At 50.6% G+C, this 264,586-nt stretch overlaps 13 protein-coding genes, 1 long non-coding RNA gene, 4 other non-coding genes and 1 pseudogene across 31 annotated transcripts; 7 read left to right on the plus strand and 12 right to left on the minus strand.

Annotated features, from left to right (window-relative positions):
• Positions 1 to 4,826: 4,826 nt before the first annotated feature.
• Syt3 (synaptotagmin 3) lies at positions 4,827 to 19,775 on the minus strand. Of its 4 annotated transcripts, none has more exons than XM_021633845.2 (11): positions 19,637 to 19,775; positions 18,850 to 18,997; positions 17,715 to 17,880; positions 13,561 to 14,089; positions 11,716 to 12,088; positions 10,906 to 11,124; positions 8,906 to 9,026; positions 8,652 to 8,823; positions 8,428 to 8,560; positions 5,574 to 5,641; positions 4,827 to 5,324 (listed from the first exon to the last, which is right to left on the minus strand). In XM_021633845.2, exons 3-10 carry the CDS (start codon positions 17,863 to 17,865, stop codon positions 5,576 to 5,578), a joined length of 1,764 nt encoding a protein of 587 aa, XP_021489520.1. In that variant the 5' UTR covers positions 17,866 to 17,880; positions 18,850 to 18,997; positions 19,637 to 19,775; the 3' UTR covers positions 4,827 to 5,324; positions 5,574 to 5,575. The 4 variants fall into 4 exon arrangements, with proteins under 4 accessions (XP_021489520.1, XP_060236052.1, XP_060236057.1 ...); XM_060380069.1 differs by having other exon boundaries at positions 17,715 to 17,885; XM_060380074.1 differs by lacking the exon at positions 19,637 to 19,775 and adding an exon at positions 19,473 to 19,596.
• C1H19orf81 (chromosome 1 C19orf81 homolog) lies at positions 18,149 to 50,755 on the plus strand. 3 transcript variants are annotated; one of them, XM_060380122.1, is made up of 7 exons: positions 18,149 to 18,200; positions 20,237 to 20,398; positions 44,082 to 44,165; positions 48,393 to 48,465; positions 48,608 to 48,728; positions 49,755 to 49,888; positions 50,417 to 50,755. In XM_060380122.1, the coding sequence occupies exons 2-7, from the start codon at positions 20,374 to 20,376 to the stop codon at positions 50,610 to 50,612; spliced, it is 633 nt and encodes a 210-aa protein (XP_060236105.1). In that variant the 5' UTR covers positions 18,149 to 18,200; positions 20,237 to 20,373; the 3' UTR covers positions 50,613 to 50,755. The 3 variants fall into 3 exon arrangements, with proteins under 3 accessions (XP_060236105.1, XP_060236110.1, XP_060236106.1); XM_060380127.1 differs by lacking the exon at positions 44,082 to 44,165; XM_060380123.1 differs by lacking the exons at positions 18,149 to 18,200; positions 20,237 to 20,398; positions 44,082 to 44,165 and adding exons at positions 29,725 to 29,768; positions 30,271 to 30,472.
• Shank1 (SH3 and multiple ankyrin repeat domains 1) lies at positions 50,704 to 99,988 on the minus strand. The gene is given in 26 exon segments (XM_060380047.1): positions 50,704 to 53,818; positions 55,848 to 56,776; positions 56,778 to 58,927; positions 59,419 to 59,515; positions 66,124 to 66,242; positions 66,577 to 66,645; positions 66,830 to 66,853; positions 67,369 to 67,449; positions 67,944 to 68,079; positions 68,564 to 68,688; positions 68,931 to 69,013; positions 76,790 to 76,816; positions 77,234 to 77,309; positions 77,452 to 77,565; positions 82,553 to 82,746; positions 83,505 to 83,835; positions 84,098 to 84,164; positions 84,387 to 84,464; positions 90,210 to 90,326; positions 90,701 to 90,868; positions 93,319 to 93,470; positions 93,663 to 93,771; positions 96,024 to 96,095; positions 96,542 to 96,745; positions 96,898 to 97,195; positions 99,518 to 99,988. Coding segments are annotated over 25 exon segments (6,495 nt in total). The 5' UTR covers positions 97,153 to 97,195; positions 99,518 to 99,988; the 3' UTR covers positions 50,704 to 53,100.
• Positions 74,292 to 76,779, plus strand: LOC132653083 (uncharacterized). The gene is made up of 3 exons (XR_009590740.1): positions 74,292 to 74,550; positions 75,218 to 75,357; positions 76,411 to 76,779. It is a non-coding gene; the product is annotated as an uncharacterized LOC132653083 (long non-coding RNA).
• A 235-nt stretch (positions 99,989 to 100,223) lies between the features above and the next one.
• Clec11a (C-type lectin domain containing 11A) lies at positions 100,224 to 105,614 on the plus strand. 2 transcript variants are annotated; one of them, XM_060380087.1, is made up of 4 exons: positions 100,224 to 102,229; positions 103,589 to 103,790; positions 104,030 to 104,221; positions 105,042 to 105,614. In XM_060380087.1, the coding sequence occupies exons 1-4, from the start codon at positions 102,176 to 102,178 to the stop codon at positions 105,485 to 105,487; spliced, it is 894 nt and encodes a 297-aa protein (XP_060236070.1). In that variant the 5' UTR covers positions 100,224 to 102,175; the 3' UTR covers positions 105,488 to 105,614. The 2 variants fall into 2 exon arrangements, with proteins under 2 accessions (XP_060236070.1, XP_021483590.1); XM_021627915.2 differs by lacking the exon at positions 100,224 to 102,229 and adding an exon at positions 102,706 to 103,444.
• A 3,701-nt stretch (positions 105,615 to 109,315) lies between these two features.
• On the plus strand, positions 109,316 to 111,766 carry LOC132653079 (ribosome production factor 1-like; annotated as a pseudogene).
• Positions 111,767 to 136,429: 24,663 nt separating this feature from the next.
• On the plus strand, positions 136,430 to 137,546 carry LOC110541103 (formyl peptide receptor-related sequence 4-like). The gene is given in 2 exon segments (XM_021627911.2): positions 136,430 to 137,338; positions 137,340 to 137,546. Coding segments are annotated over 2 exon segments (1,116 nt in total).
• Positions 137,547 to 147,816: 10,270 nt separating this feature from the next.
• Positions 147,817 to 152,692, plus strand: Acp4 (acid phosphatase 4). The gene is made up of 10 exons (XM_060380147.1): positions 147,817 to 148,170; positions 148,247 to 148,351; positions 148,429 to 148,515; positions 149,253 to 149,399; positions 149,897 to 149,995; positions 150,083 to 150,178; positions 150,837 to 150,969; positions 151,050 to 151,132; positions 151,471 to 151,598; positions 151,685 to 152,692. Exons 1-10 carry the CDS (start codon positions 148,057 to 148,059, stop codon positions 152,052 to 152,054), a joined length of 1,362 nt encoding a protein of 453 aa, XP_060236130.1. The 5' UTR covers positions 147,817 to 148,056; the 3' UTR covers positions 152,055 to 152,692.
• Positions 152,693 to 152,994: 302 nt separating this feature from the next.
• Positions 152,995 to 158,403, minus strand: LOC110539924 (Friend virus susceptibility protein 1-like). Of its 6 annotated transcripts, none has more exons than XM_060380105.1 (6): positions 158,262 to 158,403; positions 156,860 to 156,903; positions 155,752 to 155,797; positions 155,279 to 155,314; positions 154,975 to 155,004; positions 152,995 to 154,687 (listed from the first exon to the last, which is right to left on the minus strand). In XM_060380105.1, exon 6 carries the CDS (start codon positions 154,625 to 154,627, stop codon positions 153,773 to 153,775), a length of 855 nt encoding a protein of 284 aa, XP_060236088.1. In that variant the 5' UTR covers positions 154,628 to 154,687; positions 154,975 to 155,004; positions 155,279 to 155,314; positions 155,752 to 155,797; positions 156,860 to 156,903; positions 158,262 to 158,403; the 3' UTR covers positions 152,995 to 153,772. The 6 variants fall into 6 exon arrangements, with proteins under 6 accessions (XP_060236088.1, XP_060236090.1, XP_060236094.1 ...); XM_060380107.1 differs by having other exon boundaries at positions 155,748 to 155,797; XM_060380111.1 differs by lacking the exon at positions 158,262 to 158,403 and adding an exon at positions 158,041 to 158,227.
• On the minus strand, positions 154,757 to 154,848 carry LOC132652047 (small nucleolar RNA SNORD88). Its single transcript, XR_009589542.1, has one exon. It is a non-coding gene; the product is annotated as a small nucleolar RNA SNORD88 (small nucleolar RNA).
• Positions 155,083 to 155,172, minus strand: LOC132652045 (small nucleolar RNA SNORD88). The gene has a single exon (XR_009589540.1). It is a non-coding gene; the product is annotated as a small nucleolar RNA SNORD88 (small nucleolar RNA).
• LOC132652044 (small nucleolar RNA SNORD88) lies at positions 155,399 to 155,488 on the minus strand. Its single transcript, XR_009589539.1, has one exon. It is a non-coding gene; the product is annotated as a small nucleolar RNA SNORD88 (small nucleolar RNA).
• Positions 156,969 to 157,060, minus strand: LOC132652046 (small nucleolar RNA SNORD88). Its single transcript, XR_009589541.1, has one exon. It is a non-coding gene; the product is annotated as a small nucleolar RNA SNORD88 (small nucleolar RNA).
• Positions 158,404 to 158,406: 3 nt separating the features above from the next.
• On the plus strand, positions 158,407 to 172,488 carry LOC110539920 (uncharacterized). 2 transcript variants are annotated; one of them, XM_060380132.1, is made up of 4 exons: positions 158,407 to 158,616; positions 169,940 to 170,140; positions 170,903 to 171,049; positions 171,776 to 172,488. In XM_060380132.1, the coding sequence occupies exons 2-4, from the start codon at positions 170,020 to 170,022 to the stop codon at positions 172,066 to 172,068; spliced, it is 561 nt and encodes a 186-aa protein (XP_060236115.1). In that variant the 5' UTR covers positions 158,407 to 158,616; positions 169,940 to 170,019; the 3' UTR covers positions 172,069 to 172,488. The 2 variants fall into 2 exon arrangements, with proteins under 2 accessions (XP_060236115.1, XP_060236119.1); XM_060380136.1 differs by lacking the exon at positions 158,407 to 158,616 and having other exon boundaries at positions 169,489 to 170,140.
• Positions 161,413 to 165,515, minus strand: LOC132655508 (uncharacterized). 2 transcript variants are annotated; one of them, XM_060388462.1, is made up of 5 exons: positions 164,788 to 165,515; positions 164,140 to 164,408; positions 163,016 to 163,162; positions 161,753 to 161,884; positions 161,413 to 161,480 (listed from the first exon to the last, which is right to left on the minus strand). In XM_060388462.1, exons 1-5 carry the CDS (start codon positions 165,513 to 165,515, stop codon positions 161,413 to 161,415), a joined length of 1,344 nt encoding a protein of 447 aa, XP_060244445.1. The 2 variants fall into 2 exon arrangements, with proteins under 2 accessions (XP_060244445.1, XP_060244454.1); XM_060388471.1 differs by lacking the exon at positions 161,753 to 161,884.
• Positions 172,489 to 172,805: 317 nt separating the features above from the next.
• LOC110539925 (kallikrein-1) lies at positions 172,806 to 176,805 on the minus strand. Its single transcript, XM_021626744.2, has 5 exons — positions 176,652 to 176,805; positions 174,704 to 174,863; positions 173,610 to 173,896; positions 173,362 to 173,498; positions 172,806 to 173,007 (listed from the first exon to the last, which is right to left on the minus strand). Exons 1-5 carry the CDS (start codon positions 176,773 to 176,775, stop codon positions 172,855 to 172,857), a joined length of 861 nt encoding a protein of 286 aa, XP_021482419.2. The 5' UTR covers positions 176,776 to 176,805; the 3' UTR covers positions 172,806 to 172,854.
• A 2,162-nt stretch (positions 176,806 to 178,967) lies between these two features.
• On the minus strand, positions 178,968 to 184,244 carry Klk15 (kallikrein related peptidase 15). The gene is made up of 5 exons (XM_021626745.2): positions 184,205 to 184,244; positions 181,881 to 182,031; positions 181,017 to 181,300; positions 180,761 to 180,897; positions 178,968 to 179,325 (listed from the first exon to the last, which is right to left on the minus strand). The coding sequence occupies exons 1-5, from the start codon at positions 184,242 to 184,244 to the stop codon at positions 179,173 to 179,175; spliced, it is 765 nt and encodes a 254-aa protein (XP_021482420.1). The 3' UTR covers positions 178,968 to 179,172.
• A 21,104-nt stretch (positions 184,245 to 205,348) lies between these two features.
• On the minus strand, positions 205,349 to 210,227 carry LOC110539921 (prostate-specific antigen-like). The gene is made up of 5 exons (XM_021626740.1): positions 210,182 to 210,227; positions 209,497 to 209,656; positions 207,335 to 207,621; positions 207,086 to 207,222; positions 205,349 to 205,531 (listed from the first exon to the last, which is right to left on the minus strand). The coding sequence occupies exons 1-5, from the start codon at positions 210,225 to 210,227 to the stop codon at positions 205,349 to 205,351; spliced, it is 813 nt and encodes a 270-aa protein (XP_021482415.1).
• Positions 210,228 to 231,664: 21,437 nt separating this feature from the next.
• Klk4 (kallikrein related peptidase 4) lies at positions 231,665 to 235,402 on the minus strand. Its single transcript, XM_021645789.1, has 5 exons — positions 235,339 to 235,402; positions 233,344 to 233,509; positions 232,858 to 233,108; positions 232,635 to 232,774; positions 231,665 to 231,817 (listed from the first exon to the last, which is right to left on the minus strand). The coding sequence occupies exons 1-5, from the start codon at positions 235,400 to 235,402 to the stop codon at positions 231,665 to 231,667; spliced, it is 774 nt and encodes a 257-aa protein (XP_021501464.1).
• Between the last annotated feature and the right edge of the window lie 29,184 nt (positions 235,403 to 264,586).

The raw sequence follows: 264,586 nt of genomic DNA on the forward strand, positions 1-264,586 counted from the left end.
CATGGGCCAACCCTCAACATGCTTTTTTTTTTTTTTTTTTTGCGAGCTTCCAATTAAACGCTTTCCTTCATAAGAATTGCCTTTGGCACGACATTCTCCTGGGTGGCAGGAGGGTTTTATTGCTTTAATTTGCAATTTGCTGATGACATACAATATTGAGCATACATCTGTGTAGTTAATATATTTAACCGTGTGTGTGTGTTCATGCCTCAGCGCACACGTGGAGGCCAGAGCTTGACATCCTGTGTCTTCCTCAATTGCCCTCCAGCCTCTGCTACCAGAATGCTGGAATTAAAGGTGCAGACCATCACACCTGGCTTTCCACTTTTTTTTTTTTTAAGCCGGTTTCTTACTGAATCTCGAGCCTGACGTTTCTGCTAGACTGCCTGGCCAGGGAGGCTGTGGGGTCCTCCTGCCTCACGCTTCCTGGCCGTGTGAAGCTGCAGGTGCTCACCGCTGCATTCAGGCTGCATGGGAGCCGGGGGCCGAGCTCTAGTGAGCAGAGCGCCTGATCACTGAGCTGTGTCCCCTGCCACGGGGATTTGCAGTCTTGACTGTCAATCTGATTGGACTCAGACACACCTAGGAAATTCATCAAACACACCCTTGTCTCCAGAAAGGAGTCACTATGAGCTGTGGCACAGCCACTATGAGCCGTGGCACAGCCACTATGAGCCGTGGCACAGCCACTGTTTGCTGCGGCACAGTCACTATGAGCCATGCGTCTGCTTGGAGCACCATAGGTTCTCCAATCCCGGCTTCTGTGGTATGGGCCCCTTTGCCCTACCAAGATGGAAGAAAACCTTTGTAACCATTAACCTTCCTTCCCTTGTTTGATCAGGAATTTTCTCATGGGCAGAAAAAGTATAACGGATGCATTTGTTTGACATCTGTATGTCCTCTTTAGTAAAGGTTGAGACCTTTTGTTCATTTGTAAGTTGAGTTATCTAAGTTTAATTGTTGTTTTGTCTCTTGATTCTGGTCTCATGTAGCCCAGGCTGACTTTGGATTTTCTGTGTAGCTGAGGTTGGCCTTGTCCTCCTGTTCCTCCGGCCTCCCTCACCGGAATGCTAGGACAACAGGTACAGGCACTGTGCCTTGTTGTCCGTTCTTTCTTGCTGCTGTGTTTTCCGAGTTTTGTGTATGCTGGAGCAGCAATCCTTTGCCTGCTGTGTTTTGTAAAGGTTCCTTCCCACTCTGCAACTCTTCAATTGTCTTTTTAAAAATTGCACTTATTCACGTGCGTGTCCATAACATGTGTGGAGGTCAGAGGACAAGTTGTGAAAGTTGGTTCTCTCTTTCCACTGTGTGGGTTCCTGGGATAGAACTCAGGTCGTCAGACTTGGCAGCCTATGCCTTTACTCACTGAGCCACCTCTCTGGCACTCTTTTTCTTCTCTTAATTCCTGATTTTCATATTGTCCCACCTCATCCAAAATCCATGAGCTTTGGGTATTTACTACCATGGGTATTTTGGGTATTTTACTACCATGTTAGGCCCATCCAGCCAGTTTTTGATCACCATGGGCTTCAGTACTCTGGAAATGGACATATGGCTCAAATCCTGCCAGTGAGAATAAATGATGGTAGTTTGATCTCAGCATTCAGGGCAGAGGTACCTTCAATTAGGTTGCTTCAATGATAGAATGAAAGCCTGAATTTGGAGGTCAGACCAATCTTTTCTTGAAAATTTATTGTATTTGTGTGTGTGTGTGTGTGTGTGTGTGTGCGCGCGCGCGCGCGCGCGCGCTCACGTGCGTGCAAGTGCATGCATGTCCACAAGCACGCGCATATGAATGCAGATGCCCACAGAGGCCAGAAGAGGGCATCAGATCCCTCGGAGTTAGTGTTACAGGTGTTTGTGAATTGGCCTGGAAACCAAACTCAGCTGCTCTGCAAGAGCAGCAAGCGCTTTTGAACACGGAGCCATCTCTCCATAAGTTTTTTTATTAGTTTGCTTTCAGACCTTAATGAGGTTTGGTTTCTATGTAATGAAACGTATAGGTTGTCTGTTTTGTTTTGAGACAGGGTCTCTTGTACTCCAGGCGGGCTTCAGCTTACTAAGTAGTCTGATCCTCTCCCCAAGTCTGGGATACAAGGCATACCACCATGTCCAGTTCTGACTTTTCAGAGATCCTGTGCACCTGTGTTCACAGCGACATTATTCACAGAATCCGAAAGGTGGAAGTAATTTAGGAGTCTGTCAAGCGGTGAGTGAGTGACACTGAGGATGCGGTGTGAGATGGAGGGCTTGGCTAGCAATCACAGAGCTCACTGAGCTCTGGGTTCCGTCTCCAGTCGCAAAAGTGCAACACAACAAAGTTCTAGATGACTGGGTGAGCGAAAGGTTGCATGTTTGCAGGTAATGGAATACTGTTCGTCTTCAAAATGAAACCGGCCTGAGTATGTATGGTAGCTCATGGATATGATCTCAGCATTCGGGAGGCTGAGGAAGGAGAATTGCCATGAGTTCAAGATCAGCCTGGGAGAGAGAGGAAGGGAAGAGAGGAGAGGCATGGGAAGGGAAAGAGGAAGGGAAGGGAGTACAGGGAAGGGTTTGTAGGAAGGAAGGAAGAAGAGGAGAAGGGAGGAGAAAGGAGAGAGGAGAGTTAGGGATCTCCAAGTAAGACCATCTTGGTTTTAGACTGGTCCCACATCAATAGCAGGTGTTCTTAAAACAGACAAACAGAGGGGGTAAGGGTGTATCTCAGTAGGAGGGCTTGCCCAGCATGCAGGAAGCCCTGGGTTCCATTCTAACTTCACAAAAACCAGGCATGGTGGTGCACACCTGTCACGCCAGCACTTAGGAGGTACAGGCGGGAGGATCAGGAGTTCAAGATGATGATCTTGAACTACATGACGTAATATGACATAGCGCTACATGACGTGTTCAAGCCAGCTTGAGCGCCATGAGACCCCATCGTAAACAAAACAAACTCAGCAGGGAGACAAAGGGCAGTGCTGTGAGGACATGACTACACTGAAGTGATGTATGGTAGCTCTGCAAGGCCAGGCTTGCCACCTCCATCTGTTGCCAAGGGACCAGCAAGGACTGGATTCTCCCTTAGCAACCAAACACATCTTGACTTCTGACTTCCGGTCCAGGAAGAACTTCCTGTGTGCTCAACCCACCATTTTGAAGTACTGGCCAACAGACCAAGAGAGAGCAGTAGTTCTGCAGGTTTCTCCTTTTCACAGTGGGAGAGTTTGTGGAGATGTTGCCTATGAGATGAATTCCAAGATGGGACATGTCAGACATCTGGAGGCCTATCCCTTCCCTCTGCTGTACAGTTCTCGTAGGACCATCCATCAAAGGCCCCTGTTCCTGACTTAAGAATTATAAATTTGAGATTCATTTGCCATAGGGACAAAAGGGGGGGATGAGCTTCCCATAGTGTCTGGGCCAGTGGTGTGAGGGGAGGAGGTGGCGGGAGAGTCCTTCAGCATATTTATCACATGTAAATCAAATGACTGACTTAGGGTGGCTATCCAAAGCCTAAGTACCAATCAGAGCCTTTTCCCAAATATGAGGGTACCTGAGGAGGCATGGTCCTCATCTTTTTTTCTCTCAGAAATAATCATCTCTCTGTAATGGAAGTTTTGGTTTCTTTAAAAACTCAGTTATGTTATATAAGCAGGTTTTTGTTTTACTCCCAAGTGAGGGATATGGGGCTGCCTTAGTTTGCCCACAGTGGATAACTGCCTCATGCAGCTCAGAGAGGGGCACAGTCTTTGCCAGCTGGTAACAGCCTCATGGACTCAGAGAGGCTTGTGATCTTTGCCAACGGGAATTAGTGGACTTCTGAGGACTCTGAGAGGGTATAAATACAAGAGCCCAGAGAGAGAATGAGGGCTCTGAGGAGACAAAAGGAGGAGAAAGAAGGCTGTTGGTTCGTTCTGCTGCTGCTTGACTGCTAGATATCCTGATGACTGAGACTGATATTTTCCCAAAGAACCATACTTCCCTAACCAGCCGGAACTAAGTCTCACAAAGTCTACAACCAGGCTGGGGAGATGACTCGGAGGTTAAGAGCACTGCTTGCTCTTCCAGAGGTCCTGAGTTCAATTCCCAGCAACCACATGGTGGCTCACAACCATCTATAAGTGAGATCTGGTGCCCTCTGCTGGTGCACAGGTGTACATGCAGGCAGAACATTGTATACATAAACTACATAAATCTTTTTAAAAGAGGTCTACATCCCTTTTCCTTCTAGCCTTCTTTCTCTCCTACCTAGGGTTGTGGGGTTGGAAGAGAGGTAGAGGCTATAGAAACCCCAAATAAAGTAGAGTTAATAAACAGAGCCACATCTCTCAGGTTCTTATCAGGTTCTTGCCCGTGTGTCTTCTTCATTCTCCCCTGCTCATGCCTCCTTGCTGATGACAAAACCCTCATGTAGGAGAGCCCCAATTACAAGATGTCACTTTACCAGAATGCTTTGCAACCTGGAGTTAGTAACAGCTAGGTTTGGGCAGCTCTAGAATTCTTAAGGACAAGATGATTGCATAAGGGAGGCGCCTGTCTGAGGTGCCTGCTTGGATGTCATTGCCTAAGAATAGGACACCTAGCACTGTGGAAGGTACCCTGTCCTCACGAGAGGCAGGCCAAGCCAGCTCCCCATCCTCTGCTCGGTGCCCAGAGTTACCTATGGCGGTCTGTCTTTGGAAGGTTAGTCAGAAGTGCACAAGGCATTTCTGTCGCTTTGTCTCTTACAGTTGGAAATTCTGTTTTGGCTCTCATCTGGAAATCTCATTTGGAGAACCCCCCTGGTAGCCTAGCCCCACCCACTCCAGCACACATCCTAGTCCCCTGGAGATAGGAGCCCCAAATGGAATGAGACCCACAGAGTGTGTTTATTTCTGGTGATGATAGCAGCAGCAGAGGGGGATCGGCCAGACGCAGATGGAGGGACGGAGGGGTGGACGTTGTACAGGGTGTGTCTGTTCAGGGGACATCAAGGATTGGTCCGTCGACATTCACGGTGAGGACACAGGCCAGAACAGCAAGACTCAGACAACAGCGAAGGGGCAGACAAGTAGACAGACAGGGGTGGAGGCAGGGGTCTCCAGACATGCACGGCCCCTTGCCTCTACGGGGAACTCTGGGGGTAAGAAGACAGACAATGGAGGCTGAGAACCACCCACCCTGAAACAGGGAGCCGGGCCCGCGGCCTCCTAGCCTCACACCTCCCCGATAAGGAGGGGAGGCCCAGGCCACCCCGCACCAGCAGCTCGGACATTATGGCTTCGAGGAGATGAGTTCACAGTCCGGGCAGGAAGGGATGGGGTCCTGAGGGCATCTGGTCCGATCCCAGGCTTAGACCAGACCTAAAAACCAGGAGTGGGAGGAAGAGGAGAGACCTGAGTGAGTTAGGACAAAGCCATTGCAGCCTGATACCTCCTTCAGACCCAGGGGTCCAGGCTCAGCCCTCCTCCTTCAGACCCAGCGCCCCTCCTTCAAACCCAGCCACCCCCCACTCTTTTAGGCCCAGGCTCCAGCCCCAGCCTTCCTCCTTTAGACTCAGAGGTCCTTCCTCAGCCAGTGCTCAGAGGACCATCTGCCTTTCCGGGTCTTACCCTCACTCTGAGTTCTCTTTCTCTGACAGTCCTTTGCCGCCTTTTGTGAAGCTGCTCAGAGTCTTCTCCTGGAGTTGGGGGTGAAAGAGAACAGCTGCATTACCCAGCAGGGAGCCTCTGTCCCATTCTTCTATAAGCTGTCTTTCCTTAGATCCCAGGGGATGTGGGAAATGGTATCGCCATCCATTCTACTAGAGGGGAAACTGAGGCACAAATGAGGTCTAAAACACAAGGAAGATAGGGTCATGGAAAGGAGCCACGAGGCAGGTCCAGGGCTCAGGAGGTTGAAACCTTATCTTGGGATCCAGGGAGCCACCGAGCTGTCAGCAGGCTCTGGGCAGGGGCTATCTGGATAGAGGCTGTCGGTCTGTGGCCACACACAGCACCAGGGCTGAAACCCTGCCCTCCAGGGAAGGCCTCCACCTTGCAGGATCATCCAGCGCTGGTAGTGTGGCTCACTGGACCTTCCCAGAGAAGCAGAGTGAGGGAGGTCACTGGAAGAGTGCATGCCCAGGAGGGTACAAGCTCTGTCCTCACAGCGGGTTCCCATCTCGTAAGCTCTCAACCCTGAGCTCTGGGCTGGGCTGCTCAAACTCTGGGAAAGGGGCTTGTGCGTGTCTGGGGAGGGGTCAACTTGCCATGGAGAGAATTGACGTGGGTTTGTCTCAGCCCAGGGTTAGGGCTAGCCTGAGACTTACACAAAGGGTTAAGGTTAGCCTCAGAATGAGACTCAGACTCAGACTTGGATGAGGGGTTAGCCTCTGACTCAGACTCACTCCATAGCCCAGACTGGCCTGGAACTCACTCTGGCCTGAAACTCAAGACAAACCCCTTGTCTCGGCCTCCAAAGGGCCACCTTACAGGCACGAGCCACAGCACCCAGGTTCTACACTGTTTCAGGGTGAATTTTCCTTAGTATACCAAAATAATAGAAAACTACCAAGAAACAAAGATTGAGGTCTGAAAAATCTACATTATTCTGAGCAGAATTTACAGTAATTTTACTTCTTTTAATGGAAGCAAATATGTGGATATTTTCAAAGCGGATGTCTTTGTAGAGAAAATGGTCACATTTGACAGTTTCTGTGGACCCACAGGTGTGTGTGTGTGTGTGTGTGTGTGTGTGTGTGTGTGTGCTAGCGTGTGTGGGCGTGTGTGCATGCCTGGAGGTGGTGTATACTTGTGTATGCTGTGCATATGTGTGCTTTATGTGTGTGCATCTATAGCCATGCCTGTGCGCACGCATACAGAGGCCACAGCAGGACATGGTCCTCTGTTGCTGCTGTCTCCCTTAGTGCCTGGAGACGGGGTCCCTTCCTGAACCAGAACATCAACCTCCTCAGCTGGACTAGCTGGAAGCGAGCTCCAGGACTCCAGATCTCTTCCCCGCAACACTGTGCTTACAAGCAGAGCAGCCATGGGTGCTGGGGACGGGACTCAGACGCAGAGCGGAGACTCTTACACTGGGCCATCTCTCCAGCCCCACTCTGTGTTTTAAGACAAAGCCCTTCACCAGGACCTGGGGCTCATCCATGGGGTTTGGCTGGCTGGCCAGTGAGTCTCTGGTGTCTCTGCCTCCTTGCCGCTGGGATTTCAGGCTGTGACCCCAGACCGGACCTTTGCCTGCATTCTGGGGCAGTTCTCATGCTTGCACCGCAGATACTTCCTAACCCAGCCATCCCTCCAGTCCCAAGAGGCTATTTTAAACAGCTTTCGCAAAGCTGAGAAGTGAATGCACTGCTTCTACCACAAAAGTAGCCACTGGCGGGGGCTGGAGAGGTGGCTCAAGGGTTGAGAGCCCTGGCTGCTCTTCCAGAGGACCTAGCTTCTGTTCCCAGCACCCACAGCAGCTCACAACTGTCTGTAAGTCTGAGTCCAGGGGATCTGATGCCCTCTTCTGGCTTCTGCAGGCACTGCATGCAAGCAGACACGCAAGCAGGCACAACACCCATAAGATAGATTCTTCCTAAAAGTGGCCACTGAGGTCCAGTCTCTCCAATCTGTGCCACCTGAACCTCCTCCTAAGCCCCTCTCAATGCCCTCTCTTCCAGAACATTCTCCCAGGGCCCTTGTGGAAAGCCGTCTGCCTCAAAAGACTCACATCACAGCCCCTACACAAGAAACAAGCGCCCAGTGGTCTTCCCGACAGACCCTGCGCCATGCCTTCCTGTTAGGCTGTGCTTTGAATCCACCGTTAGCGTTGTGAGCGTTGTTTGTGGCGCTGGGGGCTAACCTTCACGTGTGACAAGCAAATGCTCTGCTGCTGAGCTACACCTTCCTGCCTGATATTTTCTTATTCGTTAAAAAATCATTCTCCAGCACTCAAGGCGGGAGGCAGGCGGATCACTGTGAGTTTGAGGACAGCCTGATCTACAAGCAAGTCCAGGACAGCCAGGGCTACACAGAGAAACCCCATCCCCAAAAACTAAAACAAAAAAAATCATTCTTCTCCCAGCACTTGGGAGGTGGATTTCTGTGAATTCAAGGCCAAACTGGTCTACATAGTGAGTTCCAGGACAGCCAGAGCTACACAGAGAATTCCTGTCTTGAAAAGCAAACAAACAAGCAAAAACAAAAACATTACATCACATCCACTAATATTCACACCTTGCTGGGGTGGGGGGTAAAAGATTTGTCACCCCATTTCTTCATATATTTTGTGTTTAGCATCTGTGACCACGGCGGAGCGCTCCACAAACTGAACCCTCACAGCGGCCCTCACTGTAGCTGCTACTCACGGGCTGGAGTCCCAGGAAAGGGAACAGGGACAGACAGGTTGAGCGAGTCGCCCCTAGCCCACACAGCCAGACACAGGCAGCTGTGCCCACACCTGGCAGAGGTGGCCTCCACTCACCTCCACCAGCTGGTGCCAGTGCTCCACAGGCTTGCGCGGGTTAGCCAGCATCTCTGCCCAGTGCTCCCTGCCATGTGGGTCTGCAGCCTCTGGCCCCACGCGACACACACCAATCACCTCATTGTGGCCGATGCTGGGGGGTGGGGAAGGGGTTACTGGAAAGGTGAGGGGATGCGGCCAGCCACACCCCGCCACGCCTGGCCCTGCCTCGGGGTGCCTCTCACCAGTCATAGTCCACCACTGCAATGCTGAGTCCCACATTCTCCACACTCTCGGGGGCCACATCGAAGACCAGGGCCTCATTGTACGTGGGGTTCAGCGTGTTCTTCTTAATGGAGGTCTTCCGTTTCTTCAGACGTCGCCCCTCACTGATCAGAGAGGCCTTCACATAGGGGTCTGTGCAGAGAAGCAGGGGACTGAGCAGAGGCCTCCCCCCTCAGACCCCAACCTTCTTCCTCAGGCCTCAACCCAGACACACCTGAGAAGCCAGTGAGGTCCATTGCTTTGAGGTTAGAGGCTTTGATGATGGTCACGGTGAGGCGCCCAGCCGTGGGGAGGTAGCAGAGTGAGAAATTGAGCTCCCCAAGATCTGCCTTTTCCTGCAGGGGGGACAGAGGGCCGTGTGACCATCTTTCCCTGCAGCTCTCTCCATCCTGCCTCCTTTTTGCACCGCTGCTAGGTTCCCATCTACTGAGCAGTCTGACTCTTGGCCAAGGCCCCATTGCTTCCCTGCCACAGCTGTTCACCATCAAAGCCTGTTTTGTTCTGTAGAGAAGATGGTGGAACGCAGAGACAAGAGAAAGGGTGAGAGAGATTTGGCAAGAGAGACAGAAACCAAGAGAAGGTGGACAAAGGCAGAGAAAGGGAGAGAGAGAAATGAACAGAGATGGAGAAAGATGGAAACCCAGAGAAATGGGAGGAGGGGAAAGAGGGATGGAGAGAGAGAGACAGACAGACAGACGGACATGGTGGGTAGGAGAGACAAAGACCAGTAGAAAAGCAATCAGAGACTGAGAAAGAGACCTAGAGAGAAGGAGGAATGCCAGGCCCAGTGTTCATGAGATGCTAAGGCTTTGATGGCTCAGGGATAGAATCGGGAGGGGAGGAAGGGCTTCCCCAGCAGAGAGAAGAGCTTGGGCAAAGGTTGTGACAGTGGTAAGCAGGGTGAACAGAGCCTAGGTTAGTGTGGGTCAGAGCCTGGAGGCCCTGGGTGTGGATCCTGGGGGGCTCTGGCCACTGCTTCGTTCTGGAGCATCCAAGAAGGAGCAATTGGCCTCTATAGAAGCTTCCTTCTGCTCTCTGTGTCTCCTGTGCTCTGCAGCAATCTTCCCACCCTTGAGCCATAGAGGCCAGGAGGCTTGTGTGGGACTCAGTCTGTCCCTTCTCTCCACGGCCTCCAGCTACCAACCCTGTCCCTTATGAATGAATGTCCACTCCCACCTTGGCACTTGCATCTCTAGATCTCTCTTCTCCCTCTCTCTTAGGGTCTCTGCTTCCCCACCCTGGTGAGGGGATGAATGAATGGATGGATGAGTGAAAGCCTCAGGTGAGAAACAGGAGGGTTGGGCAGAAGGAGACAGGGTTGGGGGAGAGCTAGACCCTTTCACGGGGCAGCCCTGGTGGCAGCAGTGTGCATGGGAGTTCCGGGTCCCGGAGACTGGGCCTGAGGGACAAGGAAGCTGACCACGGAGAGCTCCTTAGGGAAAAGCTACAGGTGCCTGCTTCATCCATACCCCTGACAAACGAAGACACTGAGGCTCAGAACTGCCCTCTCCTGGCTCCCACAAACTGGTAGGAATTGCAGATAGGAACTGGCACTGGGTATGAGGCCTGAGGACCCAAGGGCTCAGGACACTCGGTTAGGCCTGGGCATGGCATGGGAACTGCAAGGGGGTAAGAGGCTCTATGGCAGTTGCCACAGAATCAGAGTCAGGAGTGTGTGCTCTCTGATCTGATGCTATGAGAAGTGGGGAACCCTGAATATCCTACGTCTGAGGATCCAGGTGGTAGGACTCCCAAGGAACCTCAAAGAGGCAGAAGGAAAGACTGTGAAAGGGTTTGAAGGGAGAAATTTGAAGAATTAAGACCTTTAGAGAGGGCCTGGGCACCTGGAAGTCTGGAAATGAGCAAGCGACTGTTGGGAGGGGAAGTCATGGCAGGGGAAGGGGAGAATGAGTTAGATAGTGACATCTGGGTCAGAGGGCAAACTGTCACAGGCATGTAAGATATCAGGTGGGAGACAAGCTTGAGAATCTAGGCTCAGGGCCTGATAACAAACATAGTCTCATAAAGCTGGAAAGGGAAGAGATTCCTCCCCAAGTCCCTCATCATCCTAGCTTCTGTGTGTGCAATATTCCCTGCAAAATAGTGCTTCCAGCACTTGGGGATGGAAATGAGGAGGATGACATGTGGGGGGCCTGGGGGTGGGGGGAGAGGGGAGAGCTGGTACAGGGGCCCGTTGTGAATGGATCCACTGACCGAGCCACCCTCCAGGATGTCCCTCCACAGCGGGCGATCAGGGGGCTGTTCAGCCAGCTCCAGCAGGTTGTCCAAAACCACCTGGCCAATGAGGTCATGCCGCGAGAAGCGGTCAAAGTCATAAACGCTGAAGTGCAGCTTGCGCTGTGCCAGCTCGGCCAGCGGCACGGAGAACTGGAACGTCTCGTTAAAGATGGGGTTCAGCGTCTTCCTGTGCACCTGGGGATAGAGGCAGAGACACACGAGATGTCCACTGGCCTTGTTCCCAGAATCGGTAAGCTGTGTGCTCCACGTCTGCCCGGAGCTTTCAGATCCAGACTCCTCCCTCAGACCCAGAGGCTTCAGCCCTCTTTCCTCAGAGCCACAGCCCTTCCTCAAGCCCAGCCCTCCTCCCACAGACATGAAGGTCCTCCCCAGCCCTTCTTTTTCAGGCCCAGAGATTCATATACCAAGTCCTCCTCCCTGAGATCCAAGCCTCCTCCAAATCCTTCTTTCTCAGACCCAGGTCCAGACCACTGCCTTCCTCCCTCAAAAACCAGGGATGAACACCCTAGAACGCCTTCCACAACCCCAAGGACAAGACCTCAGACCCCTTTTTATGACCCATGGGTGTTCCCCAGATTCCTCTCTCAGACTTGGGGTACAGACCTCATCCCTCTTCCCTCAGATCCAGAGGTCCAGTCCCCTGCCCTCCTCTCAGACCCAAGGATCCTAACCTCAGCCCTTGTCCCCCAGGGCTCTTCCCTACCCCCCCTCCCTCAAACCTAGTAGATCACATAAACACTACAAACCCTGGCCCTTCGCCCTGACCTTGGTCTGGAACTTCTTTTTGCGATCGGGCAGCAGGTAGATCTTGACGTAGGGGTCTGAGAACCCATTGGAGTCCTTTGCTGGGAGGTCCAGGGCCTGCAGGATCCGCACCACAAGCTGGTCAGAGCCATAGAGGTACCGCAAGGCAAAACTGATCCGGCCACAGGGCGCCCCTGCCTCCCCAGAGCCCCCGCCTCGCCGGCCGCCAGGTCCGGTGCCCTGGTACAGCTCTGGCTTGATCTGACCGATGAGCTTGGCCTTCTCCTCACCACCCGGCAAGGGTAAGGGCAGTGCAGGTGGTCGCTCTTCACTGCTCGGGTCTGCTTGCGTGGTCAGGGTCTGCTGGGTGAGGGGCCTGGGCAGGGCTGGGTACCTGTGTGTCAGGGGAGACCAAGGTGAGGTTCAGATCCGAGTGGCATCTGATTCCATCTGACTCCCAGCCAGGTGCCTATAATCCTGTCCTTGACTGGTTATTTGACCTTGAATAAGACACGTGTGCTTCCTGAGCCTCAGTTTCCCCGCCAGCAGCAGGGGTGTTACCCACATTTCTAAACCAGCTCCAACCAGACCTGAAGGTCATCAGGTTCCCAATACCTCACTCAAATCCTCAAAGTCATTTTTGGCCCGATCCTCCATCATGGCTTGTTCTGTGCTCAGCTTCTCCTCTGCCTGCCTGGGCTACTGGCTGCATTTCTCCCTCTCTAGATGGCTCAAGAGTTGGCACCTCTCCTCCTTGGCTTATAGCCCTGCTGTGGCTCCCCAGTGCCCTCAGAGCACAGCCTTTCCACCTGCCACTTCTATCCTTGAATGGTCTGGTGTCTGCAGCTTCATGTCCCAGGCTTTATCCAGATTTTATCTCCTGCCTGCCTGCCTGCCTGCCTGCCTCCTGGCTCTTCCCACCATGCACTTGGTCTCCACTGCTCTCCCTGTGCTCCTGCCTGAAATGACTGTATACACACCCCTACCTGCACACTTGTCTTAGCTCCCCAACCATGTGAATGTCTGTCTATCAAGGTACCTCCATCTCCAGGAAAATTTTAGCTTCCTCCAACCCTGGGCTGGGGTCTCCTTGGGGCCTTTGGTGGTCCCCAGAGCTGCTTTCCTGTCTCCCTAGCCTGTACCCCTTGGACTGTCAGAGCCCTTAGTGTGGAAGCATGAACACAGCATCCAACTGAGGTCCAGCTCCTACCAGCCCCTAAGCTTTCAAGCACAGAATGAGGAAGAATGAGAATGGCCAGGTGAACACTGGGTCCAGGTTACTAATCATAGCTTACACTAAATGAGATAAATAATTGCCTACACCTCAGAACCCCACCACCACCACCACCACCACCACCACCACTGAGACTGAATCTACAGCCTTCTGCAAGCTAGACTAGAGCTCTTCCAAAAATCCACACCCTGGCAACTCACTGAAGAAAGGGCTCTCCCTCTCAGGCACAGCCCCACCCCACCCCTGCCCTGGGGAATTCTAGGCAGGTGCTCTCCCACTGAGATACTTTTTTTTTTCAATCCTGATTTTAAGACAGGGCTTCACTAAGTTGCCCGGGCCAACCCTGAACTTTAGATCCTCCTGTCTTAGGCTGTGAAATGGCTGAGATGTACACTACTATGCTGGTTTCTAACCCTGGATTCTTGTCTCCAGGCTCCTTCTGTGTCTTAACCTAGGAATTCAAGGCTCTGCTCCCTTCCTCTTGAGTCTGGGCCTCAGTCCCATCCTCCCTAGGAACCAGGAATCAGTACACCATCACCTGCCCTGACCCTATACCGGAAGAGCCACAGATAAGAAAGAGACAGAGAAGCAGAGCTTCATGGCGAAGCCCCAAGCCCAATACCCTCTCTCACCTGGTGGTGGGTGCTAGACTTGTGACCTGCTGATGAGACTGGGCACTGGGCAAGCCCCCACCACTAGGAGGCAGCAGGAGCAGCCCAGAGCCTGTTCCACCCTCCGAAGGCAGCTCAGGGGATGTCTGGCTCGGTTTGACTCCAGCAGCTACCACAGAGGCCACAGCAGCCTCTGGATATGAGTCCATGTCCAGGTAGGAAGGTTCTGGAGGCTCTGAGCCAGCAAGGCCGCCCGGCTCCAGCAGCTCGGCAAAAGGCGGATGGTGGGCTGTGTGGGCATGGTGGTGCGGGCCACCCAGCAGGGGATGGCCACCTAGGCTGGCTCCCAGGTGGTGCCCACCACCTCCTACCAAGCCTGCCAACCCAACTCCAGGGGCTAGGTCTTTGCGGAGGGGGCCACCGCCCACTGCTGAGCCTCCTTTGTCCCTCCAGGGCACCCAGCATAACTTCCAGGACACGAAGAGAGAGACACCCAGGAGGACGATGCCGCAGAATGTCACAATGACTGACAGCAGGCTCACGGAAATGTCTGGAAAGAGTGAAGAGAGAGGTCAGGGATCATGAGGCATCAATGATATCCCAAGAATATCTGGCATGTTTTTGCCCTGCCTATTTTCCTGGTACCACTGACTTTGAACTCAATGTTTCTTCTATGGCTGCATTGCTCTACAATGGGTGTATACAGAGCCAGTGGGACTCACAACCCACTCTGCAGGTAGCAGGTGACAGGTGGCAGATGCAAGCCCTGAAGACTGCCTGGAGCTCTCCAGCTCATGATGCTTCTCTGCAATAGGGCATTTCTGAAGGACTAGACCCCCAGAGGCTTGGAGACAACCCAGGAAATATTTTGCTGTGTGTTCTTGGGAATCTACCTTAACCTCTGTGGGGCTTACATTCTGCATTTGGCCAATGGGATGACCCAACTCTGCCCTTTGTGATGGATGCAAATGGCAGGTAGAACACAAGGGCAAACATTTGCCGAGGTGTGACACTCCAGCTGATAACTCGGAGCACCCCTTGAGGTTGCCAACATAGTCGTTCCTGTTTGACAACAGGAAGTGGAGGCCCACACAATACGCCCCATGGGGGCTTGGGAGATGCCTCAGTCAGTTAAGTGTTCGCTGCACAAGGGTGAGGGCTTGGTTTGAATTCCCAGCAGTTCCACCGAAAGGCTGGGCAGGGTGGCAGGTGCATGTAATCCCAGCACTGGGGAGGCATAGTCAGCTGCTTCCTTAGGAGCTTGCTGGCCAGTCAGCCTTGCCTACTTGGTTAACAAGTGAGTCTGTTTCAAGACATAAGGTGGACAGTGCTTGAGAAATATCTGTGGCTGACCTCTGACCTCCCACACGTGCATGTGTGCACATGCTTTCCCTACCCCCAACCCCCATGCACCACAGGTGCCACACTTCTAAACTCATGTTATTCCTACCACACTTCGGTACTTTTGGATGAACAGTGGCCCCAGGGAGACTCCCTTACTCAGATCATCAGTCTCATGCCTGTGGTCACATGATATAACACACTAACTGGTACCTTCTGAATGCCGGTAACATGCTGCTCTGTTTTGCTGAGAAAGTTCAATAAAGCCCATTTCTGACAACCAATGTTTTGTGGCTCTTTCAGTAATTAGTACCGGGAGTGGGGTATTATGTCTTCTTTAGTAGGGAGTAGGGCTTTATCGATGTAACTCTCCAGGCTGTGAGAATTTATTTTGGAGGTGATTCCTGGGATTGGAGGTAGAATAAGAATGAGTCCTTGCTCTGTCTATATGGAGAACCATGATGGGTGGGGACAAGTAACTCAGTCATTGCCAGCTGGGACATCCAACTGTAATTGCTGTGTTCAGGGAACACTCAGAGAGGAGACACCTCCTAGAGATAGGTCACCTGGTGGAGCAGAAGCAGGGTGTGACATTAATTCTTATGCTTCTGTGTGGCCCACATGTAATATATCTCACCTCCCAGCTGAGAAGACCAAGGCTGTGGGAACGAGGGAAGTCTCAGGAACATGTGCCAGGTATTGGTGCAAGAACTCTGAGCTTTGTCCTGCCACCTCCCTTGGGGTACTCCTGTCTAAGTGGCCACCCCACCTCCTGAGAGTTGTATCTGCTGCTGAAAACCAGAGTCCAGGAGTTTAGCAGCCCTGTGTACGTGGGAGGCACCGGGGCAAGGGAGTCATGAAGGAAACTGGTGGGTGCTCCTACCTTTGCCAGTATAAGATCCCCATCCCAGACCCTGAATCTTTCAAGCCTCTCCAGCTCGACATGCCTGTCTGCACAGCCCAGGGAGTGCAAGACCAGGCCGCTGTGTGCCTAGAGCAAAAGATACTCCCTTTCCACGCCTGACAAGCCCCTGTGTGAGAAGCTGTCAGAACAGGTGCACATATGAGGGCTCCAAGCTCTTGAGGTGTTCTCCCTGCTGTCTTGGCCCACGCTGGACAGTCGGTGACAGTGCTATGTCATGTTGGGCCATCAACCCATACTCTGGAAGGGCTAAAGATTAAGGGCCACCACGAGACAGTCACGTCTACGTGTGATGGTTGCTTTTCACTGTCAACCCGCTAGGTTTGGAGTCACCTACGAGCTCGGTGTGGTGACTCCTGTCTGTCAATTCAGTGCCTATGGGACTGACATAGGATTGCTGTGAGTTTAGGGTGAGCCAGTCTGGGTCACAGAATGAGACCCTATATCAAAATGCAAAACAACAAGGGGCTGGGGCGACGGTTCTGTCAGTAAAGTATTTGTTATGCAAGCATGAGGCCCTTAGTTTGATCTCCAGAGCCCACACAAAAATAGCCAAGCCTGGCGGTGCACACTCATGATCCCAGCACCTGCAGACACAGAGACCAGCAGATCCCGGGGGCTCAGTGGCCATGCGGTCTAGCCAACTTTGTGAGTTCCAAGCCAGTGAGAGACCCTGATTCAAAACATTAAAGGGTAAGTGTCAGCAGTTAAGAGCACTCACTGCTCTTGCAGAGAACCCGGGTTTAATTCCTAGCACCCACACGGTGGCTCACAACTACATGTAACTCCAGTTCCAGGGCATCTGACAGCCTGCTTTGGCCTCTGTGGGCACCAGTAGGTATGTGGTGCACAGACCTACCTGCAGGAAAAATATGTAGGCATACAAGATTAAAAATAAATTAAAAAGTGGACAGTTCCTGAAGAGTTTTCTGACCTGTGCACCCATGTGTGCCCATGTGCACATGTGTACGCACACATACAAGCACACACATATCATCACCACCAGCACCAGCGGCAGCAGGCGAAAGCCTAAAAGCCTAAGGCTGTCTATGAGAGGGCATTTCTAGAGAGAACTCATGGAGGGGAAAGACCAGCAAATTGCAGTAAAAGAGGAGGGACTGCTAGCACCAGGACCCCCGGGTCATGTTTCCTGCTCGGCCATGATGTGGCTGCACTGCCTTCTCCCTGTGATAGAGCTATACCTCCGAACCCACGAGCTAAGTAGATCTTCCCTCTGTTGCCATCAGGAATCTGACTACAGTGACACAAAAGCTGATGAACACATCACATGACCATCCTCCAACAAAAACCCTAAACCCCAAGCTTTAGGGGAGCTTCTCTGTTGGGTAATGAGAATTAAAGCCGACCTGTGACTTTACTGAAAGGTAACACTGGACAGTCGTGCCTCATGTCTCCTGGACTCTCACCTCCCTCCAACCCCCGCACACCAACACCCTTCCTCTGGATGTTTTAGTCTGTAGCTTTTTGGTGTTATTAGTTCTGCCAGAGCTAGGTCTTCACATCTGTAATCCCAGCACCTGGACAACTTATGCAGGAGGATGGTTTCAAGTTTGAGACCAACTGGGCCTCCATAAGACCCTATCTGACCCCCACCTTCTCTTTACCTCAAACAAAAAAAAAAATTCATGATTTCTGAAGGGGATATTTGTTGGCCATAATTAAAAAATGGTAGGTCTACAGGACAAAACACCAAGGTCAGGAGTTAGATGGGCCAAACACACAGCTATTTCTCTCAATTCAGCGGTCTGAGGACAAAGCAGCAGCAGACAAGCTAGAGGCAAGACTGTCAATGGGGTAGCAAGCTGAGCGGCCCTGCTGACCTTCCCCAGATCTTTGCTGTTGTGGAGTTGGGTAGAGGGTAGTGGCTGTTTGGGACAGCTGGGGTTCTGACCTGCGTCTGGACCCCGGGGATAGCCTCTGATCCGCAGCTCGTTGAACTCCTGGCACCTGTCATTGGTGTCAGCATCTCGGACCCGTGCACAGAGGTCTGAGACCAGGATGAGGGCCCGCCGGCAGAGGTCATCTTCGTAGTCCCCAGACATAGTGGCCACGCGATCCTAAACTTAAGAGTGGGGTGGGCAGTGATGCAGACAGTGATACCAACAGATGCAGAGATGAGGGAGAAGGACTGGGAAGGGGCAAATGCCAGAGGGTGGTGGCTCAGGGGCCAGTTGGTCAGGTCACATTGTGGGGTCACCATCCAATGCGAGAGGTCAAGGAGCAAACAGATCAACAGAGCCACACCAAAAGGCAGGGCACTCAGACCAAAAGAATGTGCCCCCAGGGGGACCACAGGCAGGAAGTCAGATCTGGCACTCTGAGACTCAAAGTGGAAGGTGGAGGCAGCCATCGGTAGCTGGCAGCTTGTCTGTGGCAGGTAAATTTGAGCAGGTGGAGGAGCGCTGCTTGGGGCTCAGGGTGGGAAGCTTCTGCAGGTTCAGAGGAAATGACAACACCCCCAAGTTGAGGGAAGGGGAGCTCAGAGGACAGATGGAGATAAGACGGAGGACTAAGCGCAGTCCAGTAGCCAGGGAAAGACAGACACAGAACGTGGAGTATAGAGGTTCAGGGTGGAGGGGCTGGGGAACAGCTTTACTTCATTATGTCCAAGACATGGTACACACACACACACACACACATACACGCACACGCGCGCACACACACACACACACACACACACACACTCAGAAGTGAAGCCGGGCAGGCAGGAGTGTGGGCAGAAATACCTTCCAAAGAGAGACAGGTAGATCAGAAGAGAGAGAGGATGCTGAATTCCGGGTTGGACAGCCAGACAATGGCTGGAGCCCTCAGACACAAGGCGAGAGAACAGAGTTCGGCACACAGATGGACAGACGCATGGTCAGAAAAAAGAGAGCAGGAGAGAGGTGGATGTGGGAGAGGAGGGAGTGACACACGTTTTGGGGTTAGACGTTAGACATGGGTGGGAAAGGAGCACAGGAGGGAAAGACAGTCAGTTAAAAGGGGGCTGCTGAGGAAGACTCCCATCCGGCCAGGGTCAGACTCACCTGCGCTTACCCTTGCCTTGTCCTGGGTGGCAGCCGAGGCGGCGGGGGGCGGTAGCCCATGGGAGTTGCAGGGTGGACGAGCCTAGCCGCTGCGGACCAGTACCCACGCTTGCCAGGTGAAAAGAAGGTGGGGGGGCTGGTATCTGATCTGCCGACCCAAGCCGGGAGGGAAAACAAATCAGCCCAAGCTTTGCATCTTGCCCCACTCCAAGTAGCAGAGCGACCCCAGGTGACCCCAGTGAGGTCCAGCCGCCCCCTCCCACCTCCGGGCCCCCGGCAGCGAGTTAAATGCTTAGAGACTACAACTCCCAGCTGGTCTTGCTGCTAGTGTTACTGCAGCTTTATGGCACCGGAGCTGCTAAGGCGGCTGGGAGTTGAAGTTTTCAATGCGTCTCTGGTCTGCAGAAGATTTTTTTTTTTTTTTGAGGGGGTGTTGGAAGGGTTAAAATGTCAGGGTCCCAAGACTCTGCAGGAGAGGGGAACGGTATCCAGGACCTTGAGAGGTCATGAGGCTTTAATCACTTAGGGGCCATGGGATGGGTCACTGATGCCCATGCCCCGGGGACGGGTGGGAGAAGGGTGGAGTGCACCCAGGTGTTTTGGAATCAGGATCCCCCTTTTACCAGGGCCACGTGCCCCTCCCCCGGAGCGTCCAACTGGCACTGCAGACTTAGCTCCCCAGCTCCAGATGCGCTCCTCTTTGCACCGACCTCCGCGCCCCCACTCGGGGCCTCCCCCTTGGGAAGAGGCTGGGGCGGGGGCGGGGGCGGGGGAGGGGCGGACTCACCGGAGCCGCGGCTGCTGCAGCCCCGGGCGCGCGCGCGCGCCGCCCGCCACCGCGGTGCCTGCCTGGCTCCTCCCCGGCCCTGTCGCAGCTCCTCGGCTCCTCCCTACCTCTTTCCCCCCTCCCCCACCAATCCATGCAACCCAAAAGCCAAAACCACTCTGCCCCTGGTGTGCACCTCCCTGGATTCTGGTTGCACAGTTCCATCCCAGTGAGAGGACACCTGAGGGACCTAGAAGGCTAAGACAAACAGGTCCCAAGACACAAATACTCCTTCCTCCAGGGAGCAGGAGCTCAAGGTTTGCAGCAGAACAGGCAGGAATGAAAGTTGGCTACAGTAGGTCTCAGGCACTAGATTTGAATCCTGGCCTAGACCGCTTGAGACTCTTAGCATCCCAATTCCTGGTGTCCGGCAAAATACAACGAAATTATCTCCTAAGGTACGTTGTTTGAGACGCCAGTCAATGTGCATCAAGCTACCTATGGGCAGAGAGCATCCGGTTTTACCATATTAGTAGCAGCTAATGATAATTGCCACTCATTGTTATCAATGTAACAAGTTCCCTGTCTCACCCATTCTTGTTGTCCTCCCTTTTCCTCCAGCCACTTCCACAAAATAAACACAATCTCCAAGGGAAAAGACTGCTTGCTGCCAGGACTGATTGCAGAGGTCTCTCATCCCACTCGCTCTGGATGGTGAGGCAAAAAGACAGCTAGTTTCAGGTCAGCCTGGGCTGCAGATGAGTTCAACACCAGCCTCCGCAGGTTAGTGAGACATCGTCCCCAAACAAAAAGCGGGCTGGGGATGTAGCTCAGCAGGAGAGCACTGCCTCGAATCCTCCAGTGAGGAACTAGAGGCATGCTCAGAAGTAGAGCCCTTGTCTAGTAGACACTTTCAGTGAGGAGCTTGGGATATACTAGAGGAAGAGCTTTTGCTTAGCACCTCTGAGTCCCTGGGTTCAAAGTCACCGCTTTAATTAGATTGCCCTCCCCCAGTGTAACCTATGCATGCATTTTGTAGTCGTTCTATGTCAGAAAACCTCCAAAAAGATTCCAGGGTCCTATGCTTGCGTTCCGAGCATTCTCTCACAGGAGTCTGGGGAAGCATGCATGGGTGTCTGCCCTGACGGCGTGAATGGCCTCAGTGGCTAGTCTCACGGCCAACTCCATCACCGCCATGCAGCCCAGCCCGACCAGGCAGGACTGGTCGGGACTGTGCACACAGATGGGCTTGCCAGCCTTGTGTGACACATTTCCAAAGAAGCACTGTGAGTCTGAGGCAGCTCCAACTTGGTGAAGCAGCTGCGGCAAGAACTAGCCATCTGTGCAACTTCGGAAAATGCATTTGTGTTCAAATGCCAGCTCAGCACACTGTACAGCTTTGGCCGGGTTTATTTCTAACTGCCTTGGTTTCCCTCTTTATAAATGAGGAAGATTTTAAAATAATTGGACACTAAGTTTTACTAGGAAGCCCAGACCAGACGAGAGCTCGCAATCTTGTCTCTGTTCTCTCAGTGCTAGAACGGCTGGCCTGGGCCACTACATGCCCCAAAGATGATGATAATTGGTACATGTGTGTGTAGGTGTGTGTGTGTGTCTGTGTGTGTGTGTGTGTGTGTGTGCGCGCGCGCACATGTGCACATGTATATGCAGGGGTTAGGGTCTCATCTGTCTTGTTTCTTGGGACAGGAACTTACCAAGCAGGATAGATTGGCTGGTCTGTGAGCCCCATGAATCCACCAGCTTTTCTCACCCAGAGCTGAGATTAAAGATGGATACCACCACCCCTGGCTTTTAAAATGTGGGTTCTGGGGATAAAACCCATAACATGTTTGCACAGTAAGCACTTTACTGATAAAGTTTTCTCCGAGTCCTGATAATGATAATTTTAAAAACCAGATGCTGCATCATTATGTTGAAGATTAAATTAAATTATCCTTAGTTCTGCCTGCCTAGAGGCACCCAGTGAGGGCAGAGATATATAACTCAGTAGTAGGGTACCCATCTAGTACTCCTCAGGTAAGGGACCAAGGGTGAATAGCTCAGTGGTATGTTGGTATACTTTTTATCTACTTTGTTCTTATACCTCTTCCTCCCTTCCAGTCTTCCAACACTAGGTAGGAGAGAAAGAAGGTTAGTGGGGAGAAAGGGAGTAGGTCTCTTTACTACTTCCGGCTGGTTAGGGTCCTCAGGTTCTTTGGGGCAATACCCATCTCAGTTGTCAGGATATCTAGCAGCCCAGCAAACCAGCAACAACAAACAAGGCAGAAGGACGAACCAGCAACAGCATGAGGAGCAGCCTTCTTCTTTCTCAGAGTCCCCAGTTCTCTCCCAGCTCTTGTCTTTATACCCTCTCAGAGTCCTCAGAATTAAACTATCTGCAGCTGGCAAAGATCATGCCCCTCTCTGAGCCTGCATGAGGCAGTCATAGTTAACAGCTGTGGACAAACTAAAAGCAACTCCATATACGACAGGATTAAAACAAAAACATATATACAATAACTGAGTTTTTGAAAAAAAAAAAAAAAAAAAAACCCAAAACTTTCACTACAGTGGTAGGCGCCTGCCTAGACTGGCCTAGTGAGGGGCTCAGCAGTAGCACTGAGACACTTTCTGTCAGTTTTTAGCGCTGTCGTAACTAGAACGAACTAGCTTGTCCGTTCAATTCGTGGCTGCATTTGACATGTGGGAAAATGGAAGAGGGTCCTAGAAGGCAGGTTCCCTTCCCACCCTCACACTGATGGGACTCGGCTGAGTCACTTTGGGTCTGGATCTGGAGCCCTGACTTTATATGCATCTGGGATATTTGAGGGTCTTGTGTGTTATTGCCACTGGGTGTGAAGAATGGGAACCAGGAAATGGAATGAGCCAGCCATCCTACTTGATCTAACAAAAGAGTAAGTAACTCAGTTCATCAGTTCTTTCCAGGCAGACAAGATGGCTTAGTGGGTGAAGGGCCTTGCCACAAAGCCTCGTGTTCTCTAGACTCACATGGTGGAAGAAGAGAACTGACACGCCCAAGTTATCCTCTGATCTACACAGGTATGCCATAGCATGCACATGTGCACACACAGAGAAGACTTGGGTAAAATATCTTTTTAAATTTAAAAAGCTAACTTTGAGAGCACTGACCGAGGAGACAGGTGAGGACTGTCTTAGGACTGTGCAGACGCCAAGGGTGCCAAGTGCTGAGAAAGATGTCAAGGAAGGCTTCTGGACACATGCCCTGTGTGTGTCCACTCGGGGGAGTGGCAGGATCTAAGGTTAAAAAAAAAAAAAAAGAAGGGAGGAGGGTGTGGGTGAATGAGATTGGTATCAGATCATGTGTTTGAATGCTTGGTCCCAGTTAGTGGAATTGTTTGAGAAGGATTAAGAAGTGTCCTTTGTTGGAGTAGGTGTGAGCTTGTCGGATGAGGTATGTATGTCACTGAGGGTAGGCTTTAAGCTTTCTAAAGCCTGCATTGGGCTTAGTTTTATATATATTTTTCTCTCTCTCTCTGCCTACAACTTGTGAATAAGATGTAAGTTCTCAGCCACTCCTCCAGCCACATTCCCACTTAACCGCATCCATGCTCCCCATCACGATAGAGGTGGATTAACCCTCTGAAACTGTAAGCAAGGAGACAGTTAAATGCTTTCTTTTGAAAGTTGCCTTGGTCATAGTGTTTCGCCATAGCAACAGGATAGTAACTAAGACAGAGGGGATGCTTGGGGGAAGGGAGAGCTTGAATGAGGTCTGAACAGGAGGGGGCTGGGCTCAGTCAGTGAGGATGGCCATCATAGGTCACACTGTTTCATTCTCCAATGTTTTTACTGCCTTAAACAGGGCCTGACAGACTACAGACACTCATCAAACTGAATGAATGAACGATGGATTGCATGGCCAAGGGAATGGATAAAGAAGGAATGGGTGGGTGGAATGGATGGAGTGGTGGTTTGAGAATTGTCCTCACAGGGTCTTGGCTGGTGGTGCTGCTTAGGGAGATCTTTAGGAGGCAGAGCCTTGCCTCAGGAAGTAGGTGGCTCAGGTGAGCTTTGAGTGTTCATGGCGTTGTCCACTTCAGTTCCCTCTTTCTGCTTCCTGTTTGTGGCTAAAGATGTGAGCTCTGAGCTTCTTGTGCTGGCTGCCTTCTGCAATATTTCCTCAGTCGTTACGGATGCCCCTTCTAGAAACAAAAGCACAAATACATTCTTCTGTAAGTTGCTTTTGGTCATGGTGTTTTTATCACAGCAATAGAAAAGTATGCAGACACACTAAATTGGTTAGAAGAAAAAGTGGGGAAGAGCCTTGAACTCATTGGCACAGGAGACAACTTTCTGAACAGGCTCTAAGATCAACAATCAATAAATGGGACCTCGTGAAACTGAAAAGCTTCTGTAAAGCAAAGGACACTGTTGTTAGAACAAAACACCAGGCCACAGACTCTGGAAAGGATCTTTACCAACCCTATATCTGACAGAGGGCTAATATCCAGAATATATAAAGAACTTAAGTTAAACATCAACAAACCAAGTAATCCAATTAAAAAATGGGGTACAGAGCTAAACAGAGATTTCTCAATAGAGGAATATCGAATGGCAGAGAAACACTTAAAGAAATGTTCAATGTCCTTAGCCATCAGGGAAACGCAAATCAAAACAACCCTGAGATTTCATCCATCAGAATGGCTAAGATCAAAAACTCATGTGACAACACACGCTGGAATAGAATTGGCTACAATAGAAAAGTAGCCAATACAGATGGAGAAATGGAGAGATGGGTGAAGTTTGGATTGATGGCTAACTAGGAATAAAGGATAGAAAGAAGGGCTGGTGGGTAGGTGAAGGTTGTACAGAGGATTGGTGGACGGATGATGGTGTTTGCGGATAAATACTGGAAGAACAAACGATAAAAAAGTGGGTAAGCAAGTGAACCAGTTTACACAGATCCTATTGCTTTTCCCCAGGTATTCCCACCACCAACCCATGGCTGCCTGCTTGCTGGGAATTCCTCATGGTACCGCCCAACCCCACCTGAAACAACAGTGTTTGAGGAGAGCCAGGCTAGGTCCTGGGGTTCAAAGAGAAGCCATACAGATTCAGACACAGCCCTGCCTAGAGACAGATGCCCTACCTGCATGGCACTGCTTCCCTCCCAGTGCTCAGTAGCGAGCGCTAACCCCGAGAGAGCGGTCAGCCAAGTTGCCAGGATTTGCGCAGAGGGAGCTGGGAAAGGAAGGAGCCCTCTAAACAGGCTGCCTTCAGCACTGCTGCAGTGCTGACATCATTTGTGGAACTGGAGAAAAATGCTGACAGAAGAATGGGTCCTGGGCTGGTAGCCAAGGGTTGCTGGTGGCCTGACAGGGGTGGCAAGAGTGGCAGAGAGAAGTAGTTGGTAGCTGGGCGGAGGGACTAGCCAGGGACCAGAGACAGAAAAATGAAGAGACAGAGACACAGAGCAATAGAGACAAACAGAGGGAGGAGGGGAGAGGAGATGCAGGGATGTAACAGGTAGAGATGTACAGGACACGCAGAAAGGGGGAGGGATACAGCATGATGAAATGCAGAAAACTGGGGGTGAAGTTTGGTAGGAGAGGCTCAGGAGGCCCCTCCCCTCCCAGGAGTTGTTGGTCTATGGTTATCGGTGGAGGGAAGCCATTTTTCTTCAGTAGTGTGGCTACTAGCAAGTTGTTGTGCCCTTACTAATAACTACACTCATGCTTATACAAGCAATTCTAATTAAACTCAGTGAGTTACAAAATAATAATAATAAAAAAGCTGGTAAATTGTGGTACACCCCTTTAATCCCAGCACTTGGGAGGCAGAGGCAGGTGGAGCTCTGTAGTAGAATTTTAATTCAGAACATGGCTGCTCTAGCAAGAGATCACGTCCAAAGACCTGTGTGATGATCCTGCTGGAATACAGACATGCCTTTAGTCCCAGGAGACAGAGGCAAGCACATCTCTGAGTTCGAGGCCAGCCTGGTATAGAGCAAGTTTCAGGTGAAGAAAAGCATAGGTCCAGGCATGATGGTACGCCCCTTTAATTCCAGCACTCAGGAGACAGAGGAATGCAGATCTCTGAGTTCTACTCAGTTCTGTTCAGGGGGTTTGGTTGAGAGTGAGTTGAGAGGCGGTGCAGAGGAGTTGAGTTTGCGGCACCTCAGCTCGTGGGACTCAGAGGCAGGTTTACCAGGACAGTTGCACAGAGCGAGCTGCAAGGAGAGAACAAGCTAGACACAGGTGGAGGCAGAACAAGCTAGAGAACGAGAAGGAGTCCAAGACTAGAGCACATTTTCAAAGTCAGCACAAGGCCAGGCAGAGCAATCCATTCAGAGGCCGAGAGAGAAGCCGATTGAACCAGTCAGCTTGGAAAGAAGTTTTTAGCCAGACAGTTTAGTTGAACCAGCCAGAGAAAGTGCAGAAAGAGCTAGAAAGGGCGAGCTTATTCAGCAGTAAGTCTCAGAGGCTGAAAACATTCTAGGCCTAGGTTACATTATATGGAGACTAGGAGCTTCCACGACTAGGCCTAGGTTAGTAGATGGAGGGAGTAAGCCTCTGAAATGACAATTAAATCAGGTGAATAGAAGATACTTTAACAGATCTTTGTGATTTTGAGGCCAGCCTGGTCTAGAGAGAGAGTTCCAGCACAGCCAGGTGACACGAAGAAACCTTGTTTGGGAGGGGAAAAAAAGAAATAAAAGTAGAATGTCAACAGGTGTTAGAAAATGTTTCAGAAGGATTAGGAAGAAAATAGGAGAGGTTAGTGGGAGACAGAGATGGTGATAGTGATGAAGAGAGATTCTGAAGAAGGAAGGGACAGCAGGCTGGGGGCTGAAGAGGTTCTGAGAACCTGAGAATGATCAGAATACAATATGCACATACATGAAATCGCCAATAAATAAAACATATGCATGCGGGTGTGTATATCTGATTCTATTTATTTATTTATTTATTTATTTATTTATTTTTAAGAACTCAGGTTGGGTTCCAGAGAGAGAGAGAGACGTGAGAGGAGTGAGTGAGAACTGATTTGGAGGACTGACAGTTGTTGTAGCTGCTTTTCTATCGCTGTAATAAAATGCCCTGACCAAAGGGAACTTTGGGGAGGAAAAAGCTTATCTGGCTCGTGCTTCCAAGGCAAGGCACAGCCGGTCACTGAGGGAAACCAAGGCAGGAACCTGCAAGTAGGAACAGAGGAAAGTTTTGTTTTGTTTTGTTTGTTTGTTTGTTTGTTTGTTTGTTTTCTAGCTTGCTCTCAGACCAGTACTTCTGCTTAGGTAGCTTTCTTCTAAATTCCAGGCCCACCTGCCTAGGGAATATTCCACCCACAGTGGGCTGGGTCCTGCAACAGCCATTAACAATCCAGAAGGCTCCTACAGATGTGCCCACAGGCCAATCTGAGCTAGGCAATTCCTCAAATGAGGCTTCTTTCAGATGACTGTAAGCAGTGTGGAGTTGACAGTTAAAGCTAACCAGGACGGGGGACTTTCACTGAGCCATTGTCACTGGCAAGAGATGAGGAAACTGATCTCAGAGACCATCAGTGTAGTGGTTTGAACGAGATGTTGTTTCCCATCGTCTTGTGTTGGAGGGCCCTGCTGCTGAAGGTTGCAGCCTCCATGACCCTGCCTGTCCTCATTTGGAGGATGTCCCTGAGCTAGATGCCTGGCTTATTGTAGAAGTAGCCTCTGGGGCTGGAGAGATGGCTCAGCGGTTAAGAGTACCGGTTGCTCTTCCAAAGATCCTGAGTTCAATTCCCAGCAACCACATGGTGACTCACAACCATCTATAATGAGATCTGGCGCCCTTTGCTGGTGTGCAGGTGTACATGCAGGCAGAATTCTATGTAAATAATAAATAAGTATTTTAAAAAAGTAGCCTCTGACACAGCTTCCTTCTGAATGCCCTCCCCTGCTGCTCATGATAACTAGGTAGCATGCCCTTGCATGGGTGACAGGGCCATGTTGATTTATATAAATGAAGAACGCTGTGAGCACCTATCAGAGTACCTCCTGGCTGCTTCCCTTTTCCTGTATGTACCCCTCGGCCCTGGAATAAAGGTGATTGCCTCCCTGCAGCTGGTCCTGAATGTCCATCATATTCACAGCCTTCCTAGCCCTGCCATCCCCACTGCTCCTCCTGCCCTTGGGGGCTGGTGACCAATGCCCCCCCCCCTTTCTTGAGGAAAGAGGAGACTCACAGTCTTGGGCATTTAATACTTGATCCCCAGTTGGGGCACTGTTTGGGCAGTTTAGGTGTGCCCTTGCTGGAGGAATTTGCCTCGGAGGGCAGGCTCTGAGAGTCCAAAGACTTGGGCCATTCCCAGTTTGTTCTCTGCTTTGTGCTTGCAGGTAAGATGTGAGCTTCCAGCTTCCTGTTTCTGCAGCCTTGTCTGTTACCTGCTGCCACCATCGATTCTTATTCCTCTGGAACTATAAGGCCAAGTAAATATTTTCTTTTATAAGCTGCCTTGTTCATGGCATCTTATCACAGCAATAGAAAAGTAACTAATGTTGGTATTAGTTACTCGGCATTCCAGGCTGCCCTGTCTGGTTTGAGCCTGTATTCTCTTCTTTCCCACTCTGTAGTCTCACAAGGATTGGGAGGAACAAAGTTCACTGGGCTGAGGCTGCACTGTTAGACACAGTGGATCATTCATTTATTCATCACACATGCCTCAGGAAGGTGAAAGTGAGAGCTTAGGTATTCTTGTGACCATGGTAGTCAAAGATACTCCTTGTTCTACAGAGACAGGATTGAAGGAGACAGCTGAATGAGAGAAAGGAAAGGGCCAGGCGTTATGCTGTGCAGGCAATTCAACTGGCCTGCCTTTAGGGACCTTTAGGGTCCTGACAACGTCCTATGTCGGTACCTGTGTCCTATGACATCATCTGGGCCAGGTACTTCAGGTATAACTGGCAGTCTGCCGCCCTCATGCTCTCTCTTGCTCCTGGCTGTTTCCATCTCTCTCCCCTTTCTCTGTCAGGGTGCCCCCTCCTTCCATCTCTCTCTGGCCTTATGGCTCATGCAGGCCCTTACTGTCTTCTGCTTCCCTTCCCCCCAGTAAACTCTTTCATATAACATCTGTTGTGTGCACAGCATCATTTTTTTAATAAATACTAATGCTGGGGAAGTGGCAGGAGAGTTGCCTTGTGTATGCAGGACTCTGTTCAAATCCTAGAGCCACATGCATTTAGGGGTGCACACACACACACACACACAGGAGGAACGTTGGAAGCCATGGTCACGGAAGACTGGATGAGACAACTGAATTATAGACTTTATTAAATTGTCAATAACAGCCAGACATAGTGGGGCATGCCTTTAATTCAAGCACTTGAGACAGGGGCAGGCCAACTGTGAGTTGGAGGCCAGCCTAGTCTACACAGGAAGTTCTGGGATACATAGTGAACACTATCTTGAAAAACAAAACAAACAAAATAAAAAATAAAACTGAACAAAACAAAACAAAAAACCCAACCCCCTCCAAACCAAACCAAACCAGACAACTGAAAGCAGCTAAATTGACGGAAGTTTAGGTTTCTCAATTCCTAACAAGAAACTGAGAGCTTCAGGCACAGCTGGACCCAGCATCCACCCTTAGAGAAAGGGAATGAGACTCTTAGCTTTGGTTCTTGAGTCTGGACTGATCTGTAAACATAGCTCAAGAAGCAGTCAGGAGTGACAAGGTAACAAAGACTACCAGGGAAGGGAGAGTTGGGGTTCCAGCCTCAGGGCCAGTGACACATTCCTTTCATTTCTGCCCCTGGAAGGCAAGGGACTGCTTGGGTGACAGAAGGAGTTCGAGATCAGCCTCGGATATGCAGGAGGCAGACTGTCTCAAAACAAACAAACAAACAAAAGAAATAAAAAGAGGGAGACAAAAACCACAAAGACAGAGCCTGGAGATGCATAGGAGAAACAGCTAAAGGTTATACAGCCTCCTTGCCCCACAGTTCTGGATTCACAAAGGATGGCCTACCAGTCATCTGCCAGCATAAGGCCCGCAGTCCGCACCCTCAATGCCACTTTTCCCACAGCCCTGCTCTCCGCTCGCGGCACCATGGCAACAAGGCTCTGCCTACTGTCCCCTCCCCCCTCAGAGAACTCAGTTTCTGTTTGTCTCCAGGTGTCTAGTCGGGGGTGAGCAGAGGGCAAGTGGGCACCGAGAGGGGAAGAGAGAAGGGCGGGGTGGGGGGGGTGGAGGTAGGAGCAGCTATGGAAGAGGGTCTAAGGAATGGAACTGGGAGAAGGAGAAGAGGTTCAGAGAGGGTGACAAGACTGGGGAGAGACTCTGCAGAATGAAAAGGGGGCAATTAGGGGGGCTGGGGAGGTGCTGGGGAGGCTGAGGAGAAGGCTGGGGTGATGGAGAGGGAGATCAATGATGCGACATTTGGAAGAAATAAGGAGAGCAACTGGGGTATAGGGTTGGTAGGGAGACAGATAGAGAGGTGGGGGGGTGAGAAGTGGGGGGTTGAGAACCGGGGACAGGGATGGGGCAGGAGGAATAGAGAAAGAGAGACCAGGAGGGATGGAGAAAGAGAGGCCAGGAGACATGGAGAGACAGGGAAGGAAGCAGAGACGCAGGAAGACAAGGACTGGGGCGCCCACCGAGTCCCTGAGGTTAGGGGTACACGCATGTCCTTATGGTCTCAGCCTTCCAGTTCCGTGCTTGTCACACGTGGTTTCAAAGCGCAAGAACCAAGAATCGAGAGAAAGGGCTGGAGTGTGTGGCCCACTGTAAGAAGCCCGGCCTTTCTTCCTGGGCCTCCTCCGACCCGCCTCTCCAGGATGCAACCAGAGGTGGAGCCACTCAGCACCGCTACCCTGACAACCCCGAGCTTGCACAGGGAGTCAGGTGAGCAGGCCTAGTGGCCTGGCGAACTGGCATTCCTACACAGTTGGTCCTCGAGCCTCGAACTACATTTCCCATGAGGCCATGCCCTCCCCTGGCTTGAGGCTACATTACCCTAGGGGCTCTTGCTAGTCTCTGGGCGGTGTGGTAAGCCTTGCCAAACTACATCTCTCAGAGGATGTTGCAGTTCCCCTGCTTATACTGTGGGCTGATACTTTTCCCCAGAGGACCCCTTGCTGATATTCTGGAATCAAAACTACATTTCTCAGACGGCAGATCCCCCGCCAAGACTCTGGACTAGGAACTACATTTCTCATGGGACTCTGTTGATCCAGAACTACATTTCCCACCAGCCTCTGAAGTTACGGAGCTAATTAATAGTCTTTTAAAATGAAGTGCTGCAGCTATCTTCTGGGCTCAAAACTACATTTCCCATGAGACACTGCAGTTCCCAGCTAATACTCTGCATTTAGAATTTTATTTCCCATCACCCTCTGCAACTTCTTGACAAATAGCATTGGTTTACAAAGAATTTACCGTGAAATATTTCAGTGTTTCCAGTTAATATTGCTGGGCCCAGAACTGCAGTTCCTATGAACCTCCTGGGCCTCAACCACACTTCTGAGTCCACTCTCCTTCCCCTCCTCCTCCCACCTACCACCCCCAGTAGTTTAACATCTTCCTATTCTTCTCAGTCTCTGATTCTTATTTTCAGATGGCTCCACCACCAACCCAGATGCTGAAACTCTAGGCTCCAGTCTTCCACCCAGACCCACTCAGCTCCCCTACCCCTGTTATGCCCAGTTCGTGAGACCCCCCCCAAAGACCACCAGGAATTGACTCCACTATAAAACACATGAGGTTTATTTAATACAAACTCGAGACCGGGTTGCAAACCTTCCTGTGGAAGCAGGAGAGGAATGTTGGGGGGGGGGGTCGTCTAGGGGAACAAGGTCTTTAAAGGGAAGAACTACAAGTGGCGGGTTACATGTTTTGTCATTACATGTTTTGGCATTACATGATTGGGTAAGAGAAACTGACTTTTGAAATGATTGGTTTACTTTAGGCACCAAGACCAGAAACAGCTCTGGCCTGGCCATTTGGGTCGGTTTCCTAGCAACTGTATCTCTAGTGGGCAGGAAAAGAATGCAGTAAAGCTAGTTCCTCTCTCCAGGTAGCTGGACATGTCTCTATCTGGCTGGCCTTTGTTCAGGCCTGTGCTCCAAACCCCAAACCAATACTCCCCCCCCCAAAACAACAACAACAAAAAAACAGTTTTCAATTCTTTGGTCTCTCATTCCCCTCTTCCAATGATCATTTGAAAAACCAATCTTGGATCTTCCAGATATGACCCCTGGTATCCTCCAGATTTACCTTTCCATAATGGGATCTGAGTATCATTAACTGTATCATTCCCGAGCATTCATGCAATTTAAAATACAAGGCCCAAAGGTATAAGTGAATAGGGGTCCCATCAGGGTGGATATAAACCAGGATTTAAACCATCCTCTGTAATCCTCTCTTGATAGAGTCTCTCCAGGCTTTTTGTCCAGTTGCTGCTCCAGCTAAGCAGGTCCCCAAGATAATAGCTAATGTCAGGGAGCCCCTTTTGACCTCGAATTTCAGCCTGTTAGGTGGGATTATGGGTGGAGGTCTTTTCTTCTGAAGGTGCTTCAGTGCTGACCATTGGGTCATTGACATGAAGGGGTTAGGAAAGCTGAAATGCCGGCCAAAGGCTGGGTAATGGGACACTATCTAATTAGTGATTCAGTTGAAGAGACTTGGAGCCATCACATTGACTGGACTGGTTTACTTCAGCTTCCAGCAAGTTCAGATTACAGCTTGCAGTCCATAACTGATCCCCAAATAGAGTCAACCAGGTGAAAATCTACTGGGATAAATTCAGACTAGAGGCAGAAGTTAAAATTTGTCTAGTAATTAGAAGAAAGTGAGGAATCCCAAGACCAAGGGAAAAATTCATCTGGGGTCTGTTTGGGCTACATCAGATTCAGGTCTTCTGACTTTTTGGTTTTCTGAAACTCATATGAATTTTACTTTATAAAAGGAAGTATATTAGCATCACCATTGTATTGAGATTCATACTTTAGAAAAAACAGGTAACAGGTGTCTACAGGACAGCAGAAGTAGACTCATGCCACTAAGACCTAGTAAAAGCTATCTCCTTTGGGTCAGATATACACATTAGACAGATGTTTTTAGCATGATGAGAAGCACCTTTAAGTCTATAATCCAGAAGACAACCAAAAGGAAGTTAAAATATCAAGCTTGTGACTGGATAATAAGCCGTCAGTGTTCCATCAGCTTTTCAAAACTCTATGTAACTCTGAACTTCTGAAATCTCATAACAACATAAGCAAAATAATAGCAGAGAGGAGGGAGAAATCTGAAATATCTTCCATTTTCAATGTGCCTTAAATTATTTTTTATACCATTACAACTTATATTCATATACCTCAAAATACCTACTTAGACTCTCCAATCTTTCTTGCATTTACCAACTTGAAACATTTTCCTAGACCTTTAAACAATACTTTTTAGATTCTCATAAGTTAAACTTTTATATCTTCAGACCTTACATACACTTTACATTTTTTATCCAGTTATTCACCATAAGACATAGGCAATTAACACGAAGCCTGTGAGCAAAGCAAACCACTTTGCCTTTCTAAATAAATGATCTAGTACCTAGTAGTTCTAACTAGCTAATGAATTGACCAGTGAATTAACAGTGGATCTAATTGTCTGCTCTTTAGCTGCAAAGCAACTATTAGCTTAGCTTAGCTGTCAATGTGATCAGAGACTTGAGAAGGATAAATTATAAGCTAAATATATGTGCCTATCTATGTACCAATCAAAATGACAGTGACTCCCATGCTCTTGTGGCATCATGAGCAGAGGTGGTCCAGCGACCAGGCACAGAAGATAAGAGACTGTTTCTGTGGAAAAAAATAACATGAGAGATTGACCTCACCTCATCTTCAGCAATGTGAAACAATGACTCTCCTGGTGTCCACAGTTTTGTCCACAGGTTAGGCTGAGCCCTAGCAGTGGGCCAGTTGGGGAAGTCTTGCCCAGTGGTTAGCATACCACAATCCAGAGTCGTGAATCTTCTTGCTTGGAGACCTTAGGGAGCTCTGCCTGGATTTTGGGACTCTCTGTCATAATAGGCTTACACATGTTAAAATGCCATATTCCACAGACCTCTGACAAACTTGAGGGCCAGCATATAAATTACTCTTTGTCTATCTTTATCATCTGTTCTAAACTGCATCCTATAAAACAGAGTGCTATAATCTCTAATTCTGGCATATTCCTTAGATGAGTGTTTTAAGACTATATGTATTTCAAGTAGATCTACCTATGCAAACTTCATAGTTACCCATCCTAGGCTTAACCTTAAAAACATAAACAAAGAGACTAGGTAAAACTCAATCTTGTAACCAACTGCAGTCATTAGCACAACTTTAAATATATTTCTGAACTAAAATCAAAGCAAAACTTTCAATCAGATGCAGTTCATTGAGGGGCTAGCAAATCTTGCTGCTCCTACCGCATTGCATTAAGACTGAACAGCAAAAAGCTTAAAGGACAAAAGTTGTACTTAGCACTAAACAGGGAACTGAACACAGCTGGCAGCCCTCAGCAAAGATGGCAGTAAAACCACGGGTCCACCTTCTTTATCGCTGAACCAACATGGCGGCTAGCCAAGTGTTGCTACAGGCAGTGGCTGGCAATCCAAAACATAACCATTAGGTGTTGCTGCCTCCCATGGTATAGCAAGCACTGTGGAACATTTACAGTTTCCTGTAACCAAAAGTTCTAACATTGTAATCAAATAAGTTTTAGAACCAACCGTATAACAGAACAGTATAGAACAATTTTAACCTGTGCTTAAACTATTTGGCCATACCAAACCTATCAGCCAGAAAGAAAGGGCATTAATCCATTCACTCAGGAGCTGGTGGTCAGGCATATACTTCAAGTCAGCCTGTAGACCTGCACAAACGAGGGCTGAATCACACATACAACATACCACAAAAACACACCCCTAAATTTTATATATATGTATAATTATATATATATATGTAAAATACCTGATAAACTTTAAAATGTTTCATAGCCTTAAGCACATTTTTTTAAATCTGTTTTTGCAATATCAAAATAAAATACCCTTTTTAGGAGTGAAGTCATAAAACATAACCATAATTTTAAAAGTCAAAACTAAATTTTATCAGTGCAAACAATCCAATCTCTAAGACCAATACCAATTTAAAATGAGACTTGTCTTCTTAGTCTAAAAGGAAATAGGATGATAAACAAAATTCATTATGACTAAGAGGGTCTGTAAATTTTTTCTTTACCCTGACTCACACCATGTGGCAATTTCAAGATGGCAGAGTCACATCACATTGTATGGCAAGCCACATGGTTGCTCTTTAACAACATTTATGCTCCTATAGATCTTACAAACACATACACACACACACATATATGTTCTCCAAAGAATTGAAAACTTTTTTGGGGGTGGGGGTGGGGGAAGGATCAGTTTGGGGTTTGGAGCACAAGCCTGAACAAAGGCCAGCCAGATAGAGACATGTCCAGCAACCTGGGGAGAGGAACTAGCTTTACTGCATTCTTTTCCTGCCCACTAGAGATACAGTTGCTAGGAAACCGACCCAAATGGCCAGGCCAGAGCTGTTTCTGGTCTTGGTGCCTAAAGTAAACCAATCATTTCAAAAGTCAGTTTCTCTTACCCAATCATGTAATGCCAAAACATGTAATGACAAAACATGTAACCCGCCACTTGTAGTTCTTCCCTTTAAAGACCTTGTTCCCCTAGACGACCCCCCCCAACATTCCTCTCCTGCTTCCACAGGAAGGTTTGCAACCCGGTCTCGAGTTTGTATTAAATAAACCTCATGTGTTTTATAGTGGAGTCAATTCCTGGTGGTCTTTGGGGTCTCATGAGCTGGGCATAACACCCCCAAACGCAGCATCTTTGTCTTCTGTCTCTGGGTCTCTTCTCTGTCCATAGTTCTTACTGTCTCCCTCAGGGACTTTCCTTCCCCATCATCAGTCTCTCTGTTCCATCTGGGCCCAACCCAGTTCCAGGGAGTTGCTCAAGTCAGCCCTAGGCTTACAGCTTCTTTCTGCACAGTTCACTCACATCCCAAATACTGAATGGCATCCCAATAAGACTCTGCGTGGCTAGAAGTAGCAGAAACTTACTCTGTAAGAATAGAAACAGCGTTGTCCTACACAAAAAGCAGAGAGAGATCAAATTCAGTGACACCATTAGGGACCCAGTTTCTTTCATTTCCTGGAGTTTTGATTTGAGATAAATTTCCTTGGCATACCACATAGCCTTGAATTGTTTACCTCATGGTCAAAGTAGCTGCCATAATTTCAGCCATCATTTCCAGAAGTCTTCACTCTTAGAGCTCCCTAGGTATCCTCACCTCTCATCCCAACTGCAAACAGTTGTCCATCTCGTCCTACTTAGCAAGAGGATCAAGGTGACATTTTTATTACGCTCAGGGGTTTTCAGCTCTAGCTGCACCTGCAGCCGATTTAACAAGAATCCTTGCCATTGGAGCTCCAGCAGTCTTAGCTTTTTAAATCCTTACCAGGTGGTGCTGACAAACTGGAGTTGGAACATTTTGGTTTAAGCCTCATGAGTATTTCTGAGGTCCTGGACAAAGAACTATAAACCTCAAGACCTGCTCCCATGAGACCCACTAAAACTGTACCGACTTTTCTTGTCCCCCAGATCTGAGTAATGACATGGAGACTTATATTTACTTATCATAACTTTAAACCTTAGCTTACTGTTGTTCCCAACTAGCTCTTATATCAATCTCTGTTCTGCCGTGTGACTTTTTTCTCTCCTCAGTTTCTTGTGTCCTATTTCCTCTCTGTCTCATAGGTGAATCTTTCACCCCTCTTTCTTTCCCAGACTTTTGTATCTCTGGAAGTCCCACCTGTTCTCTCTTGCCTTTACTATAGGCCATTCAGCTCTTTATTCAGCCAATCAGAAGGTGATGGAGAACAATATTTACAAAATACTAAGGCAGGAGATGTTTGACAATACCAAAGTCTGGGTTTATTCTCAGATCTCTGCTGGTACAGAAATTAACATTTGAATATACAAAGACAACCTTTACACAGTACACAAAAACTCCAACAACACACTTCCTCTATCTAGACCCCAACCTCCAAAAGATCCCACAACCTTCAAAACAGTGTCCCCAACTGGGTATCATGTTCAAACATATGATCCAGTAGGGATATTTCACATCAAAACTATAAAACTTAGCAAATTCCTACAGTCTTTTAAGTCCCACTGTGGGCCACACCTCCTCAGGAAATCATTCTGTGAATGCCCTGTGAAAGAATTTCTTTTCTACTTCTCCCAAACTGGGAATCCTCTGGAATAGGTTGGGTATCAGTTATTTATCTAATACTTCTTTAAGTTTGCTCTCTGTTGGTTTGAATAAAAATTAACCCCATTGGCTCATATACTTGAATGCTTATTCATTAAGGAGAGACACTACTTACAAGGATCAGGAGGTGTGGCCTTGTTGGGGCAGATGTGACCTTCTTGAAGTAAGTGTGTCACTAGGGGTGGGCTTTAAGGTTTAAGAAACCTAAGCTAGGCCCAGAGGTTTTTTCTCTTCTTGCTGCCTGCAGATCCACGTATAGATCTATCAGCTCCCTCTCTAGCACCTTGTTTGCCTGTGTGCGCCTCTAATTCTCCCCATCATGATGACAATGGACTAAATTTCTGAACTGTAAGCCAGTCTCAGTTAAATGATTTCTTTACGTGTGTTACTGTGGTCATGGTGTCTCTTCACAGCAATAGAACATTGCTGACTAAGATACCATTCTTATGCCATTTTGGCAAAGCATGTGGTACCTTTTTGCCCTTGTCCCCAAATATCTGCCTGTGACTAAGTTGAAGAGTCTGGATTAATAGTTGCATTGGCAAAAGAGATGTAAATACAGCCTACTATTGACTGTGTCAAGTGGTTATTAGTAGTAATTATCGTTTGTTTGTTTGTTTGTTTGTTTGTTTTTCAAGACAGGGTTTCTCTGTGTAGCCCTGGGTGTCCTGGAACTCACTCTGTAGACCAGGTTGGCTTGAAACTCAAAGAACCTCTTCCCTCTGCCTCCTGAGTGCTGGAATTAAAGACATATTGCCACTATTTTTGAGGCCAGTAAATCATTCTTATGCAGATATACAATGAAAAGAAACAAATTGGACAAAGAAAAATACAAAATTTATAGTTTAAGGAGAAAAGGAGCACCAGAAAATATAATGGAACTAAGTATAGTGCTCAAGGAAATAAAAAGATTAAAAACAAACAAACAAACAACAACAAAACCAAAAACCTGATGCTAAATGGAACAAAGGGAAGGGTAACCTCAGGGCAAAAGTTCATAAAGTTAAACTTCCAACTTGTTAAACAGAATTAAAGGAAATCTTAAGTAGTGAAAGAAATCATCAATAACAGAAAACCAATGCAAATGTAATTGGCTGAGGGGGCCACGTTCCAGCCGCAGCAAGCAGAAGAACCTGGCAGTTTTGGCCTGGAGGTTCTGGCTTTAGAGTCAAGGATACAAGAAAGGGACTATGGAATCTTCCTCTGCAGCTACAAAAACAACTGCTGAGGTCAGGCTCATGGAGGGGTGTCCCTGCATGGAGGCTCAGAGAGGCCGCTGTGTGAAGCTGTGAAGAGGAAGCCTGGATGGTGTTGTGGATTCCAAGACGTTGCAGATGCCAGAGCTGTGGGTTACCTGCAGAGGAGAGCTGTAACAGGGAGTGGAAACAGCCTGAGAGGGAAATAGATTACAGTCCACAGAGCTGAAAGGAGTTGATCTGAAGGGTGCTTAGTAATCAGACATGAAGATGCAGACTTAGAGCTTGTCTTTCTGGTTTTTGGTCTTGCTTTGGCCCAGTATTTCCTCACTATCCTCCCCTCCAGAATAACAATGTACATTTTGTGTTATGTGTGTTAGAAATATGTTATTTGCTTTTTAATTTTTATTTTACAGGGAGTTACAGTTAAGAGATTGTCATGAGTCTCAGAAGAGACCTTGAACTTTGGACTTTTAAAGTTGAGATTGTGATATGGGGGCTTCTAAAGTTGGGCCAAATGCATTTCTGCATTATGATATAGCTATAAGCCTATGGAGCCAGGGAGTAGAATGTGGTATCATATATTTGAAAGCTTAGTCAACAGAGAATGGATCTGTTTGAAAGGATTAGAAGGATTAGGAGGTGTGGCCTTATTGGAGGAAGTGTGCACTTAGGTATAGGCTTCAAGGTATCAAAAGCCCAAGACAGGCCCAATCTCTCTCACTCAGCTTGTGGGTAATAATATAGCTCTCAGCTACTTCTTCAGAACCACTCTTGCTAGCTGCCGTGCTCTCTGCCATGATGATAATAGACCAAGCTTCTGAAACTGCAAGAAAGTCCCCAGTTAAATGCCCTTTTATAAGATTTACCTTGGTGTCTCCTCACAGCAATAGAGAACTGACTAGGACACCGGGGGTCTCCAGGCAGGTACTATACTGCTGATCAACATGCCTAGCCTTTTGTTATTTGAAGCAAGGTCACAGTTTGTAACCTAGGAAAGCCTTAAATTTTTGATCTCCTTGTGCATGTAGCCTTCTGAGTAGCTGGAATGACAGACTCTGGCCCCCCTGCCTGCTAATTTGTGTGCATGTGTGTGGTGCTGGGCAAAGCTATGAGAATGCTCTACCAAAGGATAATATGCTTTTACTAATTCATTGCTTAGTTATGGGACTTAGAAATGCTGTCATGGTTTAGAAATATCTAGTATGTGTTTAACATCACATTTCCTGAGAAATCATTCTCATTCTCCACAGATGGCTCTGAGGTTGCCATGCCGTCTTGTCCGAGTGACCAAATGCACATTTCCAGGGCATAAATTTCCTTCTAAGTTATCAGGATAGAAATGCAGAGAGTTTTAATATGTAGAGTTACACCCTACGGCGAAGTAAAGATAATGGTTTAATGAACTCACTAATCAGAGATTTTGGGGATCAAATTTTACACAACATTGATACAGGAGTTTCCATGTCCAGAATGACAGTTTCCATGTCCAGACTGTAACCAGATCTGGGCACAGAAATCCACATCCGAATATACAGCACACCAGACCAACCTACAACATCTCCCCCTTTGGTCCACTAAAAGGCTCTTTCTCTTACAACAATGAACTATCTACAAAAGAACAGTTATTAAATCTATCAGGTAAGAATTACACCCACAAAGTCCAGTTCATTTGTGTTTGGCAACTTAGGAGAAAGAACTCTACTAGCCACCATCTTGGTGAGGTCAGAGTACTGTACCCAAATTATTTTCTATCAAAACTTGTATTTATCAACTTAAAAATCTACATGGAGCTAAAACTATCTTCTTAAATCCTAAACAGCTTAAGCTTAATGTGAGACTATAACTTTCTAGTCTTCAACCCCATCAGAGACCTGAGAAGGAAAATATTACCTGAATAAACAGGAAGTGCAGAGCAAACAGCTTCCAGAATACAGACGTGACAGAGACAGCTGGCTGCTTCGACAGTCACCCAAATTTCTCTGCAACATAGGGGCATCATTTTCAGCCTCTGGCCCAGCATATGACAGACTTTTTGTGAAGCAAAAATTATGAAGGACTGCCTACCTTGTCTCATCTTTTCCATGTGTAGTTTGTCCAGCTTTGGACAGCATGCTATCTGTAGTTGAGGCAAGGGCAGTTTATTTTGCCCAATGACTTGCTTGTCACATTGCCACGTTGCTTGCCATATACAGGTTCTCCAGTGCTTATCATCATCTCTGAAATAGGTTGGGGGTGCTGCCAGGAACTTACATGTCTTACCTCCAGAAGATCCTTTTATTAATAAAACATCTGTAAATGCCATATTTGGTTGATCTCTGAGGGTTTTGAAAACCACCTATCTATCTCTAGTACGTCTGACTAGGCAAACATTGCTTGTTTCTAGTTGTTACTATCTATTCAAACTAGGAAACCTATTTCTGTAATTAACTAACTAGTATCAAACTTGACCATGAGTTGGATTGACTGATTGATAACCTGCATTACTTAATTATCTTAAACAGTTTATAATAGCAGCTTTCAAAAGGACTAGATCTTTGCATTGCATTTTTTTAAGATTTATTTATTTATTATGTATACAATGTCCTGCTTGCATGTACACCTGCATGCTGGAAGAGGGCACTAGACCTCATTATAGATGGTTGTGAGCCACCATGTGGTTGCTGGGAACTGAACTCAGAACCTCTGGAAGAGCAGCCAGTGCTCTTAACCACTGAGCCATCTCTCCAGACCCCTTTGCATTGCATTTTTAAATGGGGTGCATAGGTACAATACCTTATACAAGAGTTGAAACATAATATACATAGTATGTGTAACAAAAATAATTTTAAATTTGTACCAATATACAGTAATCTATATGGATGTAAAATATTTGAGACTAGTAGTTGCTCTTTAGTTTGAGAGTAGATTCAATAATCTACCTCTTTATACTATTATTATTTCTATATCCCCCTTTTCTCTTTTCTTCCCTTCTCTCCCTTTCCCTCCTTAACATTAGGTAAAAGAAAAAGAAGGATAGAGGAAAGAAAACGAAAGAGAGAAATCCCTGAGTCTAAGCTCCTATACCTTGTTTCCTTCCTGACAAAGACCATTCAACAACTTGCAAGCAACCCTCTTTTATCAATGACAAGCATCCATCACTCACAGAATGACCAAAAACCATCCACTTATTTTTTTATTTTTTATTTTTTGGAAATTGGATGTTGTTTTCTTAAAATTGATTCCTGCTATTTGGGGGTGATATTTTCTTTTGGGGGGGTCCCAAGAGAATTGGAATAATGGCCAAATGTTAGGATAGCTAGCTTATCATTAGCTGTCCAGTCTCTGTGTGCTGGGAACATGCAGGGCTTAGCTGAAGTCCTGACTGGAACAATCTGTAAGGCTTAATCAAACAGGATGCTGGGATAAATACATCTCAGCATCTCAGCATCCTTGGGGGTTAATCTTTTCCGGGACGCTTTAACTTTATTGGGAGAGCCCATATCCTCCTCCCGTAATGTAAACGTTTCCTTTAAAGTCCTGTTAGATCTCTCCATAACTGTTTGTCCTGTAGGACTGTAAGATATACCTGTAACATTTTCTATGTCATAATGTTTAAAAAATTGAATTCTAATGTGATATATATATATATATATATACATATATATATATATATATATTGAAGCATCATCAACCTGTAAAGGCATTTCTAGCCTAATCATCATATAAACAAACAAACAAACAAATAAATAAATGTGCAATCTCAGAATCATCCTTTTCAGAATTCAAGGCAAAAGCCCACTGGAATTTTGAATATGAATCTATGGTATGGTGTGCAGTTTTCATTTTTTCAAACTCTGTGAAATGAAACATATAAGCTATTGTATGACATTGCTCTAAGGTAACATTGAACAGAATCTGTATTTTTAATTCAGCATGTAGACCTTCATCTCTAATTGATAATATCCAATCTGACCATGTTGGTTTATAGCTGAAGCTTTTTTTAAAACCTAGCATCTCTGTGGGCTTCCATTCTGTAATTTCTGTAAGCATTTGTGGATTTCTATCATCTGGAATTATGTTTTTTGCTATCACTGTAGACTCCAGAATGGAGTCTTCTGAAAATTCTTTATTGTGATTTAAAGAATCCTCTAATTCCTGTTCTATGGCCTCCATTTTAGCCTTTAATTTTTCACTTTTTTTCTTCTCTAAGTCTGCTTTCTTCCTATCTCTCTCAAACAGAATATATAAAATCATTACTGAACGTATAATTATTTCTAAGATGACAGTAAAAACAATTATTTAGGATCCAGGTGCACTCTCTTCTATAGTGTTTTCCATTTTTTAACACTGAAAAATCTAAAAGTCTCTCTAATCTCCTTTCTGTGGAGACTTTTCTTTATTATTTAAACTATATTTCTTTCTATGACTGTGCTTACTTTATGATCTTTAGCATCTATGCACCTTTGAAAACATTTCAATCTATTTTTCTTTTTCTCTTCTTTCCTTGGAGACTTTACTTTCTTCTTTCATTCTTCTTTTTTTTTGGAGAATTTAATTTCTATATGTATTTATATCTATTTCACTGCCTTTTAACTTAATAGCTTTTTCTGTACTTTTTAAAAAACTTCTCAACCTTTACATGGTTTATTCTTTTTATATTACTTAACTCTTTTTTTTTTTAAGGACTTCATTTTATTATTTTCAAATTCTTTCTTTCTTTTTAATGATTGTCTATATTCAGTTTCCTTTTTTTTTTCTTTTTGTAGCTTTTGGGTTACTTCCTGCAGGTAATGGAGTTTAGTTATACAAAGAACAAGTAGGACATTTCCTTATAATTTTCTTGGCTTGTAGCCAAGTAATAGAAAAACTTTTCTTCAACCCTTTGCCATTAACATGGTGTTTCTTATAAAATTCTAAAGCTGTTAGCACATTTCCTATAAATAGCTGATCAATTTCATCATTGCCTTGTACTAGAGGGCCTGGTAGACCCATATGGGATCTGATATGTGTTTCTACAATGGATGGTTTCTGATTCTGATTACTTGTTGTAGTTGAGTAAGTAGCAAAGTTAATTCTAAATTATCCAGAATAAGTTCTGGAATTTCTATATTTAAAACAACTTCTTCTACATATTGAGAGGCAGTCACTATATTAAGAGTTTCAGGAAAATATAATAATACCATACAGCTCTGATTTTTCAAATGAATCATAAGGTCTCTAAAATACTACTTTTTTCCCCTGACTTATAACCTGCCTTTCCTGACTTACTGCATCAGTATAGAGTATAGGGGCAAGAAATTGGTGTCCATTTTACTATATGAGGGAGAATCCAATTGGTTCTTTTTTATAAATGGAAGTCTCTTGCTTTGTGGGTTATTTGTTGTTAATATCTCCAAAAAAAAATTACTGCAAGCTCTTTGCCAATGTTCATTTTCTGCCCATAATGAGGTAATTTGAGCATTAGTAAAAGGTACTACAATTTCTGCTGGTTTATTCCTGCTAATTGATGGAGTCTCATTTTTCTTTTCAGAATCAACTCTGAAACTTTTTCTGCATAGGTCTTTAATTTTTTTAATTTTGTTTATGTAGCAAAATAAGGATTCCTGTGGGAGAATGGGTAGAAGGCAAAATAACTAAAATACAGTGAAGCTTTGAATCCAAGTGATCCACATGTGCGTCCAGTAATTTTTTTTTTTCTATCAGAGCTAATTCTCTCTCAGCCTCAGCTCATAGTTTTCTGGGACTATGCAGGTTCTTATCACCTTGTAAGGTTTAAAATAAATTTCATAACTCTTGAGTAGTTAATCCAATTATAAGCCTTAGCCAGCTAATATCTCCCAATATTTTTTGAAAATCATTAAGAGTTTATAATTGATCTCTCATGATTTGTACTTTCTGTGGTTGAATTTTTGTAAGCCTATCTTATATCTGAGATAATTGATAGGATCTCCTCTTTTTTTTTTTTTTCAGGAGCAATGTGTAATCCCCAACAAGACAAAATTCTCTTTACTTCATCAAACATTTTTTCTAAGGTGTCTGCAGCTGAATCTGCCGGTAAAATATCATCCATATAATCATAAAATATAGGTTGAGGAAACTGTTTGTGAATTATTTCTAATGGCTGTTGTATAAAATATTGACACAAGGTGTAACTGTTTAACATTCCTTGTGTCGAGACCACCCACTGGTACCTTTTAACAGGTTGAGAGTTATTATAAGTAGGCATTGTGAAAGCAAATTTTTCTCTATCTTGCTCATGAAAGGTATAGTGAAAAAGCAATTTTTTAAATCAATTACTATAATAGGCCATGCCTGAGGTAATAAAGAAGTTAAGGAGATTCTAGGTTGTAAGGAACCCATAGGCTAATGAGATCCAATATCAGCCTTATTTCTAATCCATTTATCTTTTGGAGCTGAATTTGTCTTTAGGGGCCTGATCACCATTTTGTATTCAGAATTAGCATTTTTCAAAAGCCAAAGATTTGGTCAGTACTTGCCTAACTTCTGAATCTGACATCCTTCTATTTACAGCTGAACTCAATATTTGTTAAAAGTCAATGAATACTTCTTTTGGAAGTATTCCTTTTGGACCATGAATAATTTGAGTAAATGGTTAAGACGTTTTTCCTGTTTCTTCAATCTTGTTCCAAGTACTTAAAGCATGTTCCAAGTATGACATAGTGCCAAGGTAGCATCATCATATTTAACCCTGCATTTGTACTTCAGCATACTAACCTTGACCTAGCAATAGATCTTGGGAAATATTCATACCTCTAGACATATTTCTGTGTTCTATCTTTTTAGTTTTTTTTCCCCACCATGATCACCATTGTAACTGAGGACCAGTTCTAATATTGCTTTTGTTATATCTTTCTAGTCTTGGGGGATAACTCTTTTTAATTGTTGCTTTGTTTTTGTTTTTCAAGACAGGGTTTTTTCAGTGTAGCTTTGGCTGTCCTGGAACTCACTCTGTTAACCAGGCTGGCCTCAAACTCACAGAGGTCCACCTGCCTCTGCCTCTCTGCGTGCTGGGATTAAAGGTGTGTGCCACCACTACCCAGCTGGATAACTTTATTTTTAATCACTCAAGAATTTAATATCTGCTTCACGAATGGTGAATGCATACCTTATAAAATTACAGCTTCCTTAAAAATTTTTAAATCTATCATTTCTACAGGATGGCATCCAAATTCTTTATAATCTTGGCAGTGTCTATTGTCTGCTGATATTTGTCATAGAGTGACTGGATGAGCTAGAGTTGGTTTAATTTTATTATCTGGTAGTGTGATAGGATCTTGTCTTAATTCCTCTATCTCTGAGTATTTTTTCATTTTTATTTATAAGTCTTTCTAATTTTTCTTCTAAGGGTTGTCTCTTATCAATCCACTTTGCATATTTTTGTGTCTTTAAAGCCTTTTTGTTTGAGAAGGCATAGGAAGCCAGTATGGCTATTAAGAGTAAAGTGACTCTGGGAGGCAGAGGTAGGCAGATCTCTGTGAGTTCAAGGTGCCCTCTTCTAGCCTCTGGGCACTCACGTACACATGGCACGCACAACGCAGACACATGTAAGAGTGACAGCAAATAGTTCAATAACAAAGCACCTGTTCAATAACCCAGCACTGCACAGGCAGAGATGGGTAGATTAATTTACTCAGATTATACAAGGTCCAAAGGAAGCACTCAACACCTGGCCTAGCCTACCTGTCCAGCTCCAGCCCAGTGAGCAGTTCTGTCCCAGAAGACAAAGTGAACACTGCCTTATGAACAACACGAGAGGTTGACCTCTGACTTCCAAACACGTGTGTGCATACACACAAGGACATGTTCACACACATACACACGCGCACACACACACACACACACACACACACACACACACTGAGCAAATGGGGCTGAGGCTGCCCAGAAACGTGGTGACAACTAATTGTAAAGTATTGTGGAATTAAGGTAATGACTTTCAGCAATTGTGTCTGTTTGAGGACTGCAGTGCAGAGTGTGTGCGTTCGTGAGAGAGATTCTGTGGTTCTCTCAGGGAGCTCAGTCAGCTCCGAGATGGAGAAACACGGTGTTGCTTCACGTGACAAAGTGGAATGACATTATGAGGCGTGTGCAATAGCAGAAAAGTGCTGGCCGAGAATCCCAGTGAGGGATGGGGGCCTGTCTCAGTGGCGGAGCACCTGCCTCGCATTTTGTGTCATTATTCATAGCTGCTTGGGGGGGCGGCGGGGGGGGGACGACATAGAAAGTCCATGAGTTTTATTTGGTATCCAAGTGGAGCATGTAAATCCAAGTTTAGGGCCTGAGAGTAGTTCCAAAATGTCCCGGATGGAAGGCAGGGAACAAGAACTCCTTGGAGCCAGACGGGCTTCCTGTTGACAGTATGGAGTGTGGAAGGCTGCTCCTCTAGAGGCCCTGCTGAGCGGCAAGGCTGGCTGCCACGTGAGGAGTGGAGAAGCAGAGCCTCAGGGCACAGCGGCCACCATTTCACCATTGCTCGCCAGTGCAACACTGGCGAGCGCTTCCTGACCCGGAGGGACTGCCAGCTGGTGGCCACGGGCGAACCTGGCCTCTGAGCAGCTGGTGCAGTGACAGGTGGCATAAAACAGAGACACGTGGAGAGCCCCTGTGGCCACACAGACAAGCATGGCTTTGAGAGGCCCGCGCGCTGCTCAGCGGAGGTGTGGCTCACGCCGTAGCCCAGGAGAAACATTTTGCAAAGACCTCAGCCCAGCTCGGGTCCAACATGTCCCATGTCTGGTGCAGCTGCTGGCACCACCTTCCCAGAGCCAGGGCAAGTTGGGGCAGCTTGACATATGGGGAGCCAAGCGGGTGGAGGCAGCAGCCAGCGCCCCATGCTAAACTGAGCCAAAAAGAAATCCAAGCCCAGACTGAAGAAACTAAAGACTCAAGCACAGAAAAACCCCTGAACAAGTACAGTACACGTAAAACTGTGCTTAGATGCTAAAAAAAGAAAAGGAACTGGATATAGACATAGCTAGCTAGCTAGATAGATAGATAAATGGTTTGACAATAATGGGAAGTTTTTAAAGAAAGAATTATGTAAAATCAAGAACAACAAGCCACATAAGAATGGGAAACACCATAACACGGGGCTTTAGGACCCTATTAAATAATATATTAGATGATTTAAAAATAGAGACAGAAAATGAAAAGATAAATGACTCTTCTCTCTTCTGCCTAGAAACATGGTAACATAAAGGAGGCAGACATTAATTGGTCTCAGAGAGAAATTTGTGGGATGCTTGAACTCTGTAAGACAAGTCATGGGCCCAGGATCCTTCTGCATTGTCTCAGCATATCCCAACACGGTTGAAGCCCATCTGGAGGAAGGAGCCAAACATCAAAGACAGTTTCCTTCCATCTGTCTGTCTGTCTGTCTGTCTGTCCTTTCTTTTCTTCCTCCACCCCTCCCTCCTCCCCACATTTTCCTCTGAGGTCCAGGCTGACCCCACAGTCACTGTGTAGACCACACTGCCCTTGTGCTTATGGCGGACGATCTGCCATAGCCTTCCTAGAGCGGCAAGGAGGGGTGTGCGCTCCCACACCCGGGGCAAGCCTTTACGTAGCCCACCCTAGAGTCGTAGTGCTGATTCTCACTCACGCTGTTGGCGAGAACCTGGTTGCTAGGCCACCGAGGAGCTGGTCAGGAAGGCTAGACACTCGTGTGCCTGTACAACTCTAAGGCCAAAGTGAAGAGTGAAGTAGGCCATGTGTGCCAGTCACTAGCCAGGGGAAAGAGAGGCCTATCTTTCTTTTTTTTAATTAATTAATTTTTTATTGATTACAGTTTATTCACTTTGTATCCCAGCTGTAGCCCCCTTACTCCTTCCCTCCCTCCCTCCCTCATCTCCTCCCATGCTCCTCCCTAAGTCCACTGATAGGGGAGGTCCTCCTCCTCTTCCCCCTGACCCTAGAGGCTCATCTTTCTAATGAGAAAGGCTGGCTAATGTGAAGGTCGGCAAGAAGAGAGTCACATGTGAAGAACCAGTTCCAACCAGTAGGCTGGAGTCTGGTATTAATCCTGGGGCAAAGGGGTGTTTCGTTTTGCTGCCCCCTTCAGGCTGAGAGCCTAGCCAGGAGTCCAGTTTCAAAGCCAGAGTGGTAGGGTGCACTGTGCAGCTTCCAGATGGCGTCTCAGGGACTTGCCTCTGAGATGGGGCTTCCTGGGGTGGTGTGCATGCTGCTGGGTGATTCTCTTCTGAAGAGAGCCGGGGCTTCGAAGGACCCTTGTCAGGTGACACTGGCTTCTCTTGTCGGTAGGAGCCATCCTTGTGGATCTGGAGTCTACAGAGGAGTCCATGACTCGGAACCTGGTCAGGCCTGTCAAATCCTCGTGAGTACTCTGGGCCCCACAACCTCTGACTTCAGCTCCTGCAGAGGTGACAGAAGCAGCCCCTGATTTCAGAGGTGCCTTGCCTTGCCTTGCCCCTCTCTGCCTCCCTCTCTCCCTCTCTCCCTCCCTTCCACACACACAGGAAGCAGTACCTGAGGCAGGTCATCTCAGAATATGAGGCCCTGGATAGGGAGCTCCCGTGCATCCGAAAGTTCGCAGCACCACCCTCTGCCCAGCCCCTCTGCCTCTGCATGGAGACTTCGGTGAGTGGCCATCGGCTCTCTGCACACTTGAGGTGGCGAGAGGCTCGCCCGAGCAGAATTGGGTTAAGGTAGCGTGGTAGCGTGGATCTACTACTCAGCACTCCAGAGGCAAAGTCAGGAGGAGCAGGAGGACGAGGTTAGTCTGTTACACACTGAGTTCAAGGCTAGCCTGGGCTCCCTGAGCCCCTGTCCCAAACAGAGCAAATGCGCACGCACGCACGCACGCACGCACGCACGCATGCACACACGCTCTCTCTCGCTCTCTCTCTCTCTCTCTCACACACACACACACACACACACACGCACGCACACACGGACCTGCTGTGTACTAGGCGCACGCCTTAAGGCACTCCACCCGATCTTTCTTTTCCTTGGTGCCTTTGAAGAAGGGACCAAGTGTACCATCATGCCACCCTGGGCACACAGATCTCCTTGCAGCTCAGAAGCTACACAGGTCTGGTTAGTACATGGGTGGAAGACTCCTTGCAGCCCCTCCTGCAGACACCCCTAATGTCTAACAGGTGGAGGTCAGAGGACAACTCAGTTCTCTCCTTCCACCTGTCTGTGGGTGCGGGGGATTTCACTTGTCATCAGGACTGCAAAGCAAGCGCCTGCACCCACGAAAGCATCAAGCCAGCGGGGCCTCAGGGATTTCATATGCTTGGACAGCTGCTTTCCCCCTTTGTCACTGTGGCCAGTGATCAACACATCCTCTGAAACAGCTTCCTCTCTTCTGATGACTGCACTCCCTTAACATGAGATCACAGGCTCAAATACAATCTCCCAGAACTCTAAGGCGCCATCCGTGCCTGGTCTCTGGGAGAGTTTTCCTGCAGGGTGGTGGGATTGTAATCAGTCTGATTTTTGAGAATGATCTTGAGTGGCAGATGCCTTCGCACCTGAGACTCCCGTGTTCTCCCTTTGACAAGAATGACAGAACCCAGCGGGTCTGCAGGTGGAGTCTGGGCCAGGCTCCAACCTGGGAGATAAGGGCTGCGGGCTGAGGCTGTATGCACCCCCACGCAGGAGGATTTCACGCACTTGGAGGTGCTGGAGGCTCTGGAGGCCCAGCTGCCCGGGGCCATGGAGAGCGGGCGCTTGAGCAGTATCCGCTATGAGAATATGAATGTCATCTGCGGGACGGCGGGCCGACGGGACAGGTGAGCCCGTGCATGGGCGTGGCCTAGGCCAAGCGTTTGACGGACAGAGACGGGAGAAGCGTAGTCTGGGAGAGTCAGCAAACCGAGCTGGGAGGCGGGGTGAGAGAGCTAGTGGGTGGGGTCAGAGTGACGAGGAGAGTGAGGGGTGGAATGAGAGCAACTGAAAGATCAGAGCCTACAGTGAGTTGGAGAGTTGGAGAAGGAGCGGGGCCTCAGGTGAGGTCACGGGGAGGGTGACAGTGAGGTCTGAGGCCGAGAACCACCCAGCGGAACGGGTTGAGTGGCAATTTTGGCAGAATCAGAATTAAGATTTGGCATGGGGGAGGGCGGAGTTGAGTGCCATTTTGGGCAAAGTCAGGATGACACTGAGGGGCAGGTCCTATGCTGAGTGGCACCTCTAGCCGAGTAGGGTAAGGATGGCAGCGAGGGCGGGGCCTGGCACATTCACGGTGACATGAGAGACAGGGCTGCAGAGAGAGACCGCGGCGGCGGCCGCGAGCGCAGGCGGACAGGGCGAATCCCCCGCAGGTGGCTCATCACCGTCACAGACTTCCAGACGCGCTCCCGCCTGCTGCGCACGGGAATCAGCCTCCGCGGAATCGCGTACCCACTAGTGCGCCACGACGACCTGCTGCTGGGGGACTACCGCCTGCACCTGCGCCGCTCCCTGGTCCGACGGCGCATGCTCGAGGCTCTGGGGGCGGAACCGACCGAGGAAGATTGACGGGCCGCGGGGGCGGGTCCCAGCTGCGCCCCGCCCCCAGGCCCTGCAAACCGAGAGGGCGTGGCCTCCCTAGGAAGGAGGCGGGGCCGGCTCGAGGGGGTGGATACTGTGAGTTTAATTATAAAGAATGACCTGATACAAAAGCCATTTCTCTCAGCAAAGTCGTGTTGGGCGTGGGGGGCGGGGCGGACCTCTGCTGTCATCCTCCTCCAGGTCCCACCCAATCCCTGCGATCCTGCAGGACGAGCTCAGCTCCTTTCTCGTCCCCTCCCGCCCCCTTGGAAGACAGTTCTAGGGCTTTTATTTCAGGTGCTTTTTTTTTTTTCTTTTTCCCCTTTTTTGGATTTGTGTGTGTTCTAGGATTTTTTAATTTTTATTTTGCTTTGTATATTTTTTCTTTTGCTATTATTTGTCTTTTTGCTTGGTCTCTCCTCTCCACCCCGCTTCCCCAACCAGCCCCTCCCCCTTCCCTCTCCCCGCTCCTCCCCCCCAACCCCACCCCCTACGCCCTCCCCAACCCCGCGGCACCCATCCGGAATTAACAAGCCCTTGATAGACAGGTGCCGCGCAGGCCCCCTGCGGACGGGGGGCATCCGACCAGGGGGAGGGGGCGGGTAGGGGCCCAGCGCCACCTCCTCTCCAGTCCTTACCACCCTCCCCCCTCCCGCGACCCTCCCACAAGGTTCCCTGCATTTCCCTGACATGGTGAGGGGAGGGGGCTGGCCCTCCCCTCGTGGACAGAGCGCCCCGGGGGGCCTGGGGGCAGCTTTAGGGAATGGGGTGGGGGAGGAGGGGAGCTCCCTTCTTTGGCAGCTGAACATGGGGGGGGACCTGAGGGCGATGCCCTCCCCCCTTTTATCCACAGCAGGGGAGGAGGCTACCTAGGGGAGGAGAGGTGGCTTTAAATTCCCAAGCCCCAGAAGGAGGGAGGGGGGAACGTGCGGGGAGGAAGGAGCCATGCTGGAAGAATGTGGGGGGCGGTAATCCGGGGAGAGAAGAAATGGGAGGAAGAGGAGGAATCTTCGTGCAAAATGGACAGTCGAACAGATGGTCTGGGAACGACAGGACTGAGTGACAGCCTAGTGAGCAGGGAGCCAGCGTGCATGCGCAGGGTCTCCTCTCCCTAGGAACAAGGAGGAGGTGAGCAAAGACCTAGGCAGGAAGAGAGGCGAGGACTGGCTAGGAGTGTGCAGAGTGAGGCGGGGAGGCAAACGAAAAGAGGTCAGACTGCAGGGCAGTGGGGAAGGTCACCTAGAGAGCACAGCACAGCACAGCAAGCACATTCCATACCTGAGCACCGTTTCAAAAAAAGGACGAGCGCATGAGAGGGAGTGTGCAAGAGGGCATCGGAAAGCAAAGATAAAGGTGAACAGAAAAAGCCTGGCGCGGTGGCTCAGGCCTTTAGTCCCAGCACATGGGAGGCAGAGGCAGGTGAATCTCTGAGTTCCAGGCTAATCTGGTCTACAGAGCAGGACAGCCAGGGCTACACAGAGAAACCCTGTCTCTGGGAAGAAAAAAAAAAAAAGTGAACAGAAGTGTAAAGAAGGGTGATGGCAATGGGGGAGAAGAGAGGTCAGAGCTAGGAGTGTGCTAAGTGTCAGAGAAAACGGAGTGGGCAGGGCACAAGAGTGCCATCATGAAAGAGAGAGAGTAAGGTTAGGGGTGCCAGGACAGGAGAAGTGTCCCCAGGTCTGAGAATGGAGGTAAATGTGCTTAGAGTGTGCAAGGACAGAGCAGAAAGAAGGGGTGGCCGGGGGCTACAGAACTATGCCTGGGTCTGAGGGGGGCAGGAAAGTCCCATGTGTGTCTGCAGCATGGGTCCAGGGTAATAAATGAAGGTGCAACCCCCACCCCAGAAGCAAGTATGCAGAGAGCAAGCTAGCAAAGGCGGTGCACTTGAGCAAAACGAATGCATCCTGTTGGGGAGCTGAGCGGGCCGTGCAGGCCGGAGGTGTGCCAGACAGCCAGGGGACAAGCTTGTGCAAAAACTGCAGCCAGGGAGGGGGGCAGGCGTGCAAGAGGCAGGAGGTGGGGCAGCCGAGTGCTAACAAGAGGGGGAAGGCTGAGGGGCCTGGGGAGGTGGAAAGGATTGTAAGAGGGGCTCAAGTGATGGAATCGGAGGGCACACCTTCCCAGGCACCCCCGTCCGGTCAGGTTCTGGGCTGACCCTCTATGGCTCTGTCTGTCCCCCTCCCCCCATCGACCTTTCCCTCCTCCTCAGTACCCCTGTGTCGTTTTTCTCTAATCCCCCCTCTACTCCGCTCGCAGTCTCTATCAGCTGCCCACCTCTTATGAGGTGCCATTGGCCTGCATCCGGTCCACCTGGGGACCTCGGTCAGGCCTGGGGAGACGGGGCAGGGCACAGTTTTAGCAGAGTCCCTGGCCCCCTGAGGGGAGGAGGGAGAGAATGATGGGCAGAGGGGTCAGAGGTCGAGAGGTCAGTGGGCTCAAGTGTCCTATGGACGGGCTGGTCCGTCCAGGCCAGCCATCACCTCTCCAGGAAAAATTTGAGAGCCCGGTCAATGTTCATACGGTGGCCCACCCTGGTCACGCCCAGGTCCACATAGTCCTCCTTGGTCAAGGCGGGCAGGTGGGAGCCATCGATCTCGTGGTCCAGGAACTGGGCTCGGTGCTCTGATAAGCCCAGCCACTCCAGCCAATCGGCGACGTCAAACTTGGTCCAGAACCCCAGAGGCTTGGCTCCGAAGGGCTTGTCCGGAGGCAGCGAGAGCAGGCGGGTGGGTGATAGGGAGCGAGAGGCCCCCGACAAGGCTCCTCCAAGACCTCCAGATATCCCGGGGTGTGGCGGCACGAAGACAGGAGCGAAGGGGTCAGCCGAGCCTCCTGCCCCTCCGGTCGGGGAGCTGCGGATGTCGAAGAGGCCCGGGTAGAGGGGTCCTGAAGGCAGGATGGGCAAAGAAGAGGGCCTGGGCGCTGGGCTGACCTTGTGATCCGAGGCAGGCAGCAGCGAGGGGCTGGGTGCCCTGCGGAGAAGCGGAGGCCGCATTTCAAATTCCACGCCCTGCAGGTGTCGGGTAGAAGCCGAGGCGGATGAGGCTGAAGGGGATGTAGCGCCTGGGGCTGCAGCTGTTGAAGAGGAGACCCCAGCTCCGGTGGGGAGTGGCGGCAGAGGGGGTTTAGGCCAGTTCTGAAAGATGCTGCTGCTGGGTTTGGAGAGGAGAGAGGCCTGGGGGTCTTCGGAGAGCCTGGAATGTGACAAGGGGTGGGGGCGGGGGGCCAGGGGGAGGGAGAAGGGTTTGGGGGGGAAGTGTGGAGGGCAAGGGTGAAAAAGAGGCAGAAGTCATGATTCGGAGGGAGAGACACAAGGGTGGGGTCAGAAAGATAGAGAAGGCCGGGTGGTGGCAAGGGAGGGTCAGATGAATGTCAGGAGAGAAGTGAAGGGCAAGAGATAGGACAGGGAGAGAGGGTGATAGCCGAGAGAGATGGAAGAAAAAGAACCATTAAGTGATAGCAATAACGCCCGCCACCACTTGCTGCTGCTCGTGTGTGTCAGGCATTGTTCTAAAGGCTTTCTGGATCGCGTCTCAATTTAATCCCCACAACAGCCCCGGTGGAAGGTTACTATTGTCAAGAGCACAGAGAGCTTAAGAAACTTGCCTAAGGACACACAGCCAGGGAGTGGCAGAGCCCAGTTAGAAGACACCGAAGTCTGAGCTCTTAACCACTACTCTATACTGCCTTTTTTTTTTTTTTTTTTTTTTTGGTTATGGTCAGTTATAGCAGAGTGGAAGACAGGTAGACAGAAACAAAACAACAACAACAAAAGAGGGTGGGCATTCAAGGGGGAGAGAGATGGAAGGGGATGGGGACAGAGAACAGAGAGAGAGAGGTGAAGAGAGGGAAATGAAAGCGAGAAGAAACAAGGGGAGAAAAAGGTTCCCCTCATCCCTTAAGTTCCCTTCAGCACGGCACCAGGGGGCGTTTGAACTGGCTGCTCCCACTGCCTGGCTCACTGCCCCACACAGCCTGCTAACCTTTATCTGCGATAACTGTAACCAGCCAATTCTTGGGTTGTTTGGTGAGGATATGGGTAATCACTGTGCCTACTGTCTAGCTGGAGCTGTTGCTCAGGGATAGAGCCCCTGCCTAGAACCCTAGAGTGGTGGGGGGGCGGATGTGTGGCTAGAGTTCCCCAGTGAGGGTGTAGCCTCTGGGCCTTAATAAACCAGGAGCAAGATGGGTGCTGGGTCTGTGCTGGATGTTCTGCTATGGCCCCTTCTCATATCCAGAAGGGCACGCCCCTGCTGAGCTTCTAATCCATGATACGATGACTAAATGCAGCACCCCCCCATGAAGAATGAGTGAATTGTTTCACACCCCCCTGGAATGTGAAATACATGGGACAGAATTACAGTGTGCTCTGCAGATGGAGAGGAAGGACTTGAGGCTCCCCTCACTACATCTGAATAAAAGAAGGAACTGCTGCCCCCACCCCCACCCCAGGCCAGCGACTGTTAGCCTGGGTCATGGCTTCACAGCGAGCGCAACTAAGAACCTTTTGGGGAACCTAGGGATGGACCCACATCTTCCCATCTAGTGCATGCTGGGTCTCCAAAGTTGCCCTGCTCGCCTCATGCTGATAGCAGTGGCCAAGCTAAGTTCTGTCCCTCTCAGGCAGCGCAGGGCCTCCTCCTCCTATGAGGAGGCGGCGCTGGCCTGGCCCAGCCACGTGCTGCACAGACCTTCAGCTACTGTTGTTACTATCTGGCACTAGTAACTGTCATCCCAGTTACTGGGGAGGTTGAGGCAGGAGGATTATAAGTCTAAACCCAACTTGGGCCAAAGAGTTCAAGGCCAGCCAAAGCAACTTAGTTATCTGACTCAAAACATGGCAAGAAGACTGGGAGTGTAGCTCAGTGGCTGCATCCCTATCTACAATTCCACAGTAAGGGGCAGGGGTGTGATTCTGTGGCAGAGCCTCTGACTAGACCCCCCCCCCACCGCCAGTGGCTCAATAGTTGAGCACTTGCTTAGCATGCCTGAAGCCCTAGGTTTGATCTTCAGGACCATCAAAAGCCAAACAATAACATGTAGCCATTCATCTTGGGCCATGGGTTATGGTGACGGTGGAGTGGAAAAGTGTGCTTCTTAGAGGCCCGATTCCTGCAAGACAGCCCAGCTTGTTTTCTGTAACCCTGAGGCTCTGTGGGGACCTTGGGCTCCAGCGCCTGCCATAGCCACCCGCCAGCCAGCCGCAGGCCTCTCGCCTCTCACCTCTGCCTCTGCAGGGAGGAGGTCCTCTCTGGGATGTAACTGGCTCCTCCGTGGTGGCTGTCTGTGCTGCCCCCGCTGCCTCCCCGAGCCCAAGGCAGAGCTCCTCCTGCGGCCGAAGACCCACCAAACTGCTGGAGCTTGGAGCTGAGTTCGCTGATGATGCTGGCTTTGACCGTGGCCAAGGCAGAGGCCTGAGGCTGGGACAAGGGCCCTGGCAGGGGCGGCGGTGGTGGTCCCGGGCCCTCCTCCCACGGTAGCAGCTTCCGAGGCAGGGACGAGGCAGCGGGCAAAGGTACGGGCGGGACTTCCGGCTCAACCGCCACGGGTACCCCAGCCACAGCTGCCGCTGAGGGTCCAGAGCAAGCACTCAAGGCCAGTAGCCCGTCTGTCCCCGCTCCAGTCACAGAGACGGTGGGGCTGGTGGGGGTGACAGGATCCCGGAGTCCTCCACCGGGACCAGGTCTCAGATTTCCGCTAGTCCCGAGCGCCCTGCCCCGGAGCTTAGAGGGAGTCATGAGCTGCGGGGGGTATGGTGGGCCAGGAGTCCCAGCGCCCCCGAAGGCCTGGCCGTCCAGGTAGGCGACGTAGGTGTCCAGGAGCTCGGTCCCGCTGGCCACCCCGGCCCCGCCCCCGGCCCCGCCCCCCGCGTTGCCTCCTCCTTCGGCCGACAGGCTGCTGAGCGTGGACGCGCTGCTGATGGTCTCCAGCGGGTGATCGCTGCTGCTCCGGCTGTCCACCTCCTCGATTCCGGAATCTGTGCCGGGCGGAGGGTCGGGGCCCGGCTGCGGGGCCGGGGGAGCTGGGGCGGCCGGCGCCGGCGGGCCCGCGGCAGGGGGATCCGCAGTGGCCGCGGGGGCCCCCTGGGTCAGCGTGGCCACTTCGCTGTCGTAGGAGGTCAGGCTGGACGCCGTGGAGTCCAGGGTGGGCGGGGGCCGCGGCCACGGCCGGGGGCGGGGCCGCGGGGAGGGGGGCGGCCGGGGCGGGCGGGTCGGGCAGGGGGTGGGGAGGCCCGGGCGTGAGGGGCGACTCCGGCTTTTCGAAGCTGTTGGAAAACTCCAGCGGCGGCGGCAGCGGCTCGGCGAACAGGAACTCGCCGTCGTCCACGTCCACCGAGGGCGCCGGCGGCGGCAGGACCAGCAGCGGGAGGCCGTTCTCCTCGCCGCCTCGCGGGGAGGTGGGCGAGGCGGGCAGGGCCCTGCGGGGGCTGGGCGGCGCCACCCCGGGCCCGTCCTCGGCGGAGGGGCCCCTGGCGGCCGCCGCGGGGGGCCGGGCCTGGCAGTTCTCGAGGAAGCGCACGTGCAGCGGCAGCCGCTCGGGCTCGTCGGGCGCGGCCGTCCGCCAGGCCTTGCTCACGGTGGGGTGCGGGGTGGGGGGCTCCGGCCCCAGCTGCAGCAGCAGCGGCCCGACGCCGGGCGCGGTCGGGGGCAGCCGGTGCAGCAGGGAGCGGCGGGCGGCGGGCGGGCTAGCGGGGAGGGCCTTCTCCGGCCCGCCCAGGCCCGCCCGGTACCCCAGCTCCCGGCGCGCGGGGTCCCCCCAGAGGCGCAGCACCGGCTCGTGGCGCGCGTGGGGCGAGTGAGGCGAGTGGTGGTGGAGGGCGGGCGGCGGGGCGTCGTAGCGCGGCGACGGGGGCCTCGGGGGCGGCTGGGGGGCGCCCCCGCCCTCCGAGGACTCCTTCAGGGCCCGCTCCCGGGCGGCCAAGGCCAGCCCCAGCGGGGAGGCGGGATCCAGGGCCTTGCCGGTCAGGGGGTGCACCAGGGGCCGCGGAGGGAGGAAGCTGGTGAAGGCGCTGCTGCCCCCGCCGCCCCCGTAGGCCCGGCTGCCCGCGGCGTAGGCCCCGTAGCCCCCGCCGCCGCCCCCCGACTCCAGCCGGAGGTACGGCTCTGCGGAGAACATGCCCTCATCGATGGACTTCGAGTGGCGCAGCCGGGGACCCGGGGGCGCCCCCGGGCCCAGCCCGCTGTCGCCCCCGTCCTCGTCCCCCGCGTCGGTGGACAGGAAGAGCGTGGATCGCCGCCGGGCCTCGTTCTGCCAGCCTCCTTCCCTCCGCGCCGCGCCCACCAGGGCGGCGCCAAACTGGCTGGTGAAATCCAGGGTGGCCGGGCCGCTGGGCGACGCGGGGGTGGGCACGGGCGACGGGGACGGCGGCACCGGGGACGCGGCAGGCGCGGGGCCGGGGGAGGACCCGCCGCCGCCCGCGCCGTCGGGCTGGGTGGGGGGCTCCGCCTCCGTGCTGCTCCCCTGGCTGCTGCGGCCGCTGCTACTGGTGGACGGGGCCTTGATGATGATGGTGGGGATGGGGATGGAGTTCTTCTCCGACGGCCCGGCCGGCGGTGGTTCAGGCCGGGGCAGCGCCGGGGAGGTCGGGGAGGACGCCGGCGGGACGCTGCCCTTCTGGGGCTCGCCTTCCACCTTGGTCTGCTTGACCAGCGGGCCCTTGCGACCGCGGCCGGAGCGCGCGGGCACGTACATGGCCGCACTGGCTGCCCTCGGGGGCAGCTGGAAGTAGCGCAGGGCGGGAGCCTGAGTGGGGCCGCTGCTGCCTCCGCTGCTACTGTGGTGGGAAGGTGACGGGGCCCCCGAGGTCGGGCTGGGTCCTCCGCCTCGCCAGCCCCGGAGGCTGGGCTGGGGGCCTAGGGCCAGGCGAGGTGGGGGGTCGTCGGGGGAGCCGCCCGTCTCCATCTCCGGCGGGTGGGGAGGGTGTGCGTGGTGGTGGTGGGGCTGAGGGGGAGGGGCGTGGTGGTGGTGGTGGTGGGGTGGGTGGTGGTGCGCGGGGGGCAGGGCTCCGCCGTGATACAGACTCTTCTCTCGGCCCCCACCGCGGGTGTCGGGAGGAGACGGCCCATCGAAGGACGAAGGGGAGGAGGCGGGGAGGGGACCCCCGGAACCGGGGTTGAAGGGGCCTCCCCGAGGGGAGGGAGTGAGGCGGCCGGAAGAGGAGGGGGCCGGCGGTGTGCTGTAGGGTGGCTCTGGTGGGGATGTGGTGGGTGGGGGAGGGATGTCCTCGGAACCGGGGACTGACAGACTACGGCTGAATTTCATGGCTGGGGGTGCTAGGTAGGGTCTGTCATCTTCCGCAGCCCCTGTTGAGACACGCAAGACCAAGGGAGGATTTAGGGACCGGCCCGGCTCCTTTTAAAGGCTGCGCAACAGTCATCAGCGGCGCAAGGGAAAAAGCTCAACTCGGTGAAATTTCATCCTCAGCCCACAAGGGGGCGGCATTTCCTAATTGTTTAAAGGTCTGCACACGTAATGGTGCCGGGATGAGTTCAGAGCATGCTTGAGAAGAAAGGGCTGTTACTTTACACAGAGACGCGCAGGAAGCAGCTGGCTTCTCCCTCAACAAGTACCTGCCTCCACTTATTATCGTCTGCGACCAACGTGCCTTCCTCCAGACACAAGGCCCAAAGCTCAGAGAACACCCACCCTGCCGCCCAGCTGAGAGGAAGCAAAGCTGGGATTCATCCAAACCCGACCTCATCCAACCATGGTGACACGTGGTGCTGCAGCGCGCTCCCGGACTTAAGAGCCCTCCCTCGAGCTCCTGGCCCACAAACCTTCTTGGAAGACATACCGATAGATTTCTGCCGGAGCATAAGGCCAGGCCCGGGAGGCAGGAAGGAAGGCCGGTCATAGCTTGGCTGCGAGCGGTGGTGAGGATCGAAGCTCGACTTCCGGGGCAGCGGTTAGAGGGAGAGAGAGAAGAGAGCAGAGAAGGTCAGCCGGGTCCCCCACACCCCGAAGCGCACTTTCTCCTCCGGGCCCTTGCGTGGCAGAGAGATGGCACCAAGAAGCTAGAGAGCAGTTCCTGGGAGAGCGTTCTCTGGGGTTGCCCGCAGGAGAATGAGGAGAAAGGGCAGATGCTCTAAGCCAGGCACCACCTGCGGCCTTGCCTGTACCCAGGCCCCGCTGACACTCTGGCCTGTGGCGGCGGCCAGTTCCCTGCCTTTCTGTTGTTCCTCTCTTGTTCACACCTTCCTGCCCTCTTTTCCAGACTTGCCAGACCCTTTCAAAAAGGAATCCGGGCTGGGGGATCGCTGGGTCGCTGTAGCGCTTGTCACACACAGCATGAGGACCTCCGTTCTGGGCTCCAGCAGCTGCAGCCCAGGTCAGGCTTAAAGACCCAAGTTTTGAAATGATTTATTTTTATGTGCATTGATTTGTTTGTTTGTTTGTGTGGTTTTGTTTTGTTTTTTGCCTGCATGTATGTCTGCGTGAGGATGTCAGGTCCCCGGAACTGGAGTTACAGTTGTGAGCTGCTATGTGGGTGCTGGGATTTGAACTTGAATCTTCGGGAAGAGCTGCCATTGCTCGTAACCACTGAGCCATCTCTGCAGCCCTTAAGATCTGATGTGAAAGACACATTTGTTTGTGTCTGTGTGTGTGCACACCTGTGCGTGTCACACATACCTCTGCTCATAGAGGCCAGAGGAGTGCCCAGAGCTGGAGTTGTAGATGTTGGGGCCTGCCCCCTGTGTGGGCCTGGGGTCCAAACTCCCATCTTCCTGACACAGAGAACCCCCTAACCACTGAACCATCTTCCCAGCCCCAACTTCAACTCATGAAAGAAAACATTACCTGTCTGATCATCCATCTGTTGTTTAATCCATTCATCATTTCTACCTGTCCATCATTCCATCTGTCTGTCCAATCCTGTGTCTATTATTCCACATGTCCATCATTCCATACATCTTCATCTCAATCCATCTATCTGACCATGCATTATTTCATCTGTCCACCATTCTATTCATCATCTATCTTCCACCCACCATTCCATCTGTGTATCATTCCATCTGTCCATCATACTGGTTGTGTTTGAATCCAGTGTGATGGTGACTCCATACAGGACCAGAAATGTGGGCTCTTTCCATCCTCCTGGAAAGTTCTAGAGGGTAGCAGTGGCCTGAGGGACTCAAGTACCCCATCACTGTACTGGCCTGCCTGGGTTAGAATCTGCTATTCTTGTTTGTCTCATTCATTCCAATAACAAGGACTATTCCAGAAGGTATGGATGTCCTGGCTCTATGAAAGGCAGGCCATAAGTAAGTTAGAGCCCAGCCCAAGAGTCCAGGGTGATAACTGTCATCCCAGAATTGGAGAGGCTGAGGCAGGAGGTTCACCATGAATTCCAGACTAGCTTAGTCTACATGTGAGTTCCAGGAAGTGTCAACTACAGCATGAGACCCTGTCTCAGAAAAATAACAAAAAACAAAAACAAAAACAAAACAAAACAAAGCCTAACCTTAGAAGGACAAATTTCCTGTGGAGAGTGCTGATTCCACAGGTCCATGAGGAACCCAGGAACTTTAAGTGCCTGTTATCCCATAAGACCAGCAAAGAGTAAGAGAGAACAGGCTCCTCACAGGAATCAGGCTGATGGGGAAGGGGCCGTGGTGATGAGGGAGAGGTCAGGTTGACAGGGAAGGGGCATGATGATGGGGCGGGGTGGTCAGGCTGACAGGAAGAGGAGGTGGTAAAAAGGGAAGAATGAGAGTCACAGCAGAAAGATTAGTGTTAAGGAAGTTGTGTTAGCCTGGAACTGAAGGACGAACCCGGAAGTAATAAAAGTGGCAGAGAAGGTTCCTAGCTTCTGAAGGGAGCCTGGCCTAAGGAAAGGACACTATTTGCAGAGAAATAGTGAAAACTCTGACTTGGAAAAGCTCAGGTCAAAAACAAAACAAAATAAAAACTAAAGCAAAGCAAAACCCATGGGTGAGGGACTGGGGAGATGGCTCAGTGGGTAAGTTCTGTAAGTATGAGGCCCTGGGCTAGAGAGATGGCTCAGAGGTTAAGACCACTGGCTGCTCCTCCAAAGGTCCTGAGTTCAGTTCCCAGCAACCACAGGGTGGCTCACAACCATCTATAGTGAGATCTGGTGCCCTCTTCTGGCCCGCAGGCAGAGCACTGTATACATAATAAATAAAGCTTAAAAAAACAAACAAACAAAAAATTTGAGGCCCTGAGTTCAAATCCTCAATACCTACCTAAAATTCCGGGCCTGGCTGCCCACGCCTGTAATAGCAGCATTGGGTGCAGGCATGGCCAGGCGGAAGAGGTGGATCCCTAGACTCTGACAGACAGCTGTTTTAGGCGAAATCTGTGAGCTTCTGGTTCAATGAAGCTTTCTCAAAGGAGCAAGCTGGAGAACAATGGAGGAGGACACCTGCTCTGCCCTAGTTTGGGGATGTGTCACGCTTGCACGCAGCACAGTCACACATGGCACACCACGCTTGTCATAAACCACACCACATACCCCATCCCACCACCACACACATATACCCCCTCACACACACACCCCACATACCCCATCCCACCACCACACACATATATCCCCTCACACACACACCCCACATACCCCATCCCACCACCACACACATATATCCCCCCACATCATGTACCGCACACACCACCACACACGCGCACACACGCACACAGGCCATGCTCCACCACACTGTGACCACACTTACTGTACACCAAACCGTGCAAGAACCCTTACTACACACACACACACACACACACACCATAAATACACCACACACTACACACATAGACCATACATCCAGTACACGCCCATACACACCACATACACACACAAACACACAGCACACACTTAAAAAAATAAATATTAAAAGTACCCACCCCCACCTGCTTGGGCTAGCTATACAGTGGGGCCAGGCTTAGCAGACCTCTGTTTTGACTGAATATGCACTTGCCAAGAGCAAGCAAGCTCTAGTCCTTGACACCCCATTTGTCTTCTGTGAAACTGAGAGGATCTTCTCTAACGCTCTGGGGAAACTTATTGGAGATGAAAAGGTAGACATCCAGGGAAGGTAGAGTTGGGGTCCCAGTAAGGAACATACATAGAAGAGCTGCAGCAGGAAGATGCGGCTAGATGATTAACCAGAAAGGGGCAGAGGTAACCAGCCTTCAGAGCTGAGGCTGGGAAATGGCTCAGTTGGTAAAGTGCTCGCCGTGCAGGTCAGTCCCCAGACCCCACGGGAAAAGCCTGGTGTGGCGGGGTGTGCTGCAGTCACAGTGCTGGGGCGCTGGAGACGCTGCTGACAAGCCAGTCTCGCCTGCCTGTGCCTCCAGGCACACAAAGAGACCCTGATTTTGAGACTTCAACAGACAGGGTGGCTGGCACCTGAGGGTGGATTTGAAGGCTGTCCTCTGGTTCCCAGCGGCACCTGTGCATGTGTGTGTACACACTCACACACTCATGATGAGTGCACACGTAAGAGATGGGCTGCGTGAGGGTCGGGGCTGTCAGGTGACAGTTTGGGATCCTTGCAATTCAAAAGTGGACGTGATGCGGCAGACGTCAGGGAGAGGGCTGGACTGCAATCAGAGGGTGGCAGAGGGGGACTGCTGTTTGCTGAGAGCCCCATGTGACATGAGCTGACCTCATTTGACCCTCCTGAGGGCTGCCAGGCCTCAACCAATTTTATGAGCAGGAAGCAAATGCTGACAATATAGCAGCACAGTTCAAAGCCACACAGGGAGAGGAATTAGGATTTGAACACATAGCCCAGCTAAAAGACCTCTGTGCCCTTCTGATTCATTTTCTGCCTGCCTCCTTTTCTCCATTCCTTCTCCCTTCCTTTCTACATACACATTCTCTCTCTTCCTGCCCCTCTCTTCTCTCCATTCTTCATTCCTTTCTTTCTTTCCCCTTTGTGCTCCCTTCTTCTCCCCTTTTCCCCTTTGTTTGTTGGTGCTGTAGATTGAACACAGGGTCTTCACCTCCAACTCTCATTTTGAAAAAATATATTCTTACTCTGAACTTGCATGTCAGGACAGCAAGGCCACTGCACACATTCTAGACATTTTGAGACAGCAAGGATGGGCAGTAGGAGAGGGCCTGCAGGGCTCTCTGCTGGCCAGAGAAGTGGCTTCTAGACTGGAAATTCCAGGTTTCTGGCTGCAAAACCTGCTCCCTGCCTCTGCATAAAAGTGCAGGCTCTCTGGAGCAGGGGCCTAGCCTTGTGGTTGGAGTGCCTGGTCCTGAGGGAATAAATGACACATCTGTCTTCATGTCATCCAGCAGAAAACTCAGCCCACTCTCCCTTAAAGCTAGAGAGAGTGAGGTCTGCTGGTCTATCGAGATGGGTGTCTGCTTCCCCCACAGAAGCCGCGGGGAGTCCCTTCCCCAGCTCAGCACCTCACCCCTACAAACAGTGTCTGTGCTGCTTCGGACATGGCAGCTAGAGCACTTAGGTGCCACAGCTCAACCTTCCTGTGCAACATGCAGGCCAAAGGGCACTGATGTTGCCGTAGCAACTGAGACAGGATCTCACTCTGCAGCCTAGGTTGGTCCTTAAAACTCATGGCAATCTTCCTGCCTCAGCCTCTGGAGTGCTTAGATTATAGATGGGAGCTGTCACTTCTGACTTCAAAATTCACTTAAAATTATTTTGAATGTTGGGGATACAGCACATGCATCACTTATGTAACACCTACTAGTGAGTGAAGGGCTGGGATGTAGCTCAGCAATAGGACACCTGACTAGAATCCCCCAGGGAGTGTCAGGGGTTGGAGCTCAGTGGTAAAGCCCCTGCCTAGACCCCCCCCAGGGAGGGGATAGGGGTGTCGCTGAATGATAGAGCAGCTGCCTAGAACAGTGGTTCTCAACCTTCCTGATGCTGCGACTTTTTAATACAGCTCCTCACTGCTAATTCATAGCTATAATTTTACTGCTGTTATGAATTGTTATGTAAATACCTGATATGCAGGATAGCTGATATGGGACTCCTGTGAGAAGGCTCAGGACCCACATGTTGAGAACCACTGGCGTAGAATGACTTCAGTGAGGGTCAGGGGGCACAGCCCAGTGGTAGAATCTCTACCTAGGATCCCCCAGTGAAGGAGCTGGAGGTCTGTCTCAGTGGTAAAATGCGTGAGACCCTAGGTTCAGTACCCCACAAAAAGTTATTTGGGGTAAGTATTCTAGGGTATAGGAGGTTGGGTTTATAAGCACCGCTCTGCACTTGATGGAAGGGAGAGGCAGGAGGCAGTGAGCACATTCTGAGAGAGCCACACCAATCTGCCAAGCAGATCCTGGGCTCCCCAGAAGCCAAGATCCAAGCCTTAGGGCAAATGCCCTGTCGCCCTTAGGCCATGGGTGTGGTCTTGGGGTAGAGCCTTGGCAGGCAGAGGGCACAGGCTAAGAAAGGTGTCAGGCAGCTGGTTACCTCCAGAGGTGACAGCTGGGGGGTAGTCTAGCACACACAGGCCTGATGTGGGTGTGTTGGTGTCAAAGGCCAAAGCCATGGGGGCAGAGCCAGTGGGGCCCTGGCAGAAGAGCCTAGGCTAGGCTTGGGCTTTTCCTGAGTTCCATTTCGACATCTGTACACAAGCCAGCCACTGCTGCATAGCTTACAAGAAGATGCTAAGACAGGTAATATGTATGGAACACAGTAATGAAACACGGTGAACACTTGATGCAGATCAGTCTGTGGGGAAGGGAGGTGAGAAGGGCACACAGGCCATTGTTCGCAATGAGCATATGTCTGTGTTTGAGGTGTGTGTGTGTGTGTGTGTGTGTGTGTGTGTGCGCGCGTGTGTAGGCCAAAAGTCAACATTAGGTGCCTTCCTCAATCACTTTCAGTTCTATTTTTAAAAAATTGTTTGTATGTCCGTGCCTCTGCATGTGGGACTTGCACTCGACTGTGTGTGTGTGTGTGGACTGTGCTGTGCCTTAGGAGTGCAGAGGAGGGAATGAGAAGCCCTGGAGAAGGGCTGCAGGCAGTTGTCAGCAGCTGAGCGTGTGTCCTGGGAACTGAAAACCAGTGCTCTGCAAGAACAGCACACTGTGCTGTCTCTCCCGCCTGAGCATCCATATTTTAACAGCCATCCAACCTTTGTTGAGCATCTAGGATCACGTTGGGGTCTGCAACTATGGCAACATCATATTTTGACTGGAGACAAGGTCTCCTTATGTAGCTCAGGCTGATCTCAAACTCACAGCACCCCTCCTCACTCAGCTTCCCAGCCTCTGGGATGACAGACATGAGCTACAGTGCCACATCTCTATAGCATCAATTTGTCCTATGTGCGATCCCTAAGGTGGGAAGGAAAGAGGAGGGGATGAGAGTTAACATGAGAAGTGGAGTTGCCAAGAATAGAGGGAGGGAGAGGGAGAGAGAAAGCCCCAGAATGGGGAGGAAGAAAGTGTGGTACCTGTCTCGATTAGCTTGCGGCTCAGAGACGTAGAAAACATTTGGAGTCTTTACACTAACACAAGATCTCCTCGGCTTCCTTCCCACACCAGGTTACCTACCTCAGTGGCAAAGAATCCTTTGGGCCTGTGCTTGCCCAGGGACGCAAGGCCACCGGGCCCAGGGCTGTCGCTTGCACTGATGGTCTGCTGAGCAGCGGCCAAGATCTCATCCAGTTTGTCTGTGGGGAAGTGAAGAGGTCAGGGAGACAGCGAACGAGCTGCCCTAGCCCGCTGCGGAGACCCGGCTGCCTTGGTGTCAGATAGAGAGCTCATGCGATGCTGTTTCTGTGTGTGGGGACACCTCCCAGCCCAGCAGCAGGGCCCAGTGGTGACAAAGCATGGGAGAGTAGGTGGCACCATGATGGCATGAAGTACAGGGTCCCAGGGCCCTGAGTGCTGAGCTCACAGCTGTCTGAAGGGTGCACAGGAAGGAGGAGGGCAGGAGTACATGCACCATCCCCAGAGGCTGTAGGGTGGGGGCCGGGCTTCAGGAGCCATGCTGTGAGATCTTACTGAGTGCCATCTGATACACAGTCCGCTTTTTCTCCATGCTGGGCACTGGTGCAGGCTGTTGCTCGTATTCTGTGGGCAAAGGAGAGGGATGAAGCTCGAAGGTATCTCTGCAGAGGGCATGGCCAGCAGGTGTGGACCAGCAGGTGTGGCCAGCGCGAGGTGGGGGCAGTGAAGGGCCGGGGTCAAGGGAAGGGTAAATCCGCCGCTGGGGTTGGGAGACTGGGACCCTCCCACCAGACCTGAGCCCACTCACCAATTTTCTTCTTCCAGGGGGAGACTAGCCCAGGGGTAGACAGCAGAGGAGCCAAGAGTTAGGACATCAAGGGGAGGTGAGGGACCCCCTCTGGAATGCCCGCCTCCCCAGGAACCAGGGTGTGGAGTAATCAGTCACCTTCCCAACTGGCCCCAGGTCAGGGGAAAATGAGGCCCACCCCAGGTCATGAGAGTCTGCCTGGCAAGGAGCAGCTAACCTTCCTCTGTTGGTTGAGAGAGCCAGTGGAAGGAGGGGGAAGGGACGAAAGGAGAGTGACCCATGGTAGCAGGGACACACATACAGACCCCAGAGACCCAGGACAGAGAAACAGAGATACGAGAGGGCAGCGAGGAGACTCTCAAAAGCTTCCCACTGACACACAAGCAGGCCACAGAATCTTGCCCAAGGACATGGGGAGGGGCGCGACAGGAGGAGGACGAGGACCCCTCATGACTAACAACACTGACAAAGTCAAGGGTGGTCCAGCCCCTTGCCCCTGGCCGCCCCTGGCCCTCGGCCCGGCAGCCCCGCAGGCTCACCCATTTCCTCCAGCTCTGAGGTCATAGACTTGGAACGCAGGGAGATGGCTGGGGGCGGGAGCCGCTTAGCCTGCTGGGATGCTGGAAAGGTGGGGGTGGGTGGGAGGTGTCAGTGCTGTAGGGAGAAGACCCTTGACACCCACTCCTTTCACTGTGCCTCCAGAACTCTGAGAGCAGCACCCCAGCATGCTGAGCCCTCTCTGCCTCAGTTTCTCCCCAGAAAGGTTATGAACAGGCAGGCCTTGAGGGGAAAGGAGGGCCTGTGGGGGTTTGAAAAGTGGCCCCAAGAGTCTTAATTTGGTGGCAGTGGGATACCCAGGCCTGGCTCCACAGGCGGCTGAAGAAGCCCTTTTATTTTAAGACAAAGTCTCCTGTGGCCTAGGCTAGCTCAGACTCACTAAGTAGCCCAGGATGACCTTGGACTTCTGTTCTCCTGCCTCCGCCTCCCAAGGGCTAAGATTGCGGATGTCACTGCAGTGCTCCTTCCTGAGGCTCTGGGGATGGGACTGAGGGCTCTATGTGCACTAGGCCAGCGTTCTGCCAGCAGAGCCAAGGCCATGGCTGTGAAGCAGTACCTTTCTTGTGGACAGCCTCGTCCATGTCCGGGTGCCTGGTCACCATCACCACCTTGACCATCAGTGTGTTGCCTCCCTGGCGGATCATGTTGACCACCTGACGATGGCCAACCTTCACTACATTCTGTCCATTCACCTGTGTCGTGAGGAAGGATAGGAGACTTTAGCTCTAGGATTCTCAGCAGCGACCTCCTAGCCCATCCTCTGCCATCCTTATCAGCCCTCCATGGCTCCCTGGAACTCCCGCATCCCCAGGACTGGGCTGACCTGCACACCCTAGTCACCTCTGCACCCCTTCATGGCCTTGTATTGCATATTTTGGGGGACAGTGCTGTGATTTTTTTTCATTATTATATTTAGGTACAGTTACACGCTGTAGCCCAGGCTGGCCCGGAACTCACAGGGCCGGTAGCGGTGGTGGCAGTTTTCCTAAAATGACTAGCTGGAATGACAGGTGTGGGCTGTCACTCAGCAGAGGCACTTTTCAGGGGTCTCAGAAGAGCTGTTGGACAGGTGTGGAAACTCCATTGGGGTGAGTGGGTGGCCAGGTGTGGCACACAGCCTGTGGGCTTAGGGGTCGTCACCAGGGTCCCCAGGAGGACAGTGTGGCTGGGGCTCACCTCGATGAGGAAGTCTCCCATCCGAAGTCCAGCCCGCCATGCCACGCCACCCTCGTCCACAGACTCGAGGTACTGCAGCGCCGGGAAGGCCGGGGTGGGGGTGAATTCCTCGATGGGGGTCTGCGCTGCAGACGGGGAGGAGCCGGCGGGGTCGGAGGGGAGGGGGTGGAGAGGCCGAGCAGGGGATGGGGCTCAGACCCAAGTCACAGAGGACTCACTGGAGCTGAGGGACCAGCACCCCAGGGTGGGGCAATGGGTGGGCTTAAGGGTGTGTATGGGGGGGTCCCTTCTCTGTTTCCATCCTCCCTATCCAGGCCCTGCTTCTTGGGTCAGAGGATCTCCCATCCCCTCCCTGGCCAGCACTCACCCTTGGCCCCCCGGAGCACGAACCCGAACCCCTCACTGTCCTTCTTCTGCAGTAAGACTGTCTTCTCCTTGATGATGTAATCACTGGCAGGGTGGGGGGATGGGGGTGGAGAAGGGCTCATGAGGCACAGAGCTGGTGCCCCACCCCATCGAGGGGAGCCCCAGCCCCTGCCTGGAGACCATTCACTGCAGCTCCTGCAGTTCCTCGCCCCATCCAGTCTGTACTTATGCTCAAGACGCCCCCTCAAAGCCCGGGGTGCTCTTGTTCCCACCCACTCTTTCCTCATTCATCCTTCCGTGAATCCATCCACCCATCCATTCAGCAGAGCTGTTACCGAGCCCACGGCGCACCAGGCACCCAGCGGGGTGGGCAGAGAGGCTCTGAATTGCCACAGCCCTGCCTGGGTCCTGGCTGGCAGTTTCCTGTCTGTGACCTTGAACCTATGCCTTTAACTGTTTGTGCTTCCAGGTCTATAATGGGGCCTGCCTGAAGAGACTGTGAGGGGAATTCAGAAGTGGCCTACACACAGGGCTTATTTAGCCCAGAGCCACGTCCCTAGGCCAAGGTGTTAAGTCAAGAGGGTGACTGTACCAGCACATCTCATCATCTCCTTACTACAGGAACACTCCAGAGGACCAAAGCCAATAGAAACCCTGGGCATTACCCTGTCCAGTATGGTGGCTGATAGCTGCACGTGACTAATTTTATCATCACTAATTAAAGTTAAAGTGTCAGTTCCTCGGCTCTGATGGCCACATGATGTTCCTGACGACAGTGCTGACACAGAACATTCCTGTCCCCTATAAAAAGTTCCGGTGGACAGTGCTGACCGCTGCATCCCTTGATAAGCCACACACAGGCTGCCAGGAAACTTTGGTCACACACCGATTACCAGTCCTGATGATACAAGCTTGTCATCCGAGCTACCGGAGGGGGGTGCTGACGAAGGTGGATAAAAAGTTAGAGATCTGCCTGAGCAACTTTGTGAGCCTCTGTCTCAAGATGAAACATGAAAGGAGAGCTAGGGCTATAATTAAGCGGTAAAGCCCTTGCCTCCGCTCTCCGGTGAGGGCCTGGGGGCACGACTCAGTGCTGAAGCGTCTGCCTAGACTCCCCCAGAGAGGGGATGGGTGGTGAAGCCCTGCCTAGCATGCACTAAGCCTGCATCCCATCTCTAGCATTGGGAAAATAGGCTCCAATTGCCCCTCAAATGTGGTGTCGGATCTAAAGCCACAGACCTCACCAGCACATCTCAGTAGAATATAAACACAGAGGAAACTGATGGAACTCCAGTCCTAGCACTCAATCCGGGCCTGCTTGGGCTGCTTGAAGCGTAGCCTCCGATCCAGCCAGTGCTCATCCCTGGCTCATTTCAGTATGGACAGGGGCACCTCAACTGCTGCACCTCAAGCCAGTTCCTTTCAGGGTACCCCAGAACGTTTAGCGCCACCAGAATGCACTGCAGCGCCTCCCTGCAGCAGCAACCTTTGCTAGCATCGAGAACCCAGGGCAGGAACCATGCACCCTCTCTGTGTCGCAGCAAGGCTCAGCACCCCCCCACACACACACACATACACACAAATCCCAGTTAGATCTGTGTGGCTCTAAGCCACTCCAATAATACCCATGCAGGCTCCCCCAATTACCCACCCCCACACATCAGCGAACAGCCCTCCACAAGTACTCCCGTCTAGTGCAGTGACACCCCCACACATCCCAGTGTGCCCTGATCCTGACTCCCCCTCACTTTGCTCTCAGTGTATTCCCATCACACGCCCTCTGAGTACCTCCCAGCACACGGGAATAACACCTATTAGGTATTCTCGTGCCACCTCCCCCTGTCAGCGCCTCTGTAAGCTCCCATGACCCCCACAGCTTCCCGGTAAACCCATGTACCGTACAACAGTGAGCGTTGTGCACATGCCTGGTGCTGCCTCTCCTTGTCATCCTTAACGTGCACCACATCACGCATGCACATAGAGGCATACCGCACCCCTGTGCTTAACCAGAGGCCAAAAAATCTGTCCACAGGTTTCCACCTCCTCTCCCTCGGCCCTCCCCATTCTTCACAAGCAGTCTTTGCAGCTGCACGGAACAGATGCTGCGCGGAGATTGAAGGGCTTAAGGAAGGGGGTGAGGGGTTGAAGGATGGGAGGAAAGGGTCTGAGGAGGCTAGAAAGAAGGATGAGGTAAAAGAGGAGTGGACAGTCTGGGAGAATGTGCAGAGGTCAAGGCTGCTAAAATATGAATGTGTGGTCTGTGGGGCCTCACCCTGATACACTGTGACAACTTCTTTTAAGCCTTCATGCCCTTACTACTCTGACACCCTCTCCAGTTCCCATGAACCTCTCCAGGAGGCAACAGTGCCCTTCAGGCTCCCCCTCTGCACCTCACAAGGCAGAGTCACCTCCAGTCACCCATGCATGGCTGTCACCTTCACCTTTCCCCATGCTCTGACATTGTCTGGCATGTGTGTCTCTCTCTGCCCCGTCTTTACACATAGCGCTCTCCCAAGTGCCCCACCCTCAGATCCAAGCCTCTTGTTATATGGTGAGGCCACATGCTTGCTACTGGCCTAGCAACGCTGAAAGCCCTTCACAGCAGACCTGGGTTACCTGCTCACAGCCAGTCCAAGAAATACCACGTATCCCCATTTTATAGGTGAGTAAGGCACAGAAAGGTTAAGAAACTCTACAGAGACAGGAACATTTTGTCTGTTTTCCAGACAGGGTCTCACTATGCAGCCATGGCTGTCCTGGAACTCGCTTTGTTTGAGATTAGCCTCAAACTCACAGAGATCCATCTGCCTGCCTCCGCCTCTGCTGGAATTCAAGGTATGCACCACTCTGCCCAGCTGATAAATAACATTCTTTAATTCCCAAGAAGCTACCTGGGTAACTGCAGTGACAAGTCTTTCCATGTCACATCACCCAAATACCTCAGACCCATGCACTGAGGAGAAGTTCAGCAGGGGACCCCTGTGCTGTCTAGTTTTAGGTCAACTTGACAAACTAGTTACCTGAAATGAGGGAACCTGGCACTCTCTTAATTAGTTATTGATGAGGGAGGCCCCAGACTTTTGTGGGTGGCGCTATCCTCAGGCTGGTGGTCCTGGGTTCTATAAGAAGGCAGGCCATGAAAGCTAAGTGAAGCAAGCCAGTAAGCAGTGCCCCCTCCATGGCCTCTGCATCAGTTCCTGTCTCCAGGATTCTTCTGTTTGAGTAAGAATGCCTGACTTCTCTGATGAACAGTGCTGTGAAAGTGTAAACCGAATAAACCCTTTCTTCCCCAACTTGCTTTTCAGTCATGGTTTTTGATGCAGCAATAGAAAGCCTAACCAAGACAACCCCCAGCTGCCCCTCCAGCCTGTGGGGTTTATCCTAACTTCTGCCAGTCACACACACATTAAGAACCGTGCAATGCCAACCACTGTTTGGATCATTTAATATTTAAGTTATTACAACACTCCTGGATGGGGTTGACTGTGAGTGTTCCATCGTTAATGATAGGTAAACTGAGGCAAAGAGCCAGCTAGAATTGTCAAGACTATAAGCTGGGTTTTCTGAAAGCCACAGACCCCAGTAGCACCCCCCATTACCCAAGGATGCCATCGGTCTTTCCCTCTCACGTGGACTCCAGCGTGCTTTAAGTGTCTGTCTCTGCAGCTCGCACTTTGTATGCCCCCTGCCAGACGGGGTACTCCCAGCCCAAATGTCCTACTTGCTCTCCTGCCTCTTGGCTTCCTGCAGTTGCCTCCATCCCTCCTCCCTGTGAGCCTCCTTCCTCTCCACACCTCACCCACACTATCCTGTATCCCCATGTCCCCCAGTTAGCCAGTCTGAGGGTGCCCTTAGGATCTGCCCGGAGACCACCCCTGCACCCCCTCACTCTGCCCATTCCTTTTCAAAGTCTGCCACTTCCTGATGCCTGCCTGACTCCCCTCAGAAATGCCTGAGCCTCAGCCCTCCACTTCTCTTGCCTCCTATAGAGGGAAGCTCAGGCTGCCCCCCCCCCAGCACCAACGTTCCTTTCACATCGCCTGCCCACCATAGAAAGCTTTCTCCTTTGGGCATCTGAAGGTTGCCCTGAGGACCACACTGGTTTTCCCAGAAGCCTCTCTATGATTACATTCCGTGCACACTCCAGACTCGGTGCCGGCCGGTCCCCGCCCCCAAATCCTCTTCTTCCTGCCTGCCTTCCACCCTCACCCCCCCCCCCGCACCTTTCTGCACCTTTCTTGGCACTTAGCACCCCCAAACGCCAGTACCCAACCCCTCTCCAGCACCCACACGTCCCATTTTCTCCTCTACCCAGCAACCCCTTGCACTCCCCCCCCCCCGCCCCCGCGCACCCTCCGACTCCACACACAGCACCACTGTATGTGGTGTGGTGCGGACTACCTGCCCATGAGGAGCCGGCACCATGTCCTTCCCCAGGCCATCCCTCTGTGTCCCAGAGACGCTCTCCAGGGCTTGCTGGTTCCCTCGTGGAGACTGCGGCGCCACCGCTCCCCACCCCCACCCCAGGTCCCTCTTGCCCATTTAGGATGCCCCAGCCTGGAGCCGGCTGCCATCCACAGTGCTCCTCCGGGCCTCAGCTCCCTCCCTGTGTTCCCATCTCCACCGGCCTCTCCGCGGCCTGCACAGGGCCCCCTCATGCAAGGAAGCCAGCCCCCGTCCCCATGCTGAGAACAGCACACAGGCAGGTGCCAGAGCCCCATGCAGAAGCTTGGCGAGATTCAGCCCACGTGCCCCCATCCCCGCAGAGGGCAGAACCTCGGGTCCAGGGCCGATCCTTCCCATGCACAGACTCCTGGGGGCACGGAGCAGGGCATCGGGGACAGAACACAATAGCAAACGGGAGGGGGGCGGGGAAAGAGGGGGCAGGCCAGGCCTAGGAGGCTGGGTGTTGGGAAACACAGCCGCAGTCTCTGGGACAGATGCACTCTATCACACACGTGTGCGCGCACGCACACAGACACACACAGGCGCACATACGCGCACAGTCCCCAGACAGCCTCTCTATGGCTCCAAGTCACACAGAGACAGACACCCCCACGCAGGGACACACAGATGGACATAGGTGGGGGGTGGGCTGGGAGCCCACCGCCTCCCCATCGCTGTCCCTCACACACGCTCGCGGTCACACGCACACACATCATTGACACACGCACAGCCGCACAGTGACACGCAGCGGAAAAAGGAGGGGAGGGAAGGCCGGGGGCGGAATGCCTGTGTGATGGAGGTGTGTGTGTGGGGTACAGAGTGTGAATGGGAGACAGGGGTATGAATGGGGGGACTTGCTGACTCTAGGAAGAGGGGCGGGGATGCGGAGGATTGGAGGAACAGGGGGGCCCTGGGGAAGTACTCCTTAGAGTAGGGGAGTTAGGGGTGCCAGGAAGGGCAAGAGTGGGGCGCAGAGTCTAGCTGTAGTGAAATCTTTTGGTGGGGGTTCGGGAGGGGGGGCAAAAGTCTCGGTGGGGAGCAGAGGAGGCCCTGGAGCAGCGGCTGAGGCACAGGAAGGAGGGAGGTGGAAGAGAGCCGGGGCGCTGAGCTGCGGAGAGAGGGTCTGGAAGGGCTCGGGCCTAGGGAAGAGCCGCTACGAGGAGGGGACCGGACAGGTCGGGGGTCCCTGAACACACGAAGGGTCGTGCCGGGGACGAGCGGGCAGTGCGCCTTTACCTGTAAATGTACCAGACGCTGCGCCGCCGGGGCCCCAGCGCGGGCCAGCTGGAGGAGAGCGCAGGGGGCGGCTGGGGCAGGGCGCCCCCGCCGGGGCCACCCCCGACCGCAGACAAAGCCATTGCCACCGCGGCCCCGGCCCCGGCCCGGGTCCCGATCCGGGCCGCCCCCGCCACCACCGCGGCCGCCGTCGCCGCCGCCGCCGCGTCCCCGCTCGGCTGAACCCCCGTGTCCGGGCCCCCAGGCCCCGCCTCATGCTGACCCGCGCCGGGAGGGGGGAGGGGCCGGGGGAGGGGGCGCACACCCCCCCTCGGGAGGGCGGGCAGCCCCGGGGGGCTCACATGCCGCGGGGGCCGCGCGGGGGACAGCGCACGGCTGAGGCTCCAGCACCGCGGACAGCTCCAGAGGAGGCAGCGGCCCCGCGTTAACCCCTTGGCGTCCTGCGCCGGGCAGTCGGGCGGAGGGGGGGCGGGCGGGGGAGGGTAACGCGGGGGCCCCTTTGGCGGGAGGAGGGGGAGGGGCAAGGCTCGAGGAGGGGGAGGGAGTCACTTCCGGTCTGTCCCCCCCACACCAATACCCCCCTTATCCAGAGTCCTCTCCGCGCAGGTGCAGAGAGCGCGCGAGCCAGAGAGCGGGAGCGCGGGGAGAAGGACGCAGCGCCACACATCATCTAAGACGGCTCGCCACCGCGTGCGGGGACGCGCAGAAAGACAGAACCACACTTTCAGGGCAAGGGACACCCAAGGGTGAGAGAAGCCTACCCCTACCCAAGAGAGGGCAAGCACCCCACCTCAGCGCAGACAGACACACACACAGCTCATCCCCAGCCTAGTAAGGAAAGTCAGGGTGTGGGAGAGGGAGGGGGCAGTCAAGACGTTCCGCTGGGACCCAGAACGCTGAAACGGGGGACACACACATACCACAACTCATCAGAGAGCCGTGGACCCAAAACCACCGCCACCACCATCACCACCACCGCCGCTGCCACCACCACCACCGCCACCACCTCCACCGCCAATGCACCTCCCAGGCAGGAGAAGAGAGGGGTAGGTACACAAGCAAGCACGGCCCAGCTTCCGCTGGGATGCTAGGGACCAACAACAGGATGCAAGATGTGAGCACACACGCCAGGTCACTGCACACTGGGTCAGGTAGAGGAGAGGGAAGGCACGGCTGAAGGGGCGCTTGGAACTACCTCAGCCCCAGGAGAGGTGGGAAGAGGACAGAAAAAGCAAGGCATCAAGACAGGAGAGTAAGAAGCAAAGGAGGATAGAGACCAGTGTTGAAAGAGACCCTTCCCCACTTAGCCTTTGGAGTGAGTGACACCTCCCCAAGACCAGGCCCAGGAGAGGACCACCCTGCCCCCACCCCCCAGAGTGAAGCTGTCTTTGGGTTAGAGGGAGCCTCTATTCCGCTCTCCGCTCCCCCCCCCCCCCCTCTGGGGCCCAGAGCCAGAGACGCACCAGGTGAACAGGCACAAGATGATTCGCCTCAGACCCTGGGGCCCGGGGTGGCTACCCCCGGCCTGGCCCTCTTTCCCCACCCATGTTATCATTCCTTTCTCCTCCCCCAACCCAGACCTTTTCCTCCGCACTGGCCAGAACACAGACACAGGTTTGGACACATTTAATGGAGGGATACTGTGAACAGGAAGGCCCTTCCCTGGATTGGGGTGGGATGGGGTGGCAGAGGAGGGTATCATCTTTCAGACCTTGGAATGTGATGTTCCTCCCCCACAGCACAGCCCTGTGGTCCTGGATTCACCCCCTCCTCTGCCCTTCCCTCCCTTGGCATTCCAGGTTCTGAATCCCAGATCCATCAGAGAAGAGAAGACATGTGGGCACACTGGGGCCACCAACGTACACACCATGACATGGGACGTGTGGAGAGTCTGTCACCTGTCCACGTGTGAGCAGACACATGGGCATCTCTGGCCGTGCTTGCCCACAGCCAGAGAAGCGCACATGTTGCGAAGCCAGCCGCGCAGTCAACAGGGACACAAGCGCACCCATCTGCACCGAGGGCTGCAGGGCACAGCCTTGGTTCGGGTAGGTATCAGGTTCAGGGCTCACTGCCCATACATGCACGTGGATGCTTCATGCACACATACACATTCTCATCCCCCATATACAAGCACCCCATCTTGGCCCCAGCCCCACCCTACCCCGCCCTTCTCACCTCCCTGAGTCAATCCCATCCATCAGACTTCAGAAGCAAGTCAGCCAGCAGCCAAGGAGGGGACAGGTGTCAGTGCTCCCTTCTCTCTGTCCCCACCCACGGGGGCCTGCTGGTTCCCCCCTCATGCACACTGGTATGACACACATATGTCCACAGTATGGGACTGCACACAGATGGGGGAACAGGAAGGAAACCAGGGCTGCTAACTAGCCCACATACAAGAACCCGGGGCCCCCCAGGTGCCCCCAGCCTACATTTTGGGTATCCCCAAACTAGATGGTCTCAGTGGCTGCCAGAAGCAGATTTGGGATTGGACTGTTACATTAACAGAATTCTGCCTTCTTCCAGCTTTCAAGTTGACTGAGATGAAAAAGAGGCCTTAAAGTGTGTGCAGCGTGGAGGGAGCTGGGAGGGGCGGGCATCTATGGGTGTGAGGACATTTACCTTGGGGCATCGAAGCTGTCGTAGGAGCCCACCGTGTAGTGCCTGAAGAGTCTCTTTGCCTTGTCACTTCGGCTTTCTGCAGGAACACAAAGCCTTGGTCCCTCACTTTGTCAACAGCAAGCTCAAATCTACCCCCAGACTGCGGCACCCCACTTCTATCAGGAGGGGCAGGAGGAGCAGAAAGGTTGTGGGGTGTGATGGAGAAGGTTCCTTGTTACCTTGTCTTCCCTCCTGGGAGCGGTTTGCCACCTCTTCTAGGCAGTCAGAGGGGAACCAGCCAACTCGACCTTTGACCTGGCCTTCCCAGAAGCCTCCTTCCCCGATGCTGAGCACTGGATAGGACAGCAGGGACAGGAGTGTTTTGAGCTTTCTTTTTTCTCTCCTCTCCCTTCTCCCCACTGCCTCCTCCTTTTCTTCTTTCTCCTCCCCTGTCCCACTATATTTTGGAGACCAGTTCTCATGTCGGCCTCAAGCTCACTGTATAAGGTGATTACGACCTTGAACTTCTGACCCACCTGAGTTTACTTCCTGAGTGCTGGGATGACAGACGTGCACCATCATGTCAAGTTTATGTGGTGCTGGTGATCGAACCCAGGGCTTGTGCATGCCAACTAAGCCCTCTAACAACTGAACTCCAAGCTCTTCTTGAGATTTCTGGGTTCCTAGGCTCCCCCACACTTGGCGCGCACTGTCCTGTTATCCTAATACCCAAAGATGCCCTTAAGGTATATTTGAGGTATGGGGCTAGAGGGATGGTTTAGCAGTTGAGAGCCCTGCCTGCTCTCCCGCCGGACCTGGGTTTGATTCCCGGCAAACGTGGCAGCTCTCGACTGTCTGTATCTCCAGTTACAGAAACTCACAAGTGGTGCACAGACATACATACGCACAGGCAAAAGGTTCAAACACAGAACAGAAAAAATTATTTTAAAAGAAATATCTGGTGCAGGATTTGTGTGTGCGAGTTTAAGGCTAGCCTGGGCTATATCACAAAATCCTATCAAGAATCAAAACAAAAATAGGTTGGGGGTGGCGAGATGACTCAGTGGGCAGGAATGCTTCTTGTGCAACCCTAAGGGCCGGAGTTTGGATGCCAGCAGCTGAGTGTGGCCATGCACCCCCCTTTAACACTGCCCTTAGGAAACAGGAGGATCGCTGGGGCTTGCTGGCCACTAGCCCCACTCCAAGCCCAGTGAGAGACCCTGTCTAAAGGGAATAAGGCGGAGAGTGATACGGCAGGACACCCAGAGCCTCCGCGAATGTGCACCTGGTGTGTACCCATCCACACCCCAGCAGTGGAAGCAGATGGATGAGGACTTTGACATCATTCTCAGTACCTAGAGAGTTCAAAGCCAGCCTGGGCTATAAGAGACCCTACCTCAAAACAAAAAGCAGAAATTCTGAGAAATGGGGGAGCATGATGGGGAGCCAAGTTGGGACACTCTTGCATGTGAGCCTTCTGAACCCCAGAGGGGCATATCAGGCAGATCTGAGCAGACTGGGTTCTGTGGCACCGTCCTCCTGAATAGGGGCAGGTCCACAATTGGTCCTTGTCCCTTCTGGTTCCATCCACAGCCTGGTTGAGTGTCCACTTGAGCCTCCAAAGTCCTGGGGTCAGATGGCTGCTCTGACAGCTGTGCCCACCCCTACCCCTGCTTCTCTCTCTCTCTTCCTCTCTCTCTCTCTCTCTCTCTCTCCACCTCTCTTGCCATGGCATCCTCTCTTTGCATCCCCCAGGCACCCACAGCTCTAGGCTTTGACAACTCTCAGCCCTTTAGCAGACCTGTCCTGTCTGTCACCCGTCACCATGGTGGTGTTTCTTGTCTGGTGTTGAAGCAGAGACAGATGGCAAGGACACTGGTCTCTCACTCTGGGCCAGAACTTTGAGGGAGGATATTTTTACTATCCCCATCTTAGTGATAAAGAAACTGAAGCTCAGAGAGATCATGCCACTTGTCACCTGCCTCAGGTCCCAAGGGTAGTTGCTGTCAGGACAGGATTTGAGCACAAGCCTTGAGTTTCGAGGGATAAAGCTTTGGGTAGCTAGTGTGTGCCTCAGCTCCCATCCAAAGACCTCTATACTGTTGCTAAGAGCAATAGACACACGGTCTTTTCTGTATCTCCAGGATTTTCTCCAACTTTGAACTTTGTTCTTGGTCCTCCACCCATTTTAACCCCTCACCCAATCCTTAACTCTTTCTTGGTTTTTTGGAAAAAAAAAAAAAAAGTGGAAGGCAAGCTGGGGCTGGTAGCTCAGGCCTATCATCCTAGCTGCTCAGGATGCTGAGGCAGAAGGATTGAAAATTTAAGATGTGCCTGGATTGCAGAGTGAGTTCAAAGCCAAACTATGGGACTTGGTGAGATCCTGTCTCAGAATGAAAAAGGGGGGGGTAGGAGTGTGGCTCAGTGGTAGGGCTCCTGCCTAGAATCCCACAGTGAGGTGCTGGGGGTGTGGCTCAGTAGTCAAGAGCTCCCCAGTAGAGAGGCTGAGGTGCTTGGCTTAATGGTGGAATGTTCATCTTCTGCATTCAACTCCAACTACTGCAAATAAGAAGTTGAAGGGCTGGGAATATGGTTTATTAGATGAAACGCCTGCCTCATAAGCATGAGGACCTGAGTTCAATCCTCAGAACCCATGGAGAAAGCTGGACGTAGCATAGTCTCTCTGCTGGGGAGATAGTGACAGGCAGATCCCTGGGGCTTGCTGGCTAGCCAGTCTAGCCTGCTTGACAAGGTCCAGGACAGAGAGAGACCCTACCTCAAAAAAGCAAGGAGTATTGGTCCTGAGAAACATAAGCACACAGCTGTCTAGATAGCTACACACATACACACATATGCACACACTCAAGATGCTGAGGACCACACTGAAAACTCTCCACCATATCTCAGATGACACTAGGAGTTGCCACAAGGCTCCCTGGCACTCCCTACACACCTGCCCCTGCCTCCAAGGATATGGGGCAATGACATGAGAGGAAGCCCCAGGTCATAGATGTAAATAGACGATAGGGCATCCAGAGATCTGGGCTCTCAGTGTCTCAGCCATGTCTAACTGCTTGGGCTTGAGATCAGTCATTTGCTCACAAAACACCCACTGAGCACCAATCAAGTGTCGGGTACCAGGCCAGCTGGACACAACGCTCATAGTTCCTGTCCTAGGAGAGCTTCTAGACCAGCTTGAAGGAACACCTACAAGTGGTACAATGGTCAGGGGGACAGAAGAGGCTGGCCGTGGGATCATGTGCCTTTAGCCCAGGCATTCCCGAGGTTGGTACAGGAGGATTACCGTGAGTCTAAGGACAACCTGGTCTACCATGAGTCCCAGGTTAGCGAGGGCTACACAATGAGACAGACACCTTGCCTCAAAACAAGCAAATAAACAAACAAGTGTGGAGGTGGGAGTTGGAGAGATGGCTCAGAGGTTAAGAGCCCTGGCTGCTCTTGCAAAGGATCCAGGTTCTATTCTCAGCGTGGCGGCTCACAACCACCAGTAACTCAATCCCAGGGGATCTGATGCCCTCTTCTGACTTCCAGAGCATTGGGTGCGCACGTGGTACACATATATTCACGCGCGCAAAGCTTGCGTACACAGAAACTAAAAATAAATATTTTTTAAAAATAGTGGAGGGGGATGTGAAGGCCACCCAGCCATGACGTCTCTCACCCCATTGACTTCCAGGCTTGATTTGGACTATCTGGCTGGCTTGGCTGTCCAGGCAAGCATCCCCTTCCTCCCTCACTACTCTGTGTGCATCCCTCCTGAAACGTGCCCTCAGCCTAAGAGAATGACCTTCCCACACAGAGGAGAACTGTCCTTCAATCAAGGGTGTGTGAGTATTTGCACCCCTCTGCTAGAACCTCCAAACGGTCTCAGAAACAGAAGGAGGGCTGGAGAGATGGCTCAGTGGCTAAGAACATTTGTGCACAATCATTAGGACCAAGTACAGGACCTAGTACCCACGTAACAAGCTGGGTAGAGACAGGATTGCTGGGGCTTGCTGGCTCTCATCCTAGACTTTGCCTCAAAGAAATAGGGAGACAGTGGAAAGAAATAGGCAGACAGTGGCCTCCACATTTACACAGGCATAGGCACCATACATATTTACACACGTGCGCGTGCACACACACACACACACACACACACACACACACACACCACGGACACCCCTATCCTTGTCTGCTATGGGAAGACAGACCACTAAGCCCATAAAAGATCCAACTTGCTGGATGAGGACCTCTAAACACCCTTCAAGGACTTCCTCGTGTCTATGTTCTCTGAAAGAATCCTCCTAGCTTGTCCAGCCATCTCTGGTCTTTCTCTGTGTGTTTATGAGAAGGCTGGCTCTCATGCAGCATTTGCAGCATCCAAAGCCTGGGCCTAAGAGACTCAGTGACTTTCACGATTCTCCCTAGAGTCTCCTTCTGAAGACAGTGAGATGGAGAAGTTGGTTTCTGGAACTCTTTTTCTCTAAGAGGTGGTGGGTCCAAGATTTGAGCTCAGACAGCCTGCTGCCCAGCTGCTACACTGCAGGGCTCCTGGATAGACTAGACTCTGGCAGAAAATTACCCTCTGTTTGGTATAAATTATATTGCTTTCAACATGGTTCCCTATCTCCAAGGCACCCACTTGCGCAGGAAGGCACACTGCCCATGCTGTGAAGGCTTTAGTCACTGTCCTCCAGAGGGAAGGCCAGGCATGCTCACTTGTAATTCCAGTATTCAGGAGGTGGAGGCAGGACGACCAGAAGCTCAAAGAGAACCTGTGTTGCTGAGTTCGAGACAAGCCTGGGCCACATGAGACCCTGCCTCAAAAAGGAAAGCTCCAGGAGCCAAGCCAGTGGTCCAGCGGATAAAGTGCCTGCTGTGCAAGTGGAAGGACCCTGATCTGGATCCCCAGAACCCACGTAAAGGCCAGGCGCAGCTGTGAGAGGCTGCAGGTCCCAGCACAGGGAAGCAGAGCCAGGAGGGTTCTCGGAGCTTGCTGCCTAGCCAGCCTGGCTGCGTCACTGAGAGACCCTGCCCCAAAACACGATACGGAGAGCAACTGAGGATGACACATGATGCCAGGCTCTGACCTCCACATACACACTGTGTACAGGCACAGACGTGCCCACACACATTCAGACTCTTACACACATGTCAATCAACATTCCTCCAGTGCTCGGTTCCTCTCTTCCTCTTGACACTGTCCCATATAGTACCTTCCCCTCCTCCAAGCCAAGAGGGGTCTCTCAGGGCTCTTTAAGGGCTCCAGAGTGCATAAGACAAGGGAGGTCTTTGAGCTTCCCCTCACCCGGCACCCACCCAGCCCTGCCCTGTCACCTTTGATCTTCTCGCCTTTACTCAGAGAGATCTCCCCCTCTCCTTGCGCCTGGTATGACTTCACGGCCATGAAGGAGCGTCCGGGTACCGCTGAATAGAGCTTCCTACGTCTGCCTCTGCTGCCCAGGGAGCCCCCAGGGCCCCCGGAGCCCCCAGTTCCCCCAGCTGGCCCATCTCGGGGTGTCCCGCTGGAGCTGCATACACAGAAATTGTGAGAGGCAGGGAGAGTGGAGGGACAAGACACTTGTGAGGGGCGAGGGTCCTTGGGTGGAAGGAAGGGAGAGCATCATCGGGGTGGAGACAGGGATTGAGTGCTTTTCCAAGCTCTGGTGTCCTCGGGAGACCAGCAGCAGCCCCCCTCCTGTCTTCAGCCTCCCAGCTCCACCCCTCCCACGGTCTGCACAGCACAGCCTGATTCAGCTTCCTGAAGCTTCACCGGTACATCCCCAGCTCATGAGCCTTCAGTGACTCCTAGCTTCCTCCTGGGGCAGATCCAAGGCCACAGCCAACTGTTCCCAGCCTTCTCCACTTCCTTGAGACCTGGGACACACCTGGTGGGTCCCCCTCTCTCTATGACGTCTTTAGTGCAGAACAGCCCCCTCTCCTGCCCTCTCAGCTCCCAGCTTCCCCTTCCTGAACTCCTGCACAGACTTGGATTGCTCCCAAAGTCCCTGGCCACCCCAAGCCCCTCTTCCTGCCCTCTTTCCTGTCTCCTAACCCTGCCATCTGTCTGTGCTCATCGGTTTCAACCTTTCTCTTTTAGTGTTCTAGCTCACCCCGTGCCAGGAGTGAGGCCAGGCACCCCGTAACACCCTCATCTCACCCGTGAGACAATTAAAGATGCAGGTGGGTAGGGGACCCACCACTCTTGAAGGCAGAGGGTGGGGGATGGGCTGGTTGTGTGGGTGCTAGAATGGTTGGGTCAGGGGCTGGGAGCCTGAGTTCTGCCTACCTGGGCCGGCCTCTAGGTTGTCTCTTGGCATCCTCAGGATGTCTCCCTCGGGATGGGGAGCGTGCCCGGGCACCTCGGGGGCTGCTGGCACTTCTGAGGGTCCCACTGCTGAGCTTGGTGCTGGGGGCCGAGGGCTGTGACTGGCTCTGGGGTCCTGAGGTAGGGCCAGGAGTCCCAGAAGATGAGGCCCCTGGGGCCGAAAACACCATCCAATCAGGCAGTGCCATGCTTGTGTCACTGTTTGCTCGCAGCAGCGCTGGGGGTACAGTTAGCCCTGCGCCTGGGGGTCCCCGACGCCGGGCTGCATACTTGGGGGATTCCTGGAAGGGTACTGAGAGAAAAGAGTGGTGGACAGGGGTAGGCAGGTAGGACAGGGAAAGACCAAGAGGGCGAGAGGTGGGGAGACAGAGAAAGGTAGAGATGAGAAACTGGGGTGGTAGCACACTGGGGTATTCCCGAATCGCTCCCAGACATCTTTGGAACAGGGTGAGTTTCCCACGCTGACACCCTTCAATCAATCAGGCCTCTAACTCCTCTGTAACCCCCAACATGAACCCCTCAGTTCCTCCTTTACCCAACTTCTTTTCACTCACCCACATCTTGCTCTCGATGGTTACGGATCAGTTCCCCCAGCTCAAAATTCCCAGCAATCACAGCCACCTGCAGGAGGGGGGCAAAGAGGTAGATGCTCAGCAGAGCACAAGGACAGCAGACATCTTGAATTCCTCTAGCCTAGACTTCCGCTCTCCCAGCCCACCTTCCACTCCACTGGCCAGACCCTCTCCTCCTCCCAGCATTCCTCACTGCCAGCCTTCTTGTCCCTTGTCCTTCTGTGTCCCCTCTCCCAGTCCTGCAGCTGCCTATTAACCCTGAACCCCAGACCTGGAAGGGTGTCTGTCCATTATTATTTTTCACATCTTTGTTTGCTCCACGGTAAAGGAGGATCCTGGCACAGGTCTCCTGAGAGTGACAGCCGGTGGTCCAGGAGGAAAGGAAAATAAATAGTAAGTTAGCATGAGTAATAAAGCTGTTATGCTGGAGATTCAGATGTACTCTGGCCTAAACCAGGACTACCCAGGACAGCAGCCTCTCGACAATGTGGCCAGTCAGAGGAGAGAGGGACTATGTGCATAAAATACACGGTGAAGGTAGGCCTGGTGGCCCACATCTGTCATCCTCATTTAGTGGGAGGCCGATTACAAGGACAAGGCCAGCTTGGGCAACTTAGCAAAATGCTTTTTATCTCAAGATAAAAATTAAAAAGTGAGCTTGTGAGGTAGACCAGTTGCAGAGTCCTTGCCTAGATCCACCAACGGGGGAGGGGAGCTAAAGTGTGGCTCAGTGGTAGCGCCCCTGCCTAGAATCCCTCAGTGAGGGGTTGGAGGTGTGGCTCAGTGTTGGGTACCTGCCTAATATGTGCAAGACCTGGGTTCAATCTCTAACACTGCAGTGTATAAATAAATAAGGAGTTTCATAGACTTAGGATGCACAAAATATGTCTCCAGTAATTTTATGCTGATATCATAAAAGCTGATATCATACTGAAGTAATAATACTTTTAGAAACATCAGATTAAATAAAATCTGCTGTGAACAGAAGTGTTGTCTGCTTCCTTCCTCTTACATGTGTGTGCTGCACCGAGGAGAGGCAGCTGGCCTTCTTTTTTCTGGACATTTGGGGCAAGAGAGGTGTGAGCTGGCATGGGTGCTGTTCTCCACCTTGTGAGGTGCTGAGTATCTCTGGTTGCTACCACCGGACTCAGAAGTCATCTCCTGCTAAGAGGGTTGCACTCCAGATGTGGCTAAGTATCCCCTGTAGACAGAAGCCCCCTGCACTCTGTGAAGGGCTCCTTGCTGGTGTGCAAGGCACCGAGCTTCAGAAGGGAGAGTTGTCTGAGGGAAATCACTGTGCTTATCTCAGAGAGGAGGAAACTAAGCTCTCAGCATTGTTCAAAGTCATGTGGCTGGTGACAGATTGACCCCAGATTCATTCCAGGTCTCTGTGTGTGTGTATGTCTGTGTGTGTGTCATATGTGTATGATGTGTGTATGTGTTCCCATGTGTGACTATGCACATGTGGAGGTCAAAAGACAATGCTGCTTTCCACCTTGTTTGAGACAAGTGTCTTCTTTAATGCTGCCTATGTCTGGCTAGTTGGTCCATGAGTTTTGGGGAGATTTCCTTGCTTCCATTCCATCTCCCTGTAGGAGCAGTGAGATACACATTCATGCTACCACACCTGTTTTTAGATGGATTATCCGCATTTACTTAGGTCCTCATGCTTGCATGCAAGTGCTTTTTATCTTTGAACCATCACCACCAGTCCCGTAGGTCTGCCAGATCCGAAAAGAATAGTACACACAACATAAAGGGCAGGAAGCAAGGTAGGAGAGAGTGGGGGACACACATCCCTAGCACTGCCGTCTCTCTCTAAGCTGAACTAGGTCTCTGAAATGACCCAAGAGGCCATCCCATGCCAACCTCAACACCTATCACATTCTTTTGCTCCAACCATGGTGGGCACTTGCCCATAACAGACATGCCTCTGCTCAAGGGCCTTTGCACCTCCTGATCCAAAGAGCTGCTTGGAACCCTCCACTCACTGGTTTCTACACAGCGCATTCTCACTTCACTTAGGTTTTATTAAAGCGCCATCTTTTCAGAGCGCCCTTCCCTCACTGGCTCATCTCTTGTCATTTGCTTGAGGATAGGCTGAGTCTCAGGATAGCCTGGTACTAGCTGTGCAGCCCAGGCTGGCCTCAAATGGATGGTGATCTTCTTGTTCATCCTCCTGAGTACTGACAGGGATTTGTTCACATATCCTCATCTCCATCTATGGCTCTCTGCACAGATGAGCCAAGATCAACCTTCAAAACACTGTATTCCAGATGGCCCATGTTCTGTGTCACCTGCCCTCTTCCATGGTGAGTATCACACAGGTATGGGTCCATCTGTGATGCCCACCTCCTACAGCACTGTCCAGCCCACAGGGACTGCCCAGGAACATTTACTCAATGAAGTAACGTCATCTGGCCTTTGTCTTGGCCTGGACAAACCCACATTGGCCTCCAGTTCCACTCCACTCTGGCTCTCTTGACCGTTAATTCAAAGGTACCTCCTTATCACACCTTTTACATAGGAACACCCTCAAATGCATACTCAATACAGGCCTTTTCTACAGGACAGGATCACAGCAGGCAACATTTGTGCCTAAACCCTTGTATCCAGGTACTGGAGCAAGCAGGATGCGAGCCTGGCCTTCAGATCCTAGTGTTTGCCTGGGTCTGACTGCTAACATCACTTGCTAAATAGCAAAGCAAGTCCAGTTTGCATTCTCACCATGCTGTGTGTAAGCATGTATAGCCATGTATTCCCGTGCTGTAATATATGTTTTTGCATGTTTGCATGCCTCCCACAGTCTACTCTGAGAGGCATGGGGCCATGGTGTGGTCCATAAGCTCCGTAGTTTATCCTGTGTCTGACCAAGTTTAAACATCCACATCTTAGTGAGTCTTCCCTCCACTGTGTCTCTGCAGAACTTTGTGTTTATCTACACACTAGCACTCATCTCATGGGATTGCAATTATTTGTTTTAACATCCACCAAACTGAGAACTTCCTCCACCTTTCCTGAGGCCGGCACCATCCGCCCATCCCCATCACCTGGCACCAAGCACACAGTAGGTGCTCAAGGAATGAACTTGGAAGAGATAAAGATGGAAGATGTGGAGCTATCAATCAAAATTCATTTGCTCAAGTCACTCAATTATTCATTCATTTGTTGAGTCATTCAATCTGTCAAAAACAGCAGCCACCTGTCAAGATTTCTGAGCTCAGAGCTGTACATAGTTCTGGTGAAGATCCGTACACAGCTCCATCATTCATTCAATCTGTCATGCATTCATTCATATGCTCACCGCACACCTTGCATCAAGAAATACTGTTTGCTGGGGGCTTAAGACAGAGCAGTCTGTGAGTTTCTGTCCCCACTCTTGAGAGAGACTCACAGCCAGCAGGGCGACATGTGCATACCACAGGGCCAAGGAGACAGACAGCAAAGGGTAAAGGTCAGACCCAGCTCAGATAGGTGGCTGGATGGACAGATGGATGTATAAATAGATGGTAGGGATGGATACATGGATGTAAAACAACCATTATGTGCTGGGAGCTTGGGACAGAAGTAGAATCTACCAGATTCTGTTCCCACCCTTAAGAGGCTACAGCCTAGGGAGCCAGACCTTTGCAAGGAGGATGGATGGATGGACAAATGGATGGGTGGACAGAAAGATGGCAAGATGGCCAGATGGATGCATGGATGGATGGATGGATAAGTGGATGGATGGATGGATAAGTCAGTGTGTGGATGAATGGTGGATTAATTGATTAATGATGGAGAGGTGGACAGACAGATGGCAAGATGGATGGATGGATGGATAAGTCAGTGTGTAGATGAATGGATGGATGAACTGATTAGTGGAAGAGGGGTAGACAGACAGATGGGTGGATAAAGGGATGAGTGGGTGTGTAGATGAATGAATAGATGCATTGGTGGTAGATGAATGGGGGATTAGATGAATGAAGGGTGAGAAGGTGGATGGATAAATAGGTAGGTGGCCGGGTGGATGAGTGGGTGTGTGTATAAGTGGGTAGATGGATGGGTGGTGGATGGGTGTATTGATGTGCCCATGGGAAGCTGGCTGGGTAGAATGAGAAGAGGGAAGAGAAGGGAGAGAAGTGGAAGATGAATTCACATTTGCTACTCAATCTGATAGCAAGCAGAATGTTCACCTGTTTGGTCCTTTGTACGAAGGATATTCATGATTGACCCATTTTACAGATGGTGGGGCTTGGGGGAGGGAAGACTGAAGAAGGAAAAGCAACACACTCATCTGGCCGTCCCTGGGGAATAGTGGCTGCTGTATAATTCTCTGCACTCAATTTTCCCTGCCCAGATGAATGCCAGCCTTCTGACCGCATCCTGGCAATTGACACTGGTGATGATACTAATAATAACAATTATTATCACGGCTGTCTTCTAGGGATGAATACTTAATGTACACGATCACTCATCCCTTTCAATCAGCTGACATGATTCCCATTTCAGGGAGGACAAAGCCTCAGAACGTGGAAGGCACTTGTTGGAGTTCTTCCTGGGTGCTGGGAGCTGGGTTTTCTTCTCTCTCCATCAAGCAACTGCCCTGGAGTCAGAAGTCCTGACCCAGAGGAGCAGTAGCGAAAGCAGTAGCAAGCAGGAAGAAATGCCAGCGCCATGTTGTTGGGTTTGAGGAACACCAGTCCTCCCTTGGTGCTGAGCATCCTGCTCACTGCCACAAGGCGGCACTTGGATACCTGCCATTTCCCCAGCACTGAGAGTTCTCAGGAGGCAGAAGGGGCTGGGGCTGGTTTGGAAGACTTCCTGGAGGAAGAGGTGGGGGAGACGATCAGCAGCATCCCAGCAGGTGCTGCCTTCCCTACCCTGAAGTCCCCCAGGCAGCTCTTCAAAGGCAAGAACCCAAGGAGAGGGAGGGAGGAGAGGGGAGGCTGGAGCTCCAAGGAACCTGGTTCACCTGGGGTCTCTTGGTATTCAGGTGGCAAAGGGGTCTTAGCTCTTGCTGGCAGCAGGCCCATTTGGTGAGACACTTGCCTCCTTTTTAGTAGGACTCCCCAGAGTCCCTGGAGAAGGGACCCTCCATACAACATTGAATTGCTGAATATACAACACTCTCATCCCCAGGCTGTACTTTATCCATCCTCTGTCTCCAGCAAAGACCCAACTTCCCCAGCCTCTTTCCTTTTACACAGCTTACACTCCCTTCCTGGAGCACTCTTTCTCTACTCATCTACTCCTGATGTCTTGACATCCTTCAGAAAGCCACCCCCACCCAAGTCCAGACATAGCTCTCAAGGGAACATTATTATCTATAACTTTACCGAGCACTGAGGATTAGACCAAAAGCTCAGTATAAAGCTTAGAGTCAGACACAGCAGAGAAGCTCATTAAACATGATGGGTAGATGGGTGGATGATGGTTGGATAGATGATGGGTGGGTAGGTGGACAGATGGATAGAGGGATGGATAGGCGATGGGTAGATGGATGAATAAATGAATGGATGGTGGGTTTATGGGTAGATGGATAGATGGAGGATGCATGGCTAGGTGGATGGGTAGATGGATGGATGGATGGATGGAAGATGGGTGCATAGACAGAGAGATGGATAAGTGAGTAGATAGGTAGATGGGTGATGATTAGATAATAAATGGATAGATGATTGAATAGAGTGAGTAAGTAGGTGGATAGAAGGATCAGTAGACAGGTTTTTATATAGGTGGGTGGGTAGGTGGATAGATATAGGTGGACAGATGAGTGGGGATGGATGGACAAATTTGTAGCTGTACAGATGAATGTGTGGGTGGTTAGGAGAATTAATGAGTGGTGGATAGATGGCTGAACGAATGAGTAGTTGGGTGAATTGTGGATGGATGAGTGGATATGTGGGTGGATGAATGAATTGACAGGTGTATGGATAAGGGAGTGGATCGATAGGTGAATGGATGGATGAATGGATGGGTGGATGGATGGATGGGTGGGTGGGAATGGTGAATGAACAGAGAGAGGTTGAGGAGATAGGAGGCTTGAGTGGAGAGGGCTTGAGCTGGTGTGAAGCATGTGCCTTTGAAGGGGCAGGTGGATGTTGCTTGGGCTGACCTTGTTGTAGAGAGCACAGATGTGCAAGGCCGTGTTTCCTGAGGCATTCTGGGCTCCAGGCTCAGCCCCATAGAAGAGCAGGTGTTCCAGGTGCTGAGAGTGCCCTCGCTGGCAGGCCTGGGGGTACAGGGAGGTCATAGGCCTAATTAGACCCCATCTGAGTCCCCCCAAGGCTCTCTTCCTTGAGCTCAGGAATCTCTGCATCCACATCCCCTTCTATTTTCTGCCCCTATTTTGTTCAGAGACCCAGAACTTTAGCTTCCTGACGATAGGCGTTCAGTGACTCCACTGTATAAACACCCAGGCTGGCCCTTCAAGTGAATCAGGCAACCAACCTCATCCATGTGTCTATTTCTGGAGCCCTTTCCACCTTCTCCTCTATGAGGACCATGCTAATCTTACTCCCCATCTCTCTCGTACCCCTGCACCTTGGATGCTGCAAAGCCCAGGTATCCAAGCTCTCCCCGGTGCTCGGGACTGAATCTGGATACCTGGTGGATCTCCTGCCAGCCGTTCTCATCCGCAATGCCCAGCTGGGCCCTGTTGTACAGAAGTAACTCGCAGCAGCGGGGGTCTCCCCCCACCATGGCTGTGTGGAACAGGGGGGTCAGCCCTCGGCGGTCCTTGTAGTTGGGGGAACCCCCAAGGTCCAGAAGTGCCTAAGGAGGGACAGACAACTCAGGAAGAAAGGACAGGAGGCAGCTTTTCAGGGGCCGGTAGGGAGGTGTGAGCCTTGAACTCACACAGGCTTGTGTCTGTCCCGTTTCTGCTCCAATGCCTGCGTGCGTGTATGTCCGTGTGTCACTCAGATGTTGCATACAGAGGAGGCTAGGAATCAATGCTAAGTATCTTCCTCAACTTCTCTTCAGTGAGAGACTAGACTGAAGCTGGAGCTCACCGATGTGAGGAAACAGCTGGCCAGCAAGGCCCAGGGATTGTCCTGTTCCTACCTCCCAGGCACTGAGATCACAGGCACATGCCAGCACCCTCAGCTTTCCTGCTTGGGTTCTGGAGAGAGAACTCAAACTCTCATTCTTACGCTGAAAGCACTCCTCTGACCGCACCATCCTTTGAGCCCCTGGACAGTCTTGTAGACTTTGAGCCAGGCCCTGTCCACAGCATGCAGTAGTCCTAGCCCTTAAGAACAATGAGAAGATAAGGCAGATGCCACCATAGGACCCTCTCTCTCTGATGTTCAGCTCAACCTTTCTCTAGTGGGTGACTTTTGATGAGCCACAGAAAGGTATCCCCGAGCATGGTTGTAGGGAAGACAGATGGAAGGATGGGTCTAAGTGTAAGGATGTCTCAGACCAAGTGTGGGAGTTCTACACAGACCCCCACAGAAGGAAGCTTCGAGAAGTCAAGCATGGGTAAATCCGAGCCAGCCTCTGTGAGGGTAGAGCAGGGCAAAGAGGAAAGGGCACAGGAGAGGGGAGGAATTTAAGTCTGTATAAGAGCAAGTATTGACAGCAGTGAACTGTCTCCAGCAGTGTTATCCAATATGGTGGTCACAGGGGGCGATGAGCCTCTCCCTGTGGCTGGTGAGTCCAAGGAAATGCGGTTTTACTTTTATTCCATTTTAATTAATTTAAATCTAAACAGCCTGGTGTGGCCAGTAGCTAAGGGACTTGTTAGAAAGGATCTGACAACACACACACACACAGATACACACACACTCAGGCACACACACACACACAGATACACACACACTCAGGCACACACATACACACACAGATACACATACACTCAGGCTCACACATACACAAAGAATATCTATTGGTTTTGGCAAAAAATGGCAATTTTTCATGCCAAGTATTTGTGAAAAGAAGGTGCCTCATTGAACCGTGACTATGGGTGTGCCTCAGTCTTTGGGAGCAGCCCACGCTAACCTATGCCTAAAGAGGGATCAGAGGACCTGGTAGACAGAAGAGAAAGAATACTTTAAAATAAGACTGCGTGCAGGGGCTGGAAGGTGGGTAGTTCAGTCGGTGAAGTGTCTCTCATACCCATATGAAGATCTGGGCTTGATCTCAATGATCCACGTTAAAAACAATGGCAGCAATTGCAATCTCAGCGCTGGAGAGGAGGAGACAGGGGTGTCCCTGGCGCTGCTGGTCAGCCAGCCTAGCCTAATTGGGGAGCCCCGAACACCAGCAAAGGCCACGTCTGGAGAAATATGGGAGCTAGTTCACGAGAACTGGCAGCTGAGGTTATCCTATAGCTGCCACATTTATATACGCCTACTCCTGGGTTATACACACATGCACTGTATGTACACACACACACACACACACACACACACACACACATGCAGGAAAGAAGACTGCACACTAATTGTTCTGTGCATTTTGTGGGCACATGGGCCTTATTTGTTTGGGAAAGCACATTTTGTTTCTTTGCTGAGAGAGTCTCATGATGACTCCACAAGCCTCAAACTCACTATGTAGTCAAGGTTGACCTTACACGCCTCATGCTCCTTCCTCTACCTCCCAAGTGCTGAGATGCCGGGCTTCTGCCTCCACTCCCTTTTTGGAAGGTGTGCTTTGTGTCTTAGGTATGAGAAGGGTCTGGATTTGCCTGTGAGAGAATAAGGTGTTGGGAAGCGAAGCGCTGGGCTAGGAAGGATGAATGGAGGGGCAAATCCAGGGTGTGTGTGGACGTAGTCTCCCTGAGTAGCAGGAACTCCTTTTCTGTGTTCTAAGGCCCTTACAGGTAGGTACTTTGGAAGGGCAGAGGGAGGATGGCACTGGCTGGGCCGAGGGAAGGGGGCCATTCTGAGTGCTCGGGGACCCAGGCTCAGTCACCAGCAGCTTCTAGACTAAGCTGGGGGGAGGGGGTTATCAGGAAGACTGACAACAGGAACTGTGTACTTGTCAGTGTGTGGACACAGACTTTGCGGTGTGGATACAGAGGGACTATTCGGGTTGGGGGGTGCCAATGAGATAGGGTGTCATGTAACCTAGGCCAGTCTTAAATTCCTGAGGACTGGGATTACAGGTATCTACGTCAGGCCTGGCTGAAGGGGCATTCTTTTGAACAGAAGTGGGGTTGGAGAAATACAAGGGAAAGAAGACGGGGTCCCACCATCTGGGGTTTACAGCAGCCTCACCGTGAGTGCCAGGCAGTGCCGAGCACATGCGGCCTTGTGTAGTGCTGTCATGCCATCCCGGGCCCTGAAGTCTATGTGCGCCCCGCCCAGGCACAGCGTTCGAATCACCTCTACTGAGCCTTCGGTCTGGGCCGCCAGGGTCAAAGGTGTCTCTGAAGGGCAAGAGAAGACCTTCAGAGGCAGGCCTTCTGCCTCCACCTCCAGCATTTTTGGCCTCCATCTTTAGATTCCACCCTGGTCTCCTCACTCAGCCCCCTACAACCGTTGGTCCTTTACCCTCCGGGGTTGAGGTGGTGTCCCTGGCCTCTCTGCCCAACCCTGCTCCTCCCCGTGCCCCTTCCTACCTCCTGAGTCTGAGTCGTGGTAGTTGGGGTCCAGCCCCTTGTCCAGCAGCCTCGCCACCTTGTCAGATGTCCCAAGCTGCACATATTCCAGGAACTTCTTCAACCCCGTCTGAATCGTGTACAAAGAAAGACGGGGGCATCAGGGGGATCCAGCAGATTGAGTGAAGAAAGCAGCCATCGGAAACAGCACCACACAGTGGAAGCACACAGCCAGCCTTCTCCAAAGGCAAAAGGAGGTCTGGTGTGGTGGGTCATGTCAGTCATCCCAGCACTCAGTGGGCAGGGGCAGGAGGACGGTATGTTCTAGGCCTACCTGGACTACACAGTGACACCCTGTCTTAAAAGTAATACTCTAAGCTAGGCGTGGTAGCACATGCTGGCAACCTCAGCTTTCAGGAAGGCAGAGGCAAAAAGATCTCTGTGAGTTTGAGGTCAGTCCAAATCAGCCAAGGCTACACAGAGAAACCCTGTCTTGAAATGTAAAACCCTGTCTTGAAACCCCCCGCAAAGTAATATTCTCAAATAGAGGAGTATAGTAATTTGAATGAAAATGACCCCCAAAGGCTCGTAGGGAGTGGCATTATTGGAGTAGGTGTGGCCTTATTGGAGGAAGTGTGTCACTGGGAGTATGAGGTTTCAGAAGCTCAAGCCAGGTTCAGTGGCTCACTCTGTTCCTGATGCCTGCTGATCTGGATGTAGAGCTCTCCAGCACCACATCTGTCTGTGTGCTGCCATGCTTCTCACCATGACATTAACGGACAAAGCCTCTGAGACTGTAATCCAGGCCCAATTAAATGTTTTCCTTTATAAGAGTTGCTGTGGTCATGGTGTCTCTTCACAGCAATAGAAACCCTAAGCCAAACAAAGGGAAACTGTGAACTGTGTTGAAATCTCTCCTGATGACAGGTGTTCTTAAAGGAATGTATCCCTAATGTTGCTGTTTCCATGCACTATCCACAAGAAGATAATTAAAATATCATGCTCTATGGGTGGTGAGATGGCTCAGTGGTAAAGGTGCTTGTAGCCAGGCTTGCTAACCTGGATTTGAGTCCCCAGAACACACAGGAGAGGAGAAAACTGAGCTCTAGCAATTATCCTCTGACCCCCACACATGAGCCATGACATGGACATGCCATCCCCACCCCACCACCAGACACACACGATAATAAATAAACAAATAAATAAATAAATGTCATTTTGAAAAGGTATCATGAGGGCTGGAGAAAGGCCTTAGCTGTTAAGAGTGCTTGCTGCTCTTACAGAGGAACCGAGTTCAGTTCCTACACCAACAAATGGCAGATAACTCCAGCTCCATGGGGATCTGATTTTTCTAGCTTCCTTGGGTGCCTGAATTCACACACACACACACACACACACACACACACACACACACACACACACAATTAAAATTAAAATATATCTTTAAAAGAAATCCAGTGGGATTTTTGTACTGTTTTTGTAGTGCGACTCAATTTACACCTGTCACATGTACAAAGGAGTCTCACATGGCCACTGGCTCCCAACGTGGATGGACCAGGTAGAGAGGCAGCAGGCTTGCAGGGGAGGAAAGGGTTGAGCTAATGGTGTGGGAGAAAGAAGCTTTGGGAAAGAAACAGATGAGAGGAATTTCTTTCCATTAAATGTCAAGAATTATTTCCCTCTGGCTACATCAGCCTCCCAACTTCCTCGCAGCTCCTAGAGGACTAGGGAAGACACAGGGGAGACATCATCCCACGTCTGGAGGGAAAGGACCCAACAGAGTAGATGTGGCTGGAAAGGAAGGGCAGAGTCTGGGCTTGATGGAGGCATTGGACTGGGACTGGGGGTGTCTATGGAATGCTACCCAGGCAGGAAATTGGCTGGTGAAGGGAAGGAAAGGCGCCCTAAATGCTTCTTAGTAGAGAAGGCAGAGGAGGTTGAAGGGCTACAAGTAAAGTGCTTTTTATGTAGCCGTGAGACCCCAGAATCCACCGAAGAAAGCCAGGGTTGTTGGTGTACACTTGTCATCCCAGTGCTGGGGAGGCAGGTGGTCTGGCCTGCGTGCTGAGCAGTGAAAGACTGCATTAAAAATAAGGCCTCCATATATGCACCACCACTCATACAACCCACCACACACACACACACACACACACACACACACACCGGCACAGACGGCATTGGTCTGGGCAGGTGGGGCCATAGAGGGGAGCTGGAGGGGGTTATGATGGAGATAAATGGGTGTCTCCAAGCAGGATGCACCTGGTGGATCAAAGGGTGGATTTGGTGTGACTGAGGGTTGGCAGATGGGATGGTTGCTGGGGAGAGACCGGAAAAGAAGGTGATGGAAGGACACTCTGGGTGCAGGGGGAGCAGGGCACTCACCTTCGTGTGCAATTTGGCCAGCTGTTTCTCATCCAGATTGGTCTGTTTGTAGACTCGGGTCTTGTAGCGGAACTGAGGCCAGGAGGAAGGTATGAGGGGACACGGACTTATCAGATTCTCTGTTGGGGAGTAATGGCTGACAGTCCTCCCATCCTCCCAGAATGAGTTCAGGGTTAACATGGAAACGGCCCTAGGAAGGGTGACCTTTCCAAGAGTGCCAGATCACCAAGGTCTATTGTGCTGTAACCCCTACCTTGTAAGAATAAGCACGGACCCCTCACACACATGGAATGTTCTAGGATGACTACTACTGTAGGCGGGATTCCTTCACTAGTTGACGGCACAAGCTTAGGGAAAGGAAGGGACACCATCTGAGGCAACTCAGCTGGAGATCTGGACTCGGGATCTCTCTCCTACGAGTTCTCGGGCAGTCTTGAACAGCCTAGTGGGGGGCTCTCCTGGAATTGGAGTGGATGTGCTCCAGGGTGTGACTTCTGTTAAGAGTTCTGTGGCCTCACCTCCAGGTAGGGTACCCCCTTCTCAAAGGACTGGGGGTACTCTCTTAGCAGTCTCTCCTCCTCCAGGAAGTTGGCATCCCGGCCTGAGGTGGCCGGCTGGAACAGTCCATAGTTGAGAACATCCTGTAGGCTCTCACTCAGGGCACAGAGTACTTGCTGCTTGGCTGTCCAGATGGTAGCATCGGGGTTGAAGCGCAGGCATTTCTAGTGGGAGACAGGATGGCCAGTGCTATGTGGGGTCAAGGGTCTGAGGGTCAAGGTTAAGTTGGAAAAGGAGTAGAGTCCAGCTGGAGCTGGGATCGGGGATGGGGAAATAGTCCATGTGTCTGTCAGTTGGCAGGTGAGGAGGCACTCACCGTCTGGTGCAAGTCAGGGATGCCAATCCTGAAAACCATCATGCTGAAGTGGGCGTCGTCGGGCACAGACATGGAGCGTCCCTGGAGGCCTCGGGTAGAGGCCAGGTTACCAGGTGCTCCGCTGCCCCGGCCCCGAGTCCCCTGGGGGCCTCTCCCTGGGCCGTCTGGGGAGCTGTCCGATTCTGAGGCCCCCTCGGGACACTCGCTGGCACTGTGGCGTTCCTCGTCCTCGCTTGTCGCGGGGCTGTGGGTCATTGTGGGGCCACGGGGCAATGAGGGACAGCAGCATCACAGGCAGCTGGACAGGGCAAGGATGATGGTCACTGTGGAGCCACTCAGTGAGCAGACACAGTGGCAGCCTGTTCCCTTTGCCCTGGGAGGTTGGACACACCCTCAGCCCTCCGCACAGCTAAGCTCACAGCACCTCCACAGCTTACAGCACCTATCTCCTCCCTGTCCTTGGCCCTGCTTGCGGCCCCCACCCCCCTGCGCTCCACTTTGTGGCTGACCCAGTGTGTCCCAGAAATCACAGAATCACCGCGGGATCTACTGGCCCACTTTGTCAAGCCACAGAAAAATGAAGCTAAAATTAGCTAAGGACAGACAGGTGGACCAGTCCACCCCGGCATCCTGCCCTCCTGGCCAGAGCCTGGCCTCTACACCCCAGGGAGGCTGAGGCTGACTGTCATAGTAGAGGCGAGGTGGAGGTGTGAGTTCTGAGCCTGGGGCAGCAGGAGGTGCCCGAGAGCCGGTGGCTTCACTGAAGTGTGGCTGACCACATGTTTGGAGGGCCACTGCTGGGGACTGAGCTGTCCCTGGGGGGGATGGAGGGACACGAGTGGGGTGGACGTTCGGAAGAGAGAAGTTCCCTGAGCTGTGCCCAAGGGAGCTAGGAGAGGTCGCTGGGGCATGTGAGGAGGGTGTGTGGGTGGATAGGGGGGCTGGCCCTGGCTGGACCGTCCAGGTGACAAGCTGTGGTGGCCTGAGTGGGCGTGAGCAGCTATGGGTGACCTGTGGGTGTTTCAGGACTGGCACGGCAGGGTGGGTGGGTTGGCACTGTTTGGTACTGGTGGCTCCACCGAGGAGTTGGATTGGGTGGGGTGGTTGGGGAGGGGGCTGAGGAGTGAGCTGCGGCAACACGGGGACCAGGAGGTGGGGAGGGTCGTCTCTCTCAAAGTGGCCATCTGAGGGGCGGCTCCTTTCCAAATGCGGTCCTCTTCTCTCCTGTTCACCACCCCCCACTCCCCACTCTAGAACCGGAAAGCAGAATGTCTGGTCTGGTCCCTCCCACCCCACACCAGGCCCGGCTCCTGCACCGTTGCCATGGAGATGGGAAGCAGTGGAGGGTACTGCTGACTTTGGGGGAGTGGGGATGGGCTGGGGGGGAGGGTTGGGGAAGGAAAGACGAAATGTTTAAGGAAGAGAGTTCCAAGAACTGTAGGCGAGCAGGCGTCTAACCGTGAGCTAAGGACCCCTCCCCCTCGCGGGGACCGAGTTCCGAAGCCCCCCCCCGTGCCCCGGGTACCACGCATAGCTGCCCAACCCGCGGGGCTTGGAAGCTCAGTCCGCTGACCGCCCTACAGCAGATTCCACCTGGCACTGTGACCTCAGCCACTCCCCCTCGGCTGACCCTGGCTGATGTCCTGCAGTCCCAGCTCTGCGGGCACGGGGTGGCAGGTGGAATGAAAGGTCAGCAGGGGCCGGGTCCCCCATAGTGCGGGCTCCACTGCCCCAACACCCAGGACAGCTCGGGCCCCTCCCCCTCCGGCCTCGAGGGAGGGAGCGGGCACACTCCGCCGGGGCGGCATGAATCAAAAGCTCGGCGGCTAAGAATAGCTGGCACGCAGCTGGTACCGAGACGGGTTGAGGAATCGGCGAGGGGGGTTGGCAAAGGGGAGAGAGGGGGTGCCCTGCCAGGCTGCGGGGGGACAGGGCACGACTGGCTTGGCCAGGAGCCGGCCCGGGGAGAATGAATGGAGGTGGAGGAAGGCGGGAGCAAGGAGGCTGGGGAGGGGATAGCCCGGGTCGAGAGAGGGAGCCGGGACTGGGGGCGGGAGCAGAAGGGGCGCGCCGGCCCGCGGAGAAGAAACCGGAGGCGCGATGGGCACGCGAGGCGCGGGTGGGAAGGACCTGGAGACGCCTGGAAAGGGCGACGGGTCCAGGCGGTGTAGGAGGCTCTGGCCCAGACCCTGGGCTTGGAGGTGTTGGGGACAAGGGTAACCTAGGGGAGGGGCCCAGGTGCGCCGGGGTGGGCGAAGTAGGGGAGTGGCGGAGCCGCGTTGGGAGGCGGGGACCAGGACCCTGTCTTGACCACGGAGAGCCTGGGAGACCAGTATGGCTTAGGGGGCGCAGCACGTGGGGGATGGGGCACACCCTCCTAGCAAGGATGCGATCTGGGACGGGGCACTCGGGACCGGGTCGCAACCCAATTTGATGTCACCCGTAGGGGCCATGCTACCTTCCACACCCGCACTCCCCCCACACACACCCTAAATGTACACCCAGGCCGGAGCCGGCGCCAGGCCAAGGACATCCCGGGCGCCTCCGCCCTCTCCCGCAACCCCAGCTCTCGGAACTGCACCCTACCCCAGAGCCTCCCCGTGGTGCCCCATGCCCTTACCTGCCTGGCGGGGCTGCTGAGTCCCGGTCGGCGGCGCCCGCGGCCCCTCCCCCCTCCCCCCACCCCCCACCCCCCCGGAGACGGGGGACCCTCAGGCCATGCCCCACCGCCCCGGAGGGCGAGCGGGCCGGGGAGGGGGCGGGCGAGGGCCGGGGGGAGGGCGGGGGGGCCGCGGACCTCACCCCCCCCGCGGGCCGGGCCGGGCCATCCGCAGCGCGCCCCCCCTATCTGCCGCGCCCGCGCGCCCCTCCTTGCCCGCCCCGGGGCTGGGGTCCGGCCGGGCTACGCGCGCCGCGGCTCCCGCCGGCTCTGCCTCCTCCTCCTCTGCCTGGGGCCGCCGCGCCGCCGCCTGCTCCTGCTCGGCGCCTCCACTGCCACCCGGCTCGCTCTCTCGCACTCACTGTCTCTCCCTCACCCGGTCTCTCTCTCTCTCTCTCTCTCTCTCTCTCTCTCTCTCTCTCTCTCTCTCTCTCTCTTGCTCTCCTCTCTCTCCCTCCCCTCCCTCCGCCCTCTCCCCTCCCTCCGGGAGCCCGCAGAGAGATATCGCCCCTCCCTGCGCCCCCAAACCTCGCCCATCCTCCCCCCCAACGCAACTCCGCCCCCTCCCCTCGCCCTCCTCCACCCTTCATCTCCACTGCCCCACCCCCAAACCCAGACTCCACCCCTGCTTATCCCCACGTATCCCCACGGGGTCCTGCTTCTCCCAGGGGAGCCCCGCTTCCACAGCGCTCCCCACCCTTTCTACACATGGTGGGGTGCTGCTTGTATTTGCAGTGTCTGTATATCCCCAAATCGGTTGCTGTGGGCTATAGATTCCTGTCCTGTACCCCAAATGTGTGTGTGTGACACGTACACTCACACAACTTTTCATATAAGCCCACACACGGAAGTACCTGAGATAGCTACATGTTCCTTCCCCCAGGCTGGTCCTGTAAACCACGCATACCACAGCTGCCTACTCCTTAGGGCATGCTTGCCCAGTACACATGACCAGACACACACACCTAGCTTCATGTTACGATGCCACGCCGGGTCACAGCATATGGACAGCACCCTGCAAGATTTACCTACATCATACTCCGATTGCATCTGCAGATCTGCCCACAAGAAGCACACGGAAGACCAGCCTTGTGTACTGTCCTGGCGAGCTCACCGCCCCCCGTCCATCACAGATGTGTGCACCTGTTCCACTGCGCACCCTGCTCCTAGCTCCTCCTCCGCAGCTATCCCGAGTACATGATAGGTGGCAGGTTCAGGGACGTCTTTCCTCCAAAGCACAGAGAGGCTAAGTAATTTGTCCCTAGTCACCCAGCTATAAAGAGGTGATGTCAAGGGTGAAGAACACAGAGGCTTTCTCCACTGGCCTGCTACGGTGTTCCAAAGAACATGCCTGAGGTCATTGATCCTCATTCATCCTGCATCGCCTCCAGTCTCACACACATGGGCACACAAAGCTAATTGTGTGCAGGTAGTTAGCACCGGTACATTCTCAGAGGCAAGGCAGATTCATTCAGCATCCTTCGACCCTCTTCAGCTCTGAGGTCCACTTTGCCCAGCCTGGTCCCCAGGGCCACTAGGAAACACCAGCACCCACAGAGGGCAGCTCTAGGTAGCTTCTGGGTTCCTCCTCAGCTGCAGGCTCTCTGGGGCATCCTGGGATAAGCTGGAGTTGGTACCCAGCTCAGAGAAGCCCTCATATCGATGCACCCACCCAGGTGCTGAGCAGCTGAGCCCATGGAGAACAGCTGCTGGCGCTGACTGGTGCTGACAAGAGCGCTGAGTGGCTATGGAGCACGCTACAGTTTACAAGGCCTTTCTGCACTGCATGGAGATCTCCAGCCTCCGGAGAGAGACCTCTGTGCTACAGACGAGCATCCGAGAGGCTCTGAGGTAGCCAGAAGGCTGCCCAAGGTCACACTGCCCTCCGTGCACCAGGCTTTCTCGAAAACTGGTGTGTTCCTTTCCGAGCCCCCCCCCCCCCCCGGGGCTCTCAGCAGCGAGGGCAGATGTGAGGCACCTGCGTGGAGCCAGCAGCTTTCGCCAGATGCTGCCACACCCGTGACCTCCACAGGGCTGCCATGTCTCTGAGCTTCTTCCCTTTCTCCTTGCCTGAGCCTGAGCCTGAGCCCCTAGATCTCCGTCTCATCAATTGGCAGAATCTGCTGGACTAAAGCTGGAAAAGCCCTGCAGGACTCATGGGTCTGGCATGCAGTGGGCATGGCACAGCCTCCTGCTTTCCTGGCTTTGGATCCTCCCACTGCCCTCAGCACCTCCACTCAGGCAGACACCTTGAGAACTGAGGTGCAACCTTATCACAAAAGTCTGTCTTTAAGGCCTTTGACGAAGCTGTTGTTACTCTGCTAGAACAGTGGCCTTATTCAGCAGCTTAACTGAGCACCTACTAGGTGGTAGGAAGCCCTGTTTTGACTAGGGGATGCAGAAGTCCCCCCAAGTCCATGCCTTGCAAGAGACAAAGGTGACTAAACCGGTCAGATGACACCTAGAAGAAAAGAGGGCATTTCAGGAAAGCATTTCATGGCGGTCGGAGCTGGAGCTCCAGTAACAAGGAGCTGAGGGAAGGGTTCGGATGGCGGAACAGGCTAGGGAGGACACAGAGGAGGAGGAGGAGGGTGAGAGGCGAGGGTGAGACTGCAGAAAATGGTTCTCTCCCAGGCCCCAGCCCTGCATGCTGCACTGAGGACCGAGCCCCAGGTTTGGCTTCTCTCCTGCTTCTGATGGGAAGGTGAGGAAGCAGGGGCGTGGGGAGTAATGCGATCTGATTTATGGTTTGGAAGGATTGCTCTGGCTGCGGCAGGCAAGCAGCCCAGATTGGAGGGGCTCTGTGGAAGGAGGGGGAGCAGGGGAGGGGACTGCAGTGGTCTAGGCTGGGATGAGGCAGCTTGCAGAATGTTCTCTCTTCAGAGCCTGGGGCTTGCTCGGCACACTTCCTGGAGATACCTGCTCTGACTGTTAACCCCTTCTTCTCCCTTGATGGGGGACCCGCCACCGCTTCCCACCCCATGTCAGCCTGCTCAGGGCCTGGCCTGCAGGAGAATCTCGGAGTTACACCTTTCAAGGGACACACATGCATGCTGCTCACACATGTGCCCACAAGCAGGCACATACAAGGGCTGGGAGGGCCACGGATAGGCCATCTGGGTGGGGGTTGGGAGAGCCCTGGAGCCTGGGAATGGTAGAGGAGTCCCTTCACTAGGCCATGTGGTAAGTGGTGACCACAGGATAATAACAACCTCAGCATACTCTGCAGTCTGCCCCCTCGGTAATGGCCAAGAGAGGGAGAAGGGAAGAGCCAAAAGGCAGCATCCTATCGTGGCCTGCTTTTTTCTGAGAAGGCTCCTGGACCAAGGCTGAAGCCTGCCAGTATCAAGAATGCCCTGGAGAACTACCTCCATCTTTCTTCTGTCTATCTAAGTGCTTGTACTTGCAAAAGGGTGGCAAGAAAGGCAGAAGTCTGGAAAGTAGCAAGGGTTGGGTGTGGGGAGACCAAGGCAGGATCAGGCTTTGGAACGTTGGAGGTTTCCGGCCACAGAGGCAGAGCCTCCTGGAAGCCAAGAGGGGCGGAGAGACACACCAAGAGAAGCTGAGGAGACCAAAAGTTGGGACAGAGCAGACCAGGAGGGGAGTCAGAAGAGAAAGGCAGGGAAAAGGATCAAGGGGCTGGTGATCTGTGCACAGGACTGGGACAGTCTCCAGTCTGACACCCCACTTCTACCCCAGGCATTCTGACCTCTACTAGTTTGCTGCTGGAAGCCCAGCTGGATGCAGGCAGCTTGGCTCTTGGGGGCCCTAGTGGTCCCTCAGATTTTGGGTTTTGGCCATGGAGCCAGGGGTCTTGGGAGGGAGTGGGAGGGAGGCTGGGGAGGTGCTCTGGAGGAGGAGCGAGAACGGGAGTCACTGATGTTGAAGGTGAGTGTTGGAGGAGCACTGTGGGCTTGCGATGAAGGTTGTAGAGATGGGCAAAGAAAAGTAACGGGGCTTAGATGGGGCAATGGGTTCAGAGAAATCGCTGAGAGGGGAGGTAGGAAGGAGACTGACATGCGTTCTCTGCAGAACCTACAGGAGGCCCTAGGGCGGCCCCCTGGAGTGGGAAATAAGGATAATCTTGCTGAAAATCCTGAAGGCAAAGGGGTCTGGGGGACCAAGGAGACCCAAGGGGAAGAAGAGGAAGAGGAAAACACCACAGCACCTTCTTCTAGACCCAGTCCTTTCCCCAGCCCTTCTCCCACACCCGAGGACGCCATCACTTACATCTGTGAGTACCCAGAAGCCAGGATGGCCTGTCTTTCAATCACTGACCCATCCGGAGGCCAGGCACATCAGAGGAGCCCCAGGCCCCGAGATGTGCCTGTCCAGAGCCCAAACCACTGAACTTCATCTATATGGTCCAGATCGCCTGGATGCATCCCCCTCTTGGGAGTTAGAGAGCCATGCCCTCCCATGTTCTGAGGGCCCCTGACTGTGGCTCCAGTTGAGCATTCTGTCCTTTCACAGTGGGCCGCTTGGCTAGCCTGGATGCAGGCCTCCACCAATTGCACGTCCGTTTGCACGGTTTGGACACCCGTGTGGTTGAGCTGACCCAGGGGCTGCGGCAACTGAGGAATGCTGCGAGAGACACCGGCGACTCCGTGCAAGCCCTGAAGGAGGCACAGGTCCGTGCTGAGCAGGAGCACGGCCGCTTGGAGGGTGAGTCTCTGCAGCACCAAGAGGGCCTGGATGGGAGAGGGGGCCTGGGGACCACGGGTGTCAGGATACCAGAAGACCCACACAGAACTGGGATGTGTTGGCACATCTGGAGCTAGATCGTGAGGTGGGTGAGACTCGGCTTCAACCTGTGCCACACCCTGAAAGCCCCACCCATTGTCTGGAACCGCCTACGCCCTAGCCACGCCCTCCAAAGGCCCTGGCTCCGCCTCATTAGACACTGCGGCTCTAACAAGGCTTCCCTGGACCCACATTTTTCCACCTACAAATGCTTTGGCCCTGCCCTTGACAGCCTGGCCAGGCCTCATTGGTCAATGAAGTTCTAACCCCTCCTACTGTCCACGCCCTCTTTGTCCTCAGTGCTTTGGCTCCTCCTGATTATAGTTTCGACCACTTAAGGGCTCTCTCCTTTTAGCCACGCCTCCAGCAGCACCGTCTTGGTCTTCCTGGGCACAGCAGTTCTAACTTTGACTCTGCCCTCTTTGAGCTCCTAACGCTGTGGCGACGCCCCCTGCAGCCCCGGCTCTGCTCTTTGGTCTCTCCGGCATCCGCGTTTTGGCCCCGCCCCCAGTGGGCCTGCCTCCACCTCACTGGCCATGCTTCATCTAACCCGCCTTCACCTGATCCCGCCCTCTACCCTCAGGCGCCGCTCCACTGCTCTGGCTCCTCCCTCTACCTACCTGCCCCGCCCTCTCCTGACTCTGGCAACCTTGGTTCCACCTCATTGATCACCTAAAGGCCTAGCTCTGGCTCCGCCCCCTCCTGCCCACTACGTTCTGACTCCGCCTCACCCTACACACAGGCTGCCTGAAGGGCCTGCGCCTAGGCCACAAGTGCTTCCTGCTCTCGCGAGACTTCGAGACACAGGCGGCCGCACAGGCGCGGTGCAAGGCGCGGGGCGGGAGCCTAGCTCAGCCTGCGGACCGCCAGCAGATGGATGCGCTAGGCCGGTACCTACGCGCTGCCCTCGCCCCCTACAACTGGCCGGTGTGGCTGGGGGTGCACGACCGGCGCTCGGAAGGGCTCTACCTTTTCGAGAACGGCCAGCGCGTGTCCTTCTTCGCCTGGCACCGCGCATCCAGCCTGGAGTCCGGTGCTCAGCCTAGTGCGGCATCACATCCATTCAGCCCGGATCAGCCCAATGGCGGCGTCCTGGAGAACTGCGTGGCGCAGGCCTCGGACGACGGTACCTGGTGGGATCATGACTGCGAGCGGCGCCTCTACTTCGTCTGCGAGTTCCCCTTCTAGAGAGCCTGTCCCTGCCCCGGAGCTCAGGCACACATTCTGCTCCGTGCACCCTACTGTTACGGGTTTGGAGTTGCTCAGAGATTCACCATGACCATGAATAAATTTTAAGAAGAGGCTTTTTATTTTAGACACTGGTACCCAGGCTGATTGGGACCAGGTCTGCACCTGAGAGCGCTCCCAAGCTGCAGCTTCTGGCCAGATCAGCCTAGAACTTGTAAAGGCGAAAAACAGGATAATGTGTAGTCTGCCTACATGTAGGCTGGAGCTTAAATTTTAACATACATGCCTTGCAGTTGTCCTAGTCCCTTTTTGAGCAGAGTAAACAAGTTTAATTACAAAAGCACAAACAGCAGTAAGTCTTATGACTAAATTTGCTAGAACAGCAAATTTTACAAGATCAGTCAATTTAAGAATAGTTTTCAATGTCTTGGAGAAGAGTGAAGTGGCCTGCTAGCGTACAGCCCGAACAAGCTAGGGCCTTGCTTACATGTTAGGCTTTTTTTGCTTTTGGTTTCTCAAGCACGATCAGTCTAAGCTTTTAAATGTAAGGTTAACCGTCATACCCACAATGTGCACTCAGCATCCTGTAACCAACATGGTGCACCCTGAGCCCAGCTCCATGCACTCTGCACACAGTGCACCCTGCATCTTGACCCGAAAGTCCAGCCAATGCCGACTGCCCCCCCCGCCGCCTTTCCCACCCAGGCCATGCAACTTCTCTATATCCCTACCTGTCCTTAAAACGCCAAGCTCCCAGCTAGGCCCAGTGCCAATAAATCCTTCTTTAATATAGTGTGAGGGTTGTGGAGCTACCTGGCCTTTATCTTGCCTGTGGCAAGTCAGGAAGTCCCAGACCCTGACTTTGGGACTTGTTTTTGTCTTTTTAAAATACAGCATGTCAGAGAGCACATGGGAGTAGGAACAGGTGTTTGTGCACCCCTGTGCACAGATGTCTGGAGTATTCACCCACCTCTGTAGGTGCCAGCGTCCCTAGCGCGCTTCCTCACGGGGCCTTTAGGACCTGAGTGCTGTCATTGTCTCAGACACTGGCCTTGGTCCTGAGCAGAGAGACGGAGGAAACATGAAGGTGTTTCCTGACATTTAATCTTGTTTTATGTTGACCAGTGTCTCAGACCTGTTTTCCCAGGGGCACCACTTCATCAAGCCCATTCCGTAGAGGAGAGACACCCACCACCTCCAGAGTATGTGAGGCCAGACACAACGCAAGGGCTTTGCTCACAGAACACTCAGGTTCCCTTAGCCTAGAAAGAAGCCAACTCAGCCTTTCCCCGCTCTGGCCCGGGTCTCCTAGTCAGACTGGTGGGCCGTCTCTCCTGTTTGGCATGTCTCTGGGTGGCCAGGTGAGGCCTTGCACACTACCGCTGGAAACGTGGAAGTAGCTGAACGTGTGCCACCAGCCACCCCTGCCCGTTACCACCCTTTACCATTTTCACGCCTTTATTTTCTGATCAACAGTACAATCCCTAGCCCTGGGCCAGCCTGACCCTCAGCATTTGCATTTGTGCAGGTAAAGGTGTTGTGTAGCTTTTTATGGGATGATGTGGACAGGTGTCTGTTCACCCCAGACAAGGCACTGGTGGCAGCCTGGAGAAACGACCCCACCCAAATATAGCTGGGAAACCAGTGAGTTTCTTGGGCTTACTTTGAAGAGCATGGGTCACTCAAAGGCAACTTCTTTACTGGAAAATCTGCCTCAGCACAGGCGATGACTCATGAAAGCTGTATCCTGGGAGCCCCTGTTACAGCTTGCAGGCAGCTCTGAAAGAGTCTCCTCTCTCTTAGCAATTCGTTATGGATTCTGTAACCTGGGGGAGGGGGTCTTTTGAATTTGTAGCTTTCTGAACTTACTGGTTCCTACCACCCTCCACCCTCCCTCCAAGCAGGGATTTTTTTTTTTTTTTAAGATGTCTTTTCTTGCATATATGTGTGTAGAACACGAGTGTGTCTGATACCCGAGGAGGTCCAGAGAGAGCAGGTCCCCTAGAACTTGAGTTACAGATGGTTGTGAACCCTGATATGGATGCTGGGGATCATCCTGGGTCCTCTGCAAGAGCAACAAGTGCTCTTAACCAGGGAGCAAATTCTCCAGCCCCCATGAAGTGGTACTATAGGGGGGAGGAATAATTTGCAAACAAAGGGGTTCTCTGCTCCCCTTCTCGTATGTCAGGATTAGCTTCGCATCCTCATTGCTGTGATGAGAGGGAGGGAGGTTTCAGCTCACAGGGCAGGGAAGGCATGGTGTCTGGAACAGCCTGGCTGTGATAACAAGCACTTGAAGGTGTAGGCGAACTTTTATCTACTTTATTTGCATTTCGTTCTTACACCTCTACCTCCCTTCAACCCCTAAACACTAGATAGGAGAGAAAGAAGGTTCAAAAGAAGGTTCATGGGGAAAAGGGACTTAGTTTAGACTTAGTTCCTTGGTGCAAGTCCAGTCTTCGTAGTCAGGATATCCAGCAGTACGGCAAACAGCAGCAGGATGAACTAGCAGCAGCCTTTTTCCTCCTCTGACTCCCGTTCCTCTCAGTGCTCTGGCATTTATACCCTCTCAGAGTCTTCAGGATTAAACTCTCTGCCACTGGCAAAGACCACGCCATTCTCCGAGCCTGCAGGAGGCAATCATAGTTAACAGCTGTGGACAGTCTAAAAGCAGCCCATATCCCACACTCGGGATTAAAACAAAAGCATATACATAACATAACTGAGTTTTTAAAGAAACCCAAACTTCCAGTACATGAAGGTGCTGGCGTTCATATCTGAGAAGCTTGGTGAACAGCTCAGGCCACAAGTGGAACCATGTGGTCCTCCTCAAAAGCCAGCTCTGGGTCACCAACCTTGCCCCCCTTCTTAAAAGTTTGAGAAATCCCAGAGAAGACACACAGTCTAGGGACTGAGTATTCAGACACAAGCCTGCAGGGTCTGAGGGGGTATTTCAGACCCACACACTAAGGAGCACAAAGCAGACAACATCATGGGCCCAGGAATGGGAGTGTGATCCTGACTGTTTCTGCCAGTGCTCCTCTCTCAACCATGGCCCCTTAAATGTCACGTCTAGATACACTGTTGGATGGAGGAGCCATGCTAATTATCTCCAGAACAGACACCCCCCTCTAGAGGCATTCTCAATCCCAGGGCCCCAGAAAAGTACAAACAATAGGAGTCAGTGGGATCTGGTGGTGTACATCTTTAATCCCAGCCCTGGGAAGATCTCAGTGAGTTCCAGTCCAGCCTGGTCTGCATAGCAAGTTCTAAGACAGACAGGGGAAACCCATCTCATCAAAACAAAACAAACAGACAAACAGGAGCAGTGCTCTGGCTTTTGATCAGGGATTGGAAAGATGGCTCGGTGACTGAGAGCACTGATTGCTTTTCTAGAGGACCTGGGTTCAATTCCCACATTGTGAGGTGGCTCACAATCCGCTGTAACTCAGGTCCAGAGGATCTGGCCTCCACAGGCGCTGCACATACACACATGCAGGCGCTGCACATACATGCAGGCAAAGCATCTATATACATAAAATAAGAATTTAACAGGGAAAATTTAAATACATAAATAAAGTGGGCAGTGATGGCGCATACCTTTAATCCTAGCAGTTGGGAGGCAGAAGCAGGTGGATCTCTGAGTTCCAGGCCAGCCTGGTCTACAGAGTGTGTTCCAGGACAGCCAGGGCTACACAGAGAAACCCTGTCTTGAAAAAACCAGAAAAAAAAATATTGTAACGTAATTTGTAAGTGTTTTCCCCCCCTGGGGTTACAGGTGAGCACCATTGTGCCAAGCTTTAAAATTCGTTTCTTAAAAGACTTTTATGAGTATGAGCAGGAGGGTGACACTCAGGGTTCAAGACTCAGGCCACCAGTTCTGACGCCATAATCCTATGTGAAGGTTAGTTTTAACTGTTAAATTGACATGATGTAGAATCCCCTGGGAAGTGAGTCTCAGTGAGAGGTCTGCGGAGATGGTTTAATGGTTAAGAGGACTTGTTGCTTTTGCAGAGGACCCAGGTTCAATTTCAACACCCGCATGGTGGCTCACAGCCATCTATAACGCCAGTTCTACGGGATCCAGCAGCCATGTGTGTGCTGCACGTAGCTGCAGAGAACTCGTTCACACACACAACATAAAATGTACAGAAGCAACCTGGCGAAGGTCAGGGAGAAGAGTGGCAGGGGCGGCAAGAGAGGCTCGAAGAGGAAAGCGCCACCGAAGAGCCTCAGGAGGCCGCAGTCTTGAGCGGTGCAGTGTCAGAGAGGCAGGTGCAGCCCGCCAAAGCAGCTGCCTTCCCTCCAGGCTTCAGTATCTTGGAGATTAAGAACAAACTGCAGGGACCCTTGATGCTCACACAGTGGAAACAGCAGCAGCCAAAGGAAAGGTGTGCAGCTTAGGAAAAAAAAAAAAAAAACAAACTTAAAAAAGGGGCTCTTGGTGATAAGGCTCTACCAAAGCCTTTACCCACGACCATTGACAGTCAGCCAGTCTACAATAAAACCATGGTGGATCCCAATGGTGAAGAGGTGGTTTGTGTGGAAGCTACAGATGAATTTGCTTCTTACGTCAACACAGAGACACCTCCTATGATTCTCGTAACAACATCGGATAGACCTCCTGGGGGAACAGTACAGCTTGGAGCGGCTCTCAACAGTTACACCATGTTTACATGTTTACTACAGAAGAGGAATGGCTCTTAAAAAAAGACAATTACCCCACAGTGCAATGCAAGAGATTTCACAGCCCTGGTCGTTATTAATGAAGACTGTAAAACACCGAATGGACTTACCTTCAAGTCACTTGCCAAAAGTCCAGCTGCTCCTTTTAAAATGAGTACTGTTGCAGGCTATTAATATTTACTGTTGACATATCTTCTGGTAAAGCTGCTGTTAAAAACAGCTGTATACACAAATCACCACACAGACTGGGTTTATTTAATTAGAACACAAGGCCGGGCAATAATTACTCCCTCTTAAACCTCCAAGCCCTCATAGTTTCCTAACATTTAGATTTTACCCATTATACTTGCTTTTTGTGAAATCTTAGGCCTGGTTCATTGTTGTTCAAAGGTCTGTCCTCCAGCTCTGCTCTCCTAGTTCTGCCCCTGCCCTTTTGCCTCCCACTCTTTCACTCTTTTCCTGTCCTCTGGCTCCTCCCCTCTCCTGCCTACTCCTTCTCTATTGCTCAACATTGTGGCTGGTTATTTTATTATGGATGTTTACGCAAAGTTGAGACAGGTGATGCTTAGAATAAGTATCACAAGGTAATGTCTGTATTGAAACCAGAGAGTGGGGGAGAGAAATCAACATTTGAATGAACAAGGGTAAAGTGTATACATTCCAAAAGAACATTATACCAACAGAGTAGTTTTGTCTTCATAAAGAAATTAAGAGCCGAGGCAAAGACTCCACAGAACATGTACCTGAGATAATTCTGAATAACTTTACAACACAGCTAGGTCGTCCCATTGGACATATTTTGCTTCTCTCTTTCCTCATAATCCTCAATTTATTAGAAGGTAGCCACAGTCCATAATCAGTGGGATTATATTTTCTTCAGATTTCACAGATACATATTCAAGAGTGAAGAGAAAGTGGGAATTCAGGAACTTGGACCATGTTTTACCTTGGAATTATGATCTCTTCAGAAGGGAATCTTTGATTCTAAATGTGGAGAGTATGGATGGGTCCATAAGCCATAGAAAATGGATATAAATTGAAGAAAAATCCATTTATAAAATACTAGGGGAGTAGTATTGAATTTTGCTGAATAGGCCTGTCTTGAAAAACTTTGTAATTTAACAAAACACCCTTTTCAAAATGAAATTTATTGATTTTATAAATCTTATATTTGAACAAAAGACTGACTGCTGTGAATTTCCACTCCATATAGTATATATAAATAAATGTAATTTTGGTGAGAGTCTAAAAAGTCCTAAAACTGGCTGTCATTTCGGGTTAGTTGTGAATAATTTAATTGGAATGAAGATTCAAACTAACTTTCTAATTTTCACTCCCAAAGAACTTGTAGGCTAGAGAAAGTATTATTGGTAGGTAGTGTGTAACCTGATTTAAGAGCACTCTTGGAGGCCGCCAAGACCTGGAGCAAAGTCAGGTCAGTGAAGCTAACCCTTCATCCCTGTTTACCTGGCCCTTTCTATCTAGTTAGCCTAGACTGCCGGACCTCATTCAGGCACTGTCTAGAGTTCTCAAGCTCCCCCTACTAATGGAACTCTTATTTCCAGATTGAGGCAACTATCTTCTTGGTGTAACTGATTGCTAATACCATTACAAAGGTTTTTGTCTGGAGTCTTTTGTTGTTGCCTATGTGAGTTCAGAGGGCAATGTGAAGCGTCCTGCATCTCTTTCTGTCTTATTTATCAAGCAGGGTCTTTCATTAAACCTGGAGCTGACCGTGTAACCCATGCTGGTGGCCAAAGCACGATCCCCCAAGTGCTGGGGTCGTAGGCATGCCCAGCCATGCCCAGCTTTCTGCACAGGTGGCAGGGGGTCTGAACTCAGCTCTAGGTGCATAGCAAGTGCTCGTATTCACTGAGCCGTCTCCCCACCCATGTTTGGAATATTTAAAGGGAGTCCTGGGACTAACTGTAGGACAGAAACTGGAAGTCTCTCAGTCTTTGAACAAAGATTTGCAGTTGTTCTGTAAGTTCCTAGATGCCTTGCCATATGTGTATGTATGTATGTATATATATATGGCATTGAGTCTTAAGAGTTGGTGTTGAAAAGGTTAATTCACACCACACTTCATAATAAGAACAAAATTTTGTGTGCTGTTTTATTGTATGCTATAGCCAGTGTATACATTATAGTTAAACTTTGCGAAACAGGCTGGAGAGATGGCTCAGAGGTTAAGCGTTCTGGCTGCTTTTCCAGAGTTCCTGAGTTCAATTCCCAGCAACCACATAGTGGCTTATAACCACCTATAATGAGATCTGGTGCCCTCTTCTAGTGTGCAGGCACACATGCAGGCAGAACCCTGCATACATAATAAATAAATAAATAAATAAATAAATAAATCTTAAAAAAAAAAAAAACAAAACAAAAATCTATGAAAATTCAGGGAGGTAGATATTAAGGAATGACAAGTAGAAGATTGTATCGTATGCATGTGTTACAGGGAAGCTTTTGCATAGACGTCAAATTTAGTTCTTGTGAATATTACTGGTTTGAGAAACCTAAAGGGAGAAAAAAAAAAAAAAGATAAAGTATCGAACAGTTAACTTAAAAAAAATTTATTGGGGAACAGGCCCAAAACAAGATGATCCCCTCCAGGGACCATGTAATTCCAAGAGCCCAAGACAGCCACCATGGGACCAGACAGGAAGCTAGCCTGAGATGACCACAAGTCCGGAGCAGCGGAGGCACCGGTGGGCAGACCACACACAAGATGACCCCCGTTCAGTGCCGTACTGCACAGGCAGGACATAGCACTCCTAAGATGGCCCTAGAGACCCTGGACACCACTAAGAGGAGCAAGAGAATGGTGGGAAAATGGAAGAGAAAGAGAAGCAGAAGGATGTATGCACACTGAAGAGAGGCAGAACTGGAGACTCGAGGGTAGTGAGGTGAGGTGAGAAGCCAGTGATGCCACCAATGGCCACGGTGAGGTCCTGGCCTATGATGCCCCTGAGGACCATGTCTGCGTCTGTGGCCATGTTGATATCTAAAGGCTGTGCAAAATGGCCCCACCCCTCACCTGGGCATCATGGGAGTGCTGTTCCTGAGGGCTCTACAGCAGGAGAGCTGATCCTGCCCCTCACCAGCTGCAGTGCTTGGGAGAGGAGGCCCGCACATTGCCCAGGAAGCACAATAGAGCTGACCCTGGTTTCTGGAGTTGTAGGTGAGCTGGTCCCAAGAGCATGAGCATGGGAGAGCTGGCGCTGCCATGAATCTTCCATTTGGCAGCACGGATGAAGACAGATGTCTTCCCCAACCCCCTTGCCACCTGCAGCAGGCAGGAGAGCTGGTCCTCAAGGCATGAGAACAGGAGAGCTGGCCCTTCCCCTCACAGGTTGAAGTACTTGGGAGAGTGAGCCCTGCACCTCACATGAGTAGCACAGTAAAGCTTGCCCTGATGGTGTGGGCATGGATGAGCTGGCCCCAGGGGCATGAGAGCAGAACTGTCCCTGTCTCTTGCTGGTGGAAGCACTGAATGACCTAGGCAGGGCAGGGATGGAGAGCTTGCCCTGGGGGTGGAGAGCTGGAGCTGGCAGGCTGACCAGCTCAGCTACCTCTCAGGACCAAATCCAGGGCTTTGAGTTGGCCCACCCCAACATCTACTCCATCTATGAACTGCTGGAACATGTGAAGGGGCTGGTTATAAGATCCAAAATTACTGGATCTCCATGACACCGGGCAACAACAGAATATCTGAATGGAGTTCCAGTGAAGATTCAGTATGGATAGTATAGCAGAAACCAGAGGCCTCGAACCAGACTAATGACTCATTGTAATAAGGATGTGCAAGCAGAGAATGTGGACAAAAGGGTATACTGTGTGAGACACTGTGACACACTGCAACTTCCACAATGAGATTTTTTTTTTTTTACTTTTTAGGGAGCAGATTGCAAGGGTGGAGGGCAGGTACAGGGGATGGGGAGATGAGCAAGATTGGGTTGCGTAATGTGAAATTCACAAAGAACCAATAAAAAGTTTAAAAAAAAAATGGCCAGTGGTGGTGGCACACTCCTTTAATACCAGCACTTGAGAAGCAGAGGCAATGGATTTCAGGATACAAGCCCAGCTTGATTTACAGAGTGAATTCCAGGACAGCCAGGGCTACACGGAGAAACTCTGTCTCAAAAAACAAAAACACAATCAAACAAACAAAAAGAATAAAATTTTGAGCTGGGTGTGGTAGCACATGCCTTTAATCCCAGCACTCCTCAAGGCAGAGGCAGGTGAATCGCTGTGAGTTCCAGGCTAACCAGGTCTACAAAGCAAGTTCAGGACAGCCAAGGCTACAGGGAGAAACCTTGTCATGAAAAACAAAAGAAACAAGAAAAAGGATAAATCTTAAAAAGTATAAAAAAAGAGAGTCTAAATGAACTTTTGATAGAGCAGGTGGGCCTGTGGGCATGTCTGTGAGGATACCCTTAATTAGGTTAAGTGACATGGGACAACCCTTCCCAAGTGTGGGCAGCACCGTTGGACTGGGCCTGGACTGCATGTGAAGGAGGGAGCTGAGCACCAGCGTGCATCAAGCCGTTCCTCTCTGCTCCTGCCTGTGGCTGTGATGGGGCCACTGCCTGGAATTGTGAGCCAGACCAACCCTTTCTCCAAACCTGTTGCTTTTGTTCAGGTATTTCCTCACAGCTGCAGAAATGGAATTCGACAGCCAGTTACGGAAGCTGAGGCAGGAAGAATCACAAGTTCCTTCTTCCCACCCAGAGGAGTTAAGGATTCCCCCCTTGTTTTGTCTGAGAAAGCTACACACCCATCATCCCTCTCTCCTTCCCTTTCTTCCTGCTCTGGCTTTCTTGTTTGTGTACGTGTGTAGAGTTGGTGTGTGAGAGATGTGTGCACCATGGTGCTTGTGTGAAAACCAGAGGACAACCTTGGGTTATCAGGTCCAAAGAGAACTCCTTTCCCAAATTCCCAAACACGGAAGGGATGTGGCTGTCTGGGGTGCCTCTCAGCATACCAAAGCTCATGCTGCTTTCCAGGCTCCCTCAGTACCCTAAGTATCTGCCACACATTTCAGTGTTCATGCTGCTTTCCAGGCTCCCTCAGTACCCCAAGAACCTGCCACACATTTCAGTGTCCATGCTCGCAGCCCAGCCCTCCTCATCTCCTCCCCTGCCCTAAATTCCCCCAGCTCACAGGCTTCCCACCCTGCAGCAACTCATTCTCCATATAACCCTGCTAGTTTGGATATGCACACTCTTTTTTTCTTCATCTCTCTGCTCAGGTCCAGTCTGATGGCCATGGTCATTCTACTTCTTTCTCTCTATCCTCTGGACTCTTCTAAATGCCTCTGGCTATTCTCTCATTCATATTTGTTAGGTTTCAAACCTGGGACAAATGGCTGAGGTGCCTATTTAATTATCAAAGTAGACACTGGCCACTAGGTTCTCTCAGCATCCCTCAGTCCACTTACAGGGTCCTCCTGGCTGGCATACCCACCCCCTCTTCTAAACTCCAACCAGGAGAATCTACAGCAGCTAAGATCCCTAGGTACTACTACAAGAGCCCAAGGTCTGAGATTACTGAGAGAAGGAAGAATCAAGAGCTGCAAGGCTTTTGGGACTGCAAATCCCAAGTGGGTGGCTATGGAGCGGGCATCATTTCCAGTCTCCAGCAGTTCTTGTAGCAAGCTCCACCTTCTCTTTCCACTAGGTGTTAGCCTACATTTCCCAGTGTGCCTGAGGACCACACCCGTGGCAATGAGGTGAGAGATTGGCTGTCTGCAATGAAAACTGAGTTCTCCACACACACACACACACACACACACACACACACACACACACACACACACTGGGCTCACCTCATGCACCTCCGGAAATGTCCAGTCTCAGGAACACCTTTCCAACTAGTGCTGAAACAAACGAACGAACGAACAAACAAAAACCTGTTAATTTTTTTAAAAGTGAAATTGTTTTACGTAAAATAAATGTGCAGGGAACAGTTAGAAAGAGCTGGGTGTCGACTATTCATCCCAAAGGTTAGAGCAGAAAGACCACGACCCCAGACCATCACGGCCAAGCTAATTAAAACAAGTAATTAATTAAAGCAAGCTTTTTTTTTTTATTTGAGTATATGGGCTACCTCCCCGTAAGGTGGGATTCAATAGGTCAGCACTGGACTTGCAGAAGACATTTTTTTATAGCTCAGAGCTAGGGGGTTTCCAATTGGAGGATTTGGTGGGCAAAATAGTCAGGCTTACAGGAGCAAAACAAGTTAGTCATAACGACCTCCTGAAACAAAGGCATAATTTCAAGTTGGTCATAACAAGGTGATCATAACAACCTTTTGAAACAAAGGTGGGATTGCAAGATGGTTTTAAACAATTTTTGAAACAATGACACAAATGCTGTTTCCTGGAACATGCAGTACAGAATCATTTGTAGTTAAGGTTACAGGTGGAACATAGCCAATCTTTGAGAAACAGGTTTAATCTTAAGCAGAAATGAGCCTAGTTTGTCTTTACTATAAAATGACTTTTATGCCTAAAATGGAGGCAGGCTGGTTCTTCACAACATTATTGGATAGAATATTAAACACACATGAAAATTCTTTGCAGCCAGATGCGAAAGCTGACACCTGCAATGTCAGCATTTGGGAAGATGAGGATTGTTGCAAGTTTTACACTAGCCTGGATTAAAGAGTGAACCCCTGTCTCAGACAGACAGACAAACGGATAGACTCAAGAGGGCTGAGGAGATGGCTCAGTCAGTCAGTGCTTGCCCTGAAAGAGTGAAGACCTGAGCTTTATCCCCAGTGCCATGAAAAGGCCAGGCTTTGCAGAGAGAGAGTCTGCAGCCCTAGAGCTGAGAGGCAGAGGCAGGGAGATCAAGTGGATTCGGGAACCATTGTCCAGGAAACTGACCCAACCATGTTCAGTGACCCTATCTCAAAGTATGAGGGGGGGAGGTGATTGAGGAAGATACAGGATGCCGGTCTGAAGGGAGGTGGGGGCAATATTATTTTAAAAGATTTTTTCACCTGCTAGTGGGGAGTTTTACACATGCTAGGCAAGCACACTACCTACACTGAGCTGGACCCCTCAAAAAACTCAATTTTTCCTGGAAAATACTTGCTGATGCTGCACCACAACAACTTTGAAAGCAATAAGAAACTAAGATACATCTTATTTAGAAAAAAAATCTCAGGGCCAGCAAGATGGTATGACAAGCAATGGAGCTTGTGGCCAAGCTAGACACCGTAAGTCTGAACACTGTGACCCATGTAGTGGGAGGAGAATGTGACCTGCAAGAAGTTGTCCTTTGACCTCCGCACAGTGCGTGTCACGTGCATGTTCACACACCAGCACACATAAAATAAGTTAAATGTAAAAGCAAAAGAGCAGAACAACCGGCTGTTTCTAGCCTGGATCACCAACAAAGACTGTGGGTATGGGGTTGGTGAAATGGTTGTTGAGAGAACCAGCCTCCCCTCCCCAACCCCATTAACCTTCACAGACACAGTATGAAGACGGGATGCTTTCTATGGAGAGCTGCGTATTGCGGGCGTCGGAGGACAACCTGCAGGAGTCAGTTCCCTCCTGTCACCACGTGGGTCCTGTTCGATGCTCAAGTTACCAGTCTTGGTAGCTCGCTCTTCTATCCCCTGAGCCATCTCAGATGACCTCAGCCAAGAATCCTTGTCAGTGACTAAGTGACTGTGATCTTGCCAGCAAAAAAGATGGATTATCCCCTTTTTTTTCCAGACATGATTTCAGATAGTTCAGTGGTGTGCATTGCGGCATTTTAGAAAGTAAAGTGCTCGGGTGGTGAAGTGGTAGGATTCACTCACAGAAGGAGTTTTGAAAGCTAAGGTGCATCTCTTGGCAGTTGTCTATCTGTACTGTGGAGGGGGAGGGGAGCAGATTTTTATGGTTCTAGCTAGTTTTAATTCCGCAGTATAGATTTCTTTTTGAGGCATTTAGTGATTGTCACATATTCTGGCTCTGGATCAATCAGTATTTACGGAAAGAGTTTTCTGGTGCAAGGGTATCTTAGCAATGGAGAACAAAGGAAAACCACAAAGTCACACCATACAACAAACGCCACACGAGAGATTTATTGGGGAGAAACAGAATGGCGGCTGCCTCTGAGTGGGAACAGAGACAGCAGCAGGCTGGGCAGAGGGGGCAGACTTCAAGATTTTTGGGAGCATGTGCAATGAGCTAGTGAAGCAAAGTCCAGCCATTAACCCTGAGTCATAGGAGTGGGCACAGGCCAGAGGCAGGGTTGATTGTCCACTGGCCAGTTATCCTACACTCCTCCCTTTTCTGTTTATCTACTATTGATAACCGATCTGGGGTTAGGAGAGGGGGCAATGTCATTGTTAAACTACCTCTTGATGTTTGGGGGTATTGAAGTCCTTGGGGCAAGCTTGATCACCATCAGGTCGTAACTGAGTGTGGTAGGCCTCTGGTTCCATAGCCAGGGACTGACAACCCTGTAATAAAAACTGATGAAAGATCCAGTTAGATATCTTTTGAATTTGTTGTTGAAGAAATCTAGACAAGAAGTTTATAAGATCTTCACCTGCTACCATCCCTAGTTTTGGAAAGAGGAATGCCATGGCACAAGTAAGTCCCAGACCACCCAACAGGTAGGCAACTATAAATCTGAGTGCCACAGAGGACAGAGGCGTCATGAGCATTCAGGCATAGGGGGCTGAGTGGTCATGCTGAGGGTGAGGGTAGTATTAGTCTGAAGCATCCAGTGTGCCCACAAAGTGTATCCTTGAGGAGTTAAGGCGCCCTGCAATACCGACCAGATAAGGGGCAGCAGTGGTATTTGGCTCAGAGCAATTTACAAAGGGTAATGAAGGGAGAGGTGACAGGGGATAGATGAAGCCACAGCAGTGGTTATGAGCTTGCTATGGGAGGAATGCACGACCAGCATTCTCCAAAGCAGCCAGGCAGAGTGCTGTTTGGTAGCTGATATACAGAGGCTAAGGTCTGAAACGAGATGGAGTGACCATGAGGAGAAAGTGGTAAGATCAGTGTCATCCAAGAGGGAAGACACTAGGGAGGTACGAGCCTTTGATGAATGTTGGATCACATCTTCTATTTCTATATCTAGATGTTGGGAGAATAGGGTGTGCAGTCTTTGTGCTTTGAGCGTGCCCTCCGGGTGCTGCTGAACAAGTCAGTTTGTCAGTGAGAGCCTCCTCCCTTCTGCTGCCCCCTGGGTCTTGAATGTAGAGGTGGAAGGACCCTCCTATATGTAAAGATGAGACCAAGATGGGCCAGATATGTCTCCTGGTATTTGCAGGATCAACATCCATAGTTTCTGCCCACTTCTTACAGTAACTGTCCTGTTGGTCATAAAGAAAACAGGCTTGAGGGTAAGTAGGCTGGTGAAGGAGAGATGTGTATGTGGTTATAGGAAACTGGATTGTCTTTTGACAGCCTGCTGTGGAGCAATTTCCCAACCCTGTTAGGATGGGCTGTTGGTTAGAGGTGGGGTCTCTTGGACATTAAACATTCGTCTGTAACAGCTACCTCAGACATGTGTAGATCAGAAGAAATGGAGGAGGAGGGAGCAAGGCTTAATCCAATGCAGCTGAGCATGGTCAGCTGTCTGAGAGCTCATTTTTCTGAAATCAAAGGCAGTCTCCTTGTGTTCTGGAGATTAAGGGAGAAGGGGCCTGTGGGAGTTGAAATGTAAAGTGGAAATTCATCTATCTCCTTGTTTAAAAAAAATTTTTTTTTTTTTTTTTTTTTTTTTTGGTTTAAGATGTGAGAAGACAGGTTTACATTGTGAGCGAAGGGTTTAATATGTGAGACATGTATCCAGGTAGGGGAGGCTCTCAAGTTTAGCAGCCGTGGGAGTGACAAGGATGACTCTGAAAGGGCCTTTCCATTTCCAGGAAGAGGGGTGAGGGTTGCTAGTCTGGGAGAATGTTCATGACGCATCCATCCTCTGTGGCACTCAGCTTTACAGTTGCCTATCTGTGGGGTGGTCTGGGACCTGTGCCCTGGTGTTCCTCTTTCCAAAACTAGCTATGACACCAGGTGAAGAATCCTTGCCAGGGTCCCCCATATTAAAAGATGATAGGCTGGATGGTCAGGTGGCTGTGGCATAGAGCACAGGTGTGTGAGCAGGGGCTGAGCCAGTGAATGGGGAGAGGCGAAGGCCAAGATATCAGTCACCCATAAATAAGCTCAAACAGAAATGGAGGCCATTAGAGGAGGACCCTCAGCCTAGGAGAGTTAGGGTGGCAGCTTTTCCCAATCCGGGCAAAGCTCTTGTGAAAGCTTAGTAAGAATGTTTTTGAGGGAGAGACTGGTTCACTCAACCTTTCCCAAGGACTAGAAAGAATATGGGATATAGAATTGGCAAGAGAGTTTGAGAGCCTTGGATAAAGTTTGAGGGATCTGAGAAGTAAACTCAGGGCCATTATATGATGGAAGGGAGGTTGGGACTCCAAAGCAAGGGATAATTTCTCAGAGGAGAACATCCGAGACTATTCCACCATTTTGTTGGTGGTCGGGAATGCGTCCACCCAAAGAACCAGGAGGGGTCAGGTTTGCATGACAGTGGGCATGTGGGTAAATGGAGTTGCCAGTTGATCCCTGAGAGAGATCCCCTGGCCTGGTGAGCGGGAGTGAGGGGGAAGGCTATGGTGACTAGAGTTGGAATTTGATACCTGATAAATCTTGCAAAAGGCAGTAAAAGCCTTTGAGAAGGACAAATCCTCAGGGTGGGCCTTGATGAACTGAGACTGTTGTGGGGTCCACTTAATCTAACATAACTCAAACACCAGGTCAATGCAGGTGACAAAAACTTATTGTAATCAAGCTGCTACTGATCGACCAGGGCCACAGAGCAGACTGGGAAGCTGAGCTACGACCCTGAAGAAACCATGTATAACATATTTAAAGGTGACATTGATAGGATATGCCACACTTACCTCTCAGCACTCCAAACCTCCTCTCCCCACCAATACCCACTCTCTCTCTCTCCAAGTCTCAGCGACGAACATCTCCAACCTCTAAGGAAAACCTTTTGTGCCCCATGTGCTGGAGAGGTATCTAGGAATTCTACATCTGAGTCCACAGGCAGCAGGAAGAGACAACAAGCCAATAGGCCTGGCTTGAGCTTATGGAACCTCAAGGCCCAACCTCCAGTGACACACTTTTTCCAACAAGGCCTCATCTCTGATAATGCCACTCCCTATGCATTTATGGGGCCATTTTCATTCAAAATATGCACACACACACACGTCACAGTTTGCAGTTGAGGGTGTCCCCAAGACTGAGAGAAGATAGACTGATACCTGCGTCAGGGATAATAGCCCAAGGAGACTCAGCTCCTGAAGCCAGAAGGTGAAAAGCTGAGCTCAGGAATGGGTTTCATCTAGGGGAAACGGTCAGGAAAAAGGTAAAGAGGGCCAGCTGTAGCCTTAAAGATCTTGGCTGGGGGTACCTTTGCCTCCAAGAGTACGAGAGGAGTGCCAGACACTCAACAGTCACTTCCCCAGACCCAAGGAAGTGTTTACACCTACTGAGGGGGAAACTTACCAAATTGCCTCTGGTGGATGGGATGCTGAGCCCAAAGGAGAGCCTGGACTGGAGATGAAGGACAGCTCAGATCCCAAGAGGGAATACAGGCACCAGAGGAGCCTGTCTGAGTCATGGCACCAAGGAAAAAGTTTTTCAGTGCAAGGGGATCTTAGCAATTGGGAATCAAGGGATTCCACAGAGTCACATCACTCAACAAACCTCACACAAGGCATTTGTTGAGGAGAGACACAGAGTGGCGGCGGCCTCTGAGTGGGAACAGGGACAGCAGCCGGCTGGGCAGAGGGGCAGGCTTTATAGAGGTTTTGGAGCATGGGCTAGCAGGAAAGTGTAGTGAAGTCAGAAGTATTGCTCAGCCATTAACTTTGAGTCCTAGTGGTGGGGATTTTCAGTCCCAGGGACAGGACAGAGACAGGGTGATTTCCACTGGCTTTTTACTCTACACTGACTGTAAAAGAATGGAGGCAGGTCTCGTGTAGCCTGGCTCCTCAACCCGGCAAACCTGATGTTTACACAACACTTTGTCTAAATGGTTTGTCTAAACACTTTATCTTGATGGTTTTCTAATTTGGTCTGTTGATTCAGTGGCCTCTCTCTCTCTCCCTCCCTCTTTCTCTCTCTTTCTATCTCTGTATGTGTGTTCACACATAGTTCACTGCTTGGCTAGGCTGGCTGACCAGTCAGCCCCTTGATTGCCTCCTCAGCCCTAGCATCACATGCCACCACACACAGCTTATGTGTGAGTGTTTGAGATCCAAATTCAGGTCCTCATGATTGACTGGCAGGCTCTTTACTCACTGAACCCTCAGGCGTAAGTGCCCTCAGTGGGATCTGTCACAGGACTCTCCCTTATAAGTTGAGGATGCAATCTGGGCTCAGCACCAAGCTTAGTAACTGCCTTTGTAGCCTCCTTTACAAAACGTGTCTTTTTTGTCTCCTCTATTTCATTAGAACCAAGACTCCATACATCACCAAGGCTGTCCTGTAACTCACTGTCTAACCCAGTCAGGTTTATACCTTGGCCTCTCCTGCGCTGGAGTGACAGGCATGCACCACTGCACCTGCTGCTTGGCCTCCTTCAGTCTGGAGTGCCTCCATATTTGGAACATTGACATTCTGGAAAAGCAGCCCCTAAAAGTTAAAGTCCTCCAGTCAGTCTGAGGTGCATCTTGACAAAGCCTTCATCATACAGTCTCTTGCAGGATGCACAAGAAAACAGTATCTCTCTGAACATGCCACATCTGGGCACAGTCAAGGTCCAGCCCCCCCGCTGTGCACCATTAGATTGTCTGGTGTAAGGAAGATTGCTTGTGTAAGGAAGGGAGAGTTATTTTAGCCCTTGGCTTCAGAGGCGTTGGTCTATGATCAGCTGACTCCATTAATTTGGATCTGAGGTGATTCAGAACACTGGTCTCTGTTGGTTGGGGATGCAGTTCAGTTGTCAGAGTGTTTATCCAGCATGTACTAAGCCCTGCATTCTGTCCCCACCACTGTGTAAACTGGATGTTATACTGCATGCTTTTAATCCCAGCACTCCAGAGGTGGAGGCTAAAGAAGCAGGAGTACAAAGTCATCCTTACAGACATAGTGAGTTTGAAACCAGTGTAGGCTATGTGACCCTATCTAAAATACAAAGAAAGAAAAGGAAAAGAAGAGGCTGGAGAGAGATGGTTCAGCAATTCAGAGCACTTGCTGAACTCAGAGGACCTGAGTTCAGAGCCCAGTACCCACTTGGTGACTCAGTGGGTACTGAGGTGCACACACATACACAAAATTAATCTTAAAAGACAAAAAGTGAAGGTAGAAGCCGGGGTGGAGCTCGGTAGAGGAGAACATGCCTGGTCTGTACCAGGTTCTGGGGTGGGTTCCTAGGACCAAAGACTAGATGAGAACCAAGCAAGCTGTCATTATTTGAATAAGGAATAGCTATGTACTCGTTGTCAACCAACCAGCACAAAAACTTGGACAAATGCACGAAGATCAGAGTGTCTCCAGTTACAAGAGTGGCGTACAAACTCTGCCTGAAGGGCCAGGGACACAGCTCAGGGAGAAGGGTGTCTGCTGCACACGGGGGAAGGCCTGAGTTTACACCCCAGCACCCACCCATATAAAAGGCTAGCATGTCCACCCACACCTGTAACCCCAGTGAGGAAGGGAGTGGACATGGGAGGTGTTCCAGGACTCACTGGCTGGCCAGCCCAGCCCCAAGCCAGACAACTCTACCGATGGTAAGAAATCCTGTCCTGAAGGAATAAAGGTGGAGAGAGAGAGTGACCTCACAGCTTCCTCTGGTCTCTGCATGCAGGCTCTGAAGCAAGTATACATGCGCAAGCACACGCACACACAGGGACACACACACACACACACACACACACACACGCATGCACACGCACTCCCCACCCACAAGTTCATTAAGAAGATTGTAAAATCATTTCACTTCTTTAATTGTCAATATGAAATGATAAAATGTTAAAAATAGCATTCACAATCAAAACAAGATTTAAAAAGGAAAAAACAAAAAAAACCCCAAAAGATTCTATGACGCAAACTCCGTCTATCATAAGGATATCTTTTTTTTTCCTTTTTTTTTTTTAAAGATTTATTTATTATTTATACATTATTCTGCCTGCATGTACACCTACATGCCAGAAGAGGGCACCGGATCTCATTATAGATGGCTGTGAGCCACCATGTGGTTGCTGGGAATTGAACTCAGGACCTTTGGTAGAACAGCCAGTGCTCTTAACCTCTGAGCCATCGCTCCAGCCCATAAGGAATCTTCTAAAGGCTGTGCGCCGCCCTGCCTTGAGTGATGAAGGGTGGGCGTGACAGCCACATTCCCCGCCTCTCGGTCGGGGATTCTAGACAGGGGCACCAGCACTCACATTGGCCGACATTGCCAGACATTGGCAGATTCTAGGAAGAGGCTCTCCCACTGAGCCTTAGCCCAGCGCCGGGACGGGGGCGGGGCGGGGCGGGGGGAGGAGGGCGGAGAGCGGGAACGGCGTGGGCCTGTTGGGCTGTGCCTACTGTTTTTACAGGGAGCTGTGGATTTGAATTCCATTACTCCCGAGGGCAGTCTGAGCGCTCTTGTCCACCGCGACATCTCCCCAGTTTCCTTTTATTATGGTTTTTTGAGACACGTAGCCTCTGCTGGCCTTAAACTTGTGGCTCTTCCGTAGCCTCTTCCGGACCAGGGGTTAGAGTGAGCCACGCTGCCAGCTGCAGTAGGTGCGTTTTGAGAATATTTTAGCTATTATACAGCTTCATCCCCAACTGGAACCCAGCGTTCAAAACCCAGAGCTTTGTGAGCACTGGGGTGACACGGTGCAAAGTCACATCCGGACTGAGTGCATCCTCTTCCCCTGTGGCCTGTTGGTAGTCCTGCCAGGGGAAAGCGATTGAAGAGCAGGCCAAGTCCAGCCTGTGGAGGTATAGTCTCTCCACCGGCTCACCGTCACCGCCCTGATTGTGTCCTGTGCTGCTGGAGTCCTGGGCAGCGGCCTGGTGCTGTGGACGGCTCTATTCCGCACGGCCCACACTGTCACTGTGATCTGGTTCTTCAGCCTGGCCCTGGCTGGTACTGTCCTGTCTGCGCCTACCTCCGTATACACTGCGGTCTATGGCTGGTGGCCATCTGCTAACTTGGTCTGCAAACTCGACCTGGCCTTTCTGCCCTTAACTTCGTCAGCTTCTCTCTAGTGGTCCTCATCTCTGTGGATTGCTGCATCTTGGTCCTGGACTCTGTGTGGGCCAGGAACCACCAAACAGTGCAGTGAGTCACGTGACTGTCCATTGCTGTGTGTGGCTGCTGGCAGCTACTGCCTGTTTTCCATGCTCAAAGCACCAAACCCCTGGGAAACTGCCTGGCTGTGAATATTGCTATTTTGACTTCAACTCAGAGAAAGAGACAAGGCAGGGTTGGAGCGGGATAGTTGCTAAGGAACAGATGGCAATGGCCATCACACACTTCTTGCTTGGCTTTCTGGTACCCCTGACTGCCATCAGCACCTGTGCCTACCGGGCTCAGACCGGGAGGGAGGGCAGGGTGCAGCCCGAGAGGCTGCTGCTGCTGGTTGTCAGAGCCTTCTTCATCTTCTGGTTTTCCTTTAATGGTGCTCTTGGTGAAGTCGGTGCTGCTGACATCTCTGTGGTGCAGAGGTGCAGCTCATCCCATGAGCTGCCTTCGCTTTGGGCTCCTTCAACAGCTGCCTCAACTCCTTCCTCTGTGTCTTTATTGGCAGAGATTTCCAGCAGAAAATTTTCCAGTTCAATCTGGATGTCCGCCTTCATAGTCTGTGAGTAAAAACATTAACTTCTGAGGCCAGCTTCTACTTCTAGGAAGTCCTCACATCGATCCATCATCCAAAGCTTTCTAGTATAGGCATGAGCATCCTTTTCCCATGTGGTGAGCTGTGAAAAAAAAGACTACATTTCCCATTATCCTTTGCAACTATATGTGGCCAAATGACTGGAATCTGACCAATAGGTTGTAAGTATGGATAGTTCATGTAACTTTCTTAAAGGGACCTTAAATGAAAGGGTCTGTCCACCCTGCCTCAGTTTGACTAGAAATGGAATGTATCAGCCAGTTTTTGCTACTTGACGAACATCTCCTTTCAAGTTTAAAGGCATTAAAGAACGATTAAGAGTTGGCGATTAAGAGTTGCTTTTACAGTGATTCCAATTTTGATTCCCAGCATCCATATGATAATTTACAACTATCCACAACTCCAGTTTCAGGGGATCTAACACCCTCTTCTGACCTCTGCTAACACCAGGCTCAACCATCCGTGCAAGCAAAACCCTCATACATGTAAAATAAATAAATCTAAAAACCAAAAATCCTTTTATGATTTCTGCTGCTCAGCAGTCTGGGTGGGATGAGCTGAGTGTTTTTCTCATCGAAGTTGGACTCTCTTGATATCTATGGGTTCACCATGTTATGTTCTAATTGGTGGCTGGCTTCCCCTCCCCCACCCCGCCCGGCTGTGATGATCATACTGATTAAGTCACAGAGTTTCCATTCTCCCATATGTTTGCTTTGTGTCTGTGCCTGTGTGTGTGTGTGTGTGTGTGTGTGTGTGTGTGTGTGTGTGTGTGTTTATACCTTGGTGTCACTCCTCAAACGCCACCAACCTTGCTTTTTTGAGACAGAGTCTCTCACTGGTTGGAAACTGACCAAACAGGCTAGGCTCGCTGGCCAGAGAGCCTGTGGGGTCTATCTGTCCCTGCCTCCCCAAGCGCTGAGATTATAAGTATGCAAAGTTACATCTGAGCTTTTTAACCTGGGCTCCAGGGACTGAACTTGGGTCCTCAGGATTTTCATTACAGCACTGTAATGACTGAGCCTCTCCCAGGCCCATTAGAGAGGTGTTTACAAGTGAGAGGCAAGACAGGAGGTGGACATGGGTGGCTTCTGCTCCACACTACTGGGTAAGGCAAGTCTCAAGGCCATCCCAGAATCCAGGCATGAGGGACAGGCCTTGCCTCTGCAAGAAAAGATCTGTAAAGTGATACTGCACAGAGGAAACAGAACAGCCATTTTGTATCCTGCCACAGTAGCTGTGTAAGATGCTTCCAGTCACCAAAGAGTCCCGGTGATAACCTGGGGTGCTGACACCCACTCTGAGGAAATGACTGCAAACTCTAGCCCCCAGATGACCCTGTCCACACGTCACAACCTTAGAAGTGTGCTGTGTGTGTATGTCTTTCTCTCTGTCTCTGTCTGTGTATGTGTGCGTGCACGCGTGTGCACACACAAATGCTATGGAGTGCATACAAAAGCCAGAGGACAACTTTCTGGGGTTGACTTTCTCCTTCCACTATGTGGGTCTTGGGAATCTAACTCAAGGCAGAGAGCACCTTTTCTCAGTCAGCCATCTCACTGGCCCAGGACTATGTGTAAATCAAGACATTAGATATTTCGACTGCCCATTTGGAATCAGGTTCTCCACCAACTGAAACCCCAAGCAGCCCTTAACTAGTGCATCCCACAAATACTCCCTCTCTCCTTGGTGTGGTGGTATGGCCCTGTAATTACAGTGCTAGGGAGACTGAGGAGAGAGGGTTATAAGTTCAAGGTCAGCCTTGAATACTAGCTGTCCCAGAGCACAGAAGGCCAAGTGAGCTGAGATGAGGATACGCCACAGATGTCTTGTCCCATGCTCTTTCAGCCCTGAGGTCTGGGCTGTCTTTGCTGGAGAAGCCCAGTTCCAATCTTCCTCAGCATATCACTCAGCCTCCAGGGTAAGTTCCACCATGGAAACCTGTAGACGATTCCTGCTGGCCTGGGTCCTGAGCTGGGTAACAATGGGGACCCACATATTCATCAGTTATGGGAAACCCTAAGCCAGCCTATGCTTATATTGTAAGGACTTTTTTTGTCTAAAAAGGAAAGCAAAAAGTTGGGAGAGCCTTGTGAGGTCCAAGCTACTTCCTGAGGATCTATAGGCAGTTAGTGATTGGGAGACATTTTTCTCAGTGGTATAGCCTCTGACTAGTTTCCCTGTGCTGTGAGCGACCCAAGTTAAACTCATCTTTTGTGGGCTGTCACCTGTGCTGGGATGGGCTTTGGTCAAAGTCAGCTGACTTTGAGTCATTTATGTTCCTGTATTTAATCCCGCATCCATCCATATTCCTGTAAGTAACCCCAATAAAACTCATTGGTTCACCAAGATGGACTTTGGTGGCAATCATCCTTTGGTCTGTCATCAGTTACCTATTTATGATGAGTGGATGTTTATGTCTCCCCAGGAATAATGCCACACAACGGGGACTAGCTGGAGAAAGGAAAGGATTCAATAGGAGTGGGAGAAAGGGTGTGTGTGAATATGATTAAACACTGTAAGCACGAAAGAATGTGTCGTAATGACACCTACTATTGTGTGCAGTAAATATTTGCTAATTTAAAAACCTAAACAAGGCTGAGCACTGGTGGCTCGTGCCTTTAGTCTCACTCAGCACTTGGGAGGCAGAGGCAAGCAGATCTCTGTGAGTTCAAAGCCAGCCTGATCTACAGAGTAAGTTCCAGGACAATCAGGACTGTTACACAGAGAAACCTTGTCTTGAAAACAAAAACAAAACAAAACCACCCCCAAAACCAAACAAACTCTAAACAAAAAGCAAAACAAAGAATCAGAAAAACAAAAACAAAAACAAAAAAAAAAGATAGCAAGATGTTCCACTACAGGGAGTTTCCTGAACCTCCTAAAAACCTGAGTAAGTGTGGACTACGGTATTGATCTGTAAGTTCTCCATCCTCATCTCCTGAGAATGAGGACATTTCACCCAAATAACCACAAAATCACTTTCAGTGTCCAAACCAGGAGGCTCACAACTGCTTGCAGCTCCAGCTTCAGGTGTCCCGATGCCCTCTCTGACCTCTGTAGTCATTGCACTCACACGTGTGTGCACGCACAGACACACAAACACATATACAATAGCGATGCACACACTCACATAATTGAAAATGAAGAAGGAGGGGATGGAGAGAGTGCGGCGGTTAAGAGTCGCGGGCTGCTTTCCCAGAGGCCTGCAGGTGGCCCCCGCTCCCACAGGGCAGCTTACAGCCATCTGTGACTCCAGTTCCAGGGTTTCTTCTGGCTCCTGAGGGCACTGCGCACACACGGTGCACAGACCCACGTGCAGGCAGGGTGAGTGTTAACCAGCTCTGCGGAGAAAGGCCTCTTGGCCGCCAGGAGCCAAAGAAAACCACCAAGTTACACTGCGCGCAAGAAACTTCACACGAAAGATTTATTGGGAGAGACCTAAGCGGGGGGGGGGGGGGCTGCCTCTGCCCTCTGCTTGGGAGGAAAGCAGCAACAAACTGAGCGGGAGGCAGGCTTTACATAGTTCGGTGGGTTTTTCTTGGGGGGGTGGCAGGTGGCCTGATCTTGGGCTTTTTACTATGGAGGGCATAGCTTAGTTGCCTGCTCCAAGGGGCTGGGTCCGGCTGTTAGAGTATTTCAGGGTCAGGGCCTGGTGGTTGGATGACCTCAGGTGTGGGACCTGGCCACTTACACACCTTGAGGGGCTTACAGGCAAAACACCAAGCTAGTTTTAAAGTTTACACATAAAAGCACATTTTTTTTTTTTTTTTTAAGAGAAAAAGAGAACTCTGACCTCTTTGGACATTGCAGAATTTCCTCTGAAAGGATTCCTGTGCTAGGAACAAACAGAAGCTATGCTTCATTCAGAAACATTGGCATACTCAGAGGAAGATCTGTAGATTTAAATCTCAGCTAGAAGGAGAAAACAGTCTAAGTGGAAATTAGAAGGTTCAAGAAGCAAGAAAAAAAAAAACACAAAATAATTGCAGGGAAAGCTGAAAGGAGACATGGGTGGAGGCTAAGGAGGCAGCAGAGTCCTGGCGAGATGATGGCTCCGTGGTGTGAATTACTTGTTCATGGTCACATGCCTTACTTCCCGCTTCATCTCTCTTTTCTTAGGACAGGGCCTCAATCTCACATGTGGCTGTGGCTGGCCTTGAACCACCGATCCTTTCTTTTTTGCCTCTGAAGTACAGGGATCTGCTGTGTACCACCATGCCTGCTGTCCGGCCTGTCTCTGAACGCCTGTTCAGAGCATGGTCGGAGGAGAATGGTTTTAACTAGTTAGCCTGGGAGGCGAGGGGGCTGTGAGGGGGCTCCTGAGAACCAGGTCACAGGGTGAGCCCAGGATGGCTCCGCACCCACAAGCCAATTCCCAGAGTTGTCTCATGGCCCACCGTTCCCTCAGGTCCTTCTCCCGCAGTGCCGCACTTTGGTTTCCACGCTTCCCACTTTCTTGGTTCCCACCAATCCCGCACTTCCCCATCTCCACCCCCTTTGTTCCCATCCCTGCAGTTCCCACTCCTTTGCTTTCCTCAGGTTCCCCTGTCCCCACACCTCCAGTTCCCCCTGTCCCCACTCCCTCAGTTCCCCCTGTCCCCACACCCCCAGTCCCTGTGCCGTGGTTCCCATGGCCCTCTCCCTGTCAAGCCACCTCTGTCAGTCTTGAATCTGCCTTCCTTGGGAATGGAGAGTGGGGCTCCAAGCAGGCTTCCTGATGTCTCAGCTGCTGTGACTGCAGAACCCTCGGAACCTCCCTGGGAACACAGGCTGTTCTCTGTGCACTGGACCAGAACATCTCTAATGACCCCCACGAAAAGATGACTCCTTGTCAGATGCCGGTGCTCATATCATCCTAAGTCCCAGGCCCCACACAGACACCTGTATGCATGCGAGCTGCTGGAATGAACACCTTGGTCTTGTCACATATGAGGATATTTAGCTCAGACAATCGAAGTCACTTAGTGATGTTCACACAGCAAGGGCATGATGGAGTCAGGACTGGATGAGGGTGACTCTGCCACTCCGCTGAGTCAAGCACATACGGCACCTGTCAGGTAAATGAGTGGACAATTACGGGAGGGGCCAATATCTTAGGGGTGACACTAATATCTGAGAGGGAGAGCCCGGCAACCAGACAAGGAGCTAATATCTTAGAGAGATTAACCCCGCGGGGGGAGGGGCAGATTCACCCAGAGGGCTCAGCTTTACGAAGTGTCTGTCACCGTACTGGAGAGCTTCCGCTCTTCACTGCTTCTTTTTCAACAAGCGCTGACCTAGTACACAGTAGGCACACACGCCCCCTCCCTCTGGATCAAAGCTCTAGGAGCTTGCTGCACAGGCACGGAAGGCAGCGCCTCACTGAGGGAGGCTCTGCTCTTAATCACTGCCTGCGTGTCTCTCCAGGAAGGGGAGGCAGAGCCCCCAGCCTGGCCTGGTTTTGTCTCCCCAGCCGTAGGAGACAGTCTGTCACCCATGTTGGGAAATAGCTGTCATGAGCTCGTCGCCCCCTGACATCTCCCCGCCCGGCATGGAACCCGCCCTGAGAACAGGCAGGCGCCTATGGCTGTTCCCCAGTGCCTGTGTTTTCTCATCTTGTGGCTGTTCAGAAGGGCTGGCAGAACCACTGCCCAGGCAAGATTCAAAATCAAGACCCAGGGAGCCTACAGCAAGTTGTCCTCCAACACCAGGCATGAATTCTGGCTCTTACTCTTTTCTATGTGAAAACAAAAAGTTGGAGAGAGGATGTGATGACCTCTGGTTCCACCCATTCCTAACAGTGGTGATTTGAGGCCATGCCCCACTGTCAGTCAGGACCTCAGGAGCTGTAGGATTGATGATACAGGCCTATGGTTTCACCTACCTGAAGGCTGGCAGATTCTGGCTTCAAGGTCATTCTGGGCAATTTAACTTAGTGATATTGTTTTAAGAACAACAACAAAAACAAACAAACACAAACAAAAAACTGGGGTTATGGCTCAGTGACAGAGTCCACGCCCAGAATCCCCCATCAAGGGGCTGGGGCGTGGCTCAGCAACAGAATAAGCTGGTACCAGGCTCCCCATTCCACATGCAGTGGGGTACTAAAAAGACATGCAGTGGGGTACTAAAAAGAAGAATGAAAGGAAGAGGAGGAAGTGGGGGGGGGCGAGAAGGAAACAGTTCCCTGTGGCCTCCTGTGTGCTGGGTGCCATCACCACCATCCCTGGAGGTTCAGACTGTGGGCACCGTTGGGATCCTTAAGCAGGCATCTCTATGGTCAGCCCCAAGGGACCCGACGACCTGGTTATCCGGCATCTGTAAGGCCACCTACAGACCACCTGCGGACCACCTGAAACTACCTGCGCATGCTCCGGATCACCTTATAAGAGAACTCGAAGCCCCTCCTCTCTTTTTCTCTCCTCCCTGTCCAGAGACGGTCTCTGCGACCCCTTCCCTTAATAAACATCCTACGTGGAACCAGTCTCTTGATTTGTGAACCCGTGTAACTCTTTCGCACAATCCTAACGGGCACAAAGCCAGGCTTCCTTATGTGTTGAGAGTCCCAAGGAGAGGCTGGGCCAGATAGGGCTTGAAGGAGGCCTCTGGGGAGGGTCGTTTGGGAGGCTGGGATTTGTCTTGGTTCTGGGGGTGCTAGATGATGTTTGTGAGAAGAGGATTAGGGGTCAAAAAAGATACCTTCAGGGCCCATGAGTGGGTGAGCAGAAGTCAAAAGGTGGCAGGGCTGGGACCTAGGGGCCTTAGGATGGAGAGCCCAGACTAGGAGCTTGGAGAAGAGTTCATGGGCAGAGACAGTGGGGTACTGCAGGGTGCTGGGATAGAGTGAGGAGCTGAGGGCAGGCTCATTTTCACAGTACCTTCTTGTCTCCCTCCCCCAGTGTCCACAGTAACCCCAAGACAAAGCATGGCTAAACCTTCTACCCACTTCCTCTTTCCCAACACCACTGGCTCCTCCCACCAGAGCCTGGCCACGCCCTCTACATGGTCCACAGATATGCAGGCAGGCAAAATACTCATAAACATTTATTCATTTACTTGGGGGTATAAAAGCATGTGGTGTTTGTGTGAAGCTCAGAAGACAAATTGTGGTTTCCCAGGATCTCACTCAGACTGTTAGGTTTTGGGACAATTATCTTTACCTGCTAAGCCATGTTGCTGGTCCTTTTTTTTTTTTTTTTCTTTTTTTTATAAGTGAGGATGACCTGGAACTTCTGATCTTCCTGTCTACACCTCCCGAATTCTGGGATTGCAGGCCTGTGCCACTGTGCCCTGGGACTCAGGGCTTCCTAGCTCCAGCAGCTGTACTCTCCCAGCCCTCTCACCAACTTAAACACAGCTTTTTCTTTGTAGCTCAGGCTGACCTCAGCACCAGCAAACTCCCCTGCTGAGTCTGTGGTGTAAGGGGCTCTTTCTGGCTTCTGGAGGACAGTCCCTTCCCTGCACCTCAGGGCTCATGCTCTGCCTCCCACTTTCTCCTGTGGACCCCAGGGGCCATGGTAGATCTGCTCTAACAACCTGAAGTTCCCTCCTGCCACGTGAGGACCTGTCAGTACCCCTGTTCCCACCTGATGCCCGAGTGTCCGTCCCTCTGCACTGCAGGAAATCCAGCCCCAGAAACCAAGGCTCACCCCTGCCCCCAACAGCAGCCCTGCTCAGTAATCATATGGGTCCTCAGCCAAATCATCTACCCATGGGTCACACAGACTTCAACAAACACCAACTATGTGCCGGAGAGATGTCTTAGATACCCCACAGTTAAAAACCTTGTTTTTGTTTCTGTAATAAAATATTGAAAGTAGAAAGGGTTTGATTCCCAGTTCAAGGTGCAGTTGACTGTGGTGGGTAAAGTGCCGCAGGAGATGGAGGCAGCTGGTGGCATCATAGCCAGCCAAGAAGCACTAAGAAACAAACAAGGTACTGCTGTTGAGCTCACTCTCTCCTTTTTATTCAATAAAATAAATATTATTTTATTCTCTCCTTTTATTCTTTTATTCCTGCCCACAGTTAAGATGGCTCTTCCCACCTCAATAGAATCAAGCTAATTCCCCACAGGTATGTATGAGCCTCTTTGCCAGGCGATTCTAGATCCTGTTGACAGTTAAACCAACCACCATATCCCTCCTCTTAGAGTGTGTGTGTGTGTGTGTGTGTGTGTGTGTGTGTGTGTGTGTTAAAGTGCTTCAAGGGTATGAGTGATGCTGTGATCATGAACACCAGGAAGCCAGGAGATGGCTTGGTGGGCAAAAGCACTTCAAGGCTATGAGTGATGCAGACTGTGATCATGAACACAGGAAGCCAGGAGATGGCTTGGTGGGCAAAGGCACTTGCAGCCAACTCTGACACCCAAGTTTGAACCCATGGACAAACACAGCAGAAGGAGAGACTTGACCCCTGAAACCTGTCTAATCTCTGCACCCACGCACACTCATGCACGAGCAGGTAAGTTTTTAAATGCCAGAAGAGGAATAAACGAAGGGCAGAGGGGTAATGAAAGACCAGGAGAGTTCGAGTTGACCAGAAAGATGCACACTGGGCCAGAACACAGCAGCCAGGGGAGGGGAGGCGACAGTGAGTCCATGTGCGCAGGGACTTCCTATCCAGTGGCCCCTCCAACCTGAGGTCCTGACTGTTTTGGGTGGAGAACCCCAGTTTGAATCTTCCTCATCTCTGAGCAGCAGATTCTTTAGAGTCCAGAGTGTGAACTCCACCAGGCCAACCTGTGCTGAAGCCTCCTGCTGCAGTCCTGGGCTGAGACTGGGGCACCAGATAGGAATCAGTCATTGCAGAATCCAGGTAAGGAAGCTCACCACCACCTTGACCTCCAGCTCTAAGGGATTCAATGCCCTCTTCTGCCCTCCGTGGGTGAGCACGCATGCACACTCTCGCGCAGAGATTAAGAGGGTTAAACGGAGAGGAAGATTGTAATATTCTGTCTGGAAAAGTCAGAGAGGGCTCTTCAGGAAGAGACGGAATTGGAAACTGTATGCGTTGGAGTTCTCAGGTTGGAGATAGAAATTCATCTATTCAGTGATTCATCTACATTATTTTATTTCAACTTTAGTTTTTTGAGACAAGGTCTCTTGTGCGTCAGGTGTTTTTAAGATTGTAGCATGTGAGGCTGAAGGGATGACTCAGAAGTTAAGACCATGGGCTTCTCTTCCAGAGACCCAGGTTCAGTTCTAAGCTCCCACATGGTAGCTTACGACCATCTGTTAGGCCCGTTCCAGGGGATAGGCCACATTTTTCTGGCCTCCAAAGGCATTGAACACACATAGTGCATAGACATACACACAGGCTTATGAATAAAATAAAAAAACAAAACAAAACAAAACAAAAAAAAAACAAAAACCAACAACTTCTCTTTAAAAATGTGGCCCTGCATAGAACAGATACCTAGCCCCTTACTCAGGTGTGGCTGGAACCCTTGAGACAGTGATACTCTCCTTCCATGATGAGATACGTAATAGCCATTAAAAGTCTTGTCAAGAAGGCGGCAGTCAATGGGGTTTTGAAGGGTGAATAGTAGTATGCTGTCTGCAATAACAAGATGAAGCCGGGTATACCAGAATGACAAAATATCAGGGACAGTGTGTGTGTGTGTGTGTGTGTGTGTGTGTGTGTGTGTGGTTTATTCTAGGAACTACAGTGCAGGAGGAAAGGAAGTGGTGGCCAGGAGGCTGGTGAGATGGGTAGAGCCATAGCAGTTTGTGAAGGGCTTTGGCCTTGTCTGGGTACCCAGACAAACAAGCCGTCCCTTCCATTCTCAGAGGGGACTGAGGCTTGCTGCTGGCGTCTCGTTTCCAGCCAGATCTGACTCCCTCTTCTATTTGTGAGCTTGACACACATTTAAACTTTGGGTCCTCAAAAGAAGACCAGGCCACCAGCTGCTGCTTGGGTACGCCAGATACACGCATCACCCACTTACCAGTGAGCTCAGGGCCCAAGGGGATAAGAGGTAAGTGGGTAGGACCTGAGTCTAAATCCTGAGCTGACCCTCAAGAGTCAGAGGACTGGGGCATGGGACAGGCCCAGCTCCTGAATCCCCACTTTTGGCCTTGGAGGGGCTTTTCATCCAAACTAGCTGGGACATAGGCCTTGAACCTGAAGAGTCTGTGTTCTTTAGAATGGAGGGAGGTGGTAGGGATGAAGAGGAGGGCATGGGGAGCAAGCATCTGACAAAAGAAGCCGGGGAGGGGTACCCAGGAAGGGGAGAGCCAGGTAGGATTTCCTCTTTCTAGACTCATGTCCTGGGGAACCAGAGAAGGTATAGAACAAGGGAGAGTACGGAGGGTGGCCAGCAGAGTGAGTGAGTGAATGAGTGTGTATGTGTGTGTGTGTGTGTTCTAACGTGGAGGCTTTGTTGGCCCCTCCAGCTCCATATAGCCCATGGAGGACCCTGTGGAGATGCAGCAGCCAGCACCCCTGGGAACGCTGTACCTGCCCTGGGCGATTCTTTCTCTCCTCTACTCTCTGGTGGCAGTTGTCTCTTACCTCCTGGACATGGTCAGCCACAGCCTGCTGGCCCAGACTGGAGGATCCCTCCTTCCTGCCCCTCTATCTGCAGCCTGGTTTGGCCACCAGCTCATAGCTGACATCATCTTCCTGGGGCTCCTGCCACTCAGCCTCATCTGGACCCACACCTGCTGGCTTCTGGGTCTCGTCTTCTGCCACCTGGACCTACATCTGGCCTTCTTGACCTTCTGTGCCAGTGGCCGGCTGCTGGCTCATGTGGCCGCTGACCACTGTACCTCCTTGCTCCAACCATCCTGGGCACTGAGTCATCATATAGTTCGCCAAATAGTTATCTGGGCTGGTGGATTCTGGATCCTTCTGCTGGGCCTGGCTGGGAGAGCCCTCGGAACGCTGAGGAATCGAACTGGCCAGGGTGGGCCTTTCAATAGGACACTGATCCTGGAATCCCTCAGGCATGACCAGGACCTTTGGGCCTGGAACCCCATGGTGGACCAGCTGGTATTTGGCTTCGGGGTGCCTCTGGGGATACTGAGTGCTTTCCATCGAATGGTGCAGGAGCAGCTGCGCCTGGCCAGGGTCTCAGGAAGGCCTCCGCTGCTGGGCCTGCCAGGAGCCACTGCAGCCATGTTGTTCATCTGTTGGTTTCCCTTCCACCTGCTGCTGCTGCTGAGGTTCCTGGACATGTGGGGGTCCAGACTGCAGCTGGGGGATGTGTGGGTATTGCTGAGACCACTTGGGCTCACTCTGCTGGGATCAACTAGCTTTTTCAACCCACTGCTGTATGTGTGTATGAACAAGGACATCCGTGGCCGGCTGGGCCAGGCCTTTGTGGTTCCCTGGAAGGGAAGGAGACAAGGAGGCAGAGGAACCCTGGGCACTGGGGATGGAGGCCAAGAAGCTCTGTGACAGCCTGAGGGAGAAGGGCACAGTCTGGGCTGCGGAGCTCCTGTCTTCTGAAAATGTGGGGTGGGCTGAAATGAAGGCACAGGTGATAGGAAGAGAGGAGGAGGAGGAGGAGAGAGAGACTTAGAAAAGCGGGACAGAGACCCAAAGATAAAAAGACAGAGATTGAGTTGGAGGGGTGAGTGAGAGGAGAGGAAAGAGAGGAGGTGGTGTATAGAGGGGAGTTTGTAGTCACACAGAATGTGGCAGACAGAGATCCTGACAGGGAGCAGGGGTGACAGACAGGGCAGAGATGAAACCAGGAGGCTCCAATAAGGTATGTAAATAGAACTGGTGTGAGGGAAGAATAGGGAAAGAGAGAAGGCAGGCAGACTGGGAGATCTGACAGAACAGGTGAGGTAGCTAGCCGTTCTGGCCTGGTCACCAGCCACCCCTGCTGGCCCAGAACTGAGCAGCCCAAAGCCCAGTACTGGTGCTGGGACAGTCCCATCCATTATCCATAAACCTGGATGCTTACCCCATAGGTGGTTCACAGAGAGACCCGCAGGACTGGACCTCTGGAGGAGCTGCTTTCTGCAGGTGTCTGCTTCTGGGATGTTGAAAATCCCAAGTCCCTTCTAACTAGACCTCCCCTCTAGGGATGGAACCCAAGGCTTTGCACATGCTAGGGAAGAGCCCTACCACTGAGCCTCATCCTAGCCCCTTCACTGGGGGACCCAGGCAGGGCCTCTACCAATGAGCCACACTCCAAGTCCTTACTGGGGCATTCTAAAAAGTGCTCTTCTCCCATGCCACCTCTCAATCTCAATGTGAAGTCCACATGTTTCTGGGTCGTTCCTAGAGGGTGGTCTTTTTTTTTTTTTTTTTAAGACAGGTGCTTATTCTGTAGCTCAGGTTGGCCTCACACACGGTGATCCTTCTGCCACAGGGCCTTCTTCCAGTACTGGGATGACCAGCCCGCACCACCACCATCACATCTGCTGTCCTGAATCCTTGAGGCAGGATAAAGGGGGAAGTTTAAGGGATGCGCATGGAAAGGGAAAAGACTCCTCACCACAGAGTGTGGCTGAGTCACACCAATTGAGAGTCAAGAATCCCAGCACAGCCAACACACGCGGGCCAGCGTGGTAGCTGGTGGTAAAACCCTCGCTGTCGAGCCTGACAACCAAATAGCAGGAGGAGAAAACTGATTTCTGCGGGTACTTTGACCTCCACGTGAGTGCTGTGGCACCCATGCCACCTTTCATCAAAACCAAAACAAAAAACCTTTTGTTCTGATGGCTGCCTATGTAAAAATAACACTCCTTTACATGGAGCTATTTTCAATATGAAGGTTAAAATAGAAACGGACCTTGCAGAAGTCTGAAGTGTCCGTGGCCATGCTCCTTTTATAGCTGTAGCCTGCGAGCTCTAAAGAATTTAAAAAACAACTTTCTGGGGATCTCACAAACAAGACTGCAAACTGTGTGCAAGTCAGAGTATCCCCTAGCAACCCTGTGGACCACTGGTTTCGTCTTGAGAACCGTAGTCTTTTCAGGTGAACCCTTTTTTCTTACCAAGAAAAAGGAAAAAATATGTTCCTCTGAAACTTTAAAAAACAAAACCAACCAACCAACCAACCAACCAACAAGCAAACCGGAACATGTGGGCAGGGATCTCTTGGGCCCCTCACTTGAGGGTGGTGCTGTCCTGAGAAGCTCTCACCAGGTGTGTGCAGACTCTTCTGAGCATTCTCTAGATCAGAACTCTTGGGGCCAGAGGGATGGCTCAGAAGTTAAGAGCTTCAGCCGCTCTTCCAAAGGATCAATGTGCACCATGCACCCATCTGCAACACGCACCCATCTGCAGCTTAGCTCCAGGGAGGCCAGATGCCCTCTTCTCTCTCCATGGGCACTGAGCTTATGTGCACAGATACATATACTTTAAAATAATCTATTTAAGCCGGGTACGGTGGTGCATGCCTGTAATCTCAGCACTTGGGGAGGCAGAGGCAGGTAGACTGCTTTAAGTTTGAGGCCAGCCTGGTCTACAGAGGGAGTCCAGGACAGACAGGGCTCTGTTACAAAGTGAAACCCTGTCTTAAAAAACAAAAAGCAAGGGCTGGAGAAATAGTTCAGAGGCTAAGAGCACTGGCTGCTTGTCCAGAGGTCCTGAGTTCAATTCCCAGTGCCCACACAGTAGCTCACAACCTTCTATAATGAGATCTGGTTCCCTCTTCTGTCATGTAGGCCGAACACTGTATACATAATAAATAAATCTTTTAAAAAAAGCAAAACAAACACAAAAAGATATTTTATGTGTTTATGATGGGTCTGCATTCTTGTGAGACTGCAGGTCTGCATGTGACCTGTGTGAGGTCAGAGGGCAACCTGAAGATGTTGGTTGCACCTTCCACCTTGAGTCAGAGTCCTGTGGTTTGAATAAGAATGGCCCCCATAGGCTCGTATATTTAAATGCTTAGTGGCCAGGAGTGGCACTGTTTGAGAAGAATTAGAAGTAGGGAGCCTGGCCTTGGAGGAAGCACATCACTGGGGGTGGGCTTTGAGGACCAGGCCCCGGGTGGCTCTGTGCCTGTGGATCAGGGTGTAAGCTCTCAGCTGTTTTTCAGCACCATGCCGACTTTGTCAGACACTCACCACAGTGATGAACACGGACTAGCCCTGTGAAACTGTAAGCAGTCTCCAGTTAAAGCTTAGTTTTATGAGCTGCCTTGGTCATGGTGTCTATCGCAGCAGTGGAGTAGACACTTAGACAGGTGTCTGTGTGGTGTCTGCCCCCGTATAGACTAGAGTAGCTGCCCCTTGAGTTTCCAGTGGTTCTGTGTGCCCTCCATTCTGGCACAGAAGTGCTAGGGTTACAGCCTCATGCTTCCATACCTGGCATCATGTGAGTTTTAGAATGTCAGACTCAGGTCCTCATTTTACTCAGCAAGTACTTTTAACCCCTGAGCCACAGCCTTAACCCCAAAATCATTTTCTTTTTGAGATTTACTTTTAAGTATTTATATGTGAGTGTTTTGCCTACATGTATGTCCGTCTGCACCACAGGTATACAGTGCCCCAGAGGCATCAGCTCCCTTGCAATGGAGTCACAGAAGGCTGTGAGCTGCCCTGTGCTGGGAATCCACACAGGTCCTTTGGAAGGACAGCCAGTGTTCTTAACCACTGGGCCATCTCTCCAGCCCTAAGATTGTAACTTGATTCCAGCTCCACTTCACACTGACTCCTGAAGCTGGAGAGATGGCTCGGTGGTTAAGAGCCCTTACTGCTTTTGCAGAGGACCTGAGTTTTGCGTTTGTTTTCCAGCATCCATGTCTGGCAGTTAGTAGCTGCATATTACTCCAACCTCAGGGGATCTACATGGACACCTCCTTACATACATGCACATTTACACACATACACACACACACACAACCCCCAAATACATGTAATTTAAAAATAAAATATAATCAAGGGGTGATAGCTTACTCCTTTATCCCAGTAGGGAAAGACAGGCAGATCTCTGTGACTCTAAGGCCAGTTTAGTCTTACATAGTGAGTTCCAGCTAACTTGACTCAGAAACACATAAACTGATTAATATAATCTTTAAAGCGCATAGAGTAATTCTGGTATATAGCAAGCATTTATTTTTTAAAACAAGCATAGTGGCGAAAAAAACAAAAAAGACTCTCATCTTTGTCTGAGTAGAGGTCTCTGAAAGAATTTCCCAGGCAGCAGAGCTACCTCTGAGAAGCAGCGCTCAGCTTCCTCCCTGTAATGAGCAGCCTCAGAACCCCAACTGCCCATTCATAAACGCTCTGGGGAGCGGTCAGAGCAGAATCGATGCTCCACCCCACCCCAAGCCCAGGGCTGGGAACTGACAAAGCTCATCCATCTCCACTGGACTGCGGTTGAGAAAATGCCAAGCTGATAGCTCCCCAAGGACCCAGAAACCTCATAAATGGTCAAGGCCTTGGGGGAAGCAGGGATTGTGGAGGACGCAAAATGTTGACTTGGTTATGCGGTTGAAAACCGCTGGCAGCCAAGCCCACCTGGGGAGAGAAGGGGGTGAGGTAGGAAGGGATGCTTTCCGGAAGCCTTTGGGGAGGACTTGCGAAATAGAGGCTGCAAAGGGCACCTCAGCGCTCTGGAGTGTGTCTGGGCCACAACAGGTGGAAAGCCACGGGTGTGGCTGCTCAACCATTTTTGAGTTACAAGGCTAAGGATATAGCAGAGGGGCCAGGCGGGGTGCGGGGGGGGGGGGATTGGTGCAGGGTAGTCCCGGGTTGGAGAGAGGCCACTCTACTAACCGGAGGGGCGGGGTGGGGGGCGGGGAGACGGGGAGGAGGAGGCTTGTTGGGAAGTGCCGAGGACAGAGCCTAGGCAGGAGGCTCGGTGTCCTTTGCAAATTCAAACCCTATGGCCAATTAGAATCTGGGAAGATGGTCCGACATCGCCACCATGCGGCTCTCTCTGATTTTGTAGCCAAGGAGTCTGCATTTGAGGACAAAGGGTGCTGGTACCGGCTCTGGTCAATGGCCGTGCGGTCGCCAGTTCAGCTCGGTCTCAAAGTGTTTGTAACCCACTAAAACTGCACCGGTCTGAGCTAAACAGACTCACAGATATGTTCGTGACTGGAAATTTTAGTCCGTGCCCTGCAGACCCAGTGCATACCGTGTTCAGAAGCCACTGCCTTGGATACTGGGCCGAAATGAATTTGCATGGGCAGCTGTTGTCCCTCAGGGCATTCACTTGGAGAGGTTGGAGAAGGTGATTGTGACTGAGCATGCTGCTAACAGATCCCCTCTATTCGGTGTTCTAGATACTTCTGTAAGAAAGGGATTTGATAGCAGGTAATACCGGTTGAATAGGCGTTTGCTAAGACAAGAAAAAAGGTGGGGGAGGGGGGAAGATGTGTTAGCATCCCTTAAAATAACCTAGAAAGGAATTACATCCACCCGGTCCCTTCACACAGTGGCAACATCTGCTCATACCTTTGATCTCCAGCAATCCTTAGTGTGGCCTTCTGTTAAACAGATTTCCTCCTTTGCCTAGCAGGGATGCTCACAGATAAGTGACAAGCTATCTGGTGTCAGGTGGGGAATCGGACCCCAGAAGTCTTCCTCTGTGCTCTGGCACTCACAGCTGAAATGTCCTTCAGATCCCATGTGCCCCTAGAGACTCCTACTCATTCTTTAAAGCCCAGATCAGGTGCTCCATCCTCCAACTATAAAGCACAGGTCATCATTCCTACCTCAGTTCCCAGCACTCCTCCCTCAGACCCAGAGGTTCAGACTCCAGCATTCCTCCCTCAGACACATGAATCCAAGCTCGACACTCCTCCCTCAGACCTAGGAGGTTCAGCCTAACCCTCCTCACTCAGACTCTGAGGTCCAGGGCCCAGCCTCCTCCCTCAGACCTAGGAGGTTCAGCCCAATCCTCCTCACTCAGACTCTGAGGTCCAGGGCCCAGCCTCCTCCCTCAGACCTAGGAGGTTCAGCCCAACCCTCCTCACTCAGACTCTGAGGTCCAGGGCCCAGCCTACTCTCTCAGACCTAGGAGGTTCAGCCCAATCCTCCTCCCTCAGACTCTAGGCCCAGGGCCCAGCCTCCTCCCTCAGATCTAGGTACCATGTTTCCACTTTTCTCCTTCCCACTGAGATCCATGGCTGTGTGCAGTCCATGGACCTATGAGGAGAAGGGCTATTGTGTGTGTGGAGGGGTGCTTAGGGATCAGGGAGCCTTGGTCTGATGCTGTCACATTTATTAGATCTCAGAGGCCAGAGCAATGGTAGAGCAGGCGGAGGCCAGGCTGGTGGACTGGGAAATCATGCCTTTTCACTGCTGAGCCTAGAGCAGAGATAGAAGTATGATGGAGACACATGACAACTCAGTACAGAAAAAGCTACAAAGCCAAACGAAGAGAAACATGAGACAGGCCCCTCCTGTACTGTCCTCCCCTCACCTTGTTGAAGAAGTAGATGGAGGCCAGGATGGTGAACACCGCCATGGCCAAGGTCACATTCTGAGGGAGGAGGTCATGAGTCAGCTCTGTCCCCTCCCTTGCCTCCGCCCCTGCCCCAGCCCCTTCACCTGTCCTCACTTCCTGCAAGTTCATGGCCATGGCTCCTAGCCACTCGGGTGCTCGACTTCCCTCCTCCAGGCTTCTAAGTTGGACAGGAAAGGTCTCAAGAATGGGAGGGGGTTGTCGGGGAGACCAGAATGGTGACCATGGTGACCAGGGAAGGGCATTTTGGGTAGAAGAGACATTCATACTGGGGATCAGAGAGAGGGGTATGTGGGTATGGAATGTCACATGTGGCACCTAAACCCAGCATCAAGACCTTATGAGAGTACACAGTCCGGACCTGGATCTCCACACTGAGCTCTGTTTTCTCCCCTGGTGGTGCTGGGGAGCCATGGGGGAGTTGAGAGCAGGGAGGGAGCAGATTGGCTCTGGTATTTTGAGGCAGGAGAAGGCCTGAGGTGTGGAGAATGGGTCCAACGGCGCAGGCAAAAGGTCATCCTTGTGTCTGCCAGATGCAAGGTGGGAATGACAGTCAGCAGTTAGACTAGAATTTGGTTCCCGGTTTGTGAAGATGGCAGGATGTTCATGATGGTGTGAAGCATGGTGGCAGACAGCATCTGACTTCTGGACCACAAGGACAGCAAGTCACTTTGACTCTGAGCACCCAGGTTCCTAACTCTGTCCTCTATACTTTAGAGTGGGAGCTAGAGAGGAGAGGGCAGCTAAACACGTGTGCGTGGAACTGCCTCCACCCCACAGATTGCTGCCAGCTGTACACAGAGGGCTATTCATGGGAGAAGCCCAGCCCTTTGCAGTGATGCCCCAGGCTGGACACTGAGGGGGGCAGACAGGATGGGAAGCCTCCATAAGGAATGTCTGTGGGGCTTGAATTCCAGTTCTGACACCTGCAGGTGGGGTGACCTCAGGTGAGTCACTTGAAGATGTCTGAGCCATTTTTTGGCTTGTAATATAAAGAAAACATGTCCCCTAGGAAAAGGGCTGGAGATAGCCCAGAAGGTAAAGTGCTCACCACTTAAGTTCAAGGTCCTGAGTTTGATTCCCTAGCACCCCTATAAAAGGCCAGGCAGGCATGGCACATGTCCCTGCCACCTAGGCTCTTGGAGATGGAGATAGGAGGATACCTAGGGCTTGCTGGCGAATCAGTAAACTCCGGGTTCAGTGAGAGCGATGAGAAGAGGTGGAAAACAATCAAGAAAGTCATTTGACACTGGGCCCTGACCTCCACAAAGGGAAGAGAACTTATGTTTGTGGTGCAGATGTTCCTCCAGGCCAGGGTGGGAATTTGGCTGAAGAGGCTCACAGAACTCCTGAGCATTTCTCCGGACTCACAAGTTATGTGAGCAGCAGGTGGTCGCTGCCTTGGAGGTGCACAGAAGGCTTCAGCGACACATCTGTCTTTCTTGCACCATCCATCTGTGGGGCCCCTGTTGCCACAGCTGCCTTTGAGCCACAATCCTGTGAGTGATCCTAGTAAACTAACGGGTTCACCAGGCTGGACTCCGAAGGAGTAATTTCTTGGGTCCACTGCTGCTTTCTGTTGGGACTGGAGTTCAAAGTCACCTTGAGCTACATAGTGCATAGAGAGTTCAAGTGCAGCCCGAGACACACAAGACCCTGTTAAAAAGTGAATAAGCCAATAAATAAAATAAAAATTAAGGGCTGTCAAAATGATTCAGTGAGTATCCTGTTGACAAGCCTAGTTGAATGAGCTCATTTCCGAGAACCCACATAGTAGAACAGAACTGACAAGTTGTCCTCTGACCTCCACGTGCGACAGGACAAGTGTTATACATTTTAATGAAGAGAAAGAATAAACACATGTATACACAAAGAGAGAGGCAGAGGACACCAGATTATAGAACCCAGTGGTGATGTGACATGGAAGGAAGGTGGCACATGGCTGGCTTTAAAAATGGAATTGTGGAATATAGATCCCAGAGCTGGGAAAGGCAGGGGGGAGTGTTCTCCTTCATAGCTGGTAGTGAAAGCGTGGCCTGAGGACACCTTGATTTCCTGCCAGTCACACAAACTGTGGCCCTGGGACCTTCAGGAAAGCTTGGGGGTCCCAGGTCCTCTGCTGTTGCTTGGTCGGTGGTCAGCACAGGGAATGAGCACCCGGGAGGCAGATGCCGCTCTCTCTGTGGATAGAATTTGGTCACCATTCCATGTTGTTCTGTGGTTTTGTGTCACTTATAGCTGCCTCATGTATTGCTTTGGGATTAACAATTTTTTTCCCCTGAGACAGGGTCTCACACTATGTAGCTCTGGCTGTCCTGGAACTCACTACATAGACCAGGCTGGTCTTGAACTCCCAGAGATGTACCTATTCTCTGCCTCCTGAGTGCTGGGATTAAAGGTGTGCCTGGCTGGGATTAACAGAATTTTTGGAGCCATGGTAGGTAGTACATGCCTGTTATCTGGGCACTTGGGAAGCTGAAGTTGGGGTGTTGGGAGTTCTAGCCACCCCGGGTTACAGAGTAAGCTCAAGGCTAGCCTGGGCAATGCAGTGCAATTCTTTCTACAACAGTTAAGAAGTGTGTGTGTGTGTGGGGTGTTGCTAAAGATGTAGTGTACGGTACTTTCCCAGCATGTGTTCAAATACTAGCAGTACTGAACAAGATCCAGCCTTTTGGCTGCTTTTCCTGAGGACCCCAGGTTCAGGTTCCAATGGATTCAGCACCCTCTTCTGGCCTCCATGGATACTTCATACACATACATACAAACACATAAAATATCCCAGCACCTGAGATGCAGGGGCAGGTAGATCTATGTGAGTTTGAGGCCAGCCTGGTCTACGTAGTGAGTTCTAGGACAGCCAGAGCTACATTGTGAGACCTTATCTCAAACCACCACCTTAACAAACAAATAAAGAAACAAACAAATTCTCAAAAATTAAGCAGCTAGACTCGGTCTAAAGTAAGCCATCCCAATTTGACCTGTAAAGTCCAGGAGCAGTAACAACTGCCTTAAGATGTTCAGCTTGGGGGTGGGAGCTGGCTCATTGGCATGCTTGTCCCACAAGCATGACAGACTGAGTTCAGCTCCTCAACACCCATGTGAAAAATCTTGGCATGGTAGCTTTTAACTGTAATCCCAAAGCTTGTGAGGTTGAGACAGGGGGCTTCTTGGAGTTTCCTGGAGTTTGGTCTAGCCCGAATCACCAAGCCCCAGGTTAAGCGACAGACCATTTGTGGGAGAGAGCAGGGCACAGTGACACTCCTGTAATCCCAGCATTCTGGGAGGCAGAGGCAAGTGGAGTTCTGTTAGCGTGAGGCCAGCCTGGTCTACAAAGTGAGTCCAGGACAGCCAAGGCTACACAGAGAAATCCTGTCTCAAAACAACAAAAATAACCAAACAATGACAACAAAACACCTGACATCTGGCCTCCACACATGACCATCAACACACCTGTATGCACTCCTGCACATACATGAACCACACATACATAAATTGCTAAATTTTAGGGTCATTTGTTATGTGGTCATCTATACAGCTTACCAGTTCCTCAAGTGCTTAATGCACTTTGAACTCATCTGTTCTGTGAGATGAAGGCATACAGAAGTACAGTAAATTGCCTAACATCACACAGCATGTAATGGTGAGAGCCTTGAGCCTAGTCTGTCCGACGTCTGGCCTGGGTATTTTGCTTACAGAGTACTGCTGGTTTTAATCAAGTGTATGTGGTTTAGGAAGAAAGTGAGCTCTTCATGTTAGTCCAAGAGGACCTCAGAGAATCCTGCCATTTTAGGAAGAACAGGAAATATGGGAAGTTTGGAGTGGGGGGAGCGCGTTGTGCTAGCCACTTCCTAGATGTTTCCTCAGGCACATCAGTGGGCCTGACGTGCCTCAGTTTCTCTGTCAGCACAGTGTGGGACACATAGACTGGGTGATTGGGGAAAACAGGCATGGAGCTAGAGTGAGATCAGAGATATGTCCAAACCCTGAAAAATCTCAAACTTGAGATGAAAATCTCATCCCGAGACCAGCAGGAGTAGGACCGCTCCCTCCCTGCTTCCGTGCATGCTCTGGCGCATATAGCCTGGTGAATCCCAACCCCAGGCACAGTAGCCTGGCACCTACCTACATGCAATCAGATTATCACTAGCATCCCAGCCCCAACCAATGATAGGCAGCCATCCTGGAATCCCTTCCCACTCCCCAAGGTTTATACAGTCCTAGTCCACCTCAAATCAACAAGCATAAGCTGTTCAACAGAGTATTGTCTAAGAGCTGCTGTTTCACTGGGATAGTTCTGAGCTAGGAGAGCCGTAATGCTAAAATCCCCAGAGGAGCTCCCCTCCCCACCAACTGGACCAGTGGACCAGGAGCCTGCAGACCCCACCCATTCTGGACTCTGCTTCATTCTTCCAGGCTCGGTGTGCCCTGCCACCGGACACCCTGAGGGATGGAGAAGAGTGTGAAACCGCAGCAGAGCAGGGATGCCAGTTGCCAAATGCACACCTCCTGGGGGGTCTGTAATCCCAGGCCTTCCCAGTGCTGGGGAGCATGCTGGGGCCTGCGCTGCTTGCAGGGGGCTGAGTCGGAGGCTAATGAGCAGGTAAGGCCACAGCACAGACGGAGGCTGAGCTCAGCGTCTGTTCTCTGTGGAAATGGCTGAGCCCAGGTCTCAGGGCCACACCGCTGGACCCTTGCTGCTGCTGCTGCTGCTGTTGCTGCTGCCACCCCAGGCCCTGCCAGAGGGGCCCCTGCTATTTGTGGCTCTGGTGCGAAGCCCTCCAACCCCCTGACCTGGGCTCTACCTTCCAGACCAGCCCTGACCTGGTTCTCCAACATCCCCAGGTGTTCCGACATGGCGACCGGGCCCCACTGGCCTCTTACCCCACAGATCCACATAAGGAAGCTGCCTCCACCTTGTGGCCTCGAGGCCTGGGCCAGCTGACCAAGGTGAGGAGGGAAAGGGGTTAAGGAAGAGGGCTAGGGGACAGGCAATGAGGATCGGCTGACACTGCCTTTTTTCCTAGGAGGGGATCCGTCAGCAGCTGGAGCTAGGCAGATTTCTGAGAAGGCGTTATAAGGCCTTTCTGAGCCCAGAGTACCGGCGTGAAGAGGTACTTTGCTGACCTTTGACCCCAGAGGCCCCTTTGGTCTTTGATCTTCATCTACTTGACCTGCATCCCATGGGCTTCTGAGTCAGTAAGGAATCCACACTGACCCATGACCGTCTCTCAAATATGACAGTTTGACCTGACCTCAACCTTTGTCTTGCTTTTCAATCACGCCATCCTGACCTTCTGACCTTTGAACCTGATTCCATCTTTGATTCTTGCTTTAGCCTCCTGATGTTTCTTGGGAAGGACTACACATGCTTGGCAAGCCCTCCTTCACTGAGCAACACCCGCCAGTTACAACCTCCATCTCTATCTTCAATTTTGACCTTCCTTTTCTGTTTCCTGACATCCTTTGTCCAAGTCCTCCTGGCTTCTGATCCAACTCCTCTGAGGACTGTGTACTGAATTTTAGCTCCATGTAATTCACCAAGTTCCCGCCTTCCACATCTTGACCTCTTACCTTCAATCCCCTTGATCTAACCTTCCTTTAACTCTCAAAATCTCAGCAGACATTTACAGCCCAACACATCACCCAACTCTGACCTCTGACCCTCAATCCCAACTTCCAAAGTTGAAAACCAGACACTTGCATTTGAGTTCTGACCCTCAGTGCCTGACCTTTAATTCCTTTTTCTTATCTTTAACCTAACCTACCCCAAACTAAATCTGAAGCTTTTGACTTGGGACACTGCTGACCCTTGGCCTGCCCACCCCTGTGCTGCCCTCATCTACCGCAGGTGTATATCCGCAGCACAGACTTTGACCGGACACTGGAGAGTGCGCAGGCCAACCTGGCTGGGCTGTTCCCGGAGGCTGCCCCTGGGAGTCCTGAGGCCGACTGGAAGCCCATTCCAGTACACACAGTGCCTGTGTCAGAGGACAAGGTCAGGGGCGGATCTGTGGGGGACAGAGAATACTGAGTTCAAGTTTATTCTGAGTTCATAGTGACCTTTCTCAAAATGAAAACAAGGGGACTGAGGGTAGAGCCCCCAGCAGGGAAGGGCTGGGAGTGTGGCTCAGTGATAAAACACCTGCCTAGAATGACCCAATGAGGAGCTAGAGTATGTTGCATAGATTATCCAAAGTCCTGGGTTCCATAACCAGCACGACACCTATACAAAAAAGGATGGAAACAAAGCCTAATACTGAGCTGGAGAGGGGTAGAAGCAGTTCCCAGACAGGTGGATCCATTTCTGGGAGCCCAGAACAGCGGATTGTCCTGTCCCGAGGAGCTGTCCAGAGAGGGCAAGCTGCCACCTGTCCAGCACAACTGCATACAGGGGAAACTGGGGGAGAGGCAAGGGCCAGAGATTCTGGCCCCATGGGCAACTGTGAGCCCCCAGACTTGCTGCTGTCTTCCCTGAGCCTCGCTTTCTCCCAGTTGCTGAGGTTTCCCATGCGCAGCTGTCCTCGGTACCATGAGTTACTGCGGGAGTCCACAGAGGCAGCTGACTACCAAGAGGCCCTGGAAGGCTGGACGGTGAGTGCTGGGGTGGGTTGGTGGGGCTGAGTGCCAAGCGATGATTGGGATTAGTCAGGATTCACCCAGTCCTGCATCTCCATCCAGGACTTCCTGACCCGCCTGGGCAACTTCACTGGACTGTCCCTGGTTGGAGAGCCACTCCGCAGAGCATGGAAAGTTCTGGATACCCTGATCTGCCAGGTGAGACCTCTTCTCCTCCTCTCTCCCAGCTGGGGATTTCAAATTTGCACTTGGCCTGTGTATCAGGGCAGGCGATTTAATCCTGCATACCTGGTCTCCCATCTGCGTGGTGAGAGCAGTGACAGGCTGGTAGGATGGTGGCGTAGAATAGATACCCCTCTCCTGGCACCATCTTACTGGATCTTCCTGGCACCATCTTACTGGATCTTTCTAGAATCCCAAATGTCAGATTCCAAGGCATCTCTGGCCCCAAAGGGCTTGGTAAGGACCCTGGTCTGGTACTAGCTCTGGCCCATACAGCGGTAAGCTGATCTTTAAGGGGTCTGATTGAGGGCCAGGGTTGGCTGTCAGTAAAGTGCTGCATACAAACATGAATTTGGGGACAGCACTTACATGAAAAAGCTAGATGCAGCAGCTTACACCTAAATCCTGGTGCTGAGGAGACCTTGACAGGAGGGTCCCTGGGGTCTAGTGGCCAGCCAGGCGGGCCTACATGGTAAGTTCCAGGCCATTAGACTCTCAAACTGGGTGGGCCAGGCTTGAGGAACATCTGTAGGTAACCTAACCTATGTACATACATGGTACGCACACACAAGTCAAATGGGTGGGGTGGTGGCTGGAGATTCCCTCTCCAGGACCTTTCTCCTCCTCTCTCCAGCGTGCCCATGGTCTTACCCTTCCATCCTGGGCCTCCCCAGATGTGCTGAGGACTCTGTCACAGATTTCAGCTCTGGATATCAGGGCACATGTGGGCCCACCCCGAGCAGCAGAAAAGGCCCAGCTGACTGGGGGTAAGGTGTGGAGTCCATGGGGAGAGGAAACTGTTCTTCAGGTGGGGAAGGAGCTTCTAAACACTGTTCCTGTCCTTCAGGGATTCTGCTAGACGCCATCCTCAGCAATTTCTCACGGGCCCAGCGCCTGGGACTGCCCCTCAAAATGGTCATGTACTCAGCTGTGAGTCCTTGGGAAGGGCAGGCATTGCTACATGGTGACAGGTGGTGGGAAGACCATAGTCCCCACGTGCTCTGTCCAATGCCTCTGTCACCCTTATCTCCTACAATATTTGAGACTGCATCACTAGAAACACAGTAAAGACAGGGAAGGGGGTCAGAGGAAGAATGCTTTAGTACCCCTCCAAGTACTGTTGAATGAAACTGGCTGGCCACAATTTGCACGTCTGCAAATCATAGAATGCCTATGGTGTGGATGGGAATGGCTTAGGGTTATTTCTAAGGAGGGGGTCAATCTGGGGTCCTGATTCAGCCCCTACCCACCGCTGGAATTCTCTGCAGCATGACAGCACCCTGCTGGCCCTCCAGGGGGCCCTGGGCCTCTACGATGGGAACACCCCACCTTATGCTGCCTGCATGGCCTTTGAATTCCGGGGGAGCTCCAGGGACCCTGAGGAGGAAGATGGAGAGTGAGGATGGGTGATGGCTTGGCATTGGGTGGGATGGGCTCTTAAGAGGGGGCAATGAGCGATGCTGTTGTCCTCTCCACCTCCAGGAATGTCACCATCTCTCTCATCTACCGAAATGACACCTCCCGCCCACCTCTGCCGCTCAGGGTCCCTGGGTGCCCAGCTCCCTGTCCACTTGGGCGCTTCCAGAAGCTGACTGCTCCAGCCCGGCCTCCAGCTCATGGGGCCCCCTGCCATGGTTCCTATGAGCCTGCCAGCCCCCCAGGTGACAGCCCTCTGCGCAGGGGTGGGAGTGGGGCATTTCCAAGACCTGGGATTCACAACCCCCATATTCTTCCTGCAGCCACGGTGCCCCTGCTGGCCGGAGCTGTGGCTGTGCTGGCTGTGCTGAGCCTGGGGCTTGGCCTATTGGCCTGGAGGCCCAGCTGCCTGCGAGCCCTGGGAGGGGCCGTGTGAGGGAGGGGGAACAGATAAGACACAAAAGCACCCCGAGCTGACACTGGATCCCAACACGTGTGCTCACCTGCTGCTCTGGCTTGTCACTTACTGTGCTCGCGCGTGTGGGGATGAAGGCTGGGAGGGTCCCAGGCATTGTGCTTGCTTGGACACTCATCTACACTCAGGTGCTATACATACAGGTGACAGGGCCCACAATTAGCATGTGTGCAGGTGGGAACCTGTAGCTGGAGAACACTCAGGACTGGTTTACCTCCTACTGATGGCTGAACAGATGGGGCTAGCTCCTTGGGTCACCCCGTACAGTTGAGCCAAACAGGGTTAGGGGCTCTCCCAGAGTACTGGTTAAGTAACCAGTATCTTCTGGAAGCTCCATACTCACCACCATCCTAAGCCTTCCCTGAAGTGGGAAGTTCTTAAAGGACCTGGTGATGAGTCTATACGCAGGGCACTCCAAGAACCCACCCTCCTACAGACCAGCAACCACCATGTATGTCACTGGCATCACCTGGAGCCCCACACCCATTGCCTTGTGCATACATCACTCCCTGGAGGCCTCAGTTGACACGGGGAAAGCCAGTGGGTGTTCCCTGTCTTGAGAGGTGGCTAGTTTACCATCTGGGGGAGGCACATCAAGATCTAAGTTCCCGAGGGAGGTAAGGAACATACCTTGGAATCCTAGGACAGCCTGAACTAGAAGGTCTGGTTTATAAGAACCAAAACAATCCCAAACGAAAACCAGGCTACAGGGGTAGGGGCTAAGGCCAGCTGGTGGCTATGACTGGCTCCCACCAGCCCACCTTTCCTCACCAGGCCGCTGGAGTATCCTCTGGAAACAGGCCAGAGGTGGGCAAGTACGCCTGTGCCTCACCTGCCCTGGACCCAGCTCATCACTCCGATCCTACCCACGACGGGACCAAGTCAAACAGCACACCCCAAAGAGGGCAATGAACCAGCCATTTAATAGGAACTCACAAAGGCAGAAGCTCCAGGGCTGCCCACCTCACCCCTCCACTAAACCCAGATCTACACTGGCCAGGGGCCATGTGTGCAGCCAGGAAAACCAGTCCCAGCTGGAAGGTGCTTCAAAAGGGAAGGGCATGGTTAAAAGAAAATGGGGACAGGGTCCCAAAAGAAAAGTTTTTACAAAAGGGGGCTTTCTTCTCCCCAAAACCAAAGTGTCACATAAGTTCAAAATAAAATATAAAGTAAAAATGCTGCATTAGAAAAGTTTACAATGTTAAGCTTTTACAATAGGGAGACTCCCTAAGTGTCAAACATCCCATAAAAGTCCATGGAAATGGGGCCTATACCTAAAATACTATGTAAGTGTTGCATTGAAAAAGTAAAAAATTCAAGATGGCCTGTATGTAGTGCTTTGGGGCCCACATGGAGGCGGGGGGGACCCCCCGATGTGGCCACCTACCTCAGCATGGCCTTATGCTCCAATTCAAGGGGTTACACTCCAGGGCCATAAGCACCCTAGACTCACAGCAAATGGCCACATGTGGCTCACTTGCCACATGGACTGTGGCTGGGGACATGCACACCCCTCTTTGGGGCCATGGAACTTGGCACTAAGTACTGGAGGGATGGGGAGGTGGGGAAGGTGCTTGCCAAACTGTTTCCTAGTAGCCTAGGTTGCCAGCAGTCTCTTGCAATTCACCTTCCCACCTTCAATCCTGGGGTGCAAGTGTCCTCTTGAAGTCAGTCCAGGGCTAGTCATGACGCACTGGTGGCTCTTCTCCACAGGCCTGGTCAGAGTAGGGGGGTGGTGGAGGCTGCTCCTCAGCCAGCCCATAATTGGGCTGGCCACGACTGCGCTTGGCTTCTTTGATGTACAGTTCCAGAAGCACCTTGGTGGGCTGCCTGTCCACCTGCTCCCGGGGCACGCCGTGGCTGAGCAGCCAGCCTAGGAGGTCCTTTCGAGTTGGGTTAGGCCCCAGCATGAGCTTGGTGCGGCCTGGATGGCTCTGGCGCCATAGCAGGCCCACATCAGCAATGGTCTGGATCTCCATCACAGCCTCTAATACTGTCATGCCACGCACCAGCAGGCTGACCAACGAGAGCCGCAACTCAGAGGGTGCTGCTGTGAGCAGGCGTCGCTGCAGGCCCTGAGTAAAGGCCACATCCTCTGGGGCCAGGTCCACAGGCCCCTCTGGGTCAAGGTAGATCCACTCAATCATGCCCAGTTCACGCACCAGCTGGATTCCTTCCTCCATGGTGGTCCAAGGCCTGAAGGGCAGCTCAGTGGCCTCAAAATGCAGGGAGGACTCCCAGCGCTGGCGCCAGGCCTGCAGCAGCCAGCTTAGCAGTGTCTGGCAGCCAGCCCCTCGCAGGGCCTTGCAACGGTAGTTAAAGATGGCATCATGGGTGAGGTCACCCAGCAGACCCAGCTCTCCAGAATTTAGGGACAGGGCAGAGCCTCCCTGGTCATATACCCGCAGGATCCAGGTGACCATGAGCTCATTGGGATTCTGCTTGAAACGTCGTGAAATAGCCAACAGCTCCGTGTACGTGTAGTAGCGGTCCCCCCGGCCTATCTGGGCAGGCACCAGCACTCTCTCTGCCATAGCCCTGATAGCCTCAAGGCAAAGACAGCAAGAGGGCTAGAAGCAATGGTGCTACAGAGGCTGCAAAAAGACATAGATGCTGGTAGGTGACAAATGGCCACACTCTCACTCAGCATCCCCCTAGAATGGAAACCCCTCAGATCCCTGGATGTCAAAGGTCCCAGGGAGCGCAGCATGTCATCAGGGTGGTCAGAGCCCAGTGCTGAACATCATGGGGGTTCCCAAGAGTGACAGGACAGAGTATCTCATAGCAACCTGGTCTAGCTTTTTCACCCACTCGTGTCTGAAGTGAGTTCATGTGATTAGTGTTAAGACCCCCCACCTCAGAATAACGCCTTTGCTCTTACCAGAGAGAAGTGGGTTGTCTGCAGGACCACCTGCAGGCAGGGAGGAGAGGGGAAAGAGGCTGGTGAGACCCATGAAGACAACTTCTCCATCCACTCCCTCTGTAGTCAGGACCCCTCAGACCCACAGGTGTCAAAGGTCCTGGGGAGCTCCACATCCTCAGGGTGATCAGAGCCCAGTGCTGGACATCACAGGGGTCCCTGAGCATAGACACTAACAGGATCTCTTATAGCACAGGGTCATAGTGCTTAAAAAGCACTGAGCTGTCTGTGCTAGTACCCTACCTCAGGAAGCCCTTCTACTTACCTGGAGGGAAGCCTGGCTATCTGAAGAAGCGCCTGTCTGTTGGCAGAAGGGAGAGGGGAAAGAGGCCAGTGAGACTATTAAGACTCATAAAGACTTCTCCACCCACTGCCTTTGTAGCCAGGGCCCCTCAGACCCCAGGGTGTCAAAGGTACCTGGGGGCACCATGTCCTCAGGATGGTCAGAGCCCAGTGCTGGACATCACAGGGGTCCTGGTACTATTCATGCCCTCCCTTAATTAGGTCCTAGGGCCACTTGAAGTCCCAAGGGGGACAGTGTAGCCCATTGCTCAGAAATCTAGGCAAGAATTTGGCTGACACTTGGTTTTGGAGAACCCAGTCCCCTTATGGGTCTGCTGCACTTCCCCTTTACTTGCTTGTGACAGTCTATGTGGCTAAAGTTGGCCTTCACACTCTCAACATGCCTCTACCTCCCAAGGTAAAGGCATATAGACACACCCCATCTTACTCACTCACAGAGAGGCTGGTCCTGGTCTCATGGCCACAGGCCTGTTTAGATCTCCTAGGATATAGTGAACATCTTAAATGGCTTATGTCCTTGCAGGCTTCTTTCTCCCTAAACCAACTTTTCAACCCACACGGTTGAAAATGTCTGCCACGATCACACAAGTGTTCATAATTATTTAGCAACCATAAGCTTCAATTTTGTGCAGAATTGAGCATCCAAAGATGTAGCTACATAAGAATGAAAAATTCAGGCCCAGAAACACCCCATTTCAGGTCCTTATAAGGCCCGTATAACCAGTGGTCGTAGGGTAGAAAATGGGCACATTTCTGTCTTGCCTGTTCCATTCTGACTGAGTGGAGCATGGACACAGGCACCAGGTCTTCCTATCCAGCTACCAGAAGTCTCCCTTCAGTTCTCACATCTTTGTCCAGCCTAGAGACTTCAGTGCCATGCAGGACACTTTGTTACTAGTGCCATGCTCAATATGGTTGGATGGAAAACAATGCAGCTATTGTTCTCCCTGTTCCCAACATCCAAGAAACAAGGAGAAATTCTCCTAGAACCGAGAACTTGTTCTTTTGCAAGTAACACACATTGCTGCTTTCTGATAAGTCTTGTTATTTTAATAATGGCTCCCATGTAAATTCAAGGTTCTTTTTTAAAAGTTATCTTTTTATGTACAAATTAATTTGCTAGGACCTAAGGAATTCTTAAAGGAACATTGTACTCAATCCACAAATCCATTGGGTAGGTGATAATGCTGAGAGCCATTCTCTCTACTGAGTTTGAAAATTAGGTCCTTTCTGTACCTTACCCCTAAAAGGCAGAATTACTGCCACTCTTATGTAACAGTACAGAGGATTTAGGCACCTGCCCTTAATGTGTGTGCTCCAGTCAGCACCCAGGTTTAAGTGAGCTGGCTTACTAACTCACATGGAGTTATGAACAATGGGTCTGGGATCTTTTACCAACCAGCTGACTGATTCCATTATGTGAGAATTTTAGTATTTAACACCCTATAATTGCTGGTTCACTAAATTCCAAATTATAGAAAGTCACCTAAGAGGAAGGCACACTATTTGGAGCGTGGGTAGATCAAAAAGTAAAGGTTCTCACCACATTAGGATGTTGATGGATGGCTTCTTGGCTTCAAGATACACCTGTAATACAAGACTTGATGAGGGTTTTTTGTGGTACAGGCCACAGGTGCACAACATCAAATTTAGAGCTCCTCAGACCTCCAGGTGTCAAAGGTCCTGAAGGGGCACTGTGTCCTCAAGGATGTTTGGAGCCCAGTGCTAAACATCATGGGAGCCTCATGCAATGACAAGGCTACTTGCCTTCAGAAATGGTGCCCAAACAATATAAAGACTGGTACACACAAAATCCACTAGATGCTCCAACTTCCCAGTGTCACAAATCTATTGATTCCCCATGGACTCACAACATGATGCTCTTGTCTGCTAGTAACCTTGAAAAACAAAACCGAGGAGGGCACAAATCCCTCCGAAGAACATGGTGGGAGGAAACTGGTGGCTGTTTTAGGAAGGAAACAAACAAAACTCCACTAAGATATAAGTGATATAAATAAGTCCAAGAGATCTTACTCAGAGATTTGAACTACCCTGCGAAAGGCATCTGGGAGAGATGACTTAGCAATGAACACAAAGAGAACAGCACGATACCATGAAGACAAAGTCTAATCAAGTGTGATAATGACACTGGCCAGTAGGCAGAAAATGGGTTGTTTCAGAGGCCAATGTGTGGTTAAAATATTTTGGGTGAAATAGGTAATTTACTTTCAAAATTCGAGTAGCTGGGATGACATGTTTGTACCATTAGGCTCAATAACAAAACCAGTAGGTATCCTGTAGCCCCTGTATTAGTGTTCTTGCAGGTGAACAAAGGCCTGGCTTCCTTGGCCCTGTCTACTCCTACCTGCCGCTCCGAAGCAATCCAGTCCTCCACGTGCACTCACTTCCGCCTTGGTAACTCCGTATCTTGTATCTGCCCCTACACCCCATCCTCCTCCAGCCCTCATGTGTTCTAGGTTGCACAAAAATGTCAAAATCCCACACGGGGGAGGGGCAGTGGTAGAGATTTCCTACGGAGAAAACCTGCAGGTGGCACGGGGCCGTCACTGGGAGGCAAAATTCTGTCACGCACACACCCCTCCCTGTCACCTAAAATCGGGTAAGATGGCGGACAAGACCCGCGACGTGAGCAGCAGAAATGGCGTAGCTCGACCAAGGCACAGACAAAGGAAAACCCGTCCCGGCATCCCAAGCTCCACACACCTGGCGGAAGGCATCGTCCCGAAAGTGCCCGCATCCGCCCCTTCAGAGGACACCCCGGTTCCAACCCGAGGGCGCCCGCGGCCCCAAGCAGCACTCCCGCGCCCGTCCGCGCGACAGGCACACCCGCAACGAGACCACGGACGTCGCGGGACACGCGCTTCCCAGGGGGCAAAGAAGTAGCACACACTGGAAGGCGCCGAGGCAACCTCGACAAGACTCACCGGGGCCGACCTCGCCTCACACTCGCTCTCCGCAAGCGCGCGGCAGGGCCGCGTGGCTCATTTTATAGCGCGCGCCGCCTGTCCGTCCCGCCCGCCGCGTCCGCAGGGCCCCACCTCCAGCGTCCCTTAGGTTCCGCCCCGAGGCTGCCTACAGTCGCGCCTGAGCCGGGCATCCCGCTCTGACGGTGGCGGAAAGAATAAACGTCTGTTGCCGCCAGGATATTCCTGATCAGATGTTGTCTGCGAAGAGGACGAAAAGAATGCTGGCCGTACCCGAACGGTACTTCAGTCACTCTCGTCAGGCAGTTCTGAGGCATCTTCCAAGGAGGGGCGGGACGAGAAAGGCCCTCTGGCGGTAGGCGGGGCCAGAACCGGAAGTCAGCGGACTGGGCAGCAAGGCAGGGGAGCAAGATCCCAGGGCAGAGGCTGCCTTACGGTTAAAGGGCCCACCCAGCACAGCAGGGGTCGCAGCCGCAGCGCGGGAGGCAGGACCAGTGCAGACTAACAGACTTATAGCAAAGCACGGGCGTGGTGTAATGAGAAGCGAATCTGTTCTGTGATGGGCAGGGCCCAAGAAGGGATGCTAGGGCAGAAAGGCGAGGATTCCCTATGCCCGAGGGACGGGAGTCCGGATTCATGGGTCTGAGGGAGGGGGTCTAACACTGGACCTCTGGGTCTGATGAGGAGGCGGGGGTCTAGACCTCTAGGTCTTAGGGAGAAGGGTCAGGGTCTATCTGTGTAGACAAGGCTGGCTTGAACTCAGAGATCTTCCTGTCTGCCTCTGTGCTTGGTTTCCATTACCACATCGATGGTTAATATGGTCAATTTGATAGAATCTGGAATCACCTAAGAAATGAGCTTTTGAGCACACCCTGTGGGGATCATCTAGGTTAGGTTGGCTTCTAGCCGTGCCTGTGCACAGATTGTCCTGGTTAGGTTAACTGACCTGGGAAGGCCCACCCACGATGGGGCACCGTGGACTGTATAGATAGAGAAAGCTAAGCACACGTGTTCGTGCTCCTCTGCTTCCTGACTGTAGATGGCAAAGTGACCAGCGGCCTCCTCAAGCCCCTCTGCCCCCATGGGTTGTACTTTGAACCTTTCTCCTTATGTTACTTTTTATCAGGGGGTTTATCATAGCAACGGAAAAATAGCCAAGACACCTCCTTTCTCTTTCCCCAATAGCATGGATCCCTTCACCGCTCATCTGTTTCCTTATGGTCTCATATTTTGCATCGCTCAGCTCACCACAGGACTTGGTGTTCATTTGATCACTTCTGGATCTAGTAGAAGGCCTATAGTTGTAGTGCATCTTTATTTCAAAATGGACACTTTTGTATGGGGGTGTGGCTCAGTTTAGAGTGGCTGGCCAGCATGTAGGTAGTGCTGGGTTCACCCCAGCATTAGGAAAAACAGGCCTGGTTGTGCCCACTTGTAATGCCAGCCAGAGATTCAGAACTTAGGCTGCATCTTGGCTACACAGTAGGTTCTAGACTATCCTGGAATACATGAGAAAACATCTAATTTTTTCTTTGAAAAAAGATCAGAGAGAGTGTTGAAACTGGAGTTTTGGGTGGTTGTGAGCGGCCCTGTGAGTTTTAGGAAACAAGCCCAGATTCTCTGCAAAACAAAGTGCCCTTAACAGCTGAGTCATCTGTCCATTGTGATGTTTTTTGTTTTTTGATAACTCAATTGTTCAGTTTTTATTATTTATTTATTATTTATTTATTAGGGTTTCTCTGTGTAGTCCTGGTTATCCTGGACTCGCTTTTTAGACCAGGCTGGCCTTGAGCTTACAGAGATCCTCCTGCATCTGCCTCCCAAGTGCTGGCTTTAAAGGCTGTGCCACCACTGTCCAGACCAGTTCCTTTTTTTTTTTTTTTTTCAAATTTATTTTTGTTTTCATTTGTGAGAGTGTGTGCATTGGGGGTATATGTGTATGTGTGGGCGCAGTGCCTGCAGAGGTCAGAAGACCCTACAACTGGAGTTACAGGCAGTTGAGAGCCACCCAACATGGGTGCTGGGAATTAAACTCAGTCTTCTGGGAAAGCAAGTAAGTACTCTTAACTACTATCCTATCTCTCCAGTCCCCTGATGATGCAGTTCTGGGATGTAAACTTTGTAGATAATATTATGTGGTGATGTCAAAAGATCACTGCCTCTACAAACAAGGAAACTTGAGTCCCAAGTCGGTCAACCTTGCTGAGTCACAGAGCTAGTAAGTGACAGAGTCTCTAGAGCCCTGTGCAGGAAGTGATGGGAGGTTTTTACCTGGGTTTCAGCCCTTCCCCCATTCAGCAAAGGACTATTGAGCAGGCTTGTGTTGAGGGCCTTTGGGGAGAAGGGAAGGGTGTGTAGGGTAGGGGAGGTACTGCAGGAAAGGATGGGAGGTGAATTGAAGATGTGAGATTTTTTTTTTTTTTCAAAAAAGGTGAGTTATTGATTATAAAACTAAAGATTGTGGCTGAGGAACAGTGACTCACACTCAGGAGGCAAAGGTGGGCCCATCTCTGAGTTCCAGGCCAACCTGAGCAACATAGTGAGACCCTGTCTCAAACACAAAAACAAAGAAAAAACACAACAGAAATCAAAAGAAGTAAAAGTTGAAGTCAAGACATAGAGTTAGTCAACAACAGCTTAATGATGTTCACCAAGCATCAGGCACCGTGTGGCCAGGAGGGGGTGGCACGCACCTTGAATCCCAGCACTCTGCAGTCAGAAGCAGGAGGATCTCTGTGAGTTCAGTGCCAGCCTGGTTTACAGAGGGAATTCTAGAACAGCCAAGGCTATGCAGAGAAACCCTATCTCAAAACACCCCCCCAAACCCCATAAAGTGAAAAACAAAACAAAGTAAACCCACCATGTTTATGCCAAGGACCCTCACTCTATCTCTGTGGGCCTTTGATGTTTTACCTGAGTCCTTTTTCTGTCCCTCTACTTAAGAGACAAAGATGGACAAGGTGAAGGCAGGAGACAATGGAAGAAATATGGTAGTTCCGCAAAGTATTTTCAATATACAGAGCCAGGTAAAGAAATATTATGGGCAGAAGATATTTTTCTTTAAAATATAAGTTAGTACTCTGGGTTGATGGGGAGTCAGAAGCTATAGAACTCATGGTGGAGAGCATGCTTCTCAGTTCACTGTCATGTCCTAAGACCACATGGCTTGGAGTCTCAGGATGGACCAGAAGTTCATGTAGTTCAGGTAGGAGAAGATACCTGAGAGAATGAAGGCAGAGAACACACCAGAGGTCAGTAGGCTACCCTTCATTGAGTATCTCACACTGTCCTACTCTAGCCCCTACTCCATCCCTACACCCCAAATCAACTCAAACCTCATGTCCCCAAGCCATCCCAAGCCTACAAGAACCCCCAGCCCCAGCTCCAGGCCCAGTCCTGCCCTCCCTGGCACTGTGTGCAACCCAACCCCAGCTCCTAAATCCCCACAGCGCCATGTGCACCACTGAGGCCACACGGGAGCCCAGCCAGACCAGTCATGGAGAATAGGAAGACATTGATCCAGGCCAAGTAGAAACTGCTCCCCAGCGTGTAGGTCATGCCTTCCTGTAGGAACTTTCGTGCTTGCATCAGGTAGAACAGGACCCCTAGAATGATGCTGGTCCCTGTGTGGCATACATCAGGTATAAGCCTCCCACAGGCTTAGTCACATGGCTGAGGCTTTCTTTCAACTCCCTGTGCAGCTGAGGATGACCTTGAACTCTTCCTGCCTCAGGCACGTATCACCATACTTAGCTGTGCAGTTTGGGGATGGAACCCAGGGCTTCATGCACTCTAGGCAAGTGCTCTACTAACTGAGCTGCATCCCCAGCTCTCTTTTCTCCTCTTCCTGTACTTCTTCCCTCTGTTTCTCTCTCACCTTCCTTTCTTCCATGTTCCCTCCCTCCTTCACTTCCTACCTTCCTTTTGGGTGTTGCCATTTTGAGGTCAGAGCTTGCTTTATAGCTGGAAGCTAGCATTGGACTCATTATGTAGTTTGGGCTGATCTTGGACTTACTAATAACTTGTTGTAGCCTCCCAGCTGGTAGGATTGGAAGCACGTGCCACATTACCTCCCAGTATCTTTGATCTCCAGACCCTAAACCTCCACTCATGGCCCCCAGACAGTACCCTGGAAGTACCATTGGAAGGTTTTGGAACTCAAAAACTCAAACCTGCCACTGCTCCTTACCTCAGAGCAGTCTCATCTCTACAGTGGGTATAACCACCAACCCATCTTTGAGGACCATTATGAGGGTGTGTGGTGATTGGTATCTATTCTGGTAAACCTCAAAGACTGTGACAGATTCTCATTATTGGCACCTTAATGTTGGGATTATGGAGCCACACAGAAATAATTCAGTCATTTTGAGTAATTTGAATAGACAGGGATTGCAGATAATTTGTGAAAAGGGGGAAAAAACTTTTTCAGAGTGGGCTGTATTTTTGAGTTATTGAAAATAACATAAGAAGTGCTCTCTGTTCAGTTAAATGAATAGAATTATCTGACTGAAACTTTGGGATGAATTTCAGGGGGAACTTCATGGCTGGTAGGTTGGAGTATGGACTGAGAAGGAGGTGAGGGTAGGGTTGGATTGGGACTGAGGGTGAGATGGGAGTTAGAGATGAGGATAGCTGAAGATTTGTAAGGAGGTAGGCATGGGGCTGACGGTGAAGATGAGGTTGGGCTGGGCTGGGTAGAGTGCGGATGGAGCTGGTCTTTGTGATGGGCACCCATGGGAAGCATCATAACATGCCTGTCGTGAGGCTGCAGATGAAGAGAGAGAAGTCCATCAAGGGCAGGTTGGTGCTGGGGAAGAATATAGTGCTGATGAGACCCATGCACACACAGAAGCTTGTGATGCCGGAGACAAGGAGGCAGGCCCAAGCCAGGTCCAGCAAGTCTAGAAAAAGAGAGTCAAGAGCACCAGGCCTGTGCTGAGGAGATGGCTCAGCAGTTAGCTGTGCTTGCTGTTCTCCTGGAGGACCTCAGTTCAATTCCTGCACCCACACTTATAAGGTGACTTATAATCACCTGTAACTCTAGTTTCAGAATGTGATGGCTTCTTTTGGCCTCTGTGATCACTTTCACTATTGTACATGCCCACACATAGACACATAAATAAAAATTTTAAAATAGATGGTCATGGTGGTGCATGCCTCTAATCCCAGCTCTTGGGAAACAGAAGAAGACAGATCGCTATGGGTTTGAGGCCAGCATGATCTACATATTGAGAACATGTCTTCAATAAATAAATCTTTAAAAAATAAGGCAGAAAGTTGGGGAAGTATCTGAGGAGATGGCTCAGCATCTGGCCTCCACAGGAGCACACATACAAGCACAAACACAGACAGAGTGCATACACGCACACACATGCACACACACACACACAACTAGAGGCCAGAGGAGGGCATCAAATTACCTGGAAATGGAGTTACAGGTGGTTGTAACCTACCCAGGATTGAATTAAGAACCAGGACAATGAAACCTTTGCTTTGCTGCTACTGAGGCTGATTTGCTGAAGGTAAAACAAACCCTTCCCTCCCCAAGTTGCTTTTGGCCATAGTGTTTTATCACAGGAAATGAAACCCCCACTAAGATGGTTCCTGAGGAAAGACACCTGAAGTTGTCTTCTGGCCTTCGCATGCACACAGGTGCACCCACATCTGCACACACAAACCAACACTGAGCTCTAAAAGCATGGACAGTGGATGCATCAGATCTGGCCTGTGAGATTCACTTTTTGGCCAGTGACATCAGGTTCTTGGAGACATTGTGTGGGTATCAAAGAGCAGCCTAAGGGGAGAACTATTTTTGAAGTTCTTGGGGATAAAAAGGAGACCTGATTCCCTGGAGGGGTGAGGGCAGGGCCAAACTTACAAGCATTCTTATCGTATTCATTCATGCAGGAGATGTCAGGGCAGCGCATGAAAAAGATGGTATCAATGGGGATGGTCTTGGGGCCAGTGGGGTCCCCTGGGGCCACTAGAGGCACTTGGAAGTGGATCCAGGGCTGCCACAAGGCAATGGAGGTGAGCATCACCATGCCGGCCACAGTCAGCACCAGGCTAAGGTACCTGCTGATCTTCTTGGCTTCGAGCAACAGCCTCCAGCCCATGGGAAACAGTGACCAGCGTCTGCTCTGAAGGCTGTGACAGATCATGTGACCAGCATCAGCAGGAAGTCTATCTACCCTGTCCAACCACCCCAAAACCCTTCTTCAGATCTCAATCTGAGAAGCCAGGCATAGTGTCATACGCCTTTAATCTCAGCACAGAAGACAGAGGCAGGAGGATCTCTTTGTTCAAGGCCAGCCTGCTCTATTTAGAGACACCATATCTCAACAGAACAAAACACCAGAATATATCCGCCTTGCACTTGCCCAAATCCCTGATGCTCTCACCTAGGTACCCCTCTAACTGCTGCTACAACTCCAGTTTCAAATACAGTTGTAGAACTCCAGGCTTGAATGTGGCTCCCTCTGCATCCCTCCTCTGCATCCCTCCTCTGCATCCCTCCTCTACTCACCTGCTAAGGGTTATTTCAGTAGAAGTGCTTGGCAGCTTGTGTCTGCTGCTTAGAATACTTGGATTGGACAGAGAGTCATGTGAAAATTCCTTCAGACTCTCCGTAGACTCCCAGATAAAGGACTCAAAGCTTCTGATGCTGGCCTCTGGGCTGTAGGTTAGGGACGTGGGGACATCCACACTGGGTCGGGTTCGTTTTCTGTTGAGATTTTGTGAATGGATCAGAGAGGGGTGGCTCTCAGTGTCGGTTTGGAAGTTCTGGATTACTGACTGGACACTGCACAGTGTATGAGAGCTTAGGACGTCGAGTCTGCGAGGACAGTAAAAGGAAGTGGACGCTCTGGAGCTGAGCCAGCGATTGTAGGCAACAGATTGTATGTCTTGTGTATTGGACTGGATACTTTGAGAAAAGCTCTCAGGAGTACTGATCCTTCTTGGGAGAATGATGGGCGAGGAAGAAATCTGGGTGCTGAACTTGTGAGGAAGAAACATAGACACTGGTGGTTCTTGGATGCTGACCCTTCGGATCATAGGTGTGAATACTGACGGTTCTTGGATGCTGTGTCTCCGAGTGTGGATAATGGGCACAGGTGCTTGAATGTCGACTTGGTGACCTTGGGTGGCATCTGGGAGGTTGGAGGTCACTTTCATAGAGTCTTGAGTTGCATTTTGTAAGCTGTGGGGAGCTGCTGTCTCCTTGCTCTGGAGACCAGAGGAGTTCTGGTCCATGTGGAAAGGCTGGATGGGGCTAGTGCCTGAAAGTACTCACTTTGCATCAGCCTCTGCTTCCTCTGCTTTCTTGGCCTCCTGGATACCTGAGCTCTGACTCTAAGGTTATGTGTCCTTCTGTCTGTGATTCCTATGCTCTGTCTCTCTGTCCCAAGACAGCACTCAAGAATTTGGGCTGGGCAGCAGATGGGGGTTGGGTGGGTTCTATGACAGTTGGAGGGGTTCCAAGAGGCTGCAGTTGGCCATGGCCTCAGACTCCACCGTAGAGCTTCGTGAGTGACCTGGGTGTTAGGGCTAGGCCAGTGGGACCAGACATAGTCTGGATTGGGTAGGACAGGGTGAGGCTGGGTTAGTGAAGGTCTGGGCTAGGCCTGGCTGGGATCGGGACTAGGCAGGACTGAGAGTCAGGGCTGGGTCAGTAGCATGCTTGAGATGAATTCTACAGTCCCTAGAAGGCCAGAGATCTGAACTTACAGTTCCTTCCACCTACTTGTGTCTTTCCCTCCATTCCCAGGACTTGCTCTGTGCCAGTTCTTACCTTTCGTTCCCTTTTCTGCCTCGTTTCTTTTTTCTTTCCTTTCTCACCTGTTTCTCTTGCCCTTCACCCTTCCCTGAGGCCTCACAGAATACTGGGTCTGGTTCCTGAAGACTTCCAGTCTGGGGTTGGGGGAGGAGAAAGACCCAGCCACAACTTGGTAAGGACCAAGGTAGACAGGCAGGCATCCCAAACAGAGAGACTTTTGAAATCTTCTTCTCCCAGGTGGGCATGATAGTGCATGTTTGCGGTCCCAGCACTCAGAGGTGGGGAGGGAGAGGTTGGGGGAGGCAAGGGGGGGGAAAGGGGGGCGGGATTGCATTGAGTTTGAGCCCGTCCTGGGCTACAGAGAGGCTGTCTCAAAATAATAACAAAAACAACAATGGAAAACATTCTGCTCTTTCTCCATACTTTCTTTTGATGAACTTTAGAGAGGAAAACTACTCACAAATTTTTATGTTTATTAATCAAATACCCACATTATTAGATTTTATTTATTTGTTTTAAGATTTATTTATATTTTCTTTTTCTAAAGAACATTTATTTATTTATTTTATGTAAATTGGTGTTGTGCTTGTGTGTATGTCTGTGTGAGGGTGTCGGATACCCTGGAACTGGAGTTACAGACAAATGTGGGTCCTCTTGCTCTTATCTGCTGAGCCATCTCTCTAGCCTCCATTTAGATTTCCTTATGTATGTGTGCACCACATGTATGCAGTGCCTGTAGATGCCAGAAGAGAGTGTCAGGTTCTCTGGAACCGGACTGATAGGCACTTGTGAGCCTCCCAACTGTTGAGTGCTGAGAGCCGAAACCCAACCTTTTGCAAGAGCAGTAAGTGCCCTTAACTGCTGAGCCAACTCTCCTGCTCTTACATTTAGTGTGTGTGTTTACGTGTGGTTGGGTGGGGGTAAGAACCACAGGGAGTGTGTGGAAGTCAGAGGATAACTTTTGAGAGTTGATTTTTTCCTTCCACCATGGGGATTGTAGGGACTGAGCTCAGGTCATTAACCTTGGTGGTAAAAGCCCCTGTTAAGCCCTATCTTGTTGGCGCTTATCTATCTATCTATCTATCTATCTATCTATCTATCTTCTTGCTATCTAGCCCTGGCTAGCCCTAAACTCACTATGTAGCCCAGCTGGCCTCAGACTTGTAACGATCCTTCTGTATCAGCTTCTCAAGCACTGAAATCACGGACAGGTGCCACCATGCCAGACTTGATAAGATTTTAGTGATTATGCAATACTGAAAATCCAGGTAATATTCTTGTGTTTGCTTGTTGCTTTGAGACAGGGTCTCTCTACATAGCAGTCGCTAGCCTGGAACTCACTATGTAGACCAAGCTGGTCTTGAACTCACAGAGATCTGCCTGCCTCTGCCTCCCAAGTGCTGAGATTAAAGGTGTGCGCCACTACACCTGGCCTTAGTAAATGTTATTTTTTATTTTTAAAGGTCAAAGATGATTTTTGAGATGTTCCTGATTATATTATGTATTCCAGTTTTAAAGATGTAAAAGCTGTATCTTAGTACCAGGTGTGGTAGTATCTGGTGCTCAGGAGGCAGAAGCAGGCAGATCTTTGTGAGTTCAAGGCCAGGCTGATATATATAGTGAGCTCGAAGTAGGCCAAAGTTACATGGTGAAACCCTGTTTCAACACCAAAATTTAAGAGAAAGCTGCATTCCAAAATGGAGTGAAATGTGTTATATCCCATTGTTGAGATATTTGTTTGGCTACTGGAACCAAATTTCAAAATTGAACAACAGCAGTTTAAATCTTAAACACTTGCTGGACTAGATGGTGTATCCCTGTAATACTAGGATTAAATATACTGAGGCAGGAGGATCACCAGAATGTTGAAGTCAGTCTGGCCTACATAGTGAGTTCCGGGCCAATATTGAAATCCTAACAAACAAAACAAACAACAAAAACTAAGCAAAACCAAGGTCAGTAAGATGGCTCAGCAGATAAAGGCACTTGCTGCCAAGCCTGAGGAGCTGAGTTTGACTGATGATTGGAATCCATGCTCCCCCTTCCCAACCAAATAAATAAATAAATAAATAAATAAATAAATAAATGTAAAAACAAACAAATGCTCAAACCCAAGCCATAAAACCACGGCTGGGCTGTAGCTCAGCAGAGTGTTCCTTTGGCATGCGTGAAGCCCTGGGCTTCATCCCCAGCCTCTGTAAACCAGCAGAGTGGTGCATGTCTGTGAACTCCGAAGTATAAGATTATCCCAAGCTATGCGTGGAGGTTAGCCTAGCCTGGGCTTAGTGAGACCCTTTCTCAAGAAACAGCAACCAGGAAATGCCACACACACAGCACCCCACAGGAACCCTGTCAAGGGTTTAGTTTGGAAGCTGGATATGGTGCGGCACACAGAACTTGGGAGCCAGAGGCAGGTGGGGCTCTGTGAGTTCCGGGTTAGACTGGTCTACATAGTGAGTCCCGGCCTGTCAGACCTACATAGGAAGACTCTGTCTCAAAAATTAAAAAAAAAAAAAAATCAAGAGTTCAGCCTGGGTTCTGTGGCAGAAAGGGAGAAATACATAGCCTTTGCCACCTACTTCCTGTGTGCCTGTGGCATGTTTCAGACCCATCTCCTCCTGTTGGACATCTAAATCATGTCAACTTGCAATATCTGTATTAAATTTGATGTGGGTGTATGCATGTGTGCACTGTAAGCTCCAAGAAGGCCAGGCCAGCCTGACTCCAGGCTAGCTGAGGAGCTGCTGATCCGTTGACCACCAAGCTCTTCCTTGTCCTAGGCTTCTGTGCACAAGTTCTTTTGAAAACTACTATTTGCTTTAAAGGATGAGAAAGGAGTTAACCATTTTTGGTACCATTAATGTACACATCTGTTTATGCATGCATTCATCCATTCACGAGTTCACTCATGAACTCATTTATGTATCCATCCATGCATACATAATTAATCATGCATCCATTTACAAATTTTCTCAAGTGTGCATTCATTCATGCATGCATCTGTTCATACATTCATTTATTACTTCTTTTATTTAGTAAGTACCACAAATATAGCCTCTCTGCTAACTGATGGGAGTACACTGGAGAGAAAAATAGATTTGTTTTCTACCCTCATGAAACACTGTTGCAGAGGATTGGTGAGGGAAAAACAATTAGCAAGTAATTAATTATAAACCTGTGATTTGCCAGTGAAGGTGAACCATGAAAACACCCAACAGGCTGACTGACAAGGACCTGAGTGTGGTGGGCTGAGCTCGGGGAAGGAGATGGAAAGAAGAGACATTGATGGGTGGGTGGTTCTGGAAGGCCAGGCTAAAGTAAGCAATGAGGGCTGGGACAGGGGGCACACACAAAGCTCTAGGTTCCATCCCCAGGACCACCTGAGCCTGAAGGGTTGGTGCACACCTGCTCTCCCAGCACGTGGGTGGTGGAGGAAGGAGGAGCGGGAGCTCAGGGTCATCCTTACCTCTGCAATGAGTTAGAAGCCAGCTTGGGCTACATGAAACTTTATCTCAAAACAAAAGCAAAACCCAAATCCAAACCAATTAGTGTTCTAAGAAGAGGCACACCACGTTGAGGCCTCAATGAGGGGTAGGGCAGCTCTTAGAGGTAGGAGAAGCTCCTTGGAGACACAAAAGGAACAGGGTTTAAGACGGTGAATGCGTGGTGGTCTAGCACTGAGTTGGGGGTTAGCAACTGGGTGGAGCTAGGTGGAGTGCATCAGAAGAGGCCAGTGTGAATGGAAAGAGTTGAAGTGGTATTGGAGATGAGCTGGGAACAGCTTCCACAGGGGACTGATTGTTGGTTAGAGGGGAAGTAGAAATGAGGATGAGGATAGAGGTTGGTGTGCAGTGAGGTAGTGGAGAAAGATCCAGCTCCCCAGAACTTTCTCCCTCCCCAGCTGACCTGCTCTGTTCCTGGGAAGAGGACCGAAAGTTGGTCCTGCGTGGCTGGTCCCTCGTCTTCATCTTCCTGGCGACCATGTTGGTGTTCAGCGTGGTGGATGGTCGGATGGCCTATGTGCATGGTCCATACACTGGTGTCATTGGCCTCTGGATTGACTGCAGGAGGCATAAGTGTGCCAACGTGGGCCAAGTCACTGGTCAGTGCATATATAGGCTGTGGGTCCTGCTAATGGGTGCTGGAGGTGACTGTGGAGGTGGGCCAGTGGAACTCTCCCAGAAGTCTCTCCAGGAGAGGAGCTCAGGACTCACAGTGGGGGCATCATGGTTTTTGGAGAGTAACTCTGTGAGTGGCAATAGAGTTATTTAAAAATTTCTAGGAATTGATTTTGGTGATGTGAGTGGGGGTGATTTTTTTGTTTTGTTTTTGTTTTTGGGGTGCTGAAGCTAGAACCCAGTGCCTTACACACACTCCCCTGGGGCTCTACCACTGAGCCATGCCCCCAGCCCATCATTGGAGAATCATACACAAGTAGTAAGCTACATTTCCATTCTCTGCCTTGTTTGAGTCAGGGTCTCCTGTAGCCCAGGCTGGCCTCCAGCTCAATGTGTAGCTGTGGATAACCTTGAATCTCTGATCCTCCTCCCCAGTGCTGGGATTCCAGACATGCGCCACCACACTCGGTTTATCCCAGTGCGGGGGACGGAATACAGGGCTTCACCCACGCTAGGCAAGCATTCTACCAGTGAAGCCGTACTCCCAGGACTCTAGACTTCTTTTACTTTGTATTTTGAGGCAGACAGGGTCTAGGTCTCACTAATCTGCTCAGGCAGGCTTTGCAATGGCACTCCTCCCCAGCCACCTGAGTAATTAGGTTGGCCTCCTCATGGTGTGAGTGGGAGGGGTGGGAGAGAAGTGTGTGTTGGGGGTAACTAGTTATCTCTCCAACTCTCCTCCTCAGTTTACATTCACATGAGCAAGGGTTTCATATTTCTGGCCCTGGCACTATGCCTCATCCTCCTGCCCATCATGTTCCTCTCCTTCCGACCAGTCTGCCGCCGCCTGAACAAGATCGATTTCGTCTTCAGTTTCCTCAGCATTGGCATCGGTAAGTGTTGGCAAGGACAGGTGTGCCCGAGGAGCCCCCACTCCACCCCACAGCGTCCTCCTACCCAGAGGGGTGGCTACACTTCCAGTTCTGCTGCTCTGGGAGACAGAGGTGTCACTGTCTCTCTCTTGGGCTTTCTCTGTAGTGCAGGCTGGCCTTGAATATGCCATTCTCCTGCCTCAGCATCCTAAATAGCTGAGGTTAAAGGCCTAGGTCCACCAGTACTGGCTGATGGCTTAGTCTCCCATTTTCCCTTTCCCTCTGAGTCTGTTTCAATTTGTTGTTGTTGGTGGTGGTAGTGGTTTGTGTGTGTGTGTGTGTGTGTGTGTGTGTGTGTGTGTGTGTGTTCGTCTACTTGTTGGGGCAGGCCAGGGAGGTTGTCTCTGTCTCTTCTTCCTGGGGGGGAGGGGTTCCCCCGTCTAGCCTCCTGTCCTTCTCTGGCCCCACCCCAGTGCAGGGCTCCTGATTTTCCTCAGCCTGACGCTCTTTGTTGTCAACTGCAGTAGGCTGCGCCCGAGGCCACAGGTATCCTACCAGCTGGCCTTCTACCTGTGCTGGTGCGCCAGCGTCTTGATGCTGTGGGCCGGTGAGGGCGGGGCCTCAGATGGAAGGGCGGGGCCTGGGCAGGGGAGGGGCAGAGCCCAGGAAATGGGGTCAACCATCAGGGCCCGGGTGGGGCTTGGGATGGGGCTCTGAGTTGAGTGCCCACCGGGTCCCTTCCCACAGGAACTCTGTCCTTCCTCAACCAAGTGCGGATATGGAGCTACAGCACGCCCTTCGTGGAGCGGAGGCTCAGCTACTTCCGTTGGGCCTCAAGACACCGCTTGCTGCACCTGCTGCTGCGTGGCAGTTCGGACAGGAGCTCAGAGCGCACCGGTTCTCCTGAAAGCAGCTCTGTGAACTACCATGGGACTCCCCAAAAGAGAGACTTCGAAATTTCTCAGGATTCTGACGAGTCCCCGCGGCCAGATGCCTCTACTTCTGTCTCCGTGACTCCGTCTCCATCAGACCTCGCTTGAGGTCCCATACTTCCCCTGAGCAGGAAGAACCCTAGGGAGACAGGTGGCAAGCCCCGCCCCCGCGCTAAAGTCCACCCCTTGCGGCCAGAGTTTTGGCAGGGACCCCACTCTGGAAGTCCTCCAGCACTCTCAGAGACGGCTATGTCCCTATGTGAAGACACTGGTCCATGGTCCGGAGCAGCGGGAGCAGCGTGGCTGCTTTCCCCGAGCCGGGCGATGCTCCGCCCCACAGGCCACGCCCCTGAGCCACTCTTCATCCGTTGGTCCAGCCCCACCCAAGATGTCCCCTCTAGGGACCAAAGACGGACACTTTGCAACCTAGCCTTGGGGGCAGTCCCCGCCCTTCTGTGGACAGACCCTTCCCTAGGAAGTCAAGACTTGATATAACATGCCTGCCCCCCTTCCTGGCTTCCCCGACTCAATAAAACTAGGTCGGCAGTCCAAATTTTCAGTGTCTGACTGCTTGTCATCCCCTTGTGCTTCCACTGGAGGGCCAGGCCTTCCTGATGTCTCTGACTCTACCTTTGAGATCTGAGCCTTTTCTTTCGCCAGAGCAGACTCATGTGACATCTGACTTGGTCTGAGCCTTTTGTCAGCATTTGTCTCTGGCTCATCCCTTTAGCCATCTGTGCATGTACTCCTGTCCCTTGCCGATCCACTTTGGAAGTCCTGACCACAGCTCACTGGGCCTTGCTGGTACCTGACTCCAGAAGGACAGAGAATATCAGAACTTGAGCTCATTTGCTGCATGGTGGGTTTTATTGGGAGCAGGGGACAGTGTGACACTCAGTTTTCATTTATAGCTTCTTGTACCCAGGAGGTGAACTGAGTAAGCTTGGTGTAGATGGCTGGCTTATCGGGTACGGCGCATGGGGTATAGCCCCATGAGGTGACACCTTGAAGGACACCATCACAGATGAGTGGGCCCCCTGAGTCACCCTGAAAGAAGAGAGGGACAGGAGTGAGGAAGGCCTGGAAGTTGAGTTCTACTTGACAACCTGGGACTGACTCCCAGGGGAAGGAAGGCTGGGGCCCATAGAGGCAGCTCTGGTCAATAGTAAAGGAATCCACTCTTGGGAGGCCTGCTCTTGCAGGGACATGGGGTTGAGGAGAGGAGAGACAGGACAGTCCTTGAAGCCAGGTCAAAGAGGAGGAATAGTACCAGGATTCTCCCCTCCCAGAGCTCATCACTTCCACAGGGAAGGATGAGGAGCGCCTGCCTGGATGGGGTGTTGAAGTGGGAATCAAGACTCTGAGTTCCCTCTTTCAGCACTGCAGGGGGGGCTGGCTCACCACGCAAGTGTCTTTGCCTCCTTCCATCTCTCCTGCGCACAGCATGAGATCTGTCACCTTTTCGAGGTGGGCTTTGGCACAGTCCTCATTGGGCAGGAGCGTGATGTTCACACACTGGAGAGTATCTGGGTATATGACTGTGAACCGGAGGACAAGAAGCAGGTGAGCAGACCCCAGTGCTATCTCCTCTGCCTCTCCCTCAGACCCAGGTGTCCCTCTCTGGGCTGTGTGCTTTGGCCCAGACTTACACTTGATGGGGTCAGTGCTGCCCCAGCCTGAGGCAAGGCAGGTGCTCCCCAGCTTGGGTTCCTTAGAGGGCAGACTGATGACCTTCACATACTCTGTGGTTTTAGCAGGCTGGCTGAGGTGTAGCAGCATCAGGTCATTGCTGTAGTCCTTCTCAGCTTCTGGGATGTCATTCTCCAGGAGGTTCAGGTTGAAGTCAGGATGGATGACGCTTTTGTCAACTAACCGGTGCTGAGCTGAGGATTCATCCTCAGATAGGCTGTGGCGGCCTAGCCAAACCTGGTACTTGCTGGAGGCAGGGAAAGAGTGGAGGGAATGAGAGGCAACGAGACAAATTGGGCAGAGTGCAGGGGAGGGAGGGAAAGAGGAAGGGAAGAAGGAAAAGAGAGACAGAGACAGAAACACACAGAGAGAGAGAGAGAGAGAGAGAGAGAGAGAGAGAGAGAGAGAGAGAGGGAGGGAGAGAGAGAGAGAGAGAGAGAGAGAGAGAGAATACAAGGACAGAGAGAAGGGGGAGGAGGGCCTGAGAGCTGCTCAGCTGTAGCTGGGACTGGGCTGAGCTTCCCCAGCAGGTAATGCCTGGCCCACTGCCCAAGGTCTGAGCTCTTTTTCCACTCTAGAACCCTGCTCTCCCTCTGTACTCACTCAGTTGCCTCATCCAGCAACAGCTCAGACCAGCCCTTCTCAGAGTAGACAGGTCCTAAGGGTCAAGCTGGTCTGAGGAGAGCAAGGACTCCTCTCACAGCTATATCCAGAGACATCACTTTCTACTCCAGTATGGTCAGTAGTGATGGACAAGGACAAGTGAGACCCAGACCCAGAGAGGGCCAGATGGCCACAGAGATACTCAGATGTGACTACAGAGAGGAGACACATGGCCAATAAGACAGAAAAGAAAGCAACAGGAATCAAAGACAAGCCTAGAGGTAGGACCACAGAGAGACCCAGGAAGGCTTGGATAGACCCAGGGTCCAGCCCGGCTCTGCCTCTTTCAGCCTTCAGCCAGTACCATCCTCCTGCCCTTCAGTACCACAGCCTGGCATGGAGTCATGCTGTCACACTGCCACCCTGCTTTCCTGCCCCCCGCCTTACTCACTCTTTGTGGCAATGGGCAGCTGTGAGCACCCAGCTGGGGTGCACCAGGATGCCCCCGCATAGGAATTTAGTGTAGTGGTACACAGCCACCTGCCAGGGCTGGGAATTCTTCTCACATTCTGATCCTCCGACAATCCGAGACTGCAGGGGAGGCGCAGCACCTGCAAAGGGCAGTGGGGGGTGGGATTGGCTCAGAGAGAGAGGCAGAGGCGCACTCTCAGGGGACAGTTGAGCAGGGCTGGGCTCAGGGGATGTGGTCAGGGGATCTGGGGAAGGGACCATATGTGTCCCTCCTGAAACAGGAGTCAGGTATAGTGTGAGGGATGGTAGGGCAGTGGCGCCTAGCCCAGTGAGAGTGGAATTTGGCATTTAAGGTTTCCAAGGCTTGAGAAGAAGTCAGGGCCTGGGCTGGGGTTCGGGGGTTCTGAAAAGGGTGAGGTCTCGGTGAACTAGATTTGAGTGAATAAATGAACCCAGGAAAAAGAGCTTGGGATGATTTGGGAGTTCCTGGGCAGCTGGTCTGGGAGAGAGTGAGGGGTTTCCAGCTAGAGGGGGTAGGGTTAAGGCTAGGGGTGGGCTCCTGAAAGGGTTTGTGGTGGAGATGGTATCTAGAAGGGGTGGGGCTCCCTGGGAACAGAGTTTGAGATGGGACATGTAGTGAGAGAAAGGGATCCTGGAGGAGTGGGAAGGTGAGGCTCTGTTTCCCACGGAAGTGGGGCAGGTGGTCTGTGATTGGAGAGGTTTAGGGTTCTCTCGGAGGCAGCCTCGGGACAAGAGTGGGAAAGAGGTTAAAGCAGGTCGAGCCACAGTGGGGTGGTCGGGAGGACGCACTTGATGTGGGGGCTAGGTTTAGGTATTGGGGTCTTTGGGGAGTCCTGGACAGAGTGGGAAGTAGAGCTGTGCAGTGGGGCTCAGGAGGGACAGGACAGGAGCTGATGGGAGGCACGTATGAGAGGAAAGATTGAGCCAAAGCATAGCATCTGGAAACAGAGAAGAGGAGGCAAGCTAGCCATGGCGGCTCTTATCTGTAATCCCAGTACACAGAAGGCTGAGACAGAAGGATTGTCATGGGCTTGAGACAAGCCTGGGCTACAAAATGAGAGCCCACCTCACAACTTATCCTCAAGAGCTGGGGACACAGCTTGGTTGCTACAGGATTGGCCATGCAAACATTAGGACCTGAGCTCAGGCCCCAGAACCCAGGTAATAGGTCAGCTGTGGAGATGTACACCCATCACCCCAGTGCTGGGGAGGCTTGCTGGATGGCCAACTTAGCCAAAGGGGGAGCTCTCTACTCCATGAGAAACTCTGTCTCAAAAACAAGGTGGCAAGTGATTAAGGAAGACACCTGATGCCCATCTCTGGCTTCCGTCATCTGACTGCTCCTCCCCAAACCAGACTAAACCAAAAAGCCAGTGAGAAGGGACATGCGCAGATCCCCCACACCAGAAAGGGGGGACCCATCTGGTGTCACAAGCCACTTTGAGAAGTGAGACTGTTGGCAGGAACTGAGGAACTTGAGAAGACCGGGGACCAGTTGTCAGGGTCTGGAGGACACAGCTGAAGGCTGACAGCTGCTGGACCACCAAGGGCTCTAGTGTGGACGTGGGCAAGCCCCTAACTCAGGAGAGCTGGAGTATTGGGCTCTAGAAAAACAGCAAACTAGAGGAACAAGCTTGGCAAGGGGTTGGGTTGCTTGGGAAGACGAGAAGCCCAGAGATGGTAAGGTGGCTAAGGAAGAGGAGAAAGTTCTGGGAAATGGGAGGGAAGAGGGGGCTGATATGGTAGTGAGGCCTGTAAAGGCTTGGCAGTGTTCAGGGGCAGGGAGGGAGGTGAAGATGTGCTTCAGGATGTAGCTGGGGTGAGGGGAGATGGAAAGGGGATTGCCAGGGCTAAAGACAGCACCTGAGTGAGGGCTCTGACCCCTCCCACTGCCCCCGCATTCTTACCAGTGCCTCCCAGGGATAGGGCGAGGAACAGGATCAGAAACCACATGGTGACAGGTGTCCAGGAGCAGCAGCCGGTGAGACTGGAGCTGAGGAGCCTCCTTGGGGCACCTTTAAAAACCCTCATTCTCTCCCCCAGCCCCGCCCCTGCCCTGTTGGCACCCAGATGCTGGCCAAGGCCCTGCCCTTGCTGACGGAGGTGGACTCTCTGCTCCCACCCTCCCAGCTGTGGGAGGGGAGGGACCCGGTGCACCTGCTGTCCAGCAGGCCCTAGGTCACCCTGGATACCTTCCCAGGGTTGAGATTGGGTGGTGCAAGTCCTGCTGCTCCTGCAGCTGTGTGTGCTCTGGGGGCCACAGGCAGAACAGCGAGGTTGGAGGTGCTGGTGAGGGCTGCACTAGAAGGGGGAAGAGCAAGTGACCCCCACCACACAGCTCTAAGGAATGTTCCATACCTCAAGGCCAAGCATGCACTCAGAAACTAGCAGTTAAATCAAATTCTTTGCACTAGTGGTAGGCAAGAGGGCTACAAGCTCCCTGCAATAAAAACCTTGGTTTTTGAGAATGCCAAGGTGCTAGCCTTCTTAGATTGGAATATTAATCACTAATTTTATTGTTCCTGTTGTAAATTTGGCCGCTGGGCATGGTGGTACATGCCTTTAATCCCAGCACTCGAAAGGCAGAGGCACATGGGCCTCTGTGAGTTCAAGACCAAGTTGGTCCACGTAGTGAGTTCCAAAACAGCTAGGGCTATATAAAGAGCTGTCTCAAAACAAACCAATGGAATAAAAATAATAGAAGTTAGGGTACACATTACCATAGTCTGATCACCCTTTGATTAAAAAATGAACATATATGTATATATGTTTATATATCCATCCCAGAGGAGTGTCGCCCACCCTAAACAGTCTTGGGGTCGTAACGACCTTTCTATTCCTTTTTTCCTAGATAAGAATTCTCAAGGTCATGTCTTTCCAAGTCCCAAAGGTCTGTACTAACTGCTCTCTCTGGTCGAGATTATGACCACAGAGCCTGACATGGCGGTGCACACCTGCAATCTCAGGAAGTGCAATCAGGAAGTGGAGGCGGGGTGATCAGGGGTTCACGTCAGCTCAGCTCCACAGCAAGTCCTAGGTCAGTTTGACCCAAGCGAGCCCCTGCCTTCCAAAAGAAGTGTGTGTGGGAGTGGGAGGGAACTGGAGACGCAGGCCACTTGGTGGAGTGATTGCCTAAAGCGCATGGACCCTGGGTTCCAGCCACAGTGCTGTGTAAAACCAGCACGTGGGATGTGGAGGCAGAAGGATCAGAAGTTCAAGGTCATCCTTGGATAACATGAAATAAATAAATAATTATAAAAAATACCCTGAGGCCAGTGAGATGGCTCACTGGGTAAGGTGTCTACCAAGCCGTCTCACCAGCCTCAGAATATCTATCTATCTATCTATCTATCTATCTATCTATCTATCTGTCGTCTTTTGAATTCAATCTCAGGGACCCATATGGTAGAAGGAAGCCAGCTCTCAAAATAAGTCCTCTAATTGCCACACACACAATAAATACGTGTAGTAAAAATAATATTATCAGAAGTTGCAATGACAATCCCTCACTCAATCTAATCTGCCAACTTCAATGACCAAAATCAACGATGTCAACATTCAGTGACCCTAAGAGTCACATTTTGGGGTCTCTGAAGAGAATCAGAAACTGGACTCCCAAATCCTTGATGGTAGAGCCACATGCTTCAGACCTGGATACAACCAGCAAAGGCAGCTCATCGTGTCCAAGCCTGTACTCTATGTCATCAATGCGGTCAAGGAAAAGAGTGTTTGCCTTATTGCCTTGGTTACCAGGAAGCCTAGAAATAATGGTGGATCTTGGAAATGTAGTATGTATTGGGTCTTCTCACTGGGATGCAGAGCTCATGAGTGTGACAAAGTGCCAGATACAGTTTTGATACGTTAAGATGCATGACTCATTTAATCTTCACATACACCCTAGGAGAAAAAAAGTATGACAACCCATTTCACAAATGAGAAAACCAAGGATGAGTGAGGTCAGGCTCCTGACCCCTTGTTTTCCTGCCTAGGGAAGGGGACCCTGGGCAACAGTAGACTTTGTATCCTAGTCTCCCACCCATTTCCCATTGTACCCTAAAGAAAATAAAGTCACACTCCTACAGAGAAAGTTGGATTAACCCTATTTTCATTATCTTTTTGTTTTTCAAGACAGGGTTTCTCTGTGTAGCCCTGGCTGGCCTGGAACTCACTCTGTAGTCCAGGCTGGCCTTGAACTCAGAGATCTGCCTATCTCTACCTCTGGAGTACTGGGACAGTGTGTACTACCACAACCCTGTCAACACTGTTTTCTTGGCGTTAAGAAGGTGACCTCATGGGGGAAGGGCCCTGGCTAACAGCGTATGTCCATATGCAGAGGCCTCAGCTCTGTCTCAGGTAGGAATGGGGCTCAGCTATGGGAATTCTCAGTCAGGGTTCCAGGTGGTCAGTGAGGGACTTAGGTGGTAGGCGTCAGTTCCTTCTCATGTTTTCCCGGATCCACTCCACGTAGCTGCAGACTTTGGTGTAGACGCCAGGTTTGGTGGTAGTGTCACAGGGGACGTCACCCCAGGATACAATGCCCTGCAGGGCGTCCCCACAGACTAAGGGTCCTCCAGAGTCACCCTGTCGGGATAAAAAGGGGTTTTCCTCAATATTTCATTTCACGATCCTCCTGCCTCAACCCCCAAGTGCTGGGACAACAGGTGTGCACCACCACTCATGTTTACAAGGTGTTGGGGACGGGCAGGTTTTGTGCATGCGAGGCCATTCATTCATTACTCTATCAACTGAGTTACACCCCAAACCTACTGTCACCCTAATTCTAACCAACCACTATTCTTCATCTCGATGAAACTTCAAACCAACCCCTTCCTAGGGCACTCCAACATTGACCGGAACCAACCCAAACCTGCTCTGATTCAACACAACCCAGAAACGCTGACTCTCTGGTGTTCAGCTCTGCCTCACGCTACCCAGTCCCACCATGTTCAAGTTGGACTCCCTCCAGTCCATACATCTCTCCCAGTCAAAATCAAGCTAAGCCTGTGCTCACCAAACACAACCCAATTCCAATCTTTGCGTCTTCTTCACCCCTCCCCCACACCCATGCCACCCCAGGCCTATTACAACATACTTCCCATCCTGAGTCGAAGCAAACTCACTGTCTTTCTTAGCCCCACTCCATGGTTTCCCAGGCTATACAATATACCCCACGTCCCCATCTCTAAGTCCACTTTGAGTCTCACTATGATTCTAACGGATCCTGGAGCTTCATCCCATACCGAAATGTCTTTGGGAAGTCATCTTGGACTGGGAGGGTCCAGCCCACTGTGAGTGGCACCATTCCTAGGCAAATGGGCCTTGGCTGTGCAAGAAGTCCAGCTGAGGACATAGAGAGAGGGCTTAGCAATTAAGAGCACTGGCTGCGCTTGCATAGGACCCAGGTTTGAGTCTCAGCACCCACAGGCAGTTCACAATCGTCTGTGCTTTCCATCCCAACGCCTCAAGTGGTGCACAGACATAGACGCAGGCAAAACACTCATCCACCGAAAGAGAGAGAGAGAGAGAGAGAGAGAGAGAGAGAAAGAGAGAGAGAGAGAGAGAGAAAGCTAGCTGAACAGGCACCAGTGAGCAACCCATTAACGGCATTCCTCCATGGTTTCTGCTTTAGGTTCACATTTAAGGTCCTGCCCTGACTTCCCTCAATGTTGGATTATAAGCTGTAAACTAAATAAACTCTTTCTTCCCCGAGTTACTTTTGGTCACAGTATATTAGCACAGCAACAAAAAAAATCAAGCTAGGCTACAACCCTTCCCTCCTTTAAAAAAATCTATTTATTTAATGTATATGAGTATGCTCTGTCTGCATGTACACCTGCGCGCCCAAAGAGGGCACCAGATCTCATAGATGGTTGTGAGCCACCAGGTGGTTGGTGGGAATATGGAGTCTGGACCTCCGGAAGAGCAGTCGGTACTCTGAACCTCTGAGCCACCTCTCCAGCCGGAGTTTCACAACCCCACTCCCTCCTCTTACTCAAAGTTTCCTCTTGTCTCTGACCTCACAAGAGTCCGTGCCACCGCCCTCGACGCCGGCACACACCATGGTGGGCAACACGCGACCTGGGTAGTCCTTGTTGCAAGACGCCTCGGAGATAATGCTGATGTTGGCACAGTGCAGCGTGTCCGGGAGTCTCACTGAGGAGGACAGGCGGCCTTGGTGTATTCCCTCCCTTTGGTCATTGTCCCCTCCACCCAAGAACCCTGCAGGATTACATTGCTGGGGTTCCTACTCCCAGCTCCATCCTTCCACGCACCTTGTGACTTCCGACTCCCCGGGGCTCCAGGCTTGTTGTCTGATAACAGGCCCCAGCCCGACACCACGCAGTTCTCGCCGGTAAGCGGGCAGCGCGTGGGCAGAGCCACGGGGCGCACCTGCGGTGACAGCCGGGCTGGCTGGAGAAGTCGCAGCAACATGATGTCGTGCAGATGGGTCCGAGCCTCGTAGCGTGGGTGCGGGATGACGCGAGAGACAGACCGCAGCTGTTCTGGGCCGTCGTGCTTGCGGAGATTGTGCTCGCCCAGGCGCACCCTCATGAAGCTAGGCGAGCCAGGAGTTACCGGAAGGATGTACACGGGGGTCAAAGAGCGGGTAACCTGGGATCTTCCCACCCGCTGAGAACGTTGTCCCTGAGGCCAATGGTTTCAGCCACGACCCCTCCAGAACCTAGGAGTTGCAGGGTGTGGTGGGGCACGCCCTTAACTCCAACGCTTGGGAGGCAGAGGCAGGTAGATTTCTGTAAATTCTGGACCAGCCTGGCCGACAGAGTGAGTTCTAGAGTAACCTGGGCTGCACAGTGAGACTGTCTCAAATCAATCAATCAATCAATCAATCAATCAATCAATCAATCCGGGAGTCCCAAACCAGGCACACACGTGGAACTCAATCTCCAGGTTTGGCCCGGTTCCTTCTTCAGAATAGAAAGTTCTCACCTCGCTACCCCTCTCCCATCAGGGCCTCAGAAGATGGGACATTTGCATCCTTCTTTTTCTCCATTAGGGACCTACAGCAGCAGAATCCACACTCCTCACCGGAGCCTTCAGCCCCAGCCTCCCTGCCCCTCAGTTCCCAGGGGCAGCCACATCGCACAGGACCCCGCCCCGCCCCCCCTCCTTTGTACCGGGTTTGGCAGTGGGCCGCAGTCAGCACCCAGCGCGGGGAGATGAGGAAAGCGCCACAGTTGAATCGGCCACGTTCGAAGAGGGCCGCCTGCCACGGCTGCGAGTGGGGCACACACTCCTCGCCTTCCAGCACCTCATCATCATTCTGAGCTGTGGGGAGACACAGGCAGATCTCTCCCTGCGCCGGGCCTGTTCAGCATTCCCACCCCCCGCCTCACCCTGTCTTCACTGTAGGCTTCACCCAGGCCCTCCTCCCTTTGCTCATTAAAGAAAACCCCTGCTCAGGTTTGGGGACGACTTTCTGGGTAAGGTGCTTGCCCCATAAAGAACTGAGTTTGGGTCTCCAGCACCCACATAAAAAGCCAGGTGTGGCAGCATATGCCTTTAGCCCCTCCACCCCGACCCCGTGCTGGGTATGGGGGAGGGGAGGCAGTCTGACCAGCTACTGTAATGATGAGGTCTGGGAGAGACCCTGTCTCAAACAAGAGAAAAAAAAAAAACAAAACAAAACTGAAAGGTGGAGATGGCTCAGTGTTTAAGAGCTGGCATTGCTTTTGCAGAGGGCCTGAGTTCAGTTCCCAGCACCAACATGGTGGGTTACAACTACCTGCAACTCCAGCTCCAAGGGATTTGACACCTTCTTCTGGCGTCCAGGGACGGACACACACACCCACACACACACAAACACACACACACAGAGGGTGGGGTGGGGAGGAGAGGGAGAAGGAGAGGGAGAGAGACAGACAGACAAAGACAGAGACCAGAGAGAGGGACAGAGACAGAGAGAAGAGGGACAGACCAGAGAGAGAGGTAGAAACAGAGAGACATATATATATATATATATATATATTAGCAAAATTGGGAAATTTGAGGCCACAGTTCTCTATTCTGAACAAAGCCCTGCTCACTCCTCCAAGGTCAAGATCATGACAGACGCCCACTCCTGAGCTGGACTGTTACAACCAAGCTCTCCCACACTCTGCCCTCTGCCTTCCAAGGTCAGGAACAGGGCCAAAGGGCCCGGGAGGCTGTGGGAATGCGGATATAGCAGATGAGGGGCTTAGCAGAGGAAGGGTGAGGTCGCCTTGTGGAGGAGGGCACTGGCGGAACAGCTGGGCATCGGGCTGCACCTAGCCGGTCCCAGCTGGAGGAGGGCGGAGGCTCTGGCTGGGTGCAGCAGACAGCAGGGGCAGAGCACAGAGAAAGCCCAAGGGGAGGCTTGCCAGGGGGGAGGGCTGACAGCCCCAGGCAGAGTTCATGTGGCAGCAGAGATATCGTTAAATGGACACACCCCCCCCAATTTTCTCCAGGGCACAAAGCATCAGGTTACATTGAAAATTTCCACAAGATGTGGTAGAGGTTGGTCTAGAGTTGGCCTGTCACCCAGGGTGACCTTGGTTTAGAGGCCATCCCTGATTCTAACCTGCTCCCTAGTACAGAAAGGCAATAGTGGTTCTTTCCCTGTGGGTCCCTGAACCTAATTATTCAGGCCTGACACAAGCGCCTTTCACCTGTGCCATTTTACCAGTCACAACCTTATTTTGGGGACAGGATTTTTTTTCTTCACTGAACATAGAGCTTACAGATTGACTGGACTGCTAGCCAGCAAGCCCCAGGGATCCCCCTGTCTCCACATCCCACCTCCGGGATTGTACCGGCACAGTACTGCTTTGGCATGTGGGTCCTGGGGATCCGACTCAGATCCTCATGATTCCACAGCAAAAACTTATCCACTCCTCCTCACATGGTCGTTGTGTGTGAATGCTATGTACCCTGCCTGGAGTGGCCAAATGGTCCAGCGTGCTCACACAGGTCATGGAGCACTGCACTGGATTCTTAGTGGAGGACGGTTGCCTCCATCCTATGGTTGGAAAAGTAGACCTGCAGAGCTGGGGAACTGGTAGCCACAGGATTCAAACCTAGATCTTGCTCTCTTGGTGTCTCAACCATCCTGTTTGCTTGTCCTGTGTATTGCCTACATGACATAATTAGGACTTCACTGTGACTGTCACAGGTAGAAAGCACTTGAGGCCCAGAGAGGTAAAAGAGTTTCCCTAAGGTTACACAGCAATAAAGAACAGTGATGGGACTCAGGTTCAAGGACTGAGGTGGCCCAGCACCTCCAGAACTTCTGAGGACTGAGAGGGTTGAGGACTCAGGGACATTTAGCAGGTGGCTCAGATGGAATGGGAATAGGACCGTAAAGGGGTCTTTAGGTGAATCTTTAGGTGAATCGTGGCTAGCAGGTCCCAGGTTGCAGACACTCTGGGGAAAGGGGCACGCTCTTTGATTAGACCAGTACCCGACTTATGGTGTCCCTCACCTGCAGACACCAGCAAGACGAAAGCAAGGAGAGGCCACATTGTAGAGGAAGGTCCAGGGCTTGGAGATCTAAGGGGCAGGGATGACAAAAACTGGGGTAAAGTTTGGATCCATCTGTCCCCATCGCCATCCCGGTAGACAGGAATGCATCCTCTGTGTATGACACACTTTTCTTTTGTCTTTTGTGACAGTGTTTTCCTAGATGTCCCAGGCTGGCCTCAAACTCATGATCCTCCAGGCTCGGCCTCCGGACTGTTGAGATGACAGGTGGATGGCATGATGCTAGACCAGGAAATCTACTTTTCCTGCCCCGCCTTCCATCTCCCACAGCCTCCACCTGTGTTCCCTCTTGGTCCCTATCTCTGGAGGGTCCTCTGTTCTTGGCAGCATTGGCAGAGACCCAGCATTATCCAATAGCCTTCTGGGTGTCTCTCTCATCCCCATGATCCAGGATCAGGACTCCATGCAGCTTTCATGGGTCCTCTTAAGTCTCATACTCCTGTGGTCTGTCCTGTACACAAAGCCTTAGAGAGCTAACCTCCCTCCATCCTTCCCTTCCTTTTTTCTTTCCTCTCTCCTTCCTCTTAGGTACCAGGGCCTGACCTATGCTGGATAACTTACTGCACTGAGCCACACCCTTGCCTTTTACTGGTGGATTCTAGGAAATTGCTCTACCACTAAGATACATCCCCAGCCCTCTTTTTACTACTCATTTTGAGATAGGGTCTCACTAAGTTTCCCAGGCTGGCCTTGAACTTTCCACTTTCAGGCCTTAGCCTCTTGAGTGCTGAACGACAGGCCTTCACCACCACACTGGGCTTCTGCAGGGCCTTTCTACACCAGAGCTGAGGTATCCTCTCTCCTGCTCACAGTCTCTCACAGCTGTGATAGTTCCTTCTGATAGCCCCTAAATAAAGTCTCACATCCTCAGCAGTGCATCGAAGGACAGAAATGCCTCCTCCCCTTCCAGCCTGCCTACTTGGATCTCTGTGATCTTGTCCTCGGCATAGCCAGGGTCAGACATTGGCCCTGCACTTTCGCATCCGGACTTCGCTCAGCCTCTCCCTCCTCTTGAAGTTCTCTGACAACCCCCACCTCTCAGACTCCATCTGAGCAGACCCCACCTGACTGAGCCTAGATTCTCATGTTCCACCCAGTGTGAGGGTCTCGCCCATGGAGAGACCTCAGGATGCTTAGGGGAGTGAATTCAAATCCTTCTCATCTTCCATCTTGCTATTTCCTCTTTCAGCTCAGCCTGAGTCTACCAAGACACGGCAATCCAGGGGGATGTCACTAAGATCCTATGGCATCTGTCCTGCCCCTGCACACTAGCACTGACTGTAGAGATCTGGCTGCTCCCCACTCCTTATCCTAGAGAAAGATGGACTTCGGGTCAGACCCTCCTGTTCCCATGGCTGTCCAGCCTGGGACCTGGCACTGCGGCCACTTGTGGGAGGTTGTTCTGAACTGACTTGACCTGTGATAACTGCTGACCGTGTCCTTGGCTCCAAGACAAATGTTTTCAGGGATGTCCTCCCTTCACTTCACCTCATCCCCTCCTCCCACTTCAGCCCAGGCCTTTTCTAGAAGCTTCAAGACATTTTCTTGGTTCAGATTCAACTTGAAACAACAGGGAAAGAACACAGTAGACCCAGTGCCCTTGACAGCTGGTCCTCTAGGATAGTCTGTGCCTCCTGGAGACCAAGGCATTTGCAGAGGCCCCTCTCCACCCTCACCCACTTTCCCAAGTTCTCTCTCTCACCCCCTCCGGGTCCTCCAGTGACATCCAGGGCAGCTGACATGCCAGAGGGGGAGCAGACACCCGAAAGCCTGCATTTATAAGCTCCTAGCCCAGCCTGGGTCTGGGGGTGGGGCTGGGCAGAACTGAGAGAGAGGCAGTGGAGGGTCAGGTTTACAGGCTGGACGCCATAGTGACAGGTGCCATGTGAGACTAGGTTGGTCTAATGAGCGTTTATTAGTCTGAAGCCATTGTCTGAGTCTGTACGGAGGAATTCCACCCAGGGGCAGGTCCCTCAAGGGGAGGAGACAGGAGGGCAAGAGCAGAAAACAGGAAGACATGAAATAAAGAGCTTGAAATTCTGGGAATAGCCATGGAAGCTAGATTCCAAAGTTATGCTTCTTGGGCCTGGGAGAGAGTTCTGGAGTTTTGGTTCTGTTTTGTTCTTTTGAACAGGTTCTTGCTAAGTATCTCAGGCTGTTCTGGGTTTGGACCCGAGGTCCTTCTTTGTCAGCCTCCCAAAGGCTGTGAGGACAGGTGTGTGCCACCATGCCACCTTGGATCTGGATTTATGTTAGCATATGGACTTGGGAGGTCTCAGATTTGGTTGTCACGACAGGAAGTCTAGAGTGTGAAGTTTAATTACTTGTTTTGCTTTTTTTCAAGATTTCTCTGTGTAGCCCTGGCTGCCCTGGAACTCACTCTGTAGAGCAGGCTGGCCTTGATCTCAGAGATCAGAGGTCTCTGCCTCCTGAGTTCTAATTTATTTTATTTCACTGATTAAAATCTACTAAGTTGCACATATGTGTGTGCATGTGCATGTGGAGGCTAGATATCAGCTGTGGCTTCTCCCTAAATCACTGTCCACCTCATTTATTTTTGTTTTTTATTATGTGTATGCTCTCATATGTGAGTACCAGTACAGCTGACCATGAGGCCAGAGGCACTGGATCCCCAGGAACTAGAGTTACAGAAGGCGGTATTGGTTGCTACCTGACACAGGTGCTGGGAACCAGTCTGGAAGAGCAGGCTGTATTCTTAACTGCTGAGCTGTCTCTCCAGTCCCTCCACCTTGTTTTTGTTATTTATTATTATTATTTTTTTAGCAGAGTCTCTGAGTGGGGGCTGGAGCTCCCTGACGACCTAGGCTGGCTGGGTAGCCAGCTCCAGAGAACACCTCTCCCCATCTCTCCAGCAGTGGATTATAAACTCCAGCTGGATTTTTACATAGGTTCTGAATATTGAACTCAGCTTGATTGACAAACACTTTGTTAACTGAGCCGTGTTGCCACCCTAGAGAGCTTACTTTTGAAATCTGGGCTTCAGTGCCTGGAGTCATCTGTATCCTGGGCTCAGAACTATGGAAAACTTTTGAGGTCTCAGGCTTGTATTCTGCATCCTTTCTTTCTTCTTCTGATGTAATTTCCTCCTCCTCCTTCTTCTTCTCTTCCTCTTCCTCTTCCTCCAATTGCTCTTGATTCTGTGTCTAGCACTACATAAACAAGACATAATAGTGCAGGCCTGCAACCCCAGCCCTTGGGAGGCTGAAGCAGGAGGATCAGAAGTTCGGGATATGCTTGCCTACAAGTGAGCTTGAGGCTAGCAAGGGCTACCTGAGACTTGCTTCAAACAACAGCAGCAACAAAAACAAAGCAACAACAGCAAAACAGGGCCTTCACCTAGCCAGGCCCAGCATAGTCACTATCTGTGTTCTGTAATCCCATTCCTTAGGAAGTAGAGACAGGAAGATAGGAAGTTTGAGGCCAGCCTGGGCTGTCTAGCCTGAGGTATGGTGAAACACTATCTCAACAAACAATTTAAAAAGTCTGGACTCAAGATAGCTCGGGGCTTCTGATTCTGATTGCTACAGTGTTGCTGTAGAGCGTGCACTGAGCACCTAGACTACAGTGTCTAGTTTTGGATTCTGAGGTGTATAATCCTGGGATCTGGATCTTGGCCTCTAGATTGAATTTGTAGGCTGGGAGTCATCACAGAGATGACCCAAACCTTCTGGTATTTGTGGCTGGCTCCTGGTGTCTCAGAACCCCCAGGGGACCATGAACCTCGATAATGAAAAGGTCCCTTGAGCAGGAGGACTGAACTGAGGTCACTCAGCCAAGCACGGCATTAGTTACAAGCTCAGTCCCTCCCTAGGTCTGGGAAGCTGTTGGCTTTATGGGACAAACCTGCAGGCCGGCTCAGTGCCCCTGGAGCCACAGTACACAGATACTAGGACATTTTATCCACCTGTGTCCTCAGAAAGGCTGGAACCCAGGATGTCAGAACTGTCTATAATTACAGCTTCCAGGCCCTCTGGAACCCAGATCCAGAGCTTCAGATCCCCCGAATTCCCTGTTCAGGTCTCCATCCTAGACCTGCAGACACCGTGGACCCCAAGGCTAAACCATTCTAGAAGTCTCTTGTGCCCCCTTGCCTCTTTGCCACTTTCTCACTCAGAATTGTCTAGCCTATGCCAAGATGAGCTTTAGCTGGGCATTTTTTTCTGTGGGAATCAGGATGCCACCCACAGCTGCCCTCAGCTCATTGTGCCCGCTGTGTAGTCCTGTGAGATGGTTCCCAGGCCTTCCTCCTTAACAGAGAGAAACTGAAGCTCAGATATGGGCAAAGGTTATGCAGAAGGCCAAGGGAGGGGAATCTAGTGTTTCCATTCCCAGCTTCCAGCCACCTCTGATCTTGGAGTACCCTGGTGGCCAGGGGAAAAGGAGCCACTGGGCTTATACTGAGGGCCCCTGGGAGTGGGAATGGGTTAGGGGTCCGAACTAAGCCTTCCAGTATGACACACGCTGCTGTGAGCCTGCCCAGGCAGGTACTGACCTTGCCTCTAGGTCACACTAAGGGACAGCCTAGGAATTCTCACACCCTGCCAAGTGCAGTCTGGGGTGTGGGCTTTGGGAGTGTGTCTGCTCCGCCCCCTAGCGGTGATCTCATCTGCGTGTCCTGACTGCCCCAGGCTGGTTGCAACCATTCTCTTGGGTATTTTGGCCAACCCAGAAGTCCTTGAGCCTAAAGTGGAGTGTGTTCTTCCTCATTCTCTGGCCCCTGTCCTGCCTGACTCCTCTGCCTTCTCTCCTTTTCACCCATCTCCTCCATCTCCTAGTCTTCTTTATACTTCTCTTTCTTACCTCCATCCCTTCCTCCTCTCTATCCTTTCCCTCACCTTCCTCTCCCCCTTCTCATCTCCTTTCCTCCCTCCCCCTCTCACTCTTCCATTTGTCTCCTCTTTCTTCCTCTTCTCATCCTTTCTTTCCCGTTCACCTCTCAAGGAGTCTTTCTTTGGTCAGCTCCTATGGCTCAGATGTGAAAAGCTCAAGCCTCCCATCTAAACTTAACCTTCAGCTTCCTGCAGCCACCTGCTTCCTGGCACCTCCTTCCCCAACGTCTGCAGGGCCCCGACCCATTCCGCCCCCTGAAATTCTCCTTTAGTATGCTCTGCCGTCCACCCGCTGTCCTCATTGTCAGGTTTCAAACCTGGGACAGGGGCTAGCTGGGATGTTTCTTAGCATATCAAAGCTGATGCTGGCTGCCAGGTTCTCCCAGTATGTCTCAGTTCCATCCTGCTACAGGGTCCTCCTGGCTGGCATACCCTACTCCTACTCTAAACTTCTTCATCCCAGGGGCTTAGCTGGGCTCCCCCGCAGCTTCTCTTCCCCATACAACCTTACCATTCTGGCTATCCTTTTTGGCCCACTTGGCCTTTTGGTCTCTTGGTCTCCTGGCCTCTTGGCTCCTGGCTCTCCCATCTGCCCTTACTCCTCTCCTTACATGACTCGGCTCAGTCTGCCGGTTATGCCCATTCAAGATCTTCATGCTCTCCATCATATCTAAAATAAGCCTTCTCCTCCACCGTACCTAGGTCAGTCATGCCCGTCTTTTATTTCTTTTTCCATTCACTCCCCTCTTCCCTGTTGCAGTTCATCCACCCTAGCCCTTTCCTGTTAGTCTCTCTTTCTCTGCCAGGTCCCCACATTTTCTGCCCCCTCAGCCCGGCTTCAGTTTGAGTTCTAATCTTTTCCTGGTCTGTCACCACACCCTCTGTCCTGTCGTCTTCTCCCTGTCTTCCCAGTCTGTCCACTTCGTCCATCACCACGTGGTCTCCACACCGTTCTGGGCTCACAGCCCCTCTCTGACGTTTCCACCCTCCCTGGACAAGGGCCCTGCGTCAGTGTGGAGCCACAGACCTTTGAGTGTCTTTGCTGGAGAGTGCATGTGAGTCTAGCGTATGTCTCAGTTGAGGGCACCTGACCTCCCAACCCCCGTTTCTTCACCACTTCAGTCAAGGATGCACTCAGAGACTCAAACTGGGTTTACAGAACCTGGCCCAGCCCCCGTTTGAGTTACTTATTTTCTAGTGTCAATAGTGTGTGTGAGGGCATGCACAGGAGCGCCTGCACAGAGGCTGGAGGTTGACCTTGGTGTCTTTATCCTTCTCCATCTTAGGTTTTGAGACAGGGTGTCCCACTGAACCCAGACTTTACCTGTCCATTTAGACTGACTGAGCCTCAGTGATCCTCCTGTCCAGCCCTCCTTAGTGCTTTGATTCCATGTGTGCCCCACTGTTATGTGGGTGCTGGGGTTGACGTTTAGGGCTTTCTGATTGTTCAGCATGTACTTCACCAACTAAGCCATCTCCCCAGCCCAGGCTGGACTTGAACTTGCTACATCATCAAGGATGACCCTGAACTTCTTTCTCATCCTCTTGCTGTCAACCTCCCAAGTGCTGAGTTTATGTAAACCATGCCTGGTTTATGCCAAGCTGGGGCCTGGATCCGGGGCTTTGTGCATGGTAGGCAAGAGATGAAGCTGCACCCTCAACCTTTGTTTATCAGTCATTAATTTGGAGGCCCTGGTGCACCTGCTTCTCATCTTTTAAGACTCATTAATCAGAATGGTGCTCCTGCTAGCTCCCACATGAAGTTTTTCTCTGAAACACAAAATTAAAATTTCAAATTCGCATAGTAAGTGGTGGTGGTTAGACTCATCATGCACGCTGGTCTAGCCTCCAGGCTATGGATGTTAGGGTTCTAGGGGTCCTGCTGCTCCTTGGATGTGAAGCAGACCTGGCTGTCAGGAAGCCTTAGGCTGGGGTGTTGGGAATGTACAGGGCCTCACTGGGGTTGAGTGAGGCAATGCCTGGGAAGCACGCGTGCAAATCATAAAATCAGGCTAATGCTTAACAACCAGTTAACATGGGTGATTCAGGCATGAGCTCCGGAGCAAGGCAGGCCGAGTTCAGATCCGGCCCAGACACATAAGGCTGCATGCCCATGGGCACATCACTTAGTCTTTCTGTGCACTGTTTTCCTCATTTATGAGGCTAGAACAGTGAGTCCTTCTCTCTCCAGCAGTTTTGGTGCCTGGATTCCCTGCTGGATGGGAACCAGTGTTGAGTTACAGTCTCTGGCACAGAGCTCAGGGGATCGGTGTGTGTGTGTGTGTGTGTGTGTGTGTGTGTGTGTGTGTGTGTGTGTGTGTCAATGGACAAAGAGATTTTGTTTTTTATTTTTCCCCCATTCATTGATTAATTTTCTTTACATCCTGATTGGAGCTTTCCCTCCCTTTTCTCCTCCATGTCCCCTCCTCTCCTCTCCCCACCATCTCTTTCTTGTCAGGGAAGGGGAGGCCTCCCATGGATATCATCCTGCCTTGGCATGTCAGGTCGTGGTAGGACTGGGCATATCTACTGAGGCTAGGCAAGGCAGCCCGGTTGAGCGGGGGATTTAAAGGCAGGCAACAGAACCAGAGACAGCCCCTGCTCCTGCTGTTAGAGGACCAAACTGCGCATCTGTTACACGTGTGTGTGGGGCTTAGGTCAGTCCCATGCGTGCTCTTTGGTGGTTCAGTCTCTGTGAACCCCTACGGGCCCAGCTTAGTTGATTCTGTATGTGTTCTTAACCTCTCTGACTCTTTCAAGCTTTCCTCCCCCTCTTCCATAAGATTCCATAAGCTCTGACTACTGTTTGGCCATGGGTCTCTGCATTTGTTTTCATCAGCTGCCGGGTGAAGCCACTCAAATGACAGTTAAGGTAGCTTCCTGCCTGCAAGTATTAGCATATTATGAATAGTGTCAGGGATGTGCTCTCCCTCATGGCATAGTCTCAAGTTGGGCCAGTCATTGGCTAGCATTTCCTCACGTTCTGTTCCCTCTTTATCTCCGAACCTCTTATGGGCAGGAAAAACTGTGTGTTGAAGGTTTTGTGGCAGGGCCGGTGTCCCCATCCGTCCATTGGAAGTCTTGCCTGGTGACAGGGTGTGGTTTTTTGTGTTCCATACCCTCTGTTGTCTTAGCTAGGGCCACCCTCATGGATTCCTGGGAGTTCCCATTGTCCTAGATTTCTAGTTTCTTCCAGAGATCCCCCCGACTTTTTCCAGGTCTCTCTCTCCTGCCACCCTCCCCACACTTGATCCCTCCTGTTTCCCTCCTCACCCCCTCTCTCACCCCGTTCCTTCCCTCCATCTACCCCAGAGCTCTATTTTGCTCCCTTTTCAGTGAGATTCGAGCATCCCCCCTTGGGCCCTACTTGTTACTGAGCTTCTTTGTGATTGTAGCATGGTTATCCTGTACTTTATGGCTAATGTCCAGGTAAGAGCATAGACTATGTTTGTCTTTCTAGATCTGGGTTACTCTTTCATGATGATCTTTTCTAGTTCCATCCATTTGCCTGTGAATTTCATGTTGCCATTGTTTTTAATAGTTGAGTGAGTAATATTCCATTGTGTAAATGTACGACATTTTCTTTAATCATTCTTTAGTTGAGGGACATCTAGGTTGCTTCTAGTTTCTGGCTATTACAAATAAAGCTGCTATGAAAATAGTTGAGCAACTATTAACTTACCTTGAACATACCTTGTGGCATGGTAGAACATCTTTTGTCTATATGCCCAGGAGTGATATAGCTCGGTCTTTTAGGTAGAACTATTTCTAATTTTCTGAAAAACAGCCAAATAAATTTCCAAAGTGGTTGTACAAGTTTGCACTCCCATCAGCAATGGAGGAGTGTTCCCCTTGATCTACATCCTTGCCAGCATCAGCTGTCACTTGAGTTTTTGATCTTGGCCATTCTGACAGGTGTAAGATGAAATCTCAAAGTAGTTTTGATTTGTGTTTCTCTGATGACTAAAGATGTAGAACATTCTTTAAGTGCTTCTTGGCCCTGAAAGATTACTCTGTTGAGAATTCTCTGTTTAGCTCTGTACCCCATTTTTAAAAATGGGGTTGTTTGGTTTGTTGCTGTCAATTTTTTGAGTTGTTTATATATTTTGGATAGAAGCCCTCTGTCTGATGTAGGGTTGGTAAAGATCTTTTCCCAATATAGAGGCTGCCGTTTTGTTCTATTGACAGTGTCCTTTGCTTTACAGAGGTTTTTCAGTTTCATGAGGTCCCATTTATTGATTGTTGATCTCAGTGTTTGTTGGTGTTCTGTTTAGGAAGTTGTCTCCCGTGCCAATGAGTTCAAGCCTGTTCTCCACTTATTCTTCTATCAGCTTTAGTGTATCTGATTTTATGTGGAGGTCTTTGATCCACTTGGACTTGAGTTTTGTGCAGGGTGATAGATATGGATCTATTTGCATTCTTCTACATGCAGACATATAGTTAGACCAGCACCAATTGTTGAAGATGCTTTCTTTGTTTCATTGTATAATTTTGGCTTCTTTGTAAAAAATCAAGTGTCCATAGGTGTGTGGGTTTACTTTTGGGTTTTCTATTCAATTACATTGATCAACGCATATGTTTTTAATGTCAATACCATGCAGTTTTTATTACTATTGCTTTGTAGTATAGCTTGAGACCAGGGGTGGTGATACCTCCTGAAGTTCTTTAATGAAAGAACAGGATTGTTTTAGCTATTCTGTTTTTTGTTTGTTTGTTTGTTTTTCCACATGAAGTTGAAAATTGTTTTTCAAAGATTGTAAAGAATTGTGTTGGAATTTCGATGAGAATTGCATTGAATCTGTAGATTGGCCATTTTCACTGTTAATCCTACTTATCCATGAGCATGGGAGATCGTTCCATCTTCTGATATCTTCTTGTTATTTTTTTTTTCCTTCCAAGACTTGAAGTTCTTGTCATACAGGTCTTTTATGTGCTTGGTTAGAGTTACACCAAGGTATTTTATATTATTTGTGGCTATTGTGAAGGGTGTTGTTTCCCTATTTTCTCCTCCAGCCTGTTTATTATTTGTAATAAGAGAGAGCTGCTGATTTTTTTGAGTTAATTTTGTATTCAGCCATTTTGCTGAAATTGCTTATCAGCTGCAGGAGTTCTCTGGTAGAATTTTTGGGGTCACATACATATACTATCATATCATCTGCAAATAGTGATATTTTGACTTCTTCTTTTCCAATTTGTATCCCTTTGATTTCCTTTAGTTGTCTTATTGCTCGTGTTAAAACTTCAAGTACTATGTTGAATAGATATGGAGAGAGTGGGCAGCCTTGTCTTGTCTCTGATTTTAGTGGAATTGCTTGAAGTTTCTCCCCATTTAATTTGATGTTGGCTATTGGCTTGCTGTATATTTCTTTCATTGTGCTTAGCCATGTGCCTTGTATTCCTGATCTCTCCAAGACTTATTATATAAAGTAGTGTTGAATTTTGTCAAAGGTGTTTTCAGCATCTAATGAGATGACCATGTGGGGTTTTTTTTTCTATTTTATTTATATGGTGGATTACATTGGTGGAAGTTGAAACATCCCTGCATCTCTGGGATGAAGTCTACTTGATTATGGTAGATAATGTTTTTTACATGTTTTTGGATTCAGTTTGTGAGTATTTTATTGAGTTTTTTTTGCATCAATGTTAATAAGGAAAATTGTCTGAAATTCTCTTTCTTCGTTGAGTCTTCATGTGGTTTGAGTATCAGGGTGTCTGTGGCCTCATAGAATGTGTTCAGCAACAATCTGTTTCTATTTTGAGGAATAGTTTGAGGAATATTGGTAATAGTTCTTCTTTGAAGGTCTGGTAGAATTCTGCACTAAAACCGTCTGGTCCTGGGCTTTTTTTTTTTTTTTTTTTTTTGAGGAGAGGGGAGAGGAGAGTTTTAATGACTGCTTCTGTTTTCTGTTTTTTGTTTGTTTGTTTGTTTTTGGGTTTACAAGTCTATTTAAATTGTTTACTTAATCTTGACTTAACTTTGGTAAGAGGTAACTATCAAGAGGATATCTTTTGTTTAGATTTTTCAATTTTGTGGCATAATGGTTTTTGAAGTAAGACCTAATGGATTTCCTTGGTGTCTGTTGTTAAGCCCTCCTTTTCATTTCTGATTTTGGTAATTTGGATATTATCTCTTTGCTTTTTTAGTTAGTTTGGCTAAAGATTTGTCTATTTTGTTGATTTTCCTAAAGAACTATCTCTTGGTTTCATTGATCTTTTGTATTGTTCTCTTTGTTTCTAATTGATTGATTTCAGCACTGAGTTTAATTATTTCCTGGGGTCTACTCTTGGCTGTGTTTACTTCTTTTTGTTCTAAAGCTTTCAGATGTTCTGTTCAGCTCCTAGTATAGGATCTCTCCAAGTTGTTTATGAAGGCACTTAGTGCTGCAAACTTTTCTCTTTGCACTGCTTTCATTGTGATAGCAGAGATCAGACTAACTTTGTAACCTATATGTCTTCTAAAGCCTATAGTTTTGAGTTTTAGGCCCAGGGTTAAGCTAAAGCCTCTTAGTACCTTTCCAGAGAATGGAGGAATATAACCCTGGCCATCTGTGAGGATAGATATAAAAAAGCGAGCAAGCAAGACCTTCACTCAGCAAAAAGAATGACCAGATCCTTGTCTTCGAGAGAGTGTTTCTTAGCAACCAACCCAGATGGCTTCAATCCTTCTTCTGAGTGGCCCCTGACCTCCGGCCAAAAGCCCACAGCCCTGATCTTCAAGGATGAGCTAATCACCCCCACCTTTAATTGCAGCTGCATCCACACTTGGCAGAACTGGCCAAACTTGAGCACCTAAGACTAACCAATTATCTTACTTTATAGCTTCCTCATCCAATCCTGAATTGCCAAGACTGCAACCTCTGAAAATTCCCATGCCTTATCCTTTAAAAACCCAAGGCCTTTGTCTCCCAGGGCCACTCTTTGCTGACAAGCAGGGGTGACCCCATTGCACAATGGTTAAAATAAACTTCTTGCGATTTTGCTTCGATGAGATCTGTCTTCTGAGTTCTCTTCATCCCTTCTGGAAATTAGGCTCATGCTGAGCCTAACAGTTACCCATAAGTTTGGGTATGTTGTGCATTTATTTTCATTGAATTCTAGAAAGTATTTTCTTTCTTTCTTCCTTTCTTTTTTTCTTTGTTTCTTTTCTTTCCCCAGTGGTCATTGAGTAGAGAGTTGTTCAGTTTCCATGAATTTCTAGGCTTTATGTTGTTGTTGTTGTTGTTGTTGAAGTCCAGCTTTACTCCATGGTTGTTTGATAAGATACACTTTTTTTTTGTTTTGTTTTTTGTTGTTGTTCAAATTATCTTGCATCTGTTGAGTCTCACTTTGTGGCTGAGTATATGGTCAGTTTTGTAGAATGTACATTCTTTTGTGTTTGGGTGAAATGTTCTCTAAATATCTGTTAGGTCCATTTGATTCATAATGTCTGCTTAGTTTCATTATTTTTCTGTTTAGTTTCTGTCTGGATGACTTGTCCTTTGCTGAGAGTGGGGTGTTGAAGTCTCCTACTATTAACATGTGTGGTTTGATATGTGATTTAAGCTATAATAATGTTTCTTTTATGAGTGTGGGTGTCCTTGCATTTGGGGCATAAGTACTCAGAATTGAGATGTCACCTTGGTGAATTTTTTCTTTGATGGGTATGAAGTGTCCTTCCCCATCTCTTTTGATTAATTTTGGTTGAAACTCTATTTTATTAGATATTAGATTGGCTACTCTGACTTGCTTCCTGGGTCCATTTGCTTGGAAAACCTTTCCCAGCCTTTACTCTGAGGTAATTTCTATCTTTGTTGCTTAGGTATGTTTCTTGTATGCAGCAGAATGATGGATCCTGTTTTCGCATCCACTCTGTTAACCTGTGTTTTTTAATGGGGAATTGAGTCCATTGATATTGAGAGATATTTAATGGCCAATGATTGTTAATTTCTGTAATTTTGATGTTGTTGGTGGTAGTGTGTGTGCGTGTGTGTGTGTGTGTGTGCACGTGTGTACATGCTCACTCATGTGCATGCTTCCCTTCTTTTGGTTTTGCTTGTGTGAAATTATTTTTTCCAGTGTTTTCTTGGGTGTAGTTAACCTCCTTGAGTGTTGAAAATTTCCTTCTAGTAGCCTCTGTAGGGCTGTATTTGTGGAAAGACATTTTTTAAATTTGGAATATCTTATTTTCTCCATCTATGGTGATTGAAAGTTTTGTTTGCTATAGTAGTCTGGGCTGGCATCTGTTGTCTCTGTCCAGGCCCTTCTGGCTTTTCAAGTCTCTGTTGAGAAATCTGGTGTAGTTGTAATAGGTCTGCCTTTATATGTTGCTTGGTCTTTTCCCCTTGCGGCTTTTAATATTCTTTCTTTGTTCTGTACATTTAGAGTTTTGATTACTAGGTGGCAGGAGGATTTTCTTTTTTGGTCCAATCTATTTGGTGTTCTATAGGAATCTTGTATGTTAATAAGCACCTCTTTCTTTAGATTTAGGGAAATTTTCTTCTATGATTTTGTTGAAAATATTTTCTGGGTCTTTGAGCTGGGAATCTTCTATTCTTATTATTCTTAGGTTTGGTCTTTTCATAGTGGCTCCAATTTTCTGGATGTTTTGTGTTAGAAACTTTAGAGTTAATATTTTCTTTGATCAATGTATTAATTTTTGTCTATTGTATCTTCTACACCTGAAATTTTCTCTTCCATCTCTTGTATTCTATTGGTGATGCTTGCATCTGTAGTTTCTGCTCTCTTACCTAGGTTTTCCATCTCCAGGATTCCTTCAATTTGTGTTTTCTTTATTGCTTCTATTTCAATATTCAAGTACTGAACAGTTTTACTCATTTCCTTTACCTGTTTGATTGTACTTTCCTGGATTTCTTTCAGGGATTATTCATTTCCTCTTTACAAGCCTCTGTCTTCTTCATAAGACTGCATTGAGGGTTATTTTCTTGTGCTTTAGCTGCGTTAGGATACCCAGGGCTTGCCGTAGTAGGATAGCTGGGTTTGGTGGTGCCGTGTTGCTCTGGTTCTTGGTGATTGTGCTTTATGCTAGCCTTTAGACATCTGGTTGCTCCTGGCAGTCCTGGTGGTCCCTGACGGCAGGGGGCCTCCAGGAATGCAGGCAGAGCTGTGTGCAGGCTTCTGGGAATGTAGGCAGAGCCGGTTGTCCCTGATGCCAGCAGGTCTCCGGGGTGCAGGCAGAACTGTGGGCCGAGAAGTGGAGTGCGCAGGAGACAGAGCAGAGCTCACTGCTGCTAGGCTTACCTGGAGGGGACCAGTTCTTACTTTCTTGTTGGTTTTGCGAGACAGGGTTTCTCTGTGTGGCCCTGGCTGTCCTGGATCTCAGTCTGTAGACCAGGGTCGCTTGAACTCAGATATCTGCCTGCCTCTGCTTACTGAGTGCTGTGGTTAAAGGCGTGTGCCACCATCCCTGGCTGTTGATTTTATTCTCACAGGTGTGATACCCGTTTCTGTATCCCTAAAACCCCTGGACCATGACCCTGTTTACAGTCGAGGAAACTGAGGCACGGGAAGAAGTGGTTCGGTGTGGGAGGGCCCAGTGTGAGGCAGCACTGCAGAATGAAACACACAATGGGCAGAGTCCAGGTTTCTGGGAAAGCGGAGAAGCCTGCTTTGTACTTAGAGGGACTAGCCACTAGGTGGCACCAGGGAAGGAGGAAAACTGGAGTCTACACTCTAGGGTTGCTGAAAGAGGGATAATCCTGGGCAAAAACTTGAAGAGCATTTGAGTGTCTGGGCTGGGGGCCAGCACCTGTCTCCCTCAGAATCTATGACTGTGGGTTCTTGTCTTCTGAGCTGCTTCCTCAGCAGTGAGGACTGCCTGCTCCCAGCCCCAGTACCTCCGGATGCTAAACATGCCTTTCTAGCACATGGACATCAGGCCCCAGTCAGCACTCAGTGTGGGGAGATGTTAGAGGTACTTGAGGTTCAAGCTGCCGAGGTCCACACGGTCACTTTCCAGTCTGGGCCTAGGGCACAGAGGCCACAGTCATCAGAACTGTGTCACCATCCATGAGGACATGCCTTGTCTTGCCCCTCTATTGACTGTTCTCCAGGCACTTATTGCTTCTGTGCCTTCCTCTCTGGTGCTTTATGCTAGCGTTATCTGAGAGGAAGAAACTTCAACCGAAAAAATTCCTACAAAATATCCAGCTGCAGGCAAGCCTGTAGGGCATTTTCTCAATCAGTGATTGATGGTGGAGGGCCCCCAACCCCTACTGGGCGGGGCCATCCCTGGGCTGGTGGTCTTGGATTAGATAAGAAAGCAGGCTGGGTACACCGTGAGGAGCTAGCCAGTAAGCAGCACCCCTCCATGGTCTCGGCATCAGCTCCTAACTCCAGGGCCCTGCCCTGTTTAAGTTCCTGTCTTGACTTCCTTCAGTGCTGGACAATGTGGAAGTATAAGACGAACAAATCCTTTCCTCCCCAACTTGCTTGTGGTCATGGTGTTCTTCACAGTAATAGCTATTTTAACTAAGACACCCTTAGCAACTTTCTCCATCCCCTTTTTTCTTTTGACAGGGTCTCATGGCCAAGGCCGGCCTTGAACTCATGATGTAGCAAGGATAAACTTGAATTTCTGATCCTCCTGCCTCTACCTATAAAGTGCTGATAATAATGCCTGGTTTGTGCCGGGCCGTGGTTTGAACCCAGGACTTAATGCATGGCAGGCAAGCCTATCAACTGAGCCACACCCTCGGCCCCTCTCAATATGTATGCTAAGCAGCACTCTGTATTTCTGGAGCTATGCCTCTCTATTTCCCCCATCTGCCTTCTTTTCTATAGGTTCCTAAAAGAGAAGGCATGGGGGTGGCCATAGGCCGAGGTTCCCTCTGGTTGGGGAGGGAGATGAGGACTGTGGATACAGTGGGTTCAGACAGGGAGGGAGCCAGTCATGAAGGCCATCCACATGTCACAGATACTAAGTGAGGTGATACTCAGTCAGGTTTGCTTGCAGAGTCAGGCAAACCCAGTGACGTACAGAGGCATGTGTGGTGGCTGGAATGAGAATGGCCCCCACGAGCCCATACATTTCCACCTTCACCCTCAGTCGGTGAACTGTTCACTGTTCGGAAACATTAGGAGGTGTGGCCTTGTTGGCGCAGGTGTGCTCTGGGGGGTGGGCGGTAAGGCTTTAGACGTCCACACCAGGCCCAGGCACACTCTCTCTCCTCTCTCTCTCTCTGGGTCAGGATGTTAAGCTCTCAGCTACTGCTCCAGCACCTGCCTGAGTGCCACCATGCTCCCCACCACCACGATCGTGGACTAAACCTCTGACACTGTGAGTAAGCCACAACTAAATGCTTTCTTTTATGAGTTGCCTTGCTCATGGTGTTTCTTCTGAGTAAAAGAGGAGTGACTAAGTCAGAAGTTGTAACAGGGACTGGCTGGTGTGTCGCTGTGACAGGCCTGACCCTGCTACTTGTTGGCAGAATGTGGGCATAAGGAGTGAGTGCTTTAAGTGGGCCATCCTAGTAGGAGCAAGCCAGTGAACAAAATTTCTCAGTGGCCTCTGCATCAACTCCTGCCTCTAGGTTCCTGTCCTATTTGAGTTCCTGACTTCCTCCAATGATGAACAGTGGTGTGGAAGTTAAGCCAAATTGCTGCACCCCCCTCCAGTTTGCTTTCGGTCGTGGTATTTCACTACAGCAATAGTAATCCTAACTAGGACAAGATGGATGTGGTCATATTCAGCTCTGGATCCAGGTGCCCAGCCAGAGTACAGACATGGAGGAGACTGTCAGCCGGACCTCACAGGCATAGCTTCAGCAACCATAACATGTGTGTTTATACTCATACATGTTACTCATACATAATACGCAAGATTTTATATCTTTGGATATAAAATCAGATCTCATTCAGCCTACAGTATAAATTTGGGTAGCTCATGTCACACATGCAAATATTTGCACGTAGGGACTGGATGTGCACAAAGGGAGTCTCAAAAAGTTTACACAGGCCTGGAGGGAGATACTGACACATACTGAGGTCCTGACTCTTCGTCTGGGAGTTGCTTGGAATCTGATCTAATGTGTCCTTATGTGTTGGTTCTCTGGGGCTGGGTCTGCAATTCCAAATCTTCACTAAAGGCCTTTGTGGGCCCAAGGAGCTTTGTGGGTGAATCGCATACTTACCTATACTCAGCGCCCGAGTCTGTGGTACATCAAGTAAATGCCCAGTCTGACCCTCTGGCATTCAGCATGCTATTTCTGATTCTTTGAAGAATTTGTTTGACCACACTCTTCTTCTACTTAATCTGTGAGATGCCTGTTGTTTTAAGGGTACAGGACAGTTCTGTGTTTGTATGCGCATGATAATGTCTGAAATACTGGACCTCCTCTATAAACTGATGATTTTCATCAAGGGCAATGTATAATGATACATTATAAACATATCCTATTAACGGACATTCATAGGGTTAGTCACATTGAGAAGATAAATATATCTAAAGTCAGACATATTCACAGAACTAGGTAAAGACAGTCAAGGGTCATACTGTCATTCACCCAGAAAGTTTATTCATAGAGATTCAGAACTGCAGATCCCGACACTAGAGACCGCGTATTCATATGTCAACTTGCTAGATCAGATTCCAGGCTTAGAGTTGAAGGTGAAAGTTGCTGAAGATGCAGGGAGAGTAAGGCAAGACTCAGGTGAAGGCTGAAACTCACAGAATTGAATCTTGGAGACTGTGGCAGAGGGAAACCTTGGGTGGTGGACACTGATGGAGGCAAAAGGCCAGGCAGAAGGATCAGAGAGGTTAGTCTGTATTCAGTGGGATCCCGGAAGAACCAGCACAGAGCCCCTTCCCCAGATGCCGTGATGTTCACCCTCAGCAGAGACTGCCTCCCTGTCTCCCCGTGTCTCTGGGCACCCCATACGGCCCCTCAGCTTCATTATCCCTTTCCCATCTGTCTGTCTCTGTCTCTTCTCTTTCTGGGATAGCTCATAATTCTGGTTTTCCATGCACTGTCCTCATTGGTGTGAAGACCCCTCTACTGACTATATTGTTCTCCTGTGGTAAAGATTCTAGAAGATTCTAGTTTGCTGCAGGTATGACCATTGTCATAAGGGTTTTCATGACATGATGTGTTTCTGTTGAGTGTTGACACCTGTAATGGATGCTGACAGCCTGTGCCTGGGCAATGTAACACCAAGTGTTTTCCAGTGATGTTGCCAGCTCACATATTGGGCCCCCGGAGGTGCCTTCTCATCTGAAGTCAGACATTCGACATTTTACCCAGTCCATTGAAAATAACTATTTGTGTACATTTTCCCTTTTTTCTCTCCTCTTTTGTGCCTCTTCTCCTTTTCCTCCTCTCCCTCTCCCTTTTTCTTTGTTTCCTCTCCTCCTCTTTCCTCTCTTTCTCTCCCCTATGTTCTTTCTTCTTGGGACCAAGTCTCTCACTGATTCAGTGACACTGGTTGGTTGGCAAGCTCCAGGAATCTGTCTCCCCTCCCCAGCAGATAAACATTGCCCTGCCTGGCTTTTATGTGGGGACTGGGGATCCGAACTCAGGTCTTCACACTTGCACATTGTGCACTTTATTGGATGAGTCATCTACCTAGCCCAAATCCTTACATTTTGAAAGTTTTCTTTTCAATTATTAAATTTTTTTACCTAATATTTTTCTGACCTTGCTTTATGTTTTCATGGCCAATGTTGCTAGTGTCTTGTCTTACCTCCTTATTAGGACATTCCTAACTCAACCTAGATTTCATATATATATATATATATATATATATATATATATATATATATATAATCAGTAATATATATAATCTGTAATGTATATAATATATATAACATATATGATATATGCAGAGTTATATTATATATGCAGAGTTTCTTTGCATTACAGAGCCCTGGCTGTCCAGGACTCCCTTTGTACACCAGGTTGGTCTTGAACTCACAGAGATCTGCCTGCCTCTACCTAGGGCATGTGCCACCACGCCCAGCAACTTACATACTTTTGGTCATTAAATGACCCTTCACACACCTATGGTACAGTCACTAGGACCTCATGCTGGATTCCCTCTGGCTCTTCAGTCCCTGTGATTGTCACTGAAAAGAATTCATCTGAGGTTCACAGACCTTTGTGTAGAAGACGGGAGAGTTTATTACAGAGTCACGCAAGGACAATGTCCTGGTCTCCACCTCTAGAACAGGGAGCATTTCCTGGGGGGACTTTGTCTTGTCTATGTGATTAACAAGCCCGGCTGGAGAGAGCAGGGGAGCATCTATGTTCTTTCTCAGATGCCTCTTATAGTGTAATTTCACAGGGTTTCAGCTCCTGGAGTAGCTCAGGACATCCTGTCCCAGGGCCACAGCTGTGACTCAGGCTTACTGACCAGTAAGTCCTGCATCCCATGCACTGGGCTTCATAGGTTGCTGACTGTGTGTGTGTGTGTGTGTGTGTGTGTGTGTGTGTGTGTGTGTGGCGGGTGGGGGGGGGGTCTGGCCCTACCCAGTGTCCTCCAAACTGCCTGTATCCAAGTGGCCTCCAAACAGTGTGGTCTGAACCGGGACTCACCAGCAGCTTCTGCCTCAAAGTCTGTCACCAGGAGGCCTCAGAGACCTTGGGTCCCACCCAGTGGAAGGCTCCCAAGCTAGCTGCATTCTCCATCAGTGGGACCACCAAGCAGGACCTCATAAGGTCCTCACATCCTGCCAGCCTTCGAAGATGTCGACACCACAATTCCATCCTCCCCAGGGGAACCAGAGCCCACTAACCCATGTCACTGCAGCCTGTCTCCCGCAGTACTCATCATCTTCATGCTGCGGTGTGCTCCCATGTTCTACCCCGGCCATGCTCTACTTCCCCAGCTGTGGCGGCTCATGCTGTGGTCTGCCGTGTGCAGCGTGGAGTGCTGGGTGTCCCTCTACCTGTGGACCTAGGGTGGGATTCCATCTTACAGAAGGGTGTGAGGAAAAAGCAATCGAGTCCTCAGTGTGTCCCCAGTGAGTGCAGGTCTGTCCCCACACCTGCGCTTTCCTCTGCCTCCTCCACAATCGGCCTGTCACAGGATGTCACCAGGCCTGCTGTCTTCCTCACCACTCCCCTTCTCTTTTCCCGCCCCTTCTCCTTTCTTTCCCTCTTCTTCCCCTTTCCTCACCCTCCTTCTTCCCTTCCGTTCTGTCTCCCCACATTTCTCTCTCTCCTCTTCCCCATTTTCCATCTTCTTCCTCAGTCTGTCTTCCTTCACCCCCTGAACAGCAGAAGATTCCCAGTAGGCCTGGGCATTCAGCCATGAGAGGACGCTAACTTGAGTCCCTCCTGGAGACGATGTTGGATTTCTCAGACTTTCCTGCCTCAGGTCTCAGTCCATGGGAGCCTTGGACATCACAGTGGCAGTTTGTGCTGACAGTAAGACTGTAGGTGTGAACCTGGATTTGGGTATCTGGGGTCCTGGGCTATGTCCTGCAGACACCGGAGATAGAGAGCATATCAGTCATGTGACCCCTTTGAGTACGGAGCCCAGTGAGTGCCCTGCACACCAGGATTGGCCAGCAGCTGTGGAGAGCAACATTCTGGACATGTCCATTGGAGCCATTGGGCAGTAGGTGGTGGTAGGGTTTCGCTCCACAGTCTACCTGGGCACTTGTCTCTGGATCTCTGTCAGCTCCCTGTCATGGTCTTCAGCTTAGCTCCATATCATCTGTGACTGAAAATTCTACTGTTAATTGTGGTTTGTGGTCACCAACACCCACAAAGTGAATGAGCTTCCCCACTCTGTGGTCCCCCTCCCTTGCCCTGGCCCTGTAACATGGAGTGACCTCCTTTTCCTCCTCAGAATGTTCTTAGGCAATATGGCACCTCCAGAAATAATGAGGGTGACGTTTCAGCCTCACTATGTACCCGGTCGCATGGGTCTCGGATCTTGCTCAGGGCTCCCTGGAGCTGTCATCACGTGCCTCTCTCCTGTCTCCTGGGTGACCCCCTTCCTCCATCTCTGCAGACAAACGTGCCAGGGCCACCACCACCTACTCCTGCTTGAGCACTTTCTACATCTGCTATGCTCTCGAGATGGGAGAGGCACGTGGGACCCCTCTCAGACCTGCTGGTTCCCACATGTCTCAGCTCCATTCTTCCTGCTGAGGTCCTGACTCCATACCCGGCACCTGAGTTGGGAGACTCAGAGGTTTTGGGTTGTGTCATCTGAGCCCTGGGCCCTCATGTGCCTAGAGCCCAGAAAAGGGGGATAGTATGAATATGAATATGAATATGAAGTGATGACTGTCAGTTTACTAGGGAGGCCACAGGGACCTCAAGGTTGTCCTTCATGGTGACTTTGATCCAATTTGTATATAATGTCACCTTGGTGAATAGGCTAGGCCGGCTGGGCCAGGCACAGGGGTCACCACCCCACGATGTAATACCTTGGAGCACCCCATCACAGACGAGCCGGCCTCCGGAGTCACCCTAAGGCAAGAAGGCACAGGGTAGATTGAGAGAGGGCACCCTCCTTTCTGTGTGGAATGCCCCATCTCTCACACTGGACCACCAACAGACTACTGACTGCAACCTCCCAGCCACGCCTTCCAGAAGAAGGCAGGAGAGCTTCCCAGAGGGGACATAGCGTGAAGCCCTGGGGAAGGAGGAAGGGGAACAGGTGCAGCTACTGCCCTGACGGCAGGGTCCTCGTGTTAGTGGAGGGGAGCAGAAGGAGGGGTCAGCGGCAGGGGAACAGAGGTGACAGCTCCTCCTGGGGGAGGGGGTCATCTCATGGCCTCATGAGCTTTTCCTAGATAGACACTCCATGGCCAAGACACTGAGGGCTGGGAGCAGGGGCTGGGAAAGGTCAGCTCTGACATTGGAAGGGATGCTTGGAGGCAATGCAGTAAGAGCAACTGAGGCAAAAGCCTGTGAGGAAGGCGGGTGGGGGAGACCAGGTGAAGATAAGATCAGGAGTCGGCCAGAGACTAGCCCTCCTCCTTCAGCCTTCCTGTAGCCTGATCTCCTCACGGACACAAGAGGGCGCTTGTGAGCAGAGTCAGCTTGTCCCTGCTCTGCTCAGCACCACCCCAGCACACCAAGGGTAAAAGCATCCCATGTGGCTCAGCTGAAGCCCTTCAGAAAGTGACCTCCTGTCTGCTCTGACCCCTGTTCACACTCTGTCTGTGACTTATCTAGTCACTCAGCTGACCCTCAAACCTCTCAGACCCTCTCCCCTGGGACCTGGGACCTGCTTTCCTCCGGGCACCCCCACCCCTGTGTCAGGTGTTGCCTCTTCTCACTTGGCACACAAAACTCCTTCGTACCACAGGTAACCCTCCCCAGCCTCCCAGGCCCCCTGCCTGCCCCACAGCTTCACTTAGGACCTTTCACCCCATCATGTCTGCGTTGTGCTTCCTGCTCATGGCTGCCTCTCTTTGTGGGGCTGTGTTCTCCACATCAAAACTTCCCTTCCTGGAGTGAGCACAGGGACTCAGGAGGCCCCTCAGGAGGGGAGACTCTTCAGCAAAACTGCTCGAAGTTGTGTGGGGGACCCCAGAGGGGTAACTTTCCTGAGCCGTCACCTAGGCTGGGGTGTGCTTTTCGGTGATACAGGTGCTTTCAAGTCCCGCGGCTAACCCCGATAGCTCATGAGCCTACCAAGGTGGATGGAATAGTGTGTCGTCTTCTCTTGTCTGTGAGAGCAGAAATAGTTGCCCCAGGAAAAGCCATGCAACACTCCCACCCCCACACTGGTGCTCTGTGCAGTGGGGGCTGTCCTATGCTCCCTGCTGGCTGACCAGGGTCTAGGAAGGTCATAGGTTCATAGGCAGAGAAGCCTGGATGCGGGAGAGTGAGAGACAGAGCGTGCTGTGGGGAGGAAGGGACAGGCCTGCAGCAGAGGAGGCTTTGTAAGACTGGGGAAGCCGATGGGCTGTGGGTTCCAGGCATCGGAGTTGATGCTGACTGGAGATGTCGCAGCCCAGAATCAGTTTGCTTTACTCCTGTCTTCTCAGGGTCCTAGCGGTTGGCACTGCTCACCATGCAGGTATTTTTGCCGCCTCCCTGGTGCCCAGCACACAGCATGGATTCTGTCACATTCTGCAAATAGGCCATCTGGCAGACATCATTGGGCATGAGGTTGAGGTCCACACACTGCAGCTCCCTTGCCCTGACAGCTGTAGGCAAAGAACACACAACCATGGAGGGTACACAGAAGCCCAGCAGCCCAGCCTTTTCATCCAGAAAGGTACTTCCTGCTTCAGGCTACAGGGTCTGGCCCAGGCATACACTTATCTGGCTTGATGATGCCCCAGCCAGAAGCCAGGCAGCAGCTCCCCGGCTCAGGCTCCTCAGTGGGCAGGCTCAGCACCCTCATGGCCTCTGTGATGATGGCTGGCTTACACAGCTGAAGCAGCATCAGGTCGTGACTGTTGTCAGCATTGGGGCTGAGAAATCTGGGCTCTAGGAGGCTCATGTCGTAGAGTGGGTGTGGGATGGAACGGCTGGCAGCTATGCCCTGACCAGTGTCATCATCAGCATCCAGGCTGTGCTGACCCAGGCACACCTTGCTGTCGCTAGGGAGGAAGCAGGGATGAGGGAGAAGGAAGGGGCCAGAGCATCTAGGCAAAAGGGGGGATGAGAGGAGAAAGAGATGGGGAAAGAGCAGGTGGAAGCAGGAAAGCAGAGACAGCAAGAAAATTCTGGAAGGGGAGGGGTGAAAGGCAGACACAGAATGGAAAAGACAGTTACCGGGCTGTGGAGGTGGCTCAGCGGGTTTGTTCTTGCTGTTCTAGTGTGAGCACCTGACTTTGAACCTTCAGAACCTACATGAAAATCAGGATGAGTGGCACATGCCTGTGGTTTCCGGGCAGAGGACACGGGCAGGATGATCCCTGGAGCCGCCCGGCATTCAGCTCTGCTCAACTTTTTAGCTCCTATTTCAAAAAACAGCAGCAGGGAATGGCTGGAGAGACGATGGCTCAGCGGTTAAGAGGCCTGATTGCTCTTCCTAGAGGCCCTGGGTTTGATTCCCAGCACAGTCATGGTGGCTCACAACTGCCTGGAACTCCAGTTCTAGCCCATTTTTGGGTCTCCAGGCACCAGGTACACACATGGTGCACAGATATACATACAGGCAAAACACTCGTGCACAGAAGTTTTTTATTAGTGTTATTAAAAAAAAAAAGATGAGGACAGCGAAAAAGCTCAGTGGGTAGGCGCACTTGCAATCAAGCCACATGCTCTGAGCTCAGTCCCGGGACTCACGTGGCGGAGGGAGGGTACTGACTCCTGCAGGCTATCTTGCGACCTCCAGGTGGGTACAATGGCATGCATGCTCACACATACACACACTCACACATTCACACACGAAAAACAAATACGTGTGATAAATTAAGTTAAAGAACATAAGCTGGAGAGCAATAGGGGACGGCAGCTGATATCTGCTTCTGGCCTCCACGTGCACACGCACACTCACAAACACACACCAACAGTACACACACAGACACCACACACACATGATCAAAATGAGAGCTCTGCAAAGGTGAAGGAGGAAAAGGGCAGAGGAGGGCACCATGGGAAAGCATAGGGGGACAACTGGGGACAGACGGAAGGCAGAGAAAAATATTCAAAGTGGATAAGGGAGGCCGGAAGTAAAGAGAGAAAGAGAAATGGAACAGAGAAGGGGGAGGGCCTGAGAACCACCCAGGGGCACTGGGGTTGGCCCCAGCTTCCCCGGCCCACAGCGCCCAGGGTCTGAGCCTACTTCCCCTCACACTCTGCCCTCACTTTGTACTTTCCCAGCCCAGCCCAGCCTTTCCCCGTGTGCCCCCAGAATGTACATGATGGTCAATCTGGGGAAACTGAGGATGTCTCTCACAGGTGCATATTAGGGGTACCCCTTCCTGTCTATTAGGTCCCCCTTAAACCACCTTTTCAGTGTAATCAGTAGCAATGGAGGAAGGAGAGGGAGCCCAAGACCCAGAAAGGCCTGGGCAAAGATCTAGAGGGGAGACGCATAGTGATGGATGGTCAGCGAGATGCCTAGAGGAGGGCAGAGATAGGTGAGTAATGCAGACACGGATTCAGGAGGGAGGTGAGATAAAAACACACCCCACATAGTCACACAGAGAGCACGATGCCAAGGGTCAGCGAGACAGGAACATGGGGAGACACAAGGCGTGACCCAGGTGGTCATGGAGGGGTGGTGGTCCAGCCCCAGCTCTGCCTCTCCCAGTCCTCCTGGACCAGCACCATCCTTCACCCCTCCAACCCATAGGTCCCATGAGGTCATCCAAGGAGGAGAGGCGGCATGTTCTTACTTGAAGAATAGAAGCCTCTCCCTCCCCAATTGCTCTTTTACTGCTAATGTGCCTGGGAGATGGATCCCAGGGCCACCAGCATGCCAGGTAAGCACTTTTGGTCATGAGGCACATCCCAGCCCATCTTACCTGCTGATGCAGTGGGCAGCCGTGAGTAACCAATGGGGGTGCACCAGGGTGCCCCCACACACTGCCCTGTCATGATCATGCACAACTGCCTGCCAGGGTTGGGACTGTCTCTCACACTCCCAGCCTCCGACAGCCCTGGACACGGTGAGGGGCAGGGCACCTGTAGAAAGGAGTGCTGGGTGGGGCTCAGGGTTGGCATAAAAGAGGGATTGGGAGGGGGACCTGTCCTGGAGATGTGAAGGGACATGGGGCAGAGGACCAGGGCTGAGGGTGTGGGGTCAGGTTAAGGGATGCTAGAACAGTCTGTGTGGCCCCGACTAGGGAGACACTGTGCTCTGAGCATAAAGCTTACCCCAGAGGGCAGACTGCGACACAGCAGATAACTCAGTGTCTGGAGCCTCATGGGCCCCAGGGGATTTGGGGTAAGCAGAGGCATAAAGTGGGGATGCGGGATGTGAAAGCTGTGGGTTCTCAGGGACAGAGAGTTTCTGAAATGGAGATGGGTTCCCATGGGTGAGGTCTGTTTGTTGGGAGAGAATCCTGTCAAGGATTGAGGGAACAGAGTGGGGACGGGTGGGGACGGACTAGATTGTAAATTTGAAAGCATGGGGGAAGAAGGGCTATGGGGGTGAGGATAGGAGGAGTCTGGTCCCCTTCTCTTCCTATGGATCCTTCAACTTCTCACCATACTTTCCCAGAGATAGGACAAGGCACAGGACCAGGAACCACATCGTGGCAGGTGTTCAGGACCTCTTAGGTTGGAGCTAAGAGGTCTCTCTGCAAGGCTTTATAAAGCCTTCACTCCTCCACACTCCCACCCTGCCCAGCTGGCACTCAGAGGATGTCTGAGCCACACCTCTAAATAGGCAAGCTGGACACTTGTGCCAAGGACCGTGGCTGAGCGGAGAGCCCATTCCTTCCTGTTCTGTCACTGGTTCTAACTGGATGGATTCCAGTGGTCTGAGACCTGACTGTGGACTGGCACATACTCGGGGAAGCTGAAAATTCGGGAAAGAGTGACAAGAACAGGGGTAGGACTGGCCGTTTACACAAAGACTTCTAACCCAAACCCTAATTAAATCATTTTCCACAGGGCTCATTGGTCAGTGTCATTTGTGACAGTGACGCCTGTGCCACTCTGAGCCCAGAGACTAACTGTCCACCACCTCAGGACATTTCTTTCTTTTTTAATGTTATGTGTGTAGGGGTGTGGATGTGTCTGTAGGTACATGCATCTGTGTATGGGGGTGGGGGCCCGGGAGGACCAGAAGCCCCTCTCTATCGCTGTCCACCTTACTCCCTCCAGACAAGGTCTCTCCCTGAACCAGAAGCATAGCTGTGGTCAACAAGCCCCAAAAGCCCTCCTGTCTCCACCCCTGACATTTTGGGGGTCTCTGGGTGTGCGTGACAGTGCCCATTTGTTAAAAGGCTTCTCAGGATTGGAACTCAGATCTCCATGCTTGCATGCCAAGCACCTTCCTCCTAGGCCCAGTCTCCAGCTCCTAATGTAGCTGAAATGGCCTCAGAGCTCAGAGCTCAGGTGCCACACTCAGCTGCACAGAATCTGCCTCCCTCCTTCTCACGGTTCATGGATGCTCCTGCCCAGCACCCTGAAATCAGGAAACAGGAGTCTCTGTGACTCCATCTTCAGGTAAAGGACATGGACTGCACTGAACCCCCTAAGCACCCTCCATGCCCATGCCCTCTCCACAGATGGCCACATTCTCTCAGGCCGAGGGCACCCCCTTAAGAGCCCAATGTCTGCTCAGCACATGACTCAGACTCAGAGTTTGGATCTGGCTGCATTTAAAATCGAATTGCTGTGTCACAGAGGAGGATCAGAACAAAAGGCTTGCTTAGGGCTGCCAAGTGCATGCTGGTCTGGCATCCTCCCCAATCCTCATCCTCTGAGCATTTGAAGTGGTCAGAGGAGCCCAAGCACCAGCCCATCCTGATGCTCAAATGTACCCCACGAGTGGTTCCATGCTCTACTTCCTTGGGGTGTGCAGGCAGGAGGCACGCTGAGCTGGGAAGGATGAAGCAGAGCTGGCACAGGTGGTGTGCAGGATCCCGGTCCAGTGGGGAGTGCCCCGGAGAGAAGGCCTTCCCAGAGGGCTCTGTCACAGCTCTCTGAGCTCTCCCAGGGAAACAGCAGCTCCTAGATGAGAGTGGTGAAGCGGCTTGTGTGTGTTCATGTGGGGTGAGCGAAGACTGTATGGACCTTGGGGGATGGAACGGATTTTCAGGTGGGTACATATCATTGGCTGGGCTGAGGTGGTGGGGATCATTCATTGCATGGAGAAGAATTCCAGGTGCTACCTTGAGAATTGCTGACAGGCTCAGGGACGTGCAGGCACAGGACAGGGAGGGAGTGATCCTTCCTCCTGTCGGTCTCAAGACTGAGATTTTCAGGGTTTGGACATGTCTCTACCTCACTCTAGCTCCATGCTGGTTTCCCTGTGGCACAGTCCACATGCCCCACACCCACGCTTGTCACCACGAGGCCCTCTCAGCTAGGACCACAGAGGGTCCCTGCCTCCACATAGGATCCTATGTGCCAGGCACCCTGACTCGTCCTTGCTCTAGTCATGGATGAGACCCTGGGGTGATCCGCACAGCCCAACAGCTGAGACACCTGAAGGAGAGTGGAAGTGGCTGGTGCTCCTGAAGGCAGGCGCTTCCTGCTTCCATGCAGAAGACAGAGAGTCTGTCACTGTAGACCCTGGCCTCCCTCAAGCCCCCTCAACCAGGGTCCCTTAGCTCACAGGCGGCTTCTCTGGCCCAGGTTCCAGACAGCATCACATCAACTGTCCCTAGAAATGTGGACAAGGGAGCTCCCCAGGTGACCCTGGCCTGGGAGATGTGAGCACTACCAGCAGGCACATGACATCACGGCAGTGGCTGGACACCTCACAGCCTGGTTTCTGGAAGAGGCAGGATGAGCCCCCAGTCCCCTGGGGCTTCACACATGGCTCACTGTACTATCTCTGGAGCACCCTTGTGGAGGGATGGGAAGAAGAAGAGACCACGAAAGGGGTGAGCCTGCTTCTCCATCTCTTCCCTTAGAACCTGGACCAACTGTTCCTGCCCATCAGGGTCACAGAGCTCCCAGACACACAGACACACAGATACACAGACACACAGACAACTGGATGCGGCCCCTCGGCTCCTAGTTCTTTCTTCCAAGGATGCAGGAATCCTGGACACCTGGAATTATTCCCATCTCTGGTGTGACCCCTCCAGAGCCTCACCTGCCGCACCTACACCCTCCTCACCCAGAGCCTGAACTCAGCCTCCTCCTCCTTCAGAATCCAGCCTCCCAGCCCTTTTGGTTCCACTCAGGGTCTTCAACTCAGCCAAGCCCCCCAGGTTCTAACTCTGCCTTTCTTCTGGACTGACAACAGGCTGCTGTAGACAGTGTCGGGAGCTGGACCTTCAGCCTTGGTTGCCAAGGAGATGAGGAGTGTGGCTGTCAGAGTAATTCAAGACACACTGTTGAGGTGCCCTGAGCAGAGCGTTGGGGAGACAGGAGTGTGCCATGTCTCCCCCAGCCAGGCCATCACTCCTGCCTCGTCCCATGCTGCCCTTCAAGGATGTTTGTCTAGCAGGCGGCCCTGTGAGATGCCATCTCTGGAGACCAGCTTTGCTTGCTGTCCTCATAATAAATGTACTGTCCCTCTTACAACCAACTTCTTTACCGCTTAGGACAACAAACAAAGTCTGTGGTGGTGGATTTGCTTTCAGCCTCAGCTAACAGAGATAGCATGTCCACAGAAACAAAGATTGGCTGTCTTGTCACGTGGCCGCTTATGTACTCAGGAGTGTTGTTTTTATTTTAGTGTTTGGTGTGTGGTGTGTGTGTGTGTGAGAGAGAGTGTGTGTGTGTGTATGTGTGTGTGTGTGTGTGTCTGTGTATGTATTTATTTATTATTTCAGGTGTAGGGATTGAATATAAGAGTTTTCATGTGGCATGAAAGTATTATAGTACTGAGCCACAGTCCGAGCCCCTCACTGGGCTATTCCAGGCAGGTGCTTTTCCCATGAACCACATCCCTGCCTCTCAATTGGAAATGGTAGACAGACATTGTTAGGCTGACAAATTTTCTCAACCTGCTGTTATTTTGGGGACAGGGTCTCTTAGCGAATTTGAGGCTTACCAGGCCTTCTCAGGGTGGAATCTCAGGTCTTCATGGCTTCCCCACAGGCACTTTCCTACCTGAGCATCTCCCCACCTTAATCATCCACACGCATTCGTCACCCTTGTGATTCTTAAATATCCCACTCGGGTATCTGCAGGTAGACCTCATCTTAACACACTGTCCCTGACAACACTGAAGATGTAGTCTGCTTGCCTGTGCATGCATGCTTAGGACATTGGGTTGCTCTGTTTCTGTGCTTGGGTTTGGATTTTCAGACTCTGAGGCTATGGCCATGTGTCTGTCATATGTTAGATCTGAGGCAGCTTAAAAGACAGACAGGAGGCAGAAAAAAGATAGGAGTCTGGCCTTCAACAGATAGGACTGTGTTTCTTAGCACACACAGCAAGGGGTAGCCTCTTTCCATTGAGAAACTGAGGGGTCTGCCTGGGAGAAAGCTGTCTGTGACCCTTCCTGTAGATGGAGAGAAGGATTTAGGAAGGAGGAAGCTGTTGCAGCTCAGTGGACCCGCAACCTCTCCCTCCTGAAGTTGTTTGCCCAAGGCAAGACAGACTGTCCCAACAGAGATTTCCTTCTTGATGACCAAGCAAGGTTATCTGTTATCTGTAAGAATCCTATTTTACAGCAAAGTTACTCTATCATTCAAATCCCTAAAAGGGCTTAGAGCTGAATATTAGCCACAAAGTAAAGAATAATGATGCTATAATCCACAAACCCAAAGAGGCCAAGTAACAATGAGGGCTCAGTGGGGGACAAGTGAACCACAGAGGAGGGGAAGAGAATGGACATTGTGGGTGGATGGAGGGAGGGAGCCAGATCCATTGTGGGTGGATGGAGGGAGGGAGCTAGATGTGGTAGGGATAAAATCAGGAAGGATCAGGTGGGGGATAGGATGAAGGGAGAGACAAGTGGAATCAAGTTGGGGAGCTCTCTGGAATGAGCTAGAAACCTAGAGCTATGGAACTGCTAGGAATCTGTGATGGTCACCCTAGCGAAGACTCCTAGGAATAGGGGATATGGAGCCTGAACATACCATCTCCCGCAACCAGGAAAGACTTCCAGTGGAGGGAGGACACCAACCCAGCCATAAAACTGTCAACCTACAATTTGTCCTCCCTACAAGATGTGCAGGCGTAAAGATGGAACAGAAATTGAGGAAATGGCCAACCAATGACTGGTCCAGCTTGAGATCCATGCCACCAGAGGAGCTCACCCTTGACACTCTTAATGGTGGTCTGCTATACTTGCAGACAGGAGCATAACATAACCATCCTAAGAGAAGCTTCACCCAGCAATGGATGGAAACCGATGCAAAAAAAACCACAGCCAAACATTAAGTGGAGCTTGGGGAACCCTTCAGAAGAGGGGGAGGAAGGATTGTGGGAGCCAGAGAGGTCAAGAACACCACAAGAAAACCTACAGAATCTGTAGTGAGAATTTTCATTTCTTAAAAAAAACACAGAAATATTATGGGAATGTGTTTTCATTTTAACCCCAGGTGTGGGGAGATGGGGCCATTTCCCAGCAGATGACTACGATTTGCTTTGTCGTCTGTCAGGGGTGTGATTTTGCCAGCTGCACATAGTTTCTGTGAGTGTGTGACGTTTGAAATTCTGGGGACTTTTCAGAGGGTATATAAATGCTAGAGCCCTGATGGATTGGTTGCTGGTTAGTGTTTGGATCCTGTTGGTTGCTGTTGTTTGCAGTTTGTTCAGTAGTCGTGTGCAAGAAAGAAACAAGGGGAAGAAATTAGGTATCCTGACCATGTAGATCAAACTTGCCCTACGGAGCTCTACACCCCTAATCAGCGGGAAGTAGCCTAACGTAAACAACATCCCTTTGCTCTCTATCCCTTTTTTTCTCTCTTCTCTAGTGTTATGGGGTTAAAGGGGTGAAGAAGGGTGGAAGAAAAAGGATCCAACAAAGTAGTAATTGTCTGGCTGTAAGAACCACCTAAGCTGGGCCCATAGGGACTGACAGAGACAGCACCAACCAGAGAGCATGCATGGGACTGACCTAGGTCTTCTGCACATATGTAACAGTTATGTAGCTTGGTCTTTATGTGGGACTCCTAACAGCGGGAGCAGGGGCTGTCTCTGGCTATTGCCTGCCTTTCGGACTCTTTCCCCCTACTGGGCTGCCTCTTTTAGCCTCACTAGGAGATGTGCCTAGTCTTACCACAACTTGGTATGCCAAATCTGGTTGATACCAATGGGAGGCCCACCTTTTCTAAAGATAAAGGGAAGAGGATTGGATGGGAGGTGGGGAGGGGAGGGGAGATAAGGAAGGGTAAACTGCAATCTTGATGTGATGCACAATTAATTAAGTAAATAACTTTGAAAAACCCAAAGCCCTAAAGGGGTATAAAATAGAGGGTAGGGGTGTAGACCTTTTCTTCACTGTTTCCTACTGTGGAGGGTCATCAGGAGGGGGTAGTTCAGGGTCTGTTGAAAAAGGGGGTCCTCTGGTCAGGTGAATTTTAACTTAATCAGTGGTGCTTAATCATGTGATTACCATCATGTATTTCTGGAGAGACTTTTGAAAAATAATTGTTAGAGGGCTGTAAGCAGATGGTTTGGTTATATGGTAGAATTGAGAAACTGCCCAGGAAGGTAGATCAGAGGTAGAAGGGACAGAATGGACCAGTAGCTAGGGGTGTGATTCATGGGAAAAGCACCTGCCTGGAATAGCCCAGTGAGGGGCTCGGAATGTGGCTTAGTACTATAATACTTTCATACCACATGAAAACTCTTATATTCAATCCCTACACCTGAAATAATAAAAATAAATAAATACATACACAGACACACACACACACATACACACATACACACACACACACACACACTCTCTCTCTCTCACACACACACACACCACACACCAAACACTAAAATAAAAACAACACTCCTGAGTACATAAGCGGCCACGTGACAAGACAGCCAATCTTTGTTTCTGTGGACATGCTATCTCTGTTAGCTGAGGCTGAAAGCAAATCCACCACCACAGACTTTGTTTGTTGTCCTAAGCGGTAAAGAAGTTGGTTGTAAGAGGGACAGTACATTTATTATGAGGACAGCAAGCAAAGCTGGTCTCCAGAGATGGCATCTCACAGGGCCGCCTGCTAGACAAACATCCTTGAAGGGCAGCATGGGACGAGGCAGGAGTGATGGCCTGGCTGGGGGAGACATGGCACACTCCTGTCTCCCCAACGCTCTGCTCAGGGCACCTCAACAGTGTGTCTTGAATTACTCTGACAGCCACACTCCTCATCTCCTTGGCAACCAAGGCTGAAGGTCCAGCTCCCGACACTGTCTACAGCAGCCTGTTGTCAGTCCAGAAGAAAGGCAGAGTTAGAACCTGGGGGGCTTGGCTGAGTTGAAGACCCTGAGTGGAACCAAAAGGGCTGGGAGGCTGGATTCTGAAGGAGGAGGAGGCTGAGTTCAGGCTCTGGGTGAGGAGGGTGTAGGTGCGGCAGGTGAGGCTCTGGAGGGGTCACACCAGAGATGGGAATAATTCCAGGTGTCCAGGATTCCTGCATCCTTGGAAGAAAGAACTAGGAGCCGAGGGGCCGCATCCAGTTGTCTGTGTGTCTGTGTATCTGTGTGTCTGTGTGTCTGGGAGCTCTGTGACCCTGATGGGCAGGAACAGTTGGTCCAGGTTCTAAGGGAAGAGATGGAGAAGCAGGCTCACCCCTTTCGTGGTCTCTTCTTCTTCCCATCCCTCCACAAGGGTGCTCCAGAGATAGTACAGTGAGCCATGTGTGAAGCCCCAGGGGACTGGGGGCTCATCCTGCCTCTTCCAGAAACCAGGCTGTGAGGTGTCCAGCCACTGCCGTGATGTCATGTGCCTGCTGGTAGTGCTCACATCTCCCAGGCCAGGGTCACCTGGGGAGCTCCCTTGTCCACATTTCTAGGGACAGTTGATGTGATGCTGTCTGGAACCTGGGCCAGAGAAGCCGCCTGTGAGCTAAGGGACCCTGGTTGAGGGGGCTTGAGGGAGGCCAGGGTCTACAGTGACAGACTCTCTGTCTTCTGCATGGAAGCAGGAAGCGCCTGCCTTCAGGAGCACCAGCCACTTCCACTCTCCTTCAGGTGTCTCAGCTGTTGGGCTGTGCGGATCACCCCAGGGTCTCATCCATGACTAGAGCAAGGACGAGTCAGGGTGCCTGGCACATAGGATCCTATGTGGAGGCAGGGACCCTCTGTGGTCCTAGCTGAGAGGGCCTCGTGGTGACAAGCGTGGGTGTGGGGCATGTGGACTGTGCCACAGGGAAACCAGCATGGAGCTAGAGTGAGGTAGAGACATGTCCAAACCCTGAAAATCTCAGTCTTGAGACCGACAGGAGGAAGGATCACTCCCTCCCTGTCCTGTGCCTGCACGTCCCTGAGCCTGTCAGCAATTCTCAAGGTAGCACCTGGAATTCTTCTCCATGCAATGAATGATCCCCACCACCTCAGCCCAGCCAATGATATGTACCCACCTGAAAATCCGTTCCATCCCCCAAGGTCCATACAGTCTTCGCTCACCCCACATGAACACACACAAGCCGCTTCACCACTCTCATCTAGGAGCTGCTGTTTCCCTGGGAGAGCTCAGAGAGCTGTGACAGAGCCCTCTGGGAAGGCCTTCTCTCCGGGGCACTCCCCACTGGACCGGGATCCTGCACACCACCTGTGCCAGCTCTGCTTCATCCTTCCCAGCTCAGCGTGCCTCCTGCCTGCACACCCCAAGGAAGCAGAGCATGGAACCACTCGTGGGGTACATTTGAGCATCAGGATGGGCTGGTGCTTGGGCTCCTCTGACCACTTCAAATGCTCAGAGGATGAAGATTGGGGAGGATGCCAGACCAGCATGCACTTGGCAGCCCTAAGCAAGCCTTTTGTTCTGATCCTCCTCTGTGACACAGCAATTCGATTTTAAATGCAGCCAGATCCAAACTCTGAGTCTGAGTCATGTGCTGAGCAGACATTGGGCTCTTAAGGGGGTGCCCTCGGCCTGAGAGAATGTGGCCATCTGTGGAGAGGGCATGGGCATGGAGGGTGCTTAGGGGGTTCAGTGCAGTCCATGTCCTTTACCTGAAGATGGAGTCACAGAGACTCCTGTTTCCTGATTTCAGGGTGCTGGGCAGGAGCATCCATGAACCGTGAGAAGGAGTGTTAGGAAAAGGGAGGCAGATTCTGTGCAGCTGAGTGTGGCACCTGAGCTCTGAGCTCTGAGGCCATTTCAGCTACATTAGGAGCTGGAGACTGGGCCTAGGAGGAAGGTGCTTGGCATGCAAGCATGGAGATCTGAGTTCCAATCCTGAAAACCCTTTTAACAAATGGGCACTGTCACGCACACCCAGAGACCCCCAAAATGTCAGGGGGGGGGGGGGAGACAGGAGGGCCTGGTTCAGGGAGAGACCTTGTCTGGAGGGAGTAAGGTGGACAGCGATAGAGAGGGGCATCTGGTCCTCCCCTGGCACCCATGCCCACACACAGATCCATGTACCTGCAGACACATCCACACCCCTACACACATAACATTAAAAAAGAAAGAAATGTCCTGAGGTGGTAGACAGTTAGTCTCTGGGCTCACAGTCGCACTGGGCTCATGGAGCTGTTTACTGACTTATTCGAACTGCTCTTTTATATACCCCAAGAGCTTCTGCCATGGTCGACACTGTCCACAGTGAGTGGGGTCGTCTCACATTAGTATAATCAAGAAACTGCCCTGCAGACTTTCCAACAGGCCAGTCTGGTGGGGGCATTTTCTTGACTGAGGTTCTCTCCTCAGGTGACTCTAATTTGTATCAAGTTGACAAAAAAACTAGCCAGCACAAGGACAGTGCATGCCTGTAAGCCACCTGTGCCAGCCGGGAAGGTGTGGGGCAGCTAATCAGATGGGAAGCGAGCAGAAGCTGAGTTAATGATGAGAATCAGGACAGGTTTTCCAGAGACACAGGGACACAGGAAGGCAGTCATGCCGTGTTAAATAGCCAGAGAGCAGAGAACGGGTGCCTTCAGTGGGCAAGGCTGGATGGCTGGTGAGCCCCAGTGAGCCATTTATTTCTACCTCCCCAGTCTCCCCAACATGATGCTACAGGCAGGGCCGGGGTTACAAGTGTGTGCTACTATACTTGACTTTGCCTTTTCTTCCTTCCTTCCTTCTTTTCTTCCTTCCTTCCTTCTTTCCTTCCTTCCTTCTTTCCTTCCTTCCTTCCTTCCTTCCTTCCTTCCTTCCTTCCTTCCTTCCTTCCTTCCTTCCTTTCTGCACAGGTTTTAGGGCAGGTCAGACATGGGTAGGTCCTCATGCTTACCCAGCAAGCTCTTTGGTTCCTGAACTGTATCCACAGCCAGGAGTCCTGGGCCTAATAAGAAAGGAAGGTTACAAGGCAATCTTCCTAGGCTTCTTTCCTGATGGGAATGTGTTCCTTATGGTCTTGAATGGCAGTCGGGGCGCCCCTTCAGGGACCCACTGTATTTATTGTTCCTGGGTGTTAAACATGACAAACATGGGGACAGAATGTCTAGCACACTGAAAAGTAAACATAGCCACTCTGGAGGAGACATGATTTATAAGCCTGCTTGTTGGCTCAACGTTCCTCTTTTATTAAGTAAAACATTTAATACATATTTGCATTCAATGTTCATATTCAGCCTCGCTCCTCCCCTCAGTTCTTCCCAGATCCACCCATTCTCCTCCAAATTTGTGTTTTCTTCTTCTTCTTTTAAAATAATCCACGGAGTCCATTTGTGCTGCTCATATACTCACGGGCATGGGGCCACCCACTGAATGCTGGTCAATTTTCAAGGGTTGTGCCTTTAAAGAGAACTAATTCCTCCCCCACCAGAGGCTGTCAGCTGTCCATAGCTCTTTAAGATCAGGGTCTTGTGGGCCTCTGACATCATTATTTTGACAGGCTTGATCTTGTGTAGGTCTTGTGCAGGCAACCACAGCTGCTGAGGGTTTTTGAGTGCAGTGGTCCTGCCATGTCCAGAAGACACCGTTTTGCTCCAGTTCTTCCTGACCTTAGATTCTTACAATCTTTTCACCCCCTCTTCCATGATGGTCCCTGGTGTGTGTGTGTGTGTGTGTGTGTGTCTGTGTTATAGCTGTCCCATTTGTGGCTGAGCACTCCACTGACACTTGTTCTCTGTATATTGACCAGTTGTGGATTTCTGCATTAACCACCATTCACTGCACAAAGACACTCTTTTGATGAGGTCCGAGAGTGTCTTAATTAGGGTTTTATTGCTGTGAAGAGACACCATGACCATGGCAACTCTTAGAAAAGAAAACATTTCATTGGGCTCACGGTTTCAGAGGCTCAGTCTATCACCACCATGGCAGGACATGGCAGCATTGAGCTAGAGAGGGAGCTGAGAGGTCTACTTCTCATCCGAGGGCAGCCGGAAGAAGACCGCGCTCTGCAGGCAGCCAGGAGGAGGATCTGCTTCCACACTGGGCAGAGCCTGAGCACAGGAGTCCTCAAAGCCATCCTACACACGGACGCAAGGGAGGGCGAGTGAGAGAGGGAGGAAAGAGGGAGAGACAGAGAGACTGAGAGAGAGAGGGGGAGAAAGAGATAGAGGGAGAGAGAGGGAGTGCAGGGAGCAGACTCCAAAGGTTTTTGCTGATTTCTCTGTTGACTTTGGTCACTTTGGGCCCCTTCCACACATCCTAGGAGCCTCCATTCAGGACCGGCCACAAGAGGGACAGCCACCAGGCACCAGGGCTATAGGGAAGAGCTCTGTAGTGTTTTGGAGCAGTTCTGAGTCTGCCCACTAGATGCCAGCATCTCCCGCCAAGCTGGGAAAATTGGAACTGTCTGAGATGGTCTCCACTGTGCTTCTGAGAGGCAGACAAAGAGACTCACACCCATGATGAGAAAAGGCAGGAGGACTGGAAGGGAGACAGGGAGCTAGACGGACAGTGAAATCCAGAGACAACAAGACAGGTTGGGAGAGAGTCTGAACAGGGACTGGGCATGAAAAGTCACAAGGAAGCCTCATGGTGAATTAATGACAGATACGAACAAAGGTGTGTGTGGTCAATTCATTCAGGGCTCTGCTTCTGCCTGGGTTTTATTCTGAACATTTGATCATCACTGATACATTTTAATAACAACCACACCTGGCGGGTCTTATTAATGCCTGCGTTTGACTAAGAGGAAAGCAGAAGCACAGAGAAACTGATTATCTTATCTGAGCCACACAGCTAGGATGTGTGACATGGAAACCTCTCTTAGGGGCTGGGGAGATGGTTCAGTCACCAATATGTTTGCTGTGTAAGCATGAGGGCCCAAGTTTGACCCCATTAGGGGGCTGGAGAGAGAGCTCAGCAGTTAAGAGCACTTGCTGCTCTTTCAAAGGACTTGAGTTTGGTCCCCAGCACCCAAATTGGGCAGCTCACAACTGCCTCTATCCCAGCTCCAGGAGCCAATGCTTCCTCTGGCCTTTGTGGGCACATTCACAGATCCAGGTTCACAAGTCCATGTTAACACACACACACACACACACACACACACACACACACACACACACAATTAAAAATAAAAATAAATCTTTCTTTAAAATTAAGAAGTTACATAAGGTAAAATTTACCTTTTTTTTTGGGGGGGGTGTTCTTCCAGTCCTGCAAATTTTGATCTGCATAGTCTAGGGTGTGGTGTATATGGAGGTCAAAGGATAACCTCAGGTTTTCTCTGTCTCTGTCTCTCTCTCTCTCTCTCTCTGTGTGTGTGTGTGTGTGTGTGTGCGCGCGCGCGTGCGCTCGTAGGCTCAAGGCTGATGTTTGGAATCATTTTCAATTGTCCTTCCACCTTACTCGCTGACTCTGTCCCCACTCTCTGAGGCTGGAATTGCAGGCAGCCTCCACACCCTCTATTGACTGAAAGGTCTCCTCAGCCTTACAACCCCTGCCACCACTGTCTGCAATCTTCCAGCTCCCTCACATTCTCCTGTGCCTCCCTCAGGTCAGGTAAGTTCCCGGAGAGTACTGGCTTGTGCTTTTTGGCCCTAGATATGCTGGGTGTAGTGGCACACATCTGTAACCCCAGCACTCGGGGAGGCAGAGGCAGGCAGATCTCTGTGAGTTCAAGGCCAGCCTGGTCTACAAAGCAAGTCCAGGACAGCCAAGGCTACACAGAGAAATCCTGTCTCGAAAAACATATATAAATAAATAAATCTGCTTTAATTTAGAGACAGGCTCTCTATAATCAGAGCTGGCTTCAAACTTGAAATTCTCCTGCCTCAGTCTCCCTGGTTCTGGGATTTTAGACCTGACTACCACATCCAGCTCTGTTGTTCTCTGCTTGTTTGCTTCCTAAAACAGGCTTTTGTGTAGTCCAGGCTGGTTCTCTCAAACAATGGATGTAGCAGAAGATGGCCTTAAAGTCGTGCTTCTCCTGCCCTGAGCCTCCCGGGTGTGTGCTCATCCCCTTTTATACAGAATAAGATTTTCTTGTCTGGAAAGACCAATTTAAATCAGTGTGTGGGACATATGCTTTCTTTGAACAATAAAGATTTCCCTCATTCCTGACCTCCCCTGCTCTCTTTAACTTGGTGTAGGGACTGACAGCTAATTTTCTTAAATCTGGTTTTTTTTTTTTTTTAATGGTGTGTCAGTGAGGGTCAGTGTTTTCCACTGGCTTACCCAAAGCTCCCAGCATTCTGCTGCTTCCACAATAGGTGCTTGAGATATAACTGTGGAATGAGTGAAAATAAGTTAATGTTTTCCAAAATGGGCCACCATGTCACAATATGGCTGTGTCCTTCAGTCTGTGCCTCCCTATTAAGACAGCTGTCTGGATATATCTTTCTCTGGTAGACAAAATTATTTATTTTGTCTTCCTTTTTTCTCCTTCCCTCTCTCTCTCTTCCTTTCTTTTCTTCTCTCATCTTTCTCCTCCTTTCCTTCATCTTCATCCCTTTTCCCTATTCCCTTCTTTTGCCTGTCTCCCTCCTCCTTTCCATTCTCTCTCTACACAGATATGTGTAGCTACCTGTCTGAACATGTTTGGGGTCCCTCATGGAGTCCATGGTTTGATGCCAACAGTCTGAAGTCACTCCCAGTCTGGCCTCCTCTGGACCTCGGGTCTGGGGTTGACATCGTCAGGACTGTGGAATCCAGACCAGGGGTTGACAAACACTTACAGTTAAGGTCCAGAAAGTGATGATTTTAGGTTTGTGGGCTAGACAGTTTCTGCTACAATTACTCACTCCTGCTGTCCTGGCATAAAAACAGCTACTCCAGGATGCATGAGGGGGACTGGTGACTCTCTGGTTTTCTCTTTCTCTTCTTGCTTCCTTCCACCTTGGCTTCCTGGGTCTTGTGCAGCCCAGCCTCGCCTGAAGATCACCTGTAGCTGATGATGGCCTTGAATATACAATCCTCCTGCCTCCACTTGCGGTTTGCCGGGATCTCAGGTGTGCACTACTATGCTCGGCTTCCCTTCCTTCTCCTGCTCTCCCTCCTCCCTTCTCCCTTCCTCCCCACCTCACTCCTCACAAGAGAGGCCTTAAGCCCTTGATCCTCTTGCTTTAACCTCCTAATTGCCAGGATTACAGTCCTGTGAATCATGTCCAGACACAAAGGTCAATTATGGATTTTGTGTTTGTTTTGGAGACAGTTTTACGGAGTCCTGCTGGCCCCCAGCTCCTTATCTAACCGAGAGTGGCCTTGAACTTCTGAACCTCCTGCCTCCCATTGCATGCTTGGCTTTTACAAATTTTATTTACACAAAGAGGTAGTAGTTGGCCCTGGTCTGTAAGAGTGGTTTGTCTCAGTGTGAAGTGTCAGAATGGAAGTGAGGACCCCGGGATTCACAGGGTGTAGTAGGTGGGTTTTTCCTCCTTCCCTCAGCTCTCAGAATAACAATTCACTAGACTAACTAAATGTTATACAAATACCTAGGCCATCTAGCTAGGCTCTCCTCCGACTAGGTCATAACTTAAAATAACCCATTTGTTCTAATCTATGTTCTGCCATGTGGCCAGTTTCTTGAGCTCAGGCACCATACATGTATCTTCCTCACACAATGTGGGCTGAACCTCACCCATCTGGTTCTATCCCAGAACCCCTTCTGCCTGCTGGATGTCCCACCTATTTTCTCTTTCAGCCATATGCTTTTTTAATTGACAGATATTGCATCCATACACAAGAAATTCCTTCTACAGCAGGGTACTCTGAAGTTCAGAGCTTGGGAGTCATAGTCCGACCTGGGCATGGAAAGCCTAGACTCCAGACTCTGAATCTGGGCTGTATCTTGACTTTAGAGATAAGAGGCAGGGCCCTAGGACTTACATTGCTGCTGTGGCAAGTATCAGTTTGATGTGAACAGATGTCAAGGTTAAAAGGAAGTGACCATCAACACTAGGGCTGGCAAATAAAAGGGCTTGCACCTGAATATGAGCTAGTTGATGAGAAGGTCCAGGTGCTGGAAAAGTCAAAGCCAGTCTCAGCAGGATCCAGCTGACTTCCCAAAGGCCTGATCTTCTTGAGGAGTACATACAGGGTACTGTTGTCCTTTTATATATTTTCACTTCTAATGCAGCTAATTGTAACAAACTGAATTATGGGTAAGAATGGTTCCTAATGGGGAACCATTTACTCCAGAAAAGAGGCCACATTGTGGACAAGAGGTAGTGATGATGTGAGCAAGAAAGACAGCAGCTATGTCTTGGTGGCTTGGTCTCCATTAGGGTGGCAACTCATAAAAGCTGCGTCTTTGAAGCTCCCTGCAGGGCTTCAGGCAGTTGGGCTGGTCAGATCTCTCCTGTCATCATTTGTCACTGCTTGTATAACTTGAGGGAGGCTGCTTGTGAATCCTGTAAATTTCAGGAGCTTCTGAGACTTGTGAATTGTATCTACTTTCTGAGTCTCATGACCCCCATCTATTCCCTCCAAGAGAGAACAGCTTAATTCAGAGAAAATCACTTCGTGTTCCTCATGTCATGACTGGCACTTGCAGCATTAATAGAGATGCATAGGCTTTTCCTCCCCAATGGCCTTCATCCTCTTCCTTAGGGCTAAACACTGACAAACAACTCTCTGAGGTCTGTCATTGTTCTGTGGGAATGAACAGGCCATGTATCTCTTTTTTCAGAGCCTTCATATATGGTGGGCTGTAGAGAAGGTTCAGCGGGGAAAACACTGGTTACATAGCAGGAGGACCTGAGTTAGTATCCCCAGTACCCATGTGAGAAGCCAGTGTTGGTTGCCTTTAACCCCAGAACTGTGGGGGACGAAGATAGGAGAATCTCCAGGATTCACTGGCCTAGCTCCAGGTTCAGCAAAGGCCCTGTCTCAAGAAACAGTTGAAGTCCTCCTGTGGCCTCTGCACATGTTAGCATGCACACACACACACACACACACACACACACGCGCATGCATGCATAACTTCATACACGAGCCTCAAGGCAGCAGTAATCATCATCACAGTTACATTCAGAAGCCTTATGAGTGGCCACTCTTCATTGTCCCTGGTGTCAACTCCTGCAGCTGTTTCTGTGGAGTTGCCCATCCTGGGTAATCCATGATCACCTAATAATAAAATATGTGAAATTTTGTGTCTGAATTTTTTTGAAAGGTTTATTTTATATTTAATTGTGGTATGAGTTTGAAAGAGCAGAGCCTGGGGTGGCATGGGCACAGAGGTGATTACACACATGCACACACACACACACACACACACACACACACACACACACATGCATACGAGTGCATGCACACATCACCACCAGCAGCAGCATTCAGGAAAGCTGCCCACAGAGTCCCGAGCTCAGGAGAGCTATCCCTGCCCCTCACCAGCTGCAGCACTTGGGATAATGGGCCCTACACCTCTCCTGGACAGCACAGCAGAGCTGACCCTGGTAGCTGTGGTGCCGATGAGCCAGCCCTGAGGGCGAGAGCATGGGAAAGCTGGCACCACCACTCCTCTACTGTGAGGTGGAGTGGGTGTGGGGTGATGCCACCTGTGGTCAGGGGTGGATGGTGGGGTTGGGTGGGTGGGTGAGCTACCTCTGTCCATTGCCAGCTATAGCAGTCAGAAGTGTGAATCCAGAATCTCACCTGGGCTGGCCCTGGTTGAGGGGGAGCTGGTAAGACAGCCCCAAGGCTGGGGTGAAAAAGAGCTGGCCTCACCACCCATTTGCTGTGAGGTGGTGTGAGTGGGATTCCCCCCCCCACACCACCTTCACCACCTGTGGCAGTCCAGAGAACTGAAGTCATGAGAGTGGGTGAGCTGGCTCTGCCCCTTGCCAGCTGTAGCACTTGGGAAAGGAGGCCCTGCACCTCGTCTGGGCAACCAGCAGAGCTGGCCCTGATGGTGAAGGCATGAAGAAGTCAGCTCTGAGGGTGTGAGGGCGGGAGAGCTGTCCAGCCCCTCACAGCTGCAGCACTTGGGAGAGGGGCTCCTGAGCCCTGACCAGGCAGCACAGTGGAGCTGGCTCTTCAGGTGTGGGTGCTGGTGAGCCAGCGCTGAGGGTGGCATTGGGTGGCCTAGCCAGAACAGTGCTGGAGAGCTCGCCCCAGTGGTGTGGACAAGAGAGAGCCAGTGGGCTGACCAGCTCAGCTACCACTCAGGGTCAGATCCAGGGCTCTGAAGCCTATATCATCTGTGAACAGTCGGGACCTGTGAGAGGGCCAGTCCTGCCGATCTAAAGCTTCGGTATCTCCATGTCACAGAGCAGCAACAGGGTAACCCGGAGGAGTCCCCGTGAGAATCCAGTATTGATGGTGTCACGGAAGCCAGAGGCCTTGAACCAAATCACTGACTCATTGCGATGAACGTTTGCAAGTGAAGATGTGTGGACGAGGGATATGTGTGGGGCAGACTGTGGCGTTCCACAGCCTCCACGATGAGTGCTTCCTACGCTTTGTTGTTTTCTCTTTCTTCACTATTGTTTGTTTGTATGTGTTTTGTTTTTATTTGGGGACAGAAGTTTCAAGGGTGAAGGGCAGCTATGAGGGAACAGAGAGATGAGTGGGACTGGGGTGCATGATGTGAAGCTCAGAAAGAATCAATACAAAGCTTTTTTTTTTAAACCCTCCAATTTCCATTATGTTTGTGCTATGGGTTTCTCAGATTTTTTTTTATATAGTCATGCACATATGATGACTTTCTGGTTATCACTTTGTCATGACTTCTAACATAATTACTTTGAGGCCAGACAATGTACTGTGTATATCATAAAGTTGATTTTGTTGAGATTTACTCTGTGGCACATCTTGGTATTTGGTTCATTTCGGTAAATACTGGGTGTGGTTTTCTTAATTGAGGGATAATTTTTTTTTATGGAGGAATACTCAGCGTAGTGCTCAGATTTCAGATGAATACCGTAACAAGACTTGTCAAGTGCCTGCATCTGTGAAGCTCTCCCATAAAGTTACACGATGTTTTCACCAGCTCTGCAAGTTCTCTTGTGCTCCCTCCCCGCATGCTTTGATGCTTTCTGTTGCTGTGATAAAATACCTTGACATAAAAGCCACTTACGGTAAGAGTCAGGTAAGGTTTATTTGGCTGGCAATCCAAAGTCACCGTCCCTGATCTGGGGGAAGTCAAGGCAGGAACTCAAACAGCTGGTCACATCCCATCAATAGTCAAGAACAAAGAATAAATGTAGCCTGCTTTGCTCTCAGTCAACGTTCTCCTCTCTTACGCAGTTCGGTTCGGGAGCCCCTGCCTGAGGAAGGTGCCACCCCAGCGGCTGGGTCCTATTGTGTCTATTAACAATCAAGATGGTCCCTGTAAACATGTCACAGGTGAACTTGGTTCACATACTTGTGTATTAAGACTCTCTTTCAGGCTGGAGAGATGGCTTAGGCTTGATGAATGCACACAACTCTTGCAGAGGACCCAAGCTGGGCTCTCAGCACCCACATCAGTCTGCCTACAACTACCTGTAACTGTAGCTCCGGGGATCCGATGCCTTCTTCTGGCTGGACACACGCACGGACACACAGACACACACTTAAAAATAGAGTAAATCTTAAGAAAAAAGACTCTTCCTATGGGTTTTCTATTGTGTCAAGTTGAGTCAAACTGACAGTTAAAACTAACTAGCGTGTTCTTCTGCTCTCATCCCAGGGCCAGGCACCACTGGTTAGTTGGACTGGCCCCAGAATCCCACATAAACTATCCATACCATATACAACAGCGTCCCGGCACGCAAGGGTTTCCAGACGTAACCGTATCATCGCTTATATCAGCGGGTCTGTTTCTTCTAACCACCGACTGCCACCCGTTTCTCCTCCAGGTCACTATGTCATTCACGAACTGGCAGGAATAAAGCTTGCTTTATTCCCAACCTGATTTCTAAGAAAAACATTTGTGTGACAGGGGGAAGGGACAACGGTCTCATGCAGCCCAGACTGGTCTCAAACCAGGCAAGTAACCGAGGACCGCCTTGAACTCTTGATCCTCCTACTTCCACCTCCCAAGTGCAGGAACACAGGTTTCTACCGCCACACCCACTTTCTGCATGGCTGAGGATGGAACCGGAGCTCCACGCATGCCAGGCAGCTCTCTGCTTAGGTGTCTTCCCCATTCCTAACCAAGGCTGCTGTTTTAACTTCCCCCTACGGACCGGGGGTGGAACTGGTCACCGTCGAGCAGATGGGCTGTAAGAATCCATTAGAGGGCTGGGAGGTGGCTGGCTGTAAGTCATTTACTGCACAATCACTGAGGGTCTGAGTCTGGGTCTCCAGCACCTATGTGAAAGCTCCACAAAACAGGGCCCACATCTGTAATCCCAGCACTCCCACGGGGAGCTGGAAGGTGGGCATAGGAGGATGCCTAGAGGCCGGCCTGCTGAATACAGAAGACAAGACTCTGTCTCAAGGTGGAAGACAAGGACCAACCCTCAAGGTCGCCCTCTGACCTTCACACATGTGCTGTGGTACACATGCACCCATGGTCTCTCTGTCTGTCTGTCTGTCTGTCTCTCTCTCCCCCCCTCTCTCTCTTCCTCACACACACACACAAGAATCTGCTAGATTGCTTTCTAACTTGGTGTACCTTTTAAGTCCTCTCTAAAATTCCTGCTCTATGTATAGTTGACACTAGAGCTGGTCACATTTTGCACTGTCAGCCATCTTGGTAGGTGTGTGTGTGAGAAATGATATGTTCTATAGACAGAGGATGCACTGTTTCACGGATGCTCGGGAGCAAAGTGTGCTGATTACACTGTCTGAATCATGCATACACCCACTTATTTCTGTCTTGGCTCTTCTTTCTATCATTTACTCTGAGTCACGGTAAAAATCTTCTATGACAAGGAACTTGATGCTACCTTTAGTAATTTACTCCATATTTTATATCTCTGTGACTCTGTTAAATGATACATAAAAATTTGTAATAGTCAGGTGTGGTGGTGCATGCCTGTCATGCCGGCACTTGGGAGGTACAGGCAGGAGGATCAGGAACGTAAGATCATCCTTGGCTACATAATGAATTCCAGGCCAGCCTGGGCTACATAAGATCCTGTTTCAAAGCAAAACAAAATAAAGAACAACAAAGGTAAAGAAACAAATAAAACAAATAAAAGGTGGCAGAAATGTCAATACTTCCTTTATGGGTACATCCATAAATCCCACACACACACACACACACACATACACTCCTATATATATATATGATTTGTGGTTGTATATACATAAATATATAACATATAAAATTTATATAAATACATAAACACACATGTCATAATAAATATTATATAAAATATATAATACATTTAAATATATAAAATACATATTTTTTTGTTTGAGGCTGGGTCTCTGTATGCAGCCTGGCTAGCCTTGAGTTTTTGATCTCTCTGCCTCAGCCTCCTGTCTGCTTGTATTACAGATATGCACCACCTTGCTTTAAATTACGCAGTTTATCAATGAAGATCTCAATAGCGGTTCTCTCCTAGTATACATGCTGAGTGTGCCCAGGTCTCTGTCTCTGGGTCTCACAGCAGGCATCTTCCATGTTTCCCATCTGCTTCCAAGTACAGCAGCTGAGCCCGGACACAGATACAACAGAAAGAAAAATGGAGGCTGAAGAGATGACTCAGGGTTGAGAGCACTGGCTGCTCTTACACAAAACAGGGGTTGGATTCCTAGCAACTGTGTCCAGTGGCTTACCACTCCCTGTACCTCCAGCTCCAGGGGATCTGCTGCCCTCTTCTGGTCTCCAGGGGCATTGTACTTACACAAGCACACACAACACACACACACACACACACACACACACACAAATACACATGAATAAAAAATAAATCTCAAAATCAAAACGGAAACCATTTTAAAGTTGTAAAGTTGGAAATCTCACGTTTGGAAATGAGAGGGCATCACAGAGCCTGTGTCTCTTAGCCACAGGCTCTTGCCCAAAGAACCCAGAGGCCTCCTGGTCTATGCTTGCATTGCATAGATGGAAACCAAGTCACACAGGGCAAAAGCCATGGGTTGCAATATCCCATGACTGTGAAGGGAGGCAAGGAGGAAGCTTCAAACAGAACTGAGAGGCCTTTTATTTGTGGACCCCAAGAAGGAGACACAAGGCGTTTGGGGGTGGGGGCGAGCCTAACAGTGGCAAAGGCAAGGCTGGGTCTACACTGGGCTGCTAGAGGACACTGCACACAGAGGGAGATGCAGATGGGATCCACGCCTGTGTCTGAGGGAGGAGGTCGTGTGGATCTCTGTATCTGAGGGAGGAGGTCGTGTCTGATCCCTGTGTCTAAGGGAGGAGGTCATGGTCTGATCCCTGTGTCTGAGGGAGGAGGTTGTGGGTCTGATCCCTGTGTCTGAGGGAGGAGGTCATGGTCTGATCCCTGTGTCTGAGGGAGGAGGTTGTATCTGGATCCCTGTGTGAGGGAGAAGGTCGTGTCTGGATCCCTGTGTGAGGGAGGGCGTTGTGATCTGGATCCTTGAGTCTGAGGGGGGAAATTGGAGCCTGGACTTGCGGGTCTGAAGGAGGAGGCTGGGAGCAATCCTGAGTCTCTGGTTCCTTCAGCAGGCTTCACGGCGGCGGCGGCAGTCCGTAGCTATCTTGTCAGAATGGTGGTCTGGATCCAGGCAGTGAACTTGCAGAGATTGGTGTAGACACTTGGTATGCCAGGCTGCCCGCACTCTCCTTGTCCCAAAGACACGAGCCCTTGCAGGGATCTGTTGCACACTATGGGACCCCCAGAATCCCCCTGAGAGAGAGAGGCAGAATCCAGGAGAGGATGAGCTGAAGGTCCACATGAGGTCCCAGAGCACCCACAGAACATGCTAGACAGAAGGAAACCAGCCGCATGTCCTTGCCAGAGTCCCTAAGCCACCCGAGCAGGAGCCCTGTGTCCACACAACTGGCTGCTTCCCCGGGGCTCCGCGCTGGCCCTGTTTGTCTGTCTCCTTCAGGGCTTGCTCATCTCCTTTCCGTCTCTGTGTTCTGCATAGGTCTATGCCCTCTTCACTCTTAGGTTTTCTCAGATGGTTACTTCTGTTTCTTTTTAGGTCTATTTAGTGTTCTCTCTCTCTCTTTGAGTTCTGAAAACAAACCCAATGCCTTTACTGATGTGCTATACCACTGAGCCACACCCCCAGCTCCTCACTGGGGATTTTAGGCAGGTGCTTTGCACTAGTCTATATTCCTAGCTTCTTTTCACGTTTTATTCAGTGAGACACGATCTCACTAAGTTGCCCAGACTCGGTTTTCCTTTCTGAGTGGCTGGGATTATAGGTTTAAACCACCATGTCTGGCTACTGGGTCTCTATGTCTCCGCCTCCTTGTTCCTCTCTAGCCCCTCTTCTCCTCTCCCCTCTCCCCTTCTTCAGGCCTTGTTCTCTGTATATCTGGCGGCCTTGAATGCACAGAGATCATCGGCTTCGGCCTCCCCTGCTGGCGTTGAAGGGGGGCTACCACACCTGGCTCCCCCGCTTCTCAGGGCGCATCTCAGTGTGTCTCACGCGCACCTTCTGCAGCTCCATGCCCGGCCTCTGTTCTGCCCCACCCCCACTCGCGTATCTCACATTGCACGAGTCCTTATGGTCCGGCCCTCCTCCAGCGCAGAACATGCTGAGATGGTCATACACAGGGTCATAGGTCAGCCGGCAAGTCTCCTCCGACACCACGGAGAGGTTCACGCACTGCAGCAGGCTGGGCAGTTTCCCTGGGACACACAGTGGAGGGTCATCCCCGTTCGGCTGCGTAGGGAACTTCGCAGAGAGGGCAGCCGTGTTTCTGGAAACTCACCGTTCTTGAGTCGACCCCAGCCGGAGACTAGGCAGGTGTCCCCAGGGTTGGGGCACTGGGAAGCCACAGGGATGCGTCTGATGGTGTTAGACTCCATCACCGATTCGTTCAGCTTGATGAGCATGAGATCGTTGGCAAAAGGAGGGTCGTTGTAGTTCGGGTGCTGGATGGAGAGGTGGGCCTCTAACATCCGGCTGCCAGGCTCTTGGGTGCTTTCCAGGTTGTGAAGGCCCAGTCCCACGGTGTAGGAGCTGAGGATCAGACAGCACGTGAGCTACACAGTGGCACCCTGTCTTCCATTTCATCCTCCACCCGAAAGCAACAGTGACCTCCCGCTTTGCCTTTTGCTTCCCAGTAGACTGTCCTAGTCCAGCTAAGCTGGGCTCCCCAACATCTGTCACACTGTGGCCACTCGAGCACCCCCTGCTGGCCAAGCCTGATATTGAACCCCTTCCCTTCAGCCTCCTGTCCCAGCGCCCCACTCACTCTTGTAAGCAGTGTGCTGCTGACAGCACCCACCGCGGATGCACTAGGACGCCCGAGCAGAAAAAATGATCGTCTTCTGAGAACAGCGCGGCCTGCCAGGGTTGCGAGTGCGGGCGGCAGTCCTGGCCCTGTATGATGCGGCCGCTGGCACTCGAGGCCCAGGATCCTGGGGATGGAGTCAGGGTTGGGAGGTATGGGGTGTGGAGCAGGGGCATTTCATGGCTTCTGGGATGAGAGCAGGGTCAGGGTGAGAGCTCAGAGCTATTGTGGGTGATGTCTGAGTGAAGGGATGTGATCAGAGGTTGCAGTGTGTGTGTGTGTGTGTGTGTGTGTGTGTGTGTGTAGAACCTCAGGGTGAGGCCATGCCAAGGGATGTTCAAGAGGTACGATTAGGGATCCAAAGGGTAGTATAACATTGTAAGCACTTAGTTAGGAGTTTGGGGTGGAATCAGGATTTTAGGGTCTGGGCCATTGCTGGGAACAGGTTCAGGACCCAGCTTTAGGGCCCTGTGTGTGTGTGTGTGTGTGTGTGTGTGTGTGTGTGTGCTAAGATTTAGTGTAGGGGCTTGGTCAGGGCTTCAGGGGTGGTGCCAGGGCTGGAGACAGAATGAGGTCCCTGGACCAGGTTGAGAGCAGGAATGTGGCTGGGGCTTCCTGGGCCCTGGGGGAGGAGTCATGGAAAAGGGGAAAGAAAGTGCTTTAAGGACAAGTGTCTGGACTCCTGCAGGTAGGGGGTCAATGTAGGGATCAAGGTCTTTGCCTCCTGGGAAGGATTAGGTTCACCACGGAAGCCGGGCAATTCTGGGGACAGGGTCTTATTTCAGGGATGTGGGTATGACTGGGGACAGGCTAAAGAGGTTGGACCAGGGTTCTTGGGGGTCAGAGTCTGAGAACAGGAGTGTGGATGGAGCTTCAGCAGTCAAAAAGTCAAGGTCAGAGAGAGGAAAATCACTGTGTGGGGCTGTCAAAGCCATGGCTGGATGGTGATTCTGTACATAGTGGTACCTGGAGTGGACTGGGAACTTCAGGGTGGAGTCAGGGCCAGAGGAGTTAAGGCCCAGGGGCCTCCTTAGCTCTGAGAGCTGGGATCAGCACACCAGATGTGGGGTCATTTGTCAGGAGGTGGGTCAGGTTGGAGTCTCAGGCTGGTCTTCAGGACCCAGGACCCATCTCTCTGTCTGTCTCTGTCTCTGTCTCTGTCTCTGTCTCTCTCTCTCTCTCTCACACACACACACACACACACACACACACAGAGCCCCTTCTTTCAGCTGGCCCAGATGAGAGGAGACATACAGCCAGCCACGCAGGGAGCTGTTTAGTTTTGTGGGACAGTTGTGCCTCCAACCCAGTCTCATCACAATTACACCCAGCCACAGTCCATTCACCCAGACAACATCATTTCTCAGAGGGGGCTGGGAGCTCAGCTGTACAAACAAGAGTGCACACTTCGTTATACAAAGCCTTGGGCATGTGGTGCACACTGAAATCTCAGCACTTGGGAGGTGGAGGCAGAAAGATCAGAAGTTCAAGGTTGTTCTTGGCTGCTGAGTGAATTCAGGGACAGCCTGGACTACATAAGACCCTTTTAAAATAAATAAATGGGCCAGGTATCAAACTCCAGAACTCAGGAGAGAGGCGGACTTCTGTAAGTTTGAGGCCAGCCTGCTATGCATAGTGAGTTTAAGAGAAGGAAAGAAAGAAAGGAAGGAAGAGGAAAGAAAGAAAGAGAATGAAAGAAAGAGAAAGGAAGGAAGGAAGGAAGGAAGGCAATCACCTAGTCACCCAGGAACTAGGCACAGATCCCATCTTCCCCTTAATGTCACAAACTCCCTAATTCTCACCACCCACCACCCTTTACAGTCATGACCACACACCTGTCCCACTGTCACTAGTCACATCATACTGCTGAATGAAGCAATAGGACACCGAGTCAAGCCTGGATGTGGGCTGACACTCTTCCCTCAGGCACACACCATGACACACACACTCAGATACCTGTGACCCCAAGGATGAGGTACCCCAGGAACCAGCCCCAGGGGGTTCGTGCAGTGATGCTCATGTTGGCTCCTGGAAATGAAGATGAGTGATTCTGGGATGGCAGTCTTGCTCTTCCCATCTCCCCATACTCCTTCCCTTTTTCATTTGTGGGATGTGACTGGGCACAGAGAGAGAGAGAGAGAGAGACAGAGGGAGGGGGAAGGAAGAAAAAAGGAGGAGGAGGAGAAAGCATCTAAATATCTAAGAAGAGGGAGAGGTGGGGAACGGAGAGATGGAGGAATAGCTCTCCACTTAGCACAGATGAAAGACCCAGACAGGGCATTCAAGAGATCTATTTGGTTGGAGCAGCCTGAGAGGCAGAGACCAGAATCAGAGGTTTGGGGTGGACAGCAAAGATGCTTCTAAGCAGAAAGCGTGAGAGTAAGAGCAGAGAGCTCCTCACCTGCTGCCTCTGGGCTTGGATTCTGTGGCTGAGCTGAGCTGAACTGCTACCCACAGAGGCCCCACGGGGCTTATAAGCCTCCTCAGCTGGGGCTGGCCTGCCCCCCAGGGGACACATTCCACATCTCAGGTGATGCAGACTCAAAGCCCTCAGGCTGCCTCCATGCCAGGTGGAGTGTGGGGCACAGGGAGGGAGTGGTGCCCAGACCCCAGCCTCTCTTGCCACTCTCTCTCCACCCCCCTGCCCTACCTCATGTCGTTTAATTTATTCTTGCTGTGTCTCATGCTTCTCCTCTTACTCACTAAATAAAATTTCTCCTACGTCACTCACATATTCTCCATTTTTACTAGTTCCTTCCTGTGTGTCCTCTAAAAAATACCCCTGCATCAAATCCAGCCTTGGAAATGTTATTCATGACCCACCCCTCCATCCTCCATTTTTCCATGCATAGGATCAGGGCAATCGTCACTCCATGCCCAGCCTGAATTCGGATGACCCTGCAAGCAGAGCCTCCCTCTGCAGGTGTCCGCCTGCAGAGGCTCCTGGAGACCTGAGTGAGACAGAGGCATTCCTTAGTGAAGAGCAACCCCACGGCTGTCATCCTTGCAGCTCTACACCAGGCCAGGGACCAGGAAGAAAGAAGGTGTCTCCGTGTTCCTGGGACTCTTGTCCCAGCGATGGTGGGAAGAGGTGTGATAAAGAAGACCTAGAGGGATCATGAAATAATTGGTAGTTGGTAGAGTCTGAGCCAGATGACTATAAGGAAGAGTGGGGACCAGCCAAGCGAGGAACGGGGAGAAGAGATCTTGGTATGTTAGTGGATGGCGTTCCCATGGGAACAAGGCACACAGCAGAAATGGCGTAAATAGCAAGGTTAAGGGCTTAAGTCGTACGGTAAGCGCAGTGGTAGAGAAGTGACACCAGTTTGTTTGCTGTATAAAATTGCCCTTGGTGAAGAGTGACAGAGGTAGGGGTTGAAGCGATGGTGGTGAATAGGAAAATGCTGAGAGTCAAGTGGGTTATGCTGTGGCCTAGAGGGAGTTGCTGTGGTCCAGATGGGAGTTTCTGTGGTCCATATTAGAGATGCTGTGATCGGGGGAGGGAGGAGCAGATTCTGAGGTCCAGCGGGAGGTGCTGGGGTTCGGGTGGGAGTGCTGGGTGCATTTGGTCTGGTAGGTACATACTATGACGGATGAGGACAGGGAGGCTAGCTAAAGGAAAAAGCAAAGCAGTGGGTGCTGGTTTTCTGTCCTTTCTTACTGGGTCAGGGGGAGCTGACCTAGAGTCACTTGGGAACCCAGAGAATGGGAACAGTTCTGATCTCACTCACTTGCAATGGGCAGCATCCAGTCTGAGATGTGGAGTTCAGAAAGGCAGAGACAAGGAAGAACAGATGTGAACCAGGAGGACTGGGACGGAGATACCAAACCACAGAAGGGTGCAAAGGCTCAGAGAGGTGGAATCTTGGAGATCTGAAGACAGGAGGAGCAGAAACACATACCTGGACGGACACATAACAGCCACATGCTAGTCCCTCACCGGGGGATTCTGGGTAGGCGTTCTACTTTTGAATCATGCCATGCCTTTTGTTGTCTTTCTGTAGAGCTCATGGGACAACTTATACACATTTTTGCATGTGTGTGCATTTTCCTAACGTCTGTTTTCCTCTAGGCTGGGGACAGATCCCCGTGTCTTGGTTTTGCTGCTGCTGCTCCTTCACTTTGGAAGGGTTAAATGAATGGACACAGAGCTACAGATAGGAGCCGAGAGCACAAAGGCAGACTGCTAGGAGGGAAAAATAGTAACAGACAGCAGTAACGGGTTACTATTATTTACTCAACTTTTGAATTTGTTACTGTCTGGGGAGCACTCCTCTGCCTTTGGCTCTGCCTTCAGGGTTATTAGGACTGTTGCCTGTTCTCTCTCTCATTCATGTGTAGCCATCCATGTGTGAAGCCAAAGGTCAGCCTTAGCCATCACCCCTCAGGTGCTAACCTTCTTTGTTTTGAGACAGGGTCTTTCCACGGCTTGTAACTCACCGATCAGGGAAGCTGAGTCCCAAGGACCCTGCCTCCGGTGCCGAGAGCACAAGCACCACTGCACCTGCTGCCCCGCCCCCGTCTGTTTCCTGGGAACGGAACTCAGGTCCTCATGCTTGCAAGGCAAGCACTTCACCCAGGGAGCCGTCGCATCCTCTCCTCAACCTGTTTCTCAAGCATTTTCAGACGGGAGAGATGGCTCCGCAGGCACAGTCACATACTGCTTGGTGCCCAGTAGACAGCCCACAAATGCCTGTAACTCTAGCTCCAGGGGCTCTGGCGCTGTCTTCTGGCTTCCCTGGGTACTGCACTCATGCGTACAAACCCACACGTAGATACACGCTGAACAAAAACTAAAAATAAAATATTTAAAAAATGATCACATTTATCTCTTTTTGTTATGTATGTAGGTATGTGTGTGTGTATGTGTGTGTATGTGTGTGTGTATGTGTGTGTGTGTATGGGCATATGCACAGCACTGCACACTTATTAAAGCCAGAGGACAACTTGCAGAATCAGTTCTTTTCTTCTACCAGGCCACAGGAACAGAATTCAGATCAGCTGCAAGCATCTTGACACAGCGGTTTTACACGCGCTTCCTAACTCGCTCCATGGCTCCGAATCTACCAATTGAAGGTGTCGTTCTGGTGTTCTAAAAACTTAGATTTTGAAGTGCTTTGGATTTACTGACTCAGAGACACAACCTCTGATTTATTTCTCTTTTGATGATTTTGTGGAGTAGAGAGGCCTGCGGACTTCATTTTACAAATAAGGAAACTGAGGCACAGACAGACAAATTCTGAAAGTCAGAGAAAGGCTGAGACTGGAGGGATTTAGATGGATGAACAGAATAAGACAAGCTGGACAGAGCCCGCAGAGTGAGAAGGTGGCCAAAAAGTCAATTGTTGAGAAACTTAGGAGCTAGAGAAATAATAATAACAAACTCAAAAACGGATTGGAAGACTAATGTTTCTATATCACCTCCACTTTTGTATGTGTTGTTGGAATTGCTTTATAATCACGACCCTGAGAGGCCCAGTGTTAGGCCCAATTACATAAAACAGGAGGCAGACACACAGAGAAGTCAATCCACCTGCCCAAAGCCACACCGCAAAGTGGCAGTGAACTTGAGAAGCGCAGCTTGAAAGCATAGTGTGCACTGATCTCTCTGTTACCTTGTCTCTCAGAAAACTGCAGTGTAGCTTGGGCAAGATGTGGGGAGCCCAGGGTACATCCAGGCTGCCATCCCACAGCTGAGCCATCTTCCCTTGTCTGTGCATACAGGTGAGGTACAGCCTGGACAGGGGAAAACCAGAGGTACCAGGGTCGGGGGTGGGGCGCCAAGCGAGCCCACTCCCAGCAGAACTGGAAAAACAGGCCCTCCTGGTGCAGGCCGCTGAGCGAGGCTCCGAGGCTGCCGACTGAGAGGCTCCTCTACCTTGGACCGCCAGACTTTCTTGGCCAGAGTCCTGCTGGGGGTTCAGGCAGCATCTGCGGACCTGTCACGTTTTCCCTGGCTAAACCTTCGAGACAGCTGTGTGGTGAAGCTGAATGAATTTCAAGGCAGGTGCCAAACTTGCTTTTCTCAGTGATACGAAGCCGTCCTGGGACCTGTTACTTTCCATAAAGATCCGAGTTTTCTGTCTCCTTGTGTTCTGTCCCTAGTTGCTGCCCGAACAGTGCACAATTGAACAAGCTTCATGAAAGTGGGAGCCAGCTCTATCAAAGTCTAAAGGAAGGGGGGCTGGGGGCATGGCTGGGCTGCATCCTGATAACCACAGGGGAAAAAACAAAACTGTTTGAAAAGGAAGAAAGCCTCAGCCACTCTTGGAGGGGCCACAGGGTCTTCGTTTTGACTTCATCATGAACTTGAGGGGCCAGAGTGCTCAGTTCTGTTTTCATTACTGACTTCGAGCCCCATCACCCCGGTCAACACCTCCACCGGACAACATTAAAGGATGTTTCTTTTCTTATGGCAAACCCTGGTTTTCTATATTCTTTCTGAAAGGAAGAGGCAAGCAGGGGGCTTCATGCTGCTTGTGTTCCCCCCGACTTTGTATGACACACATCTAGGTCCCTGGGGCCTCAGGCTCTCTGAGCGTTCAGCTGGCCTGCTTTCTATAATGGCTGACCAGTTTCTGTTGTTGTTTTAATCGAACACTAGCATGAAACATGTCAGGAGGGTTTGAGCTGCTCTTGTAAAGACCACACACATCATTCAGCAATGTGGCCACACACTTCCTTACAGGCCTCATCTACAGAGTGCTGAGCCCGGGGCCTTATGACAGTTTTACCATATTTTTAATTCCTGTCTGGCCCTTTTGACCCTGGCAGAATGGAGGGATGAAGGGAGGGAGTAGAGAGAGGGTGGGAACAGATAAAGAGATACATGGAGGTAAAGGAGATCAGAGGCAATAAAGTAAAAATAAAATAAAATAAAATAAAAACAGGCATCACCATAGTTAGGGTTTCTATTTCTGTGATAAAGACCATGGCCAAGAGTGATTTGAGGAGAAAGATTTACTTCACCTTATAACTTTCTGGTCACATTTCATCACCGAGGGACGTTCGGGCTGGAAGCTGGAGGCAGGAGCAGGAGCCCAGGCATGGAGAAGCCAGTAAGCTTTTTCCTCTGTGGCCTCTGCAGTGTGTGCTGTGGCAAGCCCTTTAGAGCCTAGAAGTTCCAGAAATCTGACAGTGAGTTTCACACTGACTTTGGCTTTGCTGTGCCCTGGCTCTTCCCTCTGGGAATAAGAAAGTATGTAAGTTACTCCACACAGCATTGCTTCTGATCAGGGAACCCACTTCACAGCTAAGGAAATATGGCAATGGGCCCATGCCCATGGAATCCATTGGTCTTACCAGGTTCTACACTGCACTGAAACAGGCTGAGAGAGCAATGGAATGGCCTCTTAAAGGGCCAGCTAAAACACAGCTGGATGGCACTAGCTTGGAGGGCTGGGGTAAGGTTCTTCAGAAGGCTGTGCATTCATCCAAGATAGGATCACGTTTTTCCCGTAGGTAGAATTCACAGGCCCAGGAATCAAGGTGTGAAAATGGAAATGGTTCTACCTACTATCCCTCCTAGTGACCAACTAGGAAAGTTTTCACTTTCTGTTCTCACAACCTTATGCTCTGCAGGCTTAGAAGTTTTGGACTCAGAAGAAGGAATGTTTCTGCCTGGGGACACAGCATACAGCCCACTGACGTGGAAGTTAAGAGTTTCCTCCAGGCTATTTTAAGGTCCTGATGCCCTTGAGCTAATAGTATTAGAAGGATGGATATATCCGTGCCACCTGGGGTAATTGGGCTGCTTCTCCTTTATGGAAATGAGAAAGAATATGTCTGAAGGGTAGGAGATGCCCAAGACATCTCTTGGTGTTATGCCCTGCAGTTAAAGCCAGTGGGAAACCAACCACAACAACCCAATCCAGGCAGGGTGTTGAATGACCCAGACCCTTCAGGAATGAAAAGGAACCAGGACCCGCTGAGAGAAGAGGAAATACAGAATGGGTAAACCAGGAAGGCAGTAAGAAGTGCCAGGTAAGGCCGTGTGGCCAGTTACGGAAGCAAGGACGGTGACTGACAGGTTCTGCCTTGTTTGGAAGGAATATGCTTGTGCAAACACTGAGTGGGTATTTGGGGGTTTTATTTAATGTAGCATCAACTGAGATAATATTAGAGGTCAGATGTCATAAACCTCCGTTGTCGTATTTAAGTGATGAAACATCAGACACTCTTCAAAAAGCTTTACTATACAAGCACTTTGGATTCTGAATTAAAAAAAAAAAAAAAAGAAATAGGAAGGACATGACTGTTCCTAGGCACGGTGGAGGAGGAAGTTTACTGTAGATGAAAGGGAGAGCAAAGCCAGAGGCAGGGACATCTGGGAGAGTCCAGAGTGGACATGACCCTGAGGCATGTGAGGAGAGAAGGGGGGCAGGGAGTGGTGGGGGTGGGGACAACCAGGTACAGCAGCCAAGATGACAAAAGGTAAAAATGTCTGTATTACATAGGGAATGGCCTCTTGGGAAAGGGCAGGCCAGCGCCAGGGCTGGAGAGTTCTAGGGCGAGGGCAGGCTGTGCCAGCCATGCCCTGTCACAGGCACGGACTGAGGGATGCTGGGAGAACCTGGCAGGTCTGCTTTGGTATATTAAATAGGTGCCTCAGCCGTTTGCCGTGGTTGGTGTCTAACAGGTCACAGAAGGTGTAATTCCTCGTTTCAGACACCAGTCATTGGAGCTGGAAGATGGGTGTTTTTTCTGCTGGGTTTCAGTGTGCCCTGGTGCGGTTGCTACTTGGCATGGCTTCGCTGCTCCGACTCTTCCCTTCTGGAATAAGGACGCTTGCTCGGAACCACAGTATGTTAAACGTGTACACCTTGTATTACCGCTCAAGTCGGCAGCGTGAAGCTGGGAGGGTGAGGCCTAGAAAGGAAGCAGACTAAAGTCTCATACAACAGGCAACTTTGGTCAGAGCATCAGGCATTTTCGATTCTGGGGGTTAAGCAAGGTCCGAGGAGCAAAGGTCACGTGAGTTTAGGCTGTCTTGAGGACAACCTGTGCTTGGAAACCATCGATGGCGGGTGATCTGAAGTAAACCCACTCCTATCTGCTCCACCTGGGAAGGGCACGTCAGCACATTCAGACACAGCCCATGTGTTGGAGGAACAGAGGTCACAAGCCTTTGTCTTTTATTTTTTTATAAGCTCTCAAAATTGTCCTCACACAGCTTCATTCATGAAGTATGTCCCAACGACATGTTTTGCTGTTCATGTTAGTTTAAGAGATCTATCGTATGAGATAAACATGAGACTTCAGGGAGAAAGCCAGCAAGCCGCATTCCTCCTTGGCCTCTACGTCAGCTCCTGCTGCCATGTTCCTGGCCTGCTTGAATTCTTATCCGGAATTCCCTTTATAATGGACTATGGTGTGGAAGTGTAAGTAAAACAAACTCTTTCCTTCCCAAGTCGCTTATGGTCATGGCATTTTATCACAGTAATAGAAACCCTAATAAAGACAACCATGGACCAATTACCATCACTATCACTATTCTTAACATTATCATTTTCACCACCATTTCCCCCTTCATCACCATTACCACGATCTACTATCACCATCCATCATTCTCACCACTGTCATCATCATCTCCATCATCATCATCTTCATCGTTATCATCTTCATCACCACTGCCACCATGGACTAATTATCACCACCACCACTACGACAACCACCACCACCATCACCAACATAGCCTAAGTATTACCACTATCACTGACACCATCATTACCATTATCATCATAAACCATCAATATCTTTATCATCACCATCATCGTACACCCCAATCCCTCCTCTTATCCATGGTTCTTCACCCATGTCATCTGATTTCATCTCCTCACAGCCCACAAGGCAGGGACTGTTGTTACACCTTCCTTGGATTAAGAAACACAACTGTAGGTGTGGAGCTCCCTAGGAATTCTCTGACGCTCTCCCCTGGGCGCGTCTACTGTGCTGCACTGCCCTCTTGTGGTGCCAGATGAACACACCCAGGTTGTGGAGATTGAATTGGAGATTGCCTGGGCCAGTTTCTCTGGGACCCAGCACCCTGCTCTGCCCTGGAATCCAGACATGCTCCTGCCACCCCAGCCTGAATCTTCTCATTTCCGCCCAGGTCCTGACCTTGGGTCTCTCAGCTCTAAAGAGAAGGGCTCACGTGTGAGCTGGAGCAGGAGCTGAGAGCTTGGGCTTTTCTCAGTGAGACAATGACGGCATTTGGGGGGTTGTGTGAGGCTCCCATGGGTATGTATTGCAATGTTAGTACACACAAGAGCACAGAGCTGGAAAATTCAGCCCCTGCCACCGCTACTCGGGGATTTGGAGTTCCAGTTTTTGCAGGTACTTCGTCTCTGTGCCCTGTGAACCTGTGTGCGCATCCGTACCGTCAGAATGGGCCGACTCACAGCATCCAGCAGCTCCTCTTATCCTCCCCTCCCCTCCCCTTCCTTCCCCTCCCCTACCCTCTCCTCTCTTTTCCTTTCTTTCTTTAGTTTGTTCATGAGAAAGGGTTTCATGGCACTCGGGCTGGCCCCCTGCTTTCTCTGTCATTGAGGATGTCCTTAAATTCCTAACCCTTCTGCCTCCACTTGCCAAATGCTAGGATGACAGGCATGTGTCATCACATCTGGTTTATGCAGTGGTGGGCATAGAAACCAGGGCATCATGCACACGACCAAGCGCTTTACCAAATGAGCCAAGCCTCAGTCCGTCAAATGCTTCAATATATATATTAATGTGGGGGAGATGACGCAGTCAATTAAGTGCTTGCCAAAGAGCATGAGGACATATTTGCATCTACATCAAAAGCTGGGTACAGCAGTAACCATTACCATTATCATGTCACCACCATTGTCACCTTCATCACCATTACCACCACCATCATCATCACCACCACCATCATCACCCTCACCACTACATCCTGCAATCTCAGTGATGGGGAGGCAGAGGCAGGTAGATCCTAGGGCTTCGTGCTCAGTCATTCTAGTTGAATGGACAAGCTCCGGGTTCGAGGCAGAGAGTTGTCAGAACATGGTCCAAGAGTGGAGCTGTGTGAGAAAAATCTGGGGGGCTTGTGAGAAAACTCCAAAATTGTTCTTAGAATGTGTTTCCGTGCTCCTCCAGGCGTAGCGGACAGGAGGGAGCTTCTTTCGGATGACTCACTACGACTGGCTGTGTTGTTAGTTATTTAGACCCGCACGCAGCCTGTCCACCACAGGCAGCTTGTCCTGCGACTCTACGGTTTACTCAGGCCTCTCAACCCTCACAGTTCAAGTTGCCTGATGCTCTAATAAAGTTGGAGGTTGCAGGAGACTTATCTACTGTCTCCTTTATCTACTCCACTCTTCCGGGTCCCACTGCCTCTAGAGCATCAAACAGAGCACGACTGAGGAAGACACCTGATGCTGACCTCCGGCCTCCACACTCGCATGCGTTCACGCCTGCACGCACACACCACCACCACCAAACAGCAACCATGTACAAGCAACACACACACAATCTTGAGGTTTTTAAGTGTGTGTGTGTGTGTGTGTGTGTGTGTGCACATACCTGCAGCAGGCCACAGAGCTGGAATAAAGCATTTGATCCCCTGCAGTTGGAGTTCCAAATGGTTGTGACCCCCTCTCACGGGTTTTGGGAACCAATCTTAGGTTCTCCGGCAGAGTACTACATGCTCTTAAGCACAGAACCATCTCTCCAAGTTCCTCCCCACAATTTTGTTTTGAGACAGAGTCTCACCATGTATTTCTGGCTGTCCTAAAATTTGCTACATAGACTGAAGTCACAGAAATCCTCCTGCTCCCTCAGTCCTGGGATTAGGTGTGCACCACCATGCTGGGCTTAACACTCTCTCTTGCCTCCTCTCTACTGGCTGCATTCCTCTGCCCAAATGGGCCTCTTGTGCTTCTATGTCTTATAGATCCTTTCTAGATTCTCTCTGTGATAAACGGCACAAGATAGTTGTCTGTCCAAGTCTGACTCTAGTCTGTTTTGTATCATACAATCTTCAGTTCTATCCATTTTCCTGCACATAACATATTTTTTTTCTTTGGGGCTGAGTAAAACCACCTAATGTGTGCACATATATTGTTAGGTTGTAGGCCACTCCCTGTAAGCCTAGAACTTGGCAGCCTGCAGTATCTAGCTTTCCTCTGTGCTTGAGTGGACAGACCCCTGCTGGGCAGAGTAAACTCACTGCCAAGTCTCAGCTGAGGTAAAACTCAAACCCTAGGCAAAAGAGACAGAGTCAACCCCACTCCGTTCACCTCTCCACCCCAACCCTCACCCCCACTGAAGCCCAGACTCCCTAGCAGACAGCAAGGATGACAGTACAGTACAAACACACTTTGTCCCTTGCTGCATTATGCCCTTGGGGCATGCGCCCTGTACTTAGCTCGTATAAGCACTAACACCCAGCCTTGGGGAACACATCATAGAGCTTGGGTCTTCCCTTGGTTGTCTGGAGACTCCAGGGTACACTTCTTCATGCTGGCTCAGTTTCCTGTGGGGGGAGCCAAGAATTCCTTGCCTACCAGACCAGAGAAATGCAGAGGAGAATAAAGACCCTATTCTTTCACCTGATGGCCTCAGAGCAGATGGAATCAGCTGCTCTCCTACCAAACCTGTGTCTTCTATTTAAAACAGGTGCGACATTTTCTTGGTCCAGCCATCTGTGGACAGACACATTGACTGGCTGCATAACTGGCCTGTTGAATAGAGAAGCAGACACAGATGTGTGGGTATCTCTGCTTCGTGCCCACCCAGAGTCCTCACCGTGTTACCCAGGCAGGGAGTGCTGGGAACTCTGAGTCTGCGTCCTACCGAGGGTGGAGAATGTGAACCCAAACCACGAAGAATCCACCGTGACCGTGTTCAGGGTCTTCCCCGGGTTAACTGTCACATTTTCCCTTCCACCAGAGAAAACCACCGTGACTGCAATCTTGACAACAAACGGGAAACTGAGTGTAAGGAGAGTGGAGCCATTGTCCAAAGTCACATAGGTTCTGTTAGGGTTTTTGTGGCAGAGTACCTTGGGAGGTAGGGGCCGAAGTACGCCCCAGAGAGCACTCCAGGCAACAGATCTCATGCAAGAGATTTACTGGGGAGGGAGTGAAAGGCCATCTTGGAGTGGAGACAGGAGAGAGACAGAGAGAGACATACAGAGTGAGAGAGCAAGAGAGCAGTCTGTGATGGCAGAGACCATTCATTCATTCATCCATCCATTCAAGATAGGGTTTCTCTGTGTAGCCTTGGCTGTCCTGGAACTCTGTGTAGACCAGGCTGTCCTTGAACTGTAGAGATTCACCTGCCCCTGCCTTCTGAGTGCTGGGATTAAAGGCTTTCAATACCACTGCCCGGCTGGCAGAGACCTTTTAAAGGGCACAAGTGTCGCATCTGGGAACGGGAGGATGAGCCTGCTGGCACTGAGTTGCTGGAGGCAGGCTGGCGCTCACCTCCCTTTTGTTTATTATTAAGGCGAGGAAACAGAAACAGATTTCTGGAGAGGCAGGAGTGGGGTGCTGCACTCTTTAGTCTGCTTCCTGCTGTCTGGGGGGGCGTCGATATCTTTGGGGACCCAAAAAATCTGGGACCCTGGCCAAATCCTGGAAGAGCAGGCTGTTAACAGAAGGACACAGTAAGCCTCTGAGACAACAATTAAATCAGGAGAATAAAAGACACCTTTACAAATTACACATAATATTTACAGGTTTCATATTTTTTTCCCATGTGGGAGGTTTATTGAGGGAAGGAGGAAGGGGTCACAGAGACCACCTCTGGGAAGGACAGGCCAGGTTTCATATTTTTAAAAACCAAGTTATTCTAAATCCCACACCTGATCATTCAGCGTCTCACGCAGTTTCTTCCCACAATACATCTATATCCTAAAACAATAGTTTTTCTATTACAAATTAATGAAATTTGAGCAAGCCAACTCTTTTTAACAGCTAGTTTTTCTTCTACTGGCAGCAGGTAGCAGTTTGCAGTTACAAGAGAGGAGACAGACATCATGTTATTCTTCCTCATCTGCCACTGTTAACCACCCACCGACTCTTCTGTTGCTTTCTTAGTGAAGTTGAGTGTATGGTGAACTAGAGAACTTTAGACCAGAGATAGTTGACTTTTCTTGAGACAACAGAAAAAAAAGAATCTAGGGCTGGAGAGATGGCTCATCGGTTAAGAGCACTATCTGCTCTTCCAAAGGACCTGGGTTCAATTCCCAGCACCCACATGGCAGCTCACAACTGTCGTAACACAAATGCCAAGGGATCTGACACCTTCACACTAATGCACATAAAATAAAATTCAATAAAATATTTTTAAAAAGACAAAGAATCTATCCAGTCTGCAGGCTGCACAGCACCAAGTCCCCAAGGCACACCCAAGCTCATCAGCAAATTTGTACCTATCAACCAGGAAGAACAGACTTTTACAAAGGACACAGAAGCTCAGTCTTAACAGTGAGCACTGAAACCCAGTCACTGTCCTGGATCATTAGCCTGTCCTCTGTAGGTGAAACTCACCAGCCTTAGCAACTGGCTCACTTTCTGTTCTTGCTTTCTGACCTTAGCAGACCTTTTATTTAAACTTTTTATTTTTATGTTGTGCCCTAGGTTTTCTGCTACAAAGCAGCTGGCAAAGCACCCAGACCCGATTTAATTAATTGTACATAAAAAACACCTTGACCTAATCTTTTTAACCATACGTATTTTTAAAATCTTCTCAGAAATATTCAGCTAAATCATAATCTCCCTGAGCGGCGTTGCTTTTTGAGAGATGACCACTATCATTATGCATGGTGATTGCATGGTGATTGTGTTGCCCAGCGGGAATTCGAAACCCCAGAGGGTGCAGAGACAAGTGCTGGCAACAGGAAGGGGTCTTTAGGAAACAGGGCCCCTGGGGCTTTGCCTCTCAGAGGGATACTCCTCAGGCTGCAATACTGACTGCAGCTCCTCCTGCTGCTTGGCTACCGCCAACACTGAGTGGATGAAGCAGGCTGGAGCGAGTAGGTTTTATCCCAAGTATGAGAGAGACATAGAGAGCAAAAGAGAGAGAGAGAGACAGACAGACAGACAGACAGACACAGAGAATTTTTGGGGGTGATCTTGAACCCTCAGTCCTCCTACTTCTGTCCCCTGTGGGCTGGCACTACAGGAATGCGCCACCATGCTAGGATGCTGAGGATGGAACCAGGGTTTTGTGCATGCTAGACAAGCTCTTTACCAACTGAGTTACGTTCTTGGCCTCAATAAAGGTTACTTAATTTGTTGATTAGGAAACATTTTCCTAATATTTGTTGATTAGGAAATAGGTATAGAGTGGCAACTATCCATCCTGATGTCACCCTTCCACCTTTCCTATCTCATCCCTTTTTAAAAGACAAAGATGAGGTGCTGAGCCCTGTGGTGTGGATTTGTCATCCCAACCACTTGGGAAGCTGAGGAAGAGGGACTACAACTTTAGTGCCAGTCTGGGCAGCATAACAAGACTCTGTCCCAAAAAACTAAAAGTAGAGGGCTGGGGGTGTGGTTCAGAGGTAGAGCTCCTGCCTAGAATTCCCCAGTAAGGGGCTGAGGGGGTGGCTCAGTGGCAGAGCCCCTGCCTAGAATTCACCAATGATGGTTTTCTCTCTTTTTTTCCTTCCTCCTTCCTCCTTCTTCCTTCTCCCTTCCCTCTCCTTTGCATTTTTTTTGGGGACAGAAACTCACTCTAGCTAACCTTAAACTCCTGCCTCAGCTAACAAGTGCTAGGACTACAGACAGGAGCCACCACACCCAACCTGTCTGCTTTGTTCATTTACTTGTTTTTGCCAGTGTTAGCTTTGGACGTAAGGCCTCCGCTTGCAAGGCGGGTGTTCTCCACTAGAAGCCACACCCACAGCCTCCCTGTGGGTCTTGGAACAGTGTGTGGCGGTGCCTTCCACTGCGTGACCATCCTCTAGTGTTCCTTTCCCTCCCTGACTTATTAAGTCAGAGTGTGGCTGTTCCCTGGCTGGCTGCATGTTCCTTCAAAATGTGCAAGATGTCAGTGTCTCTGTACCTTGAAAAGATAGCTCCTCCTGCTGGGCACCAGGGCTCAGGACAGGTGATCTCTCTGGGAGAAGGAGGTCAAGGAGTGGTTCCAGTTTCACTGTTAGGAGGGTGCTCCCTACCATCCCATACTTGGATAAGTATCTCTTTGTTGGCTGCAGAGGCTGCTCTGGGTCACCTTTTATCAGTAATTATAATGGTGATGATAACAGCAGCCACTGAACCAGGGTCAGGGAGGCTGGGGCTCAGGGAGGCTGAGGGTCAGGGAGGCTAGGGGTCAAGGAGGCTGAGGGGCAGAAAGGTTGGGTGAGTTTGGATCAGTTTTTGGTACTTGGCCAAACGACTGGCAGGCATCAGAGCATAGGAAGACCACAACAAGCTCTCAGCCGACACAGGGAAACAGGTGGGGTGAAGCAGAATTTAAAGAGAATTAGGGGTTAAAGGAGTAATGGGGAGAGATTTAAAATGACTGAGAGGAGGAAGGACACAGAAGTGGAGAGAGGGAAGGAAGGAAGAGAGAATAGAGATTTAAGGAGAGAGATGGAAAGATTCTCATTTCTAGGTAGAAACAAGAAATTTAAAGGCAATCGCAGATTTGCAGAAAAAGAAAGGAAGAGGGGGAATGAAGGAGGAAGTAAGAAAGGAAGGAAGAAAAAAAGGAAGAAAACAACTTAGTTTTAAGGGAGGCAGACAGAGTCCACGTGTCTGCCACCGCTGGCCAGGCTGCAGCCTTCAGAGTCCCCATTTTCCCTGACCCCCACCTTGACCCCACAGATAGGGTCTGTCCCACCGTCGAAGGGGCTGCGTGGAGTACACTAGCTGGGCCCGTTTCTGCTCCCTTTCCTGCCCGGTACAATGTGCGTCTGGATCTTTCATGTTCCCGGTGGTCCCTAGAACAGCACAGAGCAAGCGAACAAACACAATGTCTTCTGGGACTCCAGCGGAGCAGCCTCGTTAGTGACCTTGAAATCACAAGCTGCCTGCGCAGGTGAGCCTCTGCCACTCACAGCTAACCAGCTCTCCCTGGACTGTCAGGCCTGTAGACTGAAAATCCCCCTGCTGGCCGCTGAAGCAGAGCTGCCCGCAGTTTCGCAGGATGACCTGGTGACTCCGGTGGGTGTTCAAGGCGCAGAGGCCACTGGGACTGGCGGCTCGTTCTCCAGCTCCAGCTGGAGGCCAGGTAAAGAGTTTATGGTGGGATGGGAGAGTGAGGCTGGGGACAGGGATGGGGGACAGGCAAATGCGGGGAGCAGGTGGAGGGTTGGGGTGGGAGGTGGGGGAAATGGGATGGGGGAGGTGGGTGGTGGTGGGTAGTGGGTAGGGTGGGGAGAGTAGTGGGGGCTGGGGGTGTTTGGGGTGGTGGTAATGGGTGGTGGTGGGGTGAATGGGGTGTGATGGGGGTGTGTGGGGGTGTGGGAGGCTGGGAAGGTGGCCAGCCACCTGTACCATTTCCTCAGTCTCAGATGTAAGTGCTTAACATGAGATTACCTTGGGAAACAGTCCAACTTGAACACGAGAAAGGGGTGAGAAGGCTGGGCTACATGCTTGCCTACCACCTGAGGAGCCCTGGGTTCAAATCCCCCCTCCCCTGGAGGTGCTTCAGAGAGCTCCCTCGTAGGATACAGCCTGAGGGGTTCGGATTTTGTTTCCCCTGATGACATTCACCGGGTCCCATTCATCCACATCTAGGTGATTTCTCTGCCTTCTGTCCCCAGGATCATTCAGGGCCAACATTGCGGATCCCACACCAACCGTGAAGGGCAAAACTGGAACACAAGGGGGACCACGAGCTGTTAGCTAGTATTATTATTATTGCCATTGTTGTTACTTACACAGTGACTACCGTTTGCTAATCGTTTGTTCTCTGCCAAGTTCTGTATACGTTGACAAGTTTGAGTTTTCTGACCTAACCCTAGCAAAAGCCTTAGCATCAAGCTGCTATTATTATTATCTTTTAATATTATTATTATATAAATTATTGTTGTTGTTTTAATGTATTCTTTTGCTATTGCTTTACGTTTATTTTATGTGTATGGGTGTTTTGCCTGTATATATGTATATGTACATATGTATATATGTGTGTATATATGGACAGGTGTGTGCCTAGTGCCTTTGGAGGTCAGAAGAGGGCGTCAGGTCCCCTAGAACTGGAGTTACAGACAGCTGTGAGCTGCCATGTAGGTGCAATTGAACCCGGGTCCTTGGGAAGAGCAGCCAGTTCTCTTAACCACTGAGCCATCTCTCCAGCCTCTTGTTTCTGTTTGGAGACAGAGTGTCATTCCATGGGCTGGTCTGGAGCTCAGTAGTTCAGGATAATATCAAATAGCACATTCCGTCTCCTGCCTCAGCTCCTGAGATGACAGCTGTGTAGCACTGCTCCAAACAGCCTTATCTCTTCAGATGCTCATTTTCTCAGGTTTTTTTTTTAAGTAATAGAGAACTAACACACTTGAACATAATCATGTTCTATCTGTGTTACACCAAACAAATTATATAACTAAAGCTAATTTCCTGTCTCTTTTGAATTCTTTCTTTTTAAACGTGTTAGTCTAATCATGTGTATGTGAGTGTGTCTGTGCCCAAGAGTGCAGGTGCTCACATTGTTGGGTCCCTCCACAGCTGGAGTTTAAGGCAGGCGTGAGCTGTCCAATATGTGTGCTAGAAGCTGAACTTGAGTCTTCTGCAAGAACAGCAAGTGCTTCTAATCCCTGAGCCATCTCTCCACTTCACCCACTTTCTTCTTCTTCTTCTTCTTCTTCTTCTTCTTCTTCTTCTTCTTCTTCTTCTTCTTCTTCTTCCTCCTCCTCCTCCTCCTCCTCCTCCTCCTCTTCCTCCTCCTCCTCTTCTTCTTTCTCTTTTTTGGTTTTCTGAGACAGGGTTTGTCTGTGTAGCCCTGGCTGTCCTGGAACCCTCTTTGTAGACCAGGCTGGCCTTGAACTCACAGAGATCCGCCTGCCTCTGGTATTTAAGGCACATACCACTGTACCCAGCTTACTTTTTACTTCTTAAAATGTGGCCGCCAGAGGAGTTTGCCAGTTGGTGAAGGCATTGAGGAGCTGAGATGGGGGTACATATAGAGACAGTATATAAGCTGGAGCCTCCCGCTCCCTCCCATCCCCCCAGCCTGCACAGCTCTCTCACTTGGCCATGTTGCAGTTTCTCCCTTGCAGCTAAGTTCAGCTGGCTACAGTAAGGCTACAAAAACATGTATCCTGAAGCCAAACATGAGCGATAACAACCCCGGAACATAAATTTATGTTATTCCAAATTCCATGTTCTAATATGGAAGCTGTTTCATGAAGTTTTTATAGTACCAGAACAAAGAAAGTCATAAATCAAGAGACTTGGCAAACCTGTTGGTGGAGACATCGGGTAGGAAGGTTACAGCAAAGGTGAGAAAGGCCAAAACCTCCGCTATGGGCCTAAGATACTGTTTGATGGTGCTCTACCTTTAAGTTTGTCAAGAATAGGGTTTTGCTAGGTTAACACATTCCATTCCGAAAGGTTTTATTTCTTAGTCACAAGATGTTAGGTCAGAAATAGAGATGGGTAAGGGGTAGCTATTTTGGGGGCTAAAATAGCCCAAGATACATTGTAATTAGGCTCTCCACCTGCACTGTTCCAACCTTTCCAGGATCACAGGAGTTCTAATGGGTTAACCACAAGGTTCAGTGGAAGGTGCAGCTTCCTTCTGTAAGCGTTCGTAGGTAAGGCTTTTATGGCAGCTCCTTCAAGGCTACTGAAGGGTTGTAGCCTTCCTTGCTCTTCTTTACCACCTAGAACTTGGGTGTGATGTCTAGCATACATGTTGGGTCAACCAGTAACCCTGAGGTTGAAAACTATCTAAAAACAAAGATGGAACCAAGGAGCTAGAAAAAGTTCAGTCTTTAATGATAGAGATATCCGGTCTGTGTTCCCTACCCTTGGAAGGGGCTACATTAAGGGAGAGATAAGCAATCATCAAAAAGCACCAGAAATTAGTGGATTGTTGGTTACTTAATTAATGTAAATTTTATAGCCCAATAAAATAATTTATTTTATAATTTGTGTGCTCTTGTGCACACGTTTGTGTGTATGTGTGTGTAAATAGTTGCAGGTGGGTGCCTAGGAGACCAGGAGAGGGTGTCTGGCCCCCTGGAGCTGGAGTTACAGGCAATTGTGAGTCAACCAAAGTTACTCGAACCACTGAGGCATCTCGCTAGCCGCCTAATGTAAATTTTAAAAGTAGCTGCTAGACATTTTAAAACTGCGTTTATGACCTATGCTGCATAGGCGTTGGCGTCAGGCTTGGTGAAGTGGGAGAGGCTGGTGGAAAGGTAATACCCCGTGTCTTAGTAAGGATTTTCATTGCAGTGATAAGACACTATGACCAACCTGGGGAGGAAAGGGTTTATTCCGCTCACATATCAGTCTATCACCAAAGACTGTCAGGGCAGGAACTCAAGGCAAGAACTGAAGAAGAGCCCTGGAGGAGTGTTGCTTACGGCCTTGCTCGGCCTGTTTTCTTCTATCATCCAGGTCTACCTGTCCAGGGGAAGCATCACCCACAGTAGGCTGGATCCTCCCATGTCAATCTTAATAATAATAATAATAATAATAATAAATGTTCCACAGACTTGCCCACAGGCCAGTTTGGTGGAGGCATCTTCTCATTAAGGTTCTCTCTTCCCAGGTGACTTGAGCTTGCATTAAGTTGACATAACACTAGCTTGCACAGCCAGCCTAGCTTACAGAACGAGACCTCTACCCAATAAAGTTCAACCACCTGTTCCTGAGAAGGCAATTAAAACAGCCCAGTTGAAAGCAGAAATCAAGGAGACTTTCTCTGGCCACATTGGGAAGAGGACGAAGAGCGCCAGTGAGCCCCCTCCCTCCCCAGTCCATCTTCAGGGTCCTGGAGTGAGATGGGGTGTGAATGGAGGGCTACGTTATTCATGTCTAAGCAGTCCAAGATGTGCTCCTACCACCACTGAGCCATCATGGTCTGGGCATCAGTCTCCAGCTGTAAGGGGGTCTGGCAAGCTCTCAGAACTGTCTGAAATCCCTTTCGGGAGATGTTACCCCCCTGGCTGGCACCTTTTCTTTTTCCCAGCATGAGGTTTGTAGGAAGGAGAGTTTCATTTCTTTGGGGTACATTGTTACAACAATCTGATAGGGAACAGACACTAGTGTCTCCGTTTCTGCCAGGACAGTAGCAGAGTGGCTGGGTGCGGTGGTGCACGCTGGTAACCCCAGCTCTTGGAAGGTGGAAGCAGGAGGATCTGGAGCTCAAGGAGTTCTACATTTGGAGGCTAACTTGAGCCAAATGAGAATCTGCTTTAACAGAACGAGGGTGGGAGGTGAGGACAACCATAACAACAGACTCACACTGAAAGATACTGATTGAATGATGAACAAAAACTGGTCAGTCAGGGACACATCTGAGGTCTGTTTCTAAGGCAGGTGTGTCCCCCCCCCCCGAAAAACTGTAACCAGGTAACAACTAGGAGGTAACCAGGTGTAGGAAGTGAGGTGGGTTTTGAGGGAGGGCAGTGTTACATCATTTTGACCAGTTAAACAAAGCATTTCTAAGTACATTGTATCTAGGTAGTGAGACAAAACAATTTAAGCTGATTGGCTAGGATATAGGCTTGGGGACTTTCCAGTTCCCATCTTCAGGGAGAAAGGAACATAACTGGGTGTTGTGGTTTTGTTTAAGTAGAACATTTATCATTAATTCAAGCAGAACATTCAGCAAGTTTTGAATTTGAAGTAAAAGGCTATTCAAGTTACAGAGGAACTACAGTTATGTTACGAACTAAAGTAGGTCTCAACTGAGGCCCTATAGAGTTTAAACAGGTTAAGTAGGTTATTACAACACTACTCAGACACATTTTATAGCCAATTAAATGTCTATTCCAGCCATCTGGGACCATACTCAGATATTCAGATCCTACCTGTAGCACCTAATGTCCAGAGCACAGGGTTTTTGAAGGCAGAAACCACATCTTGGCTTCTTTCTTGGCAGCTGGTGGGAGGGGAGAGAAGGGCGACATCATATAAGTAAGCATTTGACGGAAGCTAAGATAAGTAGTCTTCTAGAGGTTGTTTGTGCAAGCAGGCAGTTTAACAGAAGCCAAGATAAGTTAGCTGAAACATCTTGACCTCTGGTTCCTAGAATAGAGTTGGATAATTTTTCATGAGATTCTCCATCAAAGAGATAAAATTCTAGTTAAATCTTAAATGGCCTCAAAATGGAGGAACCTCTGTAGTGTTTTCTCTTTTATCCTGTATTGTTTAATGTTTGTGTGTTTTTACTTTTTCCTTACAATGTAGTTATAATTGAAAAAGAAATCAGGCATGGTTTACATTGTATATGTTTTTCCCTTCCCAAATAGTATGGCATTTAGATTGAGAAATAGGTTCAATTTGTAGGAAAGAAAATACTAAACAAAGTAGTCTTCTGGGCTCCTTGGGGACTGCACACATACACACACACACTCACACTTGCACATGCACAAATAAAATCTTTTAAAAGATAAATTGCTTCTATTTTTATTTCTAAGCCTTTGTTCTGGAGACTAGAGCCTGGAATCGCTGCTTTCTGAACTTAGACCGTGAAAGCTAAAGTTATGTTTAAGATAAAATTATTTTGGCTAAGAGATCTATAAGACAAAAACGCCTCCATCCTGTAAGCCCCACTTGCCCAGGACAGATAAACACCCTGAAATGCTGGGGGCTGTTGTTATTGTAAACTAACAAGCCACACAGCTTTGCTTCTGTGAACAAGTGCAATTGCTCCAGTTGCACATGTCCTTGATCACACATAGGTGGGAAGAGTATAGGCAGGAAATACGTCAGGATGGATACTCACCCACAGTTGGATGAAGGTGAGAAGAACATTGCCATTATGAGCCTCTGACTAATGTAATTAGGTTTCATACCCTGGTAATCCTGAGTATGGACCTGGCCAGTGTCCATCATCCTAGCCAGTATTTAATGAAACTTGCTCCAAATTTGGCTCAAAATTGTGGTAGTGGTCTTATTCTCACCTGGCGGCATTAACAAGATCTGTGCTGTGGCTTGGCATTAAGCACATTTTCCCTTTTCTGTCCCTATTTTAGCACAGAGGTCAAAGTATGAGCATGACTTCCCTGGTGCTCTGAGCTTGCTCTAATCTCCCTGTCTAACTCTAAAAGGCATGACTGTCTGTCTTCGTCTCCATCTCTCCACTTTTGGAATCTGCTGCAGAGATTTACAGCTTGTCTGTGTTAAAATCCAAACCAGACTTCTGCTTGCGTCCTAGGACCTGTGGTGACTCCACATTCTCCCAGCTTCATACCATGGCAGAGACCACAGTGAGAGCAATGTCTAAATCTCTGCCTGATATACCTGTGAGGTGTGTGTGTGTGTGTGTGTGTGTGTGTGTGTGTGTGTGTGTAGGATTTCTCACTGTGTGAGTTTGCAGACTCTGGCACATCAAAGGGCTACATGTAGCTACAAGAGGCTTGGTGACACATCCCCCTCCCTTCCCTCCTCTGCTACCTGATGGCAAACCAGAGACAGCCTGGCTGCAGACTGACAGTGAAATCTCCCCTCTTCCTCTGAGAGCTCTAAGAATGGGTCCTCACTCTGAGTTCTAGGCCTAATCCTCCTGTGAGTCCCCACCAGGCTGCTATGTGGTGTTGGAGCCTGAACTCCTAGAAAGCCCCACTCTGTTGTCTGTCTGTCCATGGCACTAATAACTCTTCTAGTAAACTTTCCCTCACACGTGCATCAGTGTCCCCTTGGATTCTGTGTTTGAGACCTTTTACCCTGCTCTGTTGGTTTTCTCCCAAATGCTAATAAAACCACCATTGAGTGTCTTCTGAGTTTTTAAATTCTTTCACTAATGAGACTAAGAACTCAAAAGGGAACCCTGGGTTTCCCAGTAACACCAGGGTAGCTTCAAGCATGGGGACAGAGAGTGTTTGAGAAGGCCCCCTGTTTGGACTGGGATTTCAAGAAATTCCGCCAGGAGATAAACATGCCTGTGGGGTAGGAGGTGAGGGATGTTGAACATCTTCGCAGTTGGAAGCATGCTCTGGGTTTTATAGGTTTCTTAGGATGAGAAAGCTTTATCCCTGAGCCAGGCAGGCTGCAGGGCTGATCACTCATCTCCATAGCTAATCAGGGAGTGGGCATTCTGTTCACACTTAGTCACGGTTATAAAACGGTTGTGCAACGGGTTGGAGTGTGTTCTATAAACATAAACAACTCAAGTGTTGACAGGTCCTTTTTGTTGCTGTTGTGGGGACAGGGTCTTGTGTGGCACACACTGGCCTCAGACTTACTATGTAGCCTTGGATGATCTTGAACCATTGATCCTCCTGCCTCCACTTCCCAAGTGTTGAGATATACAGGCATGTATTGCCACACATATGGCTTTGTTGAGTTCCTGTAAAAAAAAAAAAGTCTTAAGATTATGTTTAGGCATGGAGAGATGGCTCAGAGGTTAAGAGGAGGACACGGGTTCTTTTCCCAGTACCCACATGATGGCTTGCAACCATCTATAACTCCATTTTCAGGGGATCCGAAGCCATCTTCTGGCCTCCACTAGCACCAGGCACGCATGTGGTGCACAGACAGACAGACAGACAAACAGAAAAAACCTAGAGCCTATTTTAAACATTGTAACTAAGGAGCTTGCAGTGTAGCTCAGTTGGCAGGGTGCTAGCTGAGCCCTGATGGTTTGGGAAACTTGGTAAACTTCCTTTGGGGAAGTGAGCATTGGAAGTCACAGGCAGTGGTGCCTGTTGTTTCCCCTCTAGTGGATCTGAGAGGAAAGGCTGCTGCAGGCTGGCATGGCTTAGTGGTCCCCAGAGAAACCTAACAGAGCCATAGAGAAGAGAAAATAAGATACATAATGATTAAAGTATCGCCCCTCCCCCTCCCCTCTTATCAGCTTGGTGTGGTGTCATGGCCCACGCTTGGAACCAGAGGCAGGCAGATCTCTGAGTCTGGGCCACCCTGGCCTATAGAGAGAGTTCCGGGCCAGCCATGACCACATAGTGAGTCTCTGTCTTAAAACTTTCCTATTACTTTAAATTTAAAATAATTTTTACTTTATTTTGTGTGTATGAGTGTTTTTCTACCTTGTATGTCTGTGTCCTACTGGATTCCTGGTGCCTACAAAAGCCAGATCCCCAAGAACTGGAGTTACAGACAGTTGTGAGCCTCCATGTGGGTTCTGGAAATTGAACCTAGGTCCTCCAGAAGGTCAGCTCTTAACCTCTGAGCCATCTCTCCAGTCCCTTTAGGTCTCTAAATATTTTATTTTGTGTTAGGGAGATGGGCAGACCTGGAGAAGTTAGGGGGTGATTGTGATCAAAATATATTGTATAAATTCTCAAATAATTAATAAAAATTATATTAAGGAGAGAACCAGACACTGAAAAAAAATTGAGAGAGGGAGAATGAGAGAAAGAGCGAGAGAACCAGGTGTGATGCTCAGAGAACACCAGCAGGAGCTAGTTCCCTCATTCTACCTGTGGACCTCAGAGATCAAATTTAGGTTGCTAGGCTTCAAGTTGTTCTCTGACCTACACAACTGCACCCTGGTATGTGTGCACCTAGATAGATAGATAGATAGATAGATAGATAGATAGATAGACAAATAAATGCAACAAAAGTTAAAAATGACAGTGTACCAGAGACACAGAAAAGGATGGAGGGGCCGAGAGACAGCTCAGCAGTGAAGAGGTCTCAGGTCTGATTTCCAGCACCCCAGTGCAGCTCACAGGCATCCGTAACCCCAGTTTTAGAAGATCTGATGCCCTGTTCTTGCCTCTGCAGGCATTGTACACATGTGGTCCTGCTTAAAGGCCAGTGTCTGAGTTAACAGCCTGTTTTCTATGTCTTGACATGTCAGTCTTTAGGAAAGGTATCCTTGCTAGTACACAGCCTCCATTTTACAACTTCTTAAACTGTTGCAAAATAAGATTTTCTTTTTTGGGGGAAGAGGGGGTTGAGCCAGGGTTTCTCTTTGTAGCCCTGGCTATCCTGGACTCACTTTGTAGGCTGGCTTTGAACTCACAGAGCTCTGCCTGCCTCTGCCTCCCAAGTGCTGGAATTACAGGCATGCACCACCTTGCCCGGCAAGATTTTATTTTCAAAAGACTTACTATGGTATTTTTAATTGTGTGTGTGTGTGTGTGTGTGTGTGTGTGTGTGTGTGTGTGCGCGCGTGCACATGAACTCAGTGTCCACAGGAAGCAGAAAATGACTATGGATTCCCTGAAGCTGTAGCCATGAGATTGTTATGAGCTGCTGGCCATGGGTGCCGGGAGCTGAACCCGGGTCCTGTGCAAGAGCAGCAGGTGCTTGCTCTGATGTTGCACTGACCTCTTCAACCCCAAAATAAGACGCCATGATAAAAACGCACCTCAAGTTGGATGGTGTGGTGACCATCCACCTGTAACCCTAGCATTTGGGAGACTGAAGCAGGAGGACCACGGAGAGTTCAAAGTCTCCTGGGCTGCAGAGTCTAGCGTAGGAGAGGTGATCCGGGAGAGGCTGCGCCACCTGCCTCCTCAGTCCATCCCACTGTTCCTTTGTCTTTACTGACCACTGCTGGTCAACACTGATTATTGCAAAAATGAGCCATGAGGATCCTGGCTCAGGATCCTTCCTGGCGGGGGAAGTCAATGGGGCATTGAGGCACTCAGAGCTCCTGGCATTAGGCTTCACTGGGTTGGGTGTGACTGAGTCATTCGAGTGCTCACACCAGCTCTCAGACAACCCTTATGTAATCAGTTCGTAACAGGGATTGTGACAAGAACTGAGCTTTAGAGGTTCCATGTGTGTCGAACAGGGAGAATGCTAGTGTTTTTAGCAAACAGGCACAACTTCTCTCATCAGGAACCTGGCCTGGGAGAGAAGGAGAAATGAGAGAACACACTCTGGCAATGGATGGGTCTTGTGAACCTGGAATGTGGCCCAAGAATCTTACTCTGTTTTTCATGGGTTTTGTTACCTGTTTTTGTTTGTGGCATTGGGGATAGCATCTGGAGCCTGGAGCATGTTAGGCAGAGGCTCTACTACTGAGCCACGCCTCTCACGAGCTCACTGAGGGATTTTAGGCAGGATTTCTACAGCTGAACCACACCCCCAGCCCCTCACTGGGTGACTGATCCATGTCCTCATTTGAGACTATGTCCCAAAAAGCCAAAAGGGAAGAAATGAAGGAAAGGAAGAAACCACGCCCCCCAGGAGACTATTATGCTATTTGGGAAGAGGAAAGTGACAGCAAAAGAAGCAGGGAATAGGAAGAGGACAGGCATTGTTATATGGCTTTGAAGACGTCCTATGAAACTCATCACTCTGTGCGCTAACTGAAAAACAACCCAGAAAAAAAAAAAAGAAAGGAAGGAAGGAAGGAAGGAAGGAAGGAAGGGAGAGAAAGAGACAGACAGAAGGAAAGAAAGAGAGAGGGAAGTCAAGTCCCCCAAGGAAGCCAAGTCATGGCAGGACCATATCATACACTGCTTCCTGATGCCTTTCATTGCCTTTAGCCTTCTGTGAGGAGAGCATGAGTGATAGCCATAGGCCATCTCCACTAGTTTGTAACTACTTTCACTTTCCCACCCTCCATCTTTTCCCTTTCCCTACCCCAGGCTCGCAAAATGTATATTGCGAACGTCCCAAGGGTGTCATTTTAATGTATGTCGCTGCCACCAGCACCCTGAAATACAGCACATTCTCCCCCAAGCTCTCTGTCCTCTAAGACTCATCAGAATACAGGGGTCTGCACGGCTGTCCCCTGCCTCTCCTTGTGTTGTGCTAATGCCCACTCCCCCACACAACAATCCCACTGGTGAAGGGTCTGATAGTTTTTAGGTAGAGAAAGAGGGTAGGGCCGGTTAGGTGTTTCAGCTTGTAGCGGTGCTCGCTGCTGGGCCTGATGACCTGCACTGGATCCCTGTGGCCACAGGGTGGAAGGAGAGAATGTACGCTCTGCAAGACTCCTCCGACCTCCACAAACTGCAGCGTGCGCACCTGCACACGCACACACACGGAATAAGTAAAACAGTTTAAAAAAAGCTGATGAAATTCCCTTTCAGAGCACTAGTCAAAGAACTGCAGGCTCATGGCCACAGGGAGCCATGCTGGGACCCTGAATCGACACTGGCCCCTTAGTTCCTGAAGGTTAGGAGCCATTGTGATGGGGTACCGAAGCATGATGAAGTAGACCCTCAGGTCCACGGGGCTAAGGGAACTCTTACAAGTGTTCAGAAGAGGGGAAGGGAGAGGCCCCATATCATGCAGCTGGAAGGTGGTGGAGGAAAAGAACGCTGTGAGAACCTCCACATTCAAACCACAGGAGGCCTTCATGTCAACTGGGGGTGTGGGGGACCGCACAGAGACTCCAGGGGGAGTGAATCTGGAGAGCTAGTGTCTGTGACCTAGCATGGACGTGTGACGGCTTCCAACCTCTCGTCACCCAGAAGAGCAATGAGAGGCACAGGCTCATACATGTCCCCTCCTGGGCGTGGACATGCAGCCAGGAGAGAAATGGCTGAGTCACAGGGTGTGCATATGCTAGAGCGGACAACACCTTGGGAGACAGAGAGGTTTTCAGAACGGCAGGCACCATGCTGACCTCAGTGCTGCTTGGATTTGTTAATATATATCCACCATCCCTCACAGGACCAACCCCCTCCTCTCCTTCCCATCTTCCTAGCTTCACTTAGTGTCGTGGATGTCTTCATTCAGGGGTGTGTGTGTGTGTGTGTGTGTGTTTTAATTTATTTTATTTGAGTTATGGGGTGGGCACGAGAAAGCCATAGCACATGGGCAGAGGTCAAAGACAGCTTTGGGCAGTTGGTTCTCGTCATCAACCATGTGGGTCCAGTGGTCAAGTGCAGGTCATCAGGCTTGGTGGCAAGCACCTTCACACACTGAGCCATCTCACTGGCCCAAACTAACCGCTGACGTGAAATATCTCTGTAAGAACATTACCTTTTGGAGTTCTGCTTTTTTTTTTTTTTTTTAAGCCTTTGATCCATCTTTCCATGAACCCTCCCGCCCTCCTTAACAATTTAAGGAGCTAGAGAGATGGCTTAACCGTGAAGAGCACTCGCTGCTCTTGGAGGACTTGGGTTTGGTTCCCAGCACCAACCACTTGTAAATCTAGTTCCAGAGCATCTGACACCCCTTTCTCATTTCTGAAGGCAACTGCACTCTTCTGCATGTACGCACATGTGAAAACACACACACACACACACACACACTACGTAAATTCACAGCTGTTTCTTACACAATATAGGCATAGTCCTCTCTATTTTGGCTGCCACGAATTGCTTCCCCCTCTCATTGTCCATCCCACCCTCCTTTTAAACCAGAACACTTAAATTAGATATCACAAAACTGCTCAGAATTTTGTCCTAACCCTTTGTGACTTTGAAGGCTTTTAACAAGCCATTCCCCAGAGTCAAATGTATGTGCCTTGATTTTCTTTCTTAAATCTCAAAGTATATCTTGTACCTAAGTGGTTTTTGAGACAGAGCCTCACAGACACTCACTATGTAGCTGAGGAATTCCTGATCCTCCTGTCTCCACCTCCTGAGTACAGAGAACACAAGTGTGTGCTATCACACCTGGCTTTACAGTGGCCTGTTTTGGTGTGTGTGTGTGTGTGTGTGTGTGTGTGTGTGTGTGTGCGTGCGCGTGTGTGTTACATGCAGCTGGTGTGTGGACACAGGAGAGTGCATATGGAGGCCATAGTCAACTTTAGGTATCCTTATTCAATGTGCCCCATCCACATTTTCCTTGTGTATTTTCTTTGTGTGTGTGACTGTTTTGCCCGCAGATGTATAAGTGCACGCTGTGAGAACCTGGGCCTTAGAGGTCAGAAGCAGGCATCTGATGTCCTGGAGTCATGGATGGCCGTGAGCCACCAGGTAACTTCTGGGAATAGAACCTCGGTCCTCTGCAAAAGCAGCGCGTGTTCTAAGCTGCTGAGCCATCTCTCCAGCTCTTCACCTTTTTGTTTTGTTTTGTTTTTTGAGACTCAGAGTTTCCCAGGTATGCCAGGCTGGCTGTGCAGCAAGCTCCAGGGAGCTGCTTGTCTCAGGCCTCCCAGAGCTTGAATTACAAGCAGGCTCCATCAAGCCTGGCATTTTAAAGCGTTTTCATTACTCTTTTTTTTTTTTAATCACGTGTGTTCCCGTATGCATGTGTCTCGGTGTCAGTGTGGACATCAGATGACAGCTTATGGGAGTTGGTTATCTCTTTCTGCTGTGTCAGCTTTAGGAATCAGACTCAGTTTTCAGGCCTGGGTACATCTTTCTGAGCCACACACAGGTGCCTTTAGCCACCGGCTATGCTACCAGCCCCACACCTGGCTTTGTGAGCTCTGGAGATCAAGTTCAGGTCCCCATGCTTTCCTGGCAAGATCTTTTCCAGCTGGTCCATAGCCCCTTGTTTCTCTCTTAAAATGTTTGCTTTTGACATAGCCCAGACTGGCCTGGGTCTCCTTGTCCTCCTACCCCAGCCTTCTGGGTGCTGGCACGTGTTCAGTTCTTGTGGTGCCAGCTGGGAATCTGGGTTTTGTTTCTTTCTTTTTATTAAAAAGTTGTTGATTGTCATTGTGTGTGTATATTACATGTGTGGAGGTTGGAGGACAACTTCGTGTAGTCAGTTCTCTCCTCCCACCTTTGCACAGGTTCAAAAGATCAAACGCAGGTGTTCGGTATATGTGCAGCGAACACTTTATCTGCTGAAGCATCTCTCCAGCCCTGGGTTTGGTTTCTGGTGTGGAGGGAACTGGCCTGGCCAGCATCACTTGGTAAGCATCCTGTGTTAGCCTGTCCATCTGGGCTGCTGTTGTAACTCACACGTCCACCTGTGCGAGTCTCCTCCCCGTGTTGCTCTTGGGCCCTCTCGTTGATAAGCTCACCCTTGCTCTGGGCATCACTTCTGTTTGTCACAGTGCCTAGGGTGAGAAGCTATGCTATTGCACCAGCACAGCCCCATGATCCTCTGTCTTACAACACCACGAACCTTCTCCGCCCTTGACATTAAGGGACTGTTCACAGACGCGCGCCTCCTCCCAACTCTGGAACCAGCGTCTGCATGGAAAAGACGCATTCTCGTGTGAGAAGGGAAAGTGAAGGCTGCCAAGAAAATGAGTGCAATGTGTTAGCTCAGCTTCCTCCTTC

This window comes from Meriones unguiculatus, chromosome 1 (genome assembly GCF_030254825.1).
Source record: "Meriones unguiculatus strain TT.TT164.6M chromosome 1, Bangor_MerUng_6.1, whole genome shotgun sequence".
NCBI lineage: Eukaryota > Metazoa > Chordata > Mammalia > Rodentia > Muridae > Meriones > Meriones unguiculatus.

Bases quoted from the DNA above. Each gene is read 5' to 3' on its own strand.
- Syt3 (XM_021633845.2), bottom strand. From the start codon at position 17,865: ATGTCTGGGGACTACGAAGATGACCTCTGCCGGCGGGCCCTCATCCTG. The intron at 9,027-10,905 runs GTCAGTGGATCC...TCCCCCCTGCAG, and splicing joins ACATCCTGGAGGGTGGCTCG to GAAAAGGCAGATCTTGGGGA. The intron at 5,642-8,427 runs GTGAGTGGAGGC...CCCCAACTCCAG, and splicing joins ACTGGCACCAGCTGGTGGAG to GAGAAGACTCTGAGCAGCTT.
- C1H19orf81 (XM_060380122.1), top strand. From the start codon at position 20,374: ATGAGTTCAACACCAGCCTCCGCAG. The intron at 20,399-44,081 runs GTTAGTGAGACA...TTTTTTTTTCAG, and splicing joins TTCAACACCAGCCTCCGCAG to GAGCAATGTGTAATCCCCAA. The intron at 44,166-48,392 runs GTAAAATATCAT...TCTTGTCGGTAG, and splicing joins GTCTGCAGCTGAATCTGCCG to GAGCCATCCTTGTGGATCTG.
- Clec11a (XM_021627915.2), top strand. From the start codon at position 103,298: ATGCAGGCAGCTTGGCTCTTGGGGGCCCTAGTGGTCCCTCAGATTTTG. The intron at 103,791-104,029 runs GTGAGTACCCAG...GTCCTTTCACAG, and splicing joins GGACGCCATCACTTACATCT to TGGGCCGCTTGGCTAGCCTG. The intron at 104,222-105,041 runs GTGAGTCTCTGC...CCCTACACACAG, and splicing joins GGAGCACGGCCGCTTGGAGG to GCTGCCTGAAGGGCCTGCGC.
- Acp4 (XM_060380147.1), top strand. From the start codon at position 148,057: ATGGCTGAGCCCAGGTCTCAGGGCCACACCGCTGGACCCTTGCTGCTG. The intron at 149,996-150,082 runs GTGAGTGCTGGG...ATCTCCATCCAG, and splicing joins AGGCCCTGGAAGGCTGGACG to GACTTCCTGACCCGCCTGGG. The intron at 150,179-150,836 runs GTGAGACCTCTT...TCCTCTCTCCAG, and splicing joins TGGATACCCTGATCTGCCAG to CGTGCCCATGGTCTTACCCT.
- LOC110539924 (XM_021626743.2), bottom strand. From the start codon at position 154,627: ATGGCAGAGAGAGTGCTGGTGCCTGCCCAGATAGGCCGGGGGGACCGC.
- LOC132655508 (XM_060388462.1), bottom strand. From the start codon at position 165,515: ATGGACCAGAACTCCTCTGGTCTCCAGAGCAAGGAGACAGCAGCTCCC. The intron at 164,409-164,787 runs GTGAGTAGAGGA...GATCTGTCACAG, and splicing joins ACTGAAATAACCCTTAGCAG to CCTTCAGAGCAGACGCTGGT. The intron at 161,481-161,752 runs GTCTGGCTGGGC...TCATTCTCTCAG, and splicing joins CTTCCTATTCTCCATGACTG to GTATCTTCTCCTACCTGAAC.
- LOC110539920 (XM_060380132.1), top strand. From the start codon at position 170,020: ATGTTGGTGTTCAGCGTGGTGGATGGTCGGATGGCCTATGTGCATGGT. The intron at 170,141-170,902 runs GTCAGTGCATAT...TCTCCTCCTCAG, and splicing joins CAACGTGGGCCAAGTCACTG to TTTACATTCACATGAGCAAG. The intron at 171,050-171,775 runs GTAAGTGTTGGC...CCCTTCCCACAG, and splicing joins TTTCCTCAGCATTGGCATCG to GAACTCTGTCCTTCCTCAAC.
- LOC110539925 (XM_021626744.2), bottom strand. From the start codon at position 176,775: ATGAGGGTTTTTAAAGGTGCCCCAAGGAGGCTCCTCAGCTCCAGTCTC. The intron at 174,864-176,651 runs GTAAGAATGCGG...TGCCCTTTGCAG, and splicing joins CCTATCCCTGGGAGGCACTG to GTGCTGCGCCTCCCCTGCAG. The intron at 173,008-173,361 runs GTGAGCCAGCCC...CTCTTCTTTCAG, and splicing joins GAGGCAAAGACACTTGCGTG to GGTGACTCAGGGGGCCCACT.
- Klk15 (XM_021626745.2), bottom strand. From the start codon at position 184,244: ATGTGGCCTCTCCTTGCTTTCGTCTTGCTGGTGTCTGCAG. The intron at 180,898-181,016 runs GTGCGTGGAAGG...TGTCCTCCTCAG, and splicing joins GGGGAGTCGGAAGTCACAAG to TGAGACTCCCGGACACGCTG. The intron at 179,326-180,760 runs GTCAGAGACAAG...TTATCCCGACAG, and splicing joins GTGGCACGGACTCTTGTGAG to GGTGACTCTGGAGGACCCTT.
- LOC110539921 (XM_021626740.1), bottom strand. From the start codon at position 210,227: ATGTGGTTCCTGGTCCTGTGCCTTGTCCTATCTCTGGGAAAGTATG. The intron at 209,657-210,181 runs GTGAGAAGTTGA...TCCTTTCTACAG, and splicing joins CCTATCTCTGGGAAAGTATG to GTGCCCTGCCCCTCACCGTG. The intron at 205,532-207,085 runs GTGAGCAGTGCC...TTCTTGCCTTAG, and splicing joins GCGGCAAAAATACCTGCATG to GGTGACTCCGGAGGCCGGCT.
- Klk4 (XM_021645789.1), bottom strand. From the start codon at position 235,402: ATGAGCATCACTGCACGAACCCCCTGGGGCTGGTTCCTGGGGTACCTC. The intron at 232,775-232,857 runs GTGAGTTTCCAG...TGTGTGTCCCAG, and splicing joins CTGGGGTCGACTCAAGAACG to GGAAACTGCCCAGCCTGCTG. The intron at 231,818-232,634 runs GTGAGATACGCG...TCTCTCTCTCAG, and splicing joins ACCATAAGGACTCGTGCAAT to GGGGATTCTGGGGGTCCCAT.